Source organism: Monodelphis domestica, chromosome 4 (assembly GCF_027887165.1).
Source record: "Monodelphis domestica isolate mMonDom1 chromosome 4, mMonDom1.pri, whole genome shotgun sequence".
NCBI lineage: Eukaryota > Metazoa > Chordata > Mammalia > Didelphimorphia > Didelphidae > Monodelphis > Monodelphis domestica.
In genome coordinates, this window is record NC_077230.1 from 243359656 (window position 1) to 243648013 (window position 288358).

At 38.3% G+C, this 288358-nt stretch overlaps 1 protein-coding gene and 1 long non-coding RNA gene across 3 annotated transcripts; one reads left to right on the top strand and one right to left on the bottom strand.

Annotated features, from left to right (window-relative positions):
- Positions 1 to 52311: 52311 nt before the first annotated feature.
- ARHGAP20 (Rho GTPase activating protein 20) lies at positions 52312 to 213207 on the top strand. Of its 2 annotated transcripts, XM_056794424.1 has the most exons (16): positions 52312 to 52741; positions 53072 to 53285; positions 69523 to 69605; positions 131687 to 131851; positions 143817 to 143966; positions 146784 to 146825; positions 148037 to 148121; positions 150435 to 150512; positions 160793 to 160859; positions 167970 to 168158; positions 188905 to 189083; positions 192637 to 192798; positions 202725 to 202834; positions 205393 to 205582; positions 206781 to 206892; positions 208018 to 213207. In XM_056794424.1, the coding sequence occupies exons 2-16, from the start codon at positions 53181 to 53183 to the stop codon at positions 209901 to 209903; spliced, it is 3603 nt and encodes a 1200-aa protein (XP_056650402.1). In that variant the 5' UTR covers positions 52312 to 52741; positions 53072 to 53180; the 3' UTR covers positions 209904 to 213207. The 2 variants fall into 2 exon arrangements, with proteins under 2 accessions (XP_056650402.1, XP_001381415.2); XM_001381378.4 differs by having other exon boundaries at positions 52314 to 53285.
- On the bottom strand, positions 111213 to 119224 carry LOC103096505 (uncharacterized). The gene is made up of 3 exons (XR_001630126.2): positions 119139 to 119224; positions 111569 to 111726; positions 111213 to 111460 (listed from the first exon to the last, which is right to left on the bottom strand). It is a non-coding gene; the product is annotated as an uncharacterized LOC103096505 (long non-coding RNA).
- Positions 213208 to 288358: the final 75151 nt, after the last annotated feature.

Genomic DNA, 288358 nt, shown 5'->3' on the forward strand with positions numbered 1-288358 from the left:
CTTTCCCCCCCCAAGCAGCCCTACACTCTGGTTACCCTCTCCCAGTGTTTTTCTCAGTAACCGAGAGACTACCACCATTCCTTTGGGTATTGTATTAAAAATGGCTTTATAATTAAAAAATATGTATTCTTCCAAAAAATTAAATGTTCCAGGAATACTTTTCTCATGCTTCTTCAATCTCCCCCATCCCAGTGGCTCCTTCCCAGTTGCCTAATATGCCCATGTCTTCCCAGTCATTTAAAATTTCTTTTTCTTGGCCTTCTAACCCATCCAACTACTTTCTCATCTCTTTCCATTTGCTGCCAAAGCTTCTAAAACACCAGATGCCCCCACTTTGAAACCAGAATAAACTCTATTTTTAAGAGAAAAAAAGGTAGAAGACTCATCAAGGTTTCTTTTTTAAATTCCCATAGAGGGGAAAAATATTCAACCTTAAATTTTTGTGAGAGGATAGGGAGTGGGAAAATATTTGTAGAGAGAAGCACTTTAAAATTATCAAGATTTTGTTGGTACATTTGGAGACCAGCATGGTGTCCTGCACAGCTGTGAACTTTGCACCTTTCTGCTTATGTCCTGTATTTTGTGTTTTGCCAAACTTTGGAAATATTACTTTAGATTTGGAGAGAAAAAAATGTGCAAAAACATAGAGGGAGACGGAGAGAGGGAGAGAGGGAGAGACAGAGACAGAGACAGAGTCAGACAGACTGACAGACAGAGAGATAGAGAGAGAGACTTGATGGAAAAAGCAAAAAGCCCAGCTCCTTGGGAAAGCCAGTGTTGGTCTTCTGATTTACTTGTAATCACACACACACACACACACACACACACACACACAAGATCTGTTCTAAGGCATTTAAGAACTCTCTATATTGTGAGGAATCAATTCTAATCTTGGATTCTGAGTTCTACAGATTGTCAGAACCCTGGGTAATCCTTTTCTTACATTATTCAAATCCTACAACAGCCAATCCAATGGACCTAGAGAATTAGAAATAGTTAAGGGAAATTGTTTATCTGGTCATTTATTTTCCAAAAAGACCTTAGCCAAACTCTACCTTAAGGCTAGGGAGCAGCTAGGGGGCTCAGGGCATGGAGAGCCAAGTCTAGAGATGGGAAGTCCTGGGTTCAAATTTGGCCTCAGACACTTCCTAGCTGTGTGACCCTGGGCAAGTTACTTAATTCCCATTGCCTAGCCTTTACCACTTCTGCCTTAGAACCAATACACAGTATTGATTCTAAGACAGAAGGTAAAGATTAAAAAAATTTTTTAATTAAAAAAATAAATTCTACCTTACACATAAACATGAGTTCTAATAAGAAATCTATTGGAGATCATGTGAATGTAGGGGGATTGGAATAAATTCAACATAAAAAGAGTCCATTAAAGTCCATTTAAATAAATCCATTTCTAAGACACATTAAATACAAGCAGCTAGATGACATAATGGGGAGAACTCTGAACCTGGAGTCAGAAACCTGAGTTCAAATCCAACCTCAGACACTTATTAGCTATGTAACTCTGGACAGCTCTTTTAACCCTGTTTGCCTCAGTTTCCTCCTCTGTAAAATGAGCTCAAGAAGGAAATGGCAAACTACTCTAGTATCTTCCAAGAAAACTCCCAATGGAGTCACAGAGAATTGGACACAATTGAAATCACTGAATGCTATACATATACATGGTCATATGAGCACATATGTACACATGTATACATACAATAAACACATAATATAATATATAATATACACTATATATCAATAATATCTAATAAACATATACACATACACAATGAACTACCTGGCATAATAGAAAGACAATTTAATTGAATTGGAGTTTGAAATCCTGAATTAAAATCTCTCTGTGAACTTGAGAAAGTTTCCTCATTCAAAGAGTGAGGAGATAATATGAGATGATATCTAAGATCCCTTCTAGCTCTAAATCTATGATCTTATAAAAATATTTTTTCTTTACCCCTCAGTTCTTTTGGAGACAATGATGAGGGGTCTGAATTTATTGCCAGGGGAACTCTGTACAAAATTCGATTTCTTCACTTTGTAACAGTATTCAAAGCCCAATTCTGCTTTTTTCCTAACTGGGTGGCCCAGGGTATGTTTCAAGGGCTCAGAATCCTCCCTTGCAAAATTAAGGATTTGGAATAGGTGACTTCTAGGGCCACTTCCAACTTGAACATCCTTGTGATTTTGTTATTTCTCTTTTAAGTATTTGTTTCTGAGTAAATATCCATGAGGAAAGACATATAAGCTCAAGTTAATAGTCTGTGGGAATGAGCTACAAAATAAGATGTGGAAAAGGGAATAACCATAACTCAAAGATTAGGGATTGGTGCATTTTTTAAACCTTTATATTCTGTCTTAGTAACAACTCTAAGACAGAAGGGCAGGGGCTAGGCAAATGTAGTTAAGTGACTTGCCCAGGGTCACACAGCTAGGAAGTGTCTGAGGCCAAATTTGAACCCAGAACTTCCTATCTCCAGGCCTGGTGCTCTATCTGCTGTGCTACCTAGCTACTCCCTATAAATGCATTTTTAAAGCAAGAAATATGAATGATTATCCTACGCAATGTTAAGAATATTATTCAATTTGGAGTTTCCAAAAGATTTTATATATATTCTGCAGGCATCTTGAAATCCCCAATCCAAAACAGAGTTCATTCTTTGTTCCCTTCACCCTCTTTTCCACCCCAAACCCTCATCTCTTCTGAATTCCTTTAGTGCTATCCAGGTGACCACAATCCTCCCAGTTACCCAAGATTGTAATTTTGGGATCTTTCACAAATACTCATTCTCTTTAACTCCACATATCCTATCAACTGCTAAATCGTGTCATTTCTACCCTCATGACATCTCTCTCATATGTCCCCTTCAATCCACTAAAACAGCAAAAATCCTAGTTCTGGCTCTCCTAACTTCATCGAGATTATTGCTATATGGACCCCTAATGGATCACCCTAATTTAGGTGTCTCCCCCCTTTAGTCTATCATCTAACATAGCTGCTAAAGTGGTTTACCCCCTATCAAAACTTTCACCATGTCACCACCTTGCTCAATAAACGTCGGTGTTCCCCTATTACCTTGAAAAGCAACTCTAAAGTATTCTGTTTGATGTTGGCTCTTTGTAAGCTCTGGCTTCTTCTGCTGTTTGTACTCTACAATGCAACAAGACCATCTCCCATCACCTTGACTTTGCACTGACTGTTCCCTTTGCCTGGAATGCATTCTCCCCCTTTCCTCTTTCCCTTTAGAATCCTAGTTTTCTTTAAGACTCAGCTCCTATATCTATTTCCCCTTTCCTTCTGAGCTTTCCCCTTTCTGAGTTCATCTTCATTATTTTCTTCATTTTTTGTTTCATCTTCATTCATGTTTCATCATCATATCATCTTCATTTTTTGTTTCATTATTTGTTTACTATATCAATATTTAACAATTTACCAATAGCAAAATTCAATGATTTAATAATAATAATCAATATTTAATAAATCAACATTCATCTGTTGTCTCTTCAATTTGTACATAAGCACCATGAAAGCAAGAACTATTTTTCTTTCTTTGTACCCTCAATATTTTTCAGTGTTTCTGGCACATGTGAATGACCAATAAATGCTTGTTGATTAAATACATGCTTATATCTATTTTGTTTCCTTTTCATTTAATCCCAGAAAGAATATTTGTCTATAAGTATGTCAGGGAGATACTTGCTTTCTTGCTCTTAGTAAAATTTGAAATAGTCTCAAAGAAATTATGAGAAAAATCATAAGATTTTGAATAGGAAAAAGTCTTTGAGATCACCTCATTGAATGTTCTAGTTGGAGGAAGAAACTCAGATCCAGACAACTTAAATGATACTTCAAGGTCATACAAGTAACAAGTGAGAGAACCAGGATTTAAACCCAAATCCTCCAAATACAAATCCAATACACCTACCACTGAACCACACTGCACTTACGTTACTGGTCTACAAATAAACAGGAAAATCTTTGTCTTTGTATTGGGAGGGTCCCTTTTGTTCCTCTTAGCAAAAGCATTAAATTCATTATTAAGTGGGGGCAGTTAGTGGCTCAGTGGATTGAGAGCCAGGCCTAGAGACGGGAGGTCCTGGGTTCAAATCTGGCCTCAGACACTTCCCAGCTGTGTGACCCTGGGCAAGTCTCTTGACTCCCATTGCCTAGCCCTTACCACTCTTCTGTCTTGGAGCCAATACACAGTATTGACTCCAAGATGGAAGGTAAGGGTAATAAGGCAGAAGAGCGGTAAGGACTAGGCAATGGGGGTTAAGTGACCTGCCCAGGGTCACACAGCTGGGAAGTGTCTGAGGCCAGATTTGAACCCAGGACCTCCCATCTCTAGGCCTGGCTCTCAATCCACTGAGCCACCCAGCTGCCCCCAAGGATTGTTTTTTTTTTTTTAATCAGTTATTGAGAAAGATCTCTGTGGAGGTCATTTCCTCAGATGTAGCAAAATGACAGACTATATATAACAATAAAGTAAGAAAAACTGAATTGCTAACTATGAGAATTTGAGTGAGAATTTTGTATTTCAACCCAGCAAAAGAAAAAAAAAAGACCACCTCAAACTTACTCTATATTGACAAGATTGTGAATATGGAACTAAATGAAAAAAGTTATCCCTGAGTATGAGCAGACAATACTGAAAGGCATGTATAGGTAAAGTGTAAACTCTCCTGGGAGCTCTTCTATTCTGAATTTTCCAAATAGTGGTAGTCATTTATCAATAGGAGATGGTATGCAACACTTTAAATCTCACTCCTTGGTTTTGGGGGGGGGGACTTGTGGGAGGGGGTTGTTTTGTGTTTTTGTGTTTTGTTTTGGTTTTTGTTTTTACTGGGAAAGAGTGTTATTGAACAAAATTTCTACATGTGGTTACTGCTCAATTACACCAGAGCAATTGCAGGAAGAGATCCAGAATGGTCAAGTTGATTAAAGCATATATGACTCTGGATTATTTGTGCCATATTTCTAGGAAAAGCTAGATGGTGCAGTGGATAGACTTCTGGACCTGGAGTCAGGAAGCTCTGAATTGAAATCCAGCCTCATAAATTTACTAGCTATTGGATCCTTGGCAAATTAAAGGTCAGCCTTATTTCTTTAACTATAAAATAGAGAGAATAATAAAAAAACACTTTATATACTTTGTATATTAAAATTTTGTGGTTGTGAATGATAGGATAGGTTCACAACCAAAAAAATGTTTTAATTAAAAAATCAGTTTGGCACAATATTTCAAGAAATACAAGTACTGGGGCAGCAAGGTAGCTCACTAGATAGAGAACCAAGTCTAGAGATGGCAAGTTCTGGGTTCAAAACTGGCCTCAGATACTTCCAAGCTTGCCTGACCCTGGGTAAGACACTTAATTCCAACTGTAAAGCTCTTACTTCTCTTCTTCCTTAGAATTGATCAATTCTAATACAGAAGGCAACGAAGGAAGGAAGGAAGGAAGGAAGGAAGGAAGGAAGGAAGGAAGGAAGGAAGGAAGGAAGGAAGGAAGGAAGGAAGGAAGAAAGAAAGAAAGAAAGAAAGAAAGAAAGAAAGAAAGAAAGAAAGAAAGAAAGAAAGAAAGAAAGAAAGAAAGAAAGAAAGAAAGAAAGAAAGAAAGAAAGAAAGAAAGAAAGAAAGAAAGAAAGAAGAAGGAAGGAAGGAAGGAAGGAAGGAAGGAAGGAAGGAAGGAAGGAAGGAAGGAAGGAAGGAAAGGACTTATATATTCTTTTATGGCTTATTTACTTACATTCAATTGATATTTTAAATTTTTTTAATTTAACTCTGGTTTTTCCTACTTTGAAGAAAAACTCTCTAATTTCTTTCAACTATATATTTTTTCCAAAATCAAAAGCCTATCTCTATTACTTGAAATTACAGTACCATGATGCTGTGTTTTTTCTTCTGTTGACCATTGGTGGTCCCTTAGCTTTAACTAATTTTTTCTGTACTCTGATCTCCTTTCTCTATCTTTCTCCTTTTATGGGTCAAAAAGAGTTAGGAGGGATCCTTTCATCTAGTCATCTTGAAAATAAATCAGTGATCATTTCTAACAAATTCCCTTGAACAGGGTGAAGAGTAAAGAAATGCATCAATTTATCAAATGAAGATCAAATGAGATAATGTTTTTGAAAGGCACATAGCACAATGCCTGGCACATAATAGGCACTATATAAATAAATGCCTGTTCTCTCTTCCTCTTCCTTTCCACTTTTCAGCTCCTTATAAAAAGTCTGTACTGGGCCAATATTTTTTCCATGAGTATTTTGACTTTGGATCTTATGTTGCTATTCAGTCATGTCTGACTCCACATGACCATTTTGGGGGTTTTCTTGGCAAAAAAAAAAATAGAGTGATTTGCCATTTCTTTCTCCACCTAATTTTCATAGTTGAAGAAACTGAGGCAAAGAGGATTAAGTGACTTGTCCAAGGTTGCACAGCTAGTAAGTCAAATTTAAGGACAGATTTGAACTCAAGGAAATAAGTCTTCCTGACACCATTTACTGTACTCCCTGGACCACCATCTGCCCCCTGGAGTCTAAAAGGGGATCCAATATATGTTATGCTCTTCAATAATATCATCAATAACTGTGAATGTTCATCCTACCATCAATAGTTGTGGAAGGACAAGGAAAGAATTTTTGACCAAATAAGACATAGAGAATATTACAAGATATAAAAGGGATAATTTGGATTACAGCATAAAAAAGATTTTTCACAAACAAAAACAACACAACCAAGATTAGAAGAGGAGCAGAAAAGTGGCAGCAGGGGCAGTGTATAGCAAGTACCTCTCACAAAGGATTTATTTCTCAGATATATGGAGAACTCAGTCAATTATAAGAATGCTAGTCATTCCCCAATTGACAAATGGTGGAAGGATATAAACAAGCAGTTCTCAGATGAAAAAATGAAAGGTATCCATAGTCATAAGAAATGGAAATTGCCAAAAATAAAAAGCATTAAGCCAATCTCAAATATTAGGGTGGGAAAATATCAAGGTGACAGGGAGTAGAACAATTAGTGGCTGGATCAGAGAGAAAAAACTCATTTAATATACTTCCAAACTTCTTGTACACTCATTTCATTATTCCCTTAATTAAATCTGTTCTAAATGTGATATGTTCATATCTCAATGATAAAGCAAAATGCTTTTGTGGCAAGATTCTCAGTTTCAGACAAAGAACTTGGGATCAGATTGTCTCTTTGCTGCTTCATGGTAGTAATAATAATAATAACTCCTAAATAGCACCTTAAAGTTTGTACAGGGCTTTATATAGATGATCTCATTTGATCCTCACATAAACACTATAAAGAACACTACTCCCAGTTTACTGATGAGGAAGATGAGATTCCAAGAGGCTTGTTAGGGACTTGTCCAGGGTCACATAGCAGTTGAATGTCTCAGGTGGGATTTGAAACCAAGTATTCCTGACTCAAGTCCAATAGTCTATTCTACCATGCTATCTGTATGACAACTTTACTTCTACCTCCTAGACCTCAGTTTCCTCCTCTGTAAAATGAATAGGATCAGATTAGATTATTTCTAAGGTTTCTTCTACAGGAATTTAATTAGCACAGTAGATACAGTGCTGGACCCGGAGTTAGTAAGAAATCAGTTCAAATCTGACCTTAAACCTAGTTAAGTCACTTCACCCTGTTTGCCTCAGTTTTCTCATCTGTAAAACGAGCTAGAGAAGGGAATGGCAAACCACCTTGGGATCTTTCCTAAGAAAACCCCAAATGGGATCAAAGTCAGATATGACTGAAAAAAGGCTGAACAACATTATTGCTTCCAATTCTAAAGATCATGTATGAGTCTATGAATCACTTAACACATGGGAAATTTTGTAAAAATGGGCATTTTTAGAATAACAAACCTTGTATAAAAGATTCCCAAGACCTCCCTGATGACCCCAGTGGTTCAAATAACAGAAAATACAAAATGACTTTCCATTGCGAACAAAAACTTTGGCCAGCACTCTGTTTACGGTAACAGGAATTGACCTGTCTGTGAAAGAGGTAAGACAAAGTAACATAAAAAGAAACTAAAGGTAGGTCCATTGAATAAACTGCCCATGAAGAGAAGCCAATCTTATCACTCCAAAGAATTAAAGTTTGATTTGACTATTTACATTCACACAGAAGAAAGACTAGGCTAGCCAGACATTTTGGAGGGGATTTAAAGAAAACTATCTTCAGCCAATACAGTATAAATGTGGGGGCAATGGCCAACCTTCCCATTGAAGGATATTATTCCTTTGTTTTAACCTTCCTTTAATAGCTTATTTGTTTTTAGTGCTGGAGATAAAAGATCTGAAAGGTGTTGGGCTATGGACCATCCCCCAGAAGACCTTGCTTGAGGTCAGGCATCTTGGGGCAGTGGGCTTTGCTGCTACCACACCATGTACATTCATTCCCATCCAATCTGGAAGAGGGCCACAGCAGTGTTTGTGCTAAGGCTTTAGGAAAGCAGGGTTTATAAACTCTTGTTTCCTCTGAGTCACCGCATGTAGGCTTGTCCCTTCAGAACAAACATTCTGTTCAGTTTTATAACAGGGGGTCGGAATCCAAGGCTAACTAGACCAGGTTTGAAAGTACAGGGGAAGTGAGAAGAATTGAATAGATCTTCCTACGTTAGTGAGACCCACAAAGGAAATCTTATCTGGGTTTCAGATGGACAAAGTTCTGTATTTATTTATTTATTTACTTTGATAAGCATAAGAAAAGGTCACAGCTTAATATTTTCTTTTCCAGAAGCACCATAAAAATGCAGGAAATTTGGCTGAGAGGGTTTGAAGGAGGTTATTTTAGAATGTGCTTTAAGAACAATTAAAGCAAATCAAACCTTTTTTTTTTAACTTATACACAAATTTCCTTTACAAAATTAAAAAATATATAGATACTGCCTAATTGAATAACACTGTTGACTGTATTATCCTTTAGCTACCCATTTCTCATTCCCTTTGTGTAAGAAATAAAACACTTAGATTTTAGTTCAAATCCAGGCTCTGACAGTTACTAAATGTGTGAAGGGAGTTGTTTGAGTGTTTCAGTCATGTCTGACTCTTAGGGACTCCTTTTGGGTTTTCTTGACAAAGATACTGGAGTGACCTGCCATTTCTTTCTCCAGCTCATTTTACAAATGCAGAAACTGAGACAAAGAGGGTTAAGTGACTTGCCCATGGACACACAGTTAGTAAGAGGTTGAGGTTAGATGGGAACTCAGGCCCTCCTGACTTTAGGCCCAGTGCTCAATAGTGTCACCCACTTGCCTCTTGTGACAGAAGTCACTTAAGTGACAGGAGTAAATCAATTAATTCCTCTGAGCCTGTAATCTGTAAAATGAGAATAATACACACATTATTCAATTAAGTGGGCTGTGAGAAGTGAGGTCCTATATGAGTAATACTGGTTTTTCTTCTTCAAGGACTTCAAGAAGAGTAGTCAACTTCCCCCTGTCCATGGTCTGATGTGAAAAAGCCACAGGTAATTTGAATAATTCAACCCAATTGTTTCCCTTACAATATTTAGGCTGGACAGCTCGATGCCACAGTGGATAGTACACTGACACTGGAGTCAGAAAGATTGTAGTCAAAACATGACCCCAAGTGCTTATTCACTATCTGGGTGTCCCTGGGCAAGACTTTGCTCTGTTTTCCTCAGTTTCCTCAGCTATAAAATGAACTATACAAGGAAATGATGGTTAATATCGTTGGAAGAAAACCTCAAATGGGGTCACAAAGAGTTGGACATGACTGAGCAACACCAACAATCTAGGACAAGGCTTTTTACCCTTTCTGTGTGTCTCCTGGACCCCTTTGACTTTTCATTAAGACTATGACTTCTTGGAACAATGTTTTTAAATGTATAAACTGAAACAAAGAATATCAGAGGAAAGCAATTATATTGAAAAACAATTATCAAAATATCTTTTTTTTAAGTTCAGAGATTCATTGTTAAATACTTGTGATGAGGATCATTCATGGAGACTTGAGAGAGAATTGAGGAGAAATTAAGATTCTAGACTGATCACTTGAGTGACTGGTAGGTTGCTCAGTGGATAGACTATGAGGGCTGACCTCAAAAGATCTGATTTCAAATCCAGCCTCAAACACTTTCTGGGCAAGTTGTTTAACCTCTGTTTGCCTTAATCCACAGAAAAAGAAAAAGGCAAAACTTTTTTTTCCTAAAAAAAAAACAAACCCATACATGTTCACACAAAGTTGGGCACTACTAAACAACAACAGAAACCTAAAAGAAAAATTAGATCAGACTTTGGAGATTCCATGTCTTAGTCTGGTATTGATGACTGAAAGCTACTTGGAGAGAAAAGGGCCATGTGTTCCTTACCCTTGGGTAAATTTGTGCAAGACCAGATGCTGGCAGGAACTTTGGTACATCAGAGAAACTGCAAGGAAAAAGCTCTTGTCTGGTAACAGGTTATAGCTATATCACAGAGTGAACAATCTGTCTTGACAAAATAAAGAAACTTTAGGATATTCCTTCCTGCAGGGCTAGAACAGGACCCAGGACATGTTTGGCCAAGATTAAGCAGTAACTTAGAAGCAATCCTGTGAAGAATGGCCCCAGGGACAACTGGGAGAAACAGTGTATGTGAGACCTGTTGGAAGCTGCCAATAATATCCACAGAGGAAGTGGAAGAGATATGACCCGCTGAGACCCCTGTCTAATTTGTTACTGGACTAAGGTTTCATAAGTTTCTAAAGGAAGGTTGCTCATTGATTTATGTCATAATTTTCCACAATCTCTCTTATAAACTCTTTTTTTCCTCTGACCTTTAAGCCAAACTTTTCTTTTTGTTGAGCTTTGTGAACTATGTGCTTACAAGGGGAGTCAGTGACATAGGATGGGTTTCTCAGTTTTTTTCTGCATTAAGTTTGAGCCAGGGAGATAGAAAAACTCTTTAAAATGTACCTGGTCTTTTGGATTAGGTGAGAACCTTTAACCCAAGGCTTATACATGTAAGGTATGTTGTGAACTCTAAAATACTATAGAAATCTAAACTATTATTAGTAACTATATTAATAATGATGATGATTACTAATACACCAATGTGTCACAGTTCTACGATTTCATCAGCATGGGAACTCCCTCTACCAACACATAATCACCACCTCTTTTAATTTAGTAGATATTCCTAGATGTTCAGAGCAGATAAATGGTATACCTGTGGTCAGTCAACATTTAAACTTGGGTCTTTTTAACTATAAGTTCAGCTTATTGGCCATTATACACACTGTCTCTCCTAATTAAATATTTTCATTTGGAATTTAATTACTAAGGATTTTAATACTAAAATATTAATTACTTATAATAGTGTTAAATAGATTATTGGTAATTACTTATTATTACACATTATATATGGAATTATTATAAATATCAATGTCACTTGATATGATAAAATATTATTTTAATAATAAAGTAATAATAATTCATATTACTTCTGCTAACTCAGTCAGAGGCCCACATGTTTTTTAATAAACAATAGAATCATCATTACTCTAATTATCCATTGAATCTGTGATCTCATTCATGTGGGTGTTGCCTCTACTGATAAATATTTCAAACTATCCATGCCTGCCCATCCTGTGTGACTCTTGTGCCTGGCCTCCCATAAATTCACCCCAACAGAATCATTCATTGTACTAGGTGCCTCACTCATGTCAATATTGTTGATAGTGGATATCAGTGGAGAACATAGTATTTAAAAGTTTGGTATTATCTAGTCTAAGAATATCTTTGCTGCAACTATAACTTCATAAATAGCATCAATGAAACTCTCTGAGTACATAGATAGAAACCAGACCATAAAAAAATAATGGAATAAGCATCGCTTTGTAAAAGTTTATAGACTTTCTTCTTAAAAATCAAAAAATTGGGGGCAGGTAGATGACTAAGTGGATTGAAAATCAGGCCTAGAGATGGGAGGTTCTGGGTTCGATTATGACTTCAGATACTTCCTAGCTCTGTGACCCTGGGCAAGTCACTTAATCCCCATTGCATAGCCTTTGCCACTTTTCTGCCTTTGAACTAATACACAATGCTGATTCTAAGACAGAAGGTAAGAGTTTTATAAATAAATATTTCACCAGCTTACTCCCCATCTTACCATTGGTCCCCTTGTCTGAGCTGCTTCACACCTTGATACCACACACACATATATATATGGCTATTTCCTCAAACACCCCTACCTCTCAAATCCCTAATCTGCTCATTTCCCATTACCTATTCCTCCATCTCATGTCAGCTATAGATAGAGGTGGAAATATCCTTGATCCTGATATTACCCACAAATGTTCTATTTCCATAAACTTCCATGTTTATGAACTCTGAAATTCTCTTGTCTTATCACAACCTGTTGTTATTCCACCTCTCCTGCCTTGCAACCCTAAATTTTGTTCTTCATCCTCATTATGACCTCCAATCCAGCCTTCCCTAATTCTTTTCCTGGCCATCACTCCTTCACTGGCTACACTCTCCTACCTTCCCCTTCTTGGTCCATTAGTATATCAGTTCAATTCTTTCCTGTCTTCTTCTCTTGAATCACTGCCCCTTTATCCTATCAAAGATCTTCCTTTGCCAAGTCTAAGCCCTCTATTACCCCTACTATCCACTGCCTTCACTCCTACTCACTTGCTGCCAAACAAAAATAAAGAAAAATAAAATCATGCTGACTGGGATTCATTATAAATGAACTCTCATCACAGCAAGATAATCATCCTTTTATATCTCTATAATTGAATTACTATCTCATTCACCACAGTGACTTTTCTAAACCTTTCATCACTCCTCAAGCTCCCATCACTTTTCTTCCACCACTCCCCTCTCAAATGAGAATTTTGTCTCATATTTCACTAAAAATTGAAGCCTTTTTACCAAGAGCTTCCTCTTCTCCCCTCATCCTCAATTCATATCTCCTATATGCCCTCTGCCACTACCTCTACTTCATCCACATAATAAGGTGGCACTTCTCCTTGTCAAGGCAAATCCTTCTACATGCATAAATGAACTCACAGCAACTCATATTTTCCAGAAAAATGCCCCTCATATCATTCTTATTCTTACTTCTCTTCAATCTCTCCTTGTCTGTGGGATGTTCCCCTACTGATGACAAACACATTCATGTCCCCACCGTCCTCAAAAAAAAAACCCACTTGGTCCATCTATCCCTAGTAGCTATCATGCCCTATCTCTCCTTTCTTTAGTGGCAAAACTCTTTGTGAAGGCTACCTATGACTGATATCTCCACTTCCTTTCCTCTCACTCTCTTCTTAACTCTTTTTAATCTGGTTTCTGACTTCATCATTCAACCAATGTCCTTTTTTCATTCCCTATTCTTATTGACTTCTCAGTAGTCTTTTTTCTTGATACTCTCTTCTCTCTAGATTTTCATAACAATACTCCTTCCTGGTTCTCTTGCCTATCTGACAACCCCTTCTTAATATCTGTTGTTGGATTTTCATCCAGATCACTCCCACCATCCAGGTATCCCACAAGGCTCTATCCTAGGCCTCTTCTCTTCTTTCTCTATACTATTTTGCTTGGTGATTACATCAACTTCCGTGGAGTCAATTATCATTTTTATGTTGATGATTCTCAATTGTCTTTATCCATCCGTATTCTTTCTGCAGACCTCCAGTGTCATATCTCTAACTGCCCTTTGGATATCTTGAACTGGATATTTCTCTGGACATCTTAAATTCAATATTTCCAAAACTCTTTCTCACCAAATCTTTCCTCTTCCTTACTTCCCTATCACTGTTGAGGGTACCACCATCCCCTTAGTCATCTGGATTCAAAACTTAGATGTCATCCTTGATTTCTCTCTGTCGGTCTCTCCCACCCTTAAATCTAATCAGCTATCACATCCTATTATTTTCCCCTTTAAACATTTCTCCTATATGCTTCTTTCTCTCCTCTGATAATGCCACCTGATGTAGGTATCCATCATGTTACACTTGGAATAGCTTACTGGTTGGTCACCCTGCCATAGAGCTCTCTCCACTCCAGTCCATCTTCCAATTAGCACCCAACATAATCTTCCCAAGACTCAGGTCTGGAAATGCCATTCCCTTACTCAATACATTCTAGTCATTGCCTATGTCCAGGATCCAATACAAAATTCTCTATTTGACATTCATAATCCTTCATAACCTCTCCTTCTTCCCCCTTAGCTTTTCCAAATTTCATTACATGAAATCTCCTTAAAAAAGAGGCCCTATAGCTATCACCTGAGTTCCAGGAGGGAGTAGAAAAGACAATGGATCAGGTATGAGGAGATTTGAATTTTAACAAGCTATTCATCTGGGCAAGTTATTTAACCTCCCTAAACCTTCCTATAAAATGAAAAATTGGGTGGAACTAAATGATCTAAAAGAGCTCTTGTTCATCTCTAACATGTTAGTTCTACCCTTTCCAAGGTTGACAGATCAAATAAGATAATGTATGTAAAGAACTCTGTTGATTGAGAAAAGCTGTATAAATGTCAGCCATGTTGTGTTTATTGTTATCATTATCATTATCAAGGATAGATTTGGAAAGAAACTTCAGATGCCAAAAGAGATACATCTTCATTGAAGTGGCACTGAAATCTATTCCTCAGCCACTTACATCACATCATTCAGTGTGATGAGGCCCCAGGGCACTGTGGAGACCATATGCCCAGTGACTTCTAGAAACCCAGCAACCATTGCCTTCCAATTCCTACTCTCTACCCTCAACTGCTGGGAGCAGGCACATGTCTTACTGTGAAGCCATATGTGTATTCGTTTCCAGTTGAGGTGGGCGGCAGAAACCAGTGAAGGATGAAATGTATATTTATTGATTCATAAAGGAAGCATGCATTTTGAAATGTGCTTCTGTCTTAATGAGCCATTCAAGTACATTATAAACTCAGCCTATGTTAAAGGCAAGCATGGATTGGGTGTTCCTTTAGCCTTCTTTTACTCAGTACAGCAGAGAGAAGGGAAAAAAAAAGTAAATAAAAAGTGTTCTAGGTAGGATTAAAAAAAACAGGTCGAGACCATCTACATGAAGTGATCTCAAACTTGGCACCAACAGACATAAGGTGCTAGGGAAGCAGCTGTATAAGGACTCGACACAGTAGATTACCCTACTGTTTTCAAAGATCTTTCACTTACATTAACTTGTGTGATTTGATTCAATTTGATTTGACAGATATAAATTAGGAATCTACCACATACTAACAGTGCATTTTATTTATTGAGTAGCTATCCCTGTGGGGATATAAAGGAAAACAAAAATCAGAAACAGTTCCTGCGCTCAAGAAATAGGTCATCTATTGGAGACAAACCCCTTAGATTCAAATAATCAAATACAAAGTAAAATGAAAGAGTTATTCAATTGTCATAGCTACCTCACAAAAGTATCTTACATGATTGCATATGTAAAATCAGATTGCTCACCCTCTTGGGGAAGGGGGAGGGAAGAAAGGAGAGAGGGGGGGGAGAGAAGGAGGAAGGAAGGTAGGTAGGAGGGAGAGAATTTAGGACTCCAAAAATTTTTTTAAGTGTTAAAATCTGTTTTTACATGTAATTGGAAGAAAATAAACTATTAAAATTTTTAAATAGCTACCCCACAACTAAAGGGGGTGTGTCAAATATTAGAATCCCCATTTTTTGTTGTGGTTCAGTTGTGTCTGATTCTTTGTGATTCCATGGATCAAAGCTATCCATGGATTTCTTTTGGTGAGGATAAAAGTGATTTACTATTTCCTTCTCCAGTGAATCTTTTTTTTTTCTTTCAGGCAATCAAAAGTTAAGTAACTTACTCAGGGTCACACAGATAGTAAGTGTCTGATCTAGATTTGAACTCACATCTTTCTAATTTCAGGCCCAACATTCCATCCACTGAGCAATTTAGCTACTTCCTAGGCATAGAAAGGCTAAGTGACTTGCCCAGGTCTAGGAGGTATCTAAGACAGAACTTGAACTCAGGTCTTCCTGACTACAGGCCTAATGCTCTTAACCTTTGAGCCACAGCTGCCTCAATCCTCATTTTACAGATGAGGAAAATAAAGTTCAGAGAGACAGTAAAAAAAATAAATAAATAAACATATTACAATAATATAATATAATTAAAATGTAACATAGTATAAATATAATGAATAATAAACATAAAATAATATAAGAATGTTAGATATAATATTAAAAAATTAATAGCTTTAATATTTATAAAACATTTTACAAAATATCTCATTTTATATTCACAGCAACCCTGATAGGAAAGTGCTATTATTATCCCAATTTAAGAGATGGGGAAACTGAGGTAAACAGAAATCAAGAGACAAATCACTAGTGTCTGCATTTGGACTTGAACTTCAGGCACTGGGGTTCATGAAGTCCAGCATTCCAGCCACTATGCCATCCAGCTATTTAAGTGGCTTTCCCCAGATGACCTAAGAAACAAATGCCATGACCAAAACTAGAACCCAGTCCTTCTACCTGGTAACCTATCTCTTTCCACTTCACTTTGCTTCCTAGGCACCAGTCATTATAGCCTGAAGGCTAGAAATTAGAGGCAAAATAGGTACACTGTTCAACACTTCCTTTCATAGAAAGATGATAGAAAAGTATTACATTTACAAATTCACACAGAACCTTTACCAATAAGGGAAAACAAACATTTCTAATGATGATCTACCCATTCAGTGTCTGAAACAGAAAAAACAGGTCTTGAATTGTCTGGCACAGGGTAAGCAATTAATAAATCCTTCTTGATTGACATAGCTAGGGGATTTAAAGATACATACCCACAAAGAGGTTCATTAGAGCTCAGTTTGCCCATATGTAAAGTGGGAATATTGGACTGGATGATCTCTATGATCGAAGTCAAGAAAAAAGATGAAAGAAGACTCAGAACCTTTACCCAGGATGGATTAGCATGGGAAATGGTCAGCAGAGTAAAGACTCAATTATTCATGTCTCATTTTGCTTCTGTTCCCTTTTCTAAGGAAAATGAGTCATAAACTGGGGAGTGCAAAGCAAACAAGACTGGCAGAGAATGGAATCAAGCTATCAGAGGAGAGAGTTGAGTCCAACTTGTAGATCCAAACAACCTACATCTTTGGATACAGAAAACCTGACACATTGCCTTAAAAAAAAAGATAAAAGAGTGAAATTTTTGTGTCCCAATGGTAAAAGGAAAGGAAACCCTTTTCCTCCCTCCTTGAATTTTGGGGGGAAATCAGACCTTGGCAGCCTGAACCCCCTGAGAGAAAGTCAGGTTGACTCACCCCTGGGCAACAGGAGCTGAGGTAAAGTCTGCTCAGGTTTCTCTTCAGAAAGTCCCTTCAATTGGCAAGTGGTGGGGGGAAGGATTTCCAGTCACCAGCAGGAAAAGTGGGTAACCCTCAAGAGAAAGTCTTTTTCCCACCTTCTCTCTTCGAAGTCTCAAGACTGAGATGCCTCACTCTTGTCCCAGCTAGTCTTCTTCTCATTCGATTCACTCCTGGGGTCCCTCCCCCATTGAGGTGATCAATTTCACATACTCTTCAGTCTGGCTGGCACTTTTTCTCTAGTGCCAGCCTCTATCACAGAATGTTGCTATTGAGCCAATATATGTGATATTTTAAAACTGTGTAGAATCAGAGAAAGATAAGGGATTGAAAAGGGCAAATAAATATTGCCCAGATTTTTTAGAAATGGAGAATAATGAAGTCTATAAACTATAGACCAACGAGCTTGACTTCTCTCATGATAAATTCTAAAATACATTACTAAGAAGATGGTTTGTGAGCACTTAGAAGGGATGTGGTGGTCATGGAAATGGAGAAGAACTTAATCAAGAACTGGCCATGCAATTTGGAACTATGTGCAAAGGTTTTAAAAGAAGGCATGTCCTTTGATCCAGCAATAACACTACTAGGTTGAACCCCAAAGAAATAATAATGAAAATTACTTGTACAAAAATATTCATAGCTGCCCTCTTTGTGGTGACAAAAATATTGGAAAATGAGGGGATGCCCTTCAATTGGGGAATGGCTGAATAAATTGTGGTATATGAAGATGATGGGATACTATTGTGCTGAAAGTAATGATAAACTGGAGGAATTCTATGTAAACTGGAAAGATCTCCATGAACTGATGCAGAGTGAAATGAACAGAACCAGGAGAACATTATATATACAGTGACTGAAACATTGTGGGGCAATCAAATGTAATCAACTTCTCTACTAGTAGCAATGCAATGATCCAAGACATTTCTGAGGGACTTATGAGAAAGAATGTTATCCATATCCAGAGAAAGAACTGTGGCAGTAGAAACACAGAAAAAAATATGACTTATCACTTGTTTATATGGGTATATGATTTGTGGTTTTGGTTTTAAAAGATTACTCTTACAAAAATGAATAATATGGAAATAGGTATCAAGTGATAACACATGTTTAAGCCAATGAAATTGCTTGTTAACTCTGGGAGGGGGAAGGAAAGAGGATAAAAATATTTTAAAATAAAAATTAATGTGTTTTAAAATTTTAAATTTAAATTAAAGAAAAAAAGAACCAGCCATGAGGGGTCAGCTAGATAGCACAGTGGCACAGTGAATAGAGCTCCAGGCCCAGAGTTGGGAAGACATGGGTTCAGATTAAGCCTCAGACACTTCCTACTTGTGTGACCCTGGGCAAGTCACTTAATTCTGATTGCTTAGCTCTCATCACTCTTCTGCCTTAGAACTGATACTGAAAAAGAAGGCAAGATTTAAAGAAGAAGAAAAAAAAAGAACAGGGCATATTAGCTAGCTTTCTTTCCTTATTTCAGTTAGGGAAATTAGATTCATGGGTAGATAGATTGAGGAGGATGATGCAAATACAATGGCTAAATTAGAATTTTCACAAATCATTTTACACAGTCTCTCTTTCTATGCTGCAAATAAGATGGAGGGCTAAGAACTAAATAACAGTAAAATCAAGTGAATTTGGAACTGGGTGACTGACTGGTCCCAAAGATAATTTCATGATTGACAACTTGAAGGGAAACCTCGGATAGAATGTTCCAAGGGTCTCTCCTTGACCATGACTGTTCAACATTTTTATCAGTGACCTAAAGGTATAAAGGGTCCACTTATCAAATTTGAGGATGACAGAAAACTTAGAGAGATAGCTCACATGATGGATGACAGAATCAGGATAGAAAAAGCATTCAATAATGATATAGCAAGAGGAAACACACACTACTATGAGCCAGGCACTGCACTGAGTACTTTACAAATAATACCTCATTTGAACAAGAAACCAAATTGAATAAAATGAAATTTAGCGAAGAAAATAAAGATAAAAAACCTACACTTGGACTCTAAAAAAAAGTTTCTTCAATGCAGGGTTGAGGACACAAGGTTAAATAGCAGTTCTTGTGAAAGAAGTAAGAAGATTTAATGGATCGCAAGCTCCGTAGAAGTCAACTGTGTGATAAAACAGCAGAAAAGCTAGTGCTACCTCAGACTGCATTAAGAGAGATATAGTGTCCACAAAAAGGAATGGATTGCTTCTGTTACAGTGGTATGTAGATTAATTGGGTTGATGGAAAAGTATGACATTTATTGACCTTCAATAAGTCTTAGAACTTTTGTTTCTTAAAAAATAACTTTTACAATGTAATTATATCTTACTTTTGTGGTTATCATTTTAATAAAATTTGTCATTGACTTCACAAGACTTTGACACAAACTATTCTTCATAAAGTTTGAGAAGTCAATGGAAAATTGGTCAAAGGATATGAAAAATCATGTTTCAAAGTAAAAATTGCAAATTATTTACAAATATATGAAAGATTGTTCCAAATCACTAATAATAAGATAAATGCAAATCAAAACAACTCTAAAGTTTTATTTCACCCAAAAAAATTGGACAAAAAAATGGGAATGTCAGTTTTGGAGAGTTTATAAAAGACCAAGAAGAGAACAAACATTTATTAAGTGCTTTCTATCCACTCAACACCATACTAAACAATTTACAAATATAATTCATGTGATCCTTAAGTCAGCCCTAGAAGGTAAAATACCATTATTATCTTCATTTTACAGATGAGAAAACTGAGATAGACATGGATTAAATGTCTTGCCCAGGGTCACATAGGTAGGGGCAGCTAGATGGATCAGTAGATAGAAGTGCTTTGTCAAGAAGATTAATTTTTCTAAATTGAAATCTGTTCTTGGATACTGACTAGCTATGTGACCCTGAACAATTCACATTACCCTGTTTGCCTCATTTCAGTATCTTTGCCAAGGAAATTCCAAATGGAGTCATAAAGAGTTGAATATGCCTGAAAATGACTGAACTACAATAACTAGGGCTCACACAGCTAATAAATATCTGAGGTCAGATTTGAACTCAAGTCTTCCTGACTATAGACATGGTACTCTATCCACTGTGCAACCAGCTGCCTCTGACAAGAATACTCATATTTTGCTGATAGTTATAAATCTGTCCATTCTGAAAAGCAAATTTGGAATCGTACTAATAAAAGTGGCCAAAATTCCCATGCCCTTTGACCCAGAGATGCAACTGCTAGGTCAAGTATCTTTGTTTTTTTAAATCCTTACCTTCTATCTTAGAATCAATATTGTATATTGGTTGCAAGGCAGACGAGTGGTAAGGGCTAAGCAATGGGGATTAAATTAAGTGACTTGCCCAGGATCACACAGCTGGGGAATGTTTGAGGCCAGATTTGAACCCAGGATCTTCTGTCTCTAAGTCTGGTTCTCAATCCACTGAGCCACTTGGATGCCCCTAGCATGTATCTTTCAGAAAGTTAAAGTAGAAAGAAAGGTAACGTATATTCCTAGTGAGAGGCAATGTGAAAGTTGAGAGTGAAGGGTAGAGACAGGACTAAAGCAACTTCATGAAAGAAATGATAAGGTCATAGTTTCCATAGCATCTCCAGGGTGAGGAGGCTGCTACTAGTAGGAAGACAGAGATGCTAAAAGAGGGAGAAATGAAACGGGGATTAAAGAGTAAATGGAAAAAAATTAACAAAAATCACAACTGAATTCAAAATCATTATCAAGTCCAAGTTTGATCCCAGAACAGAGACAGGAGACTTTGCAGAGCTGGGGGCCCATAGATGTGGAGCATAAACTGTTAGATTTGATTGATGTGTTGATTAGTTTTACCTAATTGCCCTTTTTTCCTTCTTACTTTACTCTCACTTTTTCCCCCTTGTTAGAAGGGATGGCCCTTTGAGTGAATGAAAAGGGGGGGAAGGCAGGAATCTGTTGGGATATTAAATGAATAAAATGTAGCAAACAGAAGAATCAAAAGAATTTAAAGAAAAAAGTTAAGGGAATGTGTAATATATTTTAAGAAGAGTTCTTTCCAGAGGGTTAACCTTCTCCTTTTTTTAAAGAATGTTGGTACTTTAAACCAGTTATGTGGGAAATTCATTTACTGTGGCTAGAACACCTAATTCCTCCAGGATTGTCATGGCCAAAGAATTCATCACCTCGTAGCAAACCTCCTGGTGCTGAGGCTCTCTGGACTTAGGAAGCTAGTCCTCAGCCAGTGGGCACAGGACTAACCCTCAGGACCTGCAGAAACTTCTCAGCTTTGGCAGTTCCTGCCAGGACCAGCAATTAGCTGGTATAGCCTTCAAGAGTGCAGGGCCACTTAACACTGCTGGATGATGAACCAGGATGCTAAATAAATGAGTTGTTATTCTTCCCTTTTGAGATGTAGCACACTATACCTCATTGGTTCACCTTGGCACACACTGCTAAGGAATTTAGTGTGAAATGAGTTAATCAGACCCTTTCCTGAGAGCGGCACTTAAGGAAGGCATATGGAGCATATGGGCAATGACTGGGGTGTGGGGGATAGCAAAAGAAAAGGAAAATGCCTGGGCAGTGCCAGGAGAAGGTCCCAAAACAATGGAGAATCATCAAAGAAAATGTTGCCAACATCTTAAATATTGTCAAAGGCCCATTAGCCCTTATGGATCATGTTCCTAAGATATGTCACACAAAGAAGTACAAGGAAATGGGCAATACAGTTACCTAATCTAAATTCACATGATGAGGTATATATGGAGGGGAAGATAGAGTGTAAGCAAAGAAAACTAAATCAGACCTTGTTCAAAAGAAACCTTACTTGAGTCAAGAGAAAATTTGTAATTTCATAGTCATCATCTAACTGTAAGTTCCCAGCTCCTGCAATTCCTGGTGTGGGTTAAGTTTGGAAGGCAAAAAAGGAGTTAATGCTGATCTTTTCATTCAAAATATTTCCATTCATGAAAAAATTGTAACTTTGCTTAACTGGCTGTCCTTGAGAAGAAGCTGTAGACAATGATGTGGTCAGATTTATGCTTCTAAGGGGAAAAAATATCAAACTTTCCCCAGCAATGGCTTCATTTTGACCAGTTCAGGCTGGATTTTATAGCTGTTTTCCTTCTGAAAGGACATGGGCTTCCCTCCATGTTTCAAAGAATAGACAGGATAGCAGTGAGATTATAATGGGGAGTGGTTGCTCACTTTGGGGGGTTTTCCAAGGTGCCTGCAGCCTACAGGATAGTCAAAGAAGAGAAGAACATGCTTCTGCCACTTAGTAACTTTGTGGACTTTAGCAATTCTTCTTTGGGCTTCAGTTTTTTCACCTCTAAAAAGAGGGGACTGGATTAAATTACCTCTAAGGTTCCTTCAGATTCTAAATCTAAGGTTTTACAGTCTCCTACAGAGATCATATTCTCTTTCCATCACTTACTACCTGAGCAAGTCAATTCCCTTTTCTGGGTTTCCTTCTCTATAAAATGAAGAGGTTGGACCATATAACCTCTAAAGATCCTTCTAGCTCTAGATTTAAGTTTTTATGATGTTCTCTAAAAATAATAGGGTGAATCCATTTCAAACACTGCAAAATCAGCATCAGAGATTAGTCAATAGGGAACAACTCTGTAACTATACAATTAAACTCATGGATTAGCCATCTCTAAGAGTTCAAACCTCAGGGGGATGGCTCATTCAGTGTTCAGTCACATCTTCCTTCCCCATTATTTTAATAAAGTGTAATATCCAGAGAAACCTTGAAAGAATAAGAAAGTGCAGTAGATGTCACAAAAGATCCATTTGCAGCCTGAGAAATGAGCTTGAAATGGGACAAAAAGACCCAAAAGTCAGTTCCAGAGGGTAAAGGTCTTTTGTCAGGATCATCCAGAAGTTGCTAAGGGAATCTAGGTGGCTCTGTGGATAGAGTACTGGACCTGGAATGAGGAAATTTATCTTCCTGAGTTCAAATCTGACCTCAGACACTAGCTGTGTGACCCTGGGCAAGTCACTTAATCCTATTTGCCTCAGTTTCCCCATCTATAAAATGACGTGGAAAAAGAAATGTCAAACTATTCCAATATCTTTGCCAAGAAAATCCCGGTATGGAGTCATAAAGAGCCATACACAAATGAAAAATGACTGAACAAGAACAGAAGTTTCTATCTTTTTCTCTCCCAGCTGAAACTTCTCAGAGACTGATAAAAGGGCTTCTAGTAATATTCCATGCCTAGGGACCACTCTGTCTCTGGTTGAGAGCAGATGTTCTGAAAGCTTAGCATGCTGCAGCATAGAAAATGATCAAGCAGTGAACTTGAGGGCTGGACACTGCACTAGGGGCAGTATATAGTACATTGGGTAAAAAGCAGCTGTCAGCGTGGGGATTTTCACTTTGAAGCAATGAAAGGGAGTAATAATAATAATAATAATAATTTTAATATTGATGGTGATAGTTGTTCAGGTGTTTTGGTCTTGTCTGACACTTTGTGACTCCATTTGGGGTTTTCTGGCAAAGATATTGGAGTGCTTGATCATTTCCTTCTCCAGTTCATTTTATAGTTGAGGAAACTGAGTCCAATAGAGTTATGTGAATTTCCCAGGGTCACAGATTGAGTAAGTGCCTGAGGCCAGATTTTAATTTATCTCCTTGTCTCCAGACCAAATGTTCTGTCTACTGTGTCACCTAGCAACCCACTAATAGTGATAATAATGGTAATAAAGCTATGATAGATAGCTAGTGTGGTTATTAGATAGAGAGCTGTCTTGTGGGCCAGGATTTCTGGACTCGGGTCTTAGGTATTAGTCCAACCTCTGATCCATCTTGGCTATGTGGACCTTGGGAGCAAATCCCTTTACCTCTCAATTCTCTAGGCAACTCCCTAAGACTAGAAGGTGGTGAAGGTGTCAACAGACAAGGGTAGAAGCTGTTTCCTCAGTAGAGAATTTCCCATGCCGGTGAAATCATAGATCTAGTCCCTTTTCTGAACATTGCTACTATCTATATGGCAGGAGGTAGTGTACAAAGGACTTTCATTTCATTTCATGCTCAAAACACCCCAGGGACGGATCTCAAATGCTTCCAACTTCAGAAACTATTTTCCTTATAACAACTCTATGAGAAAGTAGAACTGGTATAGCCATCTTCATTTTACAGGGCTGGACACTGCACTAGAAGCAGTATATAATGGTACGCTGAGGAGACTGAGGGATGGAGCAGTTAGGAAAACCCCACAGCTGGTAACTGTCAAATGCCTTCTGACTCCAAATTCAGTGCTTTTACCTTTCCAGCACAGGGTCAACTACTTGAAAGAGGAAAGTGAATGAAGGGAATTATACTCTGTGTAGGTGAAGGGCTCATCTTTCTGAGGTAAGTGACTCCTTCCTAAAACGGATCAACTATGAGAATATGAATTCCCTGAGGAGAAATGAATACTCCTATTTGTTTCTAGGAGTTAATGTATTCCATTGCCCTTCTTCCATTGTATGATCAGCCCTGATCTCCAAAGTTTCATGGCAGAACTTCTCTTCAATGGACTTCAGCACCCTGGAGAAAGCTGATTCCAGATTGCCCTAAGATAATTGGGAAGGCAGTATTGGAGTGCAATATTTGCCATGTATGAATTTCAGGCCTTGATCCAAATGAGGGCCTACTCAGAGGCCCACAAAGTATCCATGGTAACCAAGTCAGGAGCATATTAGTGATAAGCAAAAAACAGTTGGCAGCTTTCCTGAACAGCTTTTAGGAGTATTAGCTTCTGAAAGCGGTGATTGCCAATAGGGAATGAAGCTTTCTGCCGAGTGAAGATTCTACAAGAATCTCGTCCTCGAGATAATTCCCTCATGAGTCTCTCAGGATGACATTTGCAGAGACTGCTATAGAACAAAAACATTGCAGGAGATCAGCCCATTACAATGACTGAGATAGACTTCAGGGTGACTTTTTGCTCCCTTGCTTCCAAAAACTCTTTCCCTGAATTCAGATCCGTTTCTCCCAATGGACCTTCTTCACCATTCAGCCATGGAGGATATGGAGAAACACCTTAATCTTACCCATCTATCCCACCTCTTTCCTCTACTAACCCATAGATGGGCATACTGAGGGAGGGGAGAGGGCCAGACACAGTCTAAAGTCTCCAAATAAAAAGTGGCTTTTCATTTCTATCTAATTGCATGGTATAAAAGTTTTAAGGTATAAACCATTGTATTCTACAATCATTAGTGAACTAAATGATAGAAATGTAAATCTAATAGAAAGATTACATTCTCTCCCAACATAACTCCTCATGATGACAGTGCCATATAATTACTGGCTCCCCCATCCCCTTTACCTTCTCTAGACATTCTCAAAGTGTGATTTTTGGGCCCCTATGGGACCTTTTCAGGAAGTTTAGGAGGTTAAAACAATTTTCATAGTAATAATGATGTAGTTTACATATTGAAATCCCCTCTCTTTTGCAACTATATATCTTTGAGACTGGATTTTCTTCATTTACTTCAAAACAATGTATCTTAGCAGATAAAGTGCAGAGCTGATATGAAAATTCAGCTGTCTTCTGTTAATCCAGGCATTAAAAGGATTTGTAAAAATAAATAAAACTGTGACTCTTCTATATTTTTTTGTTCCAGAAAATAGAGTTGTTTTTCATTAAAAATTCATTTATTGTAGCTATTTTAGGTGAATTAAGAAAAATTACTAAAATTTATGTTTTAATTTCTAATAAGCTAAGTGTTGATAGATAGAACTGCCTTGAGCTGGAGCTCTATGGGATACCATCATTTTTTTAAACCTTTACCTTCTGCCTTAGAATCAATACTGTGTGTCAGTTCCAAGGCAGAAGAGCAGTAAGGGCTAGGCAATGGGGTTTAAGTGACTTTCCCAGGGTCACACAGCTGGGAAGTGTCTGAGGCCAGATTTGAACCTAGGACCTCCTGTCTCTGGGCCTGACTCTCAATTCATTGAGTCACCCAGCTGCCCCCAATTCAGTCATTTCTAAGAGTGTAAAGGAATTGTAAGATTAAAAAAAAATGAGAACCAATGATCTACTTTGTTTTTGTTGGTTTAGATTGATTCGTTAGCTGGTGAAAGACAAAGATCATGAAAATCAACTTTCTTTTTATAATCTTGTTATCACTATAGCAAAATCTAGTATTTTATACTACCTTTTTGTTTGCATTTCAAAAGTAAAGTTTGGATGTTCATTTTAAAAACATATTTTTGGATCTTTAGTTTAAATATATATACATGTATATGTATACATACTCTTTGAGTACTCAATAAATATTATTTCAAGGCAGAGCCAAGATGGTGGAGTAAAGGTAAGGATTCACCAAATTGTTCCAAATCCTCCCCCACCCCAAAAATATTGAAATAACTCCTCCTCCAAACAAATTTTAGAATGACAGAATCAACAAAAGAATAGGGTAGAACAATTTTCTTGCCTAAGACAACTTAGAAGGTCTGCAGAAAGGTTTGTCTCACTAGCGTAAGAGTGAAGCACTGTCCAGTGCAGCCTATGCCAGTATAGCCCCTATCCCAGCAAGTGAGCAGCAGACCTTGGGGGGCTGATTTGGAGGCAACAGTGGCAGTTTCTGGAGCTCTTGGACCACAGATCAGAAGTAGGTCAGAAAGGGATTATGAAGAACCCTTTGCTGGCATTAGGAGCAAGACTCTTTGGCACTGCCCATATACCATCTTGGGTCACAGTTCCAGGACCAGCAAGAGTAGGGACCCTAGATATAGATCCATGATGAAAAAAGTGCCTTCATTTTATACATGAAGAGGTTCAAGAAAGTAAAGACATAGAGGTTATAATCATTGGATTGGAGATTTGAACCCAGGTCCCCTAACTACAGTGGCAGTGCTCTTCACACTTGATTGTCTGATCTTCATAATGAGTAATGCAGTTTCCAAATTGCTTTGTTTCATTGGATTATATATATTTGGTTAGAATGAAGGACTTCAGCAAAGGTGAGTTTGTGGGTGGCCATAATTTTTTTTTTTATTTAAGCATCAATACTTCACAGATGAGGAAGAGACCACAGGTATAGAACATTGTGTATAATGCCAGATTTTTCCAGTAATTTTTTCTCTTCTTCCTAATAATAACAATGATAGCTGGCATTTACATGCTAACTTAAATTTTACAAAGCACTTTATAGATATTATTTTATCCTCACACAACCCTAGGAGCTAGCTGCTACTACTAGCCCCACTTTTTTTCTAACAACTCTTCCTCACTTAAATCCAGTTCACTCACAAGTCAAGATATTACCCTTGATGTCATTAGACCTCTTCAAAAATGAAGGACAAATAACACCCCAGTTTTGCAGATGAGGAAACCAAAACAAACAAAAGTTAAATGGCTTGCCCGGGATCACGCATCTAGTAAATGTTTGAGATTGTAGTTGACTCTCCAGGTTTGGTACTCTACCTTCTATACCACCTACCTCATTTTTCTCTTATTTTCCACTTTTTCTCTAAAAAAAATCATTTGTTAAAAGAGATGGTTCTCTAGGAGAGGGAAGGAGGAATACAAAAGAAAATCTCTAGGTGATGAAAAAGTAATATATAGCAATGAAAATCTTTAACCTTTTAAAAATGGAAAGTAAAAGTATCAATAAAACTTTTTTTAAATACACAAGGGGAAAAAGTGCCAAAAAAGGACACGAAGCAATTTTGTTATTACCTTGTTAAATTAAATGTATCCTTGAAATAGAAATTCTCTTTTTCACATGCATCCTGCTCTCTTTTTCCTCTTGGATATTGATATATTTGTATTTGCTGATAGTTGTTACTTGCATAATAATAAATATTTTATTTAAAAAGAAAATGAATTAAGTAATGTGTATAAAGTATTTTGTAAATTGTAGAGTTATATTTATGTCTTCTATTATTATCTACTTCTTCACTACCAGGAAAAATGGAACACTAAGGATATACAGTAAAAACATTGTTAGAGAGGGAGAAAGAGAAAGTTTGGCATTCTGTGGGTAGAAAGTAGCACGCAGACCTCCTGTTTGAAATTATATTTGGGCAACATCAACTATTGAACAATACTGCCCCTCCAGACTCCATAGATGAGGCTGTCATTTGATCATAGCAGATGAACTAATTTCCTAGTGAATACTTCAGACTGTCTGATATGATGAGGAGAAAGAGGAGGCAAACTCTCACTGTTTGTTCATCAATCATCACATGATCTGCCTGGGTCAAAAGTCTGGTCTTATTTAGAATAAAAATATGGCATAACTTTAGTTGCTTAACTTTTCTTTTAAAAAGTGGATTTAATTGTTAGAATGTTTAAATAGATTTTAATTCCCCCCATGAGGCACCTTCCCGCACCCCTCTCCTCCTACCCCCCCCCCACACACACATTGCTGTGTCTTACTCAGAAATGCATGAGCCTAGGAGTCCTTCCCTCATACCTACAGTGATCCTGACTATAGAGAAAATCTAAAACAAGTTTCTCCAGGTGGTCAGACATTCAACATTATTACTGTATAGGATTTAATTGCCACTTGGGAGCATTTCTCCTCTGGGTAGGATCTCTCAAGGGAAAACAGAAACCTGGATAGACAGAGTGCCCCATATAGTTTAGAGCTCCTCCAAGTACATACATCATGACAGGAAATGGGGTGCAGTGGAGAGAGTTAGTATCCCTGAGTTCAAATCCAGGCCCTAGTCAATTACTCCATCTGTGACCTTGGCTAATTCATTAAAACTCTCTAATTCTAATTTGCTAATAAGTAATTTAGTAATTACTAATCTAATCTAATTTACCAAATATCTCATCTGTAATATGGGAATAATAATAGCTAATGAGATTATATGGAATGCTTCATAGGACTGAAAGTGTTATTTTAATCTGAACTATTTTGGGGTATTGATTGCTATATTGAATCATGATACAAGATATTAGATAATCTTTCCAAATCAATGTCGACTTCCCCATGAAAATGAGGGAAATACAAAATCAATCAGAACATTTCATTGGAATATATAGTCTCAATCTCTTCATCATTTTTCAGACTAGACCCATGATTTTATTTATATAAGAAACTTTCAGTAGAGTTATTCTTTCTACCAAGGCAAATCCCCAATTGTTCTACAATTTATAATTTTTAGAAAGTTGTTCTGGGTGTTAAGCAGTGAACTGACTTTTCCTGAATCACATAGAAGGTGTGTCAGAACTTGTCTTCTGGATTCTGAGAGGTCTGTTTATCTACTCTCTAGATCTATGATACATCCCTTCTTCAACAAAACCCAAATGTACACATTAGAATATCACCTCTTATCTTTTCTCCTACCCCAATTCAAATGGAGATACAAATAAGCAGGCAAATATCCAAGAAGCAGAGGGCCAGAGAGAGAAAAAAAATGAGAATGAATATAATAGAAATATATGGAAATATAATAGAATATAGAATATGTTGTATATTACTTAAAATATAATATATAAAAATAAATATATAATAAATATAGAAATATAATCAAAATAAATAGAAATAATAACCTCAAAATATGGATAGGCTTATATGAACTGAAGAAAAGCATAGTAGACAAAACCAAGAGGGCAAATGATACCACGAATATACAATACAATGAACATAATAATACAAATGAAAACAGTAAGATGCAGTTAAATAATTCTCATTAATTATAATGACTGCTCTCAGGCCAGAGTAATAAATGATATAATACTTCCTTTCAGTAGAATGGGATGGGGGGGAGGGAACTCTTCTGGTCAGAATATATATAATTCTACAAACATAATTCTGCTTAACTGCTTTTCTTTGTTGCAAGGGAAGGCTCAAGGTTCAGTGGAAGGGTGTGAAAAAAATGACTATGAAGTTAAAAAAAGACATCAATAAATTCTTTTTTTTTTTAAAGAGAGAGACTGGATAATTTAGAAAGTGGACAGTTGGCCTCTGTATTCCATTTAATTCAAAATATTAGGCAAAGGAAATTCAAAGGTGGTCCACTGTATATTAGGCCATAACCAAGCTTGTCACTGGACTTTGATGACTGGAAGAGAGAGAGAGAGAGGCTGACAACTTTGCACAATTCTGCCTTATTTAAAACCGGCTCACTCTCAAGTAAAAATATCCTCATGTTATCATTGGTCCTCTTTGAAAATGGAGGATAAACAATCAACCCAACCAACCAACTAATTTAAAAAATATTTAATGAATACTATGAGTGTAACACCTTACTAAGTCCTAAAAGGATACATGATCCCCAGTCTTGAAGAGTTCCCAGTATTGTTGTTCAGATGAGACTTACACATAAGAAACAATTAAAACAAAATGCTATGTAACTAAAGTGACAAATGTGGGACACAGGAAACAAAATCAGGGATGGGACTGATCCAAAGATCAGAAGAATAGAGGAAGATTTCATGTAGTTGGTAACTGAGCGGAGCCTCAAGATAGATAGGATTTAGATAGAGAGAATGGTAGATGGAGATAATCCTCAGCAGGGAAACATGCCAACGAAAAGTCAAAGAAGTGGGAATAAGTAGGGGCGGGGGACAAGTTAAATGTGAAGGGAATGACAAGGAAGCTGTTTATACTCAAGTAAAGGGACTGGGGAGGAATGTCAAAAAGGTTGGATAGGTGAGTCAATGATATTTCAATTAACTACTTGGATTTATAAGGGCTTTGGCTGATTAAGATGAGTACAGTTCAATGTAGGCTCTGGTGTCCAAATGATATCTGCTATCAATTCACACAGCAAAGCCCCCAGGCCATCTCCTGACAGCTACCTAGCCATTTGGACAAGAGGCTGGGTTCTAGAGAACTTAACCTTTCATCTCTGAATCTTCCACCCTAGGGCCTTACTGACCTGATTGGTCAGTTCCTCATGTGGTCCACTCTATCTTGCCAGGGAAGTTCCAATTACGGTTATTCTGACTCTCTGGTCATCCTCTAACCAGCTGTTTTTCTGTCCCATATATACTCTCCTTGCTCCTTTTTCTCTGCCCTTTCCAATTTTGGTATTATAATAAAATCAATATTGCCTTTGCTACTGAAAGAGGTGTGTTAATTTGCTTTCCTTTGGCTCCACTGTAAAATTCCAAACGAAAATACCTCTCTCTGGCCAACACTACCTTTTATAGGTTGCTTCCCACTGTTAGGATATAAGTTCTTTTAGGGCAGGCATTCCTTCATTTTTGTATTTGTATCCCCAGCCAGTGCTTGGCATATTTTATGTACTTAATAAATGTTTTTTTTACTCACTCATACATGTATGCATTCATGCTAGTGTGTGTGTATATATAATATGTATATATATATATAATATATATACATGCATGCCTATATAATAAGATCCAAGGAATTGGAAAGAACCTTGGGAGAATCACCTGTTCAACTTCTGACCTAATACAGGGATTGCCTCCACAATATCCTTGATAGATCATCATCCAAACTCTTCTTGGACATTTCCAGAATTAAAGAGCTCACAGTTTAACAAGGTGAACCATTCCATTGTTGGCATCCAGTTGTTAGGAAGTTCTTTGTGATATTGAGATAAAATTACCTCTTGAGAGTTTCCACCAAATGCTCTAAAATGTCAAATAATATACCACCCATCTCATGTACAATAGACATATCTTAGAGATGAGGATACTGAGAATTGGAGACATCTCTAATCCCATGGTTCAATGATGGCAAACCTCTGGCACATGTGCCAAAGATGGAACAAAGTGCCCTTTGTGGGCATGTGCACCACCCTCCTCCCAGAACCCCCTCCCCAAATTCATTACTAAAAAGGCAGAGGGACTTGGGCAGAACTGCTCCCTTCCCCCCTCTGCACTGTGCCTGATGACATTTTTTCACATCCCCACCCCTCTGACCAGCAGCCCAGTGTGAACACTTCCTCTCTCCTTTGTCTGAGGTGAGGGGGGGCAAGGTATATCCAACACTTGATGTGAGGGGGAAGTGTGGCACATGGTCTCTAAAAAGTTAGCCATCTTTGCTATAGCTAGTCACTGACCAAGCTAAGAATGGGTCTCAGAATACCTTGTTTTTAAACCAGGGCATGATCTTAAATCCTGGTCCCTTGTCACCAAGAGATTAGCTTTCAAAAGAATACATCAGAGATGGAAGCATTTGGGACATGATGTAGCCTGCACACACTGGGGAAGTGAATGCTCCAATTGACAGCAACAAGCCACAGCTGTTATGTTAATTTTTCCAAAAATAAAACCTAGGTAGAAACAACCAAAGCCAAATCAGCCCTACCCTGGAAGAGTTGTTGCCACATGCCAGCTGACGTCTTTTTCCAAAACTCCATTAAGCCATTATGTGCTTTTCCGGGATTTCCTTTCCCATAACTACTGATGACCAGGCTACTTTATAAAAACAGAAAGCTTGGCTGGACAATCAACTTGCTCCCCTTGCCTGCCTCCCTGGACAGATCTAAGGATTCCACAAGCCAGTGTTTATGATATTGCTGTTTATTGGCAAGGGAGCTACTGATGTCCCATACATTGGAACTGGCTAGTGTCATCATCTAGTCATTTATAGCTGGAAAGAATTTGTAGAGGATTAAGAAAGAGTAAGAATGAATTTCAATTTAGAGAAAAAAATTACAGTCACTGAAGCGATTTTGATCTAAATTGGTATTTTAAAAAATTCCATATGGCAAAGCTCTCATAAAATAATAGCTAGCATTTTTATAATGCCTTAAAGTTTACAAAGTACTTTACAAATACAATCTCATTTTATCCTCACAACAACCCTGGGAGATAGGTGCTATTATTGTCCCTTCTTTACAGATGAGGAAACTGAAGCAGGCAGAAGTTGGATGATTTGCCCAGAGTTAAATGTTTCATAAGTGTCTGAGGCAGGATTTTAACTCAGGTCTTCTCTACCTTGTGTCCAGTATTCCATCTACTGCATCAGCCAGTCACTGAAATAAGAAATGTCTGAGTGTGACAAGATGCGGAGATGGAATCATTGATTCTGAGCTGGAATGGATCATCGAATTCAATCATCTCATTTTACAGATGAGGAAATTGAAGCCCATAAAGATTAAGCAACAGCTATCATGACACAAATCATCTAGTAACACAGCTGGGATTTGAACTCAGGCCTCCCAACTCCATCAACATTAAAAGTATATGAAAAGTAATATGAATTAATTTCAAGGAAAGAGTACTGGGGCATCAAGAAAGACCTCATGTATACGGTAGTACTTGCTCTGTGCTCTGATGGAAGTTAGCCAGTCTCCCACGTAAAGATGAGGAAAGAATGAATTCCAGATATGAGAATGACTTGTGCAAAGTCATGGAGGCAGAAGATACAAGAAACAACCAACAGGCCAGATTGACTGGAAGAGAGAGGGCATGATGTGGAGAAACATGAAACAATACTGATAATAGATGGGAGTCAGACTATGGAGGGTTTTAAATGCCAGGCTAAGAAATTTGCAAGATACAATAAGAGAGAAACATTAATGATTTTTAACTTGGGGAGATGTCATCATCATCATATCTGTATTTTAGGCATATCAAATTGGTAGCTGAATGGAGAATGGATTGGAGAGGTAAGTGCCCAGAGACAGTAAGATCAATTATGAGATTATTGCAATAATTCAGGCAAGAGATAATGGGGGTTTGAAGTAAGGTAGAGACTATGAGGAGAGAAAAGGGGAACACTGGGAGAAATGTAATTAGTTGCCTGGATCTATTATCTGTTGTGAAATGATACCCCCCCTTTCCTCTAAGCTACGTTATGAGCCATAATTTTGTGGGAATTCAAAAGATTGCTGAATTGAATATTGCCTAATCTGTAACATTTTCTTTGACAAGACTTAATGAAGATAGTACTAACATATAACTAGTATTTCTTTTGAATAATGTGTATCTACCAAATGCCAGAAGACATAGCATTATGTGACCCTCCAGACTTCAAACCCTCAACCAAAAGAGATTTTTTTTTATCTCCTCACCCATAGGGACACTGGGTTTAAAATATGCAAAGTAATTCTAAAGACTTTAGAACACATCAATCACAGAATCCCAGTCTCAATCAACCCCACTTATGGAGTGTTTGCTACGTACAAAGTACTCTAACAGACACTGAGTGGGGATGCCGAGAAAAGAAGACAAGAGAGCTTACAGATCTTGGGCTAATAAGGAGAACACAAAGTTATGGTATCTCAATTCTAGTCCAAGCTTTGACACTAAATAGCTATGTAATCTTGGTTGCCAATTTGAATTCAAAATTATTTTTTTAATTAACAAGCATTTATTTCCCCTTCCTACCTCCCCCTGGAAAACAAAACCCTTATAAAAAAAATTCTCATAATCAAGCAAAATAAACTTCAGCATTGGTTATATCTAATATATATATATATCCCATATATATATATGGGGTGTCTCTGTGAGTGTGTGTGTGTGTGTGTTTGAGAGAGAGAGAGAGAGAGAGAGAGAGAGAGAGAGAGAGAGAGAGAGGGAGGGAGGGAGGGAGGGAGGGGGAAAGAGGGGAAGAGAGAGAGAGAGAGGGAGGTGGGGGGAGAGAGAGCTAGTTGAAATAGTGCCCTGGAGTCAAGAGGACTCATCTGGAAGAGTTAAAATCTGGCCTCAGGCTCTTATCAGCTCTGTGAATCCTGGCCAAGTCACTTAACCCTGTATGCCTTGGTCACTCATCTGTAAAATGAGCTGGAGAAGGAGATGGCAAGCCACTACAGTATTTGCACCAAGGAAACTTCAAATGAAATCAGGAATAGTCAAGACACTACTGAAATGATTCAACAACAGCAACAACTATACATAAAACTCCTGTACCTTGAATCCCACTGTGTTTTTGGCAGAAAGTGAGTAGCATCATGAGTATTCTGGAATCAAGACTGGTCATTGTATTGAGCAGAGGTCTCAAGTCTTTCAAAGTTGTTCCTTCTTACAATATTACCATTATCATATAAATCATTCTCTGGATTCTTTTCCAGTCACTCTGAATCTGTTCATACAAGTCTTCCCATGTTTCTCTGAAATAGTACCTTTCATGACTTGTTATGGCACAATAGGACTCAATTACATTCATATACCATAATTTGTTCAGCTATTCCTTAATTGGTGTCTCCTTAGTTCCTAGTATTATCAGTTTCAAATAAATAAATATTTATTAAGTACCTGCTATATATGCACACATATGTTTCTGTATATGTGACAAGTGCTAGAGATCCAAAGACAAAAACACAACTGTCCCCACCTTTAAAAACATTATATCCAGGGGGCAGCTGAGTAGCTCAGTGGATTGAGAGCCGGGCCTAGAGACAGGAGGTTCTAGGTTCAAATCTGACCTCAGATACTTCCCAGCTGTGTGACCCTGGGCAAGTCACTTGACCCCCATTGCCTAGCCCTTACCACTCTTCTGCCTTGGAGCCAATATACAGTATTGACTCCAAGACAGGAGGTAAAGGTTTAAAAAACAAAAACATTATATCCTATTGAAACAATTTTATACTTTCTGTATCTCAATCTCAAATGAAGAGGTTCCCCTAGATCAGGGGTTCTTTACCTGAGGTTTTATAACCATATTTCAATATAACTGGTTTCCTTGTAATCAAGTATTACCTTGCATGAATTTAGAGCATTATACTGAGAAAGGGTCTGTAGGTCTCATTAGATTGCCAAAGAGAGTCCATGACATTCCTGGAAAAGAATATCTCAAAAGTCATTTCCCGGTCTTTTATTCTATGAGTCTACTAGCTCTGTATAAGTTTTGTTTTTCCTTTGAGTATAAAATACCTTAGTATGTGATCATGCAATTTACCAAGAAGTTAGTACTCAAAAATGAATAGAGAAATATTTCTATAGTGAGCTGAACCCTCAAAAGATAGCAGTTTCTCCCAAAAGTCAGAGTGATTAAGTTTCATTTTAATCATTATTGTATAAAAACAACCATAACTGTGCCTACTCAATATATACATAGAATCTTTCTTTCTCCCTTATATCCTTTCCCTCTTCTCTTCTCTTCTCTTCTCTTCTCTTCTCTTCTCTTCTCTTCTCTTCTCTTCTCTTCTCTTCTCTTCTCTTCTCTTCTCTTCTCTTCTCTTCTCTTCTCTTCTCTTCTCTTCTCTTCTCTTCTCTTCTCTTCTCTTCTCTTCTCTTCTCTTCTCTTCTCTTCTCTTCTCTTCTCTTCTCTTCTCTTCTCTTCTCTTCTCCCCCTTCCCCATCTTCTTCTTCTCATACACACATATATGTCCATGCTCACACACACTTCAATGACTCAAGGGGCAGAATCTTCTTCAGAAGGACTAGAGTGACTTCCAAATCCAAATCAGTCTGTCAACTGAATCTGCTCTAAGATGGTATGGTAAGGTCCTTCCTTTTCCAACATTCTTTTTGTCATTGAACCTTGAATTTCAGGAAAACATCTTTTTAAAAACTAAATCAAAATTGAAACCATCTCCTATTTGGTCTCCAGGGTCATCAAGTTACTAATCTTTATCTTAGAGTGGAGATTCTTGCTTCAGAAAAGAAAAGAAGCTGATGGTAACAGAGCATCTCTCAATCCATAAGTACAATGCAGTGCAAAAGTGGCTTTTAAATTCTTAGGTTTATTTTCCCCTAATCTAATATATTTCTAACTCATAAGCCTTCTTCCTCCTCTCTCCCCAAGCAAACCTCCACTGAATTGTTTATAAGTCAGGTAAACTAATATGTGCTGATATATACTTTTTTAAAACTTCATTCAGTTTCTAAGATAGCTCCAGAAACCTATAGGACAAGCAAGCTTCAAGGATGTCACCAGGGTGAGTGAAGGTGTTGAGGAGTGGGAAGGGGTGTCTGGGGGTGTTGGGACACCTGTCTCCAACTGAAATGTCAAAACGGTCTAACATGCCAGCCCACAGAAGTACTGAAGTTGGAAGTGCCCAGTTTCTCCACTTATATTTCATTCCCATTTGGAAAGAGTGTCAATGTTTGGTTAAGCTAAATCCTGCTGATACTCATGTCAAGAAAACATAAAAAAATGCAGTGTCAGTTGTAATTGTATCTTGTCTCCTATCCCTGAATCCCCTCCTGCAGTGTAATGGTCTGTGTGCCTGGGGCGCCATGACTGGGGATGAACACACTGGTCATATTTTTGCTTCTTGTTTTCTTTTTCAGAAGCCTATTTTCCTACCTTGTCTTTGGGTTACTTGCAGATGTTGTCTGATATTTTCTACAAAAAAGAAAGACTTCTTAAAAAAGAAAATCCATTACAGTTTTTAATGCATCCTCCAGGAGTGCCTATAAAAAATGACTGTAGAACTCTCACACCAATCCCCCCAACACACACACACACACACACACACACACACACACACACACACACACACACACACACACACACAGCAGGCAAACAAAGGCTGATCATCAGCCTGACTCTCACCCAGCCTAGCCCTCAAGGAAGGCCATATGCTCAAACACATTTTTTAAAATATAATTTGCTAAAAACCCCATTAAAACTCTCATGTATATTTTATTCCTTTCCCTTCCTTGCTGATTACTCTAGCATTTCTGTGTGTCAACATAAGCATCTTCTTTTCTAATTCGTCTAATCAGCCTCCCCTTCCTGCTATATTCTCTGAGTTACAGTGCAATCAAAGATTTTAATATCATAATATATCATCATAGAAGCAATGAAGAAATTCATCAGTATGTGAAGTCCCTAATATATTAGCAATAAGCCAAAATAGGAATAAAATGTCTTCTGATGTTTAATTTGCAGGAGAACATATCCCTTGCTTGCCTCAATACCCATTTCTTTTATATAGTTAAAGGTTTTGTTTTAAAATTCTAGTCTATTCTGCTTTATCCAGGGAAAGATAAAACCTCTTTTAGGAGGAAGAGGGAAATACAGTATGAGGCTGCCATCACACGTCAGTGACCCAAGGGGTTTTCAGAATTAACCCACAAACCAATTTAGAATTTAGGTTGAAGGAGGGTCACATCTGCATTAGGTTGAAGGTACCTAATGTCTAGTAAGGAAGAACAATCTGGGAATTCATGAAGTCGGGTCTTGTTTACACAAGTAGTGACAGATAAATCTTTTGCTAGTTTAAGTAAGATCTCCTATAATCAAGGGATTACCAGTATCAGTATATGGAAATGTTGGCTGGGCCTGGATCTCTCCTGTGAAATGCCAGAATGCTTTAAGCTTAGTAATATTAATTTGGACGTTTACATGGAGTTTTTACAGTTAGCAAAGAACCTGGCATTATTATATTTGTTCTTTGCCATGTAAGAGAAATACTCTACAGTCATTGTTATTACCATTTTCCAAATGAGGAAACCAACGTACAAGGAGATTAAGTGATTTGACTGTGGCCCCTAGTAAATGATGGAGATGGATAAGAACCCAGGTTTTCTTGACTCCTATCGTCTCTCCAGTACTATCACCCTACCTCATTCCTCCAATAAGTTTGTACGAATTCAGAAGAATTTTTGTTGAGGTTTTCTTGGGAAAGATTCCAAACTGGTTTTCCCTCTCTATCTAAAGCTCATTTTGCACATCAGGACACTGAGACAAATAAGGGTTAAGTGACTTGTCAAGGGTCATGCAGCTAGTAAGTCTCTGAGGCCAGATTTGAACTCACAAAGATGAGTTCCTGACTCTGGGTCCACTGTGCTGACTCTATCCACTGTGCTATCTAGCTGCCCCAAATTTTCATTTACTTGTGACCAATAATGGCTATCAAGAAAGAATGTCCAGCTTAACAAATAAATAGCTTTGACTTCTGAAATGCAAAATGAATCTCAGTTCTTGAATTCCCTTCCTGTCCTTCTGTGTCATAGATATCTCTAGGCCCTTGTTCCAGTTGGATTTGAGATAAGGTAGATAGACTTCTGGTTTACACTTCAATTAGGCTTCGATTTTTTTTTTCTTTTGCCAATTTAACCAACCAAAAGTTTCCAATTTACTAAAATATTTGTCCATCCAACCTTGATCTCAGCCTAGGCAATAAAAATGAAATGAAGAAAAACAAGATTTATATAGTATACACTGTTCCTTACTCTAGGCTACAATCTATCTGTAAGGCTAAGATCTTAGATAAGCTGCCTCTTCCAAGCAGCCAGCCAGTCTTCAAGGCCTAGGTTATGCAAACCAGAGTGAACATTAATGTTAACAAAATTCACTAATTTGCTGATGTTGCAGAATGAAATAAAACAAAAATAATGATTGCCCAGGCACAGTACAAATCACTTTAGAGTTAGCTGCTGTTTTGCATTATCTGCTCCCTGGCCCCATTCCATCATCTTGGATAATCAAAAGTGGACCATGATTTTGCTCAAGAAAAGACTGAAGAAATAGGTCCTGTGGTTTTAAGATTTCAGAGGAGCAGCTGTGATCCTTTCATGGCATATCATTCCCTCCAAGAAACCAGAGACGAAGTTCATACCACAGTGGGGGGTTCTTTCCATGGCCCATTACTTGAGTCTGTGGGTTCAGGACACAGTAGGATAAGATCATAGCATAAATTACTGACCGATATGTGGCTCTCTTAAAAAAAGATTAAAATCTATATTAATTGATTTGCTCATCCCTGAAGCATTTAGCCCATATGTATCATATACTTCTATACAAGGGTCAAACAACTTGGTTTTTCTAAAAACCTATCCCAAAGTCATTGCCACCCCCAAGCTCCAGTTTTGTTCTTTAATTCACAAACACGGGTACTTGGCTATTGCTTCTCAGATCCAAACTGTGCAACATCCCCAGATCTGGCAATCTTACAGTAACTGGAAACCATTCTTTCTCAAGTTCAAAATGTATATTTATGCCAAGAGAAGAAGTATATGAATAGATACAATGAAAGCATTTAGAAAGAGTTGGGGCTCCCCTCTCTTTCTGTTTGTTTCAGGATAAATTATTTCTTGACAGAAGGAGAAATTGAGGAACTGTAAATAGAATGATAGGGTTGGGCCACTTTGTCAGTGTCTCACTACCTTCTTCACTTGTTTGATTTTCCTTATTCCTGGCCAATGGGAGCAGAGGACCCATGGCTCCCAGTCTCTAGTCCTGAATGAGAATCCAGTGGCTACTTTTTATTGTGTTTTTTTTTTAATCTAGATTGTAAGTAAGGTCAAAAAGCAAGGATTCACTTGTCACATGTTTTGATACTTCCAAGGATTTCTATGTTAATTCACTGGAGGAATGAGAAAATACCCTCATTTAGGCAAAGTTGGGTAAATTTGAACCTTTTAAGTAATCAAAGTACTAACACTTGTAATGTATTCAGCATGGTCCTTTCTTATGGAAAATAGTATTATTCATTAAATAGGAAACCTTATTTTTAGCTATAAGAAGAAATGGCTGAGGGTAGATAGATATGAGTTAACTTCAAAGAATTAAATGGCTGACATGTGGAAGAGGGAATAGACTTGTTCAGATTGGCTTCAGAGAATAGAAATGGGAGTGATTATTAAAAGTTTCAGAGAGGAAATATAAACCTCTAGGCTAGAAATTCTTAACTAGTGACTGATTTACTCCACTCCCCACCAAGGGGCCCATGGATAGATATCAGAGAATCTGTGACCTTAGATGGGAAATTTTTTTCATCTTTATTTTAATATAGTAGGCTTCCTTTGCATTCTTATGTATCTTGTTTTATATATTTAAAAATATAATTCTGAAAAAGGGTCCATTGGCTTTACCAGTGACAAAGGAGTTTGTGGCACACACAAAAACTTAAGAATTCCTATTTTTGTCCAATCCATACCTAAGACTGACTTCTCCAACATACCCAGCAAATAGTCTTCCAATATTCAATTTGTTGTTGGTATTGTCCAGTCATGTCCTACTTTTTGCAAACCCATTTGGGGTTTTCTTGACCAAGATACTGGAATGATCTGCCATTTCCTTCTCCAGCTCATTTTCCAGATGAGGAAATTGAGGCAATGACTGTCAGGGTCACACAGCTATTATGTGTCTGAGGCTGGATTTGAACTTAGGAAGATGAGTCTTCCTGACTCCAAGCTTGGTACTCTATCCTCTGTCCACTAACTGTGTATATTCAGTTAAAATTTCTATTGTGAGGAACCCTATTATCTTCTGAATCCACTGCTTTCCACTTTTGGACACTTGTCGTTGTTAGCAATATTTTCTTTACATTGAATCTTAAATCTGCCTCTCTGAAACTTCTTCCCATTACTGCTAGTTTCCCATGCTGAATAAAAGGGACACAATGCATGATGAGATTCCAAATACTTGAAAGTAGTTATCGTGTCCTCCTTATGTCTTCTCTACTCTAAACCAAATATCCACAGTTTTTAAATTAATTCTTATATGGAATGGTGTCCAGTCATCCAGTCTACTAACCCTTCTAACTGCCCTCTTCCATACAGACACCAAACTGCCAAATTTTTTCCTTAAATAAGGGACTCAGAACTCAACACAATACTGATTTGGTTAACCAAAGAAAGGTTTGACAAAGCTAGAACCTTCCTCATTCTTAATAATTTGTCTCTCCTACAGAGCCTAAGATTTTATTACTTATTTCGCTACTACAATTTTATAAAGAAAGCACCTTAAAGGTCTTCTGGGTTGGCCCCTTCATTTTATAGTTGGAGAAAGTAATCCCCAAGAAAGTTAAGTGACTTTCCCAGTGTAACCTAAGTAGTAAATAGTAAAGCCAGAATTATAAACCAGGGCCTCAGGCCCCAAATCCAATTCTTTTTCTACTACAGGATGCTCCATTCCCATCTTACAATGTTTTCTCATATGACCTATGTTCCACTAAAATTTCTGAATCTTTTTTGTAGGAACTAAGATCAGTCACATTTTCCCCATACTGTATTTGGAAAGTTGACTTTTTTAATCCAAAGGAAGAACTTAACATTTATATCTATTAAATTTTATCAAGTTAGGTTTAATCCAACTTCTCTTCCTGTCTAATTTTTTGGATCCAGACTCTATCATGCAACATATGAATTATTTCACTCAACCTTATGAAACCTAAAAAAAGTGCAAGAGATAGGACTGACAGGACTAGTATGTGGGGTGGGAAAGTGAAGAGTCAAAGAAGACACCACATGATGAGAAGCTGGATCATTGGAAGGATGTGATACATCTGATAAGACTAGGGGAATTTGGGAAAGGGTTGAATTTGGAGGGGAAGATAATTAAATTATAATCATGATGTCAACTATAATCTATCTAAGACTGTTCATGCTGTGGTACTCATTAGGTCCTACCAAAATGAAAAGGAACAAGCTCATCCTCTGATAGTATCTCCCACAATCCCAACCTGATCTGAAGGAAACAGATGGAATTCTCCAAATGGCACCTGAGAAGCTCCTGCTATGGGTTCTGAGGGACCAAATCCTGGCTCAGAATAGTGGCAAATTGGAAGTTTGTGAGGAGGCATAGTGGAGGAGTCAGGGATTAGGATATGTGTGTCTGTATTAGAAACAGCACCCAAGATTCATTATCATAAGGAAGATGAAATGAGGTCCCTCTTCCTCCTCTCCAGTATTTGATCACATACTCCTTGGGGTCAGGCCATGTAGCCCTTGGGATAAAGCCAGGGTTCTCCAGGGGATCCCATCTCCCCCTTTTGAGTCCACATCTGTCTTTTTTCCACAAAGACAGCATGAAACATTCTGTCAAACGCCTTGTTGTAATCTAGGTTCTCTCAATCTATAGCCAAGGGTATGCTGGTAAAACAATTGAAAAAATATGTAGCATGACACACTTTTAAGTTTAATTTATATTAACATGCTCTTCATGATTCTTTAAAAATGTGTTTACTTGTGTTTGTTACATTAAAGTCTTAAAGTATCTCCTTTCTTCCTCACACTAGAGTAGGCGTCATTTGACAAAAAGATATGTGTATATATAAAACTGTATCTTGTTTGTTTCTATTTATCATTTTTTTCCTCTGGAGGTGAATTCATGTCATTCTTTAGACAATATTTCTGTTGCTATATATAATGCTTTGATTCTGTTCATTTCACTCTTCATAATTTCATGGCGATCTTTCCTTTTTAAAAAATAAATTTACTTGCCTTTCATTTCTACAGCACAGTAATATTCCATCACAACTTGTTAAGCCATTCTCCAATTGATGGACATCACCTCAGTTTCCAGTTCTTTGACATCACAAAGAGATCTGCCATTAATATTTTATAAAATATAGATTATTTCCCTTTTTCTCTAATAACTTTATGAAACAACCATAATAGAGGTATGGCTGAATCAAAAGGTATATATGGTTTTATAACTCTTTGAGAATAATTCCAGATTGGAGTTATTGTTTTTCCATGAAATTTTAAGTTTATTACATTTTCAGAATATCCTAATATTCTATTCTCCTATTGATGCTTCAAGTCACAGATCTAACCACCAGGGAGCCAAGACTGTTGTATTTCTATCTGGGTTATTTGGCTGGATCAGTCCACAGTTCTACCAATAGTGCATTAGTGTCACCATTTTTCCATATCTCTTCCAACAAATTATCATTTCACCCTTTCATCATTTTAGACAATTTGATAGATGTAGGATAATATCTCCAAGTTGTTTTGATATGCCTTTCTCTTATCAGTAATGATTTTAAAGCATTTTTTTCATGTGGTTATAGATAGCTTTGATTTCTTTATGCAAAAACAGTATTCATATCTTTTTTTTTTTAACTGTTACCTTCTGTATTGGTATGAATTCTAAGATAGATGAGCTGCAAAGGCTATTGGGGTTAAATGACTTTCCAGAGTCAAAGAACTAGGAAATCTCTGAACTCAGATTTGAACCCAGATCCCCCTAACTCTAGGCCTGGCTTTCTATAGATGGCCACTCCCTGTTAATATTCTGTGACCATTTATCAAGTGGAGAATAGCTTATATTAGGAAATAAATTGGCTCAATCAACACATGGAAGTGGCCTGATATGTTTTTTGATAAAGCCATGTGGAAACTTTTCATCACTCATTCCCTTTCTAAATGTTCCCTAACCATCCCTTTAATAATACATTCCCTGATTTTACCGGAAAATCAAAGTCAAGTTCATTAGATTTGACTTTCATATTTTTAAAATCAGGACAAACACTGACATAGTCGTAACACAATGTTGTCAAATTCAAATAGATTAACAGATCCTTACCATAGCATATTGACTTAGAAAACTACAATTTAACATTATCTATGTTGTGTTGTGTTTTTAATTATTTTGATAAACATTTCCCCACTTACATTTTAATCTCATTCATCTAGGTTTGTAGCCCTATAGGGCTGAGTTTGATACCTTTGCTGTAACATAGTTCCTCTTTTCTGATCTTTCGGAAGCATCAATAGTGGTTCAATAATCACTTCTGCTTGTTCTTTCAGTAGCCTGGGCTGATGACTATAAGGGCCTGCCTGACATAAGGTAGCTGTTTAATAAATGCTTATTAATTGAATGACTGACTAACTGCTGACTTGAATGTCTTAAGGGAAGTTAAATGTTCTTTTACTCTCTTCCTACTAATCTTAGGATCAGTTCCCTCTTAGTTAATTTTATTCAGTCAAAGCCAATGGAAAGATTATTCCCCTTGTCAGGAAAAAAAAGGCAAAATAAAAGTTGAGCATTTCTTTCTCTCTCTCTCTCTGCCTCTGTCTCTGTCTGTCTCTCTATCTCTGTCTGTCTCTGTCTCTGACTGTCTGTCTCTGTCTGTCTGCCTGTCTGTCTGTCTGTCTGTCTCTCTCTCTCTCTCTCTCTCTCATCCATTGTAATAGAGGCAGCTAGAGTACACAATGGATTAAGCCCTGGACTTAAGAACACCTGAGTTCAAATCCTGTTTCAGATACTTACTATATGATCCTAGTTAATTTTCTTAACTTCCATTTGCCTTCATATCTTGTTCTACAAAATGGAGACAATAATAACAACTAACTCTCTGGGTTGTTTTGAGGATCCAATGTGATAATGTTTGCAGAGCATTTTGCAAATGTTAAAGTGAAATCTTAAATCTTGAATCTTTTAGCTTTTCTTGGTAGTATCATAGTCCTATCCATCCCAAGTCTTTCTTTGATTGTCTTTTTATCTTAAATATAATGAAAAATTGCCCTTTGGGGATTTGTTTTATTTTCCTCAGCTTTCCTTAACAGACAGTTCATTCTGAAGACAATGTCACACTTTTGTATTTATCCTGTTATCTACATTTACTTCCAATTCCTGCTGTTTATCCTTCCTTCCAAAGAGGATCAATCACATTAGGAGGTAACATCCTGACATGTGTATGAATTGTATTTAAGTGAGACAGAGTTGTGTCTCTTTATGATACATCAAAGGCCTTTGGAAAAACACTTTACTTCCCTCTCCCATTGAGTCCCATCTTCCACTTCCACTTATTTAATCCTGCAGACTTATACTACCACCTTATAATTGTGAACTTTCTGGAAGGGAAATACTCGAAGGCTGACAGAAGGATAATATTTCATCCTCCAATGAGCCCTATCTTTCCAAAAGGGCATATATAATCCTACAGAGTAATAGTGCTATGGTAAATTTAGGGTTCCTTCAAAACACTTGAGGTTGATAGAGAAAGATGTCTTCTTATCCATCCTCTAATGCCCACACCTATCAGGAACCTTAAGAGTCTACCAGATGTTTAGTGTTAACTTTAGTTGGGGTTCCCTTGACAGGGATTTCTTTCTAGAGGATAGACCTTCTTCCCTTTGGAATACAAAATCTAAAAACTTTTAAATAGTAGTGAGGTAAAGGAATGTTCTTTATACATTATATATACATTATTATATTATATTACACATTATGACTTTGAGTAAAAGGTCTGCCCCACTCTGTAAGCTATGCTTCCCTCAAACCTAGTTCCTTTCCAACCCTACCATGGAAATTACCTTCCCCACAGATTCAACAGGTTGCTATTGGCCCCGCACCCTCAAATAGCATATGAGCCCCCACACCCACACACCCCCAGCACCTTACCCCAGCCAGGAGAAGGAGAATGCACTTCCGTGAGTCCCTCTGGCTTTCTAGTAATGAACTCTGGCAGACAACTGCAGGTGTGCCCACAGAGAGGGTTCTGTGTGCCCTTTGGGGCATGCATGCCATAGGTTCACCATCACTGACCTATAGCTATCTCCTACTCAACCTCATTGCATTAAAACTTTAGGCACAAGTATCTAATGTAGGCATAACAATTTTTTTTCTTTAATGTTTTCTTCCTTTTAAATTTATTTCAGGTAAGTGGCATGGTGGATGGGGTACTAGTAACTATGTGACCCTGGGAAAGTCACTTAACCTCTATTTGTCTTATTTTCCTCAACTATAAAATAGAGATAATAATAGCATCTACCTTAGGGCATGGTCATAATGAAGTAGTGTTTGTAAAGTGCTAAGAATGGTGTCTGGCATACAACAGACACAATATAAATGATTATTACCTTCCTTAGTATTACAATAGTATTTTTCTATTTTTTAATGCAAAAAAGGCTATTTTAGTTACATTATAGGCTAAATATAATAATGACAACAATGAACATTTGTGTAACACTTACTGATCAAATGTTTTAATAACAGACTCAGGGAGGCTGGAGATTCCAAGAATTCAGTATAGAGAAATCTGGAGCACATATCATGACAGTAAAGCAAGCTAGCTTTATTGAATGGAGATACTATGATAATAGTTGGCATTTATGTACCTCGTTAGAGTTTGCACAATGCTTTAAAAATATTTCTTGTAATGATTAAAATTCCTTGGAGATTATATATTAATTTATAATTATTTATTAGTGGGAGAGGGAGGGGAGAAGGAAAGGGGGAGAGAGAGAGAGAAAGAGAGAGACAGAGACAGAGACAGAGACAGAGACAGAGACAGAAAGAGAAAGAGAAAGAGACAGACAGAGACAGAGACAGAGACAGAGACAGAGAGAGATCTGAACACTCCAGAGAAGGTAGCAAATCTCATGTCCAATCAGAGATGGCCCGGAGCAAAAGAGATCACTACTATGTTCCATATCCTTTCTTATAAGGCCAATGATGGCATTCCTTCTGCATCTGACTAGCCAGCTTCAACTTCAGTCTGGGTCCTGAGTGCTGACTTCCAGACATGTCAGCTGGCCAGCTCCACCCACAAATCAGGGCTCCAGGTACCTATGCAGCACTTCAACCACATGACTCTCTGGAGTCCTGACTCCATGTGCAGGTAAGGGGTTACATTTCATATTAATGTCACACAATCTCATTCTATGCACACAACAAACCTGGGAGGTAGGTAAGTACTACTGTGATCCTCATTTTACTAATGAAGAATCAGAGGCAGACATTAAAGGGTCCACCCAGCTAGTAAGCATCTATGGTAGGATCTGAAGCCTTCCTGACTTTGGGGCTAGTCCTCTATCCAACTAGCCACCCTATAAAATAAAGATCAATCACAGAGAATGGTAGAAACAAGTCCATTGGGTCCCAGCTGGAACTGCTCACCCCATTGAGACCATCTAGAAATAGAAATACTGTTTCTCCCCAACCAGTTTTTACTGGTTGATAGGTTTTTACATGATTCTTTTCTGGGTCTAGCAAGACTAGGCATTGGGAGAAGAGACCAAGGAACTTGGTCCTGAGGAAAGATATTGATTTAAGCTAGTAGGAAAAGAAATATTCTAGACAAATTTGGTGGCTAGTTGATAGTCTCTTCAACATCAGCAGGACAAGGTGGCTTTATTGCTGCTCTTACTCTGATAGGATGACAGCTTCCTTTTCAGGAGTTCCTGAGTTTCCCCTGGGTTCTTCATTTAGTGGGTCAATGTAGCTTATCATACTCCTTATAAATAAGTCTCTTAATCTCTATCAGCTTCACTTTCTTCATCTATAAAAAAAGTATAAACATACATGAAATAGTTTACACAATGGTTCTGTAAATTGAGTGAGAGAACCCTCCTTAAAGGAGGGAATATAGAGCCAAAGGTAAAGTTGCCAAAGATATGGCAACTTGACTTAAGCATAAACGATGGAAACACTAGGCAGTGTGTCAGAAAATAGTGGGACACCTAGTGCATAGAGGCCTGGAGCCAGGAGGACCTGAGTTCAAATGTGAACTCAGATACTTTCTAACTGAGCAATTCTGGGCAAGTCACTTAATTCCAGTAGAGGACCATAGAGATTGATTGGTAGGTGAAGAGATGTATGTGGTGTAGAGTCAGACAGAAGGAAATTTACTAGCAGGAATATGCTAGTAAAGGTTTAACAACAAGCTCTCCAAAAAAAATGTAAAATTACTCACAAAACACTTTTAATTCTAATCTAAGTTATTAACACTCTCTCCATCCCTTTCTTAAGTTTAAGAATCAACAAAAGACTACATCAAATCTGGCCTCAGGCACTTCCTAGCTATGTGACCCTGGGCAAATCACTTAACCCCCATTGCCTAGACCTTATCACTCTTCTGCCTTGGAACCAATGCACAGTATTGATTCTAAGACAGAAAGTAAGTACTTAAAAAAAAAAAAGACTATATCAAGCCCCAATTTGTAGCATTTGTCAATTTCTGATATATAAACACTCACGTTCAAAATGTAAGAATTGGCTCTAGAGAAACTATCAGAGCTAATTCCAGTAAATGCTTGGGTATAAGTTTCACAAGATTCCAGGACAGAAAAACACTGTGTTATCTGTGATCCCCCTTGGTTGAATGGATGGTTCTCTTCTGATGAATTATTTTCCTTGTTATACTTCAAGGAAAGCACAAACTCTGCTCTATCTTCAGTTGTTTCCTGCTAGAAGTCTACTACTTGTGGTTCCCAGTTGTAAATGTTGCTATTCTGGGACTTTACTTTCAATTTTGTTTCAAAATGTTCCTGACACATCCTGCCTATGTCCCACTTTGAGCATCAACTCCCCTCCCTGAACCTTTTGCATTTGCCTTCTGGTATGACCCTATCTCTCACATATAATCAGTATTGTAGGGAAGCCATCTTCACCATCTGTGAATGGAGAGAGTAGTTGTTTGACCATTAAGCTGCCATCTTTATGCTGTCAGCAGTCACTTGGGAGGTGGAGAAAAATTTCCTATCTAATATCATAACTCGAGTCAATTCAATTCCACAAACATTTATTATATACTTACTGCATGCAAAGGGCAAAGAACTAGGCTCTGAAGAGGTTCATAGTTTGGATAAGACACAATCTCTGCTCTCATGGAGCTTTCACTATATTAGGAGGGTTAAAGTTGCATTCACTGCTAACTATCATACCCATAGACAGCTAGTTGGCAAAGTGAATAATGCACTGGGCTCATCTTCATTTGAAGACTTCGTCAACTATTTGTTGTTGTTTAATCTTGACTGACTCCTTGTGAGCCCACTTGAGGATTTCTTGGCAAAGATACAGGAATGGTCTGACATTTTCTTCTCCAGTTCACTTTATAAAATGAGGAGGCTGAGGCAAATAGGACTGAGTGACTTGCCCAGGGTTACACAGCTAGTAAGTGTCTGAGGCCACATTTGAACCCAGGTGTTCCTGACTCTGGTCCTGGCTCTCTATCCTCTGTGCTGCCCAAAAACTGATTTAGAAGGGAGCAAAACAACATACTTACTATATGGTATCCAAAAAGGATGTAAGTACAGGATGAAAAAAAGGACAGGATGAAATATTCATCTTTGTAGCAATTATCTTCAGGAATAGGGTCTTACTTTCAAATTTCCTGTGGAGTCAGTAGTCTCTAAAGAATTCAAACAAGAAAAATTGGTGATTAAAATCTTCCTAGTCTCCAAGAGTATGTTTTTGACATCTACTTATCATGTCATTTAAAAATGCTAATGATTTATTTATGTGTACATCTCTACCCTGAGACTAGAGAGTAAGCTCCAAAAGGGCAGTAACTTTTATCTTATTTAATCTTTGTATTTCCCCCAGGCCTACTACCATGCTCTTCAGGTAGTGAGAGTGTAACAAATGGTTGTTGCAGGTGCTTTAGAATAAAGATCATGAAGAAATTTGAGTTTTTATATTTGAAGGAAAGAAAAAGTTCATTTTGACAATAAAATATTCTATATTCTGATGAAAAGTTTGGAATTTAAGAACAAATTCTCTGTTGCAAAGGTTCCACCTCTAAAAGAAATAGTTGAATAGTTGTGTGGCTTAGGAAAACAATCAGAATGTCTCCAAGTATCTTTAAAAATCCCAGACTTCCTTCAAATCTTACCAAGTCAAGACCTTCCTGGGTCTCTCCAAGTGTTAGAACCCTCCTTCATGTCATTTTGTATTTACTATTTACAAAATCTGTATTTTGTATTTATCTATATACATGTTCTCTCCCAGTATCAATCAAAGAGCATGTATTAATTGCTCACTTTATTCTAGGAACAAAGACAAAAAACAGTACAATTCCTACCTTCTGGGATCTTACAATTTTTTTTAAACCCTTGCCTTCCATCTTAGAATCAATACTCTGTATTGGTTCCAAGGCAGAAGAGCAATAAAGGCTAGGCAATGGAGGTAAGTACTTTCCCAGATCACTGAACCCAGGATATCCTATTTCTAGGCCTGGCTCTCAATTCACTAAATCACCCAGCCACTTCCTGGGAGCTTATATTCTATCGGGAGAATCAAAATATTTCATTGAAGGAACTTGAGATTTACTTGCTGCAGAGGTCACATAGTTCCAGAGGCTGGACTTGAACTCAAGGCAAATTAACTGACAACAATTCTCTTTGTCAGGCTACCTCTCCAAAACCTCTTTGAATATTTTTGAAGTGTTTTTCTTTTTCCTCCCCAAAAGGGAGAAAGGAGGCTATGGGGTGGAGGGGAGATCCTTAAACAACACCTTGATAGCAAGGGTTGTTTTTACTTCATATCACCAGTAGGTAATTAATAAATCCTCATTGAAGGAATAAAAAGAGGTCAGTGTCTTGTCATTCTGGAGTTATCTTCCTAACCCTAACAATTGGGTATCACAGCTTTTCTGGCAGCTGGGTGGCTTGTAGATAGTGTCCCGCAAAGCATCAGGAAGACTTCAAGTTCAAATTTTGTCTCAGACACTAACTGTAGGACCCTGGGCAAATCCCAGAACTCAGTTTCCTCATCTGTAAAATAAGCTGGAGAAAGAAATGGCAAAACCACTCCAATATCTTTGCCATGTGGGGTCACTGAAAAGTTGAATGGGACTGAACAACATCTTGGACTTTATCAGAAGGCATTTACTAGTTTCTCCACTGGATAGTCTTGGGGTTCTAACCGTCTAGAAAAGTGACTGCAAAAACATTTTGCAGATCTAGACTAAAAGATAATAGTGCCCATCACTAGATGGGCAAGCATCTGCGCACTCAGCCTAGGCGTTAATTGTAAAGCAGGCTAGAGAAGAAAAACCTCTTCCTGAAGTCGGAGTAATACATAGGTTTGGAATGATCACGTAAGCCTACTTTAAACAATGTAGTGTGGACCAGGCTTAAAATGGGCTGGAACATTTTCTCCTCGTTATTTCCATAATAAACAGATTGAAGTGCGGTGTTTTTGTGTGCTTTCTTTTGTACACCAATTCACAGTCGGAATATGGCCAGCATAGATCCATTTTTAGGAAAGCTGGCCTGGTAACTTTAATAGCCGAAAGCTGCAGGAACCCGGGTTTCTTTCTTTCTTTCTTCCTTTAAACCAGAAAGACCGCCAGCCAACAACCTGTTACCGTCATGCCCTTCCTCACCACTGGCAAGCACTAATTTCTGCGGTCTTCCCAAAGAATGCAATCTTCCATATCACCAGCACTAGTCAGCCAGCTCTTGCAGAAAGCAATGACTCAAACTGCAGTGGGTCTCCGCCCTAGTTCCGGGATCCCCTCCTCTCTTTTTTGCTCCTTCCCTTCCCTCCGGTTCTGGTGTGACCTTGAAAAGATATGCCAGAATTTAGGTTGGCTAGAAGCTGCGATTTCAGGCCTGATATCTGATAAGGCTTCCATAGATTGCAGTTTTCTCAATAGCAAAGCTATATTTCAAGGAGCCATCTCTGTCAGAATCTTCCTAAAGGCTATTTGGCGTTTTGGATGCCCACGTGTTGGTACCCTCCACTAAACACGCCTCCTTTATGTAAATTGTGCAGAGGCTCGGATGGCGGTGTACAAATGCCAGTAAGATTTGCCAGGGCAAGTCACATTTTTGATTGCACAAGAAATTGGATGATCCTATAGCCTTCCCAAAATTATTCTGTGATCGGCAGTCGTCAAAGAATGCGATAGAAAGGGAGGGGACTCTAAAAATGTCTTGCCTCTGCAAAGAACCAGAACCAGCCAGGAACTCGATTCTAGCAGAATTCCACCCAGTTCCATCGAGTGGGTGTACTGGGTGGTTTCTTTTTTCGTAAAGAAGCTTCCTAGGAGGGGCGCTGGTCCATTAAGGGATGGGGTGGGAGTGGGGGAGGCGGCGGCAGCGGCAGCGGTTTCATAGGCACCAGAAGCCCCTGCTTGAAGGCACCAAGCAGCCGATCCTTTAGGGATGAACGAACTCTGTGGGGCGCTTAACAGAGACAAACAGGTCGGTGGCTTGCACCCGGAGACTAGATGCCTGGCTTGCGCCCGGAGACTAGATGCCAGGCAAGCGCGTGCGGGGCCGCGCGTTCCCAAACCTCAGAAGCTGGAGGCTTGGGGGCAGGAAAGGGCCAGGCTGTGGGGCGGGCTCTGGGGAGGAGGCGGGTCTAGGGGCGGGTCTTGCTCCTGCGGCGCTAGTCCGCTCCTGCAGGGTTTTTAATCCCCTTCTAGCAATCCAAGGAGCTGAGAGCAGTTGCCTTTACATGGCCCCGACGGGAGGGACGCTGGCTGGGGTGGCTGCCCCCGGCGTGTGCCCTAACTGAGCCTCGCGTCCTAGGTGTGGACTCTCCAACCTTATCCTGAGTTTCCCTCCGACCGCTTTTCCCGGGAGGATATGACCGACTAGCTCTCCGCGCAAGGATTGGGATTTGCTTGGGATTTTCTTCATGGAAGCGATGTCCCCCCAGCAGGAGACTCTGGGGGGGCAGCCAGGGCGCTCCTCTTCTCTGACTGGGGAGTCCAGGATTGTGGGCGACACAGAGAGCAAGAAGGTGAGGACTTTTCCCCTTAGATTTGCCCTGTCCTCTGTACCTTCTCTGCGCCCCGCAGGAAAAGCTCCCACTGAAGCCCTGTGCCTGAGCTGAGGAGCCCCAGACTTTTTATCGCTAAGGATGATAACCCCAGACTCCCAGCATGGGGAGCCCTCTATGTTCTGTTTGCCTTCTCCAGCTGCCTTGATCCAAGACCGTTTTTTGTTTGTTTGTTTGTTTGTTTTTATCATGGTATCACCTCTTCCCCCCCCCCCCCCACCTTCTGCATCCTTTAGGAAAGGTTCGCTTCCTTACTCCCTCCCTTAGCCTTTTTCACCCATATTCCAAGTCCCTTCTCCTATTTTAGACAGCTTGCACAGATCTTCTTTCAAACCCCACCTCTCTCCTTCATCCTCTGCTCAGATCGGAGTTCCGTCTCCGAACCCTATATTCAGGGGTGTGAGCTCTTGCAATTAGTGGGGGGGGGGGGGTGAAGAGGGGTAGGAGGCATCTCTTCTCTCCAGGGACCTGCAAGGCTTCATACCTCCTGGGGTCACCCTTCGCAAAGCGTGATTCTCTAATTGCGGTCAGCTCTTAGGTTTCTCAGTCTACTAATCTGCTTCTCCGCAGCTCCCCACCCTCCTCCCCCCCAGCTAAACAATGTGTTTCCTCCCAAAACTGCTGCTTGAGCTAAAGAGAGTTGGCTTAGGTATTTGATCCCTTCTCCATTTCTTTACCTTGACAGGGTTGTATATCTTCTGTAATGTGTTATTATTAGTTTCCACTGCTTCCCCACCCCATGGGGTCCGGTGCAGCCCTGAGCTAGTATCTCAACTAGGAAGTAGGGTCGGTGGGCTATAAGGGTGTTGTTTCGAGAGCCAGCCGTGGCCACAACAACCGTGGTTTGGTGGAGGAGTCAGAATTGTTTCTCTGGGCTGTTGTTGAGTGTTGTAGATGACCCGAGGCATTAATTGGGGGTGACTTCCGCTGCCCTTCACCTTGTTCTTTTGGGTCTCCAGCCCCTCGTCTCTATATCAGAGAAGGTATCCGTGGAGTGAAGAAGCTTTCTCCTGCAGATCTGGGAAGGTAGGCGCGTGAGTGCTAGAGTCGGGGGCAGTGTGAGTGTCAAGGCTGACTGGAGGACGGGAGGAGAAGCGTAGAACAAGTTGTAGCTTTTCATTCCGATAAACATAGTTGCGGTGCAGCCGGATCATTTCTGATCTGTCATATTCACCTGGAACCGTTCCCAAAGCAAGTGCATTTTAACTCGACCTTCTCGGTTAATGCTCGCTAGACTTTCCAGGAGATTATTGAGTTCTTTCTTCGCCGCGCCTGCTTTTCAGACGTACTAAACCATCCCGTCGTTTGGGCATTCTAGTTTTAGAATCCAGCTTCCTGGGGGACCAGTCGAGATAATGATCATGTTAATAACTCTAACCCGCAGTGATAGTAATAATAGTTCTCATTTAGATAGCGTTTTAAGCTCTGTTAGAGGTGAGGAGCGATCTCCTTAAATAAAATCCTTCAGAAATTGTATGAATACCACTAGTGCCTAAGGGGATTACGTAGACAACCCTGCCTGTCCAGAGCTGGCTGTCCTTCATAAATCTTCCCCAACAGGGTTGCTTAGCTTGGCAGGAGAGCTTCTTTAGAGAGGGCTGAATTCGTTTTCCCTCTTGACTGGGTGCAAAGGTGACTTGCGACCCCTTCTCTGCCCATTGGAATAAAAGGGCTGTGGTGCAAAGGCATTTGCTAAGCCCCATAAGGACTGTCTAGATTCTGGGCTGTCTAGATTCCCGGGATTGTGTGACTGCAACCCGGGACCTTGGCTCCTTGTCAAAGAGCATTTCATGAAGATGATGGAGTATATATCCTGTAATGCCGGTTCATCTCTGGCGGTGAGGACTTCTGGCTGTGTGTGTGTGTTTGTTTATGGGGGTGTGGGGTGGGTGCTAATAAGTCTTGGTCTTCCCAAAGGAAATGCCCCCCAGCCTTGGGAATTAGTGGCAAGAAGACCTAGATTAAGACTCCTTCAAGTTTGTTATCCAACTGAGTGACCTTGGATAAATTATTTCGCCATTCCATACCTCAGGTTCCTCATTTCTGAAACGAGGGGGGTGGGACTTCAAGGTCCAGGACAACTGCCAATGTCCCTCTCAGCTAAATCCGATGATTATATGAAATAAGTAAACAACAGACTTTCATCAAGTGGGGCCTGGGAATAACTTTGCCAAATGTAAAATTGGCTAGTCATTTGGTAATCAGGTGTTTCAGTTCAGGAAATAAAAGTAGTGAGAAATTCTGGAGGCAGCATGGAACTGTGGCACTTGAGTGCACTGTCTCTTGATTCATAGTCAGGATTCAAATTCCACCTCTAATGCTTATTACCTATATGACCTTGGGCAAGTCACACCTGGCTAACCTCCCTGGCTTCCTGTAATAAAATGAGACAAATGGACAAGATGAGCTCTCTGGTCCCTTCTGGCTGATCCTATATTCTATATATTTTTTTCCTTGCCATAATGACTAAGGAGTGTTAAGTATGCCTCAAAGGGAAAAATAAGCCTTTAAAGAGTATCTTTATAATTTATCATTATTCTTACTCAAATAAAGGAAAGTCTCCTTTTACCTTTTTCCATATGCTTTTAAAATCTGCTTTGCCTTTTTCTTAAGGCATTGAGCTCCCTCCTTAAATGGGCAGGCACATCACTGGACTCTTACTTGCTCCCTATTCCCATCTCTCTTTTTTTCTTATCTTTTTTCAAAAGGAAGTAATTTTGAATGACTAGGCCATTTCTAATAGTAACAAACTTACTTATCCTAAATTTGTATTTGAAAGAGAACTGTTTTAATTGGAGTTGGTTTTATCTGCAGAGTTGTAGACAATTTAATGAATAGTAATGAGAATAATTGTGTGATTATTATAGTGAGTGTTTATTATATATATATATATATATTTATATATATTATAGTAAGTGTTTGTCTTAGATGTATAGATCAGGGAAAGCAACAGTAAAGACTAGTGTCCAAGAAGAGCACTGATCTGGGAGGCAAGAGGCCCGAGTCCTTTGCCTACCTCTGGTTAGTTGTATTACCTTAGGCAAGTCCCCAAACCCCTAGATTTCAGTTTCTTTATCCCTAAAATGAAGGGTTTGAACTAGATTATTTCTGAAGCCATAAGTTTCATAGTCTAAATCAGATTCATCTAGCCCAACCTTTAAAATCATTAGATGTGACCTTGGATACCACTGAGAATAGTGGCACAGGTAGGTTGCCTAAGAAAAGTCCAAAGTGTTTTTAGAATGTGGCTGTTGTTGGAATAGTACAGTGTCTGGTACAGAGAACAGTGAATGCCTGAAGAATTAAGAGTCTTCTAAAAAAAAATAAATAAAAATCTAAATAGATTCCTTAGAAGGTAACATTAATATGACTACAAAAATTCATAGGATAATAGATCATAGAAAGGAAGGCACCTTTGATTGCTGTTCAGTCATTTCAGTCATGATCGATTCTTCATGACCCCATTTGGGGTTTTCTTGAGTGACTAGAGAGACTTGCCTTTTCCTTCTCCAACACATTGTACAGAAGAGGAAACTGAGGCTAATGGGGTTAAATGACTTTCCCAAGTTCACACAGCTAGTAAGTAACCTTAGAAACCATTTAATAATATTCTCTCATTTTACTGTTGAGAAAACCAAGGTAATAAAAACTTAACTTGTCCAGTGTCACAGTAGTAGTAGAAGCAGAATTTGAACCTGGTTACTCTTACAACAACCGTAGCACATTCTAATATCCAGGGCCATATAGTGCCTCTCCTTATATTTTAGTTATACTTCATATAATAATAATAATAGCTAGCATTTATATAGGGTGTTAAGATTTAGAAATCACTTTAGATATATACTTTACTTATATTGCACATGTGTAAAATATCACTAGATAGATCACTGAATCTAGGGCTAAGGAGACCTGGGTAAAAATTCAGCTTCAGACACTTATTTGTGTGATCTTGGACAAGTAAATTAACCTCTGTTTGTCTTAATCCACTGGAGGAGGAAATGGCAAACCATTCTACTATCTTTGCCAAGAAAACCCCATGGACAGAGAGTATGGTTCATTGGAGAGTTGGACATGACTGAACAAAAACAGTGCTTAATACTTCATTTAATCCTTACAACAGCTCTATGAATTCCCATTTTACAGATAAGAAAACTGATATTTTCCTAGGGTCACAAAGCTAGTGTTTAGGGAAGCGAAGTAGCCCAGTGGTTAGAGTGCCAGGCCTTGAGTCAGGAGGACCTGGGTTCAAATCTGGATTCAAACACTTCCTTACTTGTATGACCTATCATACGAATCACTTAACCCCCTTTCCCTAGCCTTTGCCCTTCTGCCTTAGAGTTGTTATGAAGATAGAAAGTAAAGATTAAAAAAAAAAAAGCTAGTGTTTGTGGTGTGTTTTGAACTTGGGTCTAACTCTGCAGGTCCCATGTTTTGTCCATTGCACCACCCAGCTGCTTACCTCATTCCCAGAGTCTTGTCAGGGTCCATGAGATTTGGTGTCAGAGTTTGGGATTTGAATCTCAACTCTGTCATTAGCTTTGTGAACTTGGGCTAGTGACTTGAAGGCCTCTCTGGGATTCAGTGACCTAATCTTTAAACCAGGATATAAGAATACCCACAACTCCTGCCTATCTTATAGGTTTGTTGTGAGGAAAGGGCTTGGCAAGCTTTAGTTGTTGAGAGTACCCAGGGAAGTCCCCAAGTCTGGACTCTGCAATTATGCTCTGAAATTACATGGAGAAGTCAATTTCGAACCAGTTCCTCCTGAGGAGGCTTTGTGTTCGACTTCAAAACAATCTGAATCCTGACCTGGCAGTGTTGATTGAAAGCCAGTCATTTTTCTTTCTCTTTTTGTTTTTCAAGGAGGTAGGGGAAGACAGCCAAGCCAAAAATGATGCTAAAATAGCTCTAACATTTTGAAAGCTGAATAAATCTACTAGCAGCAAAAGGAGATCTAAATGTAGCAGCTGCAATTGCACCCTTTATTTCTGATTTTTCTGCCAACACTTTCCAAATCAAAATGTGTCTGGAAGCATGTACTGCTGGAATTCCCCTAGATCCAGGTTTGACCTTGTGTGCTTCTTCTTTGCATGGCACTGACCATCTAGGAAGGTAAGAGTAGAATTTGTTATTTGTTCACTACTCTGAGAAAAGCTATATGTGTGGCTCTGAGGGAATGATACCAAAGAATGTAAAGAAACTACCTACTCTGCTTTCTAGTAGCATCATGCTAGGCAAGTTACTTGCTTCTTTAACTGTAAAATGAAGATAATTATAGCACCTTCCCCCCAGGGTGTTGTGAGCAGTAAATGAGATAATATGAGCACGTAGCACATAGTAGGTAATCTTTTTTAACCCTTACCTTCTGTCTTAGAATCAATACTGTGTATTGGTTCCCAGGCAAAAGAGTGGTAAGGGCTAGGCAATGGGGGTAAGTGACTTGCCCAGGGTCACATAGCTAAGAAGTGTCTGAGGTCAGATTTGAACCCAGGACCTCCCATATCTGGGCCTGGCTCTCAAGCTGCCACTTTGGTGATTTTCAAGACAGCCAAAAGCATCTGGCACATAGCGGATATGTGGTTCGGGGGGTTATCTCATATATCTTGCTTAGATTGCATAGGTGAAGAACACATGACATTGACCATCATTCTATATCCTGAAGGCACTGGTCACTGTTCTAATGGAAGGTTCTCCAGGGAAAATAGTAGGAGAAGCATTGAACAAATTGTAGTTTTTCACTTGGACAACTAGATTGCGACATGATCTATAATTCTATAGAAGGGCAGCCTTACCTTCTCAGCAGAGTAAGTCTAAGTAATTTTAAACTGCACTAAGACTTTTGGGACACCCTGTATCTACACATCTCTCTAGGTCTAGAAGACTGTGTATGCATTTCTATATCCTCTCATCTTGTGTATAGGTAATCAGGACAGTCAATAAATGTCCATCAATTGATGACATTTAATGAGTACTTGACTGGGTTGGTATTTGGGGAGGAGAGAGAGACTGTATTACAAAAATAAATATATTTTGGGGGGATAGAAAACAATTGCATGTGGAAATATATCAAGACAACTGTCGTACAGTAGAAAGAATTGAATTAGGAAGAGGCCTTGGTTTCTAACCTAATTTGTTGCTAATTACTTCTGTGATTTTGAGCAAAGACCTTCCCTTCTGTGGGGTTTAATTTCCTCATTTATAAAATAAGAGAATCGAATTGGCTAGAAAACCTCTGAAGGCCTTCTAAGTGCTAACATGCCATGACTCTGCCTTTTAAAATATATGCAAATAAATAAAAAGTTAATTTGTTGTCAGAAAAGGAGATGAAGCCTGACGGGGAAGACAAGTTGTGAGGTAAAGCAGATGTGGGGCTGTTATAGGGGCAGAAGGAAAGAAGAAGCATTTATCTTCTTACTATGTGCCAGTCTCTGTGCCAAGTGCCTTACAACTATTATCTGATCCAAGCACTGTGTTAAGGGCTTTTTACAAATATTATCAGATTTCATCTTTATAATCACAAAGGTTCAATGACTTGTCCAGGGTCACATAGCTAGAGTAAGGATGAGGTCACATTTGAACTCAGGTCTTCCCAACTCCAGGGCCAGCATTTTTAGTCCACTGGGCTAGCCAAGGAAATACTCCTGCCTCTAAAGGAGAAAAGATTCTAAGGTAGAGCTTCACATAATAAGATAATTGTAGGTCATAGGGACATGAAGCCAATGGCCGTCTAGCCCAACTCATTTATTTTTACAGATGAGAAAATCGAGTTTTCGAGGATTAAGTGTCTTGCTCACAATTGTATGAGGAATCCTTGTTGGAGTTGGGATTCCCATTTGTGTTCTCATAGGTCTTCTGATGACTTGACTGTGAGCTCTTCAGTACGATTTGATGCTGTTGTTATACATACTGATTTCTTTCCGTAATTTATTTTCCATTGAGCAGCATGGGTTTGTTGAACATAGAACTGGCTAAGTCAGCAAGACAGGTAAAAGTCCCTCCTGAGGGGCACTGGCTGGGTGACCCTGGGCAAATCATGCAGTTCTAATTGCCCAGAGCCTAACACTGACTGTACAGAAAGTAGAGAAAGTGCTAAAGGAAGGAATTTCTTCACTTGAGTTTCCAACTCCATTAAAATGGTATGTTGGAGGACTTATCCCTCACAGTAAGGCAACCCACCTCCCCAATACTTGGAACTTACTTCTTCTTTATCTTTCAGAACTATAGGGTCATATATTTAAAGTTGGAAGGAAGAGATGACATCATCTAAACCCTTCATTTTACAGATAAGGAAACTGAGACAGAGAGACAAAATGACTCACCCAAGAAAAGCAACAAAATTCGAACCCAGGTTCTGTGCCTCTAAACCTGGTGTTCTTTTCACGACCTTACCATATTGCCTGCCTTTTCTCTTCCTTTAAGATTCCCTCTAGACATTTCAAGTGAAAGTATTCTTTCCCTTTCAAATTTTTCTATGGTACTTTGTCTGAATTTTTCCTTTGACCTGATACCCTGACTTCCTGATTATCTGTGTATGCCTCATGTGACCCTTGGCTAGAATGTAAGGTTCTGGACTGAAAACCTGCTGTTACTCTTAGCCTTTAACACCCTGATTTGCCCAGGGGGTGTTTAAAGTATCATCATGTTTAATTAGTATATTAGTAGAAAATGCTTTAAAAAAATTATTTATTTCTGTGCTTAGTTTGTAATGTCTTATTTTTTTTCCCCATTTACATTCAAAAACCACTTTAGGCATTTGTTTTCTACCATTTTGACATCCACATTCTTACTGTCCCTCCATCCCTCCCCATCCCTGAGACAGACAGCAAGCAATTAGTAGCAAATACTCTTGAGAAGGCAGCGTGCTACAGGTCAGCCAGGGGAGACCTAAGTTCAAATCCCAGCTCTGACATGTTACTTGTGGTCCTTATTTTCCTAGTTTGTGATAAGCATATAATGAGGTAATGTATGGAAAATTGCTTTGCCACCTTTAAAGTCTGATATGAATGTCAGCAATGATTTTTACTTGCTTTTCTGATTGATTTTTGCCCACTGCAGTATCCATGTATCTGTCTCCCCTGCTTTAAAAAAGCAATTCCTTTTGGGGTGGCCAGCTAGCCTGGTTTCCTTAATGATATTGCCATCTTGTTTGCTGCCAGAACACTTTACACATTTTCCAGATTTATCACAGTAGGCCCCAAATGCACAAATTCAGGGGACTGTACTTGACCATTATATGTGTGGGCACATGGAATCACACGTTTCCAAGAAATCTGCTATGGTGCCTGCACGTGGGAAATAGCTCTACATTTTTCTTCTCATGTCAGATCTTTTATTCTGACTCGAGGAAGAAGCTCTCGTTGCCAGAATTGTTATAACTTTTAATGAGAGCACAATGGTGATTTATTTATTAGCTCAAGGAAAGGGAAATAATTTATTGTTCTCAAAAGGTTGTGGATTGCGGAACAGAGAAATCTGTGGGATTTTTCCATGATGACAGTTATGGGAAATGTCTGTAATACATTTGTGCAATTAGATAAGACAGGGTGGTATAGCAGGAGAGCACTGATTCTAAGCCCTGGAATCTCAACTTGCTACCTGTGTGGCCTTGGCCATCCTCAAGCTTTCTGGTCTTTAATATCTACGTCTTCAGAATGGTGGTAGTTATACTTAAGCTGCTGCAGTCTCTGACTGAGATGTTAAACATTAAATAAAATTCCCTTTCCCTGGGGCAGAAGGGTTTAGTGGTATATATATTGGATGTGAGGCTTGAGGACTTATATTCTGACTCTGGAGCTGCTATTTACTAGCAGTGTACTTTAAGGCAAGTCATTTAATAACTCGGTGCCTCAGTTTCTTTAATTGTAAAATGAAGACAATAATACTCATACTGTTTATGTAATTGTGAGGCATAGATGAGACAGTACATGTGTATATAATATATCTCTTGGTAAATTAAAAGCTCTCTATCTATATAAGTAAAGAATAACAATAAATAGAAGAGTCAGAAATTTCCAAAATCAAATAGCAGTTGTGGGTCAGATACAAAAAATAGCTTGTTGCAGGGAATGCATATTGCGGTTACTCTGATAAACAATTCAATATAAAAGAGCAGCTTATCTTCTATTTCATTTCAACAACTCTCTATGTTTTGGGCTTTTTTTTAAACCTTATCTTCCATCTTAGAATCAATACTGTATATTGGTTCTAAGGCAGAAGAGCAGTAAGGACTAGGTAATGGAGGTTAAGTGACTTGTCCAGGGTCACAGCTAGGAAGTCACTGAGCCATCTAGATGCCCCCTATAGTTTGGTTTTGGTGAAAAATCTTATCTAAATAGTTACTGGCATTCACCTAGCACTTTGAAGTTCTCAAAATGCTTGATATAGATAGATAAATAGATGAATTATCATAGCCCTGAGAGTATTGTTATCCTACTTTTACAGACAAGGAAACTGAGACTTAAGAGAGATCAAATCAAATGTCTTGTCCATGGCCTCAAAACTAGAGACTTGAAATCTTCCTGAAAACAAGTCCAGAACATGAGTGGTAGTTAGGAGAGGTGAGAGAGTTAATATTCAACTAAGGGAAGATGATGCAAGTGAATACATCTGTCCAACGAAAAAAATGAAATCTAATCCTAGAAATCTAATCATAGAATTTTAAAGTTATGAGTTGCCTCTAACTAACAACCTCTACCTGAGTAATAGCTCTTTTTATGGATTCTCCCCATCAGGTAGGCAAAATTTTATTTCAAAACCTTCAGTGAGGAGAACATACTTCTTGGTACTGAGGCACACAATCTCATTTTTGGACACCTCTAAGTTTTAGGCAGTTTTCCTTTACATGAACAAAATTCACCACCTTGTACTTTCTGCACATGGATCCTGATTCTATCCTATGGGCCAAGACAAACCATGATGTAGATGTTCTTCAGGATACCTTCCCCTTCATCCAAAACCTAGATGCCTCAGATTCTGCATCAGAGGCATGTCAGATCATAAATTGAGAGTTGAAAGGGATCTTAGAGGCCAACTAGTGCAACCCTGCTATTTTATGAATGCAAAGTACAGTCCAGAAAGGGAAATTTCTTTATCAAAAACTGGGGGCACTGCATAGATTACTTTTGAGGGACAGTAGTAGCCTAAGGTGTCCTAGAATCTAAAGTGAACGTTTTGTCTTAGAATCATTTATAGGTATGGAAACTGAGTCACAAAGAAGTTGAGTGAATGGCTCAAGTGGGGTCATAGCTTTTAGAAGCTAGAGTTGACCTTAGGGGAATCCTATGTGGGACTTTGAGAAAATACCATTGGATCAGGCAACATTAGCTGAGTAGGTTGCTAGTTTTGTGTTGCTACCATTAATTACCAGTAGTCAAATACTTTAATTTCTTTAAGAGTTAGTTTCCTCCAATGAAGAATAAAGCTATATCACTACCTGACCTAAGGATTGCTTCTAGCTGAGAGACCTATGATTTCCTAAGAATCCTTGGGGGAAGGGGAGGGACAGGGAATTTCATTGTGGCCACCATGTTGGATTTGGTGTCAGAAGACCGGATTCCAATTCCAATTTTCCCTCTTATTACTTTTGTAACCTTAAGCTAGTCACTCACCAAGGTCCCATAGATTCAAGCAATCTATGATGGTAGGAAATTTCTCTCTGGGGTAAATTTTATATGCCCTTTCCTCCCTTCTCCATCTTTCCAATATGTGACAAAAGTGGGACCTGAATTCAGAACCACTAGGAATCATTTCCCCTATACCTTATTGATTTCCTGACAAATGAAACCTAGAGTAAACACCATATATGGTAGCCACTGTGATAGAGCTTTTTAGAGTGATTTAAATGGGGAAGGTCTTCAGTGTTAACTTTATGGTAGACTTAGTTGTATAGTGTCAGAGTATAGAGTGTAAGGGCTTAGTGTTTGTGGAATGTTCAGGAGGCCAAAAGGCTGGAATGTGGCCTTACAGAAGGGGCAGAGGTTATGGTTCTATTCCCACTGCCAGCAATAGTTCTGGTGGAGGACGAGAGCCCAATCCATTGATATTTTTTGTTTTTTTGTCTCCTCTAATCTTAGCAGAGAAAGAAATGGCAAACTACTCCAGTGTCTTTGTCAAGAAAACCCCATATGGGGTTAGGAAGAGTAGGATGAAACTGAAATGACTGAACAACAACAATCCTAGTACAAAGAAAACAAATGATCACCCCAAAGCAGAAATAGCTCAGTGTGTCAGTCAGTGGTGTTCTAATCTCATGATGGCAGAAATCTATTTTGTAACCTAGTCAAGATAAGTGCACAAGTATTGTTTAAGGGCTGACTGTTTGCTAAGCACTGTGCTAAAAGCTGAGGGTTGCACACACAAAAAAGTGAAATTGGGTTGCCTGTGCTTAAGGAGCTAACATTCTGACAGAGGAGACAACAAGCCAGCAATCATGTCCATACAAATAATATACAGAGTAAAGTGGAGGGCAGATCTCAGAAGGAAAACCCTAGCATTGATGGAGACCAGAAGGAGCCTAATGGAAAAGATGAGATTTAAACTGAGACTTGGAAGAAACCAAAGAAGTTGACCTGTTTCCTTGCCAAATAAATATGTGGGTCTCAAAAATGGAACATGAGAGCAGACTTGGACTTCTATCTTTTAGAAGTCTGCCTAAGTTACCTGCTTTGTAGCCTAGACACCCTTTCCTCTTTACTATTCAGTAGGGAAACCACTCCTTACTCAGAAGAGTATCTTGCTTTTTCCGTTCCTCTACCTTTCCAGCTTTTCACTCTTTTGCTTACCAGACATAGGCAGGAGATATCAGATCCAAATTCAGATATTATTGACCTATTTTATTCTAATTAGAGCTAATTAAAAGTGTGATGAGCTATCACTGAATGTAATTTCTTTTTTCACTGGAGGTCTTCAAGCAGAGAGACTGGATTATTGCATGACGGGGTGATGTCATAGAGGGCACTCTTGGTCAGTTAAAGGTTAGAAGAGATGGCCTTTGTGGCTCCTTCTAAATCTTGGATTCTGTGGTTTTATGATTCCAGGAAGAATAGAAACACCTTGAGGGCAGGGACTGTTTCTTTTCTGTCTTTGTGTCCCTATTACCTAAAGCAATCAGTGCTTCAGTCACACTAGGGACAAGCACATCTAAATACTTGTTGACTTCAACTTTTGTTAATGTTGCCAGGAAGCATATGAATTTTCATAGTTCTATGGGTCTTAGGATTTATAATTGCTTACCTATGGCTTTTTCCTCTTACATTCAAGGAAAGCCAGTTATGAAGCATAATCCTTTTATAAGGGGAATGAGAGAAGCACCCTCCTGGGTTAATCAGGAGAGCTTAACTGGGTAGTCTAATTAATAGTGTTTATATAATATATAACAGCAATAGTAGAGTGTAAGACTCTTGACATTACTTTATATAGGAGGGAAAAAGCTGAGGTTCTAAAATGATATGCCATTATCCCATGGAAAGAGGACATTGGTGACGGGTCACACTTTGGAGGTATTTTAACCTCAGAAGAGAACTTATACCCTATGCTGTGACCTTTACTGTATACACACAGCATCTGCTTTGTTTGGATTGGCTAATAAACTCTGGGTAGGACACTATCACTAGTAAAAGAAGCTACCCACTAATCACTCACTAATCTGCCCACTATCTAAGGTGTCAGTTTAGCAAGTAATCAAAACCTTGTTGAGATAATTGAGCCAGAATCATGGAGCAAGGTTATAAAAAAATCCAGTTATCTTCTTTTAAATCCAGTGACTTGCTATTTAAGTGCCTTTACAAATAGTTTAAAGGCTTACATATATACATATATATATATATATTTAAGTGGAAGAAATCATTAGTTTGTTTATTGTCCACTAATTATATGGTCTAGCCACAGATGGATGGTGTAACTTTAAAAAATAACAGGAAACATTGGGTTAGTGGCTAGAAGCCTGCTGGAGTTGGGGTCATCAAGTTCTTAATTGGAATATGGCCTCAGGTTCTTACTAGCTGTGTATCCCAAGACAAATTGGGCAACCTCTCAAGAATCTTAGTTTCCTCATCTGATAAAATGGAGCTAATAATAGCACCTACTTAGAGAGTTGTTGCAAAACCAGCAGATGATAATATACAAGATGCCCCAAAAGTCTTAGTGTAGTTATAAATGAAAACTTACATTGATTAAGACTTTTGGGACATCCTGTATGTAAAGCATTTTGCTCACCTGAGAATTTCTATATAAATGCTACTTATGAGTGGCATTAATATTGCCCAGCTACTTTTTCAAACTGGACTAACAAAGAAATAAATGGATTTGTGTTTGTTTTTTAAAGAAAAATCCTCTTTGAAGTGTAAAAATGTCGATCAATCTTGAGACTGTCACAGTGAAATAGAAGCCCTGGTAGATCATACACAGCACTATCTTTCTCTAGTGCTAATCTGAATATTTCTAATTTTTTTACACTCTTACCATCCATCTTAGAATTAATACTATGTATTGGTTCTAAGGCAGAAGAACAATAAGGACTAGGCAATGGGTTAGGTAACTTGCCCAGGGTCACATAGCCAAGAAGTATCTGAAGCCATATTTGAACCCAGCACCTCCTGTCTCTAGACCTTCTCAATACACTGAGCCACTTAGTTACCCCCAACTTCTAGTGTTTTTAGTAGGACATCATTGTAAAAAGATAATGAATTCTATTCTAAAATTCTTTTGGCTGAAAGCCCTTGGCCTTTTATTCCAACCCCCTCATTTTACAACTGAGGAAACTGAGGCCTGGGAAGATTAAGTTGACTCACCAAAAGACTCAGAGATAGAAGTATCAGTGATGAAATTTGTTAAACTATGGAACCAAGAAAGCCCATAATCAGCAAGCATCTGGTTCATGGCTGCCAGTTTATTTATTAAGCAGTATAATTAAGATCTAACTCTAGTTTTCCCCTCCCTCAGATGAAATACTATGAACCAAGGGTTGCCAATGAAAGCATATCCTCAACCTGTCCTGACATGTTCTCTTATATAAATCAGTATAGGAATCAATAATCTCCATCTATTTCCACATATCATATTTCTAGTGGTTGTCACAAACAAGAAAATCCTGGCATATCATTGGCTATTTAGACAAGAAGCAGATTGAATTGGTAATGTTGCTTTGGAGACTGTGATTAGTACCCCAACTTTCTACACTTTGTGCATCTTTTGGAGGGAGATTATTAATATCAGTTCTGTTTACTAAGCACTCCACAGTATGCCATTCTTGAGACTTGGTCCCTGGAGGTACTTTCAGACCAAAGGAATGTTATGCATTTTGAAAGTTGTGAATTGTCCACTTACAATTCACTTGGATATTATACTTGGCAGGAATCAACCTAGTGTAGTGGCTAAAGAGCTGGGATTTGGTGTTGGGGTGACCCGAGTTCAAGACCGCTCTACTGTCATGCTGCCTGTGTGACTCTGGGGAAATTACTTAACCTCATAGACTCCTCACAATTCTCTTAACAGAATAAGTTGAAGAACATTTACTATAGAGTAAGTCTCCTTACTCAGTAACTCCCTAAAATCATTGAAATCACAGAACAAAGAAAAAATTATTATATCCAGATAATTATATATTTTCAACACATATTAATCACATAAAATATTACATATTTATCCCATATCTTCTATTGTTTAGCCATTTCAATATTTAAATATCTTAGTCATTTCCTAAGAGTAAATGTTTTGAGAAAATGGCAGAATCAGATATAAATGCAATTGACCTTGGAGTAAATACTGATCAGAAATGGAAACCTGTTGATAAATGGCGTCACACTGCTTGGGTTGAGAGTTTAGATGAACATCTGAGGTCAGAAGAGCAGTTATGTGTGATAGAACTCAAAGCACAAATAATAAGTCCAGAATCCAGGACAGAAGAAATAGGGATTTCCAGCGAGTTGTTTAAATTTCCTCATCTGTAAAAAGGGGATAATATTTGCACTAACGCTCTAACAGGTTTGGTATGAGGAAAGCACTTTGTTAAAGTATTACATAAAGGTTGACTGTTAGCTATTATTGATTGGTATTACAAAGTGTATGATGAGTGCCAAATCAGTGGACCTGACATAAGAAGTACTAATAATAAACAGTAAAATAACTGATCAGAAGCACAAGAAATTAATGTCACAGCTAGATAGCCCAGTAGATAGAGCACTGGGCTTGGAATCAGGAAGATTCATCTTCCCAAGTCCAAATCAAGCCTCAGACACTTGATAAGCTGTGTGACCCTGGGAAAGTCACTTCACCTTGTTTGTTCCAGTTCCTCATCTGTAAAATGAGCTGGAGAAGGAAATGGCAAACCCCTCCAGTACCCTTGCCAAGAAAATTCAAAATGGCTCATGGAGGGCTGGACATCATTGAAATGACTCAGCAACAACAAGAAGCTGGGTCTTCCAAAAGATGATATAGATAAGTTGAATGGAGAAGAAAGAGATGGGGGGAAGGGGAGGGAGGTATGTATACTATAAACAAAAGTTTGGAGTAGGACTTCACAGCATAATTATTACTCCTCTAAAATATATATATGCATATGCATATATATATGTGTATATATATATATATATGTATATATATATATATATTTGAAACAGCAGATCAGGACCTAGAACCTAGGCAACAAGAGTCAAACCAGAAAGAGACATATGTAAGAGCCAGAAATCTACGGATCAGTAATGATTCTGCAGATTAATAGTGATCACCCTGAGTCTATTATCCCTTGGTCAAGAGTTGGGAAGCATAGTTCATCATTAATCCTTTTGGGTCATAGTGGTTTAAAAAAAAATTTTTTTTAAACCCTTGCCATCCATCTTAGAATCAGTGCTATATTTTGGTTCTAAGGCAGAGGAACAGTAAAGGCAATGGGGGTTAAGGGACTTACCCAGGGTCATATAGCTAAGAAGTGTTTGAGATTAGATTTGAACCCAGGACCTTCAGTCTCTAAGCCTAGCTCTCCGTCCCCTGCACCACCTAACTGTCCATCATGGTTGGTTCTTAAGTTAGATTGTAAGTTCCTATAAAGTTAGGAATGTATTTCTTTCCATTCTCTTGTAGCCTCCAGCTCAATTATGAGCATATAGTAGAGGTCAATAAAATCATGCTCAATTGAATTGAAAAGACTATTCTTATTGCTTTACAGTCTATGTGGTACTCACTTTTTTGGTTTGTTTCTCTCTAGAAAATGAAAACATTAGCAGAGAGGAGGAGGAGTGCTCCGTCCCTCATCCTTGACAAAGCCCTGCAGAAACGACCCAGTAGCAAGTGAGTCGAGTCTTTTTATTTCCTTTAAATATTCTTTGGAATTTTGATTTTTTTAAAAAGAGAATCAAAAATTTGTATGAAGAATTTAGTTCTCATGGGATTCACAATGGTTTCTGTATGTAACTATCCCTTTCTGGTCAGCAAAATTCTCTGTCTCAATGAAACTTGGAAAATTTGGATCTGTTTTGAGTTATGATAACACTATGCTTCCCTTCTATGAGTGCTGAGCACCAGGATGTATCAAATGAGATCACATATGTTTATACTGAAGAAGCTGAGTAGTGCAGTGACTAGAGTCCTGGTCCTGGAATCAGGGAGAACTGAGTTCAGATGCAGCCTTAGACACTTCCTCCAGCTATGTGTGACCTTGGTCTAGTCATCTAATCCTGTGGATCATTATCTTCTGTTGTGAAATGACTACATTGATCTAGGTTATATATCTAAAGTCCTTCCTAGCATGAGAATTCTCTGATTTTAGAAGAATGAATTTTAATCCCACACAGTTTGGGTTCAGCAGCTTACCTTGGCAGATGAGTGTCTTGAGTAAAGTTCAAATGCTACCTTTAGCCATGTGCCAGAGGCCATTAGAGTGGACTTAACTTTGTTTGGGGAATAGAGGAAACCAATGATCGGGTGGATTATCTTCCAAAAAGTTAGATGAAAGGATGTGTTTGGCATAATTGGATGAAAAATGAGGAAAATCTAGAATGGTGAAATATAGACACTTGCTGCCCTTCTGAAAAATTGTAGAGAAAACACATTTTTGTGAATTGAATTGACTTTGGAAAGAAGTAGGACACATATTCAGGAGACCCATAATTTGTTCATTTTTTTGAGTTCTAATCTTAACTTACCAGATTTGCTTAAAATTGCTGTTTTTCTGTAATTGGAACTTTAAGGCAGCACACCAATGCATGCCCTTCCTCCTCTTCACATGCACCTGAGGACATTTCTTACATGCCTCACCCCTGTGACCAGCAGCCCAGTGGAGGTGCTTCCTTTCATCCCATCTGTGGTAATGCAGGGGGCTCAAAGGTGACTTGAGGTTACAGTTTGGATATATAATCTCTAAAATGTTCACCATCATTGTTCTAGATTATGAATGGAATTTTAAATATCAAACCACACTGCCTATCCTTGTGCAGACATTGGCAGGACCGTTACTTCTTTGCTACTGTAATTAATTTGTGATTTTTGTTCATATGGACATCCCTTCCAAGGTAGGCTACTACCCCTTTTATGCCTTCTTATGCCATGCAGTTCTTATCCATGTCTTTCCATAAATTCTCCAAAGAGGAGTCAACTAGTTGGTTAAAGGATTTCTACCCTCTTTCAAAATTAATTTTTTTTTCAAAATTCTGGTAAGCAATGATTAAATGTTTACTGTGTCACTAGTCACTAGGTATCAGGGGAGCCAGGGTACCTTTCCAGTTAGTCATCCAATATCCCTTGTTCTCACTCATTGACTAGCTTGACCTCTTGTTCTTATATACATGTCCTTGGGAATTTCTTTTAGACCAGTTCTTGTATATATTGGTGGTGTGAATCAGCCTTCTTTGATATATCATGTGTCTTCTATTTTCCCTCTGAGGTACTTGTAATTCTGATTCTGCTGCTATCATTCAGGTTCATCTGCCAGCAGGACTGGAAGGATATTAATGTTAAAAGGATGGCCTTTGGGGACAGTTTTGGGTCACTGAAAACACTGCCCAAATTCTCAGATATGATTCAAGGAGTATTCTTCTTTCTTTTCTGTTCTGGGACTAGTTTACTGCCCATAAGCATATATTGTAGACTAAGTTGACAGACTCTGCCAGGCAATAGGCTTTTTCAACCATTCTGTTCTTAAGTGTGAATGGCTAGACTAGTTCCTTTGGCATTATTGTGGACTAAATGATATCAAGGAAACTTTGTAGTGTTTGAGGGTATGATGCACATTTGTAGAACAGCATCAGATGAATGTTGCCATTAATAAAGAATCTTCTTCTTTTAGAGTCTGTACAAGTCACCTTACGTGGTCTTGACAAACACCTTAAGTGTGTGTCTCCCATTTCTACTTTGCTTTATGTCAATCCTTAATGCCATTTATTGAACAGTTATGAACCTGTCTAGCGATGAGCATGGGGTATCTAAATGGTTCAGTGAATAGAGTGCCAGGCCAGGAGTCAGGAAGAACACTCCAGTATCTTTGCCAAGAAAACTCCAAATGAAGTCATGAAGAGTTGGACACAACTGAAACAACTGAGTAACAAAAGATTAGCATAAGACCCAGTTAGTGAAATCATCTGGAGAGTAATTGTAAGTAATAGCAGGTGAATATCAAACAGACATGGAATATAAAAGGTCTGCCCGTCTTCTTTTTGTAGGGAATCTATTCTTTTCCCTATGGTAGTGGAACCACCACTCTTGGGCACTAATGCCATAATTATGCCCAATTATGTATGAAAAAGTATCACAATAGCTGCCACATAGTAGACCCTTAATAAATGCTCACTTGTTTGATGGATTGATGTAAGAAGAAGAAATTGTGAAGAACAGCTAGACCTATGAAACACGTGGGAGGGAAGCCTATTCTGGAAGTGACATAACTTTTAAAGGCACTTAGGGATTGATTCTTAATTGCTCTCAGAAGATTCCAAATGAAAGGAAAGGATCAAGATAATGCTTTTACTCAAAAAGAAAAAGGCATCCGTGCCTACTTACAGGGCTGGTTTTCTCATATCCATAAAATCTCTTGTGTGCTTTGAAGGTTTCCTTGATCACAGCATGAGAAACTAACAGTCTCTTGAGTTTTTCTATAGCAGATCACATCTTTATGGTCATATAAACAGTTAAGAGTTAGAAACAATGTAAGATCCTACTGTTTCTATTGTTTACTGATATTTAAAAAGCATTTAACTAACTAGAACAAAACATAACCTTGAAGGAATTCTCACATAAAGTATTTCCTTTATGTCTATTAAAATCAGATGTGACTTGGGACAGATATAATTACCTAAATTACACTGTTCTACTTTTGCTAAAACTGGCTCAATTATAAAGCTGCTCATAATTTGTGACTTTTTTAAAATGTGTGTATATGTAGATATACACACATACATAGGATAGATATACACACACTGAGGCAGATTGGTGATACAGTGGACAGAATGTTGAGCCTAGAGTCAGGAAGATTGGAGTTCAAATTTGACTTCAAATACTAACTGGGTGATCCTGGGCAAGTCACTTGCCCTGTTTGCCTCAGTTTCCTCATAGGTAAAATGAGGATAATAATAACACCGACTTCCCAGGGCTCTTGGGAGGATTGAATGAGTTAATAATTGTAAATGCTTAGCACAGCATCTGACACAAAGTAAGCACCATATAGTTAGCTATGATTATTATTACTATTATTATCATATTGTATATATATATATATATATATAAGTGTCTTTCAACTATTCCACATGCTTTGAGGTTGTCTAATGGATTACTTAGGGAAATATAAACTAGTTCTGTGTCATCTGAAGAACAACATAATGAAGAAGGTAATCTTGCTATCAAAATAATCATTTGATGCATTTTCAAAGCTAAATATATATTATTTTTGGATTATCTACTGAATTATCTGCACTAGTGCCTCCTCATTATTCATGTGGGCAAATGAGAATTAATTATATCTGATGTTTGGGCACCATCTGGACATTTAGGATAAGAGTATTTGGGAGACAATTTAGATTATAGGAGCATATATTTTGAATCACTGTGTCATAAATTTCTATCTTGGTTGGTGAGGGGAGACCTTAAACATCTTCTAGTCCAATTCCTTCATTTTACAGATGAATAAACTGAGGCTCAAAGGCTTTAAATGATTTACCTAGGATCATACAAGTATGAAGTGGCAGAGCTAGTATTAGAACTCAAGTTCCATCATTCCAAGTTCTAGATTGGCAGACAAGTGGAAAATGTCTGAGGTGACTGAGACTCCTTAGTGACTAGGAGAGTGGTGGTGTCATCAATAGAAACAGAGAAATTGGGGGAAAGACAGGTTTGGGGGAAGAGAACAAAAATGTAATTATGGACTTATTGAGTTTGAAGTAATGTAATGTAAAAATCCAGCTGGAATATGGAAATATGGGACTGGAATTGTGGGGAAAAGTTGGGTTGGCCAGGTCCATTGGGGAGTCATTGAAATAAAGTTGAAAACCAAAGGCATAGAGTAGATGAAGAATAGAACCTAGAGGGCCAAGGGCAGAACTTGGAGAGTTTCTTGTTTTATGAAATTTGAGAAGAATGAAGAGTCAGCACAGCAGATAGATGGAACAGCCAGAAAGGTAGGAGAATAGTGAATATATTTCACAGAAGCTGATGAAAAAGAGAGAATATCCATAAAGATGGAACTGTTCAAAGGATCTACATAGAAGTTACAGAGGACAAAGGTATATTTCAGTGGAGGGGGGAGAAGTGATCCACATTGCTTTTAAAAATGTATTTTCTTCTAAATATTGAACCATATTGCTTAATAAATACTTGAATTGAAAGAAGCTGAGTGGCTTAGTATTTATTGAATAAAAAGAAATTTAATTAATGGAACAGTGATTCTAGGATGGTAGAGAGAACTTGAGATAGTACTAGGCTTAATAAGGATGAAAATACAGATGGAGATTGTGTGTGTGTGTGTGTGTGTAAGGAGTAGGAAGTTAGTTGAGGGTCAACCTAAAGAAAATTTTAGTAACAGGAAGAAAGAATAATGACCAAGGAGAGATGGTAAATGGAAAAGTTATAGTTCACTTTAGAGTGTTTCTTTGACAGTGATTCTTTAATTAAAGTCCCTTATAGTCATAATTACTTCATCCATGAAATTGTTACACTGTCAGCAGCAGCTTGTTCCCCTCTCATCTATCAGGAAGATTATATATGTGAAAGTTTCATGATTCAAACTCAGGTCTTCTCATTTCAAGAACAGTATTCTTCTTGAGTAACATTCTTGAGTCCTCTCATTATAGTACTAGATTTAGTTTTCCATTTTTGGCACATTTCTGATAAGAAGATCACTAGGGGGACTCCTAAAATGAACCTGTATGAAACTATAGGACTTGGGGTAGCGAGGTTAGTTTAGTAAATAGAAAGTCAGGCATGGAGATAGGAGGTCCTGGGTTCAGATTTGGATTCAGGTAATTGCTAGCTGTGTGACCCTGGGCAAATCACAACCCCAGTTGCCTAGCCCTTACCATTCTTCTAACTTGGAACCAAAACCTAGAATTGAATTTAAAAGAGGAAATAAGAGTTAAAAAACAAAACAAAACACAAAACACCACTTACAGCTATGCCTTCATTCTCCAGAAAAAAATTATATCTAAGCTCTTTTGATTATGTAATCTTATAGATGGAATTATCTTTTCTCCGTTTACATTAATCTGAAAATGGAGTGTGCTAAAAAGTATCATTTGATTTCATCCCACGATTCTGGGTGAAATATAAGGACTCTTTGTCTCTTTTGGAATGGTTTGAATCTGAAGATATGGGTTAAAGTTGCAAATTGATAAGAAAAATATAATAAATTATTGATAGCTAATGGGAGAAAAATGTTTCAATTTAAAATTACAGAGGCAAACTTGAAGGTTACTTCTTTCTAATTTCAGAAATCCCAGTGAAGGAGTAATTGTATACTTTTCATTAAAAAAAAGTAACTGTTGGACAATCTTTTTTTTTTCTTCTACTGTGAAGAAGTCAAGCAGGAACTCAAGGTTTGTAAAATTAATCCTACTTACTAGTAGAGCAGCCTAGCATCCTCCCTGATTAGTGTGCAAGCAGAGAACTCTGACTCAATATTAGTCAAAATCTGGCTTCTGAGAGACAGATAAACTCTGAGTGTAACACTCAGAGTCATACATGGATCCTGGGAAGGCATAAGATCTTATACCATGTGTGAATTTTAGATTTACTCCACCCTGCTTAGTCTTTAGAATTTTAGCAACCAGGAATGTATACACCCCCACTTAAGGATTAAGTGTGGGGGAGGAAGGTCTATGACCCACATGTGCTAGCGAGTGACAAATCAGAAACAAATGACTGACCCCCCTGGGCTGTCCAAAGCCAAGTTTAAGCCACCATTGGTACATGTAAGACACAGGAAGTGATGTAAAGAACTGCCTTTATATTTCGCGTTACTTCCTGGGAGAGGGACTTTTGAGATGGAACTTGACTTGGAGGAGCTCGAGTATGAGACCTGGGACTGCTTCCCTGAGACAATCAAGTGGTGAGTGTTAAGGCTGACTCCCCTTTCTTTGGCTTTTTCTGGAGGCAACAGCCTCTTGCCTGAGGCCTCTGAACTCCCCCTGGTTCAGACCAGGCCAAAGCAGGCCTTCTTCCCTTTTCCCTCTCTCTCTCTCTCTCATTCCTAATTTCTTCCTTCTATTGTAAATAAACCACCATAAATTCCATTCTGACTTGAGTATTTGACTGGGATTTAGAATTTAAATCCCTGGTGACCACCAAAAAATATATTCAGTCTCAACCCTAAATTTTACCCTTAACACATGGGGATGAATTAGAAAGGAACATTTTAATAAGACTACATATAAGATTAAATTTTGAAAAGTAATATTCAGTGATTAGCAAGAAAGATATCAAATCACAGTTAACTATTTCTTTAATAAATATGCTATGTAAGGATTTTGTTTTATTGTTTAGTGACTGCTATATTTAGCGACTTTGATACATATATTGGTGCTGAAAAAACAATAGCACAAAGCAGTAGAAAATTTGTGATTATAGATTTGGTAAGCAAAGGTAGAGAACCTCCATAGCAGTGCAAGCAAATTACATACCTGATGGTTCTATGAGACCAAAGAATCTATTTATACTTGTTGGCTATGTACTGTAGAGGTTTTGAGGTTTTCTTTAGTTATAGTTATTGTTCAGTTGTGTCCCACTCTTTGTGACTTAATATGTGACCATATTGTCCATGAGGTTTTCTTGGCAAAGACATGGGAGTGGCTTACCATTTCTTTCTTCATTGTATTAAAGGAAACAAAAATTAAGTGATTTGCCCAGAGTTAGAGCTAATAAGTGTTTGAATTTGGATTTGAACTTGGGTCTTCTTGGCTCCAGCTACCCATTGAGCCACCCTTTCTTCTTGGGTCCCTTTGCTTCCTCTCTAAGATACTATAATTGAGACATTCTCCTGTAAAGATGAATTTAGAGTTGTGACTTTAAATCTAGATTTAAATGGTCGCCAAATAAAATTCCCAAGATAGTCTGGAAATGTATGGTAATTAAATTAATATAGAGGGAAGAAATTTAAGGAGAAGAGAGAGGGAAAGGAAAAAGAGTTAATTTAAACTGCTCCGGCTCAGGCTGATTCAGGCAGGAGTTAAAGGCTTTGGCCAAAGGGGCTTCCCTGAGCCCAAGGGAGAAGGAAGTCAGTCTTATCACTCACCACAAGACCATCTCAAGGAAGCTGTCTGAGTGAGCTCCTCCAGGCTGAGTTCCAGGATCAAACTGGCACCCAGACTGCTCACAGGAAGTGTTCAGTGTAATATTTATTATCCAACTTTCCAGGTAAAGAGTTTTTGAGAGAAGAAAAAAAAATCAAATATATAGTCTCCACCTCTAAATTTTCACATCTACCAATAAAATCAAAGGCTTTCTCCAGGACTGCCCATACTTTTAGTTCTCACCTTCTTTGATTCGTTTATATCTTTTGAGCTACTTCACACTTCTTTGTTAATTTCACCTTTTGTTAGTTACTTGACCTTTTTGAGATTAATTTAACCTTTATAGTTACTTAACACCTTTTTGTATTAAGGTCTAAAAATAGACTTAGCTTAAAGTTCTAGCTTCACTACAAATCGAGAACTAAGTACTTTCATTGTTCAATTAGGAGATTACAACCTTATCTTCCCCTAAAGTATGTCTAAGTAGGGTGGAGTAATGTAAATTACTGCGAGACATTCCTGATTCTGTTAAAGAGAGTGTCTTCCTTGTTACAATCAGGAGATAGCTAAATCAAATATTCTAAAGTATGGTCTGAGTAGGGTGGAATAGTTTTAAAATTCACACTCCCGGCAAGAATACTAAGAGATAGATGTGCGCATGCACATGTGCGCACACACACACACACACACACACATGTTGGGACTGCCCAGAAGAGTACCAGAGAGCCCGAGGTCAGGCTATAAAGCTGGCATGACTGACTGGGAAGGAGGCTTGGGAAGGGAACAAATGGCCACATGTGGCTGGTGCTTTTTCTTTCTCTGGCCCACTTTTTATTATTTAATAAATAATTATAAATTAATACACAGGCTCCAGAGAATTTTAATCTGAACACTAGGTAGGAGGATGAAGTCAATGACTTTTGATTCTTCCTCTTGATTGCACACATTGCTGTTACCTATAGATCCAGTGATGTATTACCAGTGGGGCATGGGCAAATTAGGTATGTGAAGCATTATGTGAAGCATCCAGAGCATTATAACAAGGATTTATATAAACTTTGGGGTTTTCTGAGAAGTATAATGTAGGAGTAAAAGTGTATTTATTCTTAAATCCCCCCTATGTGTATAGATTTCCTTTTAATTCCTTATATTTATGCCCCTGAATTCATCCCAGAGTCTTCACTAGAGTGGATTAACTGAGGTTTTCCCTGAGGTGATAACATGGGCTAATTCTTTTTTTTTAATTAATTATTTTTAAAATATGTTTCCATATAGCAGGGGCTAATTACTTTCTTCCCATTTTGTCCCTGCGTCTTGCCCAGTCTGCATAATGTCATTTTCCAAACTGATCTTCCCAGTTAGGTCACTCTAAGGTATCTTCTTTGTGGAGCATTTCCTTTTCCCCAAATCATTTCAACCTTAGCTGAAAGACTTCCAAGTTATGGCTCAGACCACAGTTCAGAGATATAAGTGCCAAAATGGAATGGAAAGCATCAGGAGCAGAGGATTATGAGTCCCAAGCCTTGAGTTTGAATCTTGGAGCTGCCACTTATTAGCTGTGTAACTGAGAGTTATATAATCTCTGAGCCTTAGAGGATAACAATAATACTTGTATTTGAACATAGATTCTTTGTAAATAAGGAGTTTCATTCTTTACACTTATATTCCCCATGCCTAGCACAGCACTGTACACATAATAGACTTTTGCTAAATACTTGTTGACCAATAGATTTTAATGCTAGTGTGAAGATCAAGAAAGTTAGATTTTATTTGAAAATGCTTTGTAACCACAAAACACTATAAGGACTTAAATAATCATTTTTATTAGTTAGGCAGTGATAGTGGTGGTGATGACAGCAGCAAAAAAAAGTGGTTTTAATTGTTTAGAACTGATATGTTAAGGAAAAACTTATCCATTCAAATCTTAAAAGTATTGTGTTTTGAGCTTATACTATAATTTATAAATTTTCAAGTTGGAAATTCTACAATGTGAACTTCTATTCAATGTAGTCTATTTCTGGTTTCCTTCTCTGCTGTTATAATAAACCATCTGGGACAGTTGGCCATAAAACCAGGTAAAGCTTCCTCTGAAGTGCCCAGAGAGAAGATGAGTAATTGGGGATGCTTTCGGTTCTTCAGTAATGATGTTCCATGAAGTGCTGCCTGCATGCCTGACCCTTAGGGGAATGACTGGCATGCTGTCCCCCTCTCCCATGGAGAGAAGGTCTGAGGTCAGCAAGATTCCCTGTGATGAATTGGCTGGTGGAAGAATGGACTAGAACATCTTCAATCTTAACCTCAGACTTCATCTTTTAGCTAATGAGTGTGTAAGAAACTTGGAAACTGCACGGTCTCCTTAACATCAACAACCAACTTTGACTTTGTGGAACTTCAACATGATTAGAGAATGGAAACATTGGAATTCTGGTAGGACATTAGTAGTAGTAGTAGTCTCTCAGTAACCGAGGATGACGATTGTCTTTGTGCGTTTTTGTGCACAAAGACACTTGTGCGTGAAGGAGATTTAAGTGGAAAAGTAGATGCACAGAGACAGTCCCACTCTCTCGGCGTTGGAAGCCTGGGTCCAGTGGCATGAAAAGTCAAACACCTGGAGACTTCCTCAGCTGCATTGGATGGCCGTGTTGTCTTTTGTGTTCCAACATGCCCTAAGCACTCCACAGTGCCTTGCTGTGTCGCCATCTCAGCCATTGAAACTTCTTGTTGGTTTCTTCCGCCTGTTCCACCAAAACAGTCTTCACATGCTGGGTGAGCAAAGCCCTGGTTCACCAGGGGTCGACGTCGACCCGATGGCTACCCTCACAGGGTTTGGCCGGCCTGTTGAAGCCGTTGCCCGGGTTGTGGCCTCTGCAACATGCTAGCAGCTACTGGGAGCCACAAGTGAGAGCTGGGTGTCAGGTGGGGGTCAGTGGCTGGAGAGCTGCCCTAGGAGGGCACGACAAGCCCTCCATACCAAAGATACCACTCCTCCCTGAGCACCCCATTGAATAGCTAACCTTACAGGTTGCTCATCCTGCCTCTTTGCCCATCCTGTATGTTGCTCTGTTTAAGGGGGATGTAATTTAATGCAGGATATGTGGGTGTGTGTGTAGAGACAGACAGAGACAAAGAGAGGGAAAGGGAGAGGGAGAAAGAAAGAGAGAGAGATGCATATATATGAAGAGATGTGTATATGTGCACATATATATATATATAATCTATAAATAAAAGACTTGTTAAAAATGGATTCAGAACTGTACTTGCTTGAGATGCAGCAAGGATTAATTTTGGAATTGACTCAAGAAGATTTATTTTTTTATTATTATTTTTTTAATCCTTGCTTTCTGCCTAATAATACCTCTAAGACAGAATGGTAAGGACTAGACAAATGGGGCTAAGTGATTTGCCCAGGGTCACACAGCTAGACAAATGGGGTTAAGTGATTTGCCCAGGGTCACACAGCTAGAAGTGTCTGAGGTCAGATTTGAACGCAGGTCCTCCAGACTACTCCAAGACCTGGCTTGAAATCCCATCTCTGACAATGTCCATGCGACCATGGACAAATCACTGAACTTTTCCTGGGTGTCAATTTCCTTCATCTACAAAATGGGGCTCAAAGAATAAGAGCTTTTAGAGGTCATCACTTAATTGTAGACCTAGACTTAAATGGCTTCATAGGCCATCTGATCCTAACCCCTTCATTCTACAGATAAAATTTCATGCCTCCCCCACAGGGTTTTTCTGAGGATGAAATTTCATACACATATGAATTTATGTATGTTTGCATATATATATGCACATACATACATATATATATATATACACATTTGTCTTGTATATGTCTGGGTATATGTATGTATGTGTATATATACACACATACATATATAAGTATAAAACTTTGCAAACCTCAAGTACTATATAATTGCTAGCTATATTAATGATTATTCCCTGTCTTTCAAAAAAAATAGGCTCTTCGTTGTTTTTCCTTTCATGTACCTTTCACCTTAAAATGGATTTCTTCCCCACCTTGTTGCACATATTAGACTTCAGTTAATCAATAAACTGATAGGTTGTCAGATCTTCAGCCACTTCTACATCTATTGTGAATCCAATTCTGTTAAAACATCCAGCCTCAGAAAACCTCTGTGTAAGGCATCTGTCTTTACATAGTTAACATATACTAGATGAATTGTGTATAAATCAAATACTTTTAAGTGCATTTGTGGGAATTTGCTATATAGAATCTATTTTACAGGAAATCTTTTATGCCACAAGCAATCTGTATTTGGAAAATCTGGATTTCCATCATTTGAATTTGCTTTCTACTTCTGCAACTATATAACTTCTGCGATATTATGTGGTCCGATAACGATGTTTGAGTCCCAACTGATATGGGTACTTGAGACCAAGTGACTAGAACAGATTTGTAGCAGGAGTCTGGAAGACCTGAGAAGCCCTCCATCTGACACATACTGGCTTTGTGGCCTTGAGGAGGACTCATAACCCCTGTACTCTTGGCAATTCTGACCAGAAGTTGAAGAGCAATTGAAGTTCTGCATCAATAATAGCAGTTTCCTCCAGGGAGTTGCCCCTACACTAAAAAAATTACAGGTTTTGATTCCCCTTCTATCTCTTGACTTGCTTCATCCCCTCAAAATGGAAGTAACCTAATATCATCATAGAAGTGTCACTTGGAGTTCCCTGTAATAGAATGGAACTGGTTTTATGTAATATGAGCAAAATAACATTTCTTAAAAAATTGTTTTCTTCAATAACTTTTTGTGCTCTTTTTCCATTTGGCCAATTCCACCTTTGTGGGTGAATTTTTGTGTATCTTTTCCCATTTTTTGTGCTTCCTTTCCCAAGCTGTTGACTGTTTTTTCATGATTCTTTTGTATCACTCTCACTTCTTTCCCCAGTTTTTCTTGAATCTTTCTTATTTGATTTTTAAGATCCTTTTTGAGCTCCTCCAAGAGCATTTTCCTTTGGGGAACTGACATTGTTATTCCCTTCTAGACATGTGTTCTGATCTTCCTTGTGACCTTAGAAACTTTCTATGGTAAGTATTTTTTCTTTATCTGTTGCTCAATTTTCAACCCACTTCTAAGGTGGAGGGACCACTGTCCTGAACTTCTTTTACTGGGGCCAATTGGTGCTTGAGGGTGGCCTGATTACCTCAGTGGAACTGTGTTTGGCTTGGCTGCCTGCAGGGCTCAGTCATATGGGGGAGAAGGGGCTCCTGGGCCTGGTTACCTGGCCTGGGGAGGAATACAGGGTGGTAACCTCACTGGTGGTGGTTCTAGGAGCTTTCTGATGACTTCCTGGGCCTGTTAACTAGCTTGGCAGGACACTGCCTATGTGGGATTGCTCTTCTCTTTTACCCAAGTAAGAGAGATCTTTCCTGCTGTAATAATTAAAACCATGAGGCTCCTAATAGCTTTATAACTTCATTAAATGAAAGTAGTATTGGTAAAGAGAGGGAAAGGTAGGAAAGAGGTAGAGAGGTACTTAAATGACTAATCTCTTGGCCACCATGATGGATTGAAATAGGGATTCCTTATCTCTCCATGATCCAACTAGAAGACCTCCAAGACTTCTTGCTAATTTACTCAGTAATCTTTGACCTCCAGGTCACTGACAAATGATAAACAATGCAACATAATGGAGAAAGAGGTTTTCTTCTAACATTGCTGGCCAGAATTCTATGTCACCTTGGTCTGGAAATTGTTTTTCTTTGTCTTTTTGTTGGATCAGTTACTCCAGAATTCATTATGAACCACCTTTTATAATTGTTTGGAGGTGGGTTTAGGAGAGCTCCTCAGATTTCTTTCTTAATCTGCCCTCTTGGCTCTGGAAGTCTCAGAAACTGTGAGTAAAATAACCCAGAAAAGGGAAGAGGATGGAAGCATTATCAGAGAATCATCTCAGCATTTTTGACTTCCTGGTGTGAAATCTATCATCCTCTTCTAGCATTGGCTGGGAAGCCCAATAATGCTGTTATCAGTGTCCATTAATGGTTAATTAATGACTCATAGATAATAAAGCTCTTCTCCAAAGTGAGCAAACATCTGCAGGGATTTATAAGGGTCTTCTCATTCAACAGCCGCAGCACCTCCATTTTTGTGGAATTGAATGAGCAAAGGCAGAGCTTAAAAGAGCAGGAAGCCCTCGGACTTTACTGGCTTATGTTTAGAGCCTGAATTTTATCTCAGGTGTCTCCTGGTCAGCCCACAAGACCCTACATGAAACAAGAGATGCGGCAGTCAGGCAGTAGCACAAGTCTTGGGAAATTGGAAGAGATTATTTGGGATATTTGTACATCGATGCCATTTTGACAGCTGGAGGTGGTAACGGTTAGTGATTGCAGATCATGTGGCAGCTGCCAGCAATCTTGAGCATGGAGCGGCATGGAGGTTTTCTGAGGTGAGCTGTTCGTGTAGGACGGAGCACAGACAGGCTGTACAGAGAGCTGTATTTAGTCCTACCCTTGCACACTTGCTTCCCTCCAAAGCAATTTACCAGGTGCCTTGGGGAAGGTTCCACCCAAATTTTGCTGAGCAAACATTGTGCCGGAGCAGATGTGGACTGTGGAGCAGCTACGTTAGAAGACTTGTACCAATCTGTGGTAAAAGTCATGCTCTCTCGCTAGGATTAGAAAGGGGCGGAATTTCCAGGGTCCCTCTCTGGTTCTCCGATGACTGGCCAGCACTAATTCTATCTCCAGGGACTTCTCTGGTCAGGCATTTGTGGTCCTGCTTGTAGGAAGAGGGAAAAGACTTCCTTTTAGGAAGGGAGGAAATACATATTAATGAAACATGTATCCCACACCAACCTGAGTGGTGGAGTGGATGTAGAGTGCCAGGCTTGGAGTCAGGAGGACTCCTCTTTGTAAGGTCTAATCTAGCTGGGTGGCCCTGAGCAAATCACTTAACCCTGTTTGCCTTAGTTTCCTCCTCTGTAAAATGAACTGGAGAAGGAAATGGCAAATTAATCTAATATCTTTCCCAAGAAAACCCCCAAAGGGATCATGAAATGTCAGACAACTGAAATAACCAAACAGCAAAATATGCCTAACACTGTACTAAATGCTTTATAAGGGGGCAGCTGGAGATGGAGAGCCAGCCCTAGAGAGAGGGGAGGTCCTAGGTTCAAATCTGGCCTCAGAAACTTCCGTAGCTGTTTGACTCCAGGCAAGTCATTTAACCGCCATTGCCTAGCCCCAATCACTCTTCTGCCTTGGAATCAGTATTGATTCTAGGATAGAAGGTAGTAGTAGTAGTAGTCTCTCGGTAACCGAGGATGACTATTGTCTTTGTGTGTTTTTGTGCACAAAGACACTTGTGCATGAAGATTTAAGTGGAAAAGTCGATGCACAGAGACAGTCCCGCTCTCTCAGTGTTGGAAGCCTGGGTCCACTGGCATGAAAGGTTGTTACACTTGGAGACTTCCTCAGCTGCATTGGATGGCCCTATTGTCTTTTGTGCTCCAACACGCCCTAAGCACTCCACAGTGCCTTGCTGCGTCGCCCTCTCAGCCGTTGAACCTTCTTGTTGGTTTCTTCCGTCTGTTCCACCGAAGCAGTCTTCACATGCTGGGTGAGCAAAGCCCTGGTTCACCAGGGGTCCATGACGACCCAATGGCTACCCTCACAAGGTTTGGCCGGCCTGTCGAAGCCGTTGCCCGGGGTGTGGCCACTGCCGCATGCTAGCAGCTACTGGGAGCCACAAGTGAGAGCTGGGTGTCAGGTGGGGGTCAGAGGCTGGAGAGCTGCCCTAAGAGGGCACAACAAGCCCTCCATGCCAAAGATATTACTCCTCCCTGAGCACCCCATACACCCCAGGGTTTAAAAAAAAGCTTCATAAATATCATCCCATTTAATCCTCAAAACAACTCTACTAGATGGGTGCTGTTATGAATTCTATTTTATAGGTGAAGAAACTGAGGCAAATGGAAGTAAGTAACTTGCCCATGGCCCCATAGCTACTAAATGTCAAATTCGAACTCGGGCCTTCCTAATTCCAGTGCTCTATCCACCACCCTCTTCCCACCCCAATTTTAAAATGTAAGGATTCTCATTCTAATTCTAATTGATGGGAAGTTGTTTTATACAGCAAAATGGTAACATTCTTTTGCTAACAGGGGAATAGTGAATAAATTTACAATCCTGTTAATTTCTTCTACTTCAAATTCAAGAATGAATAGAAATAAGACAACTCTTTCCCTCCAGAAGATGACTGGAAATGCTAGAAAAAGGTTGTGATACTATGCTGTCATTAGGCATAGTGTTCTGCTTATTTCCTGACAGTTGTACAAGATGTGTCCCATCGGTGGGTCATTTAAAAATTATGACATATTAACAGAAATTTAAAATCATTTTCTATTGCTCTTCCTTCCATATTTTCCCTCTCCCAGTCATAAAAGGGAGGGAAAGGAACAAGCATTTTTTATAATCGCCTACAACATATCAGGCACTATGATACGCCCTGGAAATTCAAAGATGTGTCTCCAAGGTCTCTTTCAGTTCTAAATCTACAGTCCTCCGATCCTGTTTTGCCAGAGAACTTTTGGGCTGGTGTGAATTGGGAGTTCTTACCAATTCAAACCCATAGTTCCTTTTTTTTTCTTTTTTAAACCCTTACCTTCTATTTTAGAATTAATACTGTATATTGGTTCTAAGGAAAAATAGCAGTAAGGGCTAAACAATGGGGTTAAGTGACTTGACCAGAGTCATACAGTTAGTGTCCAGATTTCAAATCAGGGCCTCTGTCCCTGGGCCTGGTTCTCAATCCACTGAGCCACCCAGCAGCCCCCTCACAGCCCTGATTTCAGTGTTGGACTATAAATTGCCCAAGGCAACTGAATTAACTGAAGAGAAAGTGTTAGAAAAGGGAACTAGAGACCAGACAAGCAACTATTTGCTAAGTGATTCATCCTTCCTTATGGTCTGCTCACTCCTCCCTTTGCAATCTAGACTATTGCTCCATCTACACTATCCCAAGCATGCCATTGTCTTTGTGTTTGAATTCTGCTGACTTCACCATCTCATTTCCCCTTTTCCCCATGAATGTTCACATGCGTCATCATTTGGGTGTTAGCTCGAAACAGAGGGCAGTATACTCACACGTGAAGGGTGCACGACGAAACTGTAGAATGCCTGGGATAAATGAACTTTCTATGTTAATGTAGCTTTAAAATATCATCCCTTCAGATTCATTTTATTTTATTTAAATCCTTACTTTCTGTCTTAGTAACAACTCTAAGACAGGAGAGGGGCTTAGGCAAACTGGGTTAAGTGACTTGCCCATGGAAATGTCTGAGGTCAGATTTGAATCCAGGTCCTCTGGACTCTAGACCCAACACTTATATGCTGTGCCACCTAGTTGCCCCCCCCTCTTCTGATTCATTTTATTTTATTTTATTTTTTAATTTTTTTTATAACCCTTACCTTCCATCTTGGAGTCAATACTGCGTATTGGCTCCAAGGCAGAAGAGTGGTAAGGGCTAGGCAATAGGGGTCAAGTGACTTGTCCAGGGTCACACAGCTGGGAAGTGTCTGAGGCCAGATTTGAACCCAGGACCTCCCATCTTTAGGCCTGACTCTCAACCCACTGAGCCACCCAGCTGCCCCCTCTTCTGATTCATTTTAGAGGTTAATCTAGCCAAGGATGAGAAGACAAGTTTGAGTGACTTTCATAAAGCCCCTTCTTAACCTGCAATTATTGGATAGGTCAGCTTAAGAAAAGGCATAATCTTGGCAGGGAGTATTTTATAAAAGTTAGAGATTTCAATTTTGTAGGTACAAGGAGAATTTTTTAAAATGAATTTGTATAGTTTGGCAGGTAGAGACTTTTGAAAAGTACTTAAGGGGGAAAATTCTTTATTAGATATTTAAATTATTGTGTTGTTTCCCCAAAGGAACTATTTAAGAAAATTCTCTTTGTTGTTTAGATTTTGACATTTCTGTTTCTGCATTTATTAAATACAAAAATATGGACTTAAGGAATGCCTTGTTCTCTTTGTGTTGAGCTGGGACTGGTTGTTGGGTAGTGTTTCCTTTCCATCATCACAATAAACAAAATGCTGACATGTTATCGGAGGAGTGGCTGGTGCCAAACACTACCCCTTGTGTTATCTTACACCGTGTGCCAGTTGGCTCAGCAAAAAAATCTATTCCTATGGCTCTGCACAGTGTGTTCTGAGGTTTTAATTGAGAGATACAAAAATGATCCAAGAGGAAGACAAATACCAGAATAAAGAGGGGATGAATGAAATTTCTGGAAAAGGCTCAATGTAAAATTGTAAACTGCTCTCAGGAAGATATATGAGACCTCCCTGAAAACATTTTAAATCCTTAATCAGCTGGCAGATTTAATATGAAGATTTTTATGTACGTGAAATCAGTGGCTGTCATTAAGCAAGTTGCATATCAGACAATAAGACCTTCCTTTTAAACATAGTACGCTCTATACCTTTTCCTCTCTTTTTTTTTTAACCCTTACTTTCTGTCTTACAGCTCTAAGACAGACGGGTAAGAGCTACACAAATGAGATTAAGTGACTTGCCCAGAAACATCTAGAAAGTGTCTAAGGCCAGATTTGAACTCAAGTCCTCCCAATTCCAGACCTGGTGCTCTATCCACTGGGACACCTAAATGCCCTGAATGATCTTATGTCTTTCAAAGCACAGAAAATGATTGCTTGATGGGTCCTTGGTGTATTGTGGCACTTCTATTATTTCGCTGTCAAAGCATGCCAAGACTCCCCAACATTTAAGTGGTCAGCTTCAGGGCATAATTGATGGTGGTATATTCTTTCCACTTCTAGTCAATACTGTACTGTAGTCTAAGGAAGAAAGGACAAGAGAGTTTGGATGATTGAGCCCAAACCCATTACTACAGTTGTGATATAACTAGAAGCTGAACTGTTGAAGATGAATAAGTAATGCCAACTTCATATCCTAGAGACAAACATGCTCTTTTTTAAATTAATGTTTTATTGATGCTCTTAAAAATAAAAATAAAAATAAACCAACAGCTTTACTGTTACTTTCCAAAGACCCTCCCCATACCTCACCCTGTGGAACCTTCCTTCACAACAAAGCACAAAAAAACGCACATTGGCCATTTCCAGCAAAGTGTCTCAGTCTTTACTCCATCACTTCTCTGCCAAGAGGCCGTTAGTTTTTGTTTTGTTTTTTAACATGAATAACCTTGCTGTATTTATTTTTTAATGCCACCCATAATTTTGATCTCACCACTAAATAGAAAATAACATTTCACGCAGATGTTCTAATTGTCTATCCCAGTAGGATGGAATGAGTACTTCAATCCTTTAGTGAATTTGTGATGTAGATAGATTGCAACTCCTGCACGTGGTTCTTGCCCATGGCATCTCATAAATTCTCTCATCTAGTCAACATGCAGAGAACTCCTTATGGATCTCTCTCTCTCTCTCTCTCTCTCTTTAAACATTTTGGGAGTATCATTGTAGCATTTGAAACATGTCCATCTGTTATCCTTTATTCTTGGGACGTGACCCACCCACCTTCTTTTCCAACCACATTTTGGGGATGATTTCTCTCCTGCTACTTCTCTCATGCAAATCATCCTTGGTAGCACCTGTGCCTGCCATCCATCTCCCATTACCCTTTAGGCCACTTGTCATTTGTGTTGTTTGGCTTTCGGCATCTGATATTCCATTATTTTACAGTATCAATGGGAGAATTTTGGTTTTAACAATTGGATTTTTTGATTCAGGGAATAGCTTAGCCATTGAAAGCACTTCTTCCATTCTTCCATTATATAAATGGGAAAACCAATTCCTTTTGAGTCCTATAGCTTTGTAGGTTATAAAAGCAAGCTAAATTTTTACAGTTCTGACTCTCAAAGAAATGAAGGGAAAAACTGAGGCAGTTGAAAAATTAATTCAGACACCTACCTCCTTCAAAGCATTTGAGCACTCAGAGGATTATGATTATATGACAGTCTTTTCAGTTCATTAGTTCACAATTGTCTACTTTATTCTAGGTTTCTACTAACATAGACATGCATGGTGATGATTTTTGTTGAGACAAATGCTGACTGCCTGTCTTAAAAAAAATTTCATGCAAAATTTTCCTGGCTTCAGCACATCTAAATTGTTTTAGTATTTTTTAAAAATCAGGACTAAACTAAAAAATGTTGGGCCGCAGAAGAGGTCTAAGAATTTCAGTTTAAAGCTGTTAAGGGTAACACAATCATTTATCTTACCCATCGTTTAGTGTTGGATTCCCATGACACAAAGCTGATTCACTCGGTGGTTGAATCATCAGCAACATGATGATACACAATACACATGGTAGTAGGCAATGTGTTACCCCACTTACTCTAGTCAGTGTGCAGTTGTTGATCTAACAGTACTGAAAATAAATGAAAATATTGGCTGTGACCTACATTAGTTAAAGCCAAGTACAGACTGTGAGTGGGCATAGTTTTGAACTTTTTTTGAGTTGTGACATTTGTGATCTTTACTTTGTAATATCCCTGAAAATTACTCCATACCTCCTAAAAAGTCATCATGGCATCTTTAACTAATTATTACCCCCTCTCCCTCCCCAAAAAAGTTTTTAAGTGAACTATAATTATTTTCAGCTAATTTTTTTTTTAATTCTCTGATATCCTGAGGTAGTCAAAAACTAGGAACTTGATACACCCTGAGCCACACGTGGCTCCAAGAACTAATTCAATGGTGATTTTAGACCAAACTGAGCATCAGCCTCTTTTTTCTCACAAAGGCATCCGCATCAAAATGACACTGCCTCCTCAAGGCATATAATTGGAAATGTGTTACCCTAAAAACTATATTTCCCAGGAGCCCACTGACTTCCTGACACAGACAGAGGGATAGATTGGGTGGGGCTCCTGGTCTTGCTGTCTTTGCTTCCTGTTGGTGACTGTGGTGGATCACGGGGTTTTTGAACAGGTAGATCAGTCATGGGCATGTGATTTTATTTTGTTACCTTTTTATTATTTTATTTCTAATAATCATTAATAAATCTCTTAAATATAATATTTTAAATTATTGTATATCAATTTTAATTTTTATAGAGGTCTCTAACAACTTTGTTTACATGTGTACTGACCAGGGCAGTTAAGTGACATGGAAAATAGTGCAGAATAGGAAGATGAGAACGTCACTTCATTGTGTCTGCCTCAGTTTCTTCATCTGCAAAATGAGTTGGAGAAGGAAATAGCAAACTACTCTCATATCTTTGCCAAGAAACCCCAAATGAAGTCAAAAAGAGTTAGACAACACAACTGAAATGCCTCAACAATGTGGACTGAGCACAGAAAGTATCAACGCTAATCCGAATGCATCTGAAATGATTCTGCCAACCAGCATCTAAAACCACTCTTGGCATTTTGTCTCCATTTCCAAAAATGTGAAACCTTTCCTATTACATGGTGTGCCTGTTGACTGACCTTCCTTGATACTGACAATAATTAATCTAGCTAGTCTGTCTATAGTAGCAACAATCATTATGTGATGATGCTGGAATACTATGCATCACTATATTTTCAAGAGCAAGGATTGTCACACTTGTGTGTTTGTATCACGCAGGGCTTAGCACAGTGCCTGGCACACCTAGTAGGCACTTAATACTTGTTGATTTATCATTTGGGGAAGAATATATATTGTTCTAGGGAGAAAGATTAAGTTAAATGTGACCCTGGGCAAGTCACTTAATCCCAGTTGCCTGGTCCTCATTGCTCTTCTGTGTTAGAATCAATACTTAGTATCAATTGCAAGAGAGAAGATAAGGAGAAAATTTATAAGGAACAAGGAGTTTATTTGATATGAAACACCCCAGTAGAGTCACAAAGCACAATGTGTCAAACATGAGTGGTCTTTACACTAAAATGATTATTGAAATATCTGTGGTCAATTTTTCAGTGGCATTTTAATGGTTGGTTCCATTTGGATTAAGGGTTAAGGTTAGATGAGAGCAACACTAGAATTTTGTTGTTGTTGTTGTTGTTGTTTTGTAAATTGCTATCTTGAACCCGGAAGATATTTCTATAATGACATGGTCTTAAGAAGTAAAATGTCAGCAGAACTGCAAATAAGGACAAATTCAGTTCTTTGGCTTTAAAGAGGCCTTTTCAATTAACTCCTGGATTTGAATTCCTGGTTCTCCTGCTGGGTTTTTTTCCTGTGTTTTGGTTTAACACATAAGTTCTTCATTTACTACATTAAAATGAACTTATGGTTATGTTTATGCACCTGGGCACTGAAATGGACTGATTCTTTTGGACTTCAGGATCTGCTGCTTCTTATTAAAAGGAAAAAGAAGATGAAGACAGGGGAGCAGAGCTCAGAAGTGCTTGCCCACTCTCTTCCCCTTCCCCTGCCCCCCTACCATTTCCAGGCAACATTCAAGTTCAGGTATATGGTATGAGAATACTTTCACCAGCTTAACAATAGCCCTCTGATTCCCTCTTCATTAATTGTAATTCCCTATGTCTACACGTCAAAAGTAATTCTTGCTTAGAAATGACATATTGGTAGTTTCTGTTAAAACATTCATGTTGTAGTCATGAAGTCCTTTGAAATAAAATTTTTTAAATGTTTATGTAAAAAATGTGGACCTCAAGTCTCAGAGAGTTTATGGGATTGAAATCTTTGGATCTTAATAGTTAAATACTTCAAAAATTGTAGAATTTGGGAGTTAAAGGAGACTGGAGGTCATCTAGTTCCACTCATTATCTTCATTTTACACATGAGGAAACTGAGGCTGAGAAAGGGCATTTTAAAGTGGAAGAGCCTTGACTCAACTTGAGGTCTAATGATTATCTGACTAGTGATCTTTCTACTGTACCATGCCTATAAATATATACTTCAAGGATACTAATTTGTGAGGGAAAAGGGGATATTCCTCAAGCCAGTTGTACCTTTTTTATAAGGCAATGTGTTTAGATCCAGGAAGATCTGAGTTTGCATTCTCCTTTAGATATTTAATAATTGTATGACCTTGAATAAGTCACTTAACACATATCTATTTTCTCATCTGTAAAATGAGTATAATTATCTTACCCCCAAAATTACCAAATAAGACAATCCATATAAAGTGCTTTGTAAACCTTAAAGAGCTATTTAAATTATGACCCTGAAAAATATGATTATGCCTCTGTAGTCTATTTCATGAGTTGCTATGGCTAGGAAAAAGATATCATTTCATGGTCAGTATCTCCTTACTCAGCTGGACTAGACCTCAGACAAGGGACATTCTGTGCATTTCCACACCCATGAATTTGAAACCTTTCTAGCTTCCAGAGTTCTTAGCTCCTTTGGAGCATAGCCCTTGAGGCTCACATTTATTTCACCCCCTTGATGATTCATTCAGAGTAGGCTTTTTACAGGAGGAATATATATATATAGTCTTAAAATAAAATAATGGGTGACCTCAGAAAAGGTTTTGATGCTTAATGGATTAGCTAGGTTGTAGAGGACTTTTTAAAAAGGTGAATTGGATGTGTATATGACCTAAATATTCAACTTTCTGCTTAGTTAGAGCCCACAAGCGTCTGGCACTATCTTTGGGGTTCCTAGAGAATATGTGTGTATATATATATATATACATATATATATATTTTTTTTTTTAATTGTCCCTTAACTCAATGGAATCAACTGAATATTTGAGAGGCTATTCAGTCTCATTCTAGTCTTTTGTGTCTGAATCAAAGCCTGCATCAGGGGTTCTTAATCTTTTTCGTTCAGTGAACTCCTTCTCCAAACGTTTTTAAATGAATAAAATAATACATAGGATTACAGAGGAAATCAATTATATGAAAAGAGTATTGTAGCTTCCCCCTTAAATCATGGACCCCAAAAATCTAATTCGTGTTCCCCTGGAAAAGAACCTTTATCCTAACCCATTTTTCATAGAGCTGGAACAAGATATTGGTATATTCTAAGTATGCTTTGAATCAATCCCTCTTCTGCATTGCTTTTCAGAAAACATGACTTGCATATCATAAAAGAGAACTATAGAAATTGGAGCTGAAAGAATCTGATATAATCACCTCCTTCCTACAGATGGAGTAACTGAGGCCCAGAGTAGTAGTGACTTGTCCAAAATCCCACAGGTAGTCAGTTGCACAACTGAGATGATCCAGGTGTGACTGGTCTTCCACATCTTGTATGCTTTTCTTTTTTTAAAATAATATTTTCCCTCAATTACATGTAAAAATAAGTTTTAACATTTTTAAACTGAGTTCCAGATTCTCTCTTTCCCTCTCTTCCCCACTTCCTGAGATAGTATGCAATTGTGATGTAGATTTTACATGTACAATCATGTAAAATATTTTTCCATATTAGTCTTTTTGTGGAAGAGATCTCAAAGAAAAAAAGTGAAATATATTATGGTTTAGTCAGGATTCAGATTCCATTAGTTTTTGCTCTGGAGGCAGATGATTATTTTTCATCATTTGTCTTTGGGATATCTTGGATTATTGTATTGCCAAGAATACTTAGGTCATTCATTCATCATACACAGTATTGCTGTTTCTGTGTAGTGTTCTTCTGGTTCTGCTCACTTTACTTTGCATCAGTTCATGTAAATCCTTACAAGTTTTTCTGAAATCATCCTTATCATTCCATGGTGGCCACAGAAGTCAAAAAGAGGGAAGAAGTAGGATTGACAAACTTGACAGCTGATTTAAGAACATAGAACTAGAGCTGTACAGAAGTGATTTAGTCTAGTCCTGTCATTTTGCAGGTTAGCTAAGAATCAGAGAGGTTGTGACTTACCTGAGTCCACACAGGTAGTAAAAAAAAATGTGCTGTGATTCTAAAACCTGCATTACAGAAGAGAGAAGGAAGAATCCAAGGTCAAGGTTATAAGCTTGAGTGATTAGGAGAATGGTGGTGCTGAGAATGAATAGATAAAGAAAATTTAGTACTCCTTATCTGCTAAGGGTTAGGTATGCATAAGCAACCAAGACAAATTCCTGTCTTCCAGGAGCTTTCATTCTAATTAAAGGAGAACTCAGAAGAGTGTGTCCTAAGGGAGTGGCACTTTAGTCCCAAAAGAGCTTTGACGCACCCCATCCAAGAATATCATTGATTTGATCCTTGTCCATCTTCTCTCTCAAAAACTTTCACAAACTTGACTCTTCCTACCTTTACTGTCTTCTTACATGTTATTCACTCCCACATACTTTTTGATTAAATGACACTGGCTTACCTCCTATTCAGTTTTTTAAAAAACAAAATTTCATTGATATATTTTGATTTTATTTTTCCAAAATTTCTTCCAATATCTCTTTTTCTTCTCCCTACCCAATCATCCTACATATTTTTAAAAAGGAAAACAAAAGGAATAAGGGGAAAAAATCCATAAAAGTATTTGTAAAAAGTCTGAAACTATTCAATAACCCACAAAGGAGTAGTGCTGAAAATGTCTTTTTGTGTCTAATGTTAATTCCCCCCTTTTACAGATAAGGAAACTAAAGCCCAAAGATATTTAATGTCTTTCCTGAGGTCAGTTTGGGATTTGAACCTAGATCTCCTGGCTCCCAGGCTACTTTTTTTTTTTTTACTACACTCTAGGACACACTCCAGCTTTTTATCTCATTATTATAAGTATTAAGGAAAATGGAGATATAACTTGTGGAAAAGATTGCCTTAGTAAACTTGATGGCTTTCTGAAAAAGGCTACAGGACATGTGGCTTTCAGAATTGATCATCATACAACATTTCTGTTACCCTATACACTGTTCTCCTGGTTCTGCCTATTTCACTTTGAATCAGTTCTTTAAAGTCTTTTTCTGAATTCATCCCGTTCATCATTTCTTATGGCACAGCAGTTTCCATACAACTATAAACCATAGCTTGTTCAACCATTCCCCAGTTAATGGACACTGCTTCAGTTTCCCTTTGCCACTGCAAAAAGAGCTGCTACAAATATTTTTGTATAAGCAGAATGAGTTCTAAGAGTGGATCAGTGAAGATATCTGTACATGAATGACTCCACATTACATTAATCTACTAGAAAGCAGCTCAGGGCAGCTCTGCATTCTGAAAGCTGGCAAGACATTCTATAGCTCTTCCAACCCTGGATTTTCAACATCTAGAGGTTTTTTTTTCCCTCAAATATATAAGTATATGCATAGAGGAGATACAGAAATGTTTGGTGCAAAAGGATTTATTCTCTTCCTCCTCCTTCCTATTTCACAGTCATTTCCATCTCTCTTCAGTTTGAGAATGAACTGTATTTGAGTTATTTGCTTATGGGTTAGAAACTTCTAGAGGGTAGGGACTGTGCCTCATTCAGATTATTTAAATCTCCTTTAGTGCCTGTATACAATCCAGATAGTGAATCAGTTGTAATCTTGGCTAATTACCAAGACTATCCCTTGAAACTTTACCATAACAGAAGAGAAGAAGGTGGTAGGTTATTGTGGTAGGTGAGACTGGGATTCTCCAGGACAATACAAAGGAGTTGGCATCAAATCACTCCTTCAGCTCATTCATTCAAAACACATTTATCAAGGACCTAACCCATACATCCTATCATAAGTCCTCTCAGAGAAGGATCAAGGACAGCAACAGATTTTGCTGGAGAAATTCAACCAGAGGAGGTTTGGGGAGTGGATTTACAAGTGGATTCCTTACCTGGAAACTCCGAAGTGACCCTGGGAAGTACATCCTGCACAGCATTAGACTCCTGGGTCTCATTTCTATTTTTATAGCCACTGTTTGACCATTATTAATAACAGTTCCATTCTAAAGGCATAGTTAGTGTTCATTCCAGACTGGAATTAAGAAATAGTCCAGGAGGGAAGGAGGTGACTCAGAAGATAGAGTACCAAGCCTGGAGAGGAGGGGTCTTGGGTTCAAATTTGACCTCAGGCATTTCCTAGCTATTGTGAACCAGCAAATCACAATCCCAATTGACTAGCCCTTAGTGCTCTTCTGCCTGGGAACTGATATTTAGTACTGATTCTAAGACAGATGGGAAGGGTTTGTTTATTTTTTTAAAGGATTAACTAATTTTCCCAATTCTATATAGTTCCTTGATAATGGATTGTAAATTCCATAAATGCTTTGCCTAAACTTCCTGTCTTGCCTAGTATCTAGAACAAAATTCCATTCACAGATTGCACTTGATAAATTCTTATTAAGTTGAATTATTCAGCCAACAGGCATTTACTGTGTTTACTATATAACAACCACCATGCTTTTAGCTATTATTGAAAAACACCAATAGAATGAAGAGGATAAGTTCCTAGAGGTTGGGGTTGCAACTTCATTTGGACTCTAGTCCCCAGTTTTCATACAGGAACCTGGGATAAATCACTGGCCTGGCCTGCTTCTCTTTCTCTTTTTTTCCCTCTTTTTTAAACCCTTAGCTTCTTAGAACCAACACTATTCACTATAACCCACCTAGCTGCCCCTCCATTGTCATTGCATTAAACACCTTCTATGTAGTAGATACCTGAAGTACAAATACAAACTAAAATAATCTGCCTTCAAGAAGCTGACATTTTATTGGGAGAACCAAAATGGATACCAATAAACCAAATACATATAGAAAATCATTTTACGGGTGGTAAAACTAGCTATGGAGAGCAAGGAGTATTAGGATAGCAGTTTCACAGGAGCACAAACATTGAAGGAAACAAGATTCTAAAAGACAAAAGTAAGGAGGGGAGTGAGTTCAGTCCAGGCAGGGTTTGAAATAGAATGTCATGTAAATGAAAAATGAAGTTGGCCAATTTTTCTGGAAGGAAAGGTTTGTGAAGCAGAATAATGTGCAATGAACCTGTGGATAGGCTAAAGGCATGTTATGAAGGGCTTTAAAAAACAGGGAGAGAGAATAAAAGAGGAGAAATAAAAGGGGGAGGGAGAGTCAAACAGAGGAACTAGTATTTTATCCTAGAAGCAAGAGGGAGCCACAGAAGTTTTTGTATGGAGTGGGAAGATGAACAGACCAGTGCTTTAAGAATGTCAGTCTGGGAGCGGTGTGAAGGATTCATTGGAGAAGGGAGACACTGGAGGGAAGGAAGAAGGTGGCCAGTCCAGGAGGCTCCTATTTGCAATAGGAGGCTATTGCAAAATTCTAGTAGGAGTTCAAGGAATATATGTTGGTTGGGTAAATGACTTTTCTTGGTTACCTTACAGAGAATTAAGGCAATTGCTTTGGATTTCTTGGAGAATTAGATTTGAATAAACAGCTTCACATCTAGTAGGCATTTCCTAAGTTTATTGACTATGTACAAGCAGCTTTGTATACAGAGATGCTCTCAAAGGGCTTACAGTCAAAGTGTATGTACAAATGACTATGGTAAAATACATAGGAGAAGATTTTCAGAGAGAAGAGGGAAGACAGGACATTTAGAACTGGCCCTTGAAAGAGAACAATTTCTAAAGGGATAGTTGTGTTAGTTTCAAAGGAAAAAGAGTTGAGTTCCATCAACTTGCTTATAGGAACATGGATGTTATTTTATTATTAAGTTGCTCTGTTACCTTGCTTTGAGATGTGTGCATTCTTATACATACATACATGATTAAATGCATATCCCCCAGATAAAATGTAAGCTCCTTGAGGGCAGCGCCTCTTTCAATTTTTGTCTTTATATCTTCAGCTGTACTGCTTATAAATGCTATTTGATTGTAAAACCTTAAGTCATTTATGGAATCTTTTTTTTTAAGCCCTTGCCTTCCATCTTACAATCAATACTGTGTTCTGTTTCTAAGGGAGAAGAGCAGTAAAGATTAGGCAATGGGGATTACATGATTTGACCAGGGTCACTCAGCTAGGAAGTATCTGCAGTCAAATTTGAATTCAGGATCTCCAAAATGGTCTTTTTTAAAGAACAAAATCTTGCTTGAAATTTAACTTTTATATCTGGCAACTAGCCATTCTTGAGGCTTCTCCCTTCCCATTAAGAAGCTCCCATACTTGATCTTGAACATATGCTTATAGAGCCTGGTGGAAATATTAGAGAACCCTCCTCCTATTATTGTCCTGACTTGCTTCCCCTTCTATAGAGAACTTTTAAAGACTTCGAATTTTATTTGAACACTTTGCGTTGAGTGATCAGGGCAAACACCTTATAGCTATGCATTAAAGCTTTCAAACCCTGGAAATAAATCAGGCCACATGTGTGTTTGCTCAGCTCCACCAACACAGATGCGGTGCGTGCTTTCTACCCTGCAAAGAGGATGATGTCATTTCAGCTATGTGAAAAATGACTTAAAATGTGGTTTGGTTTCAGTTGAGCTGTCAAGTTTCATTTCATTTAGATTTTAATATGTGGACTTCACATTTTTAACATGCATCAGCAGTTATTTATAAGTATTCCATTATAACTAAGGCTTTTCTAGAGACCTTGGAGAAAAGGAGAGAAGTAAGACATTTGTTATTTAACATGAATTTATGGTCTTTATAATGACTCTCTTGATAATTTGAGTTTGAGTGAAAAGTTTTAAGGCAGATGAAAGGATTTTAACATATGATAGGTCTCCTGATAGTTCCTCTAGACCAGTATCCCTCTGTTTCCAGTAGAATGTCTTAGCTTTTATTGTTTTACCTTTTTGTGAATTAATTAAATGAGCTCAATAAAAATTGGAATTAAAAGATTTGCCTGCATATTTGAGGGTTTGTTTGAGACCCAGAGCTTGCTGGGTGTTGGCATATCCTTTCTTACATGAGCATATATATATTCTGTTGCTTCAGGGGGATTAGTATGAACTAGAGTTGGTTAACACGGCTTGATGAGATGTTGGCTCATACTATTTCAATAGCTATTAGTTTTCTCTCACTTTGGGGGAATGCTTTGATCACTTGGGAAAACTGCCACTATGAACCAAATTATGGGAAGGAAAATATTCATCATTCTGGAATTCCCCTCTTTACCCACTCTAATTTTATTTTTCATTTAAAAGTACTGATGTAAACGGATTCTAGAAATGGTATCCCATGGAAAAGTGAAAAGAACTAAATCCTTTTAATTATTTTTAAAGAACTAAACAAGCAGATGTGTGGCTACAACCATAAACCAACTTGAAGAATGGAGTTTCAAAATTTACCCCATGCCAGGCTTTTGCCTGAATGATGGTGGTGTTCATTTTGAGCAGTACTGTGCCCTAACCAAAATCAAAAATCTTCCTCCTTTCTCCAACTAGAGTCAGGATCTCAGCCTAAGTGGTCGGTCAGTTGGGTAAAGAGCACGAGTCTGTCCTTTTCTTCCAGGAGATGCCCTGACAGGGCTTCAGACTAAAGCACTCACTGGCCTCTGCATACCAGGTGATGTCTTAGGTTCCTTCCAACCATTGTGAAGGTTTGGTCCTATTTGGAGTCTTTAGAAAGGATGCTGAAGATAACTACTGTGGAACGGGTCTGCATTGGTTTGAATCTAAGCCATGCTTTTGTTCTAAATCTAGTTTGTTCAGGACCTGGTGGGCAACCTGTAATTATGCTTTCAGGAAGAGACTAATGGGCAGCTGGGTGGCTCAGTGGACTGAGTGCCAGAACTAGTTGGGAGGACCTGAGTTCAAATCTGGCCTCAAACATTTCCTAGTTATACAAGCCTGGGAAAGTCACTTTAACCTCAGTTGCCTAGTCCTTGCCACTCTTCTGCCATTGACAATACTTAGTATTGATTTCTCAGACAGAATGTGTGGGTTTAAAAAAGAGATTAACAAAGGAAACAACAAATGAAAATAATAAAAGTAAAATAAGTGGTGGTGATAAAATATTTTAATTGAAAGAAGGGTTTTTTCCTTTTTTTTTAAATAACCATATCTCAGTGAATATCTTCCTATACTCATTTTCTTTGGGGGCAGCAAGACTTGCAGGGCTCAAGTGATTAGAGAAAAAGATAATGATAACATATAATTCAGTGCCAATCTGTGTGGTGCAGATTAAAAATAATTTAATTTAGCTCAAAGATCCAATGCTGGAAGGAATTTTAGAGGTCTTTTAGTCCAATCCCGTCAATCTACAGATGAAGAACTGAGCTTTTTGAGGATAAGAACTTTTTAGTCTTTTCATCCATAGCACCTAACATAGTGCCTGGAACACAGTAGGTGCTTAATAAATGCTTTCTGAGTTGAGTATTTTAGAGATAAAAGAACTTAGATATATAATAACTTGAACCATAGATAGAAGCAATGAATGCTTTCTAAATGGCCATATTGTTTTAGGTAGGCATTTGGGTGGTTCAGTGGATAGAGGTCTGGACAGGGAATCTAGAAGACTTGAATTCAAATCTTGCCTCAGACACATTATTTATGTGTCCCTGGGCAAGTCATTTGACCTCCTGTCTTCCTCAGTTCCTCATCTGTAAAATAGGAATAATAGCAGCACTGGAGCATCTAGGTGGCTCAGGAGATAGAGCACTAGGACTAGAAATGGAGGGTCCTGGGTTTAAATGTGGCCTTACACACTTCCTAACTGTGTGACCTGGACAAGTCACTTATTCCCAGTTGTCTAGCCTTTACTGTTCTTTTGCCTTGGACTTTCTCTCTCTCTATTCTAAGATAAAAGATATGGGTTTAAAAATAAATAAATGCTAGCACATAACTCAGAAGGTTTTTTGGGGGGGATCAAATGAGCTAACATATCTAAATAACTTAGAAAACCTTAAAGCACAATGCTAGTTATTATTATTAATATAGTTATTTAAGTGCAGAATTTCTTTGCTAGATTTGTGTGTTTGAAAGATATAAAATATACATAATGAATTGCCCTCCACCCAGCCCTGCTCCTTCCTAACAGAGCTCGTTACTCACCTGCTCAAAAACTTTCAGGGCTTCCCTGTTGCCTCTAGACTAAAAATAAAGATTTCTAAGGCTGGTGTTGAGACCTTTCACTATGGAGCTCCAATGTGCCCTACCACCTTTATATCATATTCCTCCCACTTCTCTACTCTACATTCCAATTCAGTAGCCAATAGACCACTAGCTATTGGCTCAACTCCCAAATCAACCTGCTATATCCTGCCCCTTTATTTAGCTTATTTCCTGCTTCCCCAATGCCTGAAGCACTCTCCTTCCTTATCTTCATGGAATCCTTTGTGGTGGTGTTTGTTCAGTTTATATTTCAATTATCTCCACTCTTCATTACCCCATTTGGGGTTTTCTTGGCAGAGATACTGGAGTGGTTTGACAATTTTCCTTCTCTGGTTCATTTTATAGATGAGGAAACTGAGTCAAAGAGAGTTAAATGACTTGCCCAGGGTCACCCAGTTAGTAGTAAGTGTCTGAGGCCAGATTTGAACTCAGGAAGGTGAGTCTTCCTGATTCTCAGCTGGTCCACTGTACTATGGAATCCTTTGACTGTGTCATGGCTCATTTCAGATGCCACCTTTCTCATGTCACTTACCTGACCAGCCTTGGCCAACAGTTTTTCCTCCTTGTTGAAATATTTCAGGAGTACTTAATTTTTTCTTCACTGTGATCACTCCTTACTTTGTAGAGTGCTTATATTTGTGCATCTCCTATTTTCCTTGGAGGCAGGAACTGTTAACTTTCTTTTTGCCTTATATGTATGGGCAGTTCTCCCATTAGGTAAATTTGCATTATGATGTCCTTGGTGGTTGGGCTGCCATTGCAGCATATAAAGCTGGAGGGGTGGCGGAATGGATGGCTGTGGAAGGGCCTTGTTTATGTTAAATGGGAACCAGTTATATAGATATTTGATAAACGTTTAATTAAATTGAAATACATTTTAGAAGGGAGGGGGCTGTGAAACACACATACCTACAGTACGAATCAATACAAAATCTAGCATTTTAAGAAAAAAATTTAAGAAAATTAAATGTAAACATTTAAGAAAGATGCAGGGGACATCTAGGTATCTTAGTGGATTGAGAGCCAGCCCAGAGACAGGAAGTCCTCTGCATAGTTCTGCATAGTTCCTCACTGGGACTGATGAAATCTGGTCTCAGACACTTCCCAGTGACCCTGGGCAAGTCACTTAACTCCTATTTCCTGGCCCATATCATTTTTCTGCCTTGAAATTAACACACAGTGTTGATTCCATGAAGGAAGGAAGGAAAGAAGAAAGGAAGAAAGTAAGGAAAAAAGGAAAGAAAGAAGGAAAAAGGAAAGAAAGAAGGAAAGAAAAAAGAAGGAAAAAAGAAAAGAAGGAAGAAAGAAAGAAGGAAGAGAAAAGAAAGAAGGAAGAAAGGTAGATGGATGGATGGATGGATGGATGGATTGATGGATGGATGGATGCAAACAGTGTATTAGAAGTTGGGTTGGAAGGAGGAGGGGAGGTCATGGTTTGGAGTTAATAACCAGGCCTATCCAATGAGATTGATAAAATGAAACTGAAAGAAAAATAAAAAGCAGAAAAAGACTCCTCATGTTGCCATCTGTTTCCAACTAGATTTCATGCCATTTCTGAAGCCTGTTCCACTAGGATCCAGGAAAAGAAGCTAGTATAGAAGTTCCACTTGACTGCTAAGTAGCCCTGTGACTTTTGGCAGGACACTTAACTTTCCCTAGGTTTGTTTCATCATCTTTGAGATGGGGACAAACCAGCCTTCATCCATCCCTCCTATTGGATTTGTTTGGAGGACAAAAGAAAGCAAGAGAGTAGTTTGCTTCAATGAAAAGGGGTCTCCCAGAATACCTGGCATCACTATTAGGCCTTGTAGTTTGGTGGAGCATTTCATTCAGACACTAACACCAAGTGGTGACAGCCACATTTGAAAGTCATTAATAAGAGGAAAACTGCCAACTGCACCTTCAATGTTGAAAAAGCCTCTTTGGCTCAGCATTCGTTAGCCATTTGTGCCTAGCATGGTTTGTCCACAGCTCCTATTTTAAGACTTGTTTGGATTGAGAAAGAACATTCTTTTTAAAAAATATATTTTTAAGGGTTAACACCAAGGTTTGGCAATAGTATGAAATACTTTATTTCTATTTTAAATAGTCCTCATTATAGGAAGCTCCTATAAATTATCATTGTTTTTTTTTCCTGACCAGACCTGTGATTTCATCCTTCCCAGTGAGGAACTATGCAGATACCTGCTCTGCAATTAATGCTGTTAATGACGATGGTGATGATAACAATAGCTAACACTTTAAGGTTTTAAAAGTTGAAAAAATTGTAAATATCTTGTTTTATCCTCACAACAGTCCTAGGAAATAGATGCTTTTATTATCCCTGTTTTACAGATGTGGAGACTGAGGCAACTAGAAGCTAAATGACTTGTCCAGGGTCATACAACTAGTAAGGGTCTGAGGCAGTATTTATACTCAGATCTGTACTTGGAGTTAACAAAGTCCAAACTCAAATCTTGCACTCTACTCACAGTGCCCTCTAACTGCTTCATTATAGTTTTGGAAAGTAGCCTGAAGTGTTGAGTAACTTGTTCAGGATGATAAGGCAGAGCCTAGGCTCAAAGGAGGAAGCTTGCTGGTAGATATTTAACAACCAGATCTGGCAGGGAGGGGGAGTCTGTATGCTGGAGACACTTCTATGTTTAACCTGCTTTACTAACTCCATCACCTGCTTACGTCTAGGGCATCAATCAACAAAATAATAAATCAAGTTCTGATTTATGGTATTTGCTAATTTCTGAGGTGTAAATGCTCACACTGATCATTTAACCTTCAATTCTAGTCCAAGCTGGCTGCAGCACAGCCCTGGCTTAGATTCCCATCTTCCTGAATCTGAAGCCAACTCTTTACCTTCTATAATAGGCTGCCTCTCCATATTTTAACACAACATTGTTTTATTTACTGAGAATAAACAGGTTTGGGTACAATAAAAAAGTCCCTAGGCTTTATCAGTTACAGGGGACTTTGAAGACCATCACATTCATTTTAGAGACACAGACCTAGGGAGGGAAAGGGAATAGCCACAATCATTCAGATAAGGGAAGAACTATGAAAATAAACCTGACTTTCTGATACCTCCTTTGGTCATCTTTTCACTATCTTAGCTCTTGACCAAACAAAGCTTTGCTACTTGAAACTCTCAGGTAACCAGCAAAGTTTGCTAGCATGTGAAATTATTGGAATGAGGCAATTGATGACATTAAAAGATAATAACGGAGATGTAGTCAAAAGTAGAATTTCTCTGTAGTACCCCCCACCAAAGTCATCCCAGCCTCTCTATCTTTTTTAGAGTTCTTCAATAGTTCTTTGAAGGCAGAGACTATTTTTGCTTCAGAAATTAAATCCCTAGCATTTAGCACAACACTCAGCACATAGTAATTGCTTAATAAATATTTTTCATTCACTCATTCATTCATGACTTTGATGGACCTGAGATCTCCTTATACAGATTCTTTTTTTTTCTAACTTGGAAAGTTTTGTTTAATTAATTAATTTAGAGTATTTTCCCATGGTTACAAGATTCATGTTCTTTCCCTGCCCTTCCCCCACTCCCTCCCATAGCCAACATTCAATTCCATTGGGTTTTACATGTGTCATTGATCAAGACCTATTTCCATATTATTAATATTTGCACTAGAGTGATCCTTTAGAGTCTCAATCCCCAATCATATTCCCATCAACATATGTGGTCAAGCAGTTGTTTTTCTTCTGTGTTTCTGCACCCACAGTTCTTTCTCTGGATGTGGACAGGATTCTTTCTCATAAATTCCTCAGAATTGTCCTGGATCATTGCATTGCTGCTAGTAGAGAAGTCCATTACATTCAATTGTACCACAGTATATCAGTCTCTGTGTACAATGTTCTCCTGCTTCTGCTCCTCTCACTCTGCATCACTTCCTGGAGGTCGTTCAAGTTCACATGGAATTCCTCCAGTTTATTACTCCTTTGAGCACAATAGTATTCCATCAGGAACATACACCACAATTTGTTTAGCCATTCCCCAATCAGAGGACATCCCCTCATTTTCCAATTCTTTGCCACAACAAAGAGTGTAACTATGAATATTCTTGTACAAGTCTTTTTCCTTATTATCTCTTTGGACTACAAGCCCAGCAGTGCTATGGCTGGATCAGTCTTTTAGCACCCTTTGGGCATAGTTCCAAATTGCCTTCCAGAATGGTTGGGTCAATTCACAACTCCACCAGCAATGCATTAATGTCCCCACTTTGTCACATCCCCTCCAGCATTCATTACTTTCCTTTGCTGTCATGTTAGCCAATCTGCTAGGTGTGAGGTGGTACCTCAGAGTTGTGTTGATTTGCATTTCTCTGATTATAAGAGATTCAGAACACTTTTTCATGTGCTTATTAATAGTTCTGATTTCTTTATCTGAAAATTACCTATTCATGTCCCTTGTCCATTTATCAGTTGGAGAATGGCTTGATTTTTTGTATGATTTAACTCATAAATTTGAGTAATTAGACCTTTTTCAGAGGTTTTTGTTATAAAGATATTTTCCCAATTTCTTGCTTCCCTTCTAATTTTGATTGCATTGGTTTTGTTTGTACAAAACCTTTTAAATTTTTATGTAATCAAAATTATTTATTTTACATTTTGTGATTTTTTTTTCTAACTCTTGCTTGGTCTTAAAATCTTTCCTTACCCAAAGATCTGACAAGTATACTATTCTGTGTTCACCTAATTTACTTAAAGCTTCCTTCTTTATATTCAAGTCATTCACCCATTCTGAGTTTATCTTGGTTGATATTGATTCTTCCACAAGAGATACAGTCTGAAACCTTAAACTTTTTTTTTTTGCTTATCTGGTCTGGTTCTTTTTTTTTTTAACCTTTACCTTAGGTCATTATCAGTTTTTTAAGCCTACAAGGACTAGGCAATCAAGATGATAAATGACTTGCCCAGGGTCACACAGTGGTCTGATTCTTATCTATGTCCTACTGAATTCCTTTACCAGAGGCCTACCTAATGTACTCAGAGTGGTGCTCTAGGTCTCCCCTATTTACTGTGTTTTATAATAATCAGTAGAGATTTTTTTTTAATTAAATTCTTCATAATACAAGCCTGAGCTCCTCAGAAAACTGAGCTAACAGAAAGCATTGAAAAGAGCACCAGAAAGAGACCAGATAAATAAAGGCTACACCTCAGGGTAGTTTTCTCGATCTAATCTTTATTAAAACTTAATGGTGGAGAAGGGAGGGGCAGCTAAGTGCCAGACCTGGTAATGAGAAATACTGAATTCAAATTTAACCTCAAACATTTCCTAGCTATGTGACCCTGGGTAAGTCAAACTCCAGTTGCCTAGCCTTTACCACTCTTCTACCTTGTAACCAATACTTAGTATCAATTCTAAGACAGAAGGTAAGAGTTTAAAAAAAAAAAACTCAATGAGGGGGCAGCCTAGGTAGCCTGGAAGATAGAGCACCAGCCTCGAGTCAGGAGGACCTGGATTCAAATTTGGTTTAGCTATGTGACCCCCAGCAAGTTACTTAACCACAATTGCCTAGCCCTTACCTCTCTTCTGCCTTGTATCATCTAAGAGAGATGGTAAAGGAGTTTTAAAAAAATACATTAAATCAATGAGAACTGAACAAATTATTGCGGAATACTAGGAAAATGCCATCTATAAGTATCACGAGTATGAATGAAAAGAATAAGAAACAATAACAATTAATTGCTGTAAAACAATAATGATGAAGCTTGACCTCAAGATTTATGAGGGGGTACTTCCTTCCATTTTAGATGTGGTAGAATACAGGACTAGAATAATGTCAGACTTTGTCCATGTGCTGGTTTAATTTTTTTTTTTCATTCCTTGTTATTAAAGGATTGCTTGGGCAATGGGGGGAAAGGAAACATTGGGACAAAGAGGCAGTTTAAAAAAATAGGTACCCATGAAACTTTGTTTTTTACAAAAAAAGTCATTGAGTGACTTTTACAGAAAATCTTGTGATTTGCCTCCTCTATGTGCAATGTTCACTGGTTTCCTAACTTCAGCACTGATTTGGTGAAAAGCTACTCTGAAGATTTACTGCTTCTGAGTGCATTTGAGAAAGCTCTGTACTCTCAGGGGAAATTGCTTACTTGGCACAGTTGGAGAGAAGCTTGCTGTAAGCCTATGAAAATGTCTGCCCTCATTATGAAATTGCTTTTGTGCTCTAAGTCCAATTGTCTTATCTGTTGTATTTAGTGAGCACTGTTTGAGCTTTGTAGTAACACCACTAGAAGGGCAAAGACAACTTTATTAGCATTTTCTGGGATTTGAGTTTTTTATGCCTGTTTGCAATCCTGTGAAGCATGCTTAATTTCTTTTTGGCTGATGTTTTAACTGTATGCAGAGCAGACAATGTGAAATGGTGCTGGGCAATGGCAAGGCACTGGGTTTTTCATCAGGCGACTTAAGTTTGAATCTTGGTTTTTATTTTTGTGAACCTGGTGAAAGTACTTCCTGTCTAAATAGGAAGCACCTATCTAAACTTCATTTGTAAAATGATTGGGATGATTATAGTTGCAATGTGTAAAAATTAAAATTTAATCTCAAATAACAAAAAATATTATTTTAAGGGACTTATTAAATGATCATTAGAAATCAAAGAATAAAGAGGATACAAAATAAAAGCCACTTGCCCGTAGCTGATTAACCATTTTAAAAATCCCCACCTTACCACCATTACCACTGGCTACAAGCCAAAAAAAAAAAAAAGAAGGCGTGGGAGGAGTTACTGACAGTTAAATGCCAATAATGTGATCTCGCCAAGTGAAGACTCAGGAGAGATTATAGGGAATTTGGGGAAATACTAAGGACTTCTGGGGAATGAAGTCAAAGGTCCAAAATCTCCATTTACACAAATGCCTACCTGTTGTAGGATGTTATAAAGATCAGATGTGATTGTATATGTAACGGAGCTATTTATATTGTTTAATACAAAAAGAGAAAACAAATAAAGGTACATAGAAAGGATGAAGCATAAGAACAAGGAGATAGGAAGAAACAAAATTGAATTCTCAAACCTTTGGGAAGATTCATTGGATTATCATTTGCTATCTGGGTGACTTCACATTCCTCATCTGTAAAATATTTTTTACTTTCTGAGTCACAGGGTTGTTGTGAGAATTAAATGAGCTAACTGGTACTTTCTGAACATTAAAATGATAGATGTTGTTGTCAAGTTGTGTCTGACTCTTCATGACCCTGTGGACCATAGCATGTGAATGCTGTCTATGGAATTTTCTTGGCCAAGATACTAGTTTACCATTTCCTTTTTTCAATACATTTAGAAAAATAGAGTTTAAGTGATTTATTCAGGGTCACAAAGCTGGTGTCTATGGCTAGATTTGTCTTCCTGACTCCAGGTACAGGTGCAACCTAACTGCCTGAAATCAGAAGGCTTGGATTCTATTCCCAAGTTGACCAGTCTTTTAACCTGTGCACCAGTATCTACAAACCAAGAAGATCTCTAAGATTTATTCAAACCATAAAATAATGTGACTTTAAAAAAAAGAAAAAGAAAAACCAGGATATCATTATAAATGTGAAATGTGTTTTTGTCAGAAAACAAAAGCAAAAAAAATCAGCAGAAAATTTCAACCAGGTCAGTGTGAGAACCTTAATTATTATCTATTACACCATAATGTTCCTCACCTTTCCTCTTGCTTTTTATGACTACCCTGGGGAAAATGATGGACTTCCCTGATCTTTTATTTTCCAAATAATTTCTTAAATTCTGTTAATTTAGAGGCAGCAGATATTCCCATTAGATTTTCAAGGGGGGGGGGGGAAATTTGTTAGTAGCAAGAGCCAAGTGATTCATGCCAAATTACCATGCCATTGTGATTTGCCATTGAAGTGAAAGTAAGGCTTGTCAACAGGCTGATAGTGGGTAGTCCTGCTTCCTTTTAACCTTGAAATTCATGAGTTTGCATTTGGATGGCTTTATCATTCCTAAATCTTCATTAGTTAAGCATTAAATCTACTCCTAAGTTTTGACACTACTCTCTAGAAAATGAGCGGGAGTTGTTACATAGCATATTTATAAGTAGATTACTTGTAAAAATTACTTCAAATACTACATTAGACTTTGTAATACCTAATCGTGAAGGGAGGTAGTATAGAGAGATCACTGGTTTTGGAGTCAGAGGATCTGGGTTCCAGTAAGAGGCTCTGTAACCTTCACTCCCCTGGTGAAAAAATTAAATGTGATGGACTCTAAGGTGACTTATAGCTCTATAAGACCTATAGACTCTGAAGTACCCATAGAGCTCTAAATCTTATTTGTGCTATAATATACCTTAGACTGTGAGGCAGTATAATGTAGTAAAGGACCATCCTTGAAACCAGCAAAACTTGGGTTCAAACCCTACTGACTTTGTGAATTGGGGTAAGTCACTTAAACTCTACTTCCCTGGACAACTCTCTTAAGAACATAAATTTCAGAGAAGGCACAGACCTGTATGAGTAACTAGGTGGCATGGTGGACAGAGTGGATAAAGACTCATCTGCCTGAGTTCAAATTTGGCCCCAGAAACTTACTAGTTGTGTCTCCCTGGTCAAGTCACTTAACCCTGTTTGTCTCAGGAAAATGAGTTGGAAAAAGAGATGGTAAAACACTCCAGCAACTTTGTAAAGAAAATCCCAAATGGGGAAATGGGGTCAGGAACAGTCTAACATGACTGACTGAAACAACTGAATAACAACAAAAACTCCTTTCAGTGTAAAGTGTTCACTATTCAGTTTGTCATTTAAAGCCCTTTATAGTCTGGTCTCAGCCCCCCTTTCTGAACTTATTTCACATTACTCCCCTCTATTTGTTATTTCCTAAAACTGGCATTCCATCTCTTGCTTTCCATTCTTGTCTGCCTGCCAGGAATGCAAAAGACCTCTTTAACCACTTTTAAAACCTTTGACTTCCTTCTTCTTGGCCCAGTTCTAACACCATCTCCAGTGGGAAGCCTTTCCTGATCCACTTTGTAATCATCTTTTTCCCTTCTCAGGTTATTTTATATTAACTTATTTGGGTACATGCAACCTCTCTCCCTCTGGAAAACATATACTCTTTAAGTACGGGTACTATTTTCTGTTATGGCCAGAACCTAGCACAGTGCCTTCTTGAACATATTAATAGACACTTGTTAATCGAGTCACAAAATCTATTCTTTCTGCTTGAGTCCCTACCTGCTCAGGCTGTATCTTTTAGGAGTATACCAGCAGTGTTGACATTTTTCTTCTTCCCTCCTCATCTATACATTTCTCCCAGAAGTAGCTTCATCCTAAAGCGTACTCTGTAACTTCCAGGCATTAGGAAGGAAAAAGTAGCCACTCATACAAGGGCCTTTTTTGACTGAGCCTATCTGTTCCTTAAGAAGGTGATGAGGTCTGTCTTGTACTCTGAGAGATATTACCGGCTGCTGTCAATTGGTCATGTCCCATTCGACCATAATTCAGATCCAGCACACATTGAATGCCCCACCTTTCACTTACTGAGAGACGTGAGAAAGAGATATGACTTAAAATGAGCTTTACTAATTAGGGAGCTGTTCTTTAAATATACTGTTCCCTATTGAAAAGCCTCAGAAATAGTTCTGTTCTATGAAACTGGTTCACATTCCCATTGTTCTTTTTAATTTAATGCGGAAGCCTTGTTGCCACCATATGTATTCATCTTGAGACCATTATTAATAAGGACAGGCTCTCTTTCCAGCCAGATGGCATAGTTCAGCCTCATACCTACCAGAATCTAGGTGTGGTTGCTTATAGAGGTCTGAAGTTGTGGTAAACCCTACTTGACTTAACATTTATACAATCTATCATGTCATTTAACAAATATCTTGTTATGTCCAAGACATAAGTAGCCTCAGAATTTGATCATATTTTTCTGTTGTCCTCATAGTTTTCTTTGTGTCCCCAGCTCTGGTTTATGGGGTGTTCAGGAAGGACTAGCACCTCTAGTATGGGGGATTGCCAACAGTTTTTAGGGCTGATCATCCTCCTTTAGGGTCCACCTACCACTGTTCAACTCTCACCTGTGGCTCCAAGAATGTGTAGCAAGTGCAGTGTCCATGCCCAGTAAAATCACCTTGGTAGTTGAGGGTAACCAATGGAACTCAAACCCATGAATGAATTAGGGGGATGCCTACTCCAAACATGTGAACACTTCCCCCAGCCTACTAGGTAGATGAGAACAGTTTGTTTCAGTGAACATGAAGATGGCGGAAACAAATATGCCATGGTCACTGACTACATTCCAGCTCATCCCTAGTCATCCTAACTTTCATTTTGCCACTGGACTTTGATGACTCTAGAAGAGAATGTGAGGCTGACACTGTGAAACTTTGCCTTATTTAAATCCATTTCACACACACACATCAAGATAATACCTCATAGTGTCATTGGTCCTCTTCAAAAATGAAGGACAGACAACGTCTAGTACATAGCAAGTGTAATTGATAAATGCTTCTGGATCCCTTGTATAATTCTCTGAGGTTTTTCTCAGAATCCCTCTGTACCATCCATCTCTTTTGTTTTTCTTCATTATAATAAGAGTATTCTCATTATGTCAGTAAAGCAAGGGAACAGAAGACTCTCCATCTGTAAGTATAATCAAAGAGTTGCCCAAGTTCAGAGAAGTTCTAAGTGACTTGCTTATAATCACAATGCTAGTAAATGTCAGAAAATGTGATTTGAATCCTTGCCTACCTGACTTTAAGTCTGGCATTCTAGTCACCACACTAGACTGTTTTTCTTTGATTCTTGTAAATATTTGCTTCATTGTTGAAGGAAGAATTTGTTCAAGAACTCTGTCACCCTTTCTTCTTGGAAATGCTTTGCTTCCTTTTCCCTTGGTTCATTATCTTCTTTTGTGAGGAGGGTAGTTAATAAGTTAATCATCAAAAAAACATAAACATTCAAACACACAAAGAATAAAAAAAGGATTGTGTATGAAACTGTGGCTTTTTTTAGATAGTTTATTTTTTAAGAGACATTGTTAATTTAATAAGTTAGTAACAAAATTGTGCAGTTTGTTTGTCTTCTGAAGTTTTTCTTCTCCCTCCCTTTTTCCCTTCCTCCCTCCTGTCCTTCCTTCCTTCTTTCCTTCCTTCCTTCCTTCTTTTTCTTTTCCCTCCTTCTCTTCTTCCCTCCTCTCCTTCCTTCCATCTCTTCTCAGTTATACTCCCAATAGAGACTTCCCTTTTAACAACTATATATCAAGCAAAATACACGAATATACATACACCCTATTATCCGTCTTTAAGTGACTATGATCAACAGTTCATTATCTTCTAATGATTTGCAGTCAAAAGACTTGACAATGTGGAGAAGGAGAGGATACTGAAAACTAGAAAAGGGAAATGACTTGTCCAAGGTCATATAGCTAGTTAGTGGCCAGGAATTTTTCCTTCCTTTTTTTCTGGCTGTTGCTGAGCACTCCAGCATCAAATGTAGTTCTTTATTTGGCTAATAATAATGACATTTAGCTATTTCAGCTTGAGATAATTGCCTAACCTGAGTAAGTCTTGGTTTCTTCATCATTAAATGAAAGGGGCTGGGGGGGGGGGTGCAGACTAAATGTCATCCAAGACTCCTTCTAGTTCTAAATCCTTTCATCTCAAGACTTTAAAAATGCTGTCCTCATAATAATTTTACGAGACGAGTAGTCTTAACAATTATTATCTCTGTTTTACAGATTTGTCCCCAAGGTTACAAAGCTAGTAGGATCCAAAATTGAAACTCAGTTCCCTGGACTCTAAGATTAGTGTTCATCCTTTCTAATCATTCATTGCTCTGTTAATGTTGTAATTTTGAAAGTAATGCATATGTGATCATTTCCTGGACCAAAGTTCTATAAGGATCAGTGTGCACTCAGGCTGCCTATAGGCTTCTCATTAATCCATAGAACATGTAAAGCTAATTTGGGGATAGAATAAGCATACATGGCAAATATATATACACATGTGTATGTACACATACACATGTGTACAAAACCCTTACTTTCTGCCTTAGAAAGAAATGAAAATTCTTTTGTTTTTAAACCTGTACCTTCAATCTTAGAATCGATACTAAGTATTGGTTTCAAGGCAGAAGAAAGTTAAGAGCTAGGCAATTGGGGTTAAGTGACTTGCCCAAGGGCACACTGCTAGAAAGTGTCTGAGATCAAATTTGAACCCAGGATCTCCTGTCTTCAGGCTAGGCTCTCTTTTCATTGAGCCACTTCTCTGCCTTTTTGATGTAATCTTATTTATTGATTGATTCCTTTCTTTCTAGGCAGTTTGGTGGTATAGTGCAAAGAGTTGGAGCTAGGAAAACCCAAACTCTCTCTACTGTGCTGTCATATGCCTCAAAGGCTGAGAAAAAAAATTATTTTTTTGAGGCACATTTTCCTTACATGGAACCTGAATTTGCTTCCCTTCTACTTTACCCTTTGCTCCTCCTTGAGCTCTTTGGAGTCAAGGAGAGCCCATGTAATCCTTCTTCTACAGAATGGCCCTTCAAATACTTGCTCAGAGATCATGTGCCCCTTAAGTGTTCTCCTCATACAAAGGGTCCTCCTTCCACTGAAGGCTGAATGGTTTTTAGTCTTCTCTCCATCCTGGTCACCCATCTCAAAATGGGAACTTTCTGAAACGTACGTCTGAAATACACCTCAGAACACAACACAGGGGATTTCTATTCTGGAATTCCAGGCCTCTCTTAGCAACACTGATCACATTAACTTTTTTGTCTGCCTTTTTAGGGACTGAGTCATTGAGCTTACAGCTTGGCAACATTCCCAGATGTCTTTCATGGCAACAGTTGGGTAGCCATATCTTCCTCATTTTTACCTGAATGTTTGAAATACAGGTGACTTTTAGGCTCCCTTAAGAAGACTTTTGGGAGTTGTTGACATCACCATTTGATTTTTATAGTGGGAGTTCAATAAAGCCATAGATCATTTGGGTTTTGTGATAAATTACTTTGAATGAGTATTATTCTCCAATGGGTTCCACTTGGCTTCACAATGCATGTGAAAATAGACTGTTGCAATTTATACAAGTCAAAGCTTGGGAACAAAATGACAAGTTTGGAACAGTGAGTTTTGTAAATCTTACCGTCATTACTTTTAGAAACTTAGCTATTGTTGACATTCTAATATTCAGAGAGAAAAAAATAAATAAGAGTCAGCCTTTGAAGGTTCTCAGTTTTTATTTTTATAGTGGTATTCCCCAGCATCTAAGACAGTGCCTGGCACATAGAAGGTGATGAATAAATGCTTATTGTGTGATCCTTTGATGGAAATTACTTTGATTTAGTTTACCAGAAATGAGAAAGTAAGTTCCTATGGCATACTGATTTAATAGAAAGGCTGTATGTTATTATTCCTTTACAATTTTAAATACAATATAAAACACAAACAAATGCAAGTATCCCTTCCATATTGTAGCAGTTAGGGGTGTGGGGCCTCCCCACCTCTCCTCCTCTCCCACCTTGATCTGGAAAATCTGAATAAAAATTTTTTAGCTCTTCCTTCATACCAGAGAAGTCTGATTTTTTTTCATGGAGTGTTTACAGTGCCATGTATTGTAAAATTTGAGTTAAGTATTTGATCAGAGGTTATATGTGGGTCCGTGTTAATAGTTTTAGCCTTTGTGTGACATCTGTTGGTTTTCACATTCCTTTTGCTAAATTTTAACTTTTTTACCTATTTTTTTACTTTAAAAAAGAAATTGTGCCTATTTATGGTATTAAAAGGTAAAATATGTTTATTATATAATACTATATATGTATATATTTATGCCTTTCTGAGTTTCTAAACTTTTCCCCATGTCATCTGGTGGCCTTCATATGTTGTCTGCTATAAAAAAATAATCGACCTATTACTAGATTTATAAGCATTTATTATTCAAGAGAGAAAAGATTAATTTTTATTCATAAAATGTCTGTGACATCTGCAAAACTCCCCAAGATGCCCATCAACTAGAGAGTCACCAAACAAATTGGTGGTGAAATAATATTGTGCTATAAGAAATGATAAGCAAGAAAAAACTAGAAAGATTTGCAGGAACAGATACAGAGGGAAATAAGCAGAACTAGGAGAATATTTTACACAACAGCAATGTTGTTTGATGATTATCTGTGAAAACTTAGCTACTCTCAGCAATTCAATGATCTGAGACAATCCTGAAGGACTGATGACAGGGAATGCTATTCACCTCCAGAGAAAACTGTTGGAAGTATCTTTCACATCAGTATATTTATGGTTTTATTTTGGGGTTTGGGGTATATATGAGTTTGCTCTTACAACAATGACCAATATGGAAGTGTGTTTTACATGACAACAAACATAAAATTACCACCCCCACCCCGTTCCTATTTAATTTCTTATGCCAACCCCCAATGTATCAAAACCACCGTGGGGAAAGTCACGATGTAGAAAGGATACCTGTATTTTACAACCACTTCCTAATAAGGAAAAGTACAGATTTCATCAATGAAATATAAAATAAATTGGTATGATTCTTTGATCCTAGAGCATAGAATTTTAGAGCTGGAAGGGACATTACAGATCTACAAGAAACCTCAATGTCCATCTAGCCCAAACATCTCATTTTACCAATGAAGAAACTCAGAGGTTAGATTCATCCGGGTTTACCCAAGTAGTGAGATGGAACAGGGCTTGGACCTAGCTCTTCTGAGAGCTTAAATATTAAATCTTAGATCTTAAATCCAGAAATTTTCCCTTACATGGTACTATGTCTTTGCTCTTTAGTTGTTATCTAGACTGAGGTTTGAAGTATGCTTTGGATGAATCAAAACTGATATATTAAACTCTCAATGTCGATCAGATTGTTAGCATCTGAAGGTACAAACTCAGTATATCACTAGCGTCAAAGGTTGTTCCAAACACCCTAATGTGATATCTTGTGATATTATGAAGGATATAGTCCTAGTCTAGAGAGTGATACCCTTACTATATCTTGCTCTGATCAGAGACACCACATCTCAGATATTGGAAACTCTTTGAAAAGTACTTGAAGTTGGGCAGCTAGGTAGCACAGTGGATAGAGCGTCAGGCTTGGAGTCAGGAGGATGTGTATTCAGATTTGACACCAGACACCTCCTAGCTAGATGAATCTGGGCAAGGTATATAACTTCAATTGCCTAGCTCTTGCCACTCTTCTGTCCTAGAATCAGTATTAAGGCAAAGGGTCAGGGTTTTTTAAAAAAGGAAAACGAATAGTACTTGAAGTCTCAGCTTTGGTTATGCCAGATAGGCAGGGAGTTATGTTAGCCTGTTGTGAAGAATCCCTTTGAGAACTGGCCTTATTTAATTCGGGGCACTGTGTTTTAGAAAGAACTTTGGCCAATTTTAGAGCATATAGAGAGCAAACAGACTGATGAAAGGACTTGAGGTTACATTTTATGAAGGTAGGTTGAAATAAATGGGTATGTTTAGCCTGGAGGGAATATGATAGCTGTTCTCAAATATTTGAGAAAGAAGGATTAGATGGAGGACTTGGGGAAGGACTGAGTGGAGGGGGGGGAAGGGGGGGTGGAAGGAGACTTGGGCCCTAGAAGATAGAATTAGAAACAATAGATGGAACATATATTGAAGTAGATTTAATCTAGATATAAGGAAAATTTTTCTGATAGTTGGAGATGCTCAGAGGTGAAATAGACTACCTTGATATAGTCAAGCATTGCTTCTTGGTCCAGTGCAAGTGTTCTCCAAGTATACTTCTCTTTGACCTTTCAACAGGATTCATTTAATCCATCTGTTTTGTTTTTGTTTTGTTTTGTTTTGATAAACCCTTACTTTCTACCTACTAAAGCTCTAAGGCAGAAGGGCAAAGGCTGGGAAATGGAGTTAAGTAACTTGCCCAGGGTCACATAGTTGTCTGAGGCCATATGTGCACCCAAGGTCTGCCAACTCCAGGCCTGGTCATGTATTCACTGTGTCACCTAGATGTCCCTAGTCCAGCTGTTTTTAACCTTTTTCTATATCATAGACTTTGGCAGTCTGGTCAAACTTGTCAACTCTTTTCAGAATAATGTCTTTAAATGAATAAAAACAATACATGGCATTACAAAGGAATCGAGTTGTGTCAAAGTGTAGTTATCAGAACATTAAAACAAACAAGTTTACGGATCCCAGATTAGGAGACACTGATCTAGTCCAACTTTCTTTTATGACAGCTGAGAAAATTTAGACCCAAAGGTGTAAAACCTGACTCATTCAAGGTCACCCAGGGAATGATTTAATATCAAAGCCAGGACTTTGTCAAATAGGTGGCAGTAAAACTGACAGAGAGTGGAGTGGAAAAAGCCCCTAGGGTGAGACAAATCCATAGCAATATTTCATTTGAGAAACATATGATTGTGGAGTCCTTCTTATAAACAATCCTGTTCTCTTTTACCCTATAGTCTCCCTTTTGTCCTAGCCTCTGGTTTTTTACTGAAATTGTGTGACACAAAGAACAGTGGCCTAGAAATCAACCCTCACCCTACTTCTACCACTGAGTCATTGTGTCACCTTTGGTCATTTTCAATTTTATGATTCTCAGTTTCCTTTTGGGTATGTTGGCTGACATTAATATCTACAAATTGTTGTCAGATTTGTCAGAGAAAGCTCAATTTCTTTATTTAAAAGAAAACAAAACACTTTTATTTTCTGTCTTAGTAACAACTCTAAGACAAAAAGGCAAAGGCCAGGCAAGTAGGGTTAACTGCCTTGCCCAGAGTCACATAGTTAGAAAGTGTCTGAGACCAGTTTTGAACCCATATCCTCCTGACTCCAAATCTGTCACTCTTTCCACTGACACCTAGCTTCCTCTGAAGGCTCAAACTCAAAGAGTAAATTATTATTCCTCAAGAAGGCAAAAAGTCTCCTAGGAAGTATCTCAGGGATCTCGGTTTAGCTTTCTGCTACTAAACATTTTCTTTTTCTTTTTCTTTTTAATGCTATCTTAGATAAAAGAATAGATAGCATGCTCACCAAATTTACTAATATAAAGCTGGACAGGATAGCTAAAGCTGGATCCAAAAGGATCCCAACAGGCTGGAGCACTAGGAAGATGATAAAATTTATGAGGGATATATGTTAGGTTTTACATTTAGGTATAAAAAAATCAGTATCACAAGGAAAAGAATTATAGCTAGCCAACAGTTGTTCCAAAAAGGATCTGGTAGGTGGAATTGCTTGTCGACTCTGGGAGGGGGGGAGGGAAGAGGGGAGGGAAAGAAAATAAATCATGGAAACTTGGGAAAATAGCCTTAATCTTAAAAATAAATAAATAAATAATTTTTAAAGGATCTGGTGGGGCTTAGGGGACTACAAGCTTCAAGAATGAGCAGGTAGCTAAGAAGGCTCTTGGTGCAGGTGATGGTCCCTATACTTTGCCCTCATCAGGCTTCATCTAGAGCATTATCTTCTGCTCTGGATACCACCAGTTAAACAAGAACAAGGAATAGCTGGGGAATAGGCAGAGAAAAGCAGCCAGAATGGTGAACTACATCAGCTGAAAGTATCGGGCATATTTAACCTGGAGAAAATTAGACTGGAGTGGGAAGCATGATAGCTGGATTCAGATGCAGGATAGCCTAAAAGTCTTGGTCTAATTGTAAGCTGTTTAAAATTTCTGGGACACTCTGTATTTAAAGATCTGTCCCATGGAAAAACAATTAGACTGGTCATCTTTTTTTTTTTTTAATCCTTATCTTCCATTGTAGAATTAATTCTGTGTATTGGTTCCAAGGCAGAAGAGAAGTAAGGGCTAGGCAATGGGGGTGAAGTGACTTGCCCAGGGTCACACAGCTGGGAAGTGTCTGAGGCCAGATTTGAACTTGGGACCTCCCATCTCTAGGCCTGGCTCTCAATCCACTGAGCTACCCAGCTGCCCCCTGGTTGTTCGTCTTAAGATCTGTCCCTAGTATAAGAGAGCAATCAGACCAGACCAGCTTTTTAAGAAGTTACAGCTCTTGAATACAGCTCAGTGAGGAAGCTGGCAAGCAACTTAGGTGGCCTAGTGCTTAAAGTACTGAGTGTAGAGTCAGGAAGATCTGAGGTCAAAACCAGCCTTAGATTCTTACTAGGTCTGTGACCCTGGGCAGTTTATGGCCTAGCTTCTGTTTGCTTCATCTTGTAAAATTAGCTTAAAAAGGAAATAGCAAATCATTCCAGTGTCTTACCCAGAAAACATCAAATAGGGCCAGGAGAAATCGACATAACTGAATGACTGAACAATAACATGGGTCAGAGTTAAAAAGTATATGTGATGATAACGGGGCTTACTTGTCAGAGGCATGGAAGAGAGGCAGAGGACTTGGATGGTTACTCTTGAAGGAGTCAGCTGGGCTGGCCTCAGTGAAATGCCTCATTGGGGTTCCAGGAAGTCCATCTTTATACTAGGCAGGTGATTGGTATTTAAAGACACGGATATGGGCAGGTAACTTGAACTAAAGAAATCCTGTTAATTTACAGGTTGACATTTTTCACCTGGCCTTGGCTTGGGTAGGCTTGAGGAAATGGCTTTTGGTTTGGCCATTTCTAAAGGAGAGAGACCCTTGGGGGGAGGGGGGTCAGAGTGGCACTAGGATCTTTCTCTAGGGCAGCTTTGGTGAACATTTTTTGAGTTTGAGTGCCCAGAGGGCAGATTCAAGCTGTCTGTGAGTCCCACATTATAGGAGAGAGCTGAGGGGAGAAAGTGCTTGTTTTGAGAGGCTGGACAGAGGGGCAGAGAATGCAAAAAAAATATCCTCATGTGCTGGGAAGAGGGGAAACAGAGAAGCTCCCCGAGTGCCAGCCCTGCAAGCATGCCATGTCGTCACCAAGGCTGCTTTAGGAGTTTCTTCTTTCTTTGTCTTAAGGCACTGGCTGCAGTTGGCAAAAAAGAACAAATTTTTACAGCTATTACACTGTCCAAAAGTAGAATGTGTGCTTTAGGAGAGGTAGTGAGCTTCTTCTCCTTGGCTATATTTAAGCAGACTCTGACTGATCACTCATCAGGTATGTGTGCATGTGTGTATGAGACAGAGAGACAGAGACACAGAGAGAGACAGAGACAGAGAGAGAGAGAGAGAGAGAGAGAGGGAGAGAGAGAGAGAGGGAGGGAGAGGCAGAGGGAGAGTAGTTTAAATTTGTTTGTTACATTAAAACACCCAGTTAACTTCCTTCCTCCTTCCCCAATTAGAGAAGGCATCATTTGACAAAAAGATGTATGTATATATAAAACTATGTCTGTCTTATTTCTATTTATCCATTCCTTGTCTGGAGGTAGACATACACAAATGATGTTGCAAACAATATTTCTCTTGCTATATATAATGTTCTCTTGGTTCTGCTCATTTCACTCTTCATAATTTCATGTAAGTTTTTCCGTGAATAGTGGGAATTCCTTTGTTGTTATGGACTCTTCTAATTGCCCGCTGTGATTTAGCATTTTCTTTAATTTATTTTCTAGATCTGCAATATTATAATTCTAGTCATTTTGATGGAATTAAAAATTTGACTTTCTTGAGGATATTCCAATCAACAAACCAAATACAGAGTTTATCTAAAAGTTTTAGTATAGTTGTTGTTGTTTTAACTATTAAAGCTCAAAATTGCACTAAGACTTTTGGTACACCATGTATTTATTAAGTGCTCACTATTTGCCCAGATTGTACCAAGGATTTGTAGGTGATAAGAACAATGAAAACTTTGTGGCCTCTGCTAGTCCATCCCTGGACTCCAGGGACATGAGCATTCTCTGAACACTTCGTGGGTTCTTGATAAATACCTGACTGACTAGGCAGGCACTTAAAAGGAGACAATAGCTCCTACCCAGCTATCCCTGGAGGAGATTGTCCATGAAGTTGGAGTTTGAACCTTGGGGATGCTGCATAAACACATCATAAGATCATAGATTTAGAACTGAAAGGGATCTTGGAGGTCATGAAGTCCAGTGAAGATACTTACTTTCTCATTTGGATTTTTTTTAAACCCTTACTGTCTGTTTTAGAATCAATACTAGGTATCAGTTCTAAGGCAGAAGGGTGGTAAGGGCTAGACAACTGGAGTTAAGTTGCTTTCCCAGGTCAAGCAGCTAAAAAGTATCTAAGGTCAGATTTGAACCCAGGTTCTCCTGTCTCTAAGCGGTCTCTCTATCCACTGAGCCACCTAGCTGCCCTTTCTTATTTAAATTTCATTTTAAAAGTGTGAGGATCCTAAAACTATACCTCCCATTCTCCATCCCCCCACTAACCAAATAAAATTGACCTTGCTTTTTGAACTGAATTGAAATAAAATATTTCATTTAAAATGCAATATAAAGTGGGGCAAAGTTAATTCTCAATCTCCTTGTATTTGGAACATCATTTTAAGACTGTTAATTATAACTTGGGGTTTCTTAAATCATGTGATATTAAGATGCTAAGTTAGAAGGTTATAATCTTTTTCTCTGATTTCTATATTCTAATAAACCAAAATAAACACATCTACATTGCACTCAGAATAAAAATAAACATTTTGAGACACACATAATTGAGAAATCTTTTTTTTACTAGGAAACCCTGATTAGGGCTGTAGGCAAAAAAAGAAAAACAAAAAAAAAACAAAGGTTGTTTGTGTGTTTGTGTCTCCTTGGATGAAAGATTTTAAAACTATGTGAGTGCTGAAATGTTTATTTTTTACTCTGAGTGCAGCATGGATGTTTTCTTCTTTTTAACTCATTCTTAGCTTCCTCTGAGAAGAGCTGTAAGATATTCCTTGTTATGCTTGGAGGCCTGCCACTTGGCAGCTGAGTGATTATGGAGTAGTGACTTCATTCCTCTGAAGCTCAGTTTCCCTCTCTGTAAAATGTATGTGATATTTGCATTAGTATTGTTTCAAGGGAAGAAGGGAAGCACTTTGTAAAACTCAAACTACTATTGAACCCGCAACCACACTAAGACTTTTGGGGACACCCTATATTAAATATTTGGCAAGGGGAGGGAGGGCTACAAAAATGAATACTTTGTGACTCCCCAGCCCTTTACCATTACATTACACATAATCTAAGCACTTAATTTTTAATTAATTAATTTAGTTTAGTAATTAATTTATCTGATTGACTAATCAGTCACTTAAAATAAGGCAGCCCCTTCCCTAACCCCTTCCCTGCACTAGATAGCACATTAATTTAAAAAGCCTTATTGTTTTTGTTGTTGTTAATTGTGGCATGAAATTCTATGAAGGCATGTCATTCGATAAATTAGTGTTGGAAAAAAAAAAGTTCACAGCTTTATATTCAGTTCGAATTGCTTCATTTAAAAAAATATTTGACCTACATATCTCACTGGATAGTAAGGCTTTTACAGAAGTAATGTATAGAGATATATGCTTTGCAAGTTTCAAGTACAAGATATAAACATAAATACATTGTTTTTATTTTTAAAACTCTTTCTGTCTGTCTTAGAATCAATGAAGAAAAATAAAAATCTAATACTTCCCTTAGATTAGAACAGATTTTCTAAATAGACATATGAAAATAAAACTTTAGAAAGGAAGTGCCATTTAAACTTAACTCAGGCTACTATCATTATCATATAGCATTTATGACATCTTTACCATATGTATTAGGAATCAGGATGCAAACGTTTCCTTTCCCCTTTGGAAAATTCTCTTGAAATTATATAATGATGTAGGAGCTAAACAGTACGTTTAGCCATTTATTGCATCTGATTTGCTTTTTACTTTATTCTGATATTCATTCAACAAATATTTTATTAGGGACATGCTAGGTATAAGGCATTTGGGGAAATATATAGAAGACATGTCAGTGGCCTATTTCATGAAGAAGATATGTATACATAGATAACTGCAAAGGAAGACAAAGCATAAGAACAAAAGCTAAAATTGTGCTATGAGATCCAAAAAAGAAGAGATTACTTGTAGCTAAGGGGATGAGAAGGCTCCTTTAAGTAAGTATTATGATTGCATCTTGATCAATAAATGAGATTTCAAAAGGGAGAGAAGGGACTTGGAGAGGCAGCATGGTCCTGGTGGATTCCAAGTCAGATCTGATTTCAAATCCAACTTCAGATACTTACTGGTTGTATGACCCCGGGCAAGTCTAAACACCCCTATGAGTGTTGGGATTGAGTAAGTTAGGAAAGGTTTTTCCAAGTTAAAGGTACATCATTAATGAAGGAAATTATAAAGCTCAAGACATTTTGGGGGTGCATTGAGTAGGCCACTGTGGCTGATATTGGTATTTTTGCAGGGTTTTTTGTTTTTATTTGTCTTGATAAATGTGAACACTTCCAGTCTCTGGGATAATGAAGGGGGCTCACAGATGGCATGAAGGTGCGATTTGGGCATGAGGTCTCTAAAAGGTTTGCCAATGCTGGTCTAGGAGTTAGGTGAGATAAGTCTGAAAAGGTTGCTTGGGCTCAGATTGTGAAGAGCTTTGAGAAACAGGTTAAAGAGTTAATCTTTTTGGTTGGCAATGAGACCATGGAAGTTTGGGGGCTCAGGGTGATTTAAAGATTACCCGAGCAGCAAAGGGAAAGATTGGGGAGAGGAGAGACAGAAGGCATAGAGATCAAAATGGAAGCTGGTTTCAATATTACAGACATAAATTTATCAGAGTCTGAGCTAGGATGGTGGCAAATGAGAATGGAAAGCAGAGAATACAAATAAGAGCGAGAGATTGTAGGGGTAGAATCAACAGAATTCTTCAACTGATTGGAAGAGAGAGGGACAGAGACAGACAGAAAAGTTTCAGAGATAATTTCAAGGTTTTGTATGAATGGTGACAGAACAGGAAGGCAGGGAAGTAAGCCTTTTGGGGGGACAGGTGAGATAGGGAGGGAAAAGTTTAATTGAGATAGTCCACTTGGAGCTTTCTATCAGGCAATTAGAAAAGTTTGTAGCTCCAGAGAAATCTGGGCTGTAGATGGAAATCTGGGAGTCATTCACATAGAAGTTTAAATTAAAGCCATGGGAACAAATGAGCCACTGACAGAGAAAAATAGAAAAAGAAAATAAAGCAAAAAAAATGAGCTTTTTGGAGAAGTGGGCCTTGAAGGGAGTGGGAGAAGGAAGAGGAACCAGAAAGAGTTGGAGCAGAGGTTAGAAAATATCTTGGAAATCAAAGGAAGAAATTTCCTGAGACCAGGGGCTGGTCAAAAAATAGTTTCAGTTTCTAGAGACTAAAAAGAGATCTGATGTTTAAAAGAGCTAAAAGGGGGGTTTTGAGTATACTTTGGTCCAACTCTCTAATTTTATAAATAAGGAAACTGAGTCACATGGGTTAAATGACTTGTCCAAGGTCACACCTAAGTAGTAAGTATTTGAACCCAGGTCATCTGACTCCATTGATCTTTTCATCTCACTTAAAAATAAATTTAGGGTTAGAAGTTAGGGTTAGAAACGAATTTAGGGTTAGAAATGAATTATCAGTGAGATTTGGAGAAATTTTAAGTTAAGTGGTAATGAGATGACAGAAGCCAGACTGCCAAAGGTTGAGAAGTAATTGGATGGTAAGGAAGGAAAGGTGTCAATTGAAGGCTACTATTTGGCAGCCCTAGAAAAGGAAGAGATTACAATGTGCCTCTAATGAGGTTTCTTCCTTATTTAAGAGAACACCAACCTTGTAAGTTAAAGGAGATCTATTATCTGGAAACCCCGTTATAACTGCAAGTTGAGAAGGAGCTTTTTACCATTGTAATTAATGACCAGTGTACCATCATTCTGGAAAGTCCTGAAGAGCATTAAGTAATTTATTGTTCTTGCCTTTGTCTGCATATCAATGGGACTTCTTACAAAAACTAGGTTAATGAGCGATGATAGTGAGAAGGAGCTTGTTAGAATAGGTAAAAAGAGGGAGCCTTGGAGGACAAGACCAAGGCTCAAGTCCCCACCTTTGGCATACAGGATTGTCAGATCATAGACTAAGAGCTCCATCGTCCCTTGTGTCATTGTGTTCAATCCATTCATTTTATAGATAAACTTAGTGCAGAAAGATTAAGTGACTTGCATAGGGTCACACAGCTAGTAAGTATCTTAGACAGGTTTAAGATTCACCCTAAATTAAGTATGTGACCCTGAGGAGGGGATTTCCATATCTGAAAACTTACCCTACAATGATAACATCACAAGTCATGAACAAAATGAACAGAGTGATATTTCAAAGGCAAATTCTCCTTATGTCAAGAAAAAAGTGCTTCTATTAAAGAGTTGTTTTATTAAAGACTGTAAGGATATTAGAATCTCTCTGACTGTGCCGTGGATCATGGATCTGCACATCGATGAGACTTCTTACCAAGAAAACTCCAATTAGGATCATGAAGAGTCAGACACGATTTGGAGCCAGGTTGTGGAGGGCTTTGAGAAACAGGTTAAGGAGTTAGTCTTCTATTTGGTTGGCATGTTGACCATGGAGGTAGGGGTAGCATCCACAGAATTCTTCAACTTGATTGGAATGAGAGAGAGACAGAAAAAGAGACAAGAACAGAGAGAGACAGTGAATAGCAATGTAGTTGTTTACGTGTTGTCTCTCCATGAGCTCCTTGAGAGCACGAACTATCTTGCCTTTTTTTGTATACTCAGCTCTTAGTACATCATCTGACACATAGTAGGAGCTTAATTAACATTTATTAATTGACTAAAAACCACTTGAAATCCTTCTTTTTCTAATATGTGACTCTAACTTGGGCTGTTTAACTTGGAGCCTATGGACTGTTTATTTTTTAATAGTGATAAATGTATTTCATTTCAATATAACTGGTTTCCTTTGGGTAATCATATGTATTTTACTTCATGCCTTTTGTTGTTGCTCTGCTATGTTCCATTCCTTGTGACCCTATCTGGGGTTTCCTTTGCAAAAATACTGGAGTGGTTTGGCAATTTCTTCTCCAACTCTTTTTCTAGAGGAGGAAACTGAGTCAAATAAGGCTAAGTGACAGATTTGAATTCAGGTCTTCCTGACTCCAGGCCCAGGTCTCTATCCATTTCACCAGCTAACTGTACCCCATTTCCTTATTCTGAGAAATCAATAGGCTTCACTAGACTGCCTGAGGAAATCATGACACTAAAATGGTTAAGAGCCCCAGCTCTAAATAATAACAAAAGAGCTGCCACATTGCTGCCTGTGGAGGCTCCTAAGCATGGACCCTAATTAAACTGAGGGCACTGGGCAAAAAAGGTCTTAATTCTAGCTAAGCCCTTCTCCTTTACTTCCCCTTCCTCATAGTCCCTAACCACAGTCCCACACAAACTCCCCATGAGCTATGTCTGTTTGGTCATCCTACAACTACAGAAGAGTCCCTTTGAGGGGAAGGGGTTGCCTCAGAGACTAGCTGGGGGTGAACACATTACTTCTGGTAAGTGGTTGAGAGCATCCCTACCTACCTTTCCCAAACCTGATTTTCTTCTACCCTCTTGGGACTTATCTCCCTGGTGTAGGAAATTGGGATCAGCATCTCAGAGTAATCACTACCACAACGGGCTGCAGATATTTAAGCTTTGAAATTGTTTTTGGCCCCTAAGCAGTAGAATAAACTATGTTGTTTGAGTCTCTCTCTTATCCCGTGCTTTGCCTCATGGAGAGGAATAAGGGTCAAAGTTTATGAGGCTAAATATGGATATTGAAAATTAATCTGTTGGTAGCTATTTGCTGTCTTGGGGCTGGTGGTATTCAACTTCTGATCCTCTCAGCACCTGCTGTGGAGATTTTTCTAGCTCAGCAGCCCTCTCCCAAACCAAGCTCAAATCTAGCCCAGTTTGGCCATCTGTACAGATTCATTTGCTTTTTTTTTTTCTTCTGCTTTTGATGTTTGTTTATTTGTTTTAAGATGCAAAGCAAGTATGGTGGCTGGGCCAGGAACTGTCAGGGTGGTCCCCCTTCAATCATTTATATCTTCTGAAATTTCTTATACTTTATAGATTAACCGGCCAGCCCCCTGCCTCCACAGAAGCCATTGTTTCCAGGTTAGCTGTGGGTTCTAGGTAATTGTGTCTTCTGTATTAATCCTGTAGAAAGCAGCTTTTAAATATTCTAGTATGATGTGAGATTGTTTTATGTACCCAGCATCCATATCCCCATATAAAGTTGGATTTAGGTTGATTAGTATAATTCTGATTGTCTTTATCATCGGCAAGCCTTTATTAAGTGCCTACTATGTGCCAAGTACTGGCAGATACAAAGGAAGGCAAAAATGTGAGCCCTTTCCTCAAAATCTTTACATTCTAATGGGGAAAATAATATAGGAGAGAGAGAGAGAGAAAGAGAGAGAGAGAGAGAGAGAGAAAGAGAGAGAGAGAGAGAGAGAGAGAGAGAGAGATGCATGGGTGGAGGAGCAGAGAGTAGAATGAGACAGGGGAAGACCTTCTGCAGAAAGTGACATTTGAGCTGTGTTTTGAAGAAAGCTAGTAAAGATGAGGAGGGAAGAGAGTGTTCCAGGCATGAGAAAGCTAGTAAAAGGTTGGATGGGACCAGGTTGTGAAGAGACAACTAAAGGTAATGACTGTGTGACCCGAGCTGGGCAAGTCATTTAACCTCCTCTGTTTGTCTCAATTTCCTCATCTCTAAAATGGGGATAATAATAGAACCTTTCTACCAAAATTATTATGAGAGGGGTCAGCTGGGTGGCTCAGTGGATTGAAAGCCAGGCCCAAAGACAGGAGGTCCTGGGTTAAAATCTGGCCTGAAATATTTTCTAGCTATGTGTTGTGTGACCCTAGGCAAGTCACTTAACCCTATTAATTCTAAGATGGATGGTAGGTAAGGGTTTCTTTTTTTAAATTGTTATGAGAACCAAGTGAAATAATTTTTGTAAAGCACTTTGCAAACTTTAAGATGCTATATAAATGCTAGATTATGAAAGGTTTTAAAAGCCTAAGAAAGGATTTTCTAGTTGATTGTGAAAGTAATAGTAAATGACATGGAGTTTATTGAGGATGGGAGTGGTATAGCATGGTCAGGCCAGCACTTCAGTGGAGATCACTTTGGCACCTGAGTAGAGAATGAACTAGAGTGGAGAAAGCCACCAAGCAGGGAAACCAATCAGAAAGCTATTGTAATAGTCCAGGAGTGAGGTGACAGGGGCCCATCCCAGGGTGGAACACCCCCCCTCCATGGATTTTGTTTGTGGCATTATTAGTTGACTAGAGACATTCTGAGCCTTTGATTCCTTATCTCTAAAATGAGAGCATTTGTTCTTTCTTTCTTGACTAACATGGATGCTGAAGTGTAAAAATTAAAATTATTATACAAATAACTTCAAATATTTTATTTTATAAGATTTATTAATAATCACTAGAAGTAACAAAATAAAACCACATGCCCATGGCTAATCTACCTGCTCAAACAGCCTGTTCCACCAATGTCCAGACCCAGCAAGGAAAGAGAGCTAGCCATGGAAGACCACCCAATTTATCTCCTGTCTACATCAGCACATGAAAACAGGAAGTCAGTAGACTCCTGGGAAATGTAGTTCAAAGGCACAAGATTTCCAGTTACACAGAGGATAATTACAACAATAGGCGCAGGGGCAGCTAGGTGCCACAGTGGATTGTCAGCCCTAGAGTCAGGAGGTCCTGTGTTCAAATTGATGGAGAAAGACAGCAGGCAGTGAGGGGTGGTAATAGAAACAAAACCTTCCTACTCTAAATCTTATATTTCTCACCAGTTATCACTGGTTAAATATCAACTGCAAAACCTGTATTTTCAGTATTAGTTAAGCATAAATGGCAGATTGTTCAGTTACCCATTCTATACTGAATCTGTAATATTCTATATTGGACATCAGCTTTGTGCCTAATCTGTTTTATTAATTTCTCATATTGTTCTGTATTTACTTTAATTCAGAACTATAAGATATAATTAAATTAACCTACAGTGGACCTCCAATGTACTACCGTGCCCCAGCCATATTCTCATTCTAGAAGGGCAGCAAGTCCTCTTCCACATTGACAAATGATGACAAGGTGGACAATGGGGAACAAGGGACCTGTGCCTTGGGATCTCTGACATTTCAGAAGAATCTCCTAAACCTGTGCATATTCCTTATTCCCTAAGACATAGATATCAAACCCCCAAATTCACTTCCACCTGAATTTTGCCATGCCCATTTTCCAGGGTTTTCTGGAGAGGTGAAGATTTCTCTGGAATGAGAGGTGACCAGTGCCCAGATCCTAATAAATATGCCAACTCTAATCCACTGAGCAAGGAAGCTCCCACTCTAGAGTGGACACACGGAGCTGCTACTCTACAGCAGAGCTGTTACTCTACTGTGGAGCTGCTACTCTGGTACTGGAAAGCTGTCAATCCATCAGCCCCAGAGAGGCTTTTCTATTAGCCCTGGGGCTTATCCATCAGCCCCAATGATACCTGGTTAGCCTCCAGACCATTCCACCAGCTATTAGGCTTTTATACCACCATAAACCTCTTCTTCTTCAAACAAAATTCTTTCTTACTTCTGGAATGAACAGAGTTTGAGTCTCCAATTATTGGGGTGAGAATCTGCTACAAAGTTGGACGTGTTTCTCCCACAACAAAATCTGGTCTCAGACACTTCCTAGCTGTGCTACCCTGGGCAAGTCACTTAGCCCTATTTGTCTAGCCCTTGCCCTTCTGTCTTAGAGTTGTTCCCAAGACAGAAAATAAAGGCTGGGAAAACCCCACCAACAACAGCAAAGCAAGAGGCAGCTGGGTGGTATAGGGGATAAAGTGCTGAGCTTGGAGTTGGGAAGGCTCAACTTTGTGAGGTCAAATCTGGTGTCAGACACTTACTAGATATATGACCCTGAGCAAATTGCTTAATGTTATTTACCTCAGTTTCCTCAGTTGTAAAATGAGTTAGAGAAGGAAATGGCAAACTACTCTCAGTATGCCTAGAAAACCCAAAAAAAAGGGTCACAAAGAATGACATGACTTAACAACAACAGCTGTGATACAGCATAAGAAATGTGCCATATAAATGTCATCACTAAGGACTTGCCTTCCACTGGAGGCTTCTATGTAGCATGGAGTTGACTATAGGGTTTTGTTTTTCTTTTAACCCTTACTTTTTTTTCCAGTCCAAAGACCTGGGTTCAGAGCCTTCCTCTGATGCTTCCTTTCTGTGTAGTCTTGGGCAAATCACAATTTCTCTGAGCCTTAGTTTCCTCATCTCTAAAATGGGGTCTCTGAATTAGATGTGTCCTTCTAGCTCAAGAACGACAATCTAAATCCGATACAATACAAATCCAAACTATAGCTCCTATGGTATGATTAGGTCTTATAGAGTAAAATCATCTGTAGCCTCGGTGGTAGGCTCAAGTATTTCCTGATCTCTGCATTTAAAAATTAATGCAGGGGGTTGGGGGGGGCATCTAGGTAGCTCAGTGGATTGAGAGCCAAACCTAGAGATGGAAGGTCCTGGGTTCAAATTTGACCTCCCACACTTCCCAGCTGTGTGATCCTGGGCAAGTCACTTGACCCCCATTGCCTAGCCCTTACTACTCTTCTGCCTTGGAACCAATACACAGTATTGACTCCAAGTCGGAAGGTAAAAGTTAATTCTTGGACCATGTGACCCTGGACAAGTTTCTTACCCAGCCTTAGTGCTTTCCCACCTTGGAATCGATATTTAGTATCGATCTAAGACAGAAGGTAACAGTTTTAAAAAGTTTTTAATGCTTGAAGTTTGTAAGGTATAGAGACCTACTGTAGCAGTGGGCATTGATTCTGTAGTACAAAATTCTTTGTATTTAGTTTGTACAATTTAAATTTACATATATATGAAAACAAAATTACTTTGTATTTCCTTTCTCTGTGTTTTTTTAGGACATTTATTTAAAATACTAAGCCCCTTGAGGGTAGGGATTGTCTTCCCATCCCCAGTACCCAACACAGTGTCTCACATATAGGAAGATAGTAATAAATGTTTGTTGAATTGAATTGAGTTTAATTGAATCAAACTGTCAGTCATTTTGCAAGTATGGGTAGAGTCCCTTTATAGCAAATAACAGAACAAGGACTACAAAATTCTGACCATACTGGGGTGAATGATTTACAGCATTTTGTCACTTTGTTCATTAGGTTGCAAGCTCAAGGGCAGGGGTTGTCTTTTTCCTCCTTTTGTATCCTTAGCATTTAGCATAAGGCCTGGGACATAGCTCCTAAAAGATAAATAATGAATGTTTATTGACGATGCCTTATAAAAGGTGGTAGCTCATAGTCCCATTCTTCAAGTGCCTTCTGTAATAGAAGCCACCAATAGAGACATTCTTCACAGTGTTTTTGTTCTACCATCAAGTAACACCAATCCACCATAATTCCCCTGCCACCTCCACCAGAAAAATACTCAAATTCCTAACCCACAATATAAGTGGCACCTCTTAAAAAAAGGCATAAGTGATTGTAGGAGAACAAAGAAGTCAGAGTAAGAAGAGTTGGGAGTTTATTCAGCTGAAATTCTGCCTTAGGAATAAATGATTGCCTGTGTGGAATTTGTTATCGAGGAGCCAACCTCTATTTTGTAGTCAACTACAGAATCTATGGGAATGTTTCAAGGGCTGGGTCAAGAGATTTTTTTTATTGTTGTTGATCAGTTGTATCTGATTCTTTGTGACTCCACATTGGGGTTTCTCATCAGAGATAATGGTTTGCCATTTCCTTCTCCAGTTGTTCATATTGGGAAACAGGTAAGTGAGTTGCCCAGGGTCATACAGTCAGTAAGAGTCTAAGGCTGGCTTTGAACTTGGGGAGGGGAGTCTTCCAGCCTGAACTCTATCCACTGGGCCACCTGAGTCAAGAGATACTCAGATAATATTGGTGACTATATTTGACTTGGACCATTTTACTAAATATTACAATGTTGTTTCTCTTGTTACAGGGAAAGTCCATCTGCCAACTTGGACCCATGTACATTTCTTACATCTTTTATGGGCTCCAATAGGACCCTGTTGATCGATGGTCGTGTTGAACTCAAAAGGGGTCTGCAGCGTCAGGAACGACACCTCTTTCTGTTTAATGATTTGTTCGTTGTGGCCAAGATCAAGTAAGTATCTGAGTAAATATCTTTATTAAAATGCAATGGAATCTCCTTAGCTAATGGTCATTGTGACCCCAAGGAAGATTGTCTCCTTAATTGGCCCTTGTTATGCCAGTGCCAATCTTTTCAGTTATAAAGGGTGTTTTGTTTTATTTTGTCTTGTTTCATATATTTCTCTTTTTCATGTGTGCACACTTTTAAGTGCAGTTAAGTAATGAAATATTCATTCATTTTGGGCTGGTGCCAGTGACTTACTTGTTTTGTTACCTTGGACAGTCCATTTATCTCTTTGGACTTTGGTTTCCTCATCTGAAAAGTGAGGCTGTTGAACCAGGTAATCTATAGGGTCCCTTCTAAAGTCTCAAAAGAGTTTTAAGTTTAGGATGACCTTTGGTTATGCCCCTAACCTCACAGGGTTGTTATAAGAACAAAGCTTCATAAAACCTTAAAGCGTTAAATATGTTAGTATTGTGAGTATCATCATGTCTGCAAATTGTCATTGGAAACCTAAAAGACAGGTCCCTTCCGTAAAGGGATTAAACTGAACATAATTAAATCTTCCTCTGAGGATTCCTCACTTTTGCTGTGAATGTCTCTCAAGGTCATTACTTCGATCATCAATCTTGATTGTAACGTGGGTCTGTGGGTGGATAATAGAAACGTGTGAGAGATTGGACTACATCTTTACTGATCCCTGAACATTTCCTGGGAGTTTATTGTTTAAATAAATCCTTGACTCTAACTTCTTCCACCATGCCATCTTTTGCCTTTTCTCTCCAAGTTGAATACAATATCCTTCTAAATAAATTACATGTTAATTAAAATTTGTGATCAATAAAGGCGTTACAGGAGATGGCTCTAAACTGGGATTGTCAAGGAATCAGACAAGTGTACTGTGAACGTAATTATTCTTGATGTCCAATTATTCACCCTCTGACACCAAGTTAAATCACTTTTCTTATGAACTGAGGCTGTGGTGCCAGTGCCCTTCAGGAGATATAGTATATCTCTGTAAAGCAATCCTTATTATAAATGACTACACAAGGGGAAGTCTTCCTGTTCTTTCCCTCAGCCCTCCCCTCCCAAACAAATAAAACAACAGGACATGCACTCTCTCTGTTAGTAGGCAAGTTGGGAGCAGGATGAGGGAAGACAGTCTGCTTTCAAACCTAATAATAGAAATCTTAGAAATGAACTGTTTACCTTTTCCTAGAAACCAGTGGAACTTTTCTCCTCTTTTCACTTTCAGAGAAGTGTTAGGATTATAGTGTTGGGGAAAAAAAGAGAGAGAGAGAGAGAGATAAAGGTACAAGTTTTTCATTTATAATGTTTGTCTTAAAGAGATTTCATAGTATTATAAAATCTTAGAGTTCTGGAAAAGAGTTCAGCCAGTACAAACCATACCAAAGAATGATTCTCTTCCTCAATCCCTTACGTCCCCAACAAGAGTCATACTAGAGCAGCCAGGTAGCACAGAGGACAGAGTGCCAAGCCTCCAGTCAGGAGGACCTGAGTTCAAAGATGGCCTGAAGCACTTTCTAGCTGTGATCCAGGGCAAATCACTTAACCCCAGTTGCCTAGCCCTTACCTCAATTTTGCCTTAGAATCAATCATTTCTAAGACAGAGAAGATGGGAGCTTAAAAAAAAAAAAGGTGGACTGCAGCATCCCCTCAAAGTCCCAGAGCCAGCAAATTCACCATTTCCCAAGGCAGGCATGAATAGCTTGAGTTATTTATTAGAAGGCTTCTTCTCACAGAAAGCCAAAACTTACATTTCTGCAATTTCTAACTATTTCTTTTAGTTCTGCCCTCTGATGCCAAGAAAATGTCTTAATTCCTATTACATATGACAAGTATGTAAATAAAAAATTCTATATTGGGAATATTTTAAAACAACTATTTATTGCCCATTTGTCTTGCCTTCTTCAGGTTAAGTGTGCCTCAGTTCCTGCAGTGAAGCTACCTTCAGCATCCCCTTATCACCCTGGATAGACTGCTTTTTTTTTTTAATCTAATGCTATACCTGTATAGTTGGATTTTTGTACTAAAAGCACAGAGTTTTACATTACCCCCTATTATATTTCATTTCATTAACATATAATCCATTGTTTTAGCTTGTAAAGGTCTTTTGGGATGATAATTCCATCATCTAACATCTGCTTTGTGTTCTTCTAAAATGTCATAAGCATTTCATTTCATCCTTCTTTAATGTTGGCACAATGGCATCAGTAAGCATTTATTAAGTGCCTACTGTGGGCCATACACTGTGCTAAGCCATGGGGATAAAAAAGAAAGGCAAAAGACGATCTCAGATATCGAGGAGCTCACAATCTAATGGGAGAGCAAACAGCTAAGTACAAACCAAATAGATACAAGATGGAGCAATGAGGTAGCACAGTGGATAGAGAGCCAAGGTCCAGAGGCAGGAGGACCTGGCTTCATATACTTCCTAGCTATATGACCCTGGGCAAGTCATTTAACCACAATTGCCTAGATTTACCACTCTTCTGTCTTAGAGCTCATACTAAGACAGGAGGTAAGGATTATTTTATAAAGAAGGAAGATAGATAGATAGATAGATAGATAGATAGATAGATAGATAGATAGATAGATAGGAGGTGATCTTGGAGGGAAGGCACTAACTTTACGGATGTACTGGAAAAGGCTTCCTGTAGATTTTAGGGGCAGTGATGTGGCTTAGTGCATAAAGATGGGAAGTCCTCAGTTCAGTTCAAATGTGACTTCAAATGCTTCATGGCTGTGTGGCCCTGGACAGGTCAATTAATCTCAACTGCCTAGTCCTTACTGCTCTTTTGCCCTGGAACCAAAACTTAGTATTAATTCTAAGATGGAATGTAAGGGGAAAAGAAAGAAAGAGAGGGGAAAGGAAGGAAAGGGGAGAAAGAAAAGAATAGAGACTTTTTCAGAGACTTGAAATAAGTAAAGAAGTCAGGAGAAAGTCCTGGCATAGGTCCAGTGAAAGTACCCAGGCTCAGGAAAAGGCATGTCCTATAGCAAAAAAGAAGCCTTTTTGTGACTGAATGACTTAAACATTTATGGTCTCCTACCTATTATTATCATCTCATATTTCAGTCAAACAAGGTTAAATACTAATTTTGTGAGATATTTTATAATACAATATTAATATTTAATCAATAGATCCTATTTTTTGCCCTGATATTTCACAAAACCTTTTGATTCTTAAGTTTAGAATCATGGTATATCTTATGCCTACAAACACTTTGTTAGCTGCTCTTTTGTGGACACAGAGGGTATTTCTTCCCCTTCTGTCTCTTGTAAATGAACAAGAGGGAATATGAGTGAAGAGTGAATATACCTTTTCCAGATGACCTGCATCATTCCAATGCCACAGGGGGAATGAGTGTTGGATCCAGAATCTCTGTTCGACTGTGGGGCAAGTTATTTAGCCATTCTGGGCCTCAATTTCCTCATCTGTAAAATGAAGGAGTTGGACTAGATGACCTCAAAGGGCACCATTCCAATTCTAAACTCATGATCTTATAATCTTTGAGATGCTGCCAAAAAGAAGATCAAATGTTGCAGGATTTAGTTTGGATAAGATTAGAATGCCTACAGATGTGGATGCAGATGTTGTTATGATGTCAGTAGGAGTGCAGATGCAGAAAAGAGTTTATCCATGGAGGTTTTTAATTATGTCCAGTTGAGACTGTAGAGCATACATGCATTCCTTAAGTTGGAATCTGACAAGAATGTAAGTGCCAATAAAAATAGCATTATATACAGATAATAAGGATAAAGGAAATAAATATCAATTCATTAATTCACTGATTCATTCAATGAGCATTTGCTGCTAATGGCATGTCACTCATTATGTGTTTCAACTATTTGGGGCTTTAAGAGGATTCAAAGGAAATAGAGCAAAATCCTTGTTCTTCAGGGGCACACAATCTAATTGTAACATATTCATTTTTAATTCTTAGGGAAAAACAGATCCTATTTTTTGCCCTGATATTTTTTTCTCTCTGTAATTATCAAAATACTTAGAGAAAAGTAGTTATTTGTTTACCAGCCTTGTAACCATTTGTTTTTCCTTCATATCATTGATTTCCAAATGGTTTTCATGTAACAGACTGATTTTTTATGTAAAGACCAAATTCTTTTCCCACAGGAAAAATTGCTATTTTTAAGAGAGTTGGGTAGTGAGTGCACAAACAACAACAACAACAACAACAAAAAAGTACTCTTTTCACGTATTTCCAGAGCTAATCTTTTGCATTAGTGCCCTTTTTTTCCTTCAAGTTCTGAATCAAGCTGAGTTCAGAGACTTCAAAAGCAATGCTCACATTTTGCCTCTTCACAGTATTAATAAGTCATGCTGACTGCTCTTCAGCTCTCTATGTTTACCCCAAGAGTAATTGTAAAATTGCAGAACAAAAATTTCTCAATATAAAATAGAATATTTCAGTTTTTACTTAAACTTTTAAAAAGTATGGTTTATTATACTTAAAAAAATTTTAAAGCCCTTACCTTCTGTCTTAGAATCAATACAAGTATTGGTTCAAAGGCAGGAAAGTGGTAAGAGCTAGGCAAATGGGGTTAAATGACTTGCCCAGAGTCATACAGGTAGGAAGTGTTAGAGGCCAGATTTGAACTTAGATCCTTCTGACTCCAAGCCTGGTGAGCTATTATCCACTGAGACAGCTAGATGCCCCTTTTCATGCAATTTCAGAAGTTTTTATTAAGTGAAAGACAGAATGATCTGAGGAAATATATTCTTGGATTCAATCACCCTGGACCTTAATAATATTAATATCTGTCATTTGTATTATGCCTTAAGGTTTGCAAAGCACTTTACATATATTATCTCTTTTGATCCTAATCAGAACCCTATGAGGTAGGTGTTATTATCATTATAGACTCATTCTTCCATGAGAGGTTAGATGTCTTACCCACAGTCAAAGAGCTAGTAAGTGGCTGAATCAAGATTTGAACTCAGGTCTTCCTAACTCTGAATCTAGGATGCAATCCACCTAGCCACCAGAAGTAAAATGGAAGTATAATAGTGTATGGAAATCTTGTAAAGATTAAATGAGATAATGTATGAAAGCATTAAAGGGATATTATTAATAATATTATTACTATTATGTTAATTATTTCCTAACTCATGAGCTGATGAGTTTTTGTTAGCACCTGAGCCTATTGAGACATCAAGATGTTGTGATTTCAAGCCAGAAGGACATATCATCTTGTCTAATCCTTTTATGAGTGACCCTGAGCATCAATCACACTTATTCTCTCTCTCTCTCTCTCTCTCTCTCTCTCTCTCTCTCTCTCTCTCTCTCTCTCTCTCTCTCTCTCTCTCTTTCTCTCTCTCTCTCTAGCCCCCCTTAGCTGTACAACAATAGGACTGTAGGTCCACATTTTACCCAAACTCAACACAAGCGAATTCAGATACATATGTCTGCCAAATGGAAAAAATAAAGGCAGAAAACTACATAAAATAAAAATTTTAATTATATTATACTAAATTGGTACCATTTCTCCAAGAGTATAAAGTCTAGCAGCAATCCACCCAATAATGCTATTCTTGTTCCTAGAAGTTTTAGTGTGAGTCCTTACATGGTTTTGAGTCAAACATTAGCCCTTTCATCAGTCTTTGTCTCTAGTTCTCATTTGTAACAAGTCGTGTCCATGTCAGAACAAGGCTTCTCTTTCTTTCATTAGCGTTATTTATTATTAATTTTTACATCTTAAATATTATTTAATATGTAGTTTAATGCTTAATTTAAATTCATATTTACTATTATTTTTAATAATGGCCCCAAAGTACAAGAGTAGTAATTCCAGTAGGTCTGATAAGCCTAAGAAAAAGCAATGGAGTTTGCTATTATGCACACTTTTCAACTTCAGCAAGGGGTCTCAGAATGGATTGGTTGTGTAAAACAAGGTCCTACTGTCCTCGATGGTTTCTAAGACTTCCTTCCAGGTTGAAATCTGTGATCCTTAAAAGACTGAGGTTTCCTTATTAGGACAAAAAAACTAGAACTTTATGGCTTACCAGTTGCATGACAGATACTTGCAGTCTTGTAGCTATTTTATATATGCTACATTAGGAAGTCACACACAATGCGAATATGTTATCAGATGTCTAGTACATTCATAACAACATTCCAGGTTGAAGAGAACTTTACTAGAAACAATGTTCTAACTGTGTTCTTCTTCAGACCCATACTGTTTCATCTCCATCTATATCTCTAGATTCAGGATTATATTGTAACAGGGGGCAAGAAATTTGTTGGAATTAATAGCTTTAGTTTGTTTTTTTTTTTTAAACTTCCAGACACTGCTTGGGAACCAATGTTTTAAATTCTATGGTGGTCTCTACATTAATCAGGTTTACTGGAATTTGCCAACTAGTTATTTTATTCAAAGAGCTGAACCAATCTGTGTATGCAGGCAATCCTAAATGGTCATGGGGGAAGAAGATATTAAATTATAAATTCTGGACATTCTTTTACTCTATCCAGAGTTGAAGGAGAGAAAATTAGATGGTATTACTAGAGCCAAGCAGGGACCTTTTCTTCTCCAAACTTTGTATCTCTCTTAGTGTGTAGGGAGAGGAAGTACAATAAATGTTTGTGGAAGGAAGGAATTGAAAATCATTTGATTTTCTAATATATTAGAAAGACCTTGTCATCAAATAGTTTAGTTTGGGAATTCACTGGGCACATGAATAAAATCAGCTTTTCCTTCCAATGGAATAATTACGTTTTTTAAACTAAGACACGATTAAAATTACTACCGAAAAGTTTATCTGCTGCTTTTTAAAAAACCTTTTCCATCTGTCTCAGAATCAATACTGTGTATCGGTTCCAAGGCAGAAGAGTGGTAAGGTCTGAGCAGTGGAGGTTAAGTGACTTGCCCAGGGTCACACACCTAGGACATGTCTGAGGTCAAATTTGAATCTGGGACCTCCCATCTCTAGACCTGGCTGTCAATCCACTGAGCTACCCAGCTGCCCCCTACCTGTTTTTTTTTTTTAGTGTTTTAAAAGTAATAATTAAGTTTTTAAGGCAATGGCACTATTAAAGTTACTAGAGAAATTTTTTTCTGCTATTGGTTAAAACATTTTTTAAGTAATCATTAGGTTTTTTTTTTGTTTCAACTAAGTCAGTATCAAAGTTACTAGAGAAAAATTCATCTGCAACTTATTTTTTAAATGTAGGCTACCCAGTTGGCATTTAATGTAAGGAAATAGAGTTGCATTTAGATATTGTAAAAACTCTTGTTGCCACTGGCTTCTTAGTTCAAACAGTTGCTAATTACAGAAATAAATTAGAAGATAATTTGTAGACCATTATACTTTGATCAAAAAATCGAAAAATAATAAAATGTAGATAATTGGCATCTTTGTTTGGTGACCGTGTGTTGTACATTGCTATCTTATTATAGATCTAGGAAAACATCCTTACAGGCTTCTACACTCTACTGGGGAATTCTGCCTTAACATCAAAGATGCTCTGAAACAGAATACCCTATCATGCTGATTGGAAGTGAAAGAATGGGATCAAATTTGGGGACAAAGATTTTTGTCTTCATTGAGCAGATTTCCTTTGCTGGTTTTGTGGAGGTTATTATTATGGTAAAGATCACAGATTAAGAACTGGAAAGAATCAGCCTGTTCTAGATACCCTTCACAAATGGGGAAACTGAGAGCATAGAGGTTAAATGACTTTTCCACATTAACTTTATATTAGCAATAGGTATTAATAGGCAGAATCATAATTCAAATGTCTTTTGAATCCAAATCTTTTCATTATACCATCTGGCCTTATCTCAAGGCAATTTCATTTTATAGTCATTTATGTCCAATTACTAGTCTTCTTGACCTCAATATTTAACTCAGCACATCAAAGTACATGAGTGTTGGTAATTAAGCAAGTTGAAAGGCTGCTCAGTGCATATGCTTTCTCTCTTTAGAGTTTTGTTGTTACAGTGGAGGTATACTAATTTGCACTAAGTGACTGAGAGATCCATTGCAGTTTTCAGACTTTGAGTTGGGGGATTAGTAAATGAACACTGGAAGGGAGTGAAAGGTAATTTTTTAAAGTTACTGATTAAGTGTATTTGGACCAGTGTAATTTTTTTTTTACCTCTTAAAAAATTCTTGCTAACTGATATAGCACTAAGCAATATTCTCTGCCATACTCCGAAAGGTACCTTAGCCTTGGACTAACATATTCTCTTCTAGTAAATGGAGCCAACAAAGACTCCTGCTTAGTACCAACAACATAGAAGTACTAGGTGCTGAGGGAAGATGCGGAGAGAAACTGGCATCATCCTTGTCCTCTTTAGGCCACAGATTAGAAATGTCCAGGGATTACCATTATGCAAATTAGAATTTGTTCAATGTTTCATATATGTACACATCAAGGACTATAGAAACACAAAAGGAAGAAATTGCTTTTGGGTTATGTGCTGAGCAGGGAGGGTCAGGGAGGATAGGAGGCATAATTAGAATCCCACAGAAGGAATCAAAGGCAGAATTGGAGCCTTGATCATCTAGGATTTCTCAGGTAACATTCTTTCCACTGTACTAATTCAGCCCCCTCATTTTAATGGAAACTGAGACCCAGGGAGATTAAGTAATTTGTCCAAAGTCACACTGTCCAATACAATAAGCATCATATGGTAGCTCTTAAGTATCAGGTAATAGTTTGACAGATGGAAATAAGAATGCAAACCTTTCCTTGCTGAGACAACATGATTTAGAGGCAGAGAAGCTCAAAAAGGGCTGGGGTGAGAATAGGGGTAGATTCTGTCTCAAGTATTTGGTTTATGAAGACTTTTAACTTGAGATAAGCCTAGAAAGATAGTCTGGGGTTAGAATCTGAGAGACATGAATGGAATTTGAATTTTATAGGGGAGGCAGTGGGGAGTCTTTGAAGAGCTTTGAGCAGTGATGCTGCATGACCCAAACATTGTTTTAAAATGAATACTCTGGTTGTTCTATATAGGACTGGGAAGTGGGGGAGAAGGGAAAAGGGAAACACTAGGATGCCTGGAGACCAATTAGCAAATCATTACAGGAGACAGCAAAGCTAAGAACAAGGGTAATGGGAATGGGGACGGAAAGGAGAAATTGATATAAAAAGCATGGTAAAAGACACTAGTGAAATGATCAAAGCACTTGCCTGAGAGACAGGAGACCTGAGTCCTATTCAAAGCACTGTCATTCAATATATGTTTGGCCTTGAAAAGTAAATAATAATTAATAATAATAATAATTTAATCTGCCTGGGTCTCACTTTAATTATCTGTAAAGTATGAACAGTGCTAGACTAGGTGACTTCTCAGGTATGATTCACCTCTAAAATTCTCTGATACTGTTTTTTCCTTATGATGATTGAATTGGCAGGACTTGTTAAATGATTACAAGGACAAGTAAGAAGTAGAATATACTTTGCACCCTGGATAACTTTGAGGGTCATGATGACATTAACAGAGAAAGGGATTCAATCCAGGAAAGCCAAGCGCTTTAGGTTTTATGGAACATGTCAAGATTTTACTTGATTATTCAGCCTACTAAATGAAAAATCTAAAGGAAAGTCATTAATGGGAAATGTAAAAATAAAACAGGGAGAGAAGACGCATTATATCACAGGGCATTTTCTATATGCATTTTTTCCTTAATAGATGTATTTATTTGTTTATTGGTTACACCAAACCTTCCAGGCAGAAAAGTTTCCCCTCCCTCCCTTCCGCACAACAAAGAAGGCATCTTGTTACATTTTTGTTCAGAATACCTGAGAGAATCTAGGAGGAGGATAACCTTTGGATCTCAATTATTTCTGAAGTAAAATGCTTGAATAATCTTACTCATTTAATAAATCCCACTGAAGAACATTACCTTATAAATGTCTCATGAAGCAGAAGAATCACAGGGACATTTGAAATATGAAATGCCTTTGGTCTCATTGGGCTTTCTCTTTATCCTTTACTTTGTCCCACTTATTATTTTGTCTCAGGTCTCTCATGAGCTTTAAAACTGCCAATTAGGCCAAATGATGACAACCATGGTGGTTTTGAGATCAAATGTCTTTGGGGGATTATGTTGAAACTATCAAAAAAAGCCATTTAATTTGTGGAATAAACTGGATCTTTCCTTAGGTCTCAAGAGGCAAATGGTAAGTGTGTCAACTTATGGCTTAGCCAGATGTGATCCATCTGGCCTTTGGCTTGAACCCAATTCATTTGGTTTGGGTTGGGTTGAGTTTTCAATGTTACCCAGAACCACAGAGAAGGTGATGGCGATCTCAATCTCCATCAGCAAAGGGGACAGAGAGGTGAAAGATTTGGATAGGACCCAGGATGGAACCTTGTGATAACTCTATTAATCACTGATGAAAACTTACATCGGGTGAAAGCACATTCCAAAGCCATAAAATAAGGACCTGGCTGTATTTTGCAGTCTGTCTCGATAGGAATAAAAAAAAAAGAGTGATGGATTTTTTTAAATGGCAAGTGCTTTTTAATTGTGCTTAATACCCAGAGATTCTCAAGAATGCCCTGCTTTATAAGATCAAATGAGGTAATATTTGTAAGGTAATTAACATAGTGCCTGACACATAGTAGGCAGTAGACAAATGCTAGCTATTTTTATCAAGATTATTAAAGTAAAAGGCTATTTCATTCATATATGATGCTTATCGTCTAACCTACTAGTATTTAATAGGTTAGCCTGAAGAAATGCCTAGGACCTCCCTGCTGTGTATATAGTCAGCTCTTTTTAAGTGTGCTGGGGCTTATTCCCCAGCTCTTCTCTTTAGTTATGTGCCTTTTGACAATTCACTGCTCTTTATCGCACAGACCATAGGCTTCTTAAGTCTAGCTACTACTTGTTGGCTATTTTGGTAAAGGGATTGAATGAAAAAGGAGGCTAAATCTACCTTAACTGGTAGATTGGAATTTTTCAGTTATCTTTGAGTTTCTGTTATTTATGCTTTGTCTTTCATGAGTAATTGAGTTCAGCCAATATTTATTGAGTGCCTATATTGTTGTTGGCACCGAGGCATAGTGAGTGGTCATTGAGAACTGACTTCTGAAGAGAGAAAGTGATGTTTCAATTCATTTAAAAAAGATATGCTTTGTCATTTTTAAAAATCCCTGGTTCCTAGTATAATGCCTTGCATATTGTAGGCATCTGATAAATGTTTTGGAGTTTTTTGAGTTGAATTTCCCTCAGGGAGTTTGTAGTCTTGTGATGTTGTTATGTTTTACGTTAGTTAATTAAATAAAGAAGTGAGACAAGTTAGAATGTGAAAGGTCAAAAGAGAGATGCAATAGTTTCAGGAATATTTGAAGAGAAGTGTCACTTGTTTTAGCAGGATTATTGAACAGGGAAGAGAAATTCAGGAAGGTTTTATGAAAGAGCTGGCACCCATTTTGACCCATAATGGAAGAGAAGGATTTCAGGAGTAAGAGATAATGGAGGAAATATGTCAGACACAAGAGACAGCTTGCATGAATGCATAGAGGAAGAAGAATGTAGGATATGATTGAGCAATAACTGGCAGTTTAGTTTGGCTAGAATGTAGAGAATATAAATAGGAATAAGAAATAAGCCTTGGAAGAAGGTTGGAACCAGATTGGGGAAAAGAGGGTAGTATTAATCCAAAATACTCAGGTGGAGGGGGAAATACAGATAATGAATGTATCCCAGCTACTTTTGACCGATGTTCCCAATGTCCACACATAAGGACAGATACCCTTGAGAATATATAAAAACTGAATTCCTGCCATATAGACTTAGGTACCTCCTAATGTGCCTAAAGTTAGTGCTGGTAAGGGCCCCAAACTCAATAGATCAAAGGATCCCACCTGTACCAGGAAATGTCCTACTTACCTTATCTGTCCTATATTATCCAAACTCTTGCCCAGGGGATTAACAAAACACTTAAGTTGCCTATGCATGTTTTTGTCTTTCTAGGTATAACAACAATCTTAAGATAAAAAATAAAATTAAATTAAGTGATATGTGGACAGCAAACTGTGTGGATGAAGTGGGTGAAGGGAATACCAATACCATGAAGTCATTTGTTTTAGGATGGCCCACTGTGAACTTCGTTGCCACTTTCAGGTAGGAACTGAAATGTGACCCATATTATCTTGGTATTTCTATTCATTTTCTTTTAGAGACCTAGTTTTCATTGGTCACATATAGCTTTCACAGAGTATTCATAGAGCAGAGAAGTAATACTTGTTCTGTTTGGTTTCAGAAAACAAAATTAGGATAGATTAAGTGGGAGAGCAAATTTTGGCTATAATGTAGAAAAATAACTTCCTAACAAATAGCACTGCCTAAAAGTGGAATGAATTGCCAATGGGAAGAGAGTGAGTCTCTTAATTCAGTTACTAAGTGACATGTATACGGTCACATAGGAAGCAAGAAGCAGAGGTGGGATTTGAATCTGGGTCCTTTGACTACAGTGGCAGTGCTCTTTCTGCTATAATCCATCTCTTTTCTTCTTTGTCAAGAATGGTGCCTTTTGTCCATAGTAGGCACTAAAAGTATGACCATTTATCCAGACTATTACAGATGGGATATATATCTCAGCAAAGATTTTGACTGAGTGACCCCTAAGTTCTCTTCTAACTTCTAATATTCCACAATTTTGTGCTTTTTTTTCCTCTATTGGTCCCCAGAGGGTGGACAAGTAAAGAGCAACTGGCCAGTGAGATATCTAAATGAGTACCTGGGGAAATTTTGAGAATGAGCTAGGATATAGTACCATATATAGATAGAAAGGAACAAGAAGAAAGTAGGGTATTTATGAGTTAGAGTTCCATCAATGGAAATCAGCACATGGAAGCTCAATAACCACTTGTTAGGAATACATAGAAAAGATTCCTGCATTTGATAGAATATTCTATACTTAGAATTCTTTCACACTTCATAGGAAAGAGCAAAATGTAAACTAGCAAATAGCATGTTTGATTACCATGTAGGACTAAGAAGGCTTTGGATTATAGTCTCAACCTAAGTCTATATTAATTAAACTCTGTTAGGTTTCTGAAACCACTGATAAGGGCTATGTTTTTCTCATATAAGTTTTTCATGAAGGTGTTTGAAGAATTGACAAAATAGGGCTTCTGGGAAATTCTGTTATCTTTTTCAAGGGTGTGGGGTTGAACCCAGGCTTTGGTCTTGACCCAATGGGTCAAGGTATTTGTTGACAGGATGTCAGTGAATATAAATGAATACTGAGAAAAAAAATTTAAACTATATAAAAAATAACTTTTATTGACTGCCAGTCCCATTGAGATTTCTTTTCAACTAAAGAAATTTGTGAATCTGACATTTTGTGATAGAAATGTTGTCTAATAAAAACTAAGATGATCTAGAAACTGCATTCATTCCATAATTTAAACCTAGAAAATCTTTGGTTGAGGAAAAAGCAATAACATCAAAAAGCTATAAATTATGAGAAAGGGAAACTGTATGTTTAAAGGTAAAAAAGACAAATCTCTATGGCAGTCAGTCAAAGCAGAGGAATTTTTTAGAGGAAAACTCACTAAGCAACACTGCTACAAACAAATTATAAATGTTTATTAAAAAGTTTTTTCCTGGAAGAGGAAAAAATGACAAGAGTTTCCAGGTCCTCTAAGTGATTTCTCTGTAAACATGAATAACCAATTGAAAGGGCCAATGTAGTATCGGTATGACCATGAAGGGCTGAACAGATTCTTTTATCTTCATTTCTGTCCTTAACATAGCAAGGCCTAACATAGAGATTATTAAGCAATAATAATTTAGCTGCTAGCATGCTATTATTAACAATAAGACAATTGTGAGAGTATTTGGACTCAGAGTTTTAAAGATTCTTGGAAATAAACAGTGAATTGAATGGGGTTAATAAGTACAATTAGAGTTGTCAACATATTAAACAACGAATGAAAGTTGGGTTTTTTTCTCAATTACTATTTTAGTTTTCCAAGCAAACATTTTCATCTAAATTTGAAATCTCTTAGTATAGTATAGTATACTATAATGCCATTCACTGTTGTGAGATTAAAAATGAGTAAATACTCAAAGTAATTATTATATAGGATTTAATAATAATAATGAAGTGAGTAAGAAAGGGATTAATTCAATCAAGTGAGCAGAGCACAGAGCCAGAGAGACCCACACCTGCCACACTTTACCCAAAAGCCCAAGCTCCAAAAGAACCCCTGCAGCATGGGTCTCAGCCAAATTTATCTCCCAAGCCTCCATATGTAAAATGAGGACGTAACTTAAAAGGATGCTGGGAATGTAGCTCAGGTCAGGTATGGCAAATTTTCCACCTGCACACTTTGGAACAGAAGACAGTAAAAGATGTCTGTCTTGAACACTATCCAATGGACTCTTTTAACAAAATGTTAGACTAATGTATGTATATGACTAGAGTTTTTCAAAGCATGTTTTCATGTCTCATGTTATACTTGGGGTGTCCTAAAAGTCATGGTTCATTTTCAAGCCTGAAACTTTGGGGACATGCTACATAATGCAAAGTCAGATTTGGAGGCATTAAATTTAATTCTTTCTGATAGCAAAACAGCTCAACAGAAGAAATTTTGGCTCAGAATCACTGTCTATCACTATATACTTGAACATAGGCTGTTACCAGAAAAACTTATTACTATCAATGATAAAATTATGTCTATACAAATAAGTGATTAAATTTACAGAGCCTAATCTAGGTTATTTTTATAAGGCAATTTCAATCATCAGGAAGTCCCACAGTAGGAATTCCTCTCTCTGGACACTAGAATTGGTGATATTCCAACTTATTTATATTCATTTGTGTGTCATTTACTGATTTGGAGATGTTTTCCAATAGACTGGGGGTAGAGATATGTAAAAAAAGGAACATTTGATTTCACTTAACTTTTGTTTCATTTTCTGTGATTACAGTTCTCCAGAACAAAAGGACAAGTGGCTATCTCTTCTCCAGAGGTATTTTAACACAGTATCTTGATTTTGATGTGAAGCTTCATTTTCTTAACTGGTAATAATAGAATAAAATTTTTTTCCCAAAGATTACTTTAAACCAATTATCTTTTTCTTCGGTGGAAATGATTAGATCATGACTATCTATACTGGAAGCTATTATCTACATTATCCTCTGACTATTACTTACTAAGAATAATAATGTAATCTTATTTTACATACATACAAACATGCATTAGCTTTCTTGGGAGAATGCCGACTTTTTAGATAGAAACCAGTGGCTAAGATCTCTTTCTTTTTGTTGCCTACCAATGAATTTAAATGTTTGCCACATTCTCATTGATATGAAGCATTATCCTTAGATAAAATATGATTCCCACAAAAACCTGGCCCTTTACTTTATCTCATCAAAATAAAATTAAAACATTATCACAACTCTCAAGGAGTTTACAATCTAAAATGTTTTCCCTGCTTGCTTTAGAATATTCATTTGTCATAGGCATGGCCATTATCTCCAGAACATAATACCTAAGAATTAATTCACTATGGGGCAGCTGGGTAGCTCAGTGGATTGAGAGCCAGGCCTAGAGATGGGAGGTCCTAGGTTCAAATCTGGCCTCAGACACTTCCCAGCTGTGTAACCATGGGCAAGTCATTTAACCCCCATTGCCTAGCCCTTACTACTCTTCTGCCTTATAAATCTAAAATTCACAAAACCAATACACAATATTGATTCCAAAATGGAAGGTAAGGGTTTAAAAAAAAGAATTAATTCACTAGAGAAACATGAAAATGTAAATTATATTATTCCTTCTTATTTACCAGCATTTTGCTGGACCCAAGTGGGAACAGAGAATATCATAGAAGTCTGGGATAATAGGGAATAGACCATAAATTACAAATTGATTCCCCAAGATATTTCTCAAACTTGAGAAGTTTAACTTAATCACACATCTGTCTCCTTTTGACAAAGATTACACATTTATTTGTTTTCCTTTCTTAGGCCTGTGTTTATGTGTTCAGATTTTCTATTTGCTTTATGTCTTATGATTAATTTGGCTTTTTTATTCAATGTATTTTCTATGAATGTTAAAAATTAAATAGTTTGATGAAAAATATATTATCATTCAAAAACATCTGATTTATTGTGTGTGTGTGTGTATGTGTGTGTGTGTGTGTGTGTGTGTTTGTGTGTATGTGTGTTTGCATTTGGTTAGATATATTGAACAAGAGAAGGAGAAGGACCATCCAAAGAGCATTCCCCTTAAAATCTTTGCCAAGGACATTGGGAATTGTGCTTACGTAAGTGTTTTTCTAAGTCAACAAATTTAATTCCAAGTCATAAGGGTATGAGAGAACACAAGAGGCACTGGCTGTTGGGAGGGGGAGGGAAGAAGACATTCAGAAATCACTATGTGGGCAGGAACCTCACTCTATGTAAAATGTAAATTCTGGGGCATGCAGAGTAGTAAGAAATCCATGTTCATTACAGTTTGACATCTTTAGAGAGTGTATTTCAGAATATCCAAGGAAATGCTTGTCATGTGTCTCTCTCCGCCACTCTTCCTCCCTCTGGCCTAAATGCTTCACTGGCCTCTTTAAGAAGCAGCTGCAGGGTCATGCTGCTGCCTTCACTAAAGAAAGTCATTTCCCCAAAGAGGTATTTCCTATTAATATCAAACAGTCTCCATATTCTGAACTGTCATGTCTTAAAGAGGGGACACTTCACTTGGCAAAAGATCAACCTTCATTCCATAGAGTTGAAAGATGGCAACCTGAGGTTGATTTTTATAAGAGAGCAGGATATTTCTATCCTCCACTTCCCCACAATATTGGATACTTTCGTGCTATATTGGCCAAACTTAGAAGGGTTTTAAGTCACCATGATTGTGTGTAACTCAGTATTAAAGAATTGCAGTGCAATAGCAAAGATATCGATGGTCAAAAATAAATCTTCATTTTCTGAATTATGACAACATGGTCTCTCATAGGCTACAGCAGCTGTAGATCACTACAGGAAAAAATGTAGTGCAAAACAATCCTGTTCTAGCCAAAAGCAAAAGTTACGCAAATGTTCTGACCTATTCCTGAGAGCCAGATGTCACTGCTTAAAGGAAATGCTCAATTTTTTATGCTATGAGAACTCAAATGATCTCCAATGGCATAATCTTATCTACTTCCTTGGCTTTTGTTGCTGGGAATATTGGTTACTTTTAAAGATTTTGTGGAAGATCACTTGGTTCCTTGATATACACAAACAAAACATATACACAGGTCTGTACATATATATTTATGTCTTCATCTTTTTATTCTGGGAAAGATTGGTGGCCAGTTAAGTTTTAATATACATATTGAAATAGAGAAGGTAAGGAAAGTAGTGATAAAGCAAAGCTGCTTTCCTGTGGAAGCAAGAATGATCCATATTTAGCTCTCTTTGGCTATCTCTGAGGCTACTGCCATTGGTTCTGGAAAGGTGGTTTCTGAGAATGATGGCCCCCAGAACAGGACTCTGGAGGAAGGTGAGAAACAGCCATTGATTGACACCAAGAGTATTAACAGCCTTTGTCATGGGCCCCCTGAATTACAATCAACCAGTTAAATTAGTTCAGCTAAACTTGTGATAAAACAGAAAGCCACATCAACAACTTTTAAAATGTACATGGAGCTAACAATGTTTCCTTTTTCAAACTCTTCATTTTCTGGATATATATATGAACTCGGGAAGTAATTTCTTTCAATAACTTTTAATGGTAATAATTTTAATAAATAATAATCTTTTAATAACTGCATTTCAATATAATTGACTTCCTTTCTCATCACTTGTGTTTTACTTTATGTGTTTAAAAGCATTCTGATAAGGAGCATATGACACAAGTGGCTTCACCAGACTGCCAAAGGGTTCCGTGATATACAAAAAGGTTAAGAAGCTCATTTCTAGGTGATCTTTTAAGGTCTTTTCCAGCCCTAAATCCTGGAACAATTCTTTGATAAAAAGAATTCCTTTTAAATACTTTCATTCATTAAAAAATTATTTAAATTTTTGTAATTAATAAAAAACTCTTCAGAGACCAAAATATTTATATTAAATAAGATACCTATAAAATATTCCAAAATTTAAAAAAATCACAGATTATGAAAGGAACCTTAAATATTTCATCATTACATAGCCAGTAAATATCAGAGGAAGGATTTGAACTCACATTTTCTGTACCACACTTTCAATGCCTTTTCCACTAAATACCTGGCATTCAGATGGTTTAATTCTAGATTCATAAGGCAATGTTTCTAGTTACTGTTTTTTTTTCCCCCTGAACAGTTCAAAAACTGCCAATGCAACCTAGGTGCCTCTGCCTAGTGGTTGTTGTCACTCATGGTCTAGATGACCACTCTACCTACCTTACCCCCAGTTGGGCTTTAGGATAAGGAAGGTAGATTGGGTGAGAAATAATGTCAAAGAATTTTTGTCATATGCTCTGTTTACAATGAGTACTTTGGAAAGCAGATTTTGCTCTCAAAATGTGAGTGATCTAAAGTTGACTATAATTGGCTTATCTGCTTTAAAATCCTTCAGCTTTGTGATCTTTTTTTTGTTGTTGTTATTTCTCTCTTCTGCAGTCTAAAACAATAACAATTACGAATTCAGATACAGTGAATGAAGTCATCACCATGGCACTGCCTATGCTAGGGATAAATGTAAGTTGCTTGGGCTTTCTTGTGGTAAAATGTCATTTCAATGCTGTCTATGTAGGATTTCTACATCTACCCAGAGTACAATCTCATTATCAGGGAGCTCAATAGTCAGTGCAAATTTAGATCATATTAGACTCTTTAATACAGAAAACAATCAAAATTGAAGTAATCACAATTATCCTATAACTTGGGTGTTGATTTAGTCACTAGCATTAATGTAATTTTAAAAACTAGAGACTTAGAGTTGTCAGAGACCTCCAGAGTCAGAGGTCACCTTACCCACCAACCCTCCTCAGTTTAGAGATGAAAAAAACCAAACAGTTAACTGACTTGTCCAAAGCCACACAAGCGGTAAGAGGATTCTTCTGAATAGTTAAACAAAAATTGTAGTCATGAGATTGAATTTAAACAAGGGTTTGCTAATAAACCTGTGTCTTCTTTGCTGTGCATATTTCATATTTTCTAATACATCATCTAATCTCAATGTCATTCTAGTATACTTGGGTCCCATGAACCTTGATTTCATACCCATTTTCCAGATATAAATGGAATAGGAAGTTAGGAGGACAATTTCAAGTAGAATTCAGGTTTCTACATTCTGAATCCTTTACTCTAGCCAGTAAGCATTTTATTCTGTACATGCTCATAGCAATGGAACTTATTTTTTCCTGAAATTGGAAAACGTATTTCTAATGAATTAGTCTTTGCATTCTGACATTTTAAAGTATGTCTTGGGTTTGTTAGGTCAGGTGTTTTGAGACTTTGTATCCAGAGAAGTGTGAAAAATGTGACATCTCAGGCAATGTGGGCAGGCAATTCTTCCTCTAACAATCCACCCCACACATCTCTTTCTGGCCCACCGCCATCTGGTTCTTCAGTGAGAGCTCAATCAAGATAGCACTTCCCTCCAGATTTCTTTGTTTCCTCCCACAGAGACCTCTTCCTTAGAGGATTGTGCTTTTTTCAGCTCCAGGAAAATGAGGAGCTTTCTCCTGACTTTCACAATTCCAGATGTTTTTCTGGAATGCTCAGCCCTTCCCTGAGGCAGACTAGTATACATCCCCTGTGTATCAAAAAAGCATCCCCAAACTCTTTTATACCAGCATGTGGTGGGAAGTAGAGTGACCACTTGCCAGCTGAGAAAGGAGAAGAGAATAAGCATTTACATACTACATATCAGGCAATGTGCTTTATAATTATTATCTCATTTGATCCTTTCAGCCACCCTTAGAGACAGTCACTGTTATTATCCCCATTTTGCAGTTAATGGAATTGAGGAAAACAGAAGTTATTTGCCCAGGGTCACATAGCCAGTAAGTATTTGAGATTGGATTTGAACTCAGATCTTCCTGACTCCAGTCTCAACATTATTCACTGTGCTGCTTCTGCCACTTAGAGAAACTGGTCCAGCAAAAAGAAGGCACAGACAAGAGAAAATGAAAGCAAGTTCTATAAAAAGAGCCTTAAAAAACAGCCGTGTGTTTGACTGCTGCTTCAGAAATCAGTCTGCTCCAAAAGAGACATGGTGATGGACTGCTGAGCATGGCCAACCCAGCACTGCCATCCTTACTATGAGAAATGCTCTGAAAGATTTGATGGTTGATAGACTCAAACTCTTTAGGAAGCCAGCATTGCCCTAGTGCTCTGCCTCATGAGCCATGAGTACACAGCTTGTCTTTAATCAGAGCTGTTGTTCTGAGCCCAGATTCCAACATTATCTGGTCAGAGATCACATTAGTTTTCAGTGATGGACACAGATCTTGAACCAGAGGAAAAAAATGTGATGTTCTCAGGAGCTAGAGCGGCTTCCGGGATGAATATTTAGCCCAGCTATTCACATGATGATACCAGATGACTGCTCTGATGATCACTACTGCTCTCTTGGCTTAATGCTAATAAACATTTTTCCAAAACCTACAGGGAAACCAAACTTCTTCCTTTCCCCCTAGAAGTATTCTGTAACTTGTTACTTCTGCAATATCCCTTCTTAGAGATCTTGGACATCTCGTGATTGCTTAAAGACAATTGTCCATTATAGAGCATAATAAAAATTTGTTTTTTTGTAGAAGGGCATGTAAATGTAGCAGTCCTTGATGGAATGTAGGGAGTAGAGTTTGATCTGTATTCTATAACCTGAGATCAGTGGAAAAGAGATTTGGGGAAATAGCTCCCTTTTATTTTAGATTATATTTTCTAGAGATATTTATTAACTCTGATTACTTCCTGGGACAATATTCAGCATTGATGAACTGTGAGACTCCAGGCATGTGAAAGCACACCCATAAAGAATAAAAGTTCACTCTTCTGCATTTTAAATCTTTGAATGCTAGCATACAAAGTCTAGCTTGAAATTTTTTACTCAAATAGGTATAATGCAGTAGAATTCATGGGTTCAGTTCTCATCACTATTACTCACCAGCTATGTAATCTTTAGCAAATACATAACCTCTTTGTGTCTCAGTTTCCTTATTTATACAAATTAAGGAGCTTGGATTAGGTTGCCTATAAGACCCCTTCCAACTCTATCTATGCTCCTACACTTGCATTTTTTATTTGCTCAATGATCCTTTAAGCAATAACATCAAGCATGAAATATGAAACATAATCTGAAGCATCAAATAGGAAGACAGAGAGTCACCAAAGATGTTCTCCAAGGTTATTGAAAAAGTCTTGCCCAAGAATCTCAAAGAAGGATTCTCTATTGCTACCTCTTCACTAATGGTATTAATTATATGAATCCTGGAGTATTGCAGAACCTTCTAAATGAAACCTGCAATTGATCAAATGAAATTGGCCTAGCCATTCACATATGAAAAACAAAGTGGATGAAGAATGTATATTGTCCAGATTATGACATAAAACTGTTTAGTAAACCCATTGAGATAATCCAACAGTAGGCAGACTTACAAAAAAAAAAAATCTTAGTGCAGTTTTTCACAATTAAAGCTTAAAACTCCATTATAACTTTTGGAAGATAGATAGATAGATAGATAGATAGATAGATAGATAGATAGATAGATAGATAGATAGATTTGATTGATTATTTTTTAAAACTCTTATACTCTGTCTTAAAATCTATACTAAGTATTGGTTCCAAGGCATTTCCAATTGGTAAGGGCTAGACAATGGCTGTCAAATGACCTCCTATCTCCAGGCCTGGGTCTTTATAAATTGAGCCACCTAGCTGGCCCCTTCCCTATATATCTATATCTATGCAGAGAGAGAGAGAGAGAGAGAGACAGAGAGAGAGAGAGAGAGAGAGAGAGAGAGAGAGAGAATAGATGCTACAGAGGTGAATAATGATGTGGATCCAGAATTGAAAGAGGTAGAGGAGATCAGATCACATTTGGGAAATTGTGCTATTTTTTTCAATGATCCTCCTTCTGATGCGAAAGCCTCTATTTTTTTAATCTCTTATTTTCTCAGTGACTCTATCTGGTTATGAATCATGGAGAGACTCTGATCTTGTTATAATCATCATAGCATGCAAAGTGCATAAGAAAATGCATGTAAGCTTCAATTTATTGTTACTCTTTAAAACCCTTACTTGCTGCCTTAGTAACAACTCTAAAACAGAAGGGCAAGCAAGGCCCAGGCAAAAGGGGTTAAGTAACTTTCCTAGGGTCACCAAACTAGAAAGTGTATGATACCAAATTTGAACCCAGGTCTTCCTGACTCTAGGCCTAGTGCTCTATCCACTGTGTCACTGCAGTTCATTATTAATGATGGCTTATTTGCAGGAAATGATGTAAAAGGCACCATCATAGACTCTAAATAACCACCCTAGTGCAATTGTCAATAATATGGAAATAGGTCTTGATCAATGGCACAAGTAAAACCCAGTGGAATTGCATGTCAGCTACAGGGTTGAGGGGAAGGAAAGGACATGAATCATGTAACTATGGAAAAATATTCTAAATTAATTAATTAAATAATTTTTTTCAATTCGAAGAAATAAATAAAAGGCACCATCAGGTATATCTGTGATTAAAAAGGCAAGTGTTCCAGACATTTAACAAGAATGAAGATAAATAGAAGAGAAGCCTGTGTTGTCCTCACATCTATGAAATAATAAGAGAACCAGAAAAAAAGAACTTTAGATAGAGTCCCTATAGAGGATTTAGAGATAGACACAGAAAAGTGTCATGCAAGATAAAAAGTCATCGATAGGTCATAAGCTGCATAAGAAAAGGAAATACCTGTCTAATGAGATCACAAATTCAATGGTTGGTATGTGTGTATGTTATCTATGACTTATTCACTTGTTCTTTTTTTTTTTTAAATAACCCCCTACCCTCTGTCTTAGAATCAATACTGGGTATTGGTTCCAAGGCAGAAAAGTGGTAAAGGTTAGGCAATGGGGGTGAAGTGACTTGCCCAGGACCTCTCCTCTCCAGGTCTGGCTCTCAATCTACTGAGTCACCCAGCTGCCCCCTTCACATGAAGACATGGACAGAATGGTGACCTCTTGGCTCCATCTTTTCCCAATTCTTATCTCTCTTGACTTAACAGTAGTCATTTCTCCTTGAAATTTTATTCTTCATTTCAGTAACACTATGTTCTCCTAGTCCAAGTCTTATCTGTCTTGCTGCTATTTTTCTTTTGACTTTGCTGATTCTACATTCCTCTCACAACAGTGCTCCATTCTCAGCCTTCTTTCTTTTTCTTTTTATCCAGATTCCCTTGGGAATCTCATATACACACTTGACTTCAATTCTCAGTAAAATACAAATAAAATTCAATTCTGCAAACATTTATTTAGCCCTTGCTACTTATTAAACTGGGCTTTGCAAATATAAAGAAAAAAAAAGTCTCTGCTCTCAGGGAACTTATATTCTACTAGGATGAAACAATTTATTCATGAGAAAGTAAATACAAAATCATTTCAAGGAGAGAGCACTCATAACTGAGAATAATAGAAAAATCCTTGTGAAGGGGCTGGCACTTGAGCCTGTGCTGGTTCTTTAAGTCAGCAGTGAGGAAATGGTGCATGCCAAACATGCAGAATCACTTGGGGAAAGCTTGGAGAAGAGTGATGGGAATGTCATGTATAGGAAATGCCTAGCAGACCAGTTTAACTGGAATAGAGAATATATAAGGATGAGTAATAAGAAATAGAAGACCTGAAATGCCAAGCTGACATTCTTGAATATTAGCCCAGGGGTAATAGGCAGCTGCTGAAAACTTTTTAGTAGTGGGATGGCATAGCCAGAATTATGTCTTAGGGATGTCAACTTAGTGAAGGGATACCTATCAATTGGGGAATGGCTGAGTAAGTGGTAGTGTATGATTGTAATGGAATACTGTTGTGCTACAAGAAATGACGAGCAGGAGGAGCTCAGAAAAACCTGGACTTACACGAACTGAAGCAGAGTGAAATAAGCAGAACCAGGAAAACACTATACAGTGACAGAAATATGGTACAATGAACAACTATGATTAACTTAGCTATTCTCCGCAGCACAATGATCCAAAACAATACTAAAAGGCTCATGATAAAAGATGCTTCCAAAGAAAGAACTGATGGTATCTGAATCCAGACCAAAGCAAACTTTTTCATTTTCTTAATTTTTTTTTGTTTTTTTCCACAAAATAATCAGTGTGGAAAGAATGTTTTCCATCATTACCCATGTAATCTCTATATGATATTGTTTAACAATCTTAGAGAGTGGGAGAGAAATGTGGAGAAAGGGGTAGGGAGAGAATTCAAGACTCAAATTCCTTGAAAAAATGTTGAAAACTGTTTTCACATGTAATTGGAAGGAAATATAATAAAAATTTAAAAATTAATATAAATTTAGGGACTATGTAGAGGGTGGTCAGGAAAGGGAAGAAAATATAGAAACAAGGCCAGTTAGATGCTATCTCAGTAAAAAGATGAATGAGTGGAGATGAGGGCCTTTGCTAACAGAAAGACCATGCGAATAAAGAAGAAGGGAGAAAACAAGTATTTCTTGTGCGTACTGCTATATTTTTGTGCAAATACCCCCCCCCCCATTTTTCCCTTTGGGTAGAGACATGTGATTGGTTTTTTAGAGGTAAAGAAGAGACAGAAAGTTGGAAAGTAAATGAGACTCCATAACAGCTTTGTTACAGCAGATCCCAACCCCTTCTTTTCTTCCTTCCTTCCTTCCTTCCTTCCTTCCTTCCTTCCTTCCTTCCTTCCTTCCTTCCTTCCTTCCTTCCTTCCTTCCTTCCTTCCTTCCTTCCTTCCTTCCTTCCTTCCTTTCTTTCTCCCTTCCTTCTTTCCTTTCTCTCCTTAATATATAAACAGCACAAAAGTAAACATTCTGAATGTTAGAAAATAAATGAGTGTCAACATAGTATAGTGAAAAGAGGTTTGAAATTAGAACCATGAGTTTTAAATTCAAATCCTGCTCTGAGGCAAGAAACATGACACCCAAGGCAAGGAACTTTCAGACTCTGGACCTTGGTTTCCTAATCTAAAAAATGAGATTAGACCAGATGAACTCTGGGTTCCATTCCTGCTCTAAATCTATGATCCTATGGATGCTACACATTGACAGAGACCTAAGGAAGCACTTCAATGGAGTGCTTCTCATCACAACCAGATGGACAAAGCGTTATGATTATAAACTATTTGTTAGAACACAGAAGTGGTTTTAATAATAACTAACAATAGGCATCTAAGCGGCATTGTAGATAATTATGGACTGGGAATCAGGAAGATCTGATTTCAAATCCAACCCCATCCACTTCCTAGACATATGACCAACATGATATGGGACAATTCTGAAGAACTTATGATAAAGAATACTATCTGCCTCTAGAGAAAGAACTGTTGGAGTCAGATGTATTTCTAAGCATACTGTTTTTCACATTAGTTTATTTATGGTTTTATTCTGGACTTTTGGTTTTATATGAATATTTTCCTATAATGATGACCAATGTGGAAGTATATTTTACAGGATAATATATGTATAATCCAGATCAAATTGCTTACCATCTCTGAGAGGAAAGAAACATGCATTTTCTGGAATTATAAGATCCAAATTGTCTGCCTCCCTCCCTTCCTGTCCCCCTCTCAGAGATGGTAAGCAATGTGATCTGAATTATACATATATTATGCAAAATCTATTTCTATAGTATTCATTTTCATAAGAGGATAATCATATAAAACCCCCCAAAAAACAAGTAAACTAAAGTGAAAAATCATGCTTTGATTTGTGTTGAATGAGATTTTAATTTTAACTTAATAGTTCAGTTTTCAAATCAACAATAGTTTAGTTTGAAGGGGCTATTCTTTGGGGGGTGGGGAGGGGTTGGGAGTCACTCACCAAATATTTATTTTAGATTATAATAGAATGAGGAAGCTACATATTATAGGGAAATGAGCAAAGAACTATTATCAAGAGGTTCTAGGTTATCCTCTGAAATACTGCAAACTGGATGACATAGAGTGGGTTACTCAATACATTTTCTACAGTGCAAAAAAAGTGAAGGTGGTAATACCCTTTCTCATTCATTTATTTGTATATGTGAAGATCTCTTAATTGGTATGCAAGGAAGAGTAAGACACTAAATCTTGGGAGATGCTGATTACAAAAGCCATTGTGATTGGTTTGCAGGAAAAAAAAAACATTTGATTTTATTATGTTTTCCTTCAACAATCTGAGTTTTCTTGTTTATTCTTTTTCCTTGGCTAAAATAATCAATTTCTTCACATGAAAAGAATCTCAAACTATTTAATTTATTTAATTAAGGATAGAGACCATTTGCTTCTGAAAAGTTTCCAAGAATTAAAATTCTGTTTTTTCTGCCACTAAATAAAATGACAGGATTTTATTAGGGGTGTATCTTCATATTTGCAATAAATTAAAACTAAGGTTTTGCCACTGAAATGCACAAGACATCTTTTTGAACCATTGATAATGAAGACAATTGTTATCCCTTAGTGTAAAATAAATTAGCATTCTCTATGAGTGAAGAGTTGAGAGAAGAGTTCTGGATTTGGATTCAGGATGTTTTCTGAGTTCAAATCCTATCTTAAGCACCTATTAGGTTATGTGGCCCTGGACAAGTCACTTCTCAGCTTCAGTTTGTTCATTTAGAAAATGGAGACAATAATAGCACTTACATCACTAGATCACTGTGAGAATCAAATACTATATGTAAAGTGCTTTGCAAACCTTAAAGTGCTATATGAACAACAGAAGGATGATAAAGAAACACAAGGACAAGACTATGATTTTTACTCAAGAGGTCAAGTAAAAAAAAATTGAGCAAATATAAACCGTTTTATCAAAGACTGATCCATATTTGACAGCCCCAACTAAAGATTTTTCTGTTGTAGAATTCTTTAGCATGATCCAGCAAAAGATATGCCACAGACAATGATCTCTCCCCAAATGGGATTGTCAGCATCTGTTATTCTCAATTAACAAGAGGGATTGGACTAGTAGATGGCTTTTTTTTTCCTTATTTGGAATTACTGTCCTCCAGTCTCAGACTTTTCCTCCTCTCCTCTCTCTCTTCAAGACATTGCTTGTCCAAAACCCTAACAAATCCTTCTTGTGCCATCATCTCAAAGCTGGTTGCCTAGTTGCTACTAGCAGCAGGGTTAATACCTTTCTTAGAGCTTTAACAAACCCTAGCTGTCACAATGTTAAATGAATGGTGCTTGTGGTTTTCCAAGTTGTATGACAGATATTTACTGCAGGCTCAAACAGAGCCCACATCAAAGATTTTCTGAGAACATTGAGGACCCAACAAAGGTCAAGATCCCCAAGAGGAGGTCACTCTTTTGGAAATGAGAAGGAATGTGGAAAAGTGTTCCAAATCACTAACAATATGAGAGAGACAAATTAAAAGCACTCTGAGACTTTACCTCACACTAACAAATTGAAAAACATAATAAAATTGAAAACAGTTCACATTGGAAGAGCTATGGTAAGATAGGAGCAAGAATACACTGTTGGTAGTACTATAAAGTCTCCCTGCTGTTCTGGTGAACCATTTGGAGAGATGCAGAAAAAAATCATTAAGCTAGACCTTTTGGTTTAGCACTATAGCTAATGGACATACATTCCAAGGGAGTCAATGACAGAAAGGAAAACTCTCTCATATAAAGTTTTCCAAAAGTCTTAAAAACTTAAAATCATACTAAAACTTTGGTGATACACTGTATTTTAATAGATAGATAGATAGATAGATAGATAGATAGATAGATAGATAGATAGATAGTGCCATCCCTTGTGTTGGCAAAAAAACTCAAAAATAAAATGGATGGCCCATCAGTTGGAGAATGGCTGAACAAATTGTGATTTATGAATATAATAAAACATAATGCTGTAAGGAATATGAAATATAAGGAATTCCGAAGAACATGAGAAGACATATATGTGGACAATTGAGAAAGACTTGATGTCGCTCATGTAGTAAGTAGATTTGAACCAACTTTGAAGAATGCTAGATATTCTAAGAGGCAAAGGTGAAGCAAGCAGAACCATGTTCCAGACTGACTCTAGAGTCAGAGGACCTGGGTTCAAATCCTGCTTTAGCGTTTAGTGCCTGTGACATTGGATGAGTAGCCTAATCTTCTTGGGTCTCAGTTTCCTCATCTGCAAAATGAGGAAGGTTGTATTAGATGGCCTCTAAGATCTCTCTCAGCCCTATGTCCTATGATATGCTCAATATTATAAGAATATTAAAAGACAGGAGAACTCTAATGAAGTACAATGAACAATCTTGCTTCTGGAAAATAAACAAGAAAACACATCTCTCACCTGGAGAGGTAAGAGATTGTGGATGTAGAATGTGGCACATGCTATCAGGTGCCATCATTGGGTTGGTTGGCATTGCTTCAATGCTTTTTTTGTTGTTGCTTTACCAGAACAGTTCACTGGAGGCAGGGGAGGAGTAAAAGGAAGTGACTGTATAAAAGAAAACAGCAACAATTAAACTTTAAGGGGGAAGGAAATGAGGAAGAGTTCTCTTAGGGAACTCTTACAGAAGAGTAAGGATGATATAAAGTCTTATTCTGTGGATTGCTTCACAAGAGAGAGGTTGATTCGCTTAGAGTGGGTGGTGGTGTTTCCCTGGATTACTAATGAAAAAGTAGAGCTCTGAATTCTTTGGTCCATCTCTGACATTTCTGAGGTGACTCTCAGACCCACTACTATCAGTCACAGCATGCCATAGCCCAAAATAAATGGGAGAAGAACAACTATTTGGCATTTGTAAAGCTGCAAGTCCCTAGTGCAAACCTAACAAGAAAACTTTGCTTTAATTCTTGAGAGGTATTTGTGTGTTTTGTTTCATAGGGTTCTGAAAGAGACTACCAACTGTGGGTGAATTCTGGAAGAGAAGAAGCTCCATATCCACTCATTGGTAAGTTTCCAGGAAAATCCATGCTGGGAAAAAGTTTTTTAAAGTTACTTTAAAGGAAAGTCACCAAATATAGGTACCCATATCTCATTCTCTTTAGACCTCTCCTTTATCTTATGCTTCCTAAGCTAAATTAAATGTTTACTTTTCAGAAACATTTCTACAATATCAAAGGAAAACTGTAAAATAATAATAAAGGTAAGGGAGAAACAAAGATCGTGTCTTCATTTCCCTACTAGGTTTCTTGTTTCTCAGTCAATGGATGTCTAGACTTCCTTTGTATTTGGTGCTTGTCAGACCACATCTAGAATATTGAGTCTTAACGAAATGGAACAGATTAGTGGAAAGCAATCAAAGATAGTGAAGCAGTAGTGGGTCAGGGCTGAAGAGTGAGCCATATGCAGGGAATCAGTAAGAACTAGAAACATGCAAGAAGTGGAAGGAGTTTGGCATAGATTATGAACACTGTCTTGAAGTATATGAAGTCCTGCCATGTGGAAGATATATTCGATTTGTTTTCCTTACTCTCATATGGGAGAAAGTAGGAGCACTGGTAGTCAGAATTTGTTGAGAGGTACATTTTACTTCAGTGTACAGAAAATCTTCTTAGTAACTAAAGGTGTCTAGGCATGAAGTGGGATATCTTTAGAGGTGACAGTTTTCTTATCACTGACAGTTCCCAAATGGAGGTTAGATAACTACTAAAGTTTGAATGAAATGCCTTCAGAGATTTTGTGACTCTCAGAATGTCTTACTCATCTAATTCGGAGGAAGAGGGGAACAGGGGTTCTTCTTATGGCCCATCCATGTAGATTTTAGAATAGTACCTTTTTTGCCATGTGTTTATTACTTAAAACCTAATTCTTGAATTTTGCCTCTAAGCTCCTGAGTGATTCTGCCTTGGGAGAGCAACTCATGATCTAGCCATAGCAAATAATCCATCGAGAAGCAATTAATAATCATTTTACCTCTGGACTCTTTGCAATATTCTCCAACCATCCAAACTAGCCTACACTTCTTAATATTGATTCTGCAAAGGCCATAACTAAATTCATTAGATCATTAAGTCTGTGCCCTCTAATGAGCACAGATAAAGCAGGAGGCTTATTTCCAAGGTGGTGGTTGAAGTTGGTTAGAATTCGGAAGGGCTGCAGAGCCCAACTGTGCCCAACTCAGAGACTCCTGTGTTTCTCAAAACAAGTTATTTCCAGGCATCTCAGATGCAGAGGATCCTCTCTCTTACAGGACAGATAGACATACACACACATTCACATTGCCTAAAAAGTCACTTACATTATATAATTGGTGTCATGTCAAAAAGAATAAATGTCTGTCTCACTTGACAAATCTGTCTTGAAAAGTCGCATTAAAGAATCAATTGTGTTTAAAGACCTTTAGGAATGGGGATTTAGATGAAGTCTTTGTTAAGTACGTTTAAACAGCACAATTTTCAAGCAGTAGTTTCTTGACAGATGCATTGTTCCATTCAGCATGACTTTTAACTCCCTTTCACAGTTAAAGACAGCTATGAAATGATATTATTTATACTGTCTTATTCCATTAGCAAGATTGAGACATAGAGTAGCCCTGTTGTGTTCTGCTTTCCCAGGTTTTACCCTTTATTTAAGCATTTGTAAAGTGTTCCTGCCTTTTGTCCTAAAGAGAGCATTGAGCATTGCTTGGGCTCTACCTTCAGAGAGGTGTCTCTGGTCTGTCACGAGGAGAGAGCATCAGCTTTTTATTCGGACAAGCTGGATTTGACTTCCTGTGTGAATATGAGCATAAACATTATCTTCTATGAAACTCATTTTCCTCATCTGAAAAATGTCAATTAAGAATACTGTACTTCCTTCATTGATTTGTTATGAGAATAAAATGACATAGAGCAAACACACACACACACACACACACACACACACACACACATCTTTGTAAACTGTATGTTGTTGTTTAATCATTTTTCAGTTGTGTCCAACTCTTAGTGACGCCATTTGGGGTTTTCTTGGCAAAGATACTGAAGTAGTTTTCAATTTCTTTCTCTGGCTCATTTTACAGATGAGGAAATCAAGGCAAACAGGAATAAGTGACTTGCCCAGGGTCACACAGGTAGTGTGAGGCTAGATTTGAACTCAGGCTTAGCATTTGATTCACTGTATCATCTAACTGTCCTTTGTAAACTACCTTAAGTGTCAACAATTGTCATTACACTTCTGAAATACAATGGCAAAGGTATATATCGTTGGTCTCGATGTTTTGGTTAGCTTTGCTGAATTGCTTTTTCCTACTATTCATTTTTGGTAATAGATATTAACTTATATGTAGAATACCAGAGAGGGATAAAGGTGACATAAAAGCTAGAAAATATAAAAAAAGAATTAAAACTCTGGATACTAAAAATATACCTACTGCTCTGATCCTTTCGTTTTATTGGTGGGTCAACGATCAGCTTTCAGGTGATTTATCTCATACTCCTCCCTCTTGTTTCTTGCTTGGCTCTTCTGGAGTGCTTGCTTTAAGAAATGAAGAAAAGAAAGCAAAATATCTCCAAATGGGGAAATATAGTGACCCCTTCAGCTCCTTCCTGTTTTATACACAATAGTAAATTGTCTTTAAGTTTCTGATCACGTTCTTAGGTCATTTTCTTTGGACTCAAGCATCCTATAGACATTGACAACAGCCCACGTTTATTAAATGCAAAGGGCAGGAGAGAGAGCATTGTACTAGAGAAGATACACAGCTTAGATAAGACACAACCCCTTTCTTCTTTCATTTTACAATTAATTCAATGGAATGAACTGCTTGAAGAGATAGCAGTTCTCCCCCACCCCCACCCCTTGGAGCAACAACCAGATATTCACTCTTAATTCATGTTACAGTTGAGACTTCTTTTGTGTGTGGCTTCAAAATAGATCCTTTCCAATGATCAAATTTAGTGATAGTATTCAGCAGGTGATAAGTTATGTATAAGAAAGCAAGTTCAAATCTAGCCTCTGAAAAATACCAACTGGGTGGCCATGAGCAAGTCTTGTCCTCTTCTTGCCTCCAGGCAGATTTTGTCATCAGTGCAGATAATTTCCATGATGGGAGTTGGCTGCATCAGTGAAAATCATGATGATGCACAAATATGTATGATGTATAATTAGACATTAAGAATATTTGTTGTTGTTCAGTCAGTCAATCATGTGTGATTCTTCATGACTCTATGGACTATAGTAGGCAGAGCCCTTCTATCCCCTATTTCTCAAAGTCTGTCCAACTTCATATTCATTGTTTCCATGACACTATCTATCCATCTCATCCTCTGCCATCCCCTTCTTCTTTTGCCTTCAATCACTCCCAACATCAAGGTCCTTTTCAGTTTGTCCTGTCTTTTCATTATGTGGCCAAAGTATTGAAGCTTCAACTTCAGTATTTGACCTTCCAGTGAATAGTCTGAATTAAGTTCTCTAAGTATTGACTGATTTGAACTCCTTGCCATTCAAAAGACTCTCATAAGTCTTCTCCAGCATCACAATTCAAAAACATCGATTCTGTGGTGCTCAGCTTTCCTTAGAGTACAACTCTCACATCCATACATTACTGCTGGAAAAACCATAGCTATATAGAACTTTTTTTTGGCAAGGTGCTGTCTCTGCTTTTTAGTATGCTGTCCAGATTTGCAATTGTTTTCCTTGCAAGGAGCAAGGGTCTTTAATTTTATGGCTGCAGTACCCACTTGCAGTGATCTTTGAGCCCAAGATTATTAGAGCAAGATAAACGATGTGCTATAGGAGATCAAAAAGACCATTCTTGATAAGGTAGAACCAGAGATGTTGATCGATGTTTCCTTGGGCCATAATAAAAAAAATTGTTAACTTTATTGCATTTAATATAGCCCCCATGAAGCTATTGATATGTTCTTTTTTTAACCTTTACCTTTCATCTTAAAAATAACATTGGAGATTGGTTCCAAGGCAGAACAGCTGCAAGGGTTAAGCAATGGAGGTTAGGTGACTTGCTCAGGGTCACACAGCAAAGAAGTGTCTAAGGCCAGATTTGAACCTAGGATTTCCCATCTCTATGCCTGTCTTTCAATCTACTGAGCCACCAGCTACCTCTTGATATGTTGAGGGAAAAAGGGCTTTAAGGGGACTAAGAGGCTATGCGAAGATGCCCAGCTTGTGAGGAGCTCTGGGCACTTGCTCATTTGCCCACAATTCTTTACGCTCATTCCCCTGAGCATCTTTGTGAGGAATTCTTTAAGTAGCAGCAGCCTTTCTTCTCTTAACAGCATCAGAGACATTATGGGTACTTGAAAGATAATGGTGCAGACCATGATTGTCACTCCAAATTTGCACCACATTTTCTGCTTCCTGAGGGCTTTGCAATGCTGAACTGTTGATTAGTCAAGTGTTCTTCACACACATTTGTTTCATTTGGAGGTGCCCACCTCCTCCCCCCCCCTTTTTTTTGTCAGAATAGGTGGAAGTTGCTGTAATCATTTATTATGGCTGGAGCTTCATCAGGGTGTTGGGATCTCTGCCAGAAGAACAAGGAAAACAGCATGGGCTGCTGAAGTTTAGTGAGACAAAGTAGGAATGGGATGAAGAAAGAGCACCTTCAGGGTTCCCTTAAAATATCTAAATAACAACAAAGATTAGAACATGAAGGCCTTTGAAGATAGAATGGGAAGAAAGTTCATACCCTCCCAGCACATGAGGGTGTAACCCACCAACATGTACTCAGTTCTTCCACCCCAGGAGTTGGGTTATGCATTTTGTAAATGGTCTGTACAGCTCACTGGTTTCTCCAGCCTTGCTGCCATCCCCTCCCTATGGCAATTGCTGCATTGTCCATTACAACTCCTCACAGAGGACAATAGCAGAAGAGAAAAGTGAGAGGGCACATAGCTACACTCAACAAATGCTATTGATTCTTAACTGTCTAGGGTCAGATTATCCAGTATATGAACGATCTGAATATCTCAATCCCTTATTGTCCTCTTTATTGAGATAGAAAGGATATTTTCCAGCCAAAATGGACTACTCCATCCATTAAACATTCCCTTTTCTTTTCTTTTTTTCTTTTTAAACCATTGCCTTCTGTCTTAGAATTGATACTAAGTATTCATTTCAAGGCAGAAGAGTAGTAAGGGCTAGGCAATTGAGATTGTGATTTGTCCTGGGTCCAGGAATTGTCTGAGGTCAGATTTGAACCCCAGACCTCTGTTCTCTAGGACTGACTCTATTTACTGAAACACCTAGCTGTCCTTCCCTGTGCCTTCCTCCCTCTGTGCCCAGTACCCAAAGTGCCTTTCTTCTTCTTCTTCCCTGCTAACCATTTTCTATTTTTTCTAATTATTTTGGTACACTTCATTTTACTTCAACTATATTGCAAAAGAATAGAAACAAGTTAAATAAAACTAACCTATCCATCCTAAAAAAGTCTGACATATTCACTGTTCCACCTCAATAATCCCTCCCAACTCTGCAAAGGATTGGAAAAGGGAACTTCTCATTTCTCTTCTTTTGGGGTTAATTTTAGACCTTAAAAATTCATAGCATTCAGTTTTGATTGATATATTATTGTTCTCTCCCACTTATATTGCTGTAGTCTTTGTATGTATTGTTTTCCTGGCTTTGCTTACTTCACTTTGAATCCATCCATATAAATCTTCTCATACATCTCTGAATAAATCATTTTTTAACAACACAGTGATATCCTATTATATTCACAAACCACAAAATGTTAGGCAATTTTCCAATTGATAGATTGATGGGTATATATTGTGTTTATTACACATCTTCTAAAGTAGAACTTATATACAACACCTACATGGATTCTTGTCATATTCTTTTTGTTGGTTACAATCTTGTGTAACATTTTGTTCTGTACCTCTATAATATGACATTTTGTATTAGAATTCTTGCCTTTTATCCCCCACTAAATTGTAACTTCCCTAAGGTCAGAGATTATGTCTTCTCTAAATATTACTCCTCTCCTGGTGCCTAGGAAAGGGTTTTATGCATAGCAGACATTTAATAAATAATGAATAGATAGATGAATGAATGATTGGATCATTGAATCAGGGGAGTGAGAAGCTTTCAACCAATATCTGACCATAATTGTGTTAGAAATATTTTCCCCATAATATCCCTCTCTGTTCCTCTATTCTTCCTATTTTTCTAGGAGTTAGCAGAAGAGGGATACACTCAGATGTAGTCAGATATTTAAGCTTTATAAAATTTTAAAGTTTCATGATTCATTCTACCTCAATAAAAGTATAAGAAAAAGAATGTGCTCCCTCCTACTCTGAGATGGAGCACTTAGTTTTTACTATAGAATGTTCCTCTGGACTTTGGATGATGATAACCAACCAACAAAGTATGCAGATTTTTTAATGTAGGGTACCCAGACGCAACAAGGTAGCTAGGTGGCACATTATCGAGCACCAGGCCTAGAGTTTGAAAGATCTCGTTTCAAATCTAGCCTCAGACACTTTATTAGCTGTGTGACCCTAGCAAGTCTCTCATCCCTGGTTGCCTCAGTTTCTTCATCTATAAAATGAACTGGAGAAGGAAATGGAAAACTCCTCCAGCATCTTTGCTAGAGGAAAGACTAAAAATGGGGTCACAGAGAATCAAATATGATTGATATGACTCAACAACAGTACCCAGATACAAAGTGATAGTCATTCTAGGAGGTTAGATACATTCTCTTTCTCTTTCTTTGCCTCTCTTGCTCACTTTCTCTCTTGCTCACTTTCTCTCATTTTCTTTCCTTCTTTCTTTCTTCCTTTCTTTATTTCCTTCTTTCTTCCTTCCTTCTTTCTTTCTTTCCTTCCTTCTTTCTTAGTCTTTTTCTTTCTTTCCCTTTATCTTCCATTTTAGAATTGATCACAAGTATTGGTTCCAAGGCCAAAGAGTGGTAAGGGCCAGATGATTGGAATTAACTGACTTGCCTGGGATAACACAACTAGGAATATCTAAGGTCAGATTTGAACCTAGACCTCCCAACTCTAGCTGAGCCCCCTAGCTGCCCCTGTCACATGCATTTTCATAAAAAAAAATTAGCTATGGTATAATTCTGTGACCAATCTGTTCAAAGAATATTATTTGGATCTTTCTCTTCTAGGTCATGAGTATCCTTATGGAATTAAAATGAGCCACCTACGAGACACCTCATTCCTGACACAGGGATCAAAGGACTTGCCATCCCCTTTGGACCTCCAGGAATCCTTCCTCATAGAGCAGCTGCCCCGGGAGATGCAGTGCCAGTTCATACTGAAGCCCAGCCGCCTGGCTGGGGGCCAACCACTGACTGGTGAGTAGTTTCCCTTCATAGAGACCGCATTCAGCACCAACTATGCAAAAATGAAAAACTGCTATTATATAAAACTGATTTATTTCAGGCAAGGGACAAGGGGGAACAAATTCTAGCCAGACGAGGACCTTTTTCTCTCAGATTGCTCTCTGTTTACACTTAACTGAGAAAAGGTGAGATTTCCAGAAAAGACTGCATTAGTTAACACTGAACATCATTGGACAGACTTCTGCACTGTCCTTTTTGCTTTAACCCTATGCCCACTAGAAAGATTAAAACCAGGTGACATTATAGATGCTTTCCCAGCTTCCTTCTTTGCAAATCTTCCTCATTCTCTTATCACACACATAACTGTTACCAGTGTTTAGGAATGCAAAACTAGGAAACATGGATACCTGAGAGTTCAAATCCTATCTCAAAAACTTACTAGATGTGGAACAGCCCAGTGGATTGAGCCCCGGGCCTAGAGACAGGAGGCCCTGGATTCAAATTTGGCCTCAGCTAATTCTTAGCTCTGTGACACTGGGCAAGTCATTTCACCCCCATTACCATTCTTCTGTCTTGGAATCAGTACATAGTATTGCTTCTAAGATGAAGGATAAAGACTTTGAGCAAGTCATTTAAACTCTCGTTGCCTCAGTTTCTTCATCTATTAATTGAGACAATAACAGCACCTACCTCAGAAGTTTGCTGTGAGGATCAAAACCTTAAAATTCTTTGTAAATGTTGTTGTTTCTATGGTCACTGAACGGATGGATAAATCATGGGCATTAGACCATGAGGAAGGTGTGTGTCAGTAGCCCATGGTACCCTGCTTGGTGGCTGATATCTATAAGAAGTAGGAGAAAATAAAGCTTCTTGAAGGCAGATTATTCCAGTGATGCTGAATAAATCTTAGTTTGGATTTCTGAAACATGAGTGTACATGGCTGTTTTTGTTGTGCTGCCATGTTCTGGAAGGATAATCTTCTTACCTTGCAAACATAGAAGACAAGATAAAAGGAATTAGAGGGAAGGTAGTTAGGTGGCATCAAGGATTGAAATCTGGATTTATATACTTCCTAGCTGTTTGATCCTGGACAAGTCATTTAACCCTAACTACCTGGCCCTGGCTACTCTTCTGATTTAGAATTGATACTAAAATAGAAGGTAAAGGTTTATAGAAGAAGATAACCCTTCTAAAGGATTAAAAGACAGTTGATACAAGACTAGTCTTTTTGATCTTATTAACCTAATTTCCTAGCCCTTACCACTTTTCTGCCCTGCCAAGTTCAGTGTTTAAAAGAGAACTGGGGAGGAATTTAGCTGTCAACTGAGTTAATCCCATTTCAAGCAAATAAGGATTCAGAGAATGACTTGACCAACATCACACAATTAATAGGTGGTAGAGTTGGGAATTGAACCTCAAGTGACCTAACAACAAATCCTGGGCTTTCTATGCCCATGCTGCTTTCTCGCTCACAACTCTGGAATTTTAAGAAAAGTAAGTGAATATTGCATTTATATGCACACATTTTATTTTCAAGAACTCCTCGTTGAATCAAATTGCATTAATTCCAAAGACTAAAGTGTATCTAAAACAGGAAAAAGTGAATTCTAGAAGATCATAAAGCAATTTTTAAAATTGAAATTATTTTTATCCTTTCAATCTGAAGATTGGTTTTTCACCATAATATTTTCATACTATTCAAAATCTCATATTATATTATATATATATATTATTATAGTCTTTTATGATCCTGTTAGCTGTTAGAGATTCTACTCCACCTTCTTCCTAATAAAAACACTTACCTTATACTTCATATGTATGTACTTACATATACATGTTGTCTGCCCTGATAGAATATAAGCATGGGATTGTTATATTTTTGATTTTTAATCTCCAACAACCAGGTTGTGAAGGATTTCAAATGCTATTCAATTTCTATTTGGTCCATTACAAAGCCATTGAAATTTCTTGAGCAGGGGAATAACATGATCAATCTTGTGCTTTAGAGATATTTTGGCATCCATGTGAGAGATGTATTGGTGGGAAGGGGACTAAAATCAAAGAAACAAGTAAAGAGGCTATTGCAATAATATAAGCAAAAGGTGATGAGATCCTGAAATAGAACATAATTAAATGCAATTAAAGTTTAAGTAAAAGAACCAAAAGCTCAAGAAAGGTTGCTAACTTCACAGGTAGACTATAGACTATAGACTTTTCATAGCATTCACCTTTGCATTTCATTAGACATTTATTATTCCAATGTTCATTTGCATATCTTTCCAGTGAGATTCTAGATTCTTGAGGGCACTTCCATGTGTTCCTCCAAATTGTTTAGCATGGTAAGCATTCAAAGAATCCTAAATAAATTGATATGTTTCAATTAATTTCATTCAAATTGCATTAATATAGTGACTTCAATTCCGAGACTCCCCAGTGTTTCTTATTAATGATGATAACAGAAGACATTCCTCAGCCTCATAAAGTTCATGATTTGTCAGAGTAGGGGCACAGGACATGTGCACATGAAAAGGGAAATATACAAGAAATATTCAATGTTTAATACCAAATAAGGGGTTTATGGAGTGTTCATTGAGGACTAGCACCTCTGGTGTGAGGGCTCGCCAAACCCTTTATAGCGCTGCTCATCCACCCTTGGTATCTGCCCAACTCTCACCTGTGACTCTAAGAAGCCATAGCACGTGCAGTGGCTACATCCTGGTAAATCTATCCGAGCAGAAGGGCTAAACCACATTGAGGGTAACTGATTGGCTTCAAACCCATGAAGGACTCTGGCGGATGGCTACCTTGGGGTATGTGAAGGCTCCCCCCAGCAGAATGGGCAGGTGAAAACAATTTGTTCCAATAGCCATGAAGGTTGCTGAAGCAGGCACTGTGGAGTGCTTAAAACATCAAAGACACAAAGATCATCCACCTCAATCATCACCAGTTTTCCTGAGTTTTTTGTCTTGCCACCAGACTTTAATGACTCTAAAAGAAAGAGTGAGGCTACTGAGATGTAACCCTGCCTTACTTAAATCCAATTTATGTCCAAGTCTAATGTCATCCTTTGATGACACTGGTCCTCTTTGAAAAGGAAGGGAAAAACAACAAGGGGTGCCAATAAGGAAAATTGCAGGGTTTTAGCAGAGGTTGCAATAAAGTAAGCTGGGAAGGCTTCATAAAAGGATTTGAGTTGGCCTTTGAAGAAAGAATATGACTTGGCAGAAAGAAATAGGAGGGTATTTTAGTTAAGAGGCATAGCCAAAGTGAAAATATAGATAGAGATAGAATTGTATGAATTATGTTTAGGGTAGCTAGAGTGAGCTGGGAAATCTATCTGCACAGGAAATTTTATGGTGGGAAATAACTGGGAGATAACTTTGGAAAGGAAGGTTGGAGTCACATTATATCAGATATTGATTTGGGGGCCAGAGTTTGGATGTACAAGAAGGAATCTCACCAGAAATGGGAAGTTATTGGTATTAATCTAGGCATCAAATAATAAGACCATAGCCTAGAGTAGTGGGTACATGGCTAGATAGAAAGGAATGGCTTTGTAATAATAGGGGAACAATTAACATGTTGAGAAGGACATTGATAAGCTTCAGAGTTTAACAAAGAGGGTGGGCAAACCAGATGGTGAAGGTGTTTGAGATCATACCATTTGAAGAGCCAGAGGAACAGAGGATGGTTAGACTAGAGAAGAAAAACTTGTGGTGGACAAATGGTAGCTGTTTCCAAGTATTTGAATGTTTGTCATGTAGAAAAAGAGAATAAATTGATACATTTTCACAACCCCCCCCCCAAGGGATGAACTAGAAGTAAAAAATTGGAACTTGCAAAGAAGCAAGTTTAAGTTGGATTTAAGGAAAAGCTTACTAGAATAGTTTTCCACATTTTCATGACTCAGTAGGGAATGGATTCCCCTAATTGGAAGTCTGAGAAAAAAATGAATGACTGATCAGTCAATCAGAATATTTTATTTGATTGATTTTAAGTTTTATTGTAACCTTCTATTTTTACATCATAGTTATTTTCAGATATATCCCTCCCTTGTCCACATCCCAGGGAACTTTCTTGTAGTGCAGGGGGAAAAAGCATTTGAACAAAGTAAATCTCTACCATAGGAATGCATATATGATTTGTTCTTCTGCATCAGTTCATTCAATCAACAGTTATTTTTAAAAATAGTTATGTGCCTAGCACTCTTCTAGGCACTAGGTATACAGCATCCCTGCCCTTAAGGAGCATACATTCCATTGGAGAAACCAGATGTACATGAATCTCCCCATAATTCTCTGAATTTCTCATATTCATCATTTCTTTTGGCCTGTTAATATTTCATCATATTGATGTACCATAATTGTTTAAGTCATTCCACAAATCAGTATGTCCCCATATTGTTTCTTGTTCTTTGCTACCTCAGAAAATTCTGCTATGAATATTTTGGTATTTATGAGATTTTTTGATCTTTGACATTCTTGGGGTGAATGACCAGCAATGGAATTTCCAGGTCAAGAATATGAACAGTTTAGTCACTTTTTTGTCTGTTCTTTTTACAAAATTCCAAATTGTTTTCCAGAATGGTTGAACCAATTCATAGCTTCCCTGGCAATATATTAGTGTGCTCATCTTCCCACAACCCCTCCATCCTTGACTAATTCTGTCATAATAGTGTTGCCCACAGTAATGTAATATATTGTAGAGGTCAAGTGAAGCCAGGGGAAGGGCTGAAATATTTGGCCATGGTCATTTGGTGACATTCGAAGGAAAGTTTAAGTACAAAAGTGAGAATGGAAGTCAGGCTGTAGGGGTAGAAGTAAATGAGTATCAGGGAAACGAATCAGTCAGTGATTGAGCAGGGGAATAGTGGGATCTTCTTCATCATTTTTGTTTTTTGAGGCTGGGGAAGGCTTACATATGTATCTATATCTATCTGTCTATCTATCTATACACTTTTCTTTTTAGGCAAAGGCACCAGATTGCATGGGAGAAACAGATTGGCAAGCAAGAGGATAATAGAGGAAGTAAAGGATTGAAGGAAGTAGGAGTATAAAAACACAGATGGAGGCATTAAATTTGGAAAGTAGAAATGACATGTTGCCCTCTGAGATGAAAAGAAAGCATGTTAATAGCTAACACCTGTAGCACTTTAGGATTTACAAAGTACTTGATATTCTTTATCTCATGTTACCTTCACAGTTCCATAATAAAGTAGGACATCATAAAAATGTTGTTATTTCTATTTTACAGATGAGAAAACACAGAAAGGTTAATTGAGGTGAAAAGGAGAATGAAAAGTCCTTGAGGGAAGAGGCCATCTTTTTTTTTTTTTGTCGTATTCAGGGGACTTGCTTAATTTTTTATTTGTTGGATTGGACTGGATTGGATTGAAATGAATGAATAATTGAATGAATGGATGAATGAATGAATGAATGAATGAATGAATGAATGAATGAATGAAAGCATTGCTAGTAACAATGAGGGCCCAGTAGAAGTTAGATAAGATGAAAATGTAATGACTCCTGTTTGCAGAAATCTGACTTCCTGTAACACTGCAGTACTTTATACCCTGAGATTAGGAGTGGAAAAAGCCAACATTACCAATTTTATGCTTGAAATTGTTACTTTCACTCTTTTTGGTGGAAGGAGAACTGTGGATCCAAACTCCATATTTCTGTGTCTCTGCTTGTCTACTTTGATAAACTTGGGATCTATCTCAAAATAATGTGATATACCCATTTTAAAAATATGAAAACTTAGGCAGGTCATAGTTAATGAAACATCAGGCCAATTTAGGTCAGTCATAAACTCATAAGGTTGTAGGATATGATTAGAAGTCAGTTTATATGCTATCTGTCATAGAATCATAGATTGAGAGATAGCAGTGGACTCTCAAAGTCATCTCATCCTCCTCTCTCATTTTAAAGTTCAGAAAACTGAGACCCAGAAAGGTTAAGGTAGTGAGTGGCAGAACCAGGATTTTCAGATTATAAATCCAATATTTTTTCTGCTCTGCCATACCTATTCCCTAAATCCTTCTACCTGGACCAGACATCAGCTACCTCCAGAATGGTTGGCTGGCACCATCATCTGCCAATCAATATAGTACCATTTGCCCTTTTTTTAAATGGACTCTCATGGGAAGACAATGAATTTACAGTTGCTCCCTACCATAAGAATTTTCAATTAACAAAAACACAAATTTAAATACTAGATAAGTGAAAGAATTTATTAATTCATATTATAAAAGTTCTCCTTGCTCTAGCTTAGAATTCAGCCCAAGATTCCTTGAAATAGCATTCTCCTGTTGCATTTTAAATGGCTTAATTTTTTCATTAGATTTGTATACAATTCCAGAAACATCTGGTGTGTTAAGTGAGCTACAACTGTGCCTTCCTCACCCTCCCCTCAGTGTTAGCATTTTGATAGCATGGGTATAATTATGAAACAAACAGAAATCTTACTGCACTCCTTCCTTGATGCTCATTCCCTGTCTCCATGGTTCTCCTCAACCAGCATAAGAATCATAGACTCAGAAACTCAGAGATGGAAAGGAACTCAAAGGCTATCAAGGCCAGTCTCCTCCTTTTACACATGAGGAAACTAAGGCCCAGAGAAGTAAAGTCACTTGTTGGACATCACAGGCTATATCGGGCAGAATTTGAACCTAAACCTTTTGACATGCATTCCTTTTATTATTTTTTTCACTTTACATAGTTTGTGTACCATTTCCTTCACTAATAACAATACTTGAGGCTCATATAGCCCTTCAAGGTTTAGAAAACACTTTACAAACATGAATTCATTTTGAACTTCACAGCTATGAAGTTTTCCCAGAATCCAAATTTTGAATTTGTGTAGTGGGAGAGGGCAAAGCAGTTGAGAAGAAAGGAAACATTACAAAGCATCTGCTATGTGCCAGGCACTGTACTAAGCTAGGCTAACATGGGAAAGATAATATGGAGATAGAATTCCTAAGATTTGGAAACTTTAGTATGGGATTGAATATACAGAACTAGAGAAGTTAGGAGGGAAGGAGCAAATTTAAGGAGAATAAAATATTCTAGACAGTAAAGAGAAAAGTAAAGATAATAAAATATCACATCTTAAAGGGCTTATACTCCATATATTAATACACATATGATTCTCTCTCTCTCTCTCTCTCTCTCTCTCTCTCTCTCTCTCTCTCTCTCTCTCTCTCTCTCATCTAAGTCTTCCTTCTCCAGTTTAGCTAAGGTTATATTTTTAGTGCACAGTGTGTGGGAAGAACTCAACAAATTCATAATTGAATTTAATCCTTCAATATCCAAATGCATCTCTGATTCATGAGGAGAATAAGATTTTTCAGAATATATTAGATTTTATGAAATAAACTTTCTCCCATCTTACCTAATTTCTAGTTCAATGATTGACTTTTCCCAGAAGAAATCAGATCAGCTAGAACCATTCAGTTCTTGGTAACATTGACATTTCTCAGAGTCATTATGTCTGCTCTATTTGCAGCATTTGAGGTTAAAAAGTTCACAAGTCTTGGTAATCTGTGGCCAACCTCTAATTCCTCATAGGCCAGGATCAGCAGGCAGTGGTAGTGGTGGAGACTAAGTGTCTATATAGTATTTTTAATAACCCTAGAGCATTAGGGAGAAGAAGGCAAGGGCAAAGGGAAAAGACTAGAGAAATTCCTAGTCTAGCTTTGGTTTCATTCAATCTCTACCAGGGAGGATAATTTCTGAGATTGGACAGATTAATGAGAAACTTGGAAGTTGGATTTGACTATTCAGGGTTGGATATACGAGTGAGGAGGAAACAGCTTGGAAAAGACTTGGAAAAAAAGTAGTTTTATCTATAACCCCTAAGCCTCTTTGTCATTTAAATTTTTATAACCTTTGGGTGGCCCACCTGGGCATATGAAGTCCTGGACCCAAGTAAACAGTCAGTATTTTGAAATACTTGCTGTACTCCCACTAATGCCAAAAAGAATATGGCAGTATGTGATCCTAATTGTAAAGATTATAAATTAAAATAACATTTCAGGGGAAAGATGCAAGCCTTTTTCTTGCCTTTGCCTAGGAGTTCTATAATTTGACTATAATAGTGCTGTATTGTTAAATTGGGATTTATTTCAGGTAGCAATAAATAAATTCTTTTAATTTCTATCTTCTCTTCATATTTGAGAATATCATGCAGTTCTACTTTATAATTTCTTACAATATTGTGTCTAGACCTTTATTTATTTATTATGGCTTTCAGGCAGTCCAGTGATTATAAAGTTATCGCTCCTGGATCTATTTTTCAGTTCAGTTTTTTTTTCCCAGTAAGGTATTATAGATTTTCTTCTTTTTTTTCATTCTTTTGAATTGATTGTATTGTTTCCTGTTATTTTATGGTGTCATTAGTTTCCATATGTCCATTTCTGATTTTTAAGGAGCCATTTTCTTCTTTGAGATTTTATACTTTTTTTTTTGTTTTTGTTTTTAAACCCTTGCCTTCCATCTTAGGATCAATACTGTGAATGGGTTCCAAGGCAGAAGGTTGGTAAGGATGAGGCAATGGGATTTAAGTGACTTGCCCAATGCTGCACATCTAGGAAGTTCTGAAGTCAAATTTGAACCCAGGACCTTTTGTCTCTAGACCTGGCTCTCAAACCACTGAGCCAGCTGGCTATCTTCACTCCATCATCTATTTCCTTTTTTTTTTAAGAGTTATTTTTTTTGTTTGAGGTTTCATGTTCCCTTTTTTAAGGAATCTGTTTCCTTCAGTGAGTTTTCTTCCAAGCTGTTGAGTTTTTCTATAATTTTTTTCTAATTTTTCTTTTAATTCTCTAATTATCCTTTCATGCTTTTGAGGGTCCACACATTTCCTTCTTGGCATTACTATCCTCTTCCAAGTTTGCATTTTGGTCTTTCCTTTTGCTAAAAAAGCTTTCCATGGTCAGGCGTTTTCTTTGTCTTTTACTCATTTTTTTTAATGATCTTTTCTGTATGGTGAGGCTCAGCTCCACTTTTGGAATGAAGGGAGTACTGTCCCTGGTTCCCAAAGGTGCTATGTACTAGAGATTTAGCTGGATTCCATTTGTCAGCTGCCAGCTCCCCCTGGTGTTGACAGCATTGGAGTTGTTCCTTCTGCTTAGGGTTCCCTTGGGTGTGCTTGCAACAATTCAGTCCTCAATTCAGTCCTCAACCTCTTCAGCATGTGCTTGCTTTGGGCTTCTCTTCACATTGCTGGCTCCACTGCTCTCACCTCTTACCCCAGAAATACAGACAGGTTCTTCCTACTGATCCCCTATATCTTCTTCAGCTGAAACTCTGCTTTACTCTATCCTGTTAGTTCTGATGCTCCAAAACTTGTTTTGAGGCATTTTTTTTCTTTTGTAGTTGTTTGAAGGTGAGTTTGGGTAAGCTTAGAATATTCTTTACCCCACAGTTAATTTTCATGACTGACTTTTCCTGGTCCCATTTGAGGTTTTCTTGGCAAAGATATTGGAATGATATCTCCTTTCCTTCTTCAGCTCATTTTACAGATGAGGAAACTGAGACAGACAGGGTCAAGTGACTTGGCATGGGTCACACAACTTTGTCTGACACCAGATTTAAACTCACAAAGCTGAATTTTCCTGACTCCAGGTTTGGCACTCTATCCACTGGAACACATTGCCTCCATAGCATATCAGGAGCAGGCACTTAATAATTGCCTGTTGAAACCACTGCTAGACTTTGCAAGCAGAGTTGCAGCCTCAAAGGAATATTTCTGGATCTAACAATTAACAGGAAGGAGAGAGAATAAGCATTTAGTGCTTACCATGTGCTATCCTCAGGCCAGGCCTAGGTCTCCAGATATTGCACCCCCTAGCTCCCTCAAAAAGCTTAAGAGAACACAAGAGAGGGGATGAGACAGGGGGTGCAGTTAGGTGGTTCAGCAGATTGAAAGTCAGGCCTACAGACAGGAAACCCTGGGTTCAAAATTGACCTTAGATACTTCCTAGATGTGTGACCCTGGGCAAGTCACTTAACTTCCATTGACTAGCCCTTACCACTCTTCTTTCTTGGAAGCAATACACAGTATTGATTCTAAGATGGAAGGTAAGGGTTTTTTTTTTTTTTTAATATATTTTATTTGATCATTTCCAAGCATTATTCGTTAAAGACATAGATCATTTTCTTTTCCTCCCCCCCACCCCCCATAGCCGACGCGTAAGTCCACTGGGCATTAGATGTTTTCTTGATTTGAACCCATTGCTTTGTTGATAGTATTTGCATTAGAGTGTTCATTTAAAGTCTATCCTCTGTCATGTCCCCTCAACCTCTGTATTCAGGCAGTTGCTTTTTCTCGGTGTTTCCACTCCCATAGTTTATCCTTTGCTTATGAATGGTGTTTTTTTTCTCCTGGATCCCTGAAAGTTGTTCAGGGACATTACACCGCCACTAATGGAGAAGTCCATTACGTTCGATTATACCACAGTGTATTAGTCTCTGTGTACAATGTTCTCCTGGTTCTGCTCCTCTCGCTCTGCATCACTTCCTGGAGGTTGTTCCAGTCTCCATGGAACTTCTCCACTTTATTATTCCTTTGAGCACAATAGTATTCCATCACCAACATATACCACAGTTTGTTCAGCCATTCCCCAATTGATGGGCATCCCCTCGTTTTCTAGTTTTGGGCCACCACAAAGAGCGCAGCTATGAATATTTTTGTACAAGTCTTTGTGTCCATTATCTCTTTGGGGTACAGACCCAGCAGTGCTATGGCTGGGTCAAAGGGTAGATATTCTTTTGTCGCCCTTTGGGCATAGTTCCAAATTGCCCTCCAGAATGGTTGGATCAGTTCACAACTCCACCAGCAATGAATTAATGTCCCTACTTTGCCACATCCCCTCCAGCATTCATTACTTTCCTTTGCTGTTATGTTAGCCAATCTGCTAGGTGTGAGGTGATACCTCAGAGTTGTTTTGATTTGCATCTCTCTGATTATAAGAGATGTAGAACACTTCTTCATATGCTTGTTAATAGTTTTGATTTCTTTATCTGAGAACTGCCTATCCATTTCCCTTGCCCATTTATCAATTGGAGAATGGCTTGATTTTTTGTACAATTGATTTAGCTCTTTATAAATATGAGTAATTAAACCTTTGTCAGAGGTTTCTATGAAGATTTTTTCCCAATTTGTTGTTTCCCTTCTGATTTTAGTTATATTGGTTTTGTTTGTACAAAAGCTTTTTAGTTTGATGTAGTCAAAATTATTTATTTTACATTTTGTGATTCTTTCTATGTCTTGCTTGGTTTTAAAGCCTTTCCCCTCCCAAAGGTCTGACATGTATACTATTCTGTGTTTACCCAATTTACTTATGGTTTCCTTCTTTATGTTTAAGTCACTCACCCATTTTGAATTTATCTTGGTGTAGGGTGTGAGGTGTTGATCTATTCCTAGTCTCTCCCACACTGTCTTCCAATTTTCCCAGCAGTTTTTATCGAATAGTGGATTTTTGTCCCAAAAGCTGGGATCTTTGGGTTTATCGTATACTGTCTTGCTGAGGTCGCTTTCCCCCAGTCTATTCCACTGATCTTCCTTTCTGTTTCTTAGCCAGTACCAAATTGTTTTGATGACTGCTGCTTTGTAATATAGTTTGAGGTCTGGGACTGCAAGGCCCCCATCATATGTGTTTTTTTTCATTATTTCCCTGGATATCCTTGATCTTTTGTTCTTCCAAATGAACTTTGTTATGGTTTTTTCTAAATCAGTGAAGAAGTATTTTGGTAGTTCAATGGGTATGGCACTAAATAGATAAATAAGTTTGGGTAGGATGGTCATTTTTATTATATTGGCTCGTCCTATCCATGAGCAGTTAATGTTTTTCCAATTGTTCAAGTCTAGTTTTAGTTGTGTGGCGAGTGTTTTGTAGTTGTGTTCATATAGTTCCTGTGTTTGTCTTGGGAGATAGATTCCTAGGTATTTTATTTTGTCTAAGGTGATTTTGAATGGGATTTCTCTTTCTTGTTCTTGCTGCTGAGCTGTGTTGGAGATATATAGAAAAGCTGATGATTTATGTGGGTTTATTTTGTATCCTGCAACTTTGCTAAAGTTGTTGATTATTTCAATTAGCTTTTTGGTTGAATCTCTAGGATTCTTTAAGTAGACCATCATGTCATCCGCAAAGAGTGATAACTTGGTCTCCTCCTTGCCTATTCTGATGCCTTCAATTTCTTTATCTTCTCTAATTGCTACTGCTAGTGTTTCTAGTACAATGTCAAATAGTAGAGGTGATAATGGGCATCCTTGTTTCACTCCTGATCTTATTGGGAATGCATCTAGTTTATCCCCATTGCAGATGATATTAGCTGTTGGTTTTAGATATATACTGTTTATTATTTTTAGGAATGACCCTTCTATTCCTATGCTTTCTAGTGTTTTTAATAGGAATGGGTGTTGTATTTTATCAAAGGCTTTTTCTGCATCTATTGAAATAATCATGTGGTTCTTGCTAGTTTGCTTGTTGATGTGGTCTTTTTTTTTTTTAAAGACAGGTAGTGTCAGATCTATGGAGAAGGGAAAATTCTAAGACTAAATAAGAGATAGAGAATATTACAAGTTATAAAATTACTAATTTTGGTTATATTGAATTAAAAAGTTTCTGTACAAACAAAAGCAAGATTAGAAGGGAAGCAACAAACTTGGGAAAAGATCTTATAACAAATTTCTCTGATAAAATTAGACCAGATAATGGTCTAATTTCTCAAATATGTAAAGAAATAAATCAAATTTACAAAAAACCAAGTCATTCTCTAATTGACATATAATCAAAGGATAATGAGTTTTCAGATGAAGAAATCGAAGCTATCAATAATCATATAAAATGTTTTAAATCCCTATTGATTAGAGAAATGCAAATTAAAACTACTCTCAGGTATCACCTTATACCTAGCAACTGGCCAATATGACATCAAATGAAAACAATAAATGTTGGAGGGAATGTGGCAAAATTGAGACATTAATACATTTCTGGTGGAGTTGTAAATTGATATAATCATTCTGGAAAGCAATTTGGAATTATGCCCAAAGGGCTATAAAGAATGCATACCTATTTTTCCAGCAATACCCATACTGGGTCTATATCCCAAAGAGATATTTTTTTTAAAAATGGGAAAGACCTGTTTAAACAAAAATATTTATAGCTGTGCTTTTTGTAGTGGCAAGGAATTGGAAACTAAAGAGATATCCCTCAATTGGGGAATGGCTGAACAAAATATGGTACATGATGGTGATGAGTACTATTGTGCTATAAGAAATGATGAACAGGATGATTTCAGAAAGAACTGGAAAGACCTACATGAACTGACTCAGAATGAAATAAGCAGGATCAGAACATTGTACACCGTAACTAAAATATTGTGGGATGATCAAGTGTAATAGATTTTGCTAGTAACAGCAACTAACATGTGATTTATCATTTGCTTATTTGGGTATGTGATTTGGGGTTTGTGTTTTATAAGATTCTCTTACAAAAATGAATACTATGGAACCAGGTTTGAGTGATAATACATGTATAAGCCAGTGATACTGCTTGTCAGCTTTGGGAGGGGGGAAGTAAGAGGGGAGAGAGACAACATGAATCATGTAACTTTGGAAAACTGTGTAAATTTGTTATTGGAATAAAATAAAGATTAATTTTTTTAATTAAAAGAAAAAAAGAAAAAGACCATCTAGGAAATGATGGAGTCTGATTACAGATGGAAACATACCATTCTTTATTTTAGTTGCTCCACAAATTTTTGTCCAGTGCAAGCAATATATCTTCTTTCATGAGATAAACATGAAAATATATATTGTATGATAACAACATAAAACCTATATTACCTACTGTCTTGGAGGGGGCTAGAAGAGGGAAATATCATTGATTACAAAATCTTAGAGAATGATGATTTAAATTGTATTGGCATGTAAAAATAAATAAAATTAATTTTAAAAAAAGAAAAAATAAGACAGGTAGAGGACCGTGTAGAAATAGCCTGTTGAAAAGCAGATTAGAGATGAGATGAAAGTATGCTTTCTCTTATTAGTTAAATTTGGAGCTTGGAAAGGTGGAATGAAGTAGGTCTTTTGGGGGAAATTTTAGGATGGATGCAGACACCAGATCTGTCCAGTTACCCAAATGAATCATACCTATGGCATTTCAGTGTCTTTTGGGGCCACCTAAAAATAAATGTCAGCTGAATAATATAGAGAGCCAGTGTAGTATAGTGGGAAGAATGTTGTTTTTGAAGATTAAGGACACAGGTTGGAATCCCAGCTCTGCCCCTCTCAACAAGCTCTGTGACCTTAGACATATTTAGATTCTCTAGAGGTCAGGTTATTCCTGTAAAATGAGGATAATGGGGCAGATGATCTCTGATCCTATGTTCCTTTGGCAACTCTCCTGAGCTTGTTAAGGAACTCTAGAGAACCAAGGAAAATCCCATCCTAGTCCTCATTTATGATTAATCATTTGGATGGAGGAAGGTGTAGGAGAAACTACCAAATTTACCAAGCTAATATTATTTCCCCTGATTAATATGACCAAGTAATCAAAGACTCAAATATTGAATAGTGACAACAATAATAACAGTAGCTGATACTTCTATAGTGTAGATAAGAAGATTGAGGTCCAAAAATATACAGTCATTTATTTGTACAAGGTTATGTGGCAGAGAGTAGATTTGAACTCAGATTCCCTGACTCCAGATCCAGGGCCTTTCCCATTAGACAATGTTGCCCCGAATTAATACGATTTGGCTGTATTTATAATACATACATATTATCCCAAGATCATCACTGCCAATGATTACCCTACTTAAACAGAAACTTGATGCTACCAAGAATGGCTACCAGGGACCATTGCGATTAAACATATTGAATATAGATTTTGTTAAGTCATTTTTTTTCAGTAGGGTCTAATTCTTTGTGACCCCATTTGGGGTTTTCTTAGCAAAGATATGGGAGTGTTCTGCCATTTCTTCTCCAGCTCATTTTATGGACAAGGAAACTAAGGCAGACAGGGTTAAGTGACCTGCCCAGGATCACACAGCTAGTGTCTGAGGCCAGATTTGAACTCACAAAGCTGAATCTTCTTAGCTCTCGACCTGGCATTCTATCCACTGAATCACCTAGCTGCCTGAAAATGTAGAAAATCCCCTGCAATTAGGATCCACATTTGCCCTGTAATCTAGGTTTCTCTCCTACACCCTACATGCATGCAAATATTCTATTAGTGACAAAAACACCTTGAATATCAGGGAACAGGGAATGATGTTCCAACATTTTTCAACATATATTGTAACATAATATTTAGAAGATGCCTTTGGAATACAAGTTACTCTGAATAGTTTCTTTATGTTTAATCTGTAGCCTTTTTTTTTTTACATTTTCAAAAGCCAGAAATGCTCTTGTTAGTTGGTCCAAGGGAATGCCAGTTTGGGATGCTCTCTTGCAGCGGATATCCATTCTTTATCTTTCTGGATAGCAGGCTGAGTGAATCAGTATGTATCAAAGTGCTATGACAGGGTTGGATGAAGGCCTCCTTTTAACATAAAATGTTATTACATTGAAGTTAATTTTTGCATATTGAAACCCTCTGAATCAAATAAACATGGAACTAGAACAAGGTCAGGACTAAAGACTGGGTATCAAGCCAAACAAAAACATCCCAGGCAAACTTCCTAATTTTGGCCTCCGTAGCAAGCTGGCACTAGCTGTTTCTAAAGTTACTACTGTAGGATGGGGGAGCCCTCCTTCAGGCATACAGACGTCTTACCCTGGAAATGAAGCAGAGAAGGCAGACTGCCCGTCCCCACCATCCAAACTCCTGAGATTTAGAGGCCACGCAGTTAGTCCCAAGAAAGTTGAGTCAGTGTAGGGCAACTGGTGGAGGTAGAACATTTTTTCTGATATGTAGGGATCAAGCTTCGCATTGGGTCATTGCTATCTGGAAGGTGCCGGGTATCAGAAGGAGAACAGAGAATAAACAGAGTCCAACCCAGCACATCCTCATTTTACAAATGAGGAAGCTGAGGCCAATTAAACAATCACAAAGCTAGTGGGTGGGAGAGCCAGCATTGGAACTGAAGTCTTTCTGACTCGCAGGCCAGTGCTTTTTTTGTTATTTCATACCTCCTGAGGACATCAGGCTACTTTTATTACTGAAATGATTTTTTAAAAAAACCTTTTCCTTCTGTCTTAGAATTGATGCCAAGTATTGATTCCAAGGCAAAAAAAGCAGTAAGCACTAGACTTTAAGGATTAAGTCATTTGCCCCAGGTCATGCAATTAGGAAGTGTGTGATGTCAGACTTGAACTCAGGACCTCCCAACCCTAGGCCTGGTGCTCTATTCACTGAGCCACCTAGCTGCCCCTGAAATGAGTTTTTAGATTTTTTCTCTAAGTCTGAATGGCCCCAAACTGAGCCAGATCTTTGAGAGTGAATTCTAAAACATGTAGGATTCAGTGCATCTGCTCTGGAACCATATAAGTCCTTTAGGAGTCACCAGACCCAGGCCTCAGCTGAAGTTTGACTGAATTTTTATGGTGGATGGAGAAATATTATAATCTAATAATAATAATAATACCCCATTTTTATAGGAAGACTACATTTCTGTGGTAGATGGTAGAATATCAGGCCAATATAATAAAATCTCATTTTATGCAAACCCCTCTTAATCTTCCCTCTATTAATTATTCCCTTTTATCCTGTTTATAGCTCATTTTGTATGTATATGTTTTCATGTTGTCTCTCTCTTTAATGATATTCTTTTTGAGTGCAGGAGCACAGTGCCTGGCACATAGTAGGCACTTAAATTCGTATTGATTGTTTAACAATAATAGCTCAATTTCCATAGGACTTTAAAGCATTTAAAGCCCTTCTTGTCATACCCTTTCAGAGTCTATCACTTATCCCTGTTTCACAGATGTCAAAACTGAAAGTTAGAGAACTGAAATGATATCACATAGCTAATAAGCATCATGGCCAGAATTCGAACCTGGATTACTGACATCTAAACTCAGTATTTCTGTCCCACAACTTACATTGCTTCTCCTTTTTTATAATTTAAATCATACTATGGAGAATTTGTTGTGGTTTATCATTTCTCCTCATCCTGATTCACACACACGTTCTTATTCCTGTCTTATCACCTACTCAGAATTTCCATTTCTGTTCAAATCAGGATTTGGGGTTCAGGAAGGTAGCCAGTCGGCAATAAGCATTTATTAAACACCTGCTATGTGCTAGGCATTGTGCTAAGTGCTGGTGATACCAAAAGAGGTAAAAGACGGCACCTGCCCTCAAAGCTTCCAATCTGCTGGAAGAAATGGCTTGCCAACAACTCCATACAAATGAGCTTTACACAGGATAAAGAAGAAAAAAAACAAAAAGGGAAGACACTGGAATTGAGAGAGCTGCTTAGTTTGCAACAAGAGATACTTTTAATGAGACTCTGGATACGTACTTTTTTTTAAACCCTTACCTTCCATCTTAGAGTCAATACTGTGTATTGGCTCCAAGGCAGAAGAGTGGTAAGGGCTAGGCAATGGGGGTCAAGTGACTTGCCCAGGGTCACACAGCTGGGAAGTGTCTGAGACCAGATTTAAATCCAGGACCTCCTGTCTCCAGGCCTGGCTCTCTACTGAGCCTAGCTGCTCCTCACCTAAATTCTTAAGGTGCTCTTAGCAGCTCTCAAAATTGTTCTTTCAAATATTCCCTATCCTGATTCAGGCACAAATGAGCACAGAATGAAGTCTTGCCAGGATTTGTTGTAGGAAAGGCTAGCTTACATTCCATGAAATTGGTTTGTTTTACGTTGACATCACCCTCATATTTTTAATGGCAACAGCATTTTTTTTCCAATAAGCTTTTGACATTCAGAAAGTTCAAGTTATGCATTAAAAGTGCTACAGGAAAGTAAACTTTAATGAAAAAATTTTTTCCACCCAATCCCAGAGGGAACATGAACACTCACAACTGAATGATGCATGTAACAAAAGGCACAACTCAAGCTGAAAGCATTTATGATGAAGAACAGGACACAATTTCCACTTTGTCCTCTGTCTACACCCTTAGGCTAGCTGGATTTATAAGTTCAGAGCAGATCGGCAGAGCGCTCCCCCTCAAAGGTGTGGAGGGGCTAAGTAATTGAATAAATCTGGGTGGCTATGGAAATGGCTAAAGCTGGGGAAGATATCTTGAGCAGCCCGGCATTTTCTTTAAACATGTTTCTGTGTCTGTATCTGTGTGTGTGTGTGTGTGTGTGTGTGTGTGTGTGTGTGTGTGTGTGTATGTGTGTGAGACGTGTGTTTAAACAAACATTTGCACAGATTGGCATGGTGAAATGGGCCGGAATTCCCTCTAGCATTTAAGAATGTGTTTGGTTTCCTTCTCTGTCTTTTACAATTTGGGGGGTGGGGAAGAGAATGAAGCTTTTGGGCCAGAGAGAAAGAGCTTCAGTCAAGCAGAGTATTTGGCATTTCCCTCATGACCAGATACCTCCTGAAAAGCTATTAAACTGAATACAGAATAATAATTCAGCCTGGAGATGTGTGGGCTGCCTTAGGCTCTGCAAATTGGACATTCCCAATGGAAGGACTTGGCCCTGTTGAGATAAGATTTTATCTGAACAATACTTGAGCCCATAGAAAGATAATACAGTTACTCTATTGCTGAAGAGGGCAGAATAGCTATTGGGTTTGGGCGGGGCTGTTGTAAATCATTAACAGATTCTTTAATTTCACTCATCCATAGGATTTTGTGGTTTATTTTGTTTTGTTTATTATTTTGTTGTTCTGCTGTACAGTAGAAACCAATACATTCAGAATAGTGTCATCCCATCATATCTGGATTCCATCCTTCTAAAATGTTGAAGCAAATTTCCAAACCTGAGGGTTATTAGAGACCTTCAATGTCATTTCATCCAAACATGAGCCAAAGAATAGATTCTGTCCTCAAATCCAACCTCCAGATGAGCACCCCCAGACTTGGAGGCTCTGGATCCTTTTTAGCCTTCTGTTCATGCTCTTGTACAGCTGATTTTTAAGCCCAAATGTAGCACTAAATTTAACAATTTAATAAATTAATATGAATAAATAATTAATTTAATAGATGCTTACATTTCATTTTGCCCATGTTTTTAGTCTTTCAGGATTTCACTGGATTTTAATTCTTTCTTCTTGCTTAATTGTCTCTACTTTCCAACCTAACAGTGCCCACAAATTTGATTCATATATGCTTTCATCTAAAATTCAGATAGAAAGTTGGACTAATGCTAAGCAGGGTCTTGGGTTAAAATACTGATCCTTCTACTTGGTATGTGTTACCTTGCTCAAATCAAGTGACCTCTGAATCTCAGTTTCCATCTGTAAAATGGGGATAATAATAAAGTATCCATTTCCCAAGATTGTGTGTGATGAAAATATTTTAGAAAACTATAGAAGTATATCAATGTGGATGGCAGCAGTTTATGGTTTAATGAATAGATCCTTGAATCCTACCTTAGAAACTTATTAGTCATCTGATTCTGGAAAATCCCTTAGAGTCTGGATCTCAGTTTCCCCATATGTACTGGACTTCATGACCTCTAAGGTCCCTTCCAGCTCTAAATCTGTAATTCTGTGGCAAACTGATTACAACTAAAGGCCAATCACACTGTGGTATTACATTTGCTTCTGCTCTGATCTTAAACTATCAGCTTCACTGAAGAATGTTCTTAAGAGGGAAAAGACTGCCAGCATAAGGACTTCTAAGATTTTTGTTACTCCTCTCCCCTTAGCTACATGAACTCTGTAACCCTGAGCCTATTTTCCCCGACTCTGTACATATTTATAGGAGAATGTTTCACAGCCTTTGATGGGGAAGAGGGGGTGGAGTTATTTGTACCAACTATTCTTCTATATCATCTTATTAAATACCCCTAGTTAAAGGGTTAAAAAAAAAACTAGCCTTAAATAACTATCAAAGTTTATTGTTTCACTATAAGATGTAATAAAAATCACATGGAAGGATGCAGCATGCTTTTGAAAATTGCCTGTTTAAAGGGAAAAGGAAGTATTGCACTGAAATTTAGTAGCAAAAGAAGGAATCACAGAATGTTACACACATCCTGTGAATTGTACTTTTTCTTATTCTGAGTTTATTATCACAGGGGAGCAGATTGGAGGGAAGAAGTAAGATATGTTTTTGACATCTCATTGAAAAATAATTTTAAAACCTTTTTTCACTAGTCTATTGCCTTCCTATAATTCACTGGGCAAGTTTTTTTTAACTCTTTTCTAGGCCTACTATTTCCATCTGCAGTATGGGGAAACAGATGTTTATTGGACTGGAATTTTTACCAGTTATTTCAATCATGTAAATAAGCTTTCTTCCCCTTCTCCTTCACTTTCTCCCATCTTTGGAAATCTAATGCCAGGATTCTTAAGGAAGCATCCCAGAACACATATTTCCTTCTTGGCACAATATTGCTGACAAAAGACCCCAAAATAGGCATGAAGAAATCTTGAAGTTCCATTAGAATGAATTATAAGATTTTGTATATTTTAAGTCTTTTCCTGAATTTGTAACCTCGGTTGCAGGGGAGTTCTAGAGATTCTGTTGCTATATAACAGAGCATACCTGTTCATACTCTGATGTGTTGGGGTTGTTTTTTTCTGTTCAAGCCATAGCAACCAAACCAAAACCTAACAATGGCAATAGAGTCTAAGTGAAATTAATTTATTCTACTAAGTATCTCATGTTCCTCAGATCCCAGCCAGAAGATGTTTAAAAGAAGACGATCTATCATAAATTGGGCCTTTTGGCGAGGCTCCAGCACTCACCTGGACAACATGCCAATGTCTCCAACATCCCCGATGCCAGGGCAGCTCTTTGGGGTTTCACTGCCAGAGATCTGTGAGAACGACAACCTGCCCAAACCTGTCTTGGTGAGTCTTCTTCCATTCTGCCCAGCTACATACCACAAAAGGTAAAAGAGGTTGGAAAGAACGAGTAGTCCTGGAATTTGCTTTTGAAATTGGTGTTCAGTGTTTTGTGAGTGGGGAGGATGTTTTGGGCAGAAGAAAGAAAGGGAATGAGCCAAAGCAGAGGGACAGCAATACCCAAACTCTTATTCTCACCTTAGCTTTCCTCTCTGTGCGAGAAAGGGGTAAAATGTCAAGGATGGAAAGCAAGTGATGCTTCCCATTGCCAGATCCTGGTTCCCCTGGATTGAATGTGGTCAGAGCATGGGTGAACTAGATCCCAGGATGACTTTGATGTGGCCATTTAAAGAGGGGTAGCCACAAAGAAAGCAAGCAGAAGAGATACTTGAAAAATGCTTTGAAGTTAAGGTTTTAAAGTGTGCCATAGAGGCGAACTTAGACTCTAGCTATTTAACTCAGAAAAAGTCACTTAACCTCTCTTAGCCTCAGTTTCCCCATGTGTAAGGAATGAGTCTGCTACATCTCTTCCATTTCTGAATCTATGATCCAATAATTGAACTGAACAGAACAAGTCAACTAGCCTGATCTCAAGGCTCTAAGGAATGAGGAGGTTTCTAGTGAAAAGAACCAGGCAATTACAAAGTAACTAAGATAGGGAGTGAAGTAGATAGTGCCCTGGACCTGGAATCAGGAAGACCTGAGTTCAGATCATGTCTTGGATTCTTACTAGCTGTTTGACAAATCACTTAATCTCTGTTTACCTTAATTTCCTCAACTGTAAAATGGAGATAATAGCACTTTCCTCCTAGGATTGTTGTGAGGACAAAAAGAAATATCTATAAAGTGTATTGTAAGTTTTAAAGCAATATATAAGTGATAAGTATTATTTTTTTAGTGGGGCAAGGTCTACTACTACCAAAATGATATGGACCATCCACCACCCCACCCCCTAATGCCCTTAGGAAGGGCACCAAAAAGTTGGACTCATGAACTTTAAAGACCCTTCTCTGATTCTAAGTGACCTCCGTGGCTTAGAATCTCTCAGAACACTCTGGGTCTCTCAGGCATTTACTGTCTTATAGTTTGCATTATTAAAGGTAGACTTGCCATGGCTGAGGGTGGGATTCTATCATGAAGCTCCTTGAGGGGCAAGGACAGTGACTTCTAAGTGTCTCAGTAAATTTGCGTGTGTTTTTCGGGTTTCTGTACAAAAAGCCTCTTCCATCTGTTTGTTTACCCTGGAGCTAACTTCCTGATCCAATGCTTTGTCCACAAAGCAGCTTAAACTCAGTATCTACTGTGTACTCCCATTGCATATGTCAGAGCCACTGACCCCCACCTTCTCTGGTGATGAAGAATGTGGGGCCAAAGTCTTACCCTTGGCCCTACAAGCTTGTTTGGACATTTTGATTGGTGGCAGTGGTGGCAGCGGTAGTTGTCATTGTTATCATTCAAAGTCACTCTTTTAAAGCCTTCTCTTTTACATATGTTTTTTTTTTAATCATTATCTTCTGTCCTAGTATCACTTCTAAGACAGAAGAGTAACAAGGGCTAGGAAATTAGGGTTAAATGACTTGCTTAGGGTCACACAACCAGAAACTCTGTCTGAGACTAGATTTGAAACCAAGTTTTCTTGAGTCGAAGCCCAGCACTCTATCCACTCTGCTACCTAACCGCCCCCCATATGTCTTCCTATGGCTTTATCTAACCATTTCTCTAAATAGTCTGTCACTTCTTTGATTCCCTTTATTTGAAGCCCAGGGGCAACTTTTGCTGAACAAGTCAGAAATCTTCAAATTCAACTCCTAAGCTCTAGAGATATAAAAACAAAAAACTTTTGTCCAGTGGGGTCTTGTTTCAGACCAGGCAGATCACTGACCATCTCAGTATTCTCAGCATCTTTTTTTAGACTATAAGTTTCAGGGGCAGCTAGGTAACACAATGGATAGTGCCAGGCCTGGAATCTAGCCTCAGATACTTCCTAGATGTGTGACCCTGGATAAGTCACTTAACCCTAATCACCTAGATCTTGCTTTCCTTAGAACTGATACTAAACCAGAAGGTAAAAGTTAAAAAAAAAAAGACTACAAGTTGCTGAGAAGATGCTTATCAGAAGTATATCAATGAAATTACAGGTCCAGGTTTTATCTATATTCCTTGAGAAAATGGGGTTCACCCACCTAAATGGGTGAGAGGTCCTAGTAAATAAATTCTAATCAAATAATATTAACCAGTATTTCCCAAACCCCTACTTACATTCTCAATTAATACACTAGGCACTATAGAAAGATAAAAAAAGAAATCATACTCATTCCTGCATTCCGGGTTATAGGCTCAGGCTAGTGGGAGGATAGGAGGAGAAGGAAACTGAAGTGCCAGCTAATACCCTGGCGATGTTGAGGCTTTAAGTGCTGAGAGAATATAAAATTGGTTGTGATGGAATGTCATTAAAGCAGGCTCTGTGGATAGTGCTGGTCCTAGAGTCAAGAAGATTCCTTTTTGGGACCTCAAATCTGGCCTCAGACATGCTAGCTGGGTGACCCTGAGACAATCACTGAACCTCTTTGCCTCAGTTCCTTCATCTATAAAAGGAGCTGAAGAAGAAAATGGCAAACCACTCCTGTAGGTTCGCCAAGAAAACCCTTATGGGGTCCCAAAGTGTCAGACAGACTGAACTATGTAATTAAAGCACTAGTTCCTAGAAGAGACAGAGATTTGAACCAGTTTTTCAAGGCAACAAGCATTTATTAAGTGCTGACTAAGTGCTAAGCCCTGAGGATGAAAGTACAGAACCCAAGAAAAACAGTTCTGGCCCACAAGGTCTAAAGAGAAAGATAATGCATACATGGGAGCTGGAAAGCAGGAGGTGTGGGAACCTTCGTGTTTGGGGTGGAGGCATCTCTGGTCTAGAGAACGGGAAGGAGGGGACATTCGAGAAGTGGAGATGGAAAAAGAAGCACGTTTTTAGAATCAGGACCCTCACGTGAGAGGACCTCAAACGTTCAACCTCTACATGAAGGGTGAAGTTGGAGCCATGTTGTAGAGTAATGAAGAATGAGAGGGATGAGTCGATAGGATCCTAAATCATACGTAGGATTGTAGATCGAGAGCTAGAAAATATCTTAGAGCCCATCTAGTCCAACCCCTTTATTTTACAGATGTAGAAACTGAGTTCAGGCAGTTTTCAATGACTTGCCCAGGTTCACCCAAACTAATTCAAACCCAGGTCTTTCTGACTGGAAGTTACGTTCTTGCTCCTGCACCATCTCTGCCTCTCAGTCTTTAAAAATCCAGCGGAGGGATTTGGATGAGAAGCCATAGGCATCCCAGAGGACTGTGGGTTCATGAGGAGGGCTGTGATAAGAATAGTGTTTATGGCCTGTTGCTCTAATAGCTGGATACTAGGAAGTTGGGAAAGGGAGAGAGAACTTTAAAGTATCCAAAGAACTGAGCTCATACTTCAATGATGTGTTTCCTCGAGCCTCAGCATCCCAGGGCCGTTAGCAGGCCAATGTGTGTGAAAGACTGTCTTGTTTTCTTTTTTCCCTCCCAACAGGACATGCTTTTCTTTCTAAATCAAAAAGGGCCCCTCACGAAAGGCATTTTCAGGCAATCTGCGAATGTCAAATCCTGCAGAGAGCTGAAGGAGAAACTTAACTCAGGAGCAGAGGTGCACCTAGACTGTGAATCCATTTTCGTGACAGCATCCGTCTTAAAGGTAGGAAAAGGCTCCAGACCTGCTCTGTGACTTAGAGAAGACGAAAACACTGTGTGGCTGGCTTGCTTTATTCTGAATGTTCTGGCCCATTTGCATGAAACTTGATTAGATTCACATACTCTGGGGAAATAAATAAATAAAGCTTCCCCCAAATGTAATTGAAGTTGGCACCCACAGACTTTGAAAGCCTCCACCTACAGATGCCATGAGCCACTGCAGGCAGCTTCCCTAACATACTATAACACTTCTCTCTGTACCACCTACTCTTTTTTGCCACCTCCCCTCCCTCTCTTCCACCCCCACAGTGAATGTTTCCTTGGAAAATTTTTTAATCTACTTTAATTCTGAAATAGTAAAATTGCTTCAAGATGTATGGTATTTGTATAGTTTCTCCCCTCATTTTTTCTTCACTTAAGAAATACAAAAGTGAAATAGAAATTCCTGGAGCAGCAAGGACCAGTGCCTCTTACTCTCCTAATTACAGAGATGGGAGAGGCCTTAATTATGACCTAGTCCAGTCCCATACTCTTTACAGATAAAGAAATCAAGACCCAGAGAAGACTCTATCTTGCCCAACTTTATCAGCCTTTGAGATTCTCTTCCTTTCTCGCTCATCCAGTTCCACTTTCTAAAATCTTCTGCATGGTTATATAATAAATGCTGGTAAACTTAGTCTATTTTTCTAAAAATGTCTTCCTTCATAAATTTGTCACAAACTTGGAATGCAGCAGCTAGAATCAATGGCTACTTCATAGAGGGTTTTGAGGGAAAGAAGGTCCAGATAGCCATTCTGCCATCAATCAAGGATTTACTCATCACCAGACTACAGATGCCCTGGAATAGCAGAAGTTCTATATTCCTATTTCAGGATAGAGAAGTAAAAAGAAGAAATGAGGGAAGAATGGAAAGTTAGATAGTCAAAAAGCATATATTAGGGGGCATCCGGGTGGCTCAGTGGATTGAGAGTGAGGTCCTGGGTTCAAATTTGGCCTCAGATACTTCCTAGCTGTGTGACCCTGGACAAGTCATTTAACCCCCATTGCCTAGCCTTTTCTGGTCTTCTGCCTTAGAACAATACCCAGTATTGATTCTAAGATGAAAGGTAAGGGTTTAAAAAAAAAAAGCATATATTAGCATCTTCTCTGTGCTTAGCACTGTACAAAGTAATGGAAATATACAACAAGTAAATAAAATACAGTCTATTTTCAAGAAGTTTACCATTTCATGCAGGTAGATAGCATGCCAACAACTACATGCAAACAAGATATTTATGAAAGCTCTGGAGGTAATCAACAAAGGGAGAAGCATTGGCTTTTTTTTTAAGCCTTTCCCTTTCTTAGTTTCAATTCAGAGACAGATCACACAGGACAGATTTGAGCATTAGGTTTAAGGGAGATCATGAAAAACTTTGGGAGAACTCTATCTCTTCTTTTCTCACAAGTAACCAACTGCATCTTTAGTTTAATCTTATTAAGTGAGTTTTTACAAGTCATCATTTCTTAACAAATGGACTGTGACAAATATACATGTTTAATCTGATACGTATCAAACTGGTGCTTTAAGAAAATGCAATGCAATCTGCTTTTTTTTTCCTGGCATTTTAACAAGTAACTAAATATGTGAGCTTCCTAGTATTCTCTACAGATTACAATATACCCACATACAGAATTCATGGCATCTTGCCAGTGTTTTGGAAGTATTTAATCAGTTATGAGTTTCTGTATAGACCCATCCCATCTAAAATCATTAGTTCCACAAAAATGAAGTTTTAGGTGAAGCAGTGTTGCAAGAGAGCAGTTACATTCATTTTAGTGGTGTTATGAAAGGATGATTGGTTTCTGATCAGCCAAAATTTGAACTATAAAGCTTGAAATCAATCTTTATAGAGAACTGAGATTGAGCCAGTCTGTTCTTGAGATGTGGAAACCTCACACACCATGTCATCAGAGAGAACCCTGAGGCTTTCTCTTCTAGACAGCCAAATGAGGAAGATGAACCAGAGATGGCAGACTTGAGAGACAAAAAGTCAAAATTTCAGCAATTTTCTGGTCTTTCTTTCCCATGAATCCCCTCTTCCCTTTTCTGGAGGTGGAACTAGAAAAGATGATGGTCAGATATGATTAATCTCCCCCAAGGGACATACCCAAGGAAAAGTGCTGAAATATGATAATGATTATAGTGGTGGTGATGATGGTGCTGGTGCTAGCTAACATTTCTATGGATCTTTACGGTTTGCAGAGTGCATTACAAACATTATCTCCTTTAATTCTCACAACAACCCTGGGAAGTAGGTGCTAATATTATCCTTATTTGGATAAGGTAATTTAATAGAGATAAAACCTAGGGATTCAGTTGCAGGTCCTGACCTTCTTCAAGAGCCTGAAGGGCAATAAATAGAACAATGAACCTACAGATTTTTTTTAAGATCTTACATTGTTTCTATTTATTCATTTTTTATATTCCAGAGCATCAAAATAAGAGTAATTAACTTGATGCCTCTTCATTCAAAGTAAGGCTATCATTACTTTCTTAGAACACAGACCTTATAAGTGAACTATTTATATAATAAATACTGTACCTGATAAAAGATTAAAGCTAGCACTGAGCCCAGTAGAGCTGGGATGGACCAATGGACCATTATTCTCCGGGAATGATGATGAATGGGAAACCCTGACCTCCAGGCAGGATGAATGGATATGAAATGATTGATGAGCCATTGAAACTTTGTGTAAGATTATTCTGTCTCCTCAGTATGGTCTCTTAGTTTACCCTATAACCTTTTATAGGGTAACAAACAACAATATTGTAATGGCTGATGGAATTGCTCTTTAAAAATAATTTGGGGATACAAACGACCTCCTAGCATGCTTCTCTTAAAGAAAAGAAGTCTGCATCCAGTTGAGGAAGGATAAAAAAGATCAAGGTGTATTTAAGACTTTGGGATCTCATACAGAGGAGAGAGAATAGATTTTGTTCATTGGAAAATAAAAATAAAAACAAACCCATGTGGACAATTACATTTCCCCTCCTCCCAGAGTGGTGAGGATCTGAGGAGATAAGGTATCTAGAAGACTCTTTGTAACCACGAGGGGCTATTAGCCCTTCCATTTCTGTGAAGCATAGAGACTTAGGTGAGGCATCTCCCAAAGCATCCAATTTACCCATGTAAACAAGGACAAAAGCAGATAAAACTCAGTTCGGGTGGTGGAGCGAGTGTTGGCTAGACAGCAATTCAGCTGTTGCGGACCGGCTTTATGGGTTGTTCCAGCCCTGGGGAGCCAATTGAGCTGTAAGAATGCCTGTTCCAGGTTGCTCGGGGCCTCTCCCCCTGTTTTTCTTAGCATTCGTTTATTCGGCCCTGTTGGCCCCTTGCCATGCCTCTCTCCCTGGGATATTCTTTAATATATCAGCAGTAAGGAGAACACTTCATGCCATTGAAGTGAGAGAGGCTTGTTAACATGTCAGCTCGGGTTTTATATGCTGTAGGAAAATCAGAGTTAAGTGCTGCATAAATAAGGAGCCTGGGGTGTGTGGGTCAGTACATTCTGTAAAAGACAAAAGCTGGCCTTTTGATTCCGAGCGGTACCCAATTGGGGGGTTTCACCCAGGTTATCAGAGGCAGCATGTTCTTAGGCATCGCTGCCAGAGCAGAAAACATGCGAGTTCTGAAGCCGGACGGACGCTCCGGTGTGTTTTCCGCTTGCTGGGGAACCCGCAGGACAGGAGTGGGGCTTGGTTTCAGGCTTGCCCTTCCCAAGGCACACAAGAGCGTGTCTAGTATGGGACAAATTCAGCCAAATGTTCCACCGGGGAAAACCAGGGATGGAAATAAAGGCGAGTGATTGCCTTGACTTCAGTGGGCTCAGTGCAGCGTCACCATATTTTATAGAACAGAAAAATCAAGAGGCTGGCTAGATAATAGGAAAACACCGGTAGTATAATAAATAATTAGGGAAAGACTCACAGTGGATTTTTGTTCTGGTTGTAGCAAAGGCAAATAACTATGTTTTCATCCCCCAGTCAACTAATTAAATGCCTAATTAAAATGCCTCAGCCAGTACCTTTGAAAAAATCATTTTGTTCTCCCTCTGTGTGGGGCCTCATTCCTTTAAATTGCCAGCAGATATTGCAGAAGTGCCTGGTTATAGATGGATCGAGTGATGTTGATTAGGTTCCAGAAATACGGCTTGTGTTGGACTAGATCAGTCAATGAGCCAAGTACCTGCCATGTGCCCAGGCACTCTGCTAGGTGCTAATCCTTACTTACAATGACCTTAAATTCTATTGGAAGTAAGTATAAAAGGATGGCTGGGTGGCTCAGTAGATAGAGAACCAAGACTGGAGATGGAAGTGCTGGGTTCAGATGTGGCCTCAGACACTTCCTAGCTGTGTGACCCTGGGCAAGTCACTTAACCCCCATTGCCTAGCACTTACAGCTCTCCTGCTTTGGAACCAATACACAGTATTGATTCTAAGACAGAAAGTAAGGGTTTTTTTTTTAATTACATATAAAAATAGAAACAGCATAAATACCAAGTTAATCAATATAAGTAGGCTTATTAGGCATGCATGCATACACAATGCAAGATGGGAGGCACTAGCATCTGGGAGATTGGCAAAATCTTCATATAGAAGTTAGTACTGAGCTGCATCTGAAAGGAAGAGAGGGATTCTAAGGCAGAGCCAAGGAGGGGGTACATCCTAGGCATGAGGGATGGCCAGTGCAAAGGCATAGAGATGAGAAATAGAATGTAACAATGAGTGAGCAAGGAGTTAAAAGGTCAGTTCAGCTGGCCCTCGAGCACTAAGGTTTCCTTAAACTCTGGTTTTGTTGTTCAGTATCATCTAACTCTTAATGACCCCATTCGGGGTCTTCTTGGCAGATATTAGGGTAGTTTGCCTTTTCATTCTCCACCTCATTTTACAAAGGAGGAAACTGAGGTAAGCAGGCTTAAGTCATTTGCCCAGAGTGACACAGCAAATAAGTGTCTGGGGCCAGCTTTGAACTCCCAAAGAGGAGTCTTCCTGACTGCAGTCCCAGTCTCTCAACTGGAGAATTTGTAATATTTGGACTGAAGTTGAGTTAAAATCCTAATTTTTTCACTTGCTTCTTGGGCAAATCCCTTTACACTCACTAAGCCTCCGTTTCCTATAAATGAGGTGGTTGGGCTAGACCATGTCTACTCTAAAAATATATGGTGTGACTACACGCTATGCCCACAAGATATGCAGAGTTCTAAGAAATGGGGAAGCTGCCTGTTAAAAAAAGAAAGAACATTGCATTAGAAAGCAGAATGTCTTCATTGGAATCTTGGTTCTGTCACTTTGTCTCTTTGACTTTGGAAGAATCATAGAAGGGTTTTGAGCCTCAGTTTCCTCCTCTGTAAATTGCCAGTAATAACATTTGAATCCTCTTCCTTGTACATTTAAAGCAAGAAAGCACCGTCCTTTTAAGTGGCTCCCACTGAAAAAATATAAGCATGTAAAGAAGACAAGAACTATTCACATTTTCTCTTTTTAATCCCCACTGCCCAGCACAGTGCCTGACATATAATAGACACTAAATAAATGCTTAGATTATGTCTTTTTTTTTAACCCTTACCTTCCATCTTAGAATCAAGACTGTGTAATGGTTCTAAGGCAAAAGAGTAGTAAGGGTTAGGCAATGGGGGTTAAGTGACTTGCCCAGGGTCACACAGCTAGAAAGTGTCTGAGGTCAGATTTGAGCCCAGGACCTTCCATCTCTAGGCCTCGCTCTCAATCCACTGAGCCACCCAGCTGTCCCCTATGTCTTCTTATTATTAACAATAACCACCATTATTATGAACAGCATGGCATAATAGCTAGAGAGCCAACTTCAAGAAGCCCTGGATTCCATTTCCACCTACTAAACATACTTCCTGTGTGACCCTGAAGAAGCCACTTATATTCTCACTGACCCAGACAATTTACTAAGATAATAAACTGTGTAACAGTTGCTAAAATCTACTTTGGTAAATGGAGTCATTCCATCGTGAGAGCTCCCTATCCACCAAATCTCAGTTCTGGTTTTTTTTTTTTGTTTGTTTGTTTGTTTTTTAATCCTGCTATTGGATAGCACAGTAGACAGAGCTCCAGGCTATAATCAGGAGGTCCTGGATTCAAATATGGCCTCAGACACTTCCTACCTGTGTGACCTTAGGCTAGTCACTCAACCTCCATTGTCTAACCCTTTCTGACTTTCTGCCTTACAATCTGATACTGAGACACAAGATTAGGGTTATTATATTTTTTTTAATCCTACTACTGTGAAAACAAGCAGACATATTCCATTTGCATGGAATCCCTCCCTTTCCCCTACTCTCTTTAACTAAAAGAATGAAAAACTATCCTGAAGCAGTCCTTAAGTACTCCCATCAGGTATTGCTTTACTTAAAAAGAAGGGAACCACATCAAACTGTTTTTGAAAGAGTGTTGTGAGACCCCCCAGCTTTGATTCCCTGGGCCTTCGAGCCAAAGTTCACATCCCACTGCCCTCCTCCCCCCCCTCCCCACTCTCAAGTGAACTTGAAAGTTTTGCTGGTGACCTGGCCTCTGCTCTGGGAGAGGAGGAAGCGCTGGCTCGCCAAGGCCTGCAGCTTGTCTTGAGGATTATAATTCAGGGCCTGCCGACTAGGAAACCCTGACTTTGATTTCAGGTCTTCTCCTCAGCTGGGATGGCAGCTGAATTTCATAACTTGTTATTCCAGCTGTGGCAGAGTTCATTGAGATGTTAGGAGTCATTATCTTTCAAGTGTAAGTTTGAGATTTAATGGTGTTTTTCTTCAAGACAGATCATTGTATGTTTTCTACTGTGACTCCAAAAGGGACTCATTCCCGTATTTTGGAGTAACAGATTTTTTTTCTGGTCTCTTTTCTAAAACTGGCTTTTAAAGCAGCCAGGGCACCTTGGTGACGGTGGGGATCTGGGAGGTTTACAGAGGAAAGATTCACTTCTACAGTGATGGAAACAAGCTAGTTCCCCCAGAGGTGGGATGGAGCTAGAAAAACTGGAACTTGTCGCCCATCCCATGAATAGCTTTCTTCAAAGATTGGGTGAACCAGGAGATGAAGTAAAAGGATGTTTTGTAAGGGTTGGGGGTTGTTTTTTTAATTCCACATATCTGTTGGTTTAGAGTAACCATTGTCTTCTTGTGTCCCTGTCTCCAAAAATAATTACCTTGTTAGACTATAAACTAGGCTATTATTGTTGTTGGTTCATTTCTAATTTGTACCTCTCCCTGCCTCTACCGATGAGTCTTTATTTAGCTTACATTCCCTCCTAATAGGAGATCTGACAGCAGAGCTGCTGGCTTATCCTCATTTATCACTGTAGTAACTAATGGTAGGTTTCTCTGTAAAGAAAATCTCATACATGTAGATTTAGAAGAAATCTTAGAGGTTCTCTAATCTAGCCCCCTCATTGTACAACTGAGAATGCTAAGGCCTAAAGAGGTTGTGTCTTCTCCAATGTCATAGTTAGGAAGTGGCATGACATCTTAGAATCAATTCTGTGTATTGGATGCAGGCAGAGGAGCAGTGAGGGATAGGCAAGGGGGTAAAGTGGTGACTTGCCCAGGGTCACACAGCTAGGAAGTGTCTGAGGCCAGAACTCTGAGCCTGGCACTCTATTCACTGAGCCACCTAGCTTTGCCCTCTGCTGTATCTTCTTTGATCCATATCTTAGCCAACTGAACTCACTGGCCTCAATCCAGGAAATAATAATTTAGTAAAGGGGGAGGGGAGAAACAGCCTAAAAACTAATGTTTGATGATGGACTCATTCCCAGAGACCTTAATGACAGGCTCCTTGGGGAATGATTGTGTCACATTCTTATGCTCCCACCCACCATTACATTCCCCAAGGGCCTTTTAATGGCTCAGTATTCATGTGGACATAATAAGCCAGTTGGTGCATATGAGGCACTGAGGGTAATCTATAGTGGGCATGAAAGAAGAACTGTGGGGAAAAGAGGTTCCAATTCTAATCAAAAAAGAGTGAGGAAGTCATTGCTATATCCAGCCAGATTTCACTGCAGAAAAAAAAAAGAAAAAGCAGAGGCTGGCATTTCTAGAAGTGATTTCAGAACCAAGGAATGAAAGCAAAACAAAACAGTAGATCTTGTGGATAGATGATGATCACTTCTGCCCTCAGGACCAGTAGCCTCCCTCTTTCAGGTTGCTCCGGGACCTGGACATCCTAGACCTGACAGCCAGGTATAAATGTCCTTTCTTGGGGGCCAGACAGAGATTGGAGGGAGCACCAAGACTTCAGGAGTGCTGTAAACTATGGGTATCAAACTTAAAGTGAAATGGAAACCACTAACCCATACATCAGGATCCCTGCCTTAGAACACTATATATTAACATTATCTTTTGTTTGTTTTTGCTAACTACTTCCCAATTACATTTTAATATGATTTAGGCCACATTCAGGAATGTTGTGGGCAGATTTGCAAGCTGCATGTTTGATACCTCTTCTGTAAACCATTCTTCCTATTAGACTATGGATGCATTACAGCTCCAGTGTCTTTTCTTAAGATCATCATCACTAGGAAAAAATATCAAGCTATTTAATCACACTGGCATAGAAGGAAAGAAAGGTGTGCAAAATATTATATGATACCCTTGACAGTGGTAGTCTGGTTTATAGCCTAACAAAGCAATACGACAGCTACTCCTCAGGCTAGCACTGGAGAGTTTAAGTATCATAAATTAATAGGTCTGAGTAAGTGTTTTTCCTCACCACCTTCACTTTATGAAGTGTTGTAAATTTTCCAGGCCACCCCTTAGTAAGCCAGTACTACCATTGTCCTCATCTATGCCCAACTGGCCAGAAGTATATTCAGGTTGAATCATGGATCTATCTAACTATAAGTATATAAATTTCCCTCTGTTTTCTCTGATTTTGACAGATGTGTCTGTTCAGGTCCAAAAGTTATGAGAGACAAGATTGCAGCAATCAAAAGAACACACAATAGGAAATTTGTCTGTGTGTACATGTGTGTGTGTGTGTTTTTAATATTTCCCCCTCCCAAACCAATCTTCTGTGTTTTTCTTAAAAAGAGAGTAGAGCTAATGCTGTTCACCTGAAATGGAGCTCATTCGAACCCAGGAGTAGGCATCATAGTATGTTTTTAATTTAGTACCTTTTTCGCCAAGAATTGTCCCAAGTATTTTGCCCTAGTGCTCATAACATCTCTACAAGGGAGCTAAAATTGAAGCAATTTAATGTCCAAGCTTATAAGGAAAAATAGGGAGGGAGAATAGGTGTAATTTATGTTTTATTTTCTTAAAGTAAATAAGTTTCCACCAGAAAGTTCTGATAGGTAAGTTTGATAAATCAGCTGATTTTTAGTAGGATTTCCTGCAAAGTTTTGCTCCTCCATTTCCTCCAGATGATAATTTAAATCCTGATTAAACCCATTTTCTATCTGGAAAAAAACTGAAGAAACAACTGCATGCTCGCGTTTGTTCACATCAGTGATGGTGTAAACACCAGACCAGTGATGGTGAACCTTTTAGAGACCAAGTGCCCAAACTGTAACCCTCACTTCACATGTGAGCCACCCCCTTACTCCAGACAGGAGAGGGAGGAAGTGCTCCTGCTGGGCTTTTGGGCAGAGGGGCAGGTGATAAGAGAATTGTCTTCAGGTACATGTGGAGGGGGGAGGGGAGCAGCCATGTCCAGCACACATGCCACAGATTTGCCGATGTGGCCCTAGACTCACTGCCTCTTGAGCTTAGGGTGGCTGAGGAAGAATGGGAGGAAGAAAGGCAATAGGAGAGGTAGTGTCCACTGAGCTATCTGCAAAGTACTTTCTCTAAACATCTTATTATGTGGATGTACTCCATCATAAATATGATATCTTAAAAGTGTCTTTTGTTTTTTCCTTTTCTCTGATAAAGGATTTCCTTCGAAACATTCCAGGAAGTATTTTTTCATCTGATCTTTATGACCAGTGGGTCTGTGTCATGGATCAAGGGAACGATGAAGAGAAGATAAACACAGTTCAGAGGTACTTCTCAAAAATGCACATAGATAAAGGAGACTCTGGGAATAGAAAAGATTTACAATGTATGGGCTTGTATGCTAAAAGAAAGTAGACTTCAACTCTTCAAACCCCTGGGAAGTCATATGAAAATAGATTAAGAGACGTAGCACTATCTTTGTTGTTAATCTAGAACCCTGGACCATAGCAAAACCTCTGGGTATTTGAAAGTGAAACAGAAATAACATGTGACAAAAATCCATGATAATATGGAAGTCCCTTTTCTACTAGCTTTCTGATGGCAAAAAAGCATCAGACGGAAGTGACCTCATAAGCTGACAAGCTTCATATTTACTGGCCCTAAAGTACTAGAAATTGTGAATTTTAACATTAAGCACCAAAAATCTCCCATCCAGGGGGAAAATCCTGGCAGGACTAATCACCTAACATTAGCCACTATAGAGGTATGTAGGAAGAGGTCTTCCTGATGACACATTTTCCAAGGAATGTTTTCAATGATGTAAAATATTTACAAGAATCACAAGTGTGTTTGTATCACATGTTGCATGCTATTTAGATACATTCCCCTTAGTACAATTTTGTCTCGGGCATTTTCAAAATTTGAGTACTGAATCACCTACCTGCTTTCATTTATAGAAACTCCCTCTTTTAGAACTGAAGCCAGCGTTGGGAAAGGAGAAAGACATATAATTGGAAAAAAGATTGGAACTGGGGGAAGTCTGAAAATCACCCAAAACCATTGATCATGAAACAAAAATTTGGAGGTGCTTTTCAGAAATGCTTGACACACATAGGGAGCAGCTAGGTGGCTCAATGGATTGAAAGTCAGGTCTAGAGATGAGAGGTCCTAGGTTCTAATCTGGCCTAAGGCACTTCCCAGCTGTGTGACCCTGAGCAAGTCATTAAACCCCCATAGCCTAGTTTTTACTGCTCTTCTGCTACTGCTTTACTGCTCTTACATTGAGAAAGGAAAGAAGGAAGGAAGGAAGGAAGGAAGGAAGGAAGGAAGGAAGGAAGGAAGGAAGGAAGGAAGGAAGAGAAGAGAAGAGAAGAGAAGAGAAGAGAAGAGAAGAGAAGAGAAGAGAAGAGAAGAGAAGAGAAGAGAAGAGAAGAGAAGAGAAGAGAAGAGAAGAGAAGAGAAGAGAAGAGAAGAGAAGAGAAGAGAAGAGAAGAGAAGAATTGCCATTCCTGGCAATGAATCATACCAATCTTTATAAATCAGCATCCACAGGTTTGTTATCAGTAAGTTAGTAACATTTATTAAGTACCTACTCCATTCCAGGCACAATACTAAGTGCTAAGACTACAAAGAAAGGCAAATGGTAGAATCTGCTCCCAAGGATCTCATAATCTAATCAGGAAGTGCATGTGAAAATACTTGGATTTGGTGAAGCAACTAGGTAACTCAGTGGATAGAGAGCTAAGCCTGGAAATCTGATATCTTGGTTTCAAATATGGCTTCAGACACTTCCTAACTATGTGACTGACTCTTGGCAAGTTACTTAACTTCCATGGCCTAGTCTTTACTACTCTTCTGCCTAAGAATCAAAATGAATTGATTCTAAGAAGAAAGTAAGAGTTAAAAAAAAAAACAAACAAACTTGGATTTGGGAAGAAGGAAAAACATTAAGGAAGCCAGTGTCACTAGAGCTCAGAATATAGAAGAAGGAGTATATAAGGTGTAAGAAGACTAAAAATGTAAACCAAGGGTATACAATAGAGGAGCCAATGTCTTCTACCATCCAGGGATATAAAAGTATTTATTCATTGATTGATCAAGTGTGGTCACAAAGGTACCAGTATTCCTTTGCAAGTGAAGAAATGACATAAAGAACTTCCACACTACCCCCTTAGCCCTAATGATGGTTACCAGTTATGAAATTTGGTCCAGATAAACAAGTCGGTTATAGTCCAGTCCCAATTGCAAGTTATATATTAATGGGGGCTCAAAATTCTCCATAAGAAGTTGGATTACAGTTTCCTACCTGGGATGTGAAGACATTTAATGCATAGGGTCACAACAGAAGGACAAGCTCACATGAGAAAGTGGAGCAGGAAAGGGAAGTGACTTTTGCTTGGGCAGATTGTAAAAGTCAGAGGAACTAAAGAACAAATTCTTTGGATAAACCTAGTAGAATTAACTGGCAAGGGTTGGCTCTTATTCATAGATAGCATTCCAGCATTGCTTCCTTGGAAATGAAGTAACACATTAAATTTAATTGCTGTTGAATTTCATCACTAAGCTTTTGTGAATTTTTTGCCTCGCCATATTCTGGAATGTTATGGGACTGTTGGTGGGGAGGGGTATTTGTGTGAGTGTGTCTATGTTTGTATAAAAGTTTAGTTTACCTAAATTAAACCACATTGTACTAGTTTCAGAACAATCTTCCAGGCAACATATATTTTACGACATATACATTTCTGCATTCTTTTGCACTTTCATTGGGTTATGAACATAGCATATGAAAAACATACTGTTCTCTTTTCCAACTTTTTTTTTAATGAGTTCATAAACCAAATGACTTACTTTAAGGACATCTTTTTTTTCCTCCTCCAATTTTTAGGTTAATAGAACAGCTTCCTAGAGCTAATGTCGTTCTCCTGAAGTATCTGTTTGGAGTATTGCACAGCATTGAGCAACAATCTGCATCTAATCAAATGACAGCATTTAATTTGGCAGTGTGCATTGCCCCCAGCATTCTTTGGCCACCATCTTCTGCCAGTCCTGAGCTAGAGAATGAATTCACCAAAAAGGTACCTTGAGTTTAATTCTTCCCTAAGCATCTAAAGACTTTCTCAATTGTTTCAATCTGAGCATCAATTTTTAAAGGTTTGGAAAATACAGATATAGATAGATAGATAGATAGATAGATAGATAGATAGATAGATAGATAGATAGATAGATAGATGCACAGTTCTATACAGCCACTTAAAAGTTGTACTTTACCCAGATGGAATTTAATCTGGAGTTTTGTTTTTCTTATCCCAGCCTGCAACAGAAGTGGAGCAGTAATAGCAGTGGGGTCATTTCTCCCCTTTGAGCTCAGGGGGGTAGAAGAGCACCTGAACTGTGGAGAGAAAAGACTCCTATGTTGCCTTTCAACATCCTGCTTGAAGCTAGAGCTGCCAAGATAAAATAAAACAGACCTTGCCCTCAAAGAACTTACATTCTGTAAAAGAAGATACGTACACAAAAGCATATGCAAAATAGAAATACATGATAATTTGGAGGAGGCAGGCAGAGAAACTAGCAGCTGGGGGGAATCGGGAAAGGCCTCGTGTGGGATGTGGTGCTTAAGCTGAGTTTTCAAATAGTCTTGTTAACTAACAAACTCAGTTGCCATTTCAAGATGTTCTCCTAGCTCTCCTAGCTCTGTACACAGCCTACAAGCTGTGAAATGGTCCAAGGACATACTATTGAAGCATTATATATAAATGCAATAAATATGGAGACACAGAAAGCCCACAATGGGGGCTAGATAGATAGATAGACAGATAGACAAATAGACAGACAGACCTGAGGCAAGGCAGGTGAGAAAAATTATTTTACATTTGTCTCCACTCCTTTCAACCAAAATACACAAGTTATTCCTTCACGAGTTTGTGATAACTCATTTTCCTTGATACTAAAGTGAATTAAAGCAATTTTTACCTGCTTAGGATTTTACAAACCACTAAGAAATTGGTACATTTCTGGCTTCCTATAGGCATAGACATTAAGGCACTGACTAGATCTTCTGGAAAGTGTCATTTCATAGTTTTAAGTCCCAGGATTAAAAATAAAAAGTAGTCTTGAATCCTCTCAACTATATTTCATACTCAAGCTGCTACTGGGAAACTTCTGACTTTCCTCTGCCCTCTTTTGTATTTTTATGATATTGAGAAGGCATATTTCAAACAGGATGCACAGACTATGAAAAATGCCATCTCCTTTTTGCTTTTTCTCTTACAGGTCTCTCTACTTGTACAATTTCTCATTGAAAATTGCTGCAGGATATTTGGGGAAGAAATCACTTCCCTCTTGGGAGATATTTCAATCAGCTGCGACAGAGACAATGCCCCAGGTATGATGAGTCATTGAATTGATTTTTTCCTAAGAATACACTTCATACCTGTCAACTATTCCATCGTTATGGGGGATTGGGAATTGCTGAGAGCATAGTGGCCCTATGACTTTCAAAGAAGCCAAAGACTAGATTGAGTGGAAGATGAAGCTAAGATGGGAGTAGAGGAAGCTCAGACCACCAACTTTTCCATAAGACCCCTAATTTATTCACTAGCTATATGTGACAACCTGTTATGTTCCCAGTGGGGCACTGTTCAGGAGCATATGAGAAAAGAATAAAACTTGGCCCTTGCCTAGAAAAGTTGGTAATGGTACAGGGTACTTCTCTTTTCTTTTTGCAAAGAAGAAATATACTGACAACATATGCTAGGAAAAGCACTGAATTATGGGTCTAAAGGCCTAACTTCTCATTTGTCTTGAATATGACACAGATTTGCTCTTTGAACTTGGATCATTTATTCATTCTTTATATATCTTCTCTCTAAGAGTCTTCTTTTTTTAAACCTTCTTAGAATCAATATTGAATATTGGTTCAAAATAGAAAAGTGGTAAGGGTTAGGCAATGGGGGTCAAGTGGTTTACTCAGGGTCATATGGCTAAAATGTGTCTGAGGTCAGATTTGAACCCAGGTCCTCTGGACTCCAGGCCTTGAAACTATCTGTTATACCACCTAGTCACCACTAGCATCCTTTAAAAAGCCTGAAATGAAAACAGTGCCTGGACACTTCTGGAAGGACTCACTTTATGGTGTTGTTGGTTTTTTTTTTCTTAGCTCTATGACTCATCTTTATTATATTGAAGAAATCTTTTTAGAAAGAAATCCATTTAGTGAAAAACTGAGATAAGCAGAAGACAAAGAGAGGTGTTTATGCCAAGATAACTAAGGTCCTAGTTGTTCTTCATCTGAAATAGGAAAGATTATAAAAGCTACTTACCCCTTTTCTTCTGAAGAAAAGTTTGGAAAAGTGCTTAAGGAAATGAAAATCAAATATGAAAGCATTTTAGTTGTTATTTTTTTATTTGTAAAAGGAAAGAATAATCATGAGCAGTATTGTCAGCATAATTTTATGATAAGTACTTACTACATGAGCTATAAGTTAACTTAATTTTCATTCGTTCACAGGTATCTCTTGCTTCCAACTGAATGACTCTTCCTATGACAGCTTAGAAAATGAGCTGAATGATGACGTAGATGCTCCTTGCAGTGACCTGGTCAAGAAACTGGGTCAGGACAGTCGCAGCATGGACTCTGTCCTAACGTTAAGTGACTGTGATTTAGACCAACCTGAATCAGAAGGCATTTTAACTCTGAGTGACTTTGACTTGGATCAGCCTAAAAATGAAGAAATCCAGCTGAAGCACCCTTCTAAATCCAAGCCACTGAGCATTTCAGTGGCATCCTACAGTAAAGTTTCAGCCCAAGCTCACTCCAAGAACGCTTCAGTTGGTACAAGGACACATGGTTTCTTGTCCACTGCAGCAGGAGATGCTCTGAAAAATTGGAGGAGACACAGGCGCTGCTCTGAGCCCAGCATAGACTACCTGGATTCCAAGCTCACCTATCTCAGGGAGTTCTATCAGAAGAAGCTCCGCAAGTCCAGTTGTGATGCCATTCTCTCCCACCGAGATGAAGATGGCCACAAACATCCCCACCTCTCACAAGGAGGTGACCAAAAGCTTATTAATCCAACCTCAGTCATTCAGACCGAAGTGGAGAAGAAAAATACCACAAACCAAAATGTTAAGAAGAAAGGCTTTTTTAGTCATGAAGGTACTCCAGTGAGACTGCCCTTCAAATCCAGATCTGTGGCCATTTCTGTGGCATCTTATAGTAACATTTCATTGCAGGATCATTCCAAGAGCCAAACATTTGGCATTGATCCATCTGCATACTCCCCCTCAAACACAGCACTTGGACTCAAAAGTTTGCAAAGACACAGGCGCTGTTCAGAGCCAAACATAGACTACCTAGACTGCAAGCTCACCTCTCTCAGAGGAGTTTCTCCAAAGAACCTACACAAGACAAGCTGTGATGTTGGCCTCTCTCTTGGAGATGAGGATTATCTCAAGCGTCATCAGTCTTTGCAAGTAGAAGGTCAAAAACTAATTAATCAGAGTTTGGTTATGGGGATCGAGGTGGGTAAGAGTAATGCCTCAAACCAAAATATGGAAAAGATGTTGCCTGTTACTCCACCACGCTTAAATATTTGCTCAAGAACTAGCTATTCTAGTTTGTCATCACCAGGAACATCACCATCTGGTTCTTCGGTGAGCTCTCAAGATAGTGCTTTTTCCCAGATTTCTGAACACTCGGTCTTTATTCCCACGGAAACCTCTTCACCTGTTGATTGCACTTTTTCAACTTCAAGAAAACAGGGGGAACTCTCTCTTGATTTGTACAGCCCTTTTTCTGGGATGGTCAGCCCTTCCCCAGGGCCAGCCAGTAGCCACCCACTTTGTATTAAAAAGGACAGTGTAGAGTGGGCTTCTCAAATGCATTCTGTAACTATTCACCCTAGCACTTGGCTAAGGAATGGAGTGGCCACTTTGAAAAACTGGTCTCTCAAAAAGAAGACAAAGGCATGCAGACAAGAGAGAAAGAAAATAAATTCCCTAAAAGGAACGTTGGAGCAGCCAGCATTTTCTTCCGAAGTCTCAGAAGCTGGCCTACTCCAAGATGCACTGGTGGATGCCCCTCTGAGACCCTCCAACCTAGTCAGTGCTGTAGAAACAGATGAGCCATGTCATCCCTATGGCCGCCAGGACTCTGAGGGCCAGTGTAGCTCTCAATTCAGTCCACTGGATGACAGATTTAAGCTCCAAACGAAGCCAACCAAGGAAGAGGAGGATGATAGCCAGTGTTCTCCTGGTGCTTGCCCCCCAGAGAATCCCTCCCTCCACTATTCTTTAACTCTAGAGAACACCTTGAACACAGCCCCTGATGCTGAGTGTCCAGAGACTGCAGTAGTTTGCAGTGATGAGTTTGGACATAAAACCAAAGCCATTTAACCAAAGTAAGACTGACATCCACAGGAATGACTGATTCAGTAACTTAAGTGACAATAGGTGCAGATTCCTTAATCAGATGCATGGTGTAGGTAGCCCAAGGACAACCACAGCTGATTTTTAGCATAATTAAAGAATTTTCTTTGTGGGGCATTAAAGTCCTTTGTGGGGGAGGGAGGGCCCAAATGCATTTTCCTCTGTATTCGAAAATTAGGTCACTGGGGTATTTGGGAAGCTCTTTTCTTTAAAATCAGGAATAAAATGGGTCCCTAATATGGACAAAAGGCATGAGCAGCATCCTGACAGAAGAGGCAGACTCTGCCGAGAGAAGTCTTATGTTAGCATCTTGTACCCAAGACTAAGGTCAAGGGACAGCAAATTAAGCCAGGTGGGAACCAGAGACCAGAAATAATTCCTATTCCAAGAGGTATTTATGCTGAGGACATAGAAACAGTTGAAAATGAAGAAAACCCAGGGGAGCTGTGGCCATGTAAGCACTCTGAGTACGGAAACAGCTAAGGTCTCTGGGCATCCTCTTTGACTGCGCAGTCATAGATTCATATATTTCTAGCTAGAAGGAACTCTGTATCCAGTCCAGTCTCCTCTTTTATAAATGAGATGGAGACCCAGAGAGGTTAATTAAGGCTTACCCAAGTCACAGATAATAAACGGCAGAGCCAGGTTTTGAACCCACATGCTCCCTTTGAAAGGGAAAAAAATGTATATAAATTTCACACATCCCCCAAACCCACAAAATTAAAATGTAAAAGATATTTACTGTGAAAGGTTTGGTTTTTTTTCTAACATTTCTTTCCATTTGAGTAAGATGTTTTACTCATTTTACTCATTTCTGCTATTGCTGCTGTCATCTTCTTGGTCGCTCTCATTGTTCTCTTAGAGAAAGTTGCACTCAGGTTTTGTGCAAGTTAGATTTAGAGGAAGAGAATATTTTGATAATTCACAAAGTCTCCAAAAGCCAGAGCTATGAGGAGAAAGGTTGGTATAGATCTGGGTGGTCAGTGAGAGGAACTCCTGCTTCACCTGGCCTTGTGGATAGCTCCTCCCCAGAAATGCACTTAGTTTCAATTTCCTCTGGTGTTTAATCCTATCCTTCTCTGTACTGGTGGTTCTTTATGTACTTGTCTTCCCCCTGTTTCCTGACTTATTGATTCCCCAAGAACAGGGACAGGGTTTTCATGGTAGCCCCCAGAGGGCTCCCAACATTTGTTTCATCAAATAGAGATATTGTCCTTTGTCATTCAAAAGTGACACACTCATGGCATCTGGCAGAAGCAGTACCTGAGGCTGATGGCTGGCTGTGGTCCTGCTCACCTTGCATCCATGGTCTTAATCATTTGTTCAGAGTGCAGTGCCTATTATCTTTCTAAGATGTTCCTTGTGACTGACTTCTCTCTTCCCAGACTGTTCAAAACCTTTGCCCAGGAAAAGTTGTCCCACCCCAATTACTGCTTCTAGGGGTATTTGGGGACTCAGAAAGCAAAGATGAGGCAGCTGGAGGGAAGAGAGCCAACACCTAAATAGGGGAGGTGAGAACAAAGGCACATCCTGCTTTTTGGACAGTCATTATGTCTCTGCCTTTCTGATTCCCATGAATTTTCCCACATCCTGGCCACCTCAGATTTATGGAAAATGAAAGTTTTGATCTCCGTTATTTTAAACCTGGATTGCCTCTGTATCTTTTCTTTTTTAAAAAACCCTTATCTTTTATCTTGGAATTGATACTAAGTAATGATTCCAAGGCAGAAGAGTGGTAAGGGCTAGGCAATTGGAAATAAGTGACTTGCCCAGGATCACATAGCTAGTAAATGTCTGAGACCAAATTTGAACCCAGAACTTCCCATCTCCAAGCCTGCCTCTATCCATTGACCCACATAGTTGTCCCTACCACTGTATCTTTAGCCACTTGGCTGCCCTCAGAAGAGTCACTTGTGACTCTCCTCAGCTGGCAGCCCCATTATCTGGTTTTGCCATTGAACATGAATACTTACTCACAGAGTTTCTCACCCCCTGAAACTCACAGTCTAAAATGGAACTGCCACCATAATTTTCCACAGTGCTCAATTCTTCAGCCTTATGTTGTCCTCTTCCCATTGACAGGCTCTCTGGTCAGGCACATTTCAATACCTACCCATGAGAAATTGCCTTGAACTCATGTTGTCACTTTGTTCTACCATCAAATGAATTGTTTGCGCAGTAACCAGCTATTTCCCATGATCTTCTTCAGTCAGGTCACTGGGAAACTCTCAAGACAAGCTCTCCTTCCTCTGCTATTTACTGCCAGACACAGTCTTTACCCAGATTATATATATATATATTTTTTTTTTTTGATGGCAAAACAGACAGTTTTCTCCAAGGCAAGAAAAAAGCTTTGGTATTAATGGAAGTGCCACCTCCTTCTGTTCATTTCAATTCAGTAAACAGCTGTTAAGAACCTACTATATGCCAGATCTAGGGCTACAAAGACAGAGAGCTACCACCCCTTCTTGGCTCCTGCTTTTCTGTTTAAAGGATGTCCTGTCCCTGCCCTCAAAACCATGATTCCTTGTCTGTCCATCAATAAACATAATCTCCAAAGCTGGCCTGGAACGATCCCCATTCTTTAAATGCTGGCCATCTCAGTCAGATCGGATGCCAGTTTTGCCCTAGGACATAAGTGTCTGTGAGTGTGTCTCTTGTGGTATAGTTATTATGTCTGTGAAATCACGAGACGCTTCCATTGCTGGAAGGTTAAGCTGCTATCAAAGCTGCGGATGGGAACGTGGTGATTGTGGCTTGGGATATCCTCTTGGAAAGAAGACGCTTCCTGCTTATGAACATTTTAGTTCCAAAGTTTCGATCTTTTCCATTTATTTCTTAACAACCTGATATGAAGTATTGAAGGAACTACTGTTAGCTGGATGCCAAGTCTCATCAGTAACCATTCCTATTGGGTAGAAATCATCTGTCGTGCTCCCTTAGCCGTCCTCTTGGTGTTTAAATGTGAATAGTTTGTTAATATGGCTGTAAAGTGTCCTATTGTATGATTCGCCGACAGAACACACATGTCATTTTATTATGCTGTCATCTTATAATATATTAAACTGATGCTTTATCTAAGATGCTTTGAGTTTGTATAATATGTCTTGATAAATTTTACTACCATATGTTATGGAATAAATGTGTATTTTTGTACTTGCAGAAACTGCTGCTAACTTTTAAAGTTATCTGGTTGTAAAGGCACTGGTCATAGTTATGTGTGAAGTCCATGCTGTACGTTGAAATAAAAGCAACATTTTACAAAGTCAAAGACAGCCAGCTAGTCAGTTAACAAGCATTTATTAAGTGCATACTTAAATACATTTTCCTTATTAATTAATGTATTTATAAATAGGGCAAGGCATTGTGCTAGGCACTGGAGCTATGGAGAAAGGCAAAAACAGTAGCTCAAGAAGCTCACAACCTCATAGGAGAGAGAATATGGAAACAACTATATATAAATAAGATCTATATAGGGTAGGGGCAACTAAGTGGCTAGAGAGTTGGACCAGGTAATGAAGAGAGGTCTTGGGTTCAAATCTAGCTTTGGATACTTAGCTATGCAACCCAGGAAAAGTCACTTAACCCCAGTTTCCTAGAAGAAGGTGAAGATTTTTTAAAAGATACAGGGTAAATTGGAGGTATCTCAGAAGAAAGGTCTAAATTAGGAGGGATTCAGAAAGCCTTTAAAAAAATAGTTACCTTTTTGTCTTAGTATAATTCTAAGACAGAGAACTGTCTGAGATCAAATTTGAACCCAGGTCCTTCTAACTTCAAACCTGGTATTCTATACATCAGGCTACCTACCTGCCTCTGGTGTAAACCTTAAAATATCTTAGACTTATAAATGTTGGAAATTTCACCATTGGGAAATGTCATACTTGGAAAATTTCTTACTGATATTCTATTGGAATGTGAACCCCATTGGCATGGGAGGTTCCTCCTCCTCCCTTCTTAAGATTACTTTAGGACAGAAACCTTTTGCTGAACAATGAATAGGGCTTTGACCTATGCTTAAGCATAGAACAGGAATTTCTTTGAGTCATGATTGATTTTAGAATTGATACAATAGAGATGCTTGGAATGACAGAACCAGGTCTTGGAAATTACAATCTCCACCCTACTCAGTCCTAACAGGATTTAGGAAGGGCTGCAGCATAGATCAAAATTTAATTATTCCAATCTCTACCCTACTCAGGGTAACAGGATTTAGGAAGGGCTGTAGCAAAGGATCAAGATTTAATTATTTGAGAATATGACCTTCAACAGACATGTGCAAAGCCACAGACCTCTGGGCGGTCCTGGGTTAAGGTAGAGCCACCATTGGCACAGGGAAGACATGGACAGTGATTGGTAGATGTTAGAACTGAGGGGAGGGAACTTGAATGGTTTGCTTAAAGAGAGAGGGGTCTGAGGACTGAGGGGTGGTTGGTTGGAGAGTTTTGGCTCTGAGTGGTTGGAGTGCTTGCTCTGAGAAGCTTGCTCTGAAGGAAGCTGGAGGTGGAGGCCCCTGAGACTGTTTCTCCATTTTGGTCACGTGAGTAATAGGGACTGATCTCCTTTCTTTGCCCCAGCTATCTAAGGGCTTGGGCCTTTTGGCCCAGCCTAAACAGAAGGGGTATTTAAGCCCTATTCCCTTCTCTCCCTTTTCTCTCTCCCTCTCTCTCTCTATCTCTAATACCTTTCTTCATCCTGTTTGTAATTAAACTTTATAAAAGGTTGACTGCTGACTTGAGTTTTCATTTAGGAATTACATAGCTGAATTCCTTGGCGACCTTAAATTAATATATATCAGTCTTTTAAAGTGATTTCCTTGTCACACTGGGAAAGGATTCTTGCAGAAGGTGGGATTTTTGTTGAGACTACAAGCAAGCCAGAGAAACCAGGAAGCATAGATGAGAAGAGAACATTCCAGGTATGGAGAGCAACCAATGAAAATACAGTGAGAAAATGGATGGTGGTTCAAGGAATAGCTATCACATCATGATGTATAAAGAGAGTGGAATGAAGTGTAAGAAGCCTGGAAAGGTAGGGAAGGAGTTTACAAAGGTAAAAAACTCTGTCTTTGAAGACTAGGTCTTCAAAGGTCAAGTGACTTGCCCAGGGACACACAGCTAGAAAATGTCTGAAGTCAAATTTGAACCAGTTCCTCCTGACTCCAGGCCTGGCACTCTGTCCACTGAGCCACCTAGCTGCCCCTACAAAGGACTTTAAAAGCTGAACAAAAGATTTTATATTTGATCCTGGAGGTGATAGGGAGGCAATGGAGGTTACTAAATGGAGGTGGAGGAGTGGGGAGGAGGGTACTTTAGGAAAATAGTTTTGTTAGCCTGAAGAAAGAGATGCTTAAAGTAGGGAGACCAACCTAAAGGCTTTCACACTAGAGGGGCAAAGAAGTGAAGTGATGAGGACCTACCCCAAAGTTGTAGCAGTGTCAGAGGAGAAAATGGGTCATGGAAGAAAAATAATTGTGAAGGTAAAATTGACAGGTCTTGGCAACAAGCAGTCACTTGTCGGGGAATAATTCTGCTTTTTTAGTTTGTTTTGTAGAGATTGGACTCAATGTTCTGTTTACTATTGATGGAAATTTAGAGAACATGAGGAAGGCATAGAGCCATGTCCCAGAATTTCCAAGGACCTTCCAGTTGTAAAATTCCAGGGATTTGGGTCCTAATCTGAAATACGTCTACAAAGCAGTCTTTCTGGTAGGAGGGTTGGGTTGGGGTTTTTTAATATGTGGTGCATTTTTAGAAAGATTTTCAATTTGTAGCAAACAAGTCATTTTAAAAACAAGAAGTTTTCCTTTTTTCTGGCATAGCATTTTCATTACATTCCTCAAATCTGATACATTCTTCACTCTCTCCTATCAGCAGAGGCAACTGCCCATTTTTTGTGATAGCAGGAAAATTGCCCATATAAATCTGAGCTAGGCTGACCAAAGTGCAACATTTTCTGCAGTTATGTACCAGACACGTCAGTTTTTTTGACATTTTACATGGATTTGTTTATGTAATAGTCACAAAATAATAATGTGACTTAGTTATTTTCCAATTGTGTCCAACTCTTTGTAACCCTTTTGGGGTTTTCTTTGCAAAGATATTGGAGTAGTTTGCCATCTTCTTCTCCAGTTCATTTGTACAAATGAGGAAACTGAGGCAAACAAGGTCTAAGTGACTTGTCCAGGGTCACAGAGCTAGTAAATATCTGAGGCAACATTTGAACTCGGAAGAGAAATCTTCCTGACTACAGGCCCAACACTTTACTATGCCACCTATGATCAAATGAGTTAACATCCATAAGGTACTTTGAAACTTTAAATTCTATATAAATGCTAGTAGCTGTTACAGCTACAGTTACATACGTCAACTCATTCGCTCCTCTTCACAACTCTGTATGTTAGATTCTATTATTATCCCCATTTTGTAGGTGAGGAAACAAGTAGACAGAGTTTGAGTAATTTGTCCCAAGTCACACAACTAGTGTCTGAAGTAGGATTTGAACTCCAATCTTCCTAATTCCAAATCCAGCACTATCCATTGCACCATTTAGCTGCCCTAGAATCTCCAACTACGAATGGCCCTTAGAATTTATCAAGCACAAACCCTTTTACAAACATTAATTCTTTCTACCACAGAAGTTTTTAACCTTGGGTGTGTGCTAACAGACATTTATTTGGCAGTCTGGTGAAGCCTGTGAACCCCTTCTCACAACACATTGTTTTTAAATGCATAAAATGCATTTCATATATTGAAGTATATTAAAATATACTCATCGAAATTTTTTCAACATTTGCAACATAGTAGAATATCTAACATATTTTCTAGGTAGTGATGAGTGTAAAAGATATTTTCAGATAGCTGCAATAACTGCAATGAAATATGAAAATATCTCATTTCCATTCTGACAAAGTCACAAGGATTGCCAACACTACTGGGGCTTGTTGCCTGTATTCATAATTGAAGGAAATGTTCAACTTTAGAGATTGTCAAAATAAAGATGTCACTTTTTCTCATCCAAGCTGTGAAATCTAGGAAGTCCAGGGATCCCAGGATAAGAGTATTTGCTCTATAACATTTAGATGTCTCCACTGATAGGCAACTATCTTCTAAAACAGCCCCTTCTCTCTCTCTCTCTCTCTCTCTCTCTCTCTCTCTCTCTCTCTCTCTCTCTCTCTCTCTGCTTGTTTCTCTCTCTCTCAGTCTCTCTCTCTTTCTCTTTCTCTCTCTCCCCCTCTCCCTCTCTCTCTTCCCACCACCTCCCCTCTTGCTGTCTTGCCTATTCCCACCATCCCTCTTGCTCTTTCTCTCTGTCTCTCCTCCACCCCCCTTTTCTTTTTTGAAATAGAACTGTGATGTGTCAAACAATGCAGCTGCCTATTAGTAATGAATTAAGAAGAAAATCTTTGCAAGTACTCTGCCATTTATGATCTTAGAAAGTTGCGTTGGGCACCAAGAGTTTAAATGATTTGTCCAAGGTCCCACTAGGCTGGAGATAAGGCTTGAACCCAGGGCTTTTGACCCCAAGGCTGGTTTTCTATCTATGCTAGCTTCCTTTCCCTCATTTTTTATCTCCCCATTTCTAACAACTTTCCTCTTTCTGACTATTTTGGAAGCACAAAGTGAGCACATTCATGGTGAACTGAGCCAATCTGCTATAGAGACATTTAAGGGGATACCAAGGAGAGTAGCATTTATATAGACCTACTGTGTGCCAGGCACAGGGCTAAGCACTTTTAAAAACTTTTAATTTGATCCTCAATCTTGGGAGTTAGGCGCTATTTATTAAGCTCTATTTTACAGTTAAGGAAGCTGAGGCAGACAGAGGTGAAGTGCTTTCTGAGACAGCATTTGAACTAGGACTTCCTGATGATAGACCCAGTGCTCTACTGTGCCACCTAGCTCCCCCTTAACAACAAAGTAAGGATGGGGAAACCATTCTGAATGTCCAGATCTAAGGCAAACGATTTCTCTTTGGGGACAGCATCAATGCATCATAGATAAGTCATGTTATACTTTGACCCATTCCAATAGCTCACAATTATAGATCATTTTACATAATTTTAACCCATTTGAACCCCAGAAACAGACCTTCGGTGAGTAGTATAAATATCTCTTTTCCACAAGAGGGAAGTGAGATTCAGAGAATATTAGAGCCCCCACTTGATCTGTGCCTCACATTCAGGTCCATGATTTGTTTTACTGTGGCATACTAAGATCCTATATAGACAGAATGGGGGTGGAGGGTGTGGGCAGGAAAACAGCCTTGGGCCTGGAGTTCAAATTTGGCCTCAGGCACTTTCTAGCTATGTAACTAGACAAGTCACATAACCTTTATCTGCCTCAGTTTCCTCAGTTGTCAAAGATTGCTGTGGGGATCAAATGAGATAATATTTATAAAGTCCTTTGTGATAAATAAATGCTTTATTCCCTTCTTTTCCATTCCTTTCCAATGTAAGCTACCTCTTCTAGCTGTAGTAGGTTTTCCAGTGTAGCATGTTGCTTTGAGGGGGGAAAAAAGATACTATTGCATAATTATTATAAGTTTATGGAATAATTCTAGCTTAGAGAATTTATTTGTTCTTTCTTTTCATCTTGTGTCAGACTGGATTGAAAGGCACTGAAGGTAGTAATGCTTTAGTGACAAATTTTGTCTGTCTCAAAGAAACTAATTTGTTTATTTGTATTGAGATCTCCAGTCTCTATGTTGAGATATTTGGGTTTTTTTTTTTTATAGAATAATAACCCATCTTTTCCTAAACCTATCATTTATTAGTGAATTAGGAGAAAAGCCTTTGCAAACAGCTCAGGATCAATCCCTTCACAAAACTTAGGACAGATAAACTCAGTAAATACTGTTTCGCAGTTCCAGTGATGTCTTCAGGGAGTAACTTTTCATTATCTCCTTTTGAATACTAGGATCTCTGAGAATAGTAGCAATCTGAGTTGCTCACTCAAAGAGAAAGTACTTGGTGTCCTGGGCTTCCTGTACCAAGAGCGGGATTCCTGTCTCACAGTATAAACCCCTACGTGTGACTTTCAGCTTTCACAAATACAGTGGACATGTTGAGCCTGTTTGGCATAACTTCAGATGAGTAGTGGAAATCGTAGGAGGAGTTCTGGGCTATATTCAGAAAGGCGAGCATTTTGAAGTTCAAAAGAGAAATGTACAAAAATAAATCTGCATTGGCCACCCACCGGGGTTGATGGGGACAGCTGATAGGTACACTTGCTGCTCAGACATGGAGCAAATGAGTTTTCTCATGTCTCAAATCCACCTTTATAAGTTATTTATTTATTGACATCTAGTTAAGATGTTCATGGGAATGAGAGAGGCTACATTTCATGATAAGTTGGACTTTTGGTAATATTCATTACCATTATTATCATCTCCTATCCAAGGATAAAATAAATTGTATATAACAAAGGCAGAAGAATACCTAAAACATGGCTTGAGCTAAATAGAAGCTCTTTCAAACTAAAGAATGACTTTTGATCTAGAACCAATTGTAAATCCTGAAAAGGAAATATAGGGAAACAGTGTAAGTCTACCTGGCCCATTCATACACATTGACCCCATGTCCTGGTTGTTCTAGGGGACATTTTTTATGAAGTATGTACTAATTGTTTCCATCTAGAATCAATTTTAGAATACGGTAGTGTAGAATTCTCATTTAAATCATAGGTCTTACTCCAGCGAGGTTTCTAGGAAGTGAAAACCCTAAACAGTTGGGAAAGTCGTATTTGATGATTTTATTCCTTATGGGGTAAAGAGTGAGAAGTCAGAGCCAGGCCTAGAGACGGGAGGTCCTAGGTTCAAATCCGGCCTCAGCCACTTCCTAGCTGTGTGACCCTGGGCAAGTCACTTGACCCCCATTGCCTACCCTTACCACTCTTCTGCCTTGGAGCCAATACACAGTATTGACTCCAAGACGGAAGGTAAGGGTTTAAAAAAAAAAAAGAGTGAGAAGTCAGGACCACAGTGACTCGTTTTAGAGGAAAACATCTATTAACATCACCTACAAGAAGCCTGTGAAGGATGTGTGTAAACAGAATTTTTTTCTGTTGTATAAAGCTTGCTTTTATTTATTTTTTATTATTATTTATTATTCTTTTAACATTTTTTTATTTGGTCAATTTCAAACATTATTCCTTGGTTACAAAAATCATTTTCTATTCCTCCCACCCCTCCCCCAACTTCTCCCCTAAACAAGGCACAATTCCACTGGGTATTACATGTGTCCTTGACCAGAATCCATTTCCTTGTTGTTGGTGTTTGCACTAGGATGTTCATTTAGAGTCTACATCCCCAATCATATCTCCATCGACCCATGTAATCATGCAGTTGTTTTTCTTCTGCGTTTTTACACCCACACTTTTTCCTTTGAATATGAATAGTGGTTTTTCTTGTAGATTCCTTGAAGTTGTCCTGGATCATTGCATTGCCACTAATGGAGAAGTACATTATATTCGATTGTACCCAGTGTATCAGTCTCCATGTACAATGTTCTCCTGGTTCTGCTCCTTTTGCTCTGCATCAATTTCTAGAGGTTGTTCCAGTCTCCATGGAATTCCTCCACTTTATTATTCCTTTGAGCACAATAGTATTCCATCACCAACATATACCACAATTTGTTCAGCCTTTCCCCAAATGAAGGGCATTCCCTCATTTTCCAATTTATTGCCACCACAAAGTGCAGCTATGAATATTTTTGTACATATCTTTTTCCTTATTATCTCTTTGGGGTACAAACCCATCAGTGCTATGGCTGGGTCAAAAGGCAGACAGTCTTTAGCGCCCTTTGTGCATAGTTCCAAATTGCCCTCCAGAATGGTTGGATCAATTCACAACTCTATCAGCAATGAATTAATGTCCCCACTTTGCCACATCCCCTCCAGCATTCATTACTTTCCATAGCTGTCCTGTTAGGCAATCTGCTAGGTGTGAGGTGATACCTCAGAGTTGTTTTGATTTGCATCTCTCTCATTATAAGAGATTTAGAACACTTTTTCAATGGTTTTGATTTCTTTGACTGAAAATTGCCTATTCATGTCCCTTGCCCATTTATCAATTGGAGAATGGCTTGGTTTTTTTTGTACAATTGATTTAGCTCTTTGTAAATTTGAGTAATTAAACCTTTGTCAGAGGTTTTTGTCATGAAGATTGTTTCCCAATTTGTTGCTTCCCTTCTAATTGTGGTTACATTGGTTTTGTTTATACAAAAACTTTTTAATTTGATGTAGTCAAAATTATTTCTTTTATATTTTGTGACTCTTGCTAAGTCATGCTTGGTTTTAAAATCTTTCCCTTCCCAAAGGTCTGACATGTATATTATTCCATGTTCACATAATTTACTGATAGTTTCCTTCTTTATGTTCAAGTCATTCACCCATTTTGAGTTTGTCTTGGTGTAGGGTGTGAGGTGTTGATCCAAACCTAATCTCTCCCACACTGTCTTCCAATTTTTCCAGCCGTTTTTATCAAATAGTGGATTTTGGTCCCCAAAACTGGGATCTTTGGGCTTGTCATAAACTGTCTTGCTGAGGTCACTTACCTCAAGTCTATTCCACTGATCCTCCTTTCTGTCTCTTAGCCAGTACCAAATTGTTTTGATGACCACTGTTTTATAGTATAGTTTAAGATCTGGTACTGCAAGGCCACCTTCCTTCACATTTTTTTTTCATTATTTCCCTGGATAGACTTAATCTTTTGTTCTTCCAAATGAACTTTGTTATAGTTTTTTCTAATTCAGTGAAAAATATTTTTGGAAATTTGATAGGTATGGCACTAAATAAATAGATAAATTTGGGTAGGATGGTTATTTTTATTATGTTAGCTCCTCCTACCCATGAGCAGTTAATTTTTTCCAATTGCTCAGATCTACTTTTAGTTGTGTGGAAAGTGTTTTGTAATTGTGTTCATATAGTTCCTGTGTTTGTCTTGGCAAATAGATTCCTAAGTATTTTATATTGTCTAGGGTGATTTTGAATGGAATTTCTCTTTCTAATTCCTGCTGTGGAAAGGAAACAAGACTGACAGTTGGTGGGGGAGGGGCAACTGGGAGTGGCAGTTGCGTCTTGTGACTAGCACTTCCTTCCTGCCAGGCTTTACTTCCTTCCTGGTGTTGGAGGAGGGAGGAGTTTGTTCAGCCCAGTCTGGAGTGGTGTGCCTCTTCTTGGTTCAGCCTGAAGATTCAGGCCCAATCACTTCTGAAAGTTAGAACTGTTCTTGTTTGCTTTCTGTCTACTGCTAAGATTCTGAAATTGACAAAACTAGCACAGAAGACAGGAGTGGGAGAAACCCCCCAACAGCCTGTGGGGTCTGGCCTCAGCTCTAAAAGCTGAGACAGATTCCAACTTTATTTAGGGACCTCCCTTGCCCCTCTTTCTGGATATCTCTCCAATCCCAACTGGTTATTAAATTTTATATTATTTGAATTCACAATCAGATAAGTGGACTATCTTTTCTGGGGCACAGAGGGAGCTGAACATCAGTTCAGTCATTCAACAACAAACAGTCCTTATCAGACCCCTGCTGCTTCCTCTTGGCAGGGGGCATCTCTCTCATTTGACTCACCAAGCAATATTCCCTCTCTCCCCTCAACTCCTCCATACCCTGCAACAAACTTCCCATTATTTCCCATTTTTTTCGTATCCTCTCCATATTTTCCCAATAAATATTATACTGCTGCTAAAATGTGTTGGAGATATGTAGAAATGCTGATGATTTATGTGGGTTTATTTTGTATCCTGCAACTTTGCTAAAGTTGTTGATTATTTCCACTAGCTTTTTAGTTGATTCTCTAGGATTCTTTAAGTAGACCATCATATCATCTGCAAAGAGTGATAGCTTTGTCTCTTCATTGCCAATTTAATGCCTTCAATTTCTTTTTCTTCTCTAAATGCTACTGTTAGTATTTCTAGTACAATGTTAAATAATAGAGGTGATAATGGGCATCCTTGTTTCACTCATGATCTTATTGGGAATACATCTAGTTTATCCCCATTGCAGATGATGTTGGCTGATGGTTTTAGATAGATATTATTTAGTATTTTTAGGAAAGACCCTTTACACTATTCCTATACATTCTAGTGTTTTCAATAGGAATGAATGCTTATTTTGTCAAAGGCTTTTTCTGCGTCTATTGAAATAATCATGTGATTTTTGTTGGTTTACTTGTTGATATGGTCAATTATGTGGATGTTTTTCCTGATATTGAATCATCCTTGCATTCCTGGTATAAATCCTACCTGATCATAGTGAATAACCCTCCTGATCACTTGCTGGAGTCTTTTTGCTAGTATCCTATTTAAAATTTTTGCATCTATGTTCATTAATGAGATTGGTCTATAGTTTTCTTTCTATGTTTTTGATCTGCCAGGCTTTGGAATCAGTGCCATATTTGTGTCATAAAAGGAATTAGGTAGAACTCCCTCTTACTTATTATGTCAAATAGTTTGTATAGTATTGGGATTAGCTGTTCTTTGAATGTTTGATAGAATTCACTTGTGAATCCATCTGGCCCTGGGGATTTTTTCTTAGGGAGTTCTTTGATGGCCTGTTTAATTTGGATCCAAAGTGAATGACTTTACCCTGTTTGCCTCAGTTTCCTCATCTATAAAATGAGCTAGAAAAGGAAATGGCAAACCATTCCAGTAGTTTTTTCCAAGAAAACCCCAAATGGGTCACAAAGAGTTAGACATGACTGAAAAACAACTGAACAACCATAGGCAGACAGTATTTTAAGTGGTGGAAAAAGCCCTTGGTCTGGTGTCAGAAGACTTCAGTCCAAATCTTAGCACTGTTACTTCCTCTGAGTGACCCTGGGCCAATTTCTTGGTCTATTTGAACCTCAGTTTCCTTGTCTGTAAATTAGGACTGCATTTTTTGTATCAATTCTATTTGCTTAATATGTTTGTTTTGGGCATCAAGTGAGATAAAAAATGCTTTGTAAACTGTCAAGCACTGTAGAGATGTCTTATCACCATTATTATTCTTGAACTAATGGTCAGAGGGGCCAGGAGGTGATAGGAAGAATTTGAGGCAAACATTTATCATGACCCTTTGTTGTATGCAAGTATAGCATTAGTGTAAATAATAATAATAACATTTATATAGTGCTCTAAGGTCTACAGTGTGGTATAGATACATAGATACAAAGCTAGATGATATAGATGTTAACATAGATTGAGATATACTGGAGAAGGGAACAGTATACCATCCCAGTATCTTGTCCAAGAAAAATCCATGGACGTATGGTCCATTGGGTCACAAAGATACACAACTGGGGAAAAAATTATACAAATATATAATTCTCATTCAATCCTACCAACCACCCCATGAGGTGGTATTTATTATTATGCCTATGTTAGAGATGAGAAAACCAAGGCTTAGAGAGGATAAATGAGACTTGCCTAGAGTCACATGGCTAATAAACATCAGAAGCAGAATGTGAACTCATATCTTTCTGATACCAAGTACAGTGCTCTTTGCACTGCTCTGCTTAGCTTTGGGTTTGGCTACTCAGAGGTTTTAGATTTTTTTGTACTCAATTTCTTGATTTGTAAAACAAAGGATTTGGAAGGTGACCTCTAAGATCCTTTCAAACTCTAAGACTATGATCCCAAGATGGCCCTACTGGAGAAGTCATAAGATCAGAGGATTTAAGATTTGGAACTCTAAGAGGTTTTAAATATCAAGTCCAACCCCTTTATTTCATCATTGAAGAAATTGAGTAACAGAGAGGTTACTTGACTTGTCCAGTATCACACTACTGTCTGAAACTTGTTTAGAACCCAACAGTATAAAACTCACTCTTATAATTTTTATTATTTTATTGATAGACTTTATTTCCAGATATCTCAGTTCTCCCCTCCCCACATCATAGAAGGCATCATCTGGCAAATTGTGTCTTTGGTGTTCTGTTTTTCAGTTCATTCTCTGGAGGTGATCATTCACAAAAACTCACCATTATTTTAATAAGTTCTCTCCTAGGTCTAGGTTGGCATGATTATTCAAAAGATCATAAAACAAAATGTCTTTTCTCTTCTGAAGAATGAACTCTGTTGACTTCTGAGAACACTCATACAAAGGGGTAAAGAAGAGAAGGGTATGAGGTATTATGAGTCAGGAAAAGGGCAGAGCACAGGGAAAAGACTTGTGCATGTGCATGAAAAGTAAATGAAGTAAAGGAAATCTTTGAGGAATGATAAAAGAATATAAAAGCAGAGAAGGGTTCAAACACTATAGTCTGAAGTTGTGTTAGCAAATCTATGGCACGTGTGCAAGAGGGGGCTGCTCCCCTTTCTACCTCCATAAACACCAGAGAATATTTCTCACATCATCCTCCCCTCTGCCTAGCAGCCCAATGAAAGCACTTACTCCCTCCCCTGTCTGGAGTAAGGTGGGGGACTCACATTCAGCATCGGTGTTGCAGTATGGGCACTGAGCCTCTACAAGGTTCACCATCACTGGTCTAGAAGCTAGGAAGAATAGACAAAGTAAATGCCAGGCAGGGAATGAGTAGCTCTGAAAAGGAGGGCCACAAAAGAACATGGTGTCATGGCCAAGCCCAGGCTTACTGTGAAACCACAGTAGAGGAAGACTATGAACAAAACAAGCATGTCTCAGGGATGTGCAAATGAAACTAGATTTTAAAATTAGGGCCATTTGCCATGGGCTAATGTGGCTATCCTTGGCACTAGTTGGGAATTTAATGGAATAGCTCATTTAGGACATGTCTTCTCAATTTAGAGGGGAAAAGAAAGAACTCAGTGAAGATCCAGAGATGTTTGTGGTTGTGTTGTTGTTGTTCAGTTGTGTCAGATTCTTTGGGAACCCGTGGGATTTTCTTACCAGAGATACCAGAGTGATCCGCCATTTCCTTCTCCAGTTCATTTTACAGATAAGGAAATTGAAGCAAATAGAGTTGTTACTTATCCAGAATCACATAACTAGGAAGTGTCTGAGGCCATATTTGAACTTAGAAAGATGAATCTTCCTGTATTCAGACCAGCACTCTCTCTACTGCACCACTTAGCTGACTAGAAAAATAAATCCTCTGGAATGACGTGTCAAGCCATTAGACTTATTTAATCTAGGAAATAGGAGAGTAACCAGGATCACAGACCTAGAAGAGGAAGTGATCTCAGAGGTCATTTTGTTCAATCCATTTTACACATGTAGAAATTGAGACTCCAGGAGGCTAAGCAAGTGGCAGAATTCAAACCCAGTTCCTCTGACTCCACAGCCCATGTTCTTTCCACTATAGTACACAAATTTTGTTTACAAGTTGTATTGATGCTATAACTAAAAGTAATAAATCCTTTGAAAGTCCTAAACATAGGACGGTGTATAGAGACACATGTGAGAATATTCTAACCAAACAGCAAGAGAAAGGGAATTTTTTTTTAATACTATATGAATTCTTCCACTATGGTCCTACTTTGTTGCTTTGTTCTGGCATAAATTTGACCCTGGTTACTGACTCAAAGACTTTGTCCACTGAATGCAAGCCCTGGTAGCTTCTATTAACTGGAAAGGCTTTGAGTAAGAGCCTAGAAATGCACTGTACATATGTATGTTATGTATGTGTGTATGTGTATATGTATAATCTGAGGACCAACCTAGCCAAATACAATGATGCTCATTCAATCTTTTCAGTCACATCTGTCTCTTTGTGACCTCATTTGGGGTTTTCTTGGCAAAAATATTGGAATGGTTTTCCATTTCCCTCTCTTGCTCATTTTATAGATAAAGAAACTGAGGCAAACAGGATTAAATGATTTCTCCAAGGTCACGCAGCCAGTATGTACTGGAGGCCAGATTTGAGCTTGGAAGATGAGTCTTCCTGACTCTATACCCAGAATTCTATCCACTGAATCACCCAACCCTTGATTTCCAAGAGGTAAGATTCCGGGAGCCATAGCAATTCATGAAGACTAGTAAAGCAGGATGAGATTATGATCTGTCAGAGAAGGAACTGCTCACTGATGAAATCACAGATTTGTTAAGATGTTTAATGAACTCAACATAAGCCAAAATTTGGAGGAAATTTTTCTTTGTGCATGACCTTGCAAGATGCTGGCTCCTATTCTAAAAGTTGGCCATCTTTGCCATAATATATTCTCTTTGGCTCATTGTAACGCCTAAAGTGAACTTTGTCTTTCTCTGAAAAAATGAAGGTGAGACCTTATCATCTATTCTTGGTGGGATTGGACAAGTTGATACATGTTGAGGCTAAACTGGAGTCAGAATCGGAGGAAAAGAGTTCAAAGTCTGTCTCTGCCACTCAATCCCAACATATGTGACTTTTTTCAAATCACAGAACCTCCCTTGCTCTCAGTTTCTCATCTGTCAACTATGTGAGTTAAGTCAGATGGTCTCAGCATTCAAGGACATATTTCTTTCCTCTTAGAGAACTGAGGCCATTTTCCTTAGAATAAAATACAAATGTTCCCATTAGAAAGGAATGTGGCAGGCAGTCAACAACACTGTGTGAGAATTAGAATTGTCCCAATGCCCCATGGAATGAGCTCAAGGACAGATCCTAAGCAAGGAATGAAAATATAATCTTTCCTCAGGTCTTAAGTATGCTGGGGAACTGACTGAAATGGAACCAGAGAAGTTGAAAAGTAATTTAATAAACTTTTTTTTAGAAGAAAAAGAGACCTGCCTTTATTGTTTTCTTAATTTAAAATATTTTGTAAACTTTTTGCTTTCTCTTCCTCTCTTTCACTTAAAACATTTTAAAAACTTCATAACAAATATGCATACTCAAGGGCAGCTAGGTGTTTCAGTGGATTGAGAGCCAGGCCTAGAGACAGGAGGTCCTGGGTTCAAATTTGGCCTCAGACACTTCCCAGCTGTGTGACCTTGGGCAAGTCACTTAACCCCCATTGTCTATCCCTTACCACTCTTCTGCCTTGGGACCAATACACTGCATTGATTCTAAGACCAGAAGGTGAGGTTTTTTTATGTTCTTAAGTAAAAACACAAAAATAAAACAAACATGCATAGTCTAGCAAAGCAAATCCTTATATTGGTCATGTCCAACAATGTGTGTCTCAGTCTTCTTTTTAAATTTGGCATCCATGGCAGGACTTTTTCAGCCATTCCCCAATAAGTGAATATCCAACTTTCATTTTTGTCTACTAAGAAAAGAGCTGCTATAAATATGTATAAAGAAAATAACCACACTTACCCAACATGGTTATTGTGAAGATCAAATGAGGTAATATATGAATGTATGTAAAATGCTTTGAAAACCTTAAAATGTTTTCTAAATGTCAACTATAATTATTTCAGCCTGTCCCTGGCAGTTTGGGGAATGGCTGGGGAGGGGGGAGCAGGATCTCAGAAGACTTCCATTCAGCAGCTGACCTGAAGAGCTCCAGGCAAGCCTTAAATGATGCCAAATCCTAATGACTTGGGCCTCGTTTCCATGCTTCTATGTAGTTAGGCTTCTGTTTAGTGGTGTCTTTCACAGTAACCTAATTCAGAAAAAAAGACTTGCCCCCAAGAGAAAACTGTTTCATTCTTATGACTTGGAAGCCCAAGTCATTCTAAGGAAGCTAAAAATAAATTTAGAGTTCAGTAGCTCACTGGAAAGAATGCCAAGACTGGAGTTGGGTTCAATTCTTGCCTTAGACACTCTGTAGCTGAGTGACTCTGGGAAAGCTACTTAACCCCAAGTCTAGGCCTTACTGCTCTTTTGCCTTAGAACCAATTATATTGATTCTATGAGAGAAGTTGAGTTCAAATAAATGAATGAATTTATAAATTTAGAATTGGAGGAGCCTTCTAATGCAGTTCCAACATTTTATAGGTGGGGACACTAAGGACAAGAAAGGAAATTACAGGGGTAGCTAGGTGGCAAAGTGGATCAAGAGCCAGGCCTGGAGTCAGGAGGGCTTGGATTCAAATCTTATCTCAGACACTTCCTAGCTGTGTGACCCTGGCCAAGATACTTAATCCCATTTATCTAGCCCTTGTCCTGTCTTAGAATTGTTACTAAGACAGAAAGCAAGGGTTAAAAAAAAGAAAGAAGAAAGATTATATGATTTGTCCAAGATCATTAAAATGTTAAGTGGCACAGCCAGGACTAGACACAGGTCCTCTGATTCCAGTTCTAATTTACTTTCTATGGTACCATATTATAGCTTCATGCCCTCATCATTGTTGTTTAGTCATTTTCAGTCATGTCTGACTCTCTCTAACTCCTTTTGTGATTTGCTTGTCAAAGATACTGGAGAGGCTTGCCATTTCCTTCTCCAGTTCATTTTATGGATGAGGAGACTGAGGCAAACAGGGTTAATTGACTTGCCCAAGGTCAAATAGTAAGTTTTTTATGTCAGATTTGAATTCAGGTCTTCCTACCCCAGTTCTAGCATTCTATTCACTGCATCACCTAGCTGTCCTACATGGCATCATTTTCTTCTCCAAGTCCTTGGTCCTTAGATCTGTCTCTGTTCATTTACTAAATGATTGCTGATAGAATGTGGCATTCCCATTCTGTAAAGAGAATCCAGTTGTCACCCCTTCCATGATCTTACCAAAAGATTCTTCATCTTTACAGGGTCTCACAGTTGGAAGAGATCTTAGAGACCACCTCAACCATCTCCTGCCAGAGAAAGAATTCCTTCTATGACAGTCCAACAAATGTTCATCCTGCCTCCAACTGAAGAAATCTTTAAAACAAAATGAAATCATTGCTATATTTTAGCTTTTAGACCTTGTATAGTCCCCTTATCCCTTCCTCTCAGACATCCTTCATAACAAAGAATAAAAAAGAGAAAGAGTGGTAACAGTTTAGCAAAACTCACCATGAACCAAGTGCAACAATATATGACATATACCCATTTATAGACCTTGTGTAGGGGCAGATTCATTCTCTTTTGGGAAAGTAAATGAGCAATAATTTCACACCAATTTCATTTGTTGTTGTTCTTTCAAGTTAGGTTATTTTCCTGGTTCTTCTTACTTCACTTTGAATCAGTTCACACGTCTTGCCATGTTCCTCTGTGCTTTTCATTTCCATCAGAGGGTTTTTTGTTGGGTTTTTGCTTATTTGTTTGTTTTTTAAGATTGAATCTTCCTATTTCTGCTAGGATAGAAGTGCAGCAGTCAAGAATAGGCAGATTAGCTTGGTAGTTTTGACCTATTCTATTTTTTACTTCACCCAATTTGCCTCTCTCTAGGAAATATATTACCCCTAACCCCCTTGCTCTCCAGGGCCCATCATATCAAGGGGGCTAGATTTAGAGCAAAGATTGTTCAGCTTAATAAATAACAGATGAGAATGAGCAACTTAAACAATTCACAAAAAAAAAAAAACAATTCACCAGCCTCAGCATCTGCAAAGCAGAAATTACAAGTACCTACCATCTTGCCCTCACCTATAGTCACCATTCCTTATAGCACAGTAATAATTCATTCAGTTCATTCCTCAATTGAAGGGAATTTACTTTGTTTCCCATTCTTTGCTTTTACAAAAAGTGTTGCTGTAAATATTTGGGAGTATATGGGGCTCTGTAACTGAACTCTTTGGGGTATATGCCTAGCAATGAGATTTTTGTGTCAAAGTGTATATACATTTTTGTGATCTTCTTACTATAATTTCAAATTGTTTTTCTGAATGATTAGACCAATTCAGAGCTTCCATCACCAGTACCTGCTGAAGACTGCTTATGCAGGAGAACCAACCCTAAGGGAGACTATTCAGACAATTCAAGACAGCTCTTCAGATCCTTTGAAGACAGCTATCATGTCCACCTACATTGTCTTTTTCCAAGCTGAACATTCTACATTCATTCAACTGATTCTTGTATAGTATGGTTTCCAGTTGACATATGTATAGGAATCCCCTCTGTGTTTATCCTTTCAAAAGCAGCAATTTCTCCTTTGGATTCCATGGAAACTCTGCCCTAAAATGGGATTCAGGTGCTGTTAGGTTTAATATTAGCTCTAAGCACAAGTGACAGAACCATCAGTTACTGGGTTAATTAGCAACTTCCTCACATAGTCTGTCAAGGATAATGGAGAGCATTATACCACTGATGTGGCAGGTCATGATCAACAATCCAGTTTGTAATTTGTTTTGTGGTAGGTTTTTCTTAGAGTAAATGAATCTCAGAGAAGGAAGAGTGATTTTGTACTACCTCCTCTCCTAACATCAGAATCTCTGATGTTCTGGGCCCCATTGAATTCCTTTTGTGCCAATTAAAAAAAAATCTTTGTTAAGATTCTGCAGCCAGCATCTATTTGACCATTTCAATAGGAAGCTCACAAGGCAGTCCGTGAAGTTTTTAATAATCTAATTGCTAGACAAATTTCCTCTGTTTTACAATGAGATATGTGTTTCCATATCTTACATCTAATTCTAGTTCTGTTCCCTGGAGGAATACAGGAACAAGCCTCCTCCCTCATCATAATGACAGCCCTTTAGAAGCTTGACGATGGCAATTTTATTCCCCTTAACTCTTTCTCTTCAGAGTACTTTCTTCAATAGCTCCTTACATGAAATGATTTTTAAACCTCTCAAACAGCCTCAGTCTTAGAAAATCCCTATTTTTCTTTAAGATGTAACTCAAACATTATCTCTTGTGTGAAGCACTCTCCCTCCCTACTAACCTAGCTAATTTATATTTAACTATTCTGTACATATTTATATTTGTTAAAATTATATTTATGCTGGATATCTATTTGGTTTCTATTTACTTTTATTTTTAAATGTACATGTAACATAATATGATACCTATGATTTGTTATAAATATATAATAAATTCATAACAACATGCCTATCTAAGAGGAACAAATTCTTCATTGGCTATGCCCAAAAATCCATGTCTCATTCTTTTCCCCCCTCCTTCCCACCCTCACCCCCCCCAAGAAGGCAGGTATTGTGATATAGGTTCTATATATATATTAGCATATAACAAATACTTCCCTGTTCATGTTATGAAACGAGACAAATATTGCTTACACTAGAGAAAATTGCATGGAGAAAATAAAGTGAAGAATAGTATTTTTCCAATTCTTTTTATATGTACTCATTTCTTATGGCAAATAGGATCTGTTCCTCAACATATCCAAAACCAAATTCATTTTCTTTTCCCCCAAGCCCTCTCTCCTCCCCATCCCCATGCCTCTGCTTCCCTATTCCCAAGACAGGTGACACTCTCTCACCACACCATATGCAATTTGTTGTCAAAATCTTTCAATTTCACCTTTGCAGCATCTCTTCAATACACCTCCTTCTTTCTTCTGAAATCATCTCATACTCGAATTACTGAAATAGTTTGCTGGTGAGTCTCCCTGCTTTGAGTCTCTCCCCACACCAAACTATCTTCCATTCAACCACAAAAAACGATTTTCCTAAAGCACAAGTTGGACCATGTAACCCCTTCCTTCTGATAAATTCTTTGCTGTTGTTTATTTATTTTCTATTCTTTGCAATCCCATTCTGGAATCTTCTAGGCAAAGATACTGGAGAGGTTTGCCATTTCCTTCTCCAGCTCATTTTACAGATGAGGAGACTCAAGCAACCCAGGTTAAGTGACTGCCCAGGGTCACATAGCTAGTAAGAATCAGAGGCTAGATTTGAACTCAGGAAGATGAGTCTTCCTGATCCCAAGTCCACTGAACCACTTGACTGCTCCCAATAAACACTGGCGATTCTCTATTGCATCTAGAATCAAACATAAAAACCTGTTTGCTGTTCAAGGCCCTTTATAGCCTAGTCCCCTCCTACCTTTCTGTCTGAGACACCTTTCAACAAAACTACTTCATTTTGACTCATAAATTTTGCCAGTCAGAAACAGGGTGGCTTTCAAGTGTTTGGGGCTATGATTCTTTGCATGGATTAGTTAAGTAATCATCTTGGAGGTAAATTTACCCTCATAAGCTTTTAATTATTTACTGTTATAAACATGCTCCCTGCTTATGTGAGCTGGGTATAAAAATGGCTTAGAGATTAATATCTGGATGTCAGCTATGATTAAAAATTGCTGTGCCCCTATACCCACACACACACACCAGGCATGCCAGCCACTAGGCTAGAAATGTCTCATGATACGTGGATAGTGGATTAGGATTTTCTAGCTCTAGATCATTCACATGGAAGCCTTGACCATATGTAAGCTGTCCCCCTGCTTGGCATATGTGGGATGCCTTCCCACACTCTACATTGTAGGATCTAATCCAAATCAGATGACTCGAGGGCTGGAGCTTTGCCCACATGCCCCAGAAGATAGGAGAACAGCAGAGAATTCATACTTCCTGAATAGGATTTCTTTTGTTATTGTCATTGTTTTTTGTTATTATTTTTTATTAAATATTGCCCAACTGCATTTTAACCTGGCCCAAGCTGCATGCATTTGAGAGTGATGTGGGATGTCTGGTTCTAGAATAGACAAAACAAGTGATCATCTAGTCTCTGTTCAAAGACGTCACACCAGGGGAATTTATCTCCCAAGGTAGACTTGTTTAGGCAGGTGGGTAGTGTAGGTAGACTCAGAAACTAAAGACCTGAGTTCAAATCTTGCCCTAGATACTTGCTAGCTATGTGATCCCAGGCAAATTATTTAACCCCTCTCAGTTTCAGCTTTCATATTAACAAAATGGTGGCAATAACCACTCCTGTTTCAAAAGGTTGCTGTGAAGATCAAATGGTATAACATATAAAGTGCCTTGAAAACCTTAAAAGTGCTATCATAAGTGCTAGCCATTATTATTCTCCTTTTGGATAGCTCCATTAAAAAGTTTCTCCTAATGTCAAAAATCAATTTAATTCTCTGTGACTTTGATGCATTGTTCTTAGTTCTGTTCTCTATTGACAAAGAAAAACAAGTTCAATCCCTCTGAAGAGAATCTCTAACTGTTGTTTCAACATTGCCTTTCTGGCTTGAAAGAGAGTGCCATCGTCTGACTCCCTTCTCCTCTGTTTTGGATCTCCAGCAGTTCTCTTTAGGGGATCCATATTGTCATCTGTATGGTTTCATCTTAAGAGGATAACGTCCCCAGAGTTCTTCTGGGGGAAGGGAAATACTCTTTCCTATTCAATGTCTTTAGGCTAGGGCAGTATAATTAGAAATTTTTCCAGTAGAAGTCTGTGCCATGGTAGCAGCAACTTATGTAGAGTCTGCATAGCATGAGGGAATTTTAATTCAATCCAGCATTTATTTCTGTAATTAATTTTAGAATTTGTGTCCATTAGATTATGTCCCTGGAAGGTAGACATTGTCTTTTATCTCTTTTTATGTCTCTAGTACTTTGCACAGTGCCTGATACCTAGTAGGTGCTTAATAAATATTGAATGATTGATTGATATAGCCCATACAAGCTAGGTATTTTCTTATTTCTCATTCTCACCGGTGAGTTTCAGGCTCCGGAGTAAGGCTACATCTCCTTAAAACCTTCAGGCGTTAGAGGGTGTTTGGCTGATGAATCAAGAGTGGTTTTCCAATGCCATTGATTTGAGATCCCACCAGTGTACTTCCCTCTCCCCAAGATTATCAGCCAATAATCGAATCAGCCAGTCTGAAGTATCTTTAAGAAAGGTGCTTTTATTATGATAGTACAGTAAAAGATGATATAAAACATTCCCCCAAAAGTCTACAAATACTCTCCCATGATTTGTTAATATGAAAAACGGGGAATACTGTTTGTACAATTTCCTTCATAGAGTTGTTGAGGGAGGAAATGACATGATTTGAGGAGTGCTTCATAAATCACAAAGTGCTATATAAATGTGATTTGTTATTATCTACATCTTTATCTTACCTGGAACCTAGCATATATAATAGGTACTTAAGAATACTGATTGACACTGAACATTCACTGGGGACTAAAGATACAAAATATATTATACATTGACAGATACAATTGGCGTGTTAGTTGGTTTAGCTCTGTTTTATTCTCTTTCTTTTTTGTTCTTTGTTACAAAGGAAGGTTCACAGGGGCAACTAGATGGCTCATTGGATAGACAGAGAGCCAGGCCTTGGGACAGGAGGTACTAGGTTCAAATCTGACCTCAGATGCTTTCTAGTTGTGTGACTTGGGGCAAGTCACTTCACTTCAACTACCTGGCCCTTACCATTCTTGTTTTGGAATCATTATTTGGATCAGATTCCAAGTCAGAAGGTAAGGGTTGTTGGGGGGGGGGGGTTAAGTTAAAAAACAAAAACAAAAGCAGGTTCTCTCTGAAGAGAAGAGGGGCATATTCAGAAATGAAGCAAATGTAGGAACAAAAATAATTTTAACAGATTAAAAAAGAAAAAAAGAAATCGAACTCCCTTAAATCCATTTGGGATAAGCATTTGTTTTATTTTGCTACAATATATATATGTGTCCTTATTGGTTGGAATTATAACCTTTTGTTTAGCTCTCCAAACATTTCTTTTTATTGTATACCCTTACATATATACACATATATTTGATGTACACATACATATAAATAAATAGGAATTACATATATTTTTTATATTTATATAACTTATATGGTATGTGGGAAATCCTGACATTGGCAGGAAACACCCATGCTGGGACTGAAAAGACATCAGATTATGGAGTCATTCAGACTCACTCTGATAATGAAGCTACAGAATCCATAGGAAGCCAGAAATCAGATTGCGCTCACAACTTCTGGGCACACTTCCCCAAAGTTAAGGGTTTAAAAGTACAGCAACTCATCAAAGATATAGATATAGACATAGACACAGTTTATATGCGTCATACATATATATTCAAGTATATATATATATATATATATGTATATATGTTAAAACTCCTAAATATATACATAGATGTATCAGTAGGAAATTTGTGAGCAAGCATCTTCAATCTGTACATATCTACTTATTCATCTACTATCATTCCAATAATTGTGTTTATGCTTTAGAACTTTGGGAGAATTTTGGATTGGACTCAGTTGAATTAACTACAGAAAATAAGGAAGCAGATAACAGAGGAAAATGATGATGATCTTTCATTTTCACATGAATTGATTTTAAGTGAGGAAGAGTTGTACAAAGTAACAGAGGTATTAATATGCTAATCAAGTGTCAAAATGTATCCATTTGTCTTCAAGAAAATTTCAAGTTGGAGTAGTTAGGTGACTCAATGGATAGAGAACCAAGCATGGAGACTGGAGGGCCTGGGTTCAAATGTGACCTCATATACTTCCTAGCTGTGTGACCCTGAGCAAGTAACTTAATGCCCATTGCCTAGCCCTCACCAGCTCTTCTGCCTTGAAATCAATACCTTGCCTTCATTCTAAAATGGAAGGTAAGGCTTTAAATTTTGCTTTTTAAATTTAAATTTCCTTTAAGGAAATTCTCCTATCAATTGGTCGAGTAGCAGGCCATGGATTGTATGGTGTCTGAACACTTGCAAGGCTGTCATTCCTGAGAACCAGTTGGAAAGAGTTCCAGGAACTACTCAGATGTGTTTATAACAAAGCAAATACATATTTTCTATGGAGACACACACATAAAGTCACCTTTTGAGGTAGAAAGAAGCTTCAAGGAGTGAGATCTCAGACAGCCAGAAAAGAACTAACTATGGAATAAATGAATTAACCCTGAAAGTTTGAGTTGAGGCATGGGAGGAGCCAATCCAAGATCCCATCTGAGTGACCTCTATCTACCTCCCCACCAAGAGATGCTATTCTCAGAAAGGAACAGTATGAAGATTCCACAAGAAGAAAAAGAATGGGGGGAGGGTAGCTAGGTGGCTCAGTGGATTGACCCTAGAGATGGGTAAGTCCTGGGTTCAAATTTGGCCTCAGGTACTTCCTAGCTGTATAACCCTGGGAAAGTCACTTAACCCCCATTGCCCAGCCCTTACTGCTCTTCTGCTGTGAAACTATATTCTTATATAAAAGATAAGTGTTGTTTGTTTGTTTGTTTGTTTGTTTTTAAACATCAGTGGACCAGAAATACTGGAGGAATTAATTGCCTTGACCCTTTCTGTTCTACATGTGTGTTTCTATGTACTGGTATACTCTAAGTTTCTGAAAATTCTCTCCATGAGTTTTGTATGTATTTGTGGGAGAGGGGTAACCCAGGATTATTGGGGGGTGGGAGAGGCAGTATTTTGTAGCTACTGTCATTACTATGCCATCTTTGTAAATGCCTTGTCTTTAATCTAATTGTGTCTACTAGTAAGTAGTAACCTTGAACCCATTAGGGGAGTCTCATCCCTCTCAATCGAACTCACCCGAACAAGTACAAATAGGGGAGAGATAGCCTAGAAGGGTTCATACACTGAACACACAAATAGAAATTTAAAAGGATGAGGCAGAAGTAAAATCATATTAGATCCTAGAGGTAATAGGGAGTTACTGACATTTATTAAGTCAGAGAGTAATATAGCCCCAGTATGTGCACATTTACTTATTCACAAATCCAACTACACTAATAAATTTGTACATTATCAGAAGGCTAGGTGATAAAGTGGATAGAGAGCTGGATGCTGGAGTCAGGAAAACCAGAGTTCAAATCTCACCTCAGCCACTTTCTAGCTATGTGACCCTGGCCCCTAGTTTCTTTATCTGTAAAATGGGGATAACAGCACATTGCTGTGAAGATTAAATGTGATGACATTTGTAAAGTGCTTTGCACATAAATGTTTCCTTCTTTCCTCTGAATGGACCACATATTCTTTTGGAACATGTAGGGGTACTTTGGGGTGCTCAGTCCTGATTTTGAAGACCAAGGATCTACCAAGCTCAATCTATCATCCAAGGGATGACGGAGGCAGAAACTGGCTGAGCAGCAGCATTTCCATGAAAGCAATATTTGCCACCAAGAGAAGAGAGGAGAAGCTAAAATTTAATTCTTCCCAGGACTCACTGTAGGCATCAAAGGAATGCTGAACTCTTCCCAGGCCTGTAACAGCACTCTGGAGACTAAGGGAGGAAGCCCTGGGTTGTTAGAATACATTCAAACTATCTCCATGGGGATTTTCAGGCCCAAAGAACATTTAGCAAATGGGGGATCCGAGGGCTATGGCAAGTTTTTAGGTATGTGGGAGACCCAACACTGGCAGGAAGCACCCATGCTGGAATAGAAAAGACAGCATCAGATTGTGGAGTCTACCCTGACCCAATCTGAAAATGAAACTACAGAATCCTTAGGAAGCTCTAAGTCAGATTGTGTCGGTGGCTTTTGTTATAAGGGAAATTAGCAGGAGCAAGAAATCCTGCAGGGCAGAAGAGCAAGATTCCAGAACTCTGGAGAAGTTATAACACTTTGGAGCACACTTCCCCAAAGTGAGAGTTTAGAAGTATAGCAAGCCATCAGAGAAATCTACAAAAGGCTTCCTTATTCAGTATTGCATTAAGAACTGGCTGTAGGCTGGGTAGCTCAGTGGATTGAGAGCCAAGCCTAGAGAGGGGAGGTCCTGAGTTCAAATGTGAACTCGGACAATTCCTAGTTGTGTGACCCTGGGCAAGTCACTTAACCCCTATTGCGTAGCCCTTTCCACTCTTCTGCTTTGGAACCAATACTTAATATCCATTCTAAGACAGAAAGTAAGAGTTGTGTTTTGTTTGTTTTTTAAAGAAAGAGGCAGAACTTATCTATAGTTTCAAGCAAAAATAAAGAAGTACATTCTAAAGGTAACCAAAGGTGCTGTGGGTAGGGTCTCTGGATGCTCTAAGAGGGAGACACTATTAGAAGCAACTCAGTACTGCTTATAGACTACTCCAGAGCATGACGTCAAATGAATGAGGCTCTGGGGATGACTGCTCATAGACAAGTGTCTCAATTTTCCATAAACTGTAAATGATTCCTACCTGTTTGCTTTGGTCTATAAATTAACCCTTTCGTTCTCTGAGCCTGGTGAACCCTGTGCTTACAAAGGGTGGTCCCAACACATTGAGTAAAGTCAGAGTGAAGCTTCCAGATTAATCTGGATGGGGGGAGGGGAGCCAAAAAAAGGAAAAGTCACTCCAAAGCATACCGTTGTGTCATGTGAGAGCCTCTGAGGCATGGGTTACTCATGCAAAGGGACTCTGCAAAATTCAAAGAACTACAGAAACAAGAAGAGGGCAATATGTTCTAATCATTGGTACTTCATAGCCATTTTTTCTCACTCTTACTCTCTTTTTGCCAAAAGACACTGGAGAATGTTTCAGCTACAAGGGGCCTTGGAGACCACTGAGTTCTATCCTCTCTGCTATTCATTTTTACCAAAAAGGACTTTGAGATCTAAAGAGATTAAGTGTTTTTGCCCCAAGCCACAGAAATAATGAAAGAGGTCTAGACTCTAGGCCAGGTCTCTTGACTGAGGCCATGTGCTGATGTTATCTCATGATGATTTATTTGCCTGAAAAGCTCCTTTCTGGACATTATATTCTCATTCTGTAGGTTCTCCCTCTCTGATTTAAAGCAGGGCTGAGTAGCAAAACTAAGAGATTAATTCCCCAAGTCAACTTTCAAGTACCAAATGACTCCTGAGCTAAGGTTCTATATGACCTGTGTTCTCAGCTCATCCATCACCCTGGCATTTAGTAAGCATACTCTAGCTAATAATATCTAAACAACTTCCACAACATTTTAAGGTTTACAAAACACTTTGTGAGAATCATCCCATTTGATCTCACAACAACCTTATTAGTCTTGGGTTTTTTTTTAACTCTCACCTTAGAATTGAACCATCAATTCTAAGACAGAAGAGTGGTGGGGGCTAAGCAATTGGGGTTAAGTGACTTGCCCAGGGTTACACAACTAGGAAGGATCTGAGGCCAAATTTGAACCCAGGACCTCCTATCTCCAAACCTGGCTCTCTATTCACTGAGTCACCTTGCTTCCCCTTGGGCATTAGTATTTAACCTCCTACCCATTTTATATATGAGTACATGAGTAAACTGAGGCTATAGTTTAGAGTAGCTAGGTGACAAAGTAGGAAGACTCCTGGACCTGGAGACAGGAAGACTCTTCTTCCTGAGTTCAAATCTGGTCTCAAACACTTTCTACCTGTATGATCCTGTGAAAGTCACTGAATTCTATTCATCTTAGTTTCCTTTTCCGTAAAATGAGCTGGAGAAGGAAATGGCAAAACACTCCAGTATCTTTGCCTAGAAAACCCTAAATGGAGTCTTCACAACAGAAAAATGACTCAACAACAGTAGCTGAGAGAGGTTAAATGCCCAGAGTCACCCAGCAAATACCTGAAGTAAAATTCAAATTCACCTCTTCCTGACTCCTAGTTCAGCATTTTATCCACTTTGATGACTAGCTGATACATAAATGTCACCTATCAAGAATGAAACTCAACTTGCTACACTTCTTAGGTTTATACACACATTGGATTCTGCCTCCTTAGAGTCTACACCTCTATGTCACCTAGAAATTCTGTTCTAAGCTCAGAGTTTCAGTTGTGGACATTTAAAAGAAAACCAAAGGGGCAGCTAAGTATCTCAGGAGATAGAGTACCACACCTAGAGAGAGGAGGTCCTGGGTTCAAATGTGGTCAAGTCACTTAACCCCAATTGCCTAGTAGCCCTTACTATTCTTCTACCTTAGAATCAATACTTAGCACTGATTTTAAGATAGAATGAAAAGTTCAAGCTAAGGAGAAAATCCTACAAGAAGCCAAAAAGAAACAATTCAAATACCAAGGAGCACCAATCAGGATCACACAAGACCTGGCAGCTTTCACACTGAAGGACCGCAAGGCCTGGAACACGATATTCAGAAAGGCAAGAGAACTGGGTCTTCAATCAAGAATCAGCTATCCATCAAAACTTACTATATACTTCCAGGGGAAAGTATGGGCATTCAACAAAATAGAAGATTTCCAAGTATTTGTAAAGAAAAGACCAGAACTTGGGGGAAAATTTGATATCAAAACACAAAGGGCAAGAGAAACATGAAAAAGTAAATATGAAAGAAAGGGAAAAGGAGAAAAACACCTTTTTTTCTTTATTCAAACTCTCTTCTATAAGGGCTACAATTAGCTCAAATTATATATATATATGTATATATATATATATAAACATATGGGGAAAAAGTTATTTATAAAGCTCAAAAATTGTATTCATAATTATAGTAATTAGAAGAATCACTCATAGGGAAAGATTGGAGCATTAAGGGCTAGAAGATGATAAGTACAAAAAAAAAGAAAATAAAAGAGTGGGGGGGAATCGATGATGGTACCAAGAGATACTTGAAGAAATAGAAATAAAATAAATAGAATAATCTTTTTCACACAAAGATAGACATGGGAAGGGGAGGGGAAGAAGACTCTTATAAAAAGGAGAGGAAGAGAGTGCTAATAGGTAATACTTAAACCTAACTCTCAGTGAAATCGACTCTGAGAGGGAAGAGCATCTAGACCCCTTGGGATCCTGAATTCTATCTTATCCTACAGGGTAAGGGAAAAGAGTAAACTAAGGGGTGTAGGGGGGAGAGAGTACAAAAAGGGAGGGTAGGAGGGTGGGAGGGAACTTAATAGACCCTAAAAAAAACCAACGAGAAAAGGGAAGCATATCAAGAGAGGGGATTAAGGGGATTGATTAAAATTAAATCACTGGTTTAAAAGGTTATAGCAAAAGAAGAAAGGACAGAAGTAGGAGAGGATATCAAAATGCTAGGGAATTCACAAGTAACAATCATAACTTTGAATAGAAATGGGATGAACTCACCCATAAAATGTAGACAAATAGGAGAGTGGATTAGAATCCAAAATCCTACCATATGTTGTCTGCAAGAAACACACCTGAGGCAGGCAGACATTCACAAGCTCAGAATTAAAGGTTGGAGCAAGACCTATTGGACCTCAACTGATAGAAAGAAGGAAGGGGTTGCAATTATGACATATGACAAAGCCAAAGTAAAAATAGACCTGATTAAAAGGGATAGGGAAGGTAAATACATCCTGATAAAAGGGAGTATAGACAATGAGGAAATATCCCTAATCAACATGTATGCACCAAATGGTATAGCATCCAAATTTCTAATGGAGAAACTAGAAGAATTGAAGGAGGAAATAGATAGTAAAACTTTACTAGTGGGAGACCTGAACCTACCACTATCAAATTTAGATAAATCAAATAAAAAAAATAAATAAGAAAGAGCTAAAAGATGTGAATGAAATCTTAGAAAAATTAGAGTTAATAGATATATGGAGAAAAATAAATAGGGAGAAAAAGGAATACACTTTCTTTTCGGCAGCACATGGTGCATTCACAAAGATTGACCATATACAAGGTCATAAAAAGATGGCATACAAATGCAAAAAAGCAGAAATAATAAATGCAACATTTTCAGATCACAAGGCAATAAAAATAATGATCAGTAAGGGTACATGGAGAAGCAAATCAAAAATTAATTGGAAATTAAATCATATGATTCTCCAAAATTGGTTAGAGAACAAATCATAGAAATAATTATTAATTTCATTGAAGACAATGGCAATGATGAGATATCCTTTAAAAATCTATGGGATGCAGCCAAAGCAGTATTCAGGGGAAAATTTATATCCTTGAGTTTATATATCAACAAATTAGTGAGGGCAGAGGTTAATGAATTGGACATTCAAATCAAAAAACTTGAAAGCAAACAAATTAAAACCCCCCAGAAGAAAACCAAACTAGAGATCCTAAAAATTAAGGGAGAAATCAATAAAATTGAAAGTGACAGAAGCATTGAACTAATAAATAAGACTAGAAGCTGGTATTTTGAAAAAAACAAACAAAATAGACAAAGTACTGGTCAATCTAATTTTAAAAAAAAGAAAGAAGAAAACCAAATTAGCAGTATCACAAAAGAAAAGGGGAACCTCACCTCCAATGAAGAGGAAATTAAGGCAATCATTAAAACTATTTTGCCCAACTATATGGCAATAAATATGCCAATCTAGGTGATATGGATGAATATTTACAAAAATATAAATTGCGTAGATTAACAGAAGAAGAAATAGAATTCTTAAACGATCCCATATCAGAAAAAGAAATTGAACAGGCTATCAAAGAACTCCCTAAGAAAAAATCCCCAGGGCCTGATGGATTTACAAGTGAATTCTATCAAACATTCAAAGAACAGCTAATCCCAATACTATACCAAACTATTTGACATAATAATAAAGAGGGAGTTCTACCAAATTCCTTTTATGACACAAATATGGTACTGATTCCAAAGCCAGGCAGATCAAAAAAGGAGAAAGAAAACTATAGACCAATCTCCTTAATGAACATAGATGCAAAAATCTTAAGCAGGATACTAGCAAAAAGACTCCAGCAAGTGATCATGAGGGTTATTCACTATGATCAAGTAGGATTCATACCAGGAATGCAAGGATGATTCAGTACTAGGAAAACCATCCACATAATTGACCATATCAACAAGCAAACCAACAAAAACCACATGAGTATCTCAATATATGCAGAAAAAGCCTTTGACAAAATACAACACTCATTCCTATTGAAAACACTAGAAAGTATAGGAAAAAAAGGTCTTTCCTAAAAATAATAAATAGTATCTATTTAAAACCATCAGTCAACATCATATGCAAGGGAGATAAACTAGATGCATTCCCAATAAGATCATAAGTGAAACAAGGATGCCCATTATCATCTCTATTATTTAACATTGTACTAGAAACACTAGCAGTAGCAATTAGAGAAGAAGAAGAAATTGAAGGTATTAAAATTGGCAATGAGGAGACCAAGCTATCACTCTTTGCAAATGATATGATGGTCTACTTAAAGAATCCTAGAGAATCAACTTAAAAGCTAGTGGAAATAATCAACAATTTTAACAAAGTTGCAGGATACAAAATAAACCCACATAAGTCATCAGCATCTCTATATATCTCCAACACATCTCACCAGCAAGAATTAGAAAGAGAAATTCCATTCAAAATCACCTTAGACAATATAAAATACTTAAGAACCTATTTGCCAAGACAAACACAGGAACTATATGAACTCAAGTACAAAACATTTTCCACACAATTAAAACTAGATCTGAGCAATTTGAAAAACATTAACTGCTCATGGGTAGGATGAGCTAACACAATAAAAATGACCATCCTACCCAAACTTATCTATTTACTTAGTGCCATACCCATAGAACTTCCAAAAAATTTCTTTACTGAATTAGGAAAAACCATAACAACGTTCATTTGGAAGAACAAAAGATCAAGGATACCCAGGGAAATAATAAAAAAAAATACAAAGGAAGGTGGCCTTGCAGTCCCAGATCTCAAACTATACTATAAAGCAGTGGTCATCAAAACAATTTGGCACTGGCTAAGATACAGAAAGGAGGATCAATGGAATAGACTTGGGGTAAGGGACCTCTGCAAAACAGTCTATGACATACCCAAAGAGCCCAGCTTTTGGGACAAAAATCCACTATTCCACAAAAACTGCTGGGAAAATTGGAAGATAGTGTGGGAGAGATTAGGTTTGGATCAACATCTCACACCCTACACCAAATTAAACTCAGAATGGGTGAGTGACTTGAACATAAAGAAGGAAACTAGAAGTAAACTAGGTGAACACAGAATAGTATTCATGTCAGATCTCTGGGAAGGGAAAGATCTTAAAACCAAGCAAGACTTAGAAAGAGCCATAAAATGTAAAATCAATAATTTTGATTACATCAAATTAAAAAGTTTTTGTACAAACAAAACCAATGTAACCAAAATCAGAAGGGAAGCAACAAATTGGGAAACAATCTTCATAACAAAAAGCTCAGATGAAGGTCTAATTAGTCAAATTTATAAAGATATAAATCAACTGTACAAAAAATCAAGCCATTCTCCAATTGATAAATGTACAAGGGATATGAACAGGGAATTTTCAGATAAAGAAATCAAAACTATTAATAAGCACATGCAAAAGTGTTCTAAATCTCTTATAATCAGAGAAATGCAAATCAAAACAACTCTGAGGTATCACCTCACACCTAGCAGATTGGCTAACATGACAGCTATGGAAAGTAATGAATGCTGGAGGGGATGTGGTCAAATTGGGACATTAATTTATTGCTGGTGTAGTTGTGAATTGATCCAACTATTCTGGAGGGCAATTTGAAACTATACCCAAAGGGCGATAAAAGACTGTCTGCCCTTTGATCCAGCCATTGCACTGCTGGGATTGTACCCCAAAGAGATAATAAGGAAAAAGACATGTACAAAAATATTCATAGCTGCACTCTTTGTGGTGGCCAAAAATTGGAAAATGAGGGGATGCCCTTCAATTGGGGAATGGCTGAACAAATTGTGGTATATGTTGGTGATGGAATACTATTGTGCTCAAAGGAATAATGAACTGAAGGAATTCCATGGGAACTGGAACAACCTCCAGGAAGGGATGCAGAGCGAAAGGAGCCTGATCACAGAGACTGATATACTGTGGTATAATCGAATGTAATGGACTTCTCCATTAGTGGTAATGCATTGATCTTGAACAACCCGGAGGGATCTATGAGAAAAAACACTATCCACATTCAGAGGAAAATCTATGTGAGTGAAAACACCAAAGAAAAACAACTACTCAATGACATGGGTCGAAGGGGATATGATTGGGGATATAGACTCTAAATGAACATCCTAGTGCAAATACCAACAACATGGAACTGGGTTCTGATCAAGGACACATGCAATACCCAGTAGAATTGCACATCGGCTATGGGAAGGGATGGGGGAGGGGAGGGAGGAATAGAAAACGATTTTTGTAACCAAGGAATAATGTTTGAAATTGACCAAATAAAAAAGAATTTTAAAATTTTAAATTTTAAAAATAGAATGAAAAGGTTGAAAAGAAAAGAAAGGAAAAAAACAAAAAGAAGAGAAGAGAAAGGAAAAGAAAAGAATAGAAGAAAAAAGAAAAGAAAGGAAAAGAGAAAGTCAGAAAAAAAAAATAACTATTGGACCCTGATGGCAGGTTCACACAGGAACTAGTTCAAGCTGGCTGGAAGCCTACTGGGACAAAAACAAGATCATCAGCCATAGTTGAATTCATTTAGGTTCATGAAGAACACAACTAAGGAGATCATTTTTTTATGTACAATTTTTAAATGTCACACAAAGATGAAGCAATCATTTGTTCCAGTGAATTCAATTTTTAAAAAATCAGACAAAACACTTGTTTGGTGTCATCTAGACAGCATACAAACAGCTGCTTGGTTGATTGAATTTTTCACTTTTTACCTGTCTCAAACGGACATGACACAGAATCTGCCAAGAATGTGAGACAGATTTGGGTCCTCTAAGGAGAACACGGAGCTTCCATTACCTCTTGCTTACTGAACTGTCTTCAGAGCTGGTTCCGTCCCTACTTTTCTCCTGTTCGCTGGCAACTCATAGCCCAGTTTGTTTGGAAAGGATACAAAGCTAGGACTGTTAGTGGAGATGGGAGTGAAGGCTAACAGCTATGGTGCCACTGATGACTAAGTTGAGGAACATCTTAGCCATTTAGCAGATTTTCTCCAGTCTGTCCAGAGCCTCAAAGACCTGTCAAGCCTTGAAAATCAGTGTTTGCCCATTCTGCCTACAAGTGAGTGAGTCAGTGATGGGGCCTCCAGTGTCCTCTCTGAATTTGCTGTTAAAGAGAAATAGAGAGAGAGAGAGAGAGAGAGAGAGAGAGAGAGAGAGAGAGAGAGAGAGAAAGTCCTTCTTCATGGACAGTCTGTCTACATGAAGTACATTGCATGATAACCATCTTCTCTGATCTTTGTTCTCGGCTTCTCTACTTCCTCTTTTCACTTCTAGAATAAGTATAGTTGTGGGTTTTGTTTTGTTTTGTTTTTAGGGTTTCTCAGTCATAATTTATTTGACTTATGTCACTACCTAGGGTTTCCCCTATGAACATCTGAATTTGGTTCCAGAAATCTGGTCTCAGACACTTCCTAGTTGTGTGACCCTGGGTAAGTCACTTAACTCCATTTCCCTCTTACTGCCTTCTGTTTTACGAAAAAACAAAAAGATGCTCTATCAGGGCTTCACTGAGTCTGTGGATGAGAGAAGGGACCAGAGAGATTGTGATATGGAGCAAATATGAAAAAGATATGTTATGAATTTATGACAAGTACCACTGTATCTGGGTTACACCTAATTCAAATTCAAATAGTATAAAATTCAATGTAGTGCTAATTATAAAATGATCCTGTAGCATTTAATGTAAACCAAAATTCAATTCAGGATATTCCTGAGAACTAGTTGAGGGCTTTTAACAGGCTTCTATCTCATTAGTCTATATTTTCTTATCATTTTATATCAATGTGCTAAGCTGCTGTCCACCATATTACCAACTACTGTGCTGTTTTTAAAAGACTCTAATAAAATGTAAAAAAAAAGAAGAATACTGCAGATGAAAACATAGTCAGGACAAAAAGAGAAGAGGCTTGTAATTAAAGTAGACAACAATTTGAGGTTATTAAATAGCACAAATGTGTTATAATTAGTCTGTAATAGGATGAGAAGTTGGAATAACAATATACTAATGGAATATTATAAAACATGAAAGTGGAATAAAAGAAAAAGGAAAAGTTGCATCAACTTTTTGTTGTTTACAAATTCTATATACCTATCAATGTATGTATGAAAACTGAGCAATGTTTCCATCTGAAGTATTCTTCCTTTTTTCCATTTTATTAGTCTTTTTTTAATGGTGGTATGGATAGGGTTAAAGGACTTATAGGTTAGATGTAACAGAACCAGGATTTTAATTCAGGACCTCGCACTCCAAATCCAGAATTATTTCAATTTTGTCACTGTGCATTTCCATCTATGTAGTTTTTGTTTGCAAAGTACTCTTCATGGTTTATCTTATTTGATTGTTAAAAGAGCTATGGGGGAAAGGTAGTACCAGTATTATCATGTCCATTTTACAGGTGAGGAAACTGAGGCTTATAGAGGTAAAACAGCTTGCCCAAGATCACATAGCCAGTGATGGTAAGAGTAGAGATTTGAATAAAGGTCCTCAGTCTTCAAGTCCATGCTCTTTCCATTATCCCAAGTTGGCACTGGCCCTTTGGTATCATATTCCATCTTAGATGTACAGGTAAGGTCACTATGAGAAAAGATTTACCATCTTTTCTCAAACATGAAAGCCAATGCAATTAAAAGGAGTGGACAGGGAAAGTGAAAACTTCTGAGTTAGGGCTACAGACCTTTCCTTTTAGAGCTGGTGGGGAGGTGTGAGAAGGCAGAGTGGCAGTGGCAGAGAAATGTTTCCTATCCAGATTTGTAGATTATTTTTCCCTTTGGATATTTTCTTCCAACTTTTGTAGATCTGTGTTTCTCTGGGTCTCTGGTATGCCACAGATCTCAGCTCATTCAGTTGGATTCTGTTACCTGGTAGGTTTGCTTATTTTTCCTTAAGCACATCCAGCTTTTACTGCCTGCCTTCTGCCTGTGTTCACTTCCCCAGTCACCACATCAACCAGAGGCTGTATTTGGGTCTTCCCCAGAGATGTTTTCCCTGGCCCTTTTATTCCTCTCTGTACCTTATTCACACTGATTTCCTAACTTACTTAGGCCTGACTGCCTTGTATCAGTGGTTTGGATGAAAGCCTAAACCAGCTTATCAAATGTTAAATAACACAAAGCTGGAAGAAAGAATCTAATTTGATGAATGGCAAAATAATTTTCAGAGAGTTTCCCTAAACTAGAATGATGAGCTAGAACCAAGAAGAAGTAATTAAATAGGACTGGATATAAAGTCCTACCTTTAATAGAAACAGTAAGTATCAAAAGAGCTGAAAGAAGATAGGCACACTAATACACTGTTAGTGTAGTTGAAAACTGGTACAATTCTGAAATCAATTTGGAATTATGAAAGTGTATCACCCCCTCCAAGGTAATTCCCCAACCTGCCCTCATACTAGGAGACTATCTTCCAAGATTAGCTATTACTTAAGCTTCTAAAGGAAACTCTGTGGGTAGAAGCCCCCACTGGTGTGTTTCCCATTAAAAATTAAGCAGTATGCTTAAATAGCTCTTGTCGAAGAAATTCACTCAAGTGATATAGCAAGGAATAGTAGTTATAAAAAGCATGTCCAAGGAACACACTCTCACAAATATACATAGAATCCATAAATAGAGTGAATTTAAAGTTTAGCTCACAATGATAGTGAGACATATGTGTAAGATATATGTTTGTAAAGGCAGTAGCAGTTCCTTGCTGTATGGCACTTAGGAATCTTTTTTATCTTCAAAGAGTCTTCATACTGGATTCTCAGGGTCTGGTCCTCTCCACAATCTAACTTTCTTCTCTGATACCAGAGGTAATGAATGATTATGAACTGGAACAATATCAGTCCCAAAGAATGATAAAGAAACACATCTTCATCTTCTCAGTTGAGAGGCGGGAATGATAGATAAAACAGTATTGTTGATAAAATTGTTCCATCAGTTCATTAGTTTTGCTTAAATATTGTTGTCACAAGAAAGGATTTAATGGTGGGGCAGCTAAGGGAAAATAAAAGAGGTATAAAAACAAAAAATAACAACAAACTTACTTGAAAGACTTACATTTAATTTTAAAAATCAATTTCACCAGTACTAGGTGAGGCAAAACTGTTTTAAGAGCAGTTCACAAATGAATTTTTAAAAATCCTAGAGGTCATGGCTCATCATAATTTTTTCCCCTAAAACTCTTACCTTCTGTCTTAGAATCAATGCTGTATATTGGTTCCAAGGCAAAAAAGGGCTAGGCAATGGGGGGTTAAGTGATTTGCCCAGGGTCACACAACTAGGAAGTATCTGAGGTCAAACTTGAACCCAGGACCTCCTATATTTGGGCCTGACTCTCAATCTACTGAGCCACCTAGCTGCGCCTCCCATAAGGAAACACTACCAGAATGGGATATAACATCACAAATTTAAAATGAGTTAACAATGTAGCCTGACCACTTAAATAATAATGACAATAGTAATAGTAACAACAAAAACTAGGCCGAATTAATAGAAATTTAGTGCTTAGACTGAGGGAGGTGATCATCACACTTTGTGCCAGTCAGGCCACCTCTAGAATTCTGTAATTAGTAGTATTGTAGGTATCTTGCTTTAAGAGGAAGAGTGGCAAGTTCAGTACAGTGGGAAAAGCACTGGATTAGGACTCAGGAGGCATAGATTCCAAGTCTGAGATCCTCCAAGAAGCAGTTGTATACCTTGGACAAGTCGTTTAATTTCTCTGTGCTTCAATTTCCACATCTGCAAAAAGAGGACTTTGGACTAGAAAACCACCATGATCTCTTCTAGAGCTAGTCATCATAATAACAATTAAAACTGGCATTTATTTAGCACCTTAAATTTTAGAAAATACTTTAAAAATATTCTTTCATTTTATTGTCACAACAATCCTGAAAGGAGATGAATTATCCCATTTTACAAGTGAGGAAATTGAGATAAACAAAGGTTAAGAGGCTTGACCAGGATCACATAGCTAAAAAGTATTTGAGGCTGGATTTGAGCTCAGGTCTTCTTGACTCTGGTGTTCTTTTCACTCTGCCACCAAGATGCCTATGAATCTATGAACAACTCAAAGTGCATCTATAGGAGGGTGACTAGATTGCTATATATAGTAGGACCTTGTTTTACTGGACTAATACTTTCTAAGACCCTTCATATAAGTTGAAAACCACACATAATAGCAAAGCCCATTATTTAATAAGCATTTCCTATACAAACATATTTGGGCATTTTGTGACTTTTCTTTGACTTCTCAGAATCACCAGCATCACTACTCTTGTACTTTGGGGCCATTCTTAATAACTAGTGTTAATGAAACAAAGAGAAGCACTGCTCTGACATAGACATGGCTTGTTAGCAGTGAGAAATATGGACAAAGCCCGATGAGGGAGGTAATGCTTGGCACAAAACAATGTAATGACTCAAACTAACACTTCTCAGACCAGGAATGAACTTGGGTGAACTGTTGAGATTTTTTTCCACTTAAGAAAATGGCATGGATTTAACACATAATTTAAATTTTTTATTTCACTTATTTTTCTGCCTTTATTTTTTTTATCACCAATCACATAAATCTGAATCTCCATGTGTTGAATTCACATAAAATGAGGTTTTATTGTAATCTGAAGAATGGCTAAGAGGTAAGGATACTCACCCTGAAAAATACTAACTTGGGGAAGAAGGGATAGGAGGATGATTTCCTTCATATATTTGAAGCTTTGGGAAAGGAAAAGAATTATTTTTGCATTGTTCTAGGCTTTGGGGGGAGGGGGAAGCTGAGTAAGTAAGATACAGTCCAGGACTGAAGTTGACCGCACAAAGGCAGTAGAAATGGGATGGAGAACGCTCCAGGTCATGGTTACCATCAGGACTCAGGCTCATAGCAGATTTAAGCAAGTTTCATAAATGAAAGAGTGGATCTGAAATCAGGACCCACAGGACCTGTGTATTCTGGGTTGTTGTTGGGGTAGTAGAGCAGGGACAAGGTCTGAAGAAAGCTGAGTGTGCTCACATACTCACACACAAGATCCTGGCAAAGCTAGAGGAAGGGCTTGGCCATACAGACATGCTAGACCAACGATCGAAATGGGGCAAATTAGCCCCTTTTAACTAGAAGCAGCAGCCCAGGTCTAACTGACCAGTCCTTACCCTGGACATGGAATTCATTTTGAATGGTATCAGAACAAGAACTCTCAAACCCCACCAGCAGACCTCATGAAGTCATGAAATCCACATCTATAGAAATATTCAAGTTGGGGCTGGGGCAACGTTTACATCCTCATCCTTTTTGACTCTACAAATCATCAGAAACTTATGGTTCTGTGCAAGATTCTGGCAACATCTTTGCTGTTTAACTAAAGGGTTTCATCTTGCTTGGCTAATAATTTCCTTGAATTCACTGGGTAGTTTGCTTAAATTGACCAAATTAACAGAATCACTGGGCATAGCAGAGATACAGCAATAGATTCTGATGGAAATCAGCATGAATAAAATTATCAACCTGGACCTTTGGTAATTGCTAATTAGCTAGCCTTCATTTCTCAGAAAAACACAGCCAAGAGAAAGGGGTGACCAGGATGGGTAAAGAGATGAGGGTATCAGAAAATAGCAAGAAGAGGGGTAGTGAGGTAGCAAAGGGGAAAGAGTACCAGGCTTGGAGTTGGGAGGATCTGGGTTCAGATTTGGCCTCAGATTTGGCCTTCTTTCAGGCTGTGTGACCCTGGGAACATATAACCTCAATTGCCTAGCCCTTGTTCTGTGTTAAAATTAATACTAAGTCAGAAGGTAAGGAAAGGAAAAAAGAGGAAAGGAAAGGGAAGGAAAAGGGATGAGAGGAGAGGAGAGGAGAGGAGAGGAGAGGAGAGGAGAGGAGAGGAGAGGAGAGGAGAGGAGAGGAGAGGAGAGGAGAGGAGAGGAGAGGAGAGGAGAGGAGAGGAGAGGAGAGGAGAGGAGAGGAGAGGAGAGGAGAGGAGAGGAGAGGAGAGGAAGCTCACCTTGAGCTGATTCCTAAAGTGTTTTTGAACAGTGTGTATTTGTTTTGAGGGTGTGTAGAGAGATGAAGAGAAGTTCATATTCCATGTGGCTACACACTGTCACACTTATCATCAGAGGTCAACCATGCCTACCTCTAAGAACATCTTTCAGGGAAAATGCTTGAGGCAGCCTTAAAAAAATAGACTTGAAGGATTCCCTTGAGTACCCTATCTATCATTATAATCCAAGGCCCTAAAGAGATCTCTCTCTCTCTCTCTCTCTCTCTCTCTCTCTCTCTCTCTCTCTCTCTCTCTCTCTCTCTCTCTCTCTCTCTCTCTCTCTCTCTCTCTCTCTCTCTCTCTCTCTCTCTCTCTCTCTCTCTCTCTCTCTCTCTCTCTCTCTCTCTCTCTCTCTCTCTCTCTCTCTCTCTCTCTCTTTAAATCCTTACCTTCTATCTTAGAATCAATATTATGTATCAGTTACAAGGCAGAAGAGCAGTAAGGGCTAGGCAATGGGAGTTAAGTGACTTACCCAGGGTCACACAGCTATGATGTGTCTGAGGCCAGATTTGATCTCCCATCTCTAGACCTGGCCCCCAGCTGCCCCCTACAATGTACTTTATATACATTATCTCCTTGGATATTCTCAAAATTCCATAAGGTAGGTAGAACAGGTATTATTATTCCCAGGGATAGCAAATAGCAGAGCTCAGATTTGAACTTGGGTGCCTGATTCTAAGTCTGCTCCTGGATCCACTCCCTTCATGCCTTAGCCCCTCTCAAAGTCTTTTTCACACAATTCATTCCCAGAGGTGCATAGACAGTGAATTGCTAAATACTGTTACCCCTTCCTTATGAGATCTCTTTTCATCTCTTCCTTTCAATCTCAACTTTCCCACCATCTTTCCTACAGCAATGGCCCATTCATTCCCTCTCTCCCCTCTCTCCCCTCCACTAGTCTTGGGTGCCAAGACCAGATAACTTCCATACTTCAAGCAATCTGGAGGATTAATCACCAGATGAATCTTCCTGAAACTCAGCTTCGCCCCTCTCACCCCTGCTTAAACTCGAGTCAAATCCTCCAGGATCTTGTTGTTGTTGTCCTTTAGGGCAGCAGTGATGAAGTCTGTGAAGTGCATGAGCCCAGAGCAGAGAGGGCACCCTTAGATGGAGAGGGAGAGGCCAAGGGCTCGCCGTCTCCCTGGCCCAGCCACACTTGGGAGTGCATGCTATTTGCCGAGTCTCAGCCGTGGTCCCTACTCCATATTAGGTGAATTTTCTTCCTGTGGAGAATATCTTCCTCTTCTCTAGAATGAGATGTTGAAATCTCTGCTCCATCCTTAGAGTCAAGCTCTCTCTGCCCATGAGGCAGGGCAAATTCCTATGTTGGTAGGCCAATGTCCAAATGCCCTTTGGGTTATTTCAACCTAGCTTGCCCGTCTGCCTACCAGCTAGATTGCTAAGTACAAACAAGCCAGGAATCTTGAAGGCTTTTTGAGCTACTTGGAAGTAATTCACAATATGAAGCCAAGGAACTGATAGTTGTTTTTGTTTTTCTCAGCTAAAGGCAGAATCAATGTAGCATGTGTGATGGGTGTCCAGTAGTACTGCCTTATGAATCAGTTACCAGGAGATAAGGAATTGAAGGCAGCTGGGTGGCTCCATAGATAGAAAGCCAGGTCTGGAAACAGGAGGTTCTGGGTTCTAATCTGACCTCTTCCTAACTGTGTGACCCCAGACAAGTCTCTAAACCGCATTGCCTAGCCCTCACCTCTCTTCTGCCTTGGAACCAAAGCATAGTATTGATTCTAAGATGGAAGGTAAGGGTTAAAAAAATCATGAATCCTTGCTCTCTCAAAAGAGAATATTCCTAGATTGATGTTATTTAACATGATACTCACAAAATTCTATAAGATAGGCAGAAAGGCATTATTGTCCCCATTTGGCAAATAAAGAAACTTGGGCATAGAGAGATCAAGCAATTTATTCTTGTTTGCATAGCCAGTAAGTAGCAGAGTCAAGATCAGAACCCAAGTTTCCTGCCTCAAATATTACATTTCCCACTATATTACACAATGTCTAAGGGACCTTTCTAAGGTTCCAAGAGGATAATGATCATTAGGATTATTTTTTAATATTATTATTGTAAGGAAACAGAAGCGATGAGCCACTTGCCCAATGTCACACAAGAAGTAATTTGTAGAGCTGAAATTTGAGCCCAGATCCTCTGACTCCCAATTCTGGTGCAATGTCCATCACACCATGCTGCCTCTTCTTTATACACAATATCTTTTTTTTTTTAACCCTTACCTTCTGCCTTAGAATTAGTATTGGTTCTAAAGCAGAAGAAAGGTAAGGGCTAAGCAGTTGGTGTTAAGTGACTTGTATAGAGCTAGAAAGTAGGAATATCTGAGGTCACATTTGAACCCAGGACCTCCCATCTCTGGGCCTGGCTCTCAATCTGCTGAGTCACCCAGCTGTCCCCTATACACAGTATCTTAAAGACAACTGAAATCTCCTGGAAGATGGAGTGTGGAATATTAGCTCTTTTCTATAGCCACTGAACCTCATAGGGTGCAAGGGATGCAACAGAGGCCACAGAGGTCCTGCCACTAATGGGACTCTGGGATTTGCCTGCAGAAGCAGTTTGTGGTGGTGAGGGGCAGGGGGGAATTCTTCTCCACAGTGACATTTTCTCTCAGTGATGGCTGCAAGGTGCAGCCTAGAAAGAGGCCCAATGGTCCAGGAGACACTGTTATTCTCAAGGCCCTTTGGTCTTTGTCTGATTCTTCCTGACCTCATCTGGGGTTTTCTGGGCAAAGATACTGGCGTGGTTTTGCCTTTTCCTTCTCCAGCTCATTTTACAGAAGAGGAAAATGAGGCAAATAGGGTTAAGTGGCTTGCCTAGATCAAATAGTTTGTAAGTGTCTAAAGTCAGATTTGAACTTACAAAGATGAGCCTCCCTGATTCCAGCATCACTTACATACCCTACCCATGAGTCTGACACATAGTAAGAACTAATGAGTGCTTGTTGACTGACCAGGAACCAGTTGCTTAAATCTCATTTAAGCCTTAGTTATCTTATCTGTAAAATGAGAAGGGAAGGTCTGGATGAAGCCCTTACCAGTTCCATAATAGTTCTAAAAACCACTATGAAATATTATGGGAATGTAAGTTCTTATTATCAGGTAACCACATGTCCAGGATAAAATACATATTTAACATAGTATAAATATAGTACATTTCGCCAGTATTTACATATATTTGCCATTGACTGTATTAAAACAGACAAATATTTATTGAGCACCTCCTCCATGGGAAATGCCATGCAAATGTATATTCAACATTTCTTCTGCCAACCTGTTCGTCTCTATGTGTTTGTCTCCATTATCTTCCTCTAAGTCCATAAGCTCCTTGCTAAATCTGTACTCCACCAGCAGCATTCAGACACTAGATAACTTGTTCATATTTTCTGATTGTAACATATTATAGATAGGATTCTTGCCATTTGCAGGGTTCTAGATGACTCCTGAGTTCCAGCTCTGATTCTGTAGCATAGGCCGTGGTAGTGTCTCATATCATATCCATTTTCAAGGCTCAAAATATCAAGAAAAAAGCATGAGATTATGAAAAAAGCATTACCAGATTTTAACTCTATTGCAAGGTACAAGTCAGCCAAATGACTTGGTACTGCTTAGAGGAGAAATAAAAATGAATCCAAGTGTTCCATAGCAGAGCTGGAAATGAGTCCTGTCTTCCTTACTTTGGACCGGGACCTGTCTTTTAGGCGGGCTCCTCCCTGGCCCCTCTTTGTCCTTTGCAGTCCTTGGTCTTCTATTTGGATTTTTTGCTCTCCTTTCAGCATCATGAGCCACCCTGGGTAGGAGGCTGCCAAATAGAGCCAGCAGGACTTGGCTGCCCTTCCTTAGAGCTCCGAACATCTTGAAGATATTTGTAATTTTATTCGCGATGTGAGGATATAATTCATTGCTTGCTGAATCGAAAGTCCAACAGCTGCCAAAGGATTCCAAGGACCATTTGTACGATGCTTAAAAGTCAAAACAAAATTGAAAAGTTAATATTCCTATCCTTCTCCTCCCCCTCCACATACCACATGGACTCTGTTCTTTCCCTTGAAAAGAGAAGGCAGAGCTTCTCTGCCCCAGCCCCCACTCAACCCTTTCCTCCAGGGTCCCTAAGGCAAGATGGTTCCATTCATATTCAAGACACAAGCCTAGTGGGCTGCAGAGGATGCCAGTCAAGCCTAGGCAGACTCCAAGGTTAAGGTTGAAATACTGTCATCTATGGACCTGAGGGATGGAGGGAGCCAGAGCCATGGAGAGCAATACATGTTTGTTCTCCCCTATGCAATTAATCATTCCTCACGTGCAAAAAGATGGCTGGATGAAGGGAGGATTAGACAAGATTCTGCAGCTTCCTGTGGTTCACCAGATGCGGCCAAACACTGAGATCCAGTTTGACTTCATTGTTTGGACTCCCTCCCTCCAGTCTTGGACTTTGGGGAACCAGAGAAAAGCAGCCCCCAGGTGAGGTTTCTAATTGCAATCATCCTGGCTTCAATTCAGAAAGACTTTTAAAACTCAGCTACCCAGTTGGTGAAAGGAGCCAGAGGGCTAGGTGTAAGGATACCCAAACTCTTGCCACTGGCTCTCCCTCGGGCTTCAGGAAGATTACTGGGGCTCCATTTACCATACCATACCTAATTGAACTTATACTTCTCCCTCAAAAAAAAAAAACCAACCCTTTATTCAAAAAGACATTTTCAGGGGCAGCTGGGTGGCTCAGTGGTTTGGGACAAGAGGTCCTAGGTTCAAATCTGGCCTCAGACACTTACCAGCTGTGTGACCCTGAGCAACTCACTTGACCCCCATTGCCTAGCCCTTACCACTTTTCTGCCTTGGAACAATACACAGTATTGATTCCAAGACAGAAGGTAAAGGTTTAAAATAAAAAGACATTTCCAATATTTTGTAATGAGATACTTAATTGAAGATATATTGATGAACTCCCAGACTGATTGGATTCCACCTTCTCATAGCCCACAAACATTTGATAAGCAGTAACTTGGGCTTGTTTTCAGAGCCATGGCCCTGGGCTAGATTACTGGCCTCACCTGAGAGACCTAGAGTCTTGAGAATCAATCAACAAGGATCAAATGCCTTTATGTGAGCAAGTGCATTGCTAGTGTGGAGCATACAAAACCAAAAACAATCAGTCCCTGAGCTCAGGAGTTTACATTCTAATGGAGAAGACAACTTGCAAATAAAAAATGTAACAACTAGATGGAACTAGCCAGATCAACAGGTTTTCAAACATCCACTGAGCCAGAATTGATTGACCACTTTTATTCAACTAAGGGATGTGAATGAGGGTCTCTTTGGACTCTTTTTTTGAACTCAGGAAAGGCATTCAGAGAGAAAGAAAGGGTTGACAGTCACCTTTGGATTTATTTACCACCATTGGATTCTCACCCTCCATGGCAATCATGTTCAGTATGGATTGTTCCCTTTCTCTCCAACATAAACTATTAGCTCTCTTAACACCTGGCCCCTTGAAACCCCAGACAAGGGGGCTCTGGCCCATTCAACTTGGGTTGTATGTGGACACACCCAATTCTTTAAATCTGCCTCCCCTCTGGGTTTTACCCTCTTTTATTTCCCAAGCTCACTGCTGGCATTCATATAAGAAGAATTGGCATAGGTTCAAATAGTCATCTCGGTTTTAATATAAGATATATTGAGAAAATATTTGAAATTGTAGGGTTCACAGAAATGGCAGTTTACTTTTCCTTCTTTTTTTTATCTGAATACTTTATTGTATTCTTGCCAGTGTACAAAACAAAAATCAATGAAAATGCAGAGAAGTAGATGAGAGTGTCTGACACAAGTTGAAATTTGGACAATTAACTTGACACATAGATTAAATTTTTGTGCAGGCTTCAGAATTCTCTCTCCTTTGAATAGTCACAATTCCCAAAACAAAACCAATCCACATCACAGATCCACACATGAAGACTGGATTCAGAAATCCTTTCCCTGTAGCTTCAGAGCATCTTGCTACAGCAATGAACAGACTTTTGATGGACAAAAGGGATTAGTACTAGAAGATATGTAAAAATTAAAATTAAATCTCAAATATTAAAATGTTATATTTAAGGGATTTATTAGTGATCATTAGACATAAAGAAATAAAGAGGATACAAAATAAAGGCCATGTGCCCATGACTGATTAACCATTTAAAAATCCCCACTTACCACCACCATACTTGCCGACAGGGCCAAAAAAAGGACAGGACTCTCCATGTCCCTGCCTAATATCCCCTGTCTATAGGAGGAACATAACAACAAGAAGTCAGTGGGCTCCCAGGAAATGTAGTCCTTTTTTAGGGTAACAGATTTTCAATTATACATTCTCCCCTGAGATCCATGGAAGACTGCTCTCTCCAGTGGATCTTGTAAACATAACCAACTTTTAAATTATAATAATTTGGGGATAAAAGGAAAAGATAACAAAACCAATGATTTCTAGGAGCATTGACAAAAAGCTAGTTGGGGGGCAATCTCCTTCAGCATAAGAGTATACATACAAAAACAAATGCATTCAAACCCACACAGTTCAAATCACCAGATCCCAAAGTTCACTCTGTATCTTCTGGTGCAGTGTGTGGTCTGTGGAGGCATCTTCATGGTGTAAAAATTAAATTAGTTTCTCTACTAAAAGTATTATATTTTATGAGGTTTATTAATGATTATTAGAAATCAAGGATACAAAATAATAAGCCACATCCTAGGGCACGATTAGCCCATTCACAGCCTACTTACAACATGTTGCAATCTCTAAGTAAAGGAAGAGAGCTCTTGAGAGGCAGAGAGCCCTTTAAATAATAAATTGTGATCTCATCCAGGTGGAGACTCGGGTGAGATTATAGGGAATTCTGGGAAGTACCAAAGGTTTCTGGGGATTTAAGTCTAGGATTCAAATCTCCATTTTTACATCCCCCTGTGATCATTATTGGGAAAGTAGTTTTCCCAAAAGGATCATGAAAACATAATCAACTTAAAGATTACAATAATTTGAAAATAAGAGGAAAAAAGAAAAAAAGGGTGTGGTCTATGGAGGCATCTTCATGGTCTTTTCCAAAAAGTTCACTTTTTGGATTCAGAGAGGTAGCATGTTTCTTATCCTAAAATTACTCTCAAAAAGAATTTAAACTTTGCATTTTAGAATAATAATACATTTGCCCCTGAAGAGGATGATTGCACTTAGGGATGTATGGCTAAGTTATGTGGTATATGAATTAATTGGCAAAAGAAAAACAAAAACATCAAAAAATCCAAATAAAAGAGAAAAGTCAATTTCTGGATGAAATGTAGATTATCAAAGTCTTATGTGTAAAAATTTTAAGTCAAGGAAAATAAGTCTATAACAGGTCCTTGAATCAGGGTCCACTTAAAGTGATTTATGTAATTATGCACTTTCCCATTTAGCAGTAAGGACTACAGAAAGTTTTGCCACACAATGAAAGACAGAATAGGGACTAGATTATAGGAGCCAGGTAGGAGTCAAATTTGAAATACTTGGTAGAATGTGGAACAAGGAAGACCTGCCTTTGACATATGTCAAAACAGCTACAACCTCAAACCCCAAATAAGTTCAAGTCCTCTTGTCTTGGCTCAAAATTTCCTCAATCCCATTGGGATTGGTTGGTCTCTTTGATCTTGTGTTCAATTGGCACTATGCAGTTTAGCTTTTTGGCACTGTGCAATGGCTCTTTTTGTATTCTCTTGCTCTGGAATCAGACAAAATCATTAATCAAAGTTCCATAACTTTTTAAAACAATCAATGGCATCATTTTTATAGTCTAAAGCTTTTGGGGTATGCATTAATATTAGAACAAATGTATTTTAAACTTATATTACTGCAAAATAAAAAAATTAAAGAAAAATATTCTCAATACTATTGACATGTGCTTCAAATACAAAAAGGAGAGAATAATAAAACTGAAATAGTATATTGCACATGCAAGCAAAAATAATAATAAAAGAGTTTTAAAAATCAAAATATATATATAGCTTACAATCATTGACAGACTGTGTCGGTTAAGAAAAGGTAGAATACAAAGGCTTCTCACCCAAAAAAATGAGATCCATTTCCTTTTCAAACTTGGACATGATCCACTGTTTACAAACTAACAATTTTTATAAAGAACAATAGTATGACATGTAATGCACATTCAAGAAGTATCAGAATCCCCAAAGTTATGAGCCCATTTAATGGCAAGAGCAAACAAACCCACTACCATTAGGATTCACATGAATCTGCTGTATGGAATTTTAAAAACCTATGAATTGGTGGATACTTGTCACAATTTTTTAACAGATGTGGCAAATCGTTCAACCTTTGCTGAGATATTCTTTTTAAAAAATAGATTATCGCCATCATTACAAAAATGTGGCAGAAGAGTCAAGAAAAAGAACAAACCTCAGTACTATTGATTTTGGGTGTAAAAATGTCAACAAGAATCTAGATCATTCTGGAAGAAGGGTAGAGTGAGCCAAAGAGTTACAAATGAGAGATGCTCCCTCTTGGGAGCCATCCAGGGGTACCATGCCCTGGGATCAACTGCCCAACTCCTTTGGTATGAGGCTGTTATATCCCATCCATTCACATTTTTACAAATAAGGGAGGTGGGGATTATAATAGTGCTTAACTTCAGCTACTAAAATGGACTGTTTACCTCTTGTTATAAATAATTCAGAGGTAGGCAAAATGATCAGTCAGAGTTGTTGAAAGAAAAAATCTAAAAATCATGTCTAAAGATCCCTTAAAATCAATTTAAGCTATTTAGCTCATTAAATTTTCCAAAGGTTGTAACATAATTGTAACCAGTTTTGATAAAGTCCATCCATCCTCTATGTGACAATTTACAAAGCCAAAATGGAAGAAAAGGCTATTTGTTTTTTTCTTTGGGCTTATTCAATAGTATTTGTTCAGTATAGTTATAGGGAAAAGGTAACAGAATGTAACTAATCGTTAAAACACAGTAGATTAGAGGTGGAGTCAAGATAGTGGCCTAGAAGGAGCAGAAGTTCAGACCTCTGAATACCCTTCTTTACTGATCACAAACTGAATGCTCTTCGGGGACAGAAAATCAAACCTAACGACAAGACAGAGCCAAAGAACCCTTCTGCTGGACTCAATTCAAAAGGTAAGCTCCTTCAAAAGCTGGAATCTGAGAACACTCAGGTTTACAGAGAAGGCAGAAGAAAGGTCCCAGGACCCTTTCCCCCTGCCCACCTAGAGCACTGAGATTCCAGTAGCAGCTGAAACTTCTGGGAGGGCAAAGGTGCTGGTCTGGAGGGTGTACCTTGTGGGCAGGGCTGTGCCAACCTCAAAGCATAGAACACAGATGGCAGGGAAGGAGCTAGAGAGGGAACATAGAGCTGGCAGCCTGGCCAGAGCTATGGAGATCCTCCATATTTGCTCCAGCCTTCCAGGAGGTTTTTGGCCTCAGAGCACACCCAGCCCAACCAAGCTGAACTTAATCCCATCAAAACTCTTCAGAACTCAGGGAAGTCCAGGCTCCACACTCCTCCCTCACTGACTGCTGACTTTAATCCAATCAAAAGCCTCCAAAGGACAGGGAAGCTCAAACCCCCAACAACCCTCCCCCAGAGACTGCACCGAGAGATCTTCTGTCAAAGCTCCAAGAGGGGAGATTGACAGAAGCCCCCAAAACAAAAAAAATGAGAGGAACAAGAGCACAGACAAATACATGGAGCAAAGAAGGTGTGGATATGAGCAAACAACAGAAAAAGAAGAAAGAAATTACAATAGATGGCTTCTATGCAGCAAACAGAACAGAGGGGGAGGAATCAGCAAACAATAAATCAGAAATCCCAGAGAATTAGATACAGGCTTTGGAAGAACTCAAAATGCAATTCAAAACACAATTAAGAGAGGCTGAAGACAACTTTAACAGCAAGGTAAGTCATCTGGAAACAGAAAACAGTGTCTTGAAAGCCAAAATTAATCAGTTGGAAAATGAGGCAAAGGAGATGAAAGATGAGGCAAAGAAGATGAAAGATGAGGCAAAGAAGATGAAAGATGAGGTAAAGAGGATGAAAGATGACCTACATAGAAAATCAGACCAGAGATAGAAGGATGACCAAAAATCCAGGGATGAAGTCCAGTTTTTAAGAACCAGAATACAACAACTAGAATTAAGTGATGTCACAAGGCAGCAGGACACTATAAAATGAAACCAAAAGAATGAAAAAATTGAGGAAAATATAAAGCATCTCATTCACAAAACAGAGGATTTAGAAAATCATTCGAGGAGAGACAATTTAAGAATCATTGGTCTACCAGAAGACTATGACAAAAGAAAAAGCCTGGACACAATACTACAGGAAATTATTCAAGAAAACTGCCCCGATATTCTAGAAAAAGAGGGAAAAGTGGAGATTGAAAGAATCCACAGATCACCTCCTGTACTTAATCCCCAACTGACAACACCCAGGAATGTTATAGCCAAATTCAAGAACTATCAGACCAATGAAAAGATATTACAAGCTGCCAAGGAGAAGTCATTCAGATACCATGAAACCACAGAGAGGATAATGCAGGATCTGGCTGCCACACTGAAGGACCGAAAGGCATGGAATATGATATTCTGGAAAGCAAGGGAACTAGATCTACAACCAAGAATCAACTACCCAGCAAAACTGACTATATTCTTACAGGGGAAAGTATGGTCATTCAACAAATTAGAAGAATTCCAAGAATTTGCAAAGAAAATACCAGACCTGAATAGAAAATTTGATGTCCAAGCAAAGAAATCAAGAGAATCATCAAAAGGTAATTTTAAAAAGAGGGTCATTGAGAGGAAAGAGGTCATTGGTAACTCTTAAAAACTGTTTTTATCACCTGGGCAGCTAGAAGAATTGCACTTAGAGGAAACAGTGACAAACTGTATAGGATAAAAGGACAAGACACAAATAGGTATATAGATATATGCATGCATAAATACATATATGTATATACACACAACTAGAGCTAAAAAAAGAGAGGTTAATACTAAAAGAAATGGGAAAAGAAACAAATGAGGATAAATTCTTATGTCACAAAGAAGCTCATGGCGGGATGGGGGAGAACATCAATACACTGGAAGGGTAAAGAGGTTGGAGATAGGAAATACTCAGCTCTTTCCTGCTTTGAAATTGATCCAAAGAGGGAGGAACAATCCAATCCATTGAGGTAGAGAATAGATTTGCGCCTTATAGGGTAGTAGAAGGGTAACAAACGGACTGGTGGGGAGGGAAGCAGTATAAAGGAGGGAGAGGGTGGGAGTGTAGTTGAGTAGAATCTCAAACAGGATGAATCTCAGAGACTAGGCAGACCCAAGTGACAAAGGGGTGTATGAAGATGAATTTCTCCCTTGAATCTCAAGCAAGATAAGTGAAAGGATCAGTGCACTCATGAATGGTAGAAGCTGTTTGAAATAAGAAAGGTATTGCTCTTTCAGAGAGTACACCATGCTTGTAATTTACTTCTTTGTTGGAAGAGTAACTTCCTTCTTCCCTTCCCCTGAAGTAAAACACTAGTTTCTCCAGCCATGTGGAGGGGGAGTTAGGAGGCTAATCATTGCCTAAGGAAAATACACACCAGCTTTTACCAGTTGCCCAGAGATCTGCTCCAAGTTTGTGAGTTCCAAAGACACTGTGGCAGCTACCAGCAGCCCAGCAAGACCAACAATAGCAGTCAGGGTTGGGGTTGGAGATCAGGAGGAGGATTCAGAGTAGGAATAGGAGCAGGAGCAGGCAGTATCAGCAGCAGACACACCAAATGCAGCAGCAAGGAACTGAGGAACATGGGCTCAAGCAGATGGACAAGAGAAGCAGCTTATTCTCTTTGCCAAGAGTCCCCTGGCTAAAAATAACCTGGCTGGTAGGGAGAGCAACCATGCAAAAAGTAGGGAAAGAAAAGGGCAGCAGCTCCAAAGAGAGTTTAGAGTTCTCTTGGAGTTTGTGAGGGGGAATGGGGGTTAGGGGTGGGCAAAAAGCCTTGGCAGAAGAAATGTGGCTTAAAAATGTATCTAGGCTATCTTAAAAAAATATTGAGAATTTCTTCTCCAACTAGTGGTTGCCATCAATGTAAAAATTAAAATTAAATCTCAAAAATTAAAATATTATATTTAAGGGATTTGTTAATGATCATTAGAAATAAAGGAATAAAGAGGATAAAAAATAAAGACCACATGCCAGGGCCAAAAAGAGGGCAGGACCCTCCACATCCCCACCTAATATACCCTGTCTACAGGAAGTACATAACAACAAAAGTCAGTGGGCTCCTGGGAAATGTAGTTCTTTTTTAGGGTAACAGATTTTCAAATATACATATATTCCAGTCAGCAGGGGATTGTTTGGGGCATTTTGAAGGCAAAACTGTTTCAGATCAGAAGCAGCTTGAGAAACCTTCACACAGTCATGGAGTCAGAAAACTTGAATAAATAAATAATCTTGCCTCAGACACATGCTAGCTATTTTATGATGTACTCTGAAGTCACTTAGCCACTCCCTGCCCCAGACAATTCTCCAAAATGATAAATTAATAGACCAGGTGCTGATCTGCATTAAGAAAGGAGATTTCCAATCCCTAGCAGTCCCCCAAAACAATGAAATTACAAGCTCAGATAAAATACACACACACATATTTATAAATACATGTAGCATATATACACATGTATAACAATTTAAATTTTATGTTGTAAACCTCAAATTTCCTTAGACTTATAATTGTTGAAAATTTCACCATTGGGATATTTCATACTTGGAAAATTTCTTACTGATAGTCTATTGGAATGGGAACTCCATTGGCATGGGAGGTTCCTCCTCTTCCCTTCTTAAGATTACTTTAGGACAGAAACCCTTTGCTGAACAATGGAAAGGACTTTGACCTATGCTTGAGCATAGAACAGGAATTTCTTTGAGTCTTGATTGATTTTAGAATTGATACAATGGAGATACTTGGAATAAATCTCCACCCTATTCAGTCCTAATAGGATTGAGTAAGGGCTGCAGCCTAGATCAAAATTTAATTATTCCAATCTCTACCATACTCAAGTTAACAGGATTTAGAAAGGGCTGGAACAAAGGAGTAAAGATTTAATCATTTGAAAAATATGACCTTCAACAGACATGTGCAAAAGCCAGAAGCCTCTGGGCGGTCCTGGGTTAAGCGAGAGCCTCCATTGACAGGGAAATTGATGAAGAGTGATTGGTAGATGTGAGGACTGAGGGGAGGCAACTTGGATGGTTTCCTTAAAGATAGGAGGGAGGTTGGAGTTTTGGGGCGGTGTGGTTCCTGGGCTCTGAGGAAGCTTGCTCTGAAGGAAGCTGAAGGTGGGGGCCTCTGAGACTGTTTCTCCATTTTGGACACGTGAGTGAAAGGGACTGATCTCTTTTCTTTGCCCCAGCTATCTAAGGGCTTGGGCCTTTTGGCCCAGCCTAAACAGAAGGGGTATTTAAGCCCTATTCCCTTCTCTCCCCTTTCTCTCTCTATATATATCTCTAATTCCTTTCTTGCTCCTATTGTAATTAAACTCCAAAAAAGGCTGACGGCTGACTTGAGTTTTTCATTTAGGAATTACATAGCTGATTCTTTGGCGACCTTAAATTAATATATATCAGTCTTTTAAAGTGATTCCCTTGTAACATTGTGGCTGACCACACGGGAGTCTAAAGAATCCTCTCAATAAAACTTTTTCCTTGCCTTTTTACTATACTGTTTCACCACTTAGTCCTTTTTAAAAAAAAAAAAAAACTTGGCTTAAAGACACAGCTGCTAGAACACGTGAGTATAAAAAACTTTTTCTCTTTTCTCCTTAAGTTAAATTGGAATCAGCAGTTTTTTCTTTTTCTTCCCTTTAATCTTAAGGGACAGCTGGGTAGCTCAGCGGATTGAGAGCCAGCCCTAGAGGCAGAAGGTCCTGGGTTCAAATCGGACCTCAGATACTTCCCAGCTGTGTGACTCTGATAGACAGAAAACAGCTGTTTTTAAATCTCAGCAACAGGACTCTAAAGTCCTGGCTGGAAGAACTGTTTCTAAATATCCTTTCCCTTAAGGAACAACTTCCTGGATTTAAAAAAAAAAAAAAAACCCTGTGGAAAGTTTGTTGCTTTGCCCTGCTCCCCACGTGTTTTGTGAAATTACAAAATATACATATAAAAATGAGTACTACATTCTTTGACAATTATATGGCAGCTGAAGAAGTAGGGGCATTGAGGAATGAAGGATACCTCCAAATTTTTATATTAATAGGTACTGTCATTTTTGTACTCCTCAATACTATATTTAGAGATGAAAAAATAAAAAATATTGAGGATAAAATAAAACAAAATGAGGATAAAATAAAACAAAATGAGGATAAAATAAAACAAAATGAGGATAAAATAGAAAATATTGAGGATAAAATAGAAAATGTTGAGGATAAAATAGAAAAAAATGAGGATAAAATAGAAAATATTGAGGATAAAATAGAAAATATTGAGGATAAAATAGAAAAAATTGAGGATACAATAGAAAAAATTGAGGATACAATAGAAAAAATTGAGGATAAAATAGGAAATATTGAGAATAAAATAGAAAAACTTGAGGATAAAATAGGAAATATTGAGAATAAAATAGGAAATATTGAGGATAAAATGGGAGATATGGAAGATAAAATAGGAAAAATTGAGGAAAAAATGCAAGCCCAATTAGAAGATCTAAAATGTTTCTTACAGGATCAATGGGCAAACACCCACTCTACCAGAAACAGACCTGTTTCTGAACCTTTGAATGAGGAAATTTCCTTCCCTGAAATAGAGATGGAAAGCACCCTCCCTATAGCCCAGTTAACAGACTGCTTCTCTCGTGCAGTGCAAATCTTGTCTGAATTTAATCCCCAAAACCCTCCCCCTGCAATCCCAGCTTCTCATGTTCCTTCTCCTACAGAAAACCAAATTCCAATGCAAGAGAAATCTTGTCCTCCTAGAGAAACCCGTTCTTGTCAAACTGACCCACAGGTGCAAAATTCAACTAGAGGCCTGTTTCCTCTAAGAGAAGTACCTGAAATAGGACGAAATGGGGATGTGGTGACTTTAAGACATAGGATACCGTTTACTCCCCAAGAAATAAATGAATTTACACGAAATATCCCCACATATGAACAAGATCCTTTTCTAGTAACAAAAAAGATGGGAGACATATTTTTTCAGTATAATCCGTCTTACAAGGACGTTGAGAGCTTACTACAGGCTTTTTTAAGTGAACGTGAAAAAAATAAAATAATTGCTCATGTCAACAAAACCCGGGGGCGTAATGCAGCACATTGGCCATCTCAGGATCCCGAATGGGACTATAATAATCCTGAGGACTATCTACAACTATACCGTTGTAGAGAGGCCATCCTCATGGCCATGAAGGAATGTGCGGACAGTACAGATAAGTGGATGGAACTGGAAAAAATTAAGCAAAAGGAAAACGAAACACCCTCCAGATTTATGGACAGAATTATCGAGTTTGGGGACAGATACTTAGATTGGGACTTAAATAAAGAGAATAGTTTAAGACAAGTTAGAAGAATCTTTGTAAATAATTCTTGCAAAGTAATTAAAAATTATTTTAAAACACAATGCCCAAGATGGTCAGATATGGACCTTGAAGAATTGCGAAAAACAGCTATATATGTTTTTAAGGGAAATGAAGAAAAGGAGAAAGAGAATAATGATGACATGGAGGAAATGAAGAAAAAAATGAGATGTATAATAGATAGGATAACTAAATTAGAAAGTGGGCATGATAATGAACCAACAACAATTGCCCCTCTCCAGAAATCCAATTATCAATCCATTACTTGCCACTTCTGTGAGAAGAAGGGCCACAAAATGATGGAATGTAGAACCTTTCTTAAGATGTTTGGAAGGAATACACAGTTTAATAATGGTTTTAGAAATAATAACTATAGAAATTATGATAATGGTTATAGAAACCAGAATTCTAGAAATTATAATAATTACTATGGAAATAACTATAATGAATATAGAAATAAGAACTTTAGAAACCAGAATTATAGAAATAGGAATTGGGAATTTAATGACAATGCTCAAATTGAAGAAAATTTTAATGATAATACTCAACAATATATGAGAAATGGCGCTCGTCCAAAAATTACTCGAGGTACTAATGACCCTCAGAGAGGTGCCCTTCAGGAGGGTGCCCAGGGAACTTCCCAGTATAATAAAGATGATTCTTCTTAGATTGTATTGATTTTGTTGATATTAATTAACCTTTTTCAGTTTTTTTTTCTCCTCTCCAAATAGTAGGAAAGATGAATAAAGAACTTAAGACTATGATTGGCAAATTATGCACTGAGACCCATTTAAAATGGCCTGAAATTCTCCCTCTGGCCCTATTTTATCTTAGAAGCAGGCCTAGAGGAGACTTACATATTTCACCATTTGAGATGCTTTTTGGACATCCGCCTATACAGGCTAAGCCTTTCTCCCCGGCTTATACATCGCTATTAGGGGGAGATATTACTATTGCTTCCTATATACAGGAGTTACAGCACAAACTACGTGAACTTCATGAATCCGGAGCTGCAGTACAAGCTGGACCATTAGACTTTTCTCTGCATGACCTGAACCCAGGAGATAAAGTTTATATCAAGAATTTCAAGCGAACTGGAGCAACTGAACCTTCATGGGAAGGACCATTCCAAATATTATTAACTACTCCAACATCTATAAAGATTGGAGAAAGAGACTCTTGGATTCACTGCTCACATGTGAAGAAAGCATCTTCTGCTGAGACTGATTAACTCTATCTTATCATATGAATTGTGACTCTATCTTATCATAAGAATTGGAGATAATAATCCATAGACAAATGGATACTGGTTTTTTTTCTTTCAAGAATATATTGAATTACTGATTTTTTTTCTTATTTTTTCTTATTTCTTTTCTTTTATTTTTTATCAGAATATTTGATTTTTTTTCTCATTTTTTGTACTGAAGGTACACATAATTAATATTAATATTTTTTTCCCTGCAGTAATACAAGTTAATATATATACTCTTGCTATAATATCAATATATGCCTAAAAGCTTTAAACTATGGGAACCTGCCATTTATTGATAAAATATTATAGGACTGTGATTAATGTTTGTGTCTGATTCCAGGAAAAGGGATAAAAACAAGGAGCACAGACTAAACCTGAATAGTGCCAATAGAGCACACATGAAATATTAAAGTGAGACTCGAGGTTGCGACGCTTAACTTATGTTTAAGTCGTAGGACTTCCTTGTATCTACACTCCTTTCGAAGTACTCAAACAAGTACAAAGCTTGACTATCATGCTGGCTCCCTATATCTCTGAAGGAAAAAAAATCAGACAAGGGAATGACATTTCCCCATCAAAATAGAATTCTAATTCTTTTCTTCTTATATTGTGGCAACTTCCTGTAGTCTTGGCTACAAATGGCTAAGTGAAATATTACTGCATTCTGTCCTACATACTTGTGGGATAGAAATTACTTTAAACTGGACCTATACAAGGTCTATTTTGAATTTTTCTTATGTTTTTGATTATTTTTCTATTCTTTTGATAATTGACACATACACCCCCATAACTGAACATTGCATTCTGAGCTAAACTTGATATTTTTTTTTAATACTTACTTCAGGGGGGATTGTATTTTAATTTAAAATCTAAGAATTTTTGAATTTTTTTTTGTTTGAGATTGTATTTTTATAAAAATCCAAGACTTTTGTTTAAGATTTTACTTTTATAAAAAATTCAAAGATTTTGATTTTGTTCAAGAAAAGATCTTCAAGAAAGAAGCTTGAAACTTTTATATCCAGAGAATGAACTGTTGCAGAAAGATGCCAAAAACCTACACTTCATCAAGAAGATCAAGAATGAACTTTGGATGTGATTGATTGGACTGAACTTTTGATTGAACATTTATTGTAACATTTATGCCAAAAGGGACTGCCCCTAATTTGGCTTTCTGTCAATGCGCCTAGCAAACATTGGTTTTGCTTTCTTTTCTTTTCTATTTCCTCTCTCACTATTCTAATTTCTCTTAGAAAATAGAATATTGTGTATATCTTTAGTTAGAAGTGAATTTAGAACTACAAAATGATTATGTTAAATGATCAATGGGGAGACTAGTCTCCCAATGATCATCAGGGGGGATTGTAAACCTCAAATTTCCTTAGACTTATAATTGTTGAAAATTTCACCATTGGGATATTTCATACTTGGAAAATTTCTTACTGATAGTCTATTGGAATGGGAACTCCATTGGCATGGGAGGTTCCTCCTCTTCCCTTCTTAAGATTACTTTAGGACAGAAACCCTTTGCTGAACAATGGAAAGGACTTTGACCTATGCTTGAGCATAGAACAGGAATTTCTTTGAGTCTTGATTGATTTTAGAATTGATACAATGGAGATACTTGGAATAAATCTCCACCCTATTCAGTCCTAATAGGATTGAGTAAGGGCTGCAGCCTAGATCAAAATTTAATTATTCCAATCTCTACCATACTCAAGTTAACAGGATTTAGAAAGGGCTGGAACAAAGGAGTAAAGATTTAATCATTTGAAAAATATGACCTTCAACAGACATGTGCAAAAGCCAGAAGCCTCTGGGCGGTCCTGGGTTAAGCGAGAGCCTCCATTGACAGGGAAATTGATGAAGAGTGATTGGTAGATGTGAGGACTGAGGGGAGGCAACTTGGATGGTTTCCTTAAAGATAGGAGGGAGGTTGGAGTTTTGGGGCGGTGTGGTTCCTGGGCTCTGAGGAAGCTTGCTCTGAAGGAAGCTGAAGGTGGGGGCCTCTGAGACTGTTTCTCCATTTTGGACACGTGAGTGAAAGGGACTGATCTCTTTTCTTTGCCCCGGCTATCTAAGGGCTTGGGCCTTTTGGCCCAGCCTAAACAGAAGGGGTATTTAAGCCCTATTCCCTTCTCTCCCCTTTCTCTCTATATATATATCTCTAATTCCTTTCTTGCTCCTATTGTAATTAAACTCCAAAAAAGGCTGACGGCTGACTTGAGTTTTTCATTTAGGAATTACATAGCTGATTCTTTGGCGACCTTAAATTAATATATATCAGTCTTTTAAAGTGATTCCCTTGTAACAATGTGTATAACATGAACATGTATCTATAGAATATCTTACTTATGAGTGTGTGCCTCATATATATGTATACATACATGTGTGCACACACAGTATCTTGAGAGTCAGTGTAGTTTAAAGCTTTAATAGCTTAATAAACTTTATTCTGTTTAGACCAGGCTTGGTCACAAACATTATATCTTTTAATAGCAACACCAGTAAAGTGACATGTTCAATCACACTTTAGCAATGACAAATTTAATAATAATAATAGGGGGTAGCTAGGTGACTCAGTGGATTGAGAATAAAGCTTAGAAACCAGAGGTCCTGGGTTCAAATCTGTCTTCAGACATTTTTTAGATGTGTAACCTTGCATAAGTCATTTAACCCCAATTGCCTTGCCCTTACTGTTCTTCTGCCTTGGAACTGATACTCAGTATCAATTCTAAGATGGAAGGTAAGGGTTAAATTTTTTTTTCTAATTATTTCTCAACACAAAAAGAGCTGCTAGAAATGTTTTTGAAAATATAAGTCCTTTTCTCTTTTCTTGCTCTCTTTGGGATACAAACCTAGTAGTAGTATCATTGGGTCAAAGGATATGCATAGGTTTCTAGCCTTCTGGGCATAGTTGCAAATTGTTCTTCAGCATGGTTGAACCATTATATAACTCCAACAGTGCATTAGTGTCCCTATTTTTCCATAACCTCCCCAGTATTTTTCTTTTTTCTTTTCATCATATTAGCCAATCTGATAGGTTTGAAGTGGTACCTCAGAGTTGTTTTAATTTTCATTTCTTTCATCAATAATTATTTAGAGTATCTTTTCATGTGACTATTGATAACTGATTTCTTCTTTTGAAAACTACCTATTCATATCTCTTGACCATTTAATAGCTAGGGAATGTCTCTTATTTCATAAATTTAAATTTAATTCAGTTCCCTATGTATTTGAAAAATGAGGCCTTTACTGAGAAACTTGCTATAAAATTGTCTCCCAGTTTCCTGCCTTCCTTCTAATTTTAGCTGCATGGACTTTGTTTGCTTAAGCAATTTTAATTTCATGTAATAAAAATTATCCATTTTACTTCCAATGATGTTAAGCACCGGAGGGTACAGATATGAAAAAGAAAGATATCCCTTGCCCGTAGGAAACTTATATTCAGAAGGGAGATGACACATAAAAGGAAGCTAAAGATGAATGTGGGAGGGAAGGTTTCCAGTACAGGGTCAGGATTCCCAAGGAGTATAGCCAGGAGGGAAATGAAATGGTGACTGGCCAGGGTCATTTCCACAACTGTGACTTATCAGAGTATAACTTCAGTGCGAGTGACTAGGACATACAGGGAAACCAATCAGCAAGCATCTATCAGATACTATGTGTCAGGCACTAGAACAAAACATATCCCTGGAAATACCCAGAACAAAGCAAAATTAGTAAGGGCTAGGCAGTGGGAGTTGTGACTTGCCCAGGTTCACACAGTTAGGCAGTGTTTGAGACCAAATATGAACCCAGGTCCTTCCAATGTCAGACTTGATTCAACCCAACATAAAGTTCCATTTGCCAAATGTAGATATGTCTTCTTTCCACTAGGGGGGATTTTTAACTGGATGCTCTCTCCACCCCCTTCCAGTTCTCCATTCCAGGTCCTCCCCAATTGAACTTCTATCCTTCTCCCCTAGCTCTCATGCCTTTGGAGAGAAGACAAGAGTCATTATCCATTCTGTCCCCTCACCCAAGTACTCTGTGAAGATGGATCTGGCCCCAGTTACAATTCTGTGTTCCTTCCCTAAGACCCAATGGAGCTGCCAGTGTTGTTACACTTTTTACTTACCTGGTTTCTCCTTCTGCTCATGGGTTTGTCTTTTTGTGGAGGAAACTGTTTGGGCAGTCACTAAAATTTTGGGGTTCCTTACCCTTGGGCAGAGCCCCTAGTCAAAAGTAACACATTTTAGTTTGCTGGATTCTTCTCTCTGTTCTTTCTTTCATGTGATTGTGCTCAGTCAGCATATGGCACTTCTAATGAGATTGGAGGTGGGGAGGACAGGCGGGAACAGAGAAGGTAAGGTGTTTGAACAGTCATAGCAGCCAAAGGAGGTTCCTGCCCTGAAAAGCTTTGAGGACTGACCCCAACCATTGAATCCTCCATAATCTATCCTAGGGACTGGCCCCCAGGCACAACGTGATACATTTTTAGCACTCATGCTTCCATCTCTACTAATCTTTTCTTTCAGGTAGCTGAGCAGAATTATTCTCTGCCACTTTTTGCACAGTCAGGGATGTTTGGGCAGAATTGCTGTAGGATCCTTTGACCCAGCCATACCACTATTCAGTTTGTACCCCAAAGAGATAATAAGGAAAAAGACTTGTACAAGAATATTCATAGCTGCGCTCTTTGTAGTGGCAAAAAATTGGAAAATGAGGGGATGCTCATCAATTGGGGAATGGCTGAACAAATTGTGGTATATGTTGGCAATGGAATACTATTGTGCTAAAAGGAATAATAAAGTAGAGGAATTCCATGGAGACTGGAACAACCTCCAGGAAATGATGCAGAGTGAAAGGAGCAGAACCAGGAAAACATTGTACACAGAGACTGATACACTGTGGCACAATCGAATGTAATGGACTTCTCCATTAGTGGCAATGCAGTGATCCAGGACAATTATTTCCAGAGGAATTATGAGAAAGAACACTATCCACATCCAGAGAAAGAACTGTGGGAACAGAAACACAGAAAAAAACAACAACATATGATCAATCATGTGGTTTGATTGGGATATGATTAGGGTTTTGATGTTAAAAAATACTCTATTGCAAATATGAATAACATGGAAATAGGTTCTGAACAATGATACCTGTATAACCCAGTGGAACTGCTTGTCAGCTTTGGGAGGGGTAGGAAAGACAAGGGGGGTTGGGAGGATCATGAATCATGTAACCATGGAAAATATTCTAAATTTTAAAAAAATTGCTATAGGAAATAGGGGTCCCTTTACTAGATCAGTCCCTTAACTAGGCACAAGTCCAAAAGTTTGTCTATGTTCGCAGTTAAGAGTTTGAGTAGTCTAAGTATTAAAATTCTCCAATTTTATTTAAAAATCATTAGAGTTTTACTTTGCATAGCATATTCTATTTTCTTTTAGCTGAAATTACCCCTAATTGGCCCATAATGTTGAAAAATTGAAGTGTAGACAAAGCAAATAATTTGCCATCTGGCTTATTACCTGTATATACTTCCCTCCCCATAAACTCTTGAAGCACAATGACCATTGATGAGGCACTTTAAATATTGTGCACTGTATTATGCTTATCTGTGTATGTTTCTTGTATCTCCTGGCAAAGCATCACTTCTTAATGATAGAGACTGTCTTATATTTCTTTGTATTTCACACAAAGTCTAGCACAGTGAATATTGTAGGTACTTAGTAATAAGCATTTGTTCATCTAATCCTCAAAAACTTCTATGAAATAGAGAAGACAGATATTCTTATACTTGCTTTACAGATGAAGAAATTGAAGATCAAATAGGCCACGTGATGTGGCCAAGTTTACATAGACTAGAAAAGAGAAGATGAGCTGGGGTTAAGGGATGGGGAAGACATGATAAGTGTCTTCAAGTATCTGAAGGAGACCAGGATTAAGGTTTGTTTTCCACTAGCCCAGAGAATAGAACTAGAAGCAATGGGTAGAAATCAGAGTAAGATTCAGATCGAAGGTCTTCAAAATTTTCTTAACCAAAAAAAATATGATTGATCACATGGTTCAATGGGTATATGATTGGGGATGTAGACTCTAAATGATCACTCTACTGAAAATATTAATAATATGGAAATTGGTCTTGATCAATGATACAGTAGAATTGCTCATTGGTTCCAGGAGTGGGGAAGGAGGAGGTGAGGGAAAACATGAATCATGTAACCATGGAAAAATACCCTAAATTAATTAATTAAATAAATGGATTTTTTTTCAATTCTTAACAATTTCAGTTGTATAAAAATGGAGAGAGTTACTTCATTACACTTGAAGTCACCTAATTCTGGAGGTCTTCAGGCAGATGTGGCATGGCTACTTACTGGATAGTGTAGAAGGCAGTTTTCACATAAGAGTTGGAATAGATTACTTTTAAGGTCATTTCCAAAACTGATTTTCTATGATTCTGTAAAATAATGTAGCTTGAAGTAGAGTTTGTATTTGTATTTTTACCTTGCTGTCTATCATTTTAAACAAAATCCAATAAAAATGTGGGAAAATGTTCTGACAGTGTGAGGATGTGAAAAGAATACTGCACATATAGTTAGAAGATTTAGAACATTACTCTCATTTTATGGACCTCAGTTTCCTTCTCTGTTAATTTCAATTTAACAACATTTATTTTTTTAATTTTATAGTATTGTATTTGATCATTTCCATGCATTATTCATTAAAGACAAAGATCATTTTCTTTTCTTCCCCCCCACCCCCCGTAGCCAACGCGTGATTCCACTGTGTATCACATGTGTTCTTGATTCGAACCCATTGCCATGTTGTTAATATTTGCATTAGAGTGTTCCTTTAGAATCTCTCCTCTGTCATGTCCCCTCAACCGCTGTAATCAGGCAGTTGCTCTTCCTTGGTGTTTCCACTCCCACAGTTTTTCCTCTGCTTATGGATAGTGTTTTTTCTCCTAGATCCCTGTAGATTGTTCAGGGACATTACACCGCCACTAATGGAGAAGTCCATTACGCTCGATTATACCACAGTGTATTAGTCTCTGTGTACAATGTTCTCCTGGTTCTGCTCCTCTCGCTCTGCATCACTTCCTGGAGGTCGTTCCAGTCTCCATGGAACTCCTCCACTTTATTATTTCTTTTAGCACAATAGTATTCCATCACCAACATAAACCACAATTTGTTCAGCCATTCCCCAATTGATGGGCATCCCCTCATTTTCCAATTTTTGGCCACCACAAAGAGCGCAGCTATGAATATTCTTGTACAAGTCTTTTTGTCCATTATCTCTTTGGGGTACAAGCCCAGCAGTGCTATGGCTGGATCAAAGGGTAGACATTCTTTTATCGCCCTTTGTGCATAGTTCCAAATTGCCCTCCAGAATGGTTGAATCAGTTCACAACTCCACCAGCAATGAATTAATGTCCCTACTTTGCCACATCCCCTCCAGCATTCATTACTTTCCATAGCTGTCATTAACAACATTTATTAAGCACCTATAGTATGTGCATAATACTGTGCTGGGTTCTGATGATACAAAAAGAAAAAAGAAAATGTTCCCTCCTCTCAAGCCCCCACCTTGTAAGCTTTTTGATCCAAGCAAGTGATAAGGTTAGAATTGAGGATAGATAGATAGATAGGTAGATAGATAGATAGATAGATAGATAGATGGGGAGAGAGATGTTTATTTATGTATTCAGATATAATATATATACAGATATAATATAAATATATATTATGTATTTAAATATATACTTACATATGAATAAAATATATACTAATGTATAAATACATATACTTATAAATAAAAGCACATATACAATAATATATAATATATAATATAAATTAGGAATTGTGTGAAGAATAGATTGGGGTAGAGAAAGAATGGAATCAAGGAGTCCAACAGGGGTCCTAGCACAACAGTTCAGAAATAGAACCTCATAAGCAAAGGCCTTATGAGAAAAAAGAAGAGTATGGAGGCAGAGATGATGTGGAGATAGAATTGATAAATTTTGCCAGCTGATGAGACATGGGGAGTGAGGAAGAGTCGGATGTCTAAGATAATTCCAAGTTCATCTCTAAGGTCACTTCCTGCTCTAACACTATATTAAATAATAAATGATTTTTTAAAGTTTCTGTAATTTGAAGGCCAAATACCTTTTCTTTTTTAATAATTTATGCAGATATTTTATTTTCTCATTTACAAGTAATAAAAAAATTTTAATATATGTTTTCTGAAATTATGAGATACAAATTGTCTCCCTCTGACCTTTCCCTTCCCCCCCCTCCCCTCAGAGATGGTAAGCAATCTGATTGGATTATGTATGTATTATCATGCAAAACATACTTCCAAATTGGTTATTGTTGTAAGAAAATTCTCATATAAATCCAAAACCCCAAAATAAAACTGTAAATAAACTAATGTGAACATAGTATGCTTTGATCTGCATCTGACTCCAATAGTTCTTTCTCTAATGGTTTATATTATTCTTTATCATGAGTTCTTTAGAACTGTCCCAGATCATTGCATTGCTGAGAGTAGATATCTTTCACAACTGATCATCGCATAATGTTACTGTTACCATATACAATGCTCTCCTGCTTCTGCCTATTTCACTCTGCATCAATTCATGTAGATCTTTCCAGCTTTTTCTGAAATCATCCTGATTATCATTTCTTATAGTGCAATAGTATTCCATCACCAACATATGCCATGATTTGTTCTGCCATTCCCCACTGGATGAACATCCCCTCAATTTCTAGCTTTTTGCCACTACAAAAAGAGATGCTACAAATAATTTTGTACAACTAGATCCTTTCTCCTTTTTATTATCTCTTTGAGATACAGTCCCAGTAGCAGTATTACAGGATCAAAGGATATGTACTGTTTTATAGCCCTTTGGGCATAGTTCCAAATTACCCTCCAGAATGGTTGGATCCATTCAAAATTCCACCAACAAGGCCTTGTTGTCTCAATTTTGCCACATCCTGTCCAACATTTATCATTTTCCTTTCCTACCATTTTGGCCAATCTGATAGGTGTGAGATAGTACCTAAGAGGTGTTTTAATTTGCATTTCTCTAATCAAGTGATTATTTAGAACATTTTTCCATACAATTATTGATAGCTTTGATTTCTTCATTTGAAAATTGCTTGTTAATATCCTCTGACCATTAGTCAATTGGAGAATGACTTGTATTCTTGTAAATTTGACTCAATTCTCTATAAATTTGAGAAATTAGACCTTTATTAGAGAAATTTCTTATGAAATTTTTTCATGGTTTGTTATTTCCCTTCTAATCTTGGTTATGTTGGTTTTGTTTATACATAAGCTTGCTGCTGGTTTTAGGTAGATAATACTTATCATTTAAAGGAATCGTCCATTTATTCCTATGCTTTCTAGTGTTTTTAATAAGAATGGGTGTTGTATTTTGTCAAAGACTTTTTCTGCATCTGTTGAGACAATTGTGATTTCTGTTAGTTTGTCTATTGATAGAATCAATTATGCTGATGGTTTTCCTAATATTAAACCAGCCCTGAATTCCTGATGCCAAATATTTTTTTCTATTTGGCTTGGATTTTGTTTATTTGTTTTCTGAAGGAAGGAAAGCTTTCTTGGAGCTGTGAGGAATTCTGTCCTTGCAAGGAGACCAACAAGAGAAAGGAGGTTTCTTTTTAAGGAAAATGGAAAATATTCAAATTCAGTAGTTGGATACCTAGGATTCCAAATGAAATCAATGTGAGTTACTATTGTCACATACCAAGGTAAGATAGTGGGGTGAAGAGGAGTGTAAAGAAGCAGAAACACATCCTCATTTTTCAACCTCTCCTGTGCCAGTGTTTGATGGCACAGTAATAGTTCAGTTTGGTGAAACAATGTCATATCTAGGTTAATAAGGAGGCCTGGAGGGTATTCCTGCTGGAAAGGGACCTAATATGTCTCTTAATTGTTCATTTCCACCTCACATATGAGAGAATGCAAAATATGTCATGGATTACAAGGCATTTAATACATAAATTTCTTTTCTTCTCTACTAAATTGTCCTCTTCTTCCAAAGACAAAGGCTGTCACATATTTCTTTTTTGGCCTATACTATCCAACATATCCTGTGTAGTCAACCAATATTTGTTAATTGTTTATGTGGGAAAGAGCTTTGAAAAAGGACACCTGTGTTTTATATTTTAATTCTACCATGAATAGTTGTGTAATTCACTTCATTCTCTCCAGTTCTCAAATTCTTTGTCTGGAAAATGAGGAGTTGGACTTAAGAAGTAGTAAGGAAAAATGGATAGGATGTTAGGCTTCACATTAAGAAGATATGGGTTCAGGGGCAGTTAAGCGGTTCAGGCCTTGAAATAGGAGGTCCTGAATACAACTCTGGTATGAGACACTTTCTAACTGTGTGACACTAGGTAAGTTACATAATCCCAATTGCCTAGCCTTTACTGCTCATTTGCCTTGGAACTGATACTTAGTATTGGTTCTAAAAGTGAGGGTTTAGGAAGAGCAAGAAAGAAAAGGAAATAAAGATGGAGAAGAAAAATAAGAAGGAGAAGGAGGCGAAGGAGAAGCAGAAGAAGCAGAAGGAAGGAAGAAGAAGAAGAAGAAGAGAAGAAGGAAGAGGAGGGAGGAGGAGGAAGGAAGGGAAGGAAGGAAGGAAGGAAGGAAGGAAGGAAGGAAGGAAGAAGGAAGGAAGGAAGGAAGGAAGGAAGAAAAGAAAGAAAGAAAGAAAGAAAGAAAGAAAGAAAGAAAGAAAGAAAGAAAGAAAGAAAGAAGAAAGAAAGAAAGAAAGAAAGAAAGAAAGAAAGAAAGAAAGAAAGAAAGAAAGAAAGGAAAGGAAAGGAAGGAAGGAAGGAAGGAAGGAAGGAGGAAGGAAGGAAGGAAGGAAGGAAGGAAGGAAGGAAGGAAGGAAGGAAGGAAGGAAGGAAGGAAGGAAGAAAGAAAGAAAGAAAGAAAGAAAGAAAGAAAGAAAGAAAGAAAGAAAAGAAAGAAAGAAAGAAAGAAAGAAAAGAAAGAAGAAAGAAAGAAAGAAAGAAAGAAAGAAAGAAGGAAAGAAGGAAGGAAGGAAGGAAGATGAAGGAAGGAAGGATGGAAGGAAGGAAGGAAGAAAGAAAGAAGAAAGAAAGAAAGAAAGAAAGAAAGAAAGAAAGAAAGAAAGAAAGAAAGAAAGAAAGAAAGAAAGAAAGAAAGAAAGAAAGAAAGAAAGAAAGAAAGAAAAAACATGAGTTCAAATTCCACTTTTAGCTATTTGGCCCTGGGTTATGAGGTCAAGTAAAGTCAACAAGCCATTTTTTTTAAGTACCTACTGCTGCTAAACTAAGTGCTGAGGATACAAAGAAAAGTAAAAGCTTACAATCTAATGGAGGAGGCAACTGGAAACCACTATGTGCAAAAAAAAAAAACATTTACAGGATAAATTGGAGACATCTCAGAAGAAAACCATTAGCATTAAGAGGGACAGAGAAAGATTTCTTACAAAAGTTAGGGTGTGAGTTGATTTGTAGGAAGCCATGAAAGCCAGGAGGTAAGATGAGGGAAAACATATCAAGAATGGGAAGAAGCAACTAAGAAAACATGAAGGTGAAGTCTTTTGCTCAAGAAACAGAAAGTAACAAAGTGTCCCTGGATGACATTCTATATGGAAGCAGGAAGGTATAAAAAGACTAGAAAAGAAGGAAAGAGAAGGTTATGAAGGGCTTTGAATGCAAATGAAACTTTATATCTTGATGGAAATTTTAATCCTGATAGAAATAGGTATCCACAGGGATTGATTGAATGGGAGTGGAAAGTCAGTCTTGAGCTTTAGGAATCTCACTTTCACAGCTAAATTAGAGGGTGGACTGGACTAGGGAAAGGCATGAGTAGGGAAGTCAATCAGCAGGTTACTGCAATAGTCCAGATATGAGGTGTTAAGGGCCTGTACCAGGGCATAAGATAAGTCTTTTAGGATTACTACCTACTTGAGGTGAAGATCAATTGAAACCACATATATAAAGAATTGTATGAATGGGATATCTTCCATTATTGGACTAGGTGATATATATGATTCCTTCCAGCTCAAACATTCTAAGATTCTATGAATGATCTCCAGTTTTTGTTAAAAGAAACCATTTTCAAACGACCTTTAATAACTTGGTTTCACAATCTTGTACTGAAGACTGAAAGACTGAAAGCACATCACCAAAAATACTAGTGAGGCTTGTCCTAGCAGGATTCTAATTTTCTCTTCTTGGTCTACTCTCTTGGATTTACATATGTTCTAATTTGATACTGCCCAACATTACCCTTTGGCCATCTATCTGTTGCAGTTTCCTTATAACAGAAACTCCCAGAATTCCATGCATTACTACTTCTAGCTAAGCATGAGACAAATGGGACCCAAAAGGGTGAGTTTTCCTTAATGTAGGCAAATATTGGCTTTTGCAAATTTAAGATTACTATCAGTTCATTTGGTCTGATTCCCAAAGTTTTCTTGATGTTATATGAATTCAGCAGATTGCAGATTAACAAAAGACCTGTTCCATATTAAATGAGAAGGGCAAATATGTTTCCATGGCTTCACTGGGCTCTAGTCTGCTCCCTGTCTTATGTCCCCACCCCTACTTCTCCAGTCCCATCCCCCTTACCGTTATCCCAACGTCAGTCTTTTCCCCTCCCAGAGAGACTAAAAATAAAGATTTGGGAGAAATATGATTAAATGTGGTACATGAGTGATTGAGATTAAGAGTATAGAAAGAGGCTCATGAATTTAAGCACCCCAGATTTTTTATTACCTTTCTTTTTGCCCTTGGTTAAGACACTTACAGTTTCTGAGTCTCAGTTTTCCTAAAAGTAAAATGAGAGGTTTGAGTTCTTGGATGAACTCTAAGGTCCTTTTTAGTGCTAGCATTCTATGATTCCACAAGTCAGTAATTCTATTATCTCCCTTTCCTGAATATTCCCAGGGCAACAGAAAAGGTGTGCCTCAATGTAAGCAAAATTAATATAGGAAAAAAATTTTTTTTGCAGCCAGCCAGTTACAATAGGATTTAAAATTGAATTTCTTTTGGTGATGATGGACCAACCCACCAGTCTCCCCAAAGGCTTTATAAGCAACTTCTCAAGAAGACACCAAGTTCATAAAGTCCATCTCTACAGATGGAAGTAAAGCCTTTGACCCTAACCCACACACTTGAAACTGTTATTTCCCCCTATTCACACTTAAAAGGTGTTTTAATCACCTGCCTCCTTTGCCATAGCCCTCTGCTTATCCTCCTGCCTTCCTAGTTGCTTATTTGATAATTGCTGGTTGCTGTTTATAATAGTTCCATGGAAATTTTCTGGGCTCCTGAACATTTGGTTGACTACATTAATGAATATTGCAAAAGAATAAAAAGTGAAGCTAGTGTTTGCTGAGATTTTTTATTTTCATCCTAAAGTATTTGGCCCAAACTGTCTATTTCCTCACTGCCTGTCACTTTAATAAATAGTTCACATTCCTTGTTTAACATGTCATAATTTAACAAGTTCATTGGTCTACTCCACATTTCATCCAAGTGACACAGAGGGGCTATAAATTTTGAGCTGCAAAATTATCAGTGGACTTGTAAGTCTTTTATTTGCTTAAATGCAAAATGCTTTTCATATTTTCGGTAAGTTGAAATAGCTTTGGTAAGCCCAAATATTATACCAGATTAAACAGATCCCTGATAAATTTTCCATCTCCCCTTGATGTTCAAAGCTGCGTTTTGCTAAGGGACTAGCATTGGTCAATGCTACTTGCAATAATTGAAATTCTTAAGTGGTGTCCAGGCAATAAACTATCCCACACTGTGTCCCAGAACTAAAGAAATTTCAGCCAAATCTCAAGCATAGAAGGAAGGTAAGAAAATGGAGAGCACTTAGCCCATATTTTCATGGCCTCCTTGATTACAGTGGTGATGCCGGTTTTTCAGGTTTTGAAAACCACCCATGACAGAGCATGGTCTGTTTGTTGGTTCTTAGGTCCATAGAAGTCAATTATGGGAAAAGGCAAAGCCAGGACAGTCACTCAGAGGATTAATCAGGCTCATCTGGAAAATGTTTTCTGTAAAAGTGGAGATTCCCTGTTGTAGAGGTCTCTGAGCTGTCCAAATGGACCACCAGGTATAGGAAAGATGATGGTGAACTAGAGAGATTCCTTTGGGTAACAGGAGACTAGAAAGAGCTATATAAGAAAGAGCAGGGTTAGCAGAGACAAAAAAATGATAAAAAGGGGCAACTACCTCCAGCCCCAAACTCTTTCTAATGAAACTTCATTCAGCAGATTGCAGATTAACAAAAGACCTGTTCCATATTAAATGAGAAGGGCAAATATGTTTCCATGGCTTCACTGGGCTCTAGTCTGCTCCCTGTCTTATGTCCCCACCCATACTTCTCCAGTCCCATCCCCCTTACCGTTATCCCAATGTCAGTCTTTTTCCCTCCCAGAGAGACTAAAAATAAAGATTTGGGAGAATTATGATCACTGCTCTTCTACTCCTGTAGAAGGTATTAAGCTCTTTGAAGCCAGAGACCTCAAGACATGAAGATACAAAACCAAAAATGCTCATTTACATTCATTCACCTTGTAGGTACTTAATAGATGTTTAAAATTGACTGTGCACAATAGATAGAGGGCCAAGCCTGACATTGGGAAGACCTGAGTTCATATTTGGTCTCAAACACTGCCTAACTGTGTGACCCTGGGCAAGTCACAACTCCCACTGCCTAGCCCTTACTAATTTTGCTTTGTTTTGCTCTAGTGCCTGGCACATAGTATCTGATAGATGCTTGCTGATTTATTTCCCTGTATGTCCTAGTCACTTCCACTGAAGTTATACTCTTGATAACTCATTTGTGGAAGTGACCCTGGCCAGTCACCACTTCATTTCCTTCCTGGCTATACTCCTTGGGAATCCTGATCCTGTGCTAGAAACCTTCCCTCCCACATCCATCTTTAGCTTTCTTTTATGTGTCATCTTCTCCCTTCTGATTATAAGCTTCTTGAGGGCAAGGGATATCTTACTTTTTCATATCTGTACCCTCCAGTGCTTAGCACAGTGCTTGGCACATAATAGACACTAAGTATTCACTGAATGACTGATGGAAGTGTCTTCCTATAATTCCATATGTTGTCCTACCCCCAATGATCATGATTTCCATCTGAATGGGACCTTCCAAAGACCTGATCCAATCGAATAAATACTTACATGCCTATTATGTACTGAATCAGAAGGGAGAGGAGGCTGAGTGATGGTGTCAGGTAAGGCTTGAGTTAGCAGAATGGTGATGAGACTAGAATTGATGAGTTTGACCTAACAAGGGGCTTCTTGTTCTGGGGAATTAAAACCAGGCAGAGCAGCAGGTGAAGAGTTTTTCTCCTTTGTTTTTGTAAAGGACCAGAGACGTCATGAAGTGATGTCTTGACTTGCTCATGAATTGGATTGAAGTGAGGCAGAGTTGCACAAAGTCTTCAGCCTCACTCTCTCTTCCAAAGTCATCAAAATCCAGGGGCAGGATAAAAGTCAGGGTGACTAGTGATGGCCTGAGATGCAGCGGATGACCTTGGCATCTTTGATGTCTGCCCAAGCTCTAAATGCTCCACAGTGCCTGCTTCGGTGAACGGGGGTGAGGGAAGTCGTCTTTTGCTTGAGGTAGACATCCCCATAAGGCATGAAGACTTAATCTGATTGAGCCTACTTGCCCAAATGGTTTTACTGTGACTGCTGTGCACTCTACAGCTTTTTGTAACCACAGGTGAGAAAATTGGGTGACAGATGGACACCAAAAGTGGACGAGCAGCCTTAAAAAGGGAATGACAAGACCTCATAACAGAAGTGCTAGTCTTCCCTAAACATCATGAGTAAGAGGTAGGCCGCCAGCATGCTCACTTACCTCATCTACTCATTCAAATTATGGCCAATCAAAATACTTAGTGAGGAGCTAAGGAGACAGGAATCCCCCTCCTCATATCACATAATCCATTCAAAATGCCTTTGCCTTTATGGGGAAGATAATACATACTCCATCTAGCAGCCACCAAAAGGTCCTTTATTCCTGTGTGTGTGCGTGCACATGCTTGTGTGTTTTTAAACCTTACCTTCTGTTTTAGAATGGATACTAAGTAGGAATTCCAAGGCAGAAGGGCAGTAAGGGCTATGCAATTGGGGTTAAGTCACTGTCCAGCGTCACACAGCTAGGAAGAGTCTGAGATCAAATTTGAACTCACAGTTCCCTGTCTTCAGGTCCGCCTCTCTATCAACTGAGCCACCTAGCTGCCCTTCCTTGCCTTGGTGTAGTAATAAAATCTTTTAAACTTTCTCTTTCTGAGTGAGTGTAGTCTATTTAATCAGGGAGAAGGTCTGAGAGGAACTCCTAAGGCAAATTATAAACCTTATAGAACATTTTGAGGGCTGGTTGGGGTCTAAAGAGAATAACTAGAAGTGGGATTTGAACCTGTTATCCAACTTCAGATCCAACTCTGTACTTGCTAAGCCTCTATTGCCTCAAAATGAAGGAACAGTGGGGAAATAAGGCTAAAAAGTCAGGGTGGGAACAGATTATGGATGGCTTTGAATGTCAAAAGAAATATGGCCTTGAGGGATGTCTCTAAGACCTCCAAGGTTAATACTATTTAATCAAAATTAAATAAAGCCCACAAATACTTCCTGGGTGCCTAAAAGTGCATGATACTAGTCATTCTCTAACATCTATGATTTTATAGTTGGAGTAAAGGCACAGACTTTTTATGTGGGGGAACTATGGGTACAGCATCAATCTGTGTTTGGGCATAAAATTAAACATGATGTTCATCACTTAAGCTTCTCTAGATCAAGCTGATTTTTTTCCCTAGAGGAAAAAAAAATTACCTCAGCACTTAGGAAAATGATTCCATTGTTTTCTGTTATTTTTCCCCCTTCTACTCTTTCTCCTTATACCAACACTTTCCAAAATAAGGCCTGGAGGCACTTACCTTTCTCTCAGGATCTGCATTATTAATGGGGAGAGGAAGAGGGGTAGAAAGAGAGGGAGAGGGAAGGAGGGAGAGAAGAGAGAGAGACAGAGACAGAGAGTCAGAGAAAGAGAGAGAGAGAGAGACAGAGAGAGACAGCGAGAGAGAGAGAGAGAGAGAGAGAGAGAGACAGAGAGAGAGAGAGAGAGAGAGAGAGAGAGACAGAGACAGAGACAGAGACAGAGACAGAGAGAGAGAGAGAGAGAGAGAGAGAGAGTTTCCCCACACATACCCTTCCCCCTCCCCATTTTAGCTTTAAAATGCAATAGAGTCTCCTGAGCACCAGCATTTCCAGAGCAATTGATAGATTGGCCTTTTAGCTGGAAACCAACCAAGAATGTTCTCCCTAAGAGCTTTTGCCAGAATGCATGTTTCCAATTACATTAAAATCTTCTGGAGAGTTTTAATTTGTTTATGAATTGGTAAAATTAAAAAAAATCAAAAGCCAGTACTGGGAGAACAGCCACTGGCATTGCAAGAGAAGATAGTAATGAGTAGGACCGAATAAGGGCCCAGTGCTCAAAAGTAGATGGTACCAAGTGCAGTCACCTTCAGAGAATGCCCCAGCAGATATCCCCCATGCTGCTCTGCTCATTTGGTTGGTCATGGTTTCTTGAATCATTTTTTATGCTACATTTTTCTCACATTTATTGGCACAGCTAAGGAGTCTGTTGTGACCAAATGGGTCTCTGTGGCCTGGGCAGAATGGTGAGCCCAGACTTAGCAGCTCTCAGAAAGGGAAAAGTATGGCTTGGATTTTATAAGGTGATCTGGAAGTCTGTCCTCAGGATTGCCAATGACATGTGGTCTTGAGGGTTATGTAAAACAATGGTATAAAGAGACTTGAATAGCATCAGAAACCTCAGAAATTCTGGTCAGCAGGAAAAGCGATCACACCCCCTTCTCCCTTCACTTTCAGTAATGTCACTCCACCTCTGCCTCAAAGCAATCTCTTTCAAGAAACACACTCCCTTGCTGATTCCAGTTCCCGTCTCTGGTCTTCCTCCCCACCCTTCCACCCCCCAAACCAAATTCCTGTGAAAATCTAAACAATAAGATGTAAAAGAAAAAGAAGAAATTATGTTAAATTCCTCTGTCATCTGTGGACCTGTTCTTTTTAGACCTTGTCAAAGAAAAGTCTGTCTGGAGAGGTTTAACACATGATCACACAACTAAGCAGTGTCAGAAGCAGAATCAGAACTCAGATCTCTTATCTTTCAATCTATTTTTTTAATCCTATTCCCATGAGCCTGGACTTTGAACATCTTTAACCTCTTCTCTATGTTTTTACTGAGAAATATGGAAGCTGTCATTGCCATAGATTTGTTGTCATTTTTGTTGTCAATCATTTTCCAGTCATATATAACTCTTTCTGACCCATTTGGGGTTTTCTTGGCAGAGATATTGTAATGGTTTGCCATTTCCTTCTCCAGCTTATTTTACCCAGGAGGGAACTGAGGCAAATAGGGTGAAGTGACTTGCCCAGGATCAAACGACTAGGAAATGTCTGAGACCAGATTTAAACTCAAAAAATGAGTCTTCCTGACTTCAGTCCCAATACTTTATCCACTGTGTCAACTCTACAGCTAGATTTCTTTTCAAACCATACTTTTCCAATGTATTTTTAAAATCTTTCTTGAAGTCTGCCTCACACTGACATCAATAGGTATCAAAATATATGTTGAATGGGGTTGGAAGATTTTGTCGTTATTCATAAATTTTTCCCCTTAATCAGTTTCAACAAATGTTGGTACAAAAACAGCAGCTATTTTGATAGTTGTCCTCTTGCCTACACAATATAAATACTCCAGGATTAGATAGAGATTGTTGGCAGCTACCAGCGCCACTAGCTGGAATTAAACACATAATAATTGTACTAACCTGACATTTGAGAGAACTATATCTTATAGATAATTAGTAGCAATTAACAATTTCCAGCTTTGTGGCATGATTTCTAGGCAGAAGAGTGACAGATACAATTATGATAGAACATGATTGTAGGTAGAGAGCTTCAATGATGAATGATGGGTAAAAGCAAACCATAGGCTCCCACTTCAATGAATGTTCTTTCTTTTAAATTGGATTTATTTATTTGTTTGTTTGCTTTTATTTATT

Bases quoted from the DNA above. Each gene is read 5' to 3' on its own strand.
- ARHGAP20 (XM_056794424.1), top strand. From the start codon at position 53,181: ATGGAAGCGATGTCCCCCCAGCAGGAGACTCTGGGGGGGCAGCCAGGG. The intron at 69,606-131,686 runs GTGAGTCGAGTC...CTCTTGTTACAG, and splicing joins CAGAAACGACCCAGTAGCAA to GGAAAGTCCATCTGCCAACT. The intron at 131,852-143,816 runs GTAAGTATCTGA...TTGTCTTTCTAG, and splicing joins TTCGTTGTGGCCAAGATCAA to GTATAACAACAATCTTAAGA.